The sequence below is a fragment of the Mesocricetus auratus genome, unplaced genomic scaffold (assembly GCF_017639785.1).
Source record: "Mesocricetus auratus isolate SY011 unplaced genomic scaffold, BCM_Maur_2.0 Super-Scaffold_100025, whole genome shotgun sequence".
NCBI classification, from domain to species: Eukaryota; Metazoa; Chordata; class Mammalia; order Rodentia; family Cricetidae; genus Mesocricetus; species Mesocricetus auratus.
Window position 1 is genome coordinate 24,152,243 of NW_024429206.1, and position 253,190 is coordinate 24,405,432.

The 253,190-nt window shown below is 49.3% G+C and overlaps 5 protein-coding genes, 1 long non-coding RNA gene and 1 pseudogene across 21 annotated transcripts; 4 read left to right on the forward strand and 3 right to left on the reverse strand.

The window, feature by feature from the left end:
- The first annotated feature begins 3,966 nt into the window (after nt 1-3,966).
- On the forward strand, nt 3,967-47,318 carry Castor2 (cytosolic arginine sensor for mTORC1 subunit 2). The gene is made up of 9 exons (XM_005080345.4): nt 3,967-4,438; nt 27,464-27,534; nt 38,029-38,222; nt 38,513-38,645; nt 39,166-39,289; nt 40,494-40,604; nt 40,956-41,038; nt 41,415-41,509; nt 41,604-47,318. The coding sequence occupies exons 1-9, from the start codon at nt 4,326-4,328 to the stop codon at nt 41,667-41,669; spliced, it is 990 nt and encodes a 329-aa protein (XP_005080402.1). The 5' UTR covers nt 3,967-4,325; the 3' UTR covers nt 41,670-47,318.
- Nucleotides 47,319-48,669: 1,351 nt separating this feature from the next.
- On the forward strand, nt 48,670-50,085 carry LOC121134043. The gene is made up of 3 exons (XR_005871052.1): nt 48,670-48,937; nt 49,461-49,579; nt 49,839-50,085. It is a non-coding gene; the product is annotated as an uncharacterized LOC121134043 (long non-coding RNA).
- Nucleotides 50,086-51,681: 1,596 nt separating this feature from the next.
- On the reverse strand, nt 51,682-78,688 carry Rcc1l (RCC1 like). Of its 2 annotated transcripts, none has more exons than XM_040731343.1 (11): nt 78,313-78,686; nt 73,233-73,362; nt 71,448-71,576; nt 70,698-70,764; nt 69,114-69,165; nt 67,742-67,826; nt 66,099-66,280; nt 63,542-63,629; nt 61,662-61,835; nt 59,606-59,691; nt 51,682-52,632 (listed from the first exon to the last, which is right to left on the reverse strand). In XM_040731343.1, the coding sequence occupies exons 1-11, from the start codon at nt 78,628-78,630 to the stop codon at nt 52,555-52,557; spliced, it is 1,389 nt and encodes a 462-aa protein (XP_040587277.1). In that variant the 5' UTR covers nt 78,631-78,686; the 3' UTR covers nt 51,682-52,554. The 2 variants fall into 2 exon arrangements, with proteins under 2 accessions (XP_040587277.1, XP_040587276.1); XM_040731342.1 differs by lacking the exon at nt 51,682-52,632 and adding an exon at nt 52,639-54,451 and having other exon boundaries at nt 78,313-78,688.
- A 5,734-nt stretch (nt 78,689-84,422) lies between these two features.
- On the forward strand, nt 84,423-118,408 carry LOC101842542 (general transcription factor II-I repeat domain-containing protein 2). Of its 5 annotated transcripts, none has more exons than XM_040731376.1 (16): nt 84,423-84,674; nt 88,503-88,603; nt 90,939-91,077; nt 92,672-92,773; nt 96,418-96,601; nt 96,980-97,008; nt 100,655-100,709; nt 101,564-101,607; nt 102,393-102,470; nt 105,220-105,276; nt 107,658-107,720; nt 109,227-109,298; nt 112,558-112,641; nt 113,694-113,877; nt 114,324-114,352; nt 116,347-118,408. In XM_040731376.1, the coding sequence occupies exons 2-16, from the start codon at nt 88,508-88,510 to the stop codon at nt 117,918-117,920; spliced, it is 2,790 nt and encodes a 929-aa protein (XP_040587310.1). In that variant the 5' UTR covers nt 84,423-84,674; nt 88,503-88,507; the 3' UTR covers nt 117,921-118,408. The 5 variants fall into 5 exon arrangements, with proteins under 5 accessions (XP_040587310.1, XP_040587314.1, XP_040587312.1 ...); XM_040731378.1 differs by having other exon boundaries at nt 84,436-84,528; XM_040731377.1 differs by lacking the exon at nt 84,423-84,674 and adding an exon at nt 88,083-88,160.
- LOC110342801 lies at nt 85,542-86,951 on the forward strand (annotated as a pseudogene).
- A 2,773-nt stretch (nt 118,409-121,181) lies between the features above and the next one.
- Nucleotides 121,182-130,019, reverse strand: Ncf1 (neutrophil cytosolic factor 1). The gene is made up of 11 exons (XM_040731502.1): nt 129,879-130,019; nt 127,488-127,568; nt 126,657-126,732; nt 126,313-126,478; nt 125,714-125,769; nt 124,090-124,212; nt 123,701-123,808; nt 122,720-122,837; nt 122,248-122,355; nt 121,635-121,780; nt 121,182-121,408 (listed from the first exon to the last, which is right to left on the reverse strand). The coding sequence occupies exons 1-11, from the start codon at nt 129,948-129,950 to the stop codon at nt 121,290-121,292; spliced, it is 1,173 nt and encodes a 390-aa protein (XP_040587436.1). The 5' UTR covers nt 129,951-130,019; the 3' UTR covers nt 121,182-121,289.
- A 9,025-nt stretch (nt 130,020-139,044) lies between these two features.
- On the reverse strand, nt 139,045-218,401 carry Gtf2i (general transcription factor IIi). 11 transcript variants are annotated; one of them, XM_040731411.1, is made up of 35 exons: nt 218,071-218,392; nt 201,034-201,137; nt 199,878-200,016; nt 192,540-192,674; nt 189,772-189,955; nt 189,614-189,642; nt 185,504-185,558; nt 185,096-185,139; nt 182,249-182,326; nt 179,325-179,381; nt 177,445-177,501; nt 175,507-175,569; nt 168,771-168,884; nt 167,926-167,991; nt 165,301-165,484; nt 162,874-162,932; nt 161,585-161,656; nt 157,430-157,613; nt 156,911-156,969; nt 155,695-155,766; nt 153,657-153,840; nt 151,485-151,543; nt 151,067-151,141; nt 149,386-149,487; nt 148,620-148,685; nt 148,186-148,369; nt 147,320-147,375; nt 146,933-147,013; nt 146,313-146,396; nt 145,881-146,064; nt 144,659-144,687; nt 142,468-142,509; nt 141,628-141,669; nt 140,934-141,006; nt 139,045-140,024 (listed from the first exon to the last, which is right to left on the reverse strand). In XM_040731411.1, the coding sequence occupies exons 2-34, from the start codon at nt 201,130-201,132 to the stop codon at nt 140,948-140,950; spliced, it is 2,997 nt and encodes a 998-aa protein (XP_040587345.1). In that variant the 5' UTR covers nt 201,133-201,137; nt 218,071-218,392; the 3' UTR covers nt 139,045-140,024; nt 140,934-140,947. The 11 variants fall into 11 exon arrangements, with proteins under 11 accessions (XP_040587345.1, XP_040587344.1, XP_040587346.1 ...); XM_040731410.1 differs by having other exon boundaries at nt 179,325-179,384; XM_040731412.1 differs by lacking the exon at nt 179,325-179,381.
- Between the last annotated feature and the right edge of the window lie 34,789 nt (nt 218,402-253,190).

Below are 253,190 nucleotides of genomic sequence, written 5' to 3' on the forward strand. Positions count from 1 at the left end.
AATGTAAAGGAATTAATGTTGAGTTACAATGTCAGTTGGTCATGGCAAAAAGCTATGAGAGAAATCCTGTCTCAAAAAGTTAAGGGTTGGGGGATGTAGTTCAGTGGTAGAGTGGATGCTGTAAATCTTCCAGTGTGAGGGGCTGGAGGCGTGGCTTAGTGATAGAGCCCCTGCCTAGAATCCCCCAGTGAGGGGCTGGGGTGTGGCTCAGTGGTAGAGTATCTGCCTAGAATCCCCCAGTGAGGGGCTGGGGTGTGGCTCAGTGGTAGAGCTCCTGCCTAGAATCTCCCAGTGAGATGTCTTAACTGTAGAGAGCTTGCCTAAAACCATGGCTCAGTAGTAGAATACTTGCCTAGAATCTTCCAGAGAGGGGCTGGAGTGAGAGGGCATCACTCAGTAGGTCGTCCTGCATTTAATCCCTAGCCCACCCACCCACCACACACAAACAGAAACCTTTATGTCAATATCCAATACATGACTGTGTACACTTCATACCCACATGACTAAATCATAAATCCTGGTGACAGAGTAACCCCTCCTCGCCATGCGCATTTTCCCACACCCCTCTGGATTCTCAGCTGGTTCGAATGCTAGTCGTGTCCTGAAAAATTGATTTCACCATCCACTTGCAGGTCACAGCCTGCAGATTGGAAAATACTGATTTGTCCCACTGGGAACAGGAGTCAGAAAACCGGTCAAATCCTGATTGGAGCCTTGTTTGTTCCGTTTTGTCACCTGTTGGTTGATTTGTGACGCTGTGCCTACAGGCACAAGTCCTTTCAGGTGCAGTTCTGACTGGGCTGACACTCAGCTACCTTAACCCTCATTCTACCCAGGGCTTGTGTTGACTTTTAGGGCCCCAAATGCATTTGCCGGGAGGGAAACAGGTGTTCACAATGTAGCCCAGGCTAGCCTTGAACTCTTTATGTAGCTGAGGGTGACCTTGAACTCCTGATCCGATGCCTCCCAAGGGCTAGGATTATAAATATGTTCCACCAAGCCGGCCTACTGGGTACATTTCTATCTGGGCCTTCTAGACTTAGAGTCCATTGCAAAGGCATAAACATCTGCGTGCATGTATTCCCTAGACACTGAATGACTGACTTTCCCTCATATGCTGGTTGCTGCTGCTAACAGTGAGAGCACAGAAAGAATAGCCGAAAGTCATTGCCTTTTAATTTTTTATTACGTATACTTAGAGAGAGAGAGAACATACGGGAGCCAAAGGACAACGTAGGGAGTCGGTTGTCTCTTTCTACCAAGTGGGTCATGGGGATTGAACTCAGATCATTAAGCTTGGCAGCAAGCCCCTTTACCTGCTGAGCCATCTCACCAGCCCCCAAAATCGTTGCCTTAATGGAACAGAGATTTTTAGAGGAGAGCGATATATTCTTTTTAGCTAAGTTAGTTTTTGTTTTTCAAGACAGACTTTTATTATGTAGCCAAAGTCTGCCATGAATTCACTACATAGCCCAGGCTGGCCCCCAACTAACAACAATCCTCCTGCTTCGACCTCCAAGTACTAAAATGCAAATGTGTGGTATCATGCCCGTATTTTATTTTATTTTATTTACAGTGCTGGGTATCAAACTTGGGGCCTTGTAAAGGCCCGGCAAGCAGACTCTGCCACTGAGCCATGGTCTGTTAGGTGTGGTGGAGGCACACCCTCAATCTAAGAACTTGAGAAGCAGGAGTAGGAAAACCAAGAGTTCTAGGCTAACCTGGGCTACAAGATACCCAGTCTCCAAATAAGGTCTGCAGAGCTGCCTTGGTGATTAAGAGAGAACCTGAGTTTGGATCTCAGCAGCCATGTCAAGTGACTCATGACCACCTGTAGATAATTCCAGCACCATGGATTCAATACCCATTGGGTCTTCCAGGGCACACATATTCCCAACACAAACACAACAAATATGCACAGAGACATACATAAAAACAAGTTGGGCATTGATGGTGCACGCCTTTAATCCCAGCACTCGGGAGGCAGAGGCAGGTAGATCTATGTGAATTCAAGGCCAGCCTGGTCTACAAGAGCAAGTTCCAGGACAGCCTCCAAAGCCACAGAGAAACCCTGTCTCGAAAAACAATAACAATAAAAAACCCAAACAAATAAAAACAAATCTTTTCTAAAGTAAATAAGGGCCTGGAGAGATGACTCAGTAGTTAAGAACATTGGCTGCCCTTCTAGAGAACCTGGGGATCAATTCCCAGCACCCACAGAGCAGCTCACAACCACCTGTGACTCCAGTTCCAGGGGGTCTGACACTCTTCTGAGCTCCCTGGGCACCAGAGCATGCTCGTGAGGCACATACATACATACTGCATACATACATACATACATACATACATACACACAGGCAAAAGACCTATACACACAAAATAATGCATTTTTAAAGTTTTTAGTTGAAGGTAAAGGAAAAGAAGGCTGGGATTCCTCAGTTAAGGGTGCCTAGTATGTACAAAGCCCTGGGTTCCATCCCTACCATGGCATCAACAGACGTGGCACAGCCACATGGGTCATCCCAGCACTCAGGAGATGGTGGTGAGAAGATCTGAAGGTCGTGGCCACCCTCGGCTATATGAAGAGTTGAAGGATAGTGGGAGATAAATGCGACCCTGTCTCAAAAACAAAAATAGAGCAATCAATTACTTATTTAAGCTCTGTGTGAGTGTGTGTGTGTGTGTGTGTGTGTGTGTGTGTGTGTGTGTGTGTAGATCAGAGGACAGCCTACAGGAGTCGTCAGTTCTCTTCCTGAGGTCTTCAGGCTTGGCAGCAAGTGTCTTTACCCACTGAGCCATCTCGAAGGCCCAGTCTTCAGTGAAATTAAAGCAATGGAGGAAAGGACAGGGTATAAGACGTACTCGAGGTTCTGGGTTTTATACCCCTGTCGGTGTGAGGAAGTATAATAAGGCCCTATCTAATAGAAGGGGACTAAGAATGTGTCATTGACAATCAGGGCTCTCCCCCGCCCCCCCCCAAAAAAGTTTCCTGCCGGCCTCAGCAGGTAGATCTGACCCATTACATCCCCCCCCCCCCCGCAAAGTACTCTGCCAGAGGGCAAAAGCACTAGTCAGTAACTTTAACCTAAAGGATTTCAGAACCTAGTCAGCCATGAAAGGCGTGGGGGTGGGGGTGGAGGGATATTTGCTGAGCGGGTCCCCCGACAGCGTGCAAGCCTGGGGTTACAAACACTGAGGATGACTCTCACTCAGATTCGGGTCTGCTCCTCCCCGCCCACCCCCGCACCCTGCCCTCTCCCGGAGACCCACAGTCACTTCAGCAGCGTTTGCACTCGTGATCCCGGAGACGCGGGTCCTGGTTCCCGTGCCTGCCTTATCTCTCTCCTCCCTCACATTTTCCGCAGCAACAAAGCCAAACACAGTACCGTGGGGGCTTTCACGCTTCCGTGCGTTTGGACACGGTGTTCCTTCTGCCTGGAAGGCCGCGCGGCTCTCCCTCCCCCCCACCCCCTGCCTGTGAGCTCTCACTCAGCCCTCGGCACCCTTCCACCAGGACCCAGCGCCCTTCTCTATCTAACCCAAGCCTTGTCTTTGGCTCTGGCCTCGCTGCACGACAATCACCGGTTCCTCTAAATCTCTCCCCCTGGCAGGCTCAGGCCTTCAACGCTGGAGTTGTTTTGTGGAGGAAAGGGGTTGCTCGCTTGACACCCCAAAGAAAGAGCCTAATCCTGAGTTTGAGAGATGACAGAGCATGCGTCTAAGCTTAGCTCGGCTCCAAACGTCCTATGTGTCCCCATAGGGTTCTTCTGTGTCCCTGGGGAACCCCGAAATCTTGCATTCCCGGTGCACCGTGGCGCAACAGCCCAGCCCCCCTGGCTTGACATCAGCAAGCTGGAGTAGTCCAGGGGGAAGGGCCGGGTAAAAGCGTGAGCGTGAACTACAAATCCCGATAGGCATCGCGTGGCCCCCGCGGCCGGCGCCTGCGCAGCACGGGCCCGGCGTTTGAGTGGCAAGTTGTTTGTTACAGCGAACACCAGCTGCTGCTGCGCCGGGCGCCGCGCTCCGCCGGGCGCTGTTTGCTTGTCCACCCCGTAGCTCGCTGCACCCCGCAGGTCCTCCCCAGGCCTCCTTTTTTTTTTTTTTTTGCAACGTGCCAAGCTTCCTTTTTTCTGGATCGAATACAAATCAGCCTAGCACCGAGCTCCGGCCCCCCTTCCCTGGGCCGGTTGCCCCAAGGCTTGGGGCACGCAGGGGGCGGGGGCCGCTGCTCGTCCCCGTCCCCATCCCCGTCCCCGTCCCCTCCGCCCGCCCTTGCAACTCGGGCCATCGCGGATGATCCGCTGTGGGGGACCCCTGGGCGGACGATGGAACTGCACATTCTGGAACACCGGCTGCAAGTTGCCAGCGTCGCCAAGGAGAGTATCCCGCTCTTCACCTACGGCCTCATCAAACTTGCCTTCCTGTCTTCCAAGACCAGGTGAGAGAGCGAGAAAGAGAGTGAGGGGCGAGGGGATGGGGGGGGCGCGCGCGGCACCCGCCCCGGGACAGACAAAGAGGCGCACCCCGGGGGGGACACGCAGTGCAAAACAACTTCATCCCCCCCCTCCACCACCGCCACCCCCCCGGGATCTCTGCCATCCTCCTTCATCGGACAAAGCCACCCCTGTGCTCTCTAGTTGGGGGTCCCCTCCACCCAGATCCCCCACCCCACTGCGCCTCCAACTGCTGCCACCAACACCCAACCCTCCCCCCCACCCCATCGCAGTCCCTTCCCTGAGATCTCTAGTAACCTCCCCCAAATGGCCTCTGTGATGCATCCGTGAACGAATGAATGAATGAACGAACGAATGAATGAATGGACGAGAGAAAGAATGAATAACAGGTGTGGGGATCCGGAGGTGAAAATTAACAAACTAAACACGCCCCATCCCCCCCCATCCATCCGCCACCACCACTCCCCTCCTACTGGCTGGGTCGGTCGGGCCCCCCTGTAGCCACCGGCAAGCGGGGAGGCAGGGCGCTGAGCTCGTCTACCCCAGGACAGAAAAATCATAAAATCATTAGTAGATGTTTATCTCCAGGTGCCTGCGCAGGGAGCGAGGAGGTGCAGGCGGCGGGGGAGGGGCTGCAGGGCCAGGGTAGCTGATTTTCTTTTCTCTTTGGGGGTCCAGCGAAGTGGGAGAGGGAGGGGGGATTTTGAACCATGGAAGGGGAGGAGCTGGCGTGTTTATGGATCTGCCTGGAGGCTGGGCTTGGATGTTGCAGAGGGGAGCAAAAAAAAAAAAAAATAGTAGAAGGGCTTGAGAGGTAAGAAGAAGAAGAAAATGTAAACCTTAGATTTTTCCCATTGCTAGGTGTGCGTTTGACTTCATAAACTCCTGTTGGATTAGAATCCGGTTATCTCTCTTTTTTTTTAATTGCCCTTTTCCTCCTGTGGAGTGGGAATTGGAGCAAGCTACGGTTAACTTAAACCTCATTTGATTATCATTATGATGGGTCGGGGGCGGTGGGGGGGGCAGTTAAGGAGAGCCTCGCTGCCAAAGGAATGAATACATTACAGGTCAAGATTAAGTTAAATTGACAGCAAACACACCCCCTCCCTCCCTCCTTCCCTTCCCAGGCTGCCTTCTCCCTCCTGTGGGGTTGGGCTCAGGGGAAGAGAACCTGTTAAAAGTTCTTGCTAAGGGACCTGACTTCAGCAGCTTGGTCAGCCAGCGCTATTGTTTGGAAGATGAAGTCAGCTAGGTAGCTTTGCATCTGTTTACTTTCTGCTCCTAGGGCTGTTCTGTCTGTGGGGGCCAGAGGTTTGAAATCTTTACCTCCTTAGCCTGAGGGTAGAGCCCCTTGCTCCTTGGATGGCCCCAGGTAAATCATTAAACAGGTCATTTGAAAACAAAGCTAACAGCTCAGATTCTGAACAAGCTCCCCCCCTTACACACACACACACACACACACACACACACACACTTGTGCAAAAAAAAAAAAAAAAGCCCTTCTCTGTCAGACCTTCTAGTCCTACATCCACTTGCTCTCTGCCCACCCTCCAGGCAATCCCTAGGACCCAGGGGCTGGAGGTGACAGATTCCCAACTTCTGGCCCCTACAGTCCATGACAGCCCTCTGGTTCCTCCCTTCTTTCTCAAGCTGGAGACAAGGGGGCTTTTGGGGGACGTTGGGTAGGAAGACTGAGGGAAGGCTGCCTCTGGCTGTTCCCTGTACCTTGGTGAAGGGACTGGCCTTTTTATGGGCATCCCTCATCTGCTGCTCCCAAGGTCCAACTTGAAGGCCTCGGATTAAGACCCAGAGACAAACTCACACGGCCTACCTGACCGCAGGGAAGCCTTATCCCCTTGCAAAGGTGGGTACCCCTCCTCCCTTCCAGGGTAGGCCCGAGTGACCAGTGGCAAGATGACTGAGGGGTCAAAGGTCACCTCCTTGTCTCCAGGCTCTGGCTCTAGAAAGCGCTGAGTACAGCGGGTCTGAGGACCGACAGCCTACTGCCCTTATGCACTCTGAGCCCAGGCGTGGCTTCATGTTGGAATCAGCACCTGAGGCCCAGGCCAGGTCACTGTCCTCTTCTGCTTCTCTCTTTGTCCCTCCATAAAATGGACATAGTACATCCCGCCCCATTTCTTTATCCAGGGGCTGCTGCTTGCTGGGGATGGGTCATTAAATTCCTGTAAAAAACAAAGCCTGTGCCCCAGATGGAATAGCGGTGGTGTATGGCCGCTAACTTGTTTCCGGCAGTGAGCCATGCGGGTCGTCATCCCTGATTCTTCTCTCCCACCACAGTGCTCCAGATGCCTGCTAGCACCTACCTCCCCAAAACGGGGCATCCCCAGAACATCTCACTGCCCGTCTAAAGCAAACAATCACAGTTTCCACAGGGCCAGGTCCTTGCTGTGGCGTTCAAGGCCTCTTGACGAAGCTGGATCCAGGATCCTCGTCTTTAGCCACCCCCCCCCCCATGCCCATCCCCACCGCCAGCAGCAGATCTATTAGTAACACCCACAGGTTGCCTGATTTCTCCTCCCTCTTCCCCCCTGTCAGTTCCACGTCAGTTCTCAAGATTGGTGACATCACCCTGAACCTCCCCAAGCACTCCCCTGCCTCCACCTCCCAGCAGACTTAGTCACCCCCCCCCCCCACCCACCCTGGGGTGGAGCAGGTGGAGCATGGGGAAGAGAACGACCCTGGAAATTCTCACTTGGTGCCTGGGTGCCGCTGACCCCAAGGGATGCAGGAATAGACCGGCCCCTCCCTCTGCCCAGCTAAGAGCCCAGTCCGGGGAAGGACAGGGACCTGAAGTTAAGAAACATAGGCCAGCAGGGTAGAAGAAAGGAGGTCAGGCCTGGAGAGGTGGCTCAGCAGTTAAGACTGGTTGCTGCTCTCGAAGAGGACCTGAGCTCACTTCCAGCACCCATGCCAAGGTGGCTCACAACCTCCAGTAACTCCAGCTCCAAAGGGTCCAGTGCCCTCTTCTGGCCTCTGCAGGTACCTGCACTCATGTGCACATACGCACATATAGATATAAACATCTAAGTATTGAATAAAGAAGGAGGGGAGACTGAACACCAGCTAGGGGAGCCTGGGAGCCTATTTGAATGAAGAGGCTTTAGGGTATATGCGGCATCTTAGTAGGAATCAGGCAGGAAGGGGGATCTAGTCTCTCTCTGTGTAGAAATATGGACATGTAAATGACATATGTCCTGGTGTATACACAGAAAGACAACACGGTGACAGAGCTTCTACAAAGAAGGAACTTGGAGCTCAGGGATTAACTCAAGGTCATGAGATCAGTGATAGAGCCCAAGATTTGAGTCTACATCTCTGTGGATTAAGCTCTGCTTTTGCCGGCACAGGTTACAAAGGAGACTCATAGTCAACAGTGCCACCAGCCCTTCTGTTTGCGGTATGCTGTTCAGAAAGATTCAAGAGCACAGGATCAAACCCCTGACCTTCACGTGGTCCCTTGTGCCCTCTTTTTTTATAGCACTAAGGATTGGACTCAGGGCCTCCCACATACAAGGAAAGCATACTCTACCACTGAGCCACACCCCCAGCCCCTCACTGAGGGATTCTAGGCAGGGGCTCTACCACTGAGCCACAAACCCAACCCCTCACTGGGGCATTCTAGGCAGGGGCTCTACCACTGAGCCACACCTCCAGCCTTTTTCAGTTTTAGTTTTGATACAGGGCCTTACTAAGTTGCCCAGACTGACCTTGAATCACTCAGAAGCCTATACAAACCAGAACTGAGGAATTTTGTGCCTCGGCCTCCTAAGTATCTGGGAAGACAAGCCTGGGATACAGGAGTCCTCAGACGTGTCTTTTCCGAGCGCAATCTGGAGCGGGACAGCCACGCTCCCCTTCTGCTGCATGTGCTCACGTCGCACAGCCCCCTGGCTGCTCCTCAGAGAGGCTGTCAAATCCACGGCTCTGTGTTTGGCCCTGAAAGCTGTCGCCCAGACCCTAAGCGCTTGCAGAACAACATGATCAGGGCAGGGGTGGGGGAACCACCTGGCTAGAGTCCCTGCACTTCCTGTCCAGTTATGTTCATTCATTCATTCATTCATTCTCATTCATATTGTCTCTTCTCCCTTCCCCCCCCCCATATACCCTGGAACTCATTAGGATAACTGCCCTTCACCAGCCTCTAAGTCCTGGCTTCAGCTGTGTGATATACCTGGGTTGATTTCTTTTTCTTGTTGGCAGCTCAGGTTCTTCACCTCTTTGAAATACGCGGCTACGTTGAGTGTAGCTCTTAGAGCCGGGAGATGGCTCAGTTGGTAAGGCAGCTGTATGCAAGTGTGACTGAGTTGGGGAATTCCCATTTTAAAAAAAGTCCAGATGCTGGAGGCACACACCTTTAATTCCAGCGTTTGGAAGGCAGAGGCAGGTGGAGCTCTGTGAATTCTAGGACAGCCAAGGCTACAAAGAGAGATCCTGTCTTAAAGAAACAAAACAAATACACAAAAACAAAATGGACTGGAGGCTGGAGAGATGACTCAGTGATCAAGAACACGCCTGCTGCTCTTGCAGAGGACCTGAGTTCAGTTCCCAGCACCCACGTTAAGCAGTTCACAACCACCTGTAACTCCTCTTCCGGGGATCTAATGCCCTCTTTTGACCTGCAGTCACACACACACACACACACACACACACACACACACACACGTAAAAACAGACCTTTAAAAGAGGCGGTGGTGAACTTCAGAGTTAGAAGAGACTCTGTCTCAGAAATGGGGCGGGCCGGGGGGCGGGGTTAGAGAAGAAAAAGAAGGGTATAGAGAACAAGAGGAAGATTACCCGGTTGTCGACCTTTGGTCTCCATGCGAACACAGACACGCGTGCATGTGCACACACCTGCACCCACATGTACACACAAAAGGGGAACTGTCGTCATGGCGTACGCTACGGTGTGGGAGGGAGAGCTGAGCCAGCTAACTTTTCTCAGAGCTGCTGCAGAAAGATCTGGAAGGAGGAACGGTTTGCTGTGGCTCACGGTGTGAGGGTAGTCTGTCACAGGGGAGGGCCGTGGTGGCGATCATAACCAAGGCAGCATCGCTAATACTCCTCACATGATGGCAGACCAGGAAGTGGATGCCACGCAGGAAGGAGGAGCCCGGCCATGGAAGCTTCAAGGCCTGCTCATAGTGACTCACTTCTTCCAGGGAGACTCCATACCCTAACAGTTCTTCAGCCTCCCGAAACACTACCTTGAGCTCTGTTCGAGGGCCGAGTGTTTAAGCTTGTGGAGGGCGTCTTACAACCAAACCTTAACAACAGAGAGTGATTATATAAGAGTGTTCTGGGGTAGGGAGCCAGAGAGAAGGCTCAGTCTTTAAAAGCACATTCTGCCCTTCTTGAGGACCCAAGTTCAACTCCCAGCACCCACGTCGGTGGCTCACAACCACCTGTAATTCCAGATCCAGGTGATCTGATGCCCTCTTGTGGCCTCTGCTGGTACCCACACTCATGTGTGCATACCCACACATGTACACATAGTTTAAAAATACTATAATCCTTTTAAAAGGTGTTCTTGGCCATGTGATGTTGGTGTACACCTAATTTAATCCCAGCACTTGGGAGGCAGAGGCAGGCTGAGGTCACAGCCAGCCTGGTCTACAGAGTGAGTTCTAGGCCATCCAAGGCTACATACACAAAGAAACCCTGTCTTGAAAAATTAAAAAAAAAAAAGAAGTGTTCTTTGCATATTGGTTTGTAACCTAGAAAACAGAATATGGCAGGTTGTTACTGAGCAGAATTGAGAGGCAGTGGTTCTCAACCTTCCTAACGCTGCAACCCTTTAATATAGTTCCTCGTGTGGTGGTGACGCCCCCCCCCCAACCATAAGACTGGTCCATGGCTACTTCATAACTATCATGTGCTGCTGCTATGAATTGTAATGTAAATATCTGATACGCAACCTCCAAAGGGCTCGAAGCCCATGGGTTGAGAACTGCCGCTGTGAGGGGAGGAGCATTGGCGATGAGCCCTAAGGAAGTAGGGAAGCTAAATGGAGTAGATGAGGGATAAGGAGCAGAGCATTAAATGCATGTATGGCGTAGGCCTGTCACTCAAATGTACAGGAGGCAGAAGCATGAGGATCACAAGTTCAAGGCCTGCCTGGTCTACAGAGCAATTTCAAGACCAGTCTAGGCAACTTAGCAGGAGCCTGTCTGAAAAAAATAAAAATAAAAAGGTAGGAGGTATAGCTCAACAGTAGAGCACCTGCCTAGAATCCCCCATTGAGGTGCTGGGGTGTGGCTCAGTGGTAGAGCACCTGCCTAGCATCCCCCAGTGAGGGCCTGAAGTGTGACTTAGAAGGTAGAACACTCACTCTAGAAGAGTTACACCCCAGTACCCCAAAAGTGCTATGAACTGAGCTGTTTGGTATCATCACATGTGATGATGTCGTTGAGACCTTTTTTCCCTACCTTCCTGACTGTCCACCCTTTCAATAACTGTGTCACCCTATGGAACAGCTGGGTAAGCTTCATTGTGAAAAGTGAGGAACCCAGCTACAGCAAGTGCTGAGACTTCCAATAGTGTCCTCCGACAAAATATACAGCCCTGCACACACACACACACACACACACACACACACACACACACACACACGTCTTGCATAGACCTCACCTTATTGGTTGGAGCTCTGTCACATGACCATGCATGAGACACACACCCCCATAAGCCAATCAGATTCACCCCCTTTAAGGTAGGCCTGATCACGTGAAAGTTTCTAGCCTAGAGAGGGGAAGGATTCTTTGGCTGGTCTGTACATCTGGGTGATGGAGAGTAACCACAGTGTGGGGAGGTTTTGGGACACACGACATGTGAGCTCCTGATGAAGGTTGGGTCACACTTCTCTCTCCTTCTCTTGCCTCCACCCTCTGTAGAGCTTGTGGCTAGTCTCTGCCATAGCCTCGGAACCCCGGACCTGGTTGGAGGGGCTAGAGATTGTCACCCTGGAAAAGCAGACCTCTTTTCCTTAGAGCCAGGCCCTTCTGGAGATGGAGTACTGTGACAGCTATAGTTCATTGCAGGGTCTTCTGGAACCCACCTGTCAGTTAGGTGTCTCCAGCCAAACAGCATCCCTGAGGGGTGGAAGCCTGCTGTAACTGATGAGGAAATGGGTGGGTCGTGGGGAGCTATGTTATGAACCAAGAATTCAGACCAGGAAAGCCTGCTACTCTGAGCACCCAGCCAGGTGCTCAAGTTGACCTGGACTCCTTCCCCTAGGAATCTATTGATAGTCAAGGCCACTGCTGGAGGGCAAGGGGACATGCTGTTGTCTTTGAGTCTGTCTATCTGTCTGTGTCTGGTGTGTGTGCGCACGTGCATGTGTGTGTGTGCGTGTGTGTGTGTGTGTGTGTGTGTGTGTGTGTGTGTGTGTTTGCAGGCACTATACCAGAGCCGTACTCCAGCCCTTCACAGGGAGATTCTAAGCCAGCCTGCTATTACTGAGCAACGCCCTCCACCCCATGTTATAGGTAGACATGATACCCCTCCAGTGCTTCTGAGCTCAGCCCTCATGAGTGAGTCATAGACAGGAACTTTACCATGGTGACATGTAGGTGACCCTAACTCTACCTCCCCAGATCTGAGACCACAGCCCTGCACTGACACGCTTGACTTCTTACCTTCGTGATGGGGATTTGAACACAGGTCCTCATGGTTGCATGGCAAGGACTTTACCAACTCAGCCCAACCCCCAGCCCGTTAAGGCCTTTCAAAAACGCCACTGAAGAAAACACGTTTTGCCAGGCACGGTTTACCAGGGGTTGCCAGACTGAATCAGAAGGAGCGTAAACTTGTGTCTAACCTATGCTACAAAACAAAAAAGCCCAATTCATCTGACTGCCCCGTAGCTATAGGAAACCCGATAACTGCCACCTGGATTGGGCATACATGTAAGGTCTCTGGCTCATACCGCCCTGTGCTGTGTCCCTACACTGCTGCGGTGTTAAGGTCTTGCCAACAGACCATGCTGGATACCATCAACCAAAGGGGCGTTCACGCATGAAAAGCTTAAAACTACACAAAGTGTGTCTAGGTCTTTATCACTCTCCTAGGTGAACCGGGCTGAGGCCACTGTCTAGGGTACATTTAAAGAAAGATGGACTGGTCTCCGTGGAAACTCAAGATGGCCACATCCTGGCACGTGTGATTGTGGGCATGTCATATGACCTGTCCTGTTGGTGCTGTCACTTCTTAACTATAGGCTGGGGGTATAGAGCCTGGGAACCTGTCATAGCCGAGGTCACAGTCAGAGTTTAACGCCCTAAAACAAGGTTGCTGGGGAGATGGCTTTCGTGCTTAAAGTGCTTACGCCTGCACTACACACACACAAGCACGTGCAACACACTCGTCTTTTAGAAGAATCATTGTCCCGGGCTCTCAGCCTGGCCCTTTGCTCCAGGCTCTCATTCCTTACCTATGGTAGTTTAATCATAATTCATGTCAATACCCTAACATAAACAGCCTGCCAAAGGGTGGGCTTATTTTGCTTATGGTTTGAGAGGTTTTGGTCCGTCCTAGTTGGGGAGGGGATGGCAAAAAGAGCTCATTTTGTGGCTGCAGGAGTGCACGGCGAGGCTGTTCACATCATGGTGGACCAGGAAGGAGAGTGGAGCTGTAACAGGAAAGGACTAAAGCGAAATAGAGCTCCCAAGGACACAGCCATCTGCTCCCTCCCCATCTGCTTCCTCCATCCGGGCCCCACCTTCTGCAGCTCCATCACCGCCCAATTATCTGTTCGTGTGTGCATGTGCCCATGCGTGTGTGAGCATGTGTGCGCACATGTGTGTGCGTGTGTGTACATGTGCACGTGCGTGTGCATGTGTGTGTGTGTGTGTCTTCCACAACATGAGTGTGGAAGACAAAGGGCATTTTACAGAAGTCACTTCTTTCCTTCCACCCTGGGCTTGGTGACAAATGCCTTTGCCCACAGAGCCTCATGGTCCCTCTGCGCAGATTTTCAGTCCAGCAGTAGATTAAATCATCAGTAAGATCGGGCCCCTTGGCTGGGCGGTGGTGGCGCACACCTTTAATCCCAGCACTCGGGAGGCAGAGGCAGGGGGATCTCTGTGAGTTCGAGACTAGCCTGATCTACAGAGTGAGTTCCAGGACAGCTTCCAAAGCCATAGAGAAACCCTGTCTCAAAAAAAAAAAAAAAATCAAGCTGGGCAGTGGTGGCACACACCTTTAATCCCAGCACTCGGGAGGCAGAGGCAGGCAGATCTCTGTGAGTTCAAGGCCAGGCTGGACCGACAGCCTCCAAAACAATACAGAGAAACCCTGTCTCGTAAAACAAAACAAAACAAAAAATCAGACCCTTTATGATCTGCTTGTCTCCAGTATGACCACACAGACATGCCTTGAGTGCCTTCTACCAGTCTCCTGGGTGCCTCCTGGTCCCTTTTCATGCTAAGATTGACCATTTCACCTGTTACTCTGCCTTATCTATCTCCCACACACCCTATTTTAAAACATCTGACATAGTCTATTCTGTTCTGGGACTGGGCCTTGTGTAGCCCAGGCTGGCCTCAAACTAGCTATGTAGCTGAGGACAGCCTTGAATTTATAATCCTTCTCCCCCACCTCCCAAGTGCTGAAATTACATACACTCAGCACCATACCCAGTTTTTGAAATGGTTTTGTTTGTTTGTTTTCGAGACAGGGTTTCTCTGTAGCTTTGGGGCCTGCCCTGGAACTCGCTCTGTAGACCAGGCTGGTCTGGAACTCACAGAGATCCGCCTGCCTCTGCCTCCTGAGTGCTGGGATTAAAGGCGTGCGCCACCACTGCCCAGCTCTGGAATGGTTTTAAATGTCTAATGGCTCTGACAGTCCTCATACAAAGGCTGCAATGCCTCTTCCTCGCTCACTTTCCAGTGTGTTCCCTGGGGACTCTGTGTTTGGTAACACCCGGGGCTAGGTCACAAAGAATACGCTACACCAGTGCTCACCGTCTCCGGGACCCTTTGCTTGGTAGGAAGCCAGCCACCATATTGGGAGAACACTCAGTCCTCGGAGGTTGAGACAGGAGGATCACAAGTTCAAGGCCAGCCTGGGCTGCACGGCGAGTCCATGCCTCTAAAAAGAGGAGAGGAAAAGGTCAGATAATTTAGTTTGAAGCTCGGGATCTCTGTTGAACACCATTTGCTCTGACATTTACCAGTTTTTGGAAGACTGTTGCCTCCTTTGTCACTCAGCTGAAAGGCCCTGGTTGACAATGGTTCCTGTTTCCTCCCTCCCTCTCTGACGGGGAATAGCATTTTCTTTTGCTCCTTGGTGGAGCGTCCTGTGACTTGGTGCTGTCAAAGATGGTGCTGGAGATGGAGCTCAGTCGCTAGCATGTATGAAGCCCTGAGTTCCAGCCCCAACACCACAGAACTCAGCATTGGGGACGTGGAGGCAGAAGGGTCATTGTTGGCAAACAGAGTAGGAAGCCAGCCTGGACTCCGTAATGCCTTGTCTTGAAAACAAAAGGACACAGGGGCCAAAGAGGAAAGCTACTTAAATAGAGTCAGGGGCTCACTCACCCCCAACAAATGGGGACTATTGAGAATATAAAACAAGCTGCCGAGAAGTCAGCGGCTAAAGCACTGGCTGCTTCTTTCGGAGAACCCCAGGTTCGATTCCCAGCACCCTCACGGGGCAGCTCACAACCACCTCCAGAGGACCCGCCGCCCTCTTCTGGCCTCACACACAGGCACACGCGTACACATAATTTAAATAGCCGGAACAGTAAACGTTAAATGAACAGAGCACTGGCGAAAAGGTAGAAAGATTGGAACCCTCACAAGTTGTTGGTGGGTGTGTAAAATAGCAGCGGACACTTTCTCAAAAAAAAAAAAAAAAAGTAAGGTAGAGCTGGCAAGATGGCCTAGCAATCGCCGTCAGGCCTGATTGATGATGTGGGTTCCATCCCTGGAGTCCGCGTGGTAGGCAAGTGGTTCCCACAGGGTGTCCTCGGACCTCCACACACGCACCATGCCACTCATGTCCACACAGACAGACAGACAGACAGACAGACACACACACACACACACACACAACTATAAAGAAATGGTTTTTTTAATTGTTAATAGAGAGCTAAGTGTCGTGGAACACAACTGTCGTCCCAACCCTCTAACATGGTAATTTAAGACCAGCCTGGTCTACGGAGCGAGTTGAAGCTAGCTTGGGCTGCTGAATGGGAGCTTCTCTCAAGAAAAATAAACAAGCCGGGCGGTGGTGGCACACGCCTTTAATCCCAGCACTTGGGAGGCAGAGACAGGCGGATCTCTGTGAGTTCCAGGCCGGGCTGGACCGATAGCCTCCAAAACAATACAGAGAAACCCTGTCTCGTAAAAACCAAAAACCAAAAAAAAAAAGAAAAAAAGAAAAATAAACAAAATAATCTAGGCGAGGGGCTGGAGAGATGGCTCGGGAGGTAAGAGCACGGGCTGCTCTTGCAGAGGACCTGAGTTCTGAAGCCCTCTTCCAGCCTGCACATGTACATAGCTAAACCTATACGCACTTTTTTAATCTGAGGGGGGGAAAAAAGAATTACTTTTGCACTTCTGGGTATCCATCCCGAAGAGCTGGAAGGAGGACGTGTTGGGCCTGTACATTCATGGTCCCAGCACCGTAATTCACAAACGCCGAAGCAGAGATGAAGCCCAAGGATCCGTCACCAGGTGAACGCATAAACTCGCTGCACACGGGTGTGATGAAACACTGTCCACCTTCCAGAAGGACGTGCTGACAGTTGCTGCAGCCTGGACACACTTTTAGAACGTTATGCTGAGACACGAGCCAGTGGGGGGCGGGGGCAGCCTGCGTTACTTCTGTGAAGCCCTCAGAAGGCCGCTTCGGAGAGACAAACTAGGCAGGTGTGGAGTCCCAGCCCTTGTGAAGGCGGAAGGATCAGGAGTTGAATGAAGGTCATTCTTAGCTACATAGTAAGTTGAGGCCAGCCTGGGCTACATCAGAAAAACGGCTGGAGAGACGTCTCAGCAGTTAAGACTACTTAGTATAGCAGGGCATAGTGGCACACGCCTTTTTTAATCCCAGCACTTGCAAGGCAGAAGCACTCTGTGAGTTCAAGCCAGCCTGGTCTACGTACTGAGTTCTAGGACAGCCAGGGCTAAATTGTGAGAACCTGACATGGACACCCCAAAAAAAGAGAGAAAGAAATACGAGCTAGGGTTGGTGTCTCACATATTTAATTCCAACACTCAGGAGGCAGATTTCTGTGAGGCCAGCCTGGTCTACAAAGAGAGTTCCAGGACAGGCAGGACTGTTACACATAGAAACCCAAAAATAAAAACAAACAAACAAAAATATTTAATGCTCCTGGAGAGGACCTGAATTCAGTTCCAAGTCTTACAAAGGACCGTTTACCTTATAAGCCTGATGTCCTCTTCTAGTCTCCATGGGAATATTCTCTCACAAACATACATGTATATATACATACAAAAAAATCTTTACCAAAGAAATACTAAAAGAGACATTGTGTCTGTGTGATTGCCGGTGCTGGAGGGGCTCAGAGTTGTTGCTGAAGGGTATTAGGGTTTCCATTCTGCAAGATGAAGGTGTTCTGGGGACAGGTGGCCTTCCTGGTTACATAACAGGGATGGTTCCTTCTGCCGCAGGGCTGTGCAGGAAGTTAGGATGATATATAGCTAGGGGCTTATGTCTTTTTTTTTTAATTTTTATTTATTTATTGTGTATACAGCCTTCTGCCTACAGGCCAACAGAGGGCACCAGATCTCATTCAAGGTGGTTGTGAGGCGCCATGTGGTTGCCGGGAATTGAACTCAGGACCTCTGGAAGAACAGTCAGTGCTCTTAACCGCTGAGTCATCTCTCCAGCCCCCATAGGTGCTTAAGTCTTAAAAAAAAAAAAAAAGAAAGAAAAAGAAAAAGCCCTGTCAGTCATCCCAATTACACATGAGGCTGAGATGGAAGGTAGATTCCAGGACAGCCTGGGTAACTTAGTAAGGCCCCTGTATCAAAATAAAAGAAGCTGAGGGTGTGACTTAGTATAGAGCCCTGTCTTAAATCCCCCAGTGAGGGGCTGGGGTGTGGCTCAGTGGTAGAGCACCTGCCTAGAATCCCCCAGTGAGGGGCTGGGGTGTGGCTCAGTGGTAGAGCACCTGCCTAGAATCCCCCAGTGAGGGGCTGGGGTGTGGCTCAGTGGTAGAGCACCTGCCTAGAATCCCCCAGTGAGGGGCTGGGGTGTGGCTCAGTGGTATGTGGCTGGGTGTTGAAAATTTGCTTATAATCCCCCCTTTTGGGGGTTCATCTTGGTGAAGGAGAGCTTACCTAGGAAAAAGCAAGGGAGGGGGAATTTGCATAGTCTGGAGCTAGAATGTTTTTCTCCTGCCCTTGGACATCAGGACTCCAGCATGTGCAGGCTCCAGATCCCAGCACCGGAAACAATGGTCCCTCAGGTTCTCCAGCCTTCAGCTGGGACTGACAATTTAACCATCAGCCCCCCCACACACCCCAGGGTCTGAGGTCTTCCCTCTACTTTTCAGTACCATGGTCACTAATAACATAGTGATAATACAGTAATGTGTCATGGTTCCCTGGCAGATCTCAAAAAGATGGATGGATAATTAATAGTCTGATTATCAGTCCATGGTAGAATGATAAATAGGTAGGTGGATAAATATTGATAGGTAAGGTAGATGGCTAGATGGTGGGTAGATGGATAATTAGTTAGGTGGATAAAAAAACTAATTGGTAAGGTGAATGGGTACACACATATATATAGAGAGATATAGATATATACATACACATAGATTGTGGATGGGTGGCAAATTAAGTCTACACCTATTGAGTATAGCTGTGGTTTTTAAATGTTGCCCAGGCTGGTCTCAACTCAGAATGTAGCTGAGGATGACCTTGAACTTCTGATTTCCTGCCTCCACCTTCCAAGTGCTGGGATTACAGGAGTGTCCCACCACGCTTACTTTATGGGATGCTAGAGATAGAACTCAGGGCTGTGTCATGCTAAACAAGCACTGTGCCGCCAACTGAGCCACTTGCCCAGCCAGAGAATAGTTTTTTCCCTAGTGAACACAGAACTTTGCTTATCTGGATCTGAACTGTCCCTAGAAGCTCACGTGTTAAAGGTTGACGGGTAGTGATTGGATCGTGAGGGTTCTGACATTGCCAGTGCATTGATCCATGGATAGATTCAGAATTATATTTGTTTTTACAGTACAGACTTGGGGGTTAGTAAAGACTTTTAAGGATTTCATGCACGCATGCAGTGTATCATAATCAGAAACACCTCCACTCATATCTACCTACATTTGCCCTCCCTTCTCCACTCCACCCTCCCCAACTTCGTGTGTGTGCTCTTTTATTATTTTTATTTTGTCCTACTTAAAGTAGCAAGGCAAAAATAATTACAAAAGCTAGGTATGGTGATTCATGCCAGGAGGGGGAAGGGGGAGGGAGGGGAATGAAAGAGAAAAAAAAAAAACTTCTTGCCCAAGCAAAGAGCACCCACCATCTTGGGACCGACGCTAAGTTCTGGAAGGTGGCATCTTAAATGTCCCATTTACCCTCCTAGCCCCCTCTCCGCTCACATTCTAGTGGGGTATGCATGCCAGTGCCAGAGGCTGAACTGTGGCTCGTCTCTGCGGACCACTAGGCACCCAGGGAAGGTCCAAGAGAAAGAACTGAGAACCACGGGGGGGGGGGGGGCTGGAGGGATGGCTCAGCAGTTAAGAGCAACTGCTGCTCTCACAGAGAACCCCAGTTGGGCTGGTTCCCAACACCCATGTCAGACGACGCACAACCTCCTGGACTCCAGCTCCAGGGGATCTGTCTATCTTCCGGCCTCTGTGTTCACCCGTGCTCATGTGCATGTACATATAGACAGGCACATACACACACATTAAAAAATATTCGTTTTAATTACAGAAAGAAGGTCTTAGAACCCCAGCTTCCTCCCGGGGAGCATCCCATATTCCCTCGTGAGGTGTAGCTGTCTCACAGGGTGACCCGGGAACTGTGAAGACACTGGGATTATAGACACACCCAGGCTGCTTAAATTAGTGCAGTTCTCTGAAGCTAGGCGCTCTCTCCCAGGGATATGGGGGACCCTGAGCATGGCGGTAGATTCCCACCAACCTACAGGAAGGAGAACCGTTCCCATGTTCCTGCCTGCCTCCACCCATGGTGTTCTGTTGTTGTTTTCTTTGGGGCTTAGTGAGACAGTAGCCCGGGCTTTGATTTGAACTCGCAGCAATCCTCCTGTCTCAGCATCCAAGTGATGGGATTACAAGCATAGACCATCACGCCGAGTTTTATTTGATACTGGGTATAGAACCTAGGGCCTTGTGCATGCTGGGCAAGCACTCTATCAACTGAGCTGCAGCCTCAGACCGGGGGTGAGGGGCGGGGGTTTGGGGGCAGCGTGCGCATGCGCGTGCGGAGATCAGAGGTTAACTGTAGCTGCTGTTCCTCCAGCGCCGTCCACCTTGTTTTTTTGAGATGGCGTCTCTCATCAGTTTGAAATTCACCGCATAGCCTAGGCTGGTTGACCAGCAAGCCCCAGGCTTCCCTGTCCCTGCCAGCCCCCTGCTGGGATTACAAGTCAGAACGCCCACTTCAGACCTTTTCACGAGAGCTCTGGGATCAGACTTGGTCCTTGCCCTTAGCCCCAGCCTTACACCAGGTGGGTTTAGATCTCACCAAGTGCAGTCAGGTGGAGAGCTGCTGTTTCCCAAGCTTGAAGCAGCATTAAAAAAAAAAGACGATGACATAGGATTTCTAAAAGCCAGGAGAGGATGCATTGCCTGGAAAAGGATCGAACCTCCCACCCCTAGATACATGCAGATGGAGGCTGCCCAGAATGGTCTTACAGTCACCTCTTTCCTCTGTCTCCCTCTGTCTCCTATTGCCCCCTGTCGGGATGATACCGGGAAGTCCCTCCTCTTTTCTGAGAAGGTCTTGCTGTGTAGCTCAATTTGGCCTTCAAATGGAGACCCACCTGCCTCAGCCTTCTGCAGGGTGCGGATGTGTGGTGTGTACGTGTGGGGTGCTTGCACTTATGCAGAAGACATCTCGGGACACTGGGTGTCTTCCTCTATCCGTCACCATCTCGTTGCCTTGAGATAGGGTCTCCTCCTGAACAGCGGGCTCCTGGGATCAGAATGCTGGCCTTTTACATGGGAGCGGGACATTCAAACTCATGTCCAGGAGCTTGCAGAGCAGGTGCTCTTAAACAACCCCCCCAATGCCATCTCCTTAGTGGTTTGTGACTTCAGCGGGGACTCTGTGATAAACTGTGGTGCTAATTAAATGAGCACTTACACTTCTCTTCCTTCTGGTTCATTTATCCGGTCCATACCTCCCGAGAGAAGGCTTTCTGTCACTTACTGCCTCCCACTCACCCTCCCTGTCTGCCTCCCGGCTGCAGGTGTGTTCTCAAACAGGGCTTGGCCTAGTGCAGGCTTGGGGACTTGTGGCCCAGGATGCCCTGGGGAGAGGCCCCGGTGAGGGCCTCTCTCTGCTGGGTGAAAGGAGCAGAGAGTAAACAGATCGAATTTCCAGAGGCAGCCAGGCCATCCACCCAGGCATCCACGGTGATTGAAGACAGGCATGTTCTCTGAGGTGACTCAGCTCCTGGGCCCCTGATCCAGGCAGCCCTGGGCTTGGGCTTGGGCTTTGCCTGTGTGGTTGGCTCCAGCCAGGCCCAAAAGGAACAGCAGTAGAACTTTGAAGACCAACTCACTTGTGTGACTTACGTGTCCTTCCCTTAAGGGAGAGGGAACACACAGCCACCCTTAGTGAGGCCTGCTGCGGGTTAGGTGATCTTCCAGGTTCATTGTGAAACAGGCAACGGTGGGACTCACGGGAGACAGTGGCTGTGAGACATTTGTGTAAGAGCCTGGCCTAGAGGCTGAGGCAGGAGGATCTTGAGTTGCAGGCTAGCCTGGGCTACATTAAGAAGAAGAAGTAAGTGGGGAGATAGAGGAGAAAGGGGGAAAGAAGGAAGGAAGGAAGGAGTATGAAGGGAAGAGGGAGGGAGGGAGGGAGGGAGGGAGGGAGGGATGGAGGGAGGGAGGGAGGGAGGGGAGGGAAATGCATTTCAGACGGTTGACAGCAGCAGTCAGACAGGGAAAGGCAAGTATGAAGAGACCTGGGGATGGAAGAGGAAGAGTGTACCGTCCAAGGCTAGCAAGGCCCCTGTAAGGCTGCTCTGGGGCTGTCACCCGCTAGAGTGTGACAGACAGTCCCTTCAGGGAACAGAAGACAATGGCCATCCCTGAGATGGAGACTGTGGGAAACTCAGGGGTTCTGGAAAGGCTCTGGTCAGCTGGATAGGGTACCAGTCACAGGTCAAGGGCAGGATGTCAGGATGTCACGGTCATCAGATGTGGACTGTGGGGATGTCAGGATGTCACAGTCATCAGATGTGGGCTGTGGGGATGTCAGGATGTCACAGTCATCAGATGTGGGCTGTGGAGGTCCCTGGTGAGAAAAGCCAACCGCCACCCAGCTGGCAGTGGCTTTAGGCTTGTGACCGGAGGAGGAGATGTGGGTGGAGGACAACGTTTCTTAGGATGGAGGAAACCCAGGTCTGCAGAAGTAAGAGTGCTTGCTGCTGTTGCAGCGCACAACTGCCTGTATGTAACCCTAGTTTCGGGGGATCCAGCACCCTCTTCTGATGTCTGTGGCCACCCACACTCACGTGCGCAAACCCATACACAGACACATGAATTAAAAGGAAAATAAATCTGTTTTGGTTTTTAATGGAGAGGCTGGGGAGATAGCTCAGTGGTTAAGAACGCTCTCTGAGAGGACTCGGGCTCTGGTCCCGGCACCCACACAGTGATTCACAGCCCTCTGTAACCCCAGCTCCAGGAGACCATCTCTGACTCGCTCGGGCACCGGACATGCGTGGGCTGCACATACCTATACAGACAAGACACTCAAACACATGAAATAAATAAGTCTCTCGATGGCTTGTTTTAATCGGAGGAAACTTGAGCTCCGGGAAGGGGAGAGGCCAAGCGTGAGGAACACGGCTGGGAGGGGAGCTGGAGGACAAAAGGAAGCTGTCCTGATTCTCAAGCCAAGGTATAGCCGGGCGATGGCGGCGCACGCCTTAGAACCCGGTACTCAGGAGGCCAGAGGCAGGTGGGTCTCTGTGAGTTTGAGGCCAGCCTGGTCTACAGAGTGAGTTCCACGACAGCCAGGGCTTCACAGAAAAGCCCTGTCTCAAAAAGCCAAGCTGTATACAGTTACAGGCTTTTGAGAGGAACCCTCAGTAGAAGCCCATCATAGAAATTCAGAATGCTAGGTGACCCAGATAGGGAGAAATAGGAGAGGCCTTGGAGGGGAAGGAAGTGGGGTCAGGTGTGAGGCAGGGGGTGTCTAGGCTGGAGGAAGAGTGAAAGTCACCGAAAGATGAGGTTGGACACAGGCGCCACCAAAGACAAACAGCTAAAAGAACACGGCATCGACAGGGAGTTTGAGTGGCGTTGACCTAGAGAACAGGGCACTTGAGTTACTAGGCAACCGGTCAACAGCCTCAGGCAACACCCGCGCTGGGCCCTCCAGGGAATGTCATTTGCAGTTAATAGTGCCTGGGATGTGGGGAGATGGCCACAGGACCACAGATTGCCTAATGGGCAAGGGTTGACTTCCTGTGTTCTTATCTTCCTGTGGTGACAGAAAGTTGGGCATCATAAGGGGGATGAATGGGCTGTTGTGCAGAGCAAGGGGACACAGGAAATTCATAGGGTCTCAAGGCCCATCAGGAGAGGGAAGAAGAATGTGAGAACTTCTGTCCAAACTCAGTACAAGGCAAAGAAAGGAACAGATGCAAGCTAGGGGTGTGGCTCACTCAGCATTAGAGCTCCTGCCTAGAATCCCCCAGTGAGGAGCTGGGGTGTGGCTCAGTGGTATAGGACTTGCCTAGAATTTCCCAGTGAGGGGCTTGGGGGTTTGGCTCAGTGGTAGGACCAGGCCTAGAATCCCCCAGTGAAGACTGGGGTGTGGCTCAGTGGTAGAGCACCTGCCTAGAATCCCCCAGTGAGGGGCTGGGGTGTGAACTCAGTGGCAGAGCACCTGCCTAGAATCCCCCAGTGAGGGGCTGGGGTGTGAGCTCAGTGGTAGAGCACCTGCCTAGAATCCCCCAGTGAGGGGCTGGGGTGTGAGCTCAGTGGTAGAGCACCTGCCTAGAATCCCCCAGTGAGGACTTGGGTGTGGCTCAGTGGCAGAGCACCTGCCTAGAATCCCCCAGTGAGGGGCTGGGGTGTGAGCTCAGTGGCAGAGCATCTGCCTAGAATCCCCCAGTGAGGGGCTGGGGTGTGAGCTCAGTGGTAGAGCACCTACCTAGACTCCCAGTGAAGAGCTAAGTGCATGTCTCAGCCATAGAGTGCTGGCTTCACATGCAAGGCCCCGGCTTTCATCCTTGGCACTTCAACAAGAAAAAGCAGGTGTTGTCGAGCATACCTGTTACCCCGTAACTAAGGAGGCTTATACAGAAGGGTCAGAAGCTGAAGACTGGGAAGGGCCTGGCACTTCCTGATTCCAGGCTGGCCTAGAACTCACAGCGTAACCCAGTCTGCTCTCAAACATACAGCAGCCCTCCATGGTGCCCGGATGTCGGGTGTGCTCTGCCAGATACCTTGCTGGCACTGCCTGTTAAGGAAGTTCTTTGCATACACAGTGTGAGCAGATTCCCCATCACGTGATGACTCAACCATCAGCCCAAACCCCGCCCCCACTGTCCTGCAGTGTCCCATTACAGATAGCATCATGCTGGAGTACCACCGGTGAGGACCATGTCTTAGCCGAGGAAAAGGAGATAGCCGCAGACTGGTACCCTGCTCCCCAGGTGCTTGGCTGAGGTGATTAGGATGAGCAGGGAGGGTCGGAAGAGAGGAGGGTTCACTCAGCAGTGGGAAGAGCAGCATCAGAAGACGGGAAGCTGAGAAGACAGGCGGGTGGGTAATAAAGGAGGTGTGGCCATGGAGGGGAGGCAACGGGGGGGGGGAGGGGGGCCGCGGGAGAAGACGGAGCAGGAGGATGGCTCAGTCAGGAAAGTGTAAGCATGAAGGCTTGAGTTTGGTCACCAGAGCTCCCATTTAAAAAGCTGGGTGTGGTGTCACGTGACTGTAACCTCAACACGGGGGAGATGGGGGCGCAGCGGGGGTGGGACTCACTCACTGGTCGGTTAGCCTAGCCTACTTGGTGAGCTGCGTGCAAGCCAGTGAGAAACTCTCCAGAAAGGTAATAGTAGCCTGGCATAGTGGCACACACCTTTAATCCCAGCACTTGGGAGGCAGAGGCAGGCGGATCTCTGTGAGTTCGAGACCAGCCTGGTCTACAGAGCGAGTTCCAAGATAGCCAAAGCTACACAGAGAAACCCTTTCTAAGAAAAAAAAAAAAACCAAAAACAAAAACTAGTAGGGCTGGTGAGATGACTCAGTGAGGAAAAGGACTAGCCACCAAGCCTGAAAATCTGAGTTCAATCCCACATGATACAAAGACAAAGCCAACTCCCACAGATTGTCCTGAGAGCTCTATACACACAGGATGGCACACCCACACACTCACTATGTAAATGTTTAAAAAATATGTTAAGGTGAGTAGCATCACCCACCTTAATAACAACTAAGGTTGTTCTGGACTGTGCGCGCGCGCACACACACACACACACACATACACACACACACACACACACACACACATACACACACACACACATGCACGCACACACACACACACACACACACATACACACACACATGCACGCACGCACATACACGAAAAAGGAAAGGAAGGGAGACATAGTAATTCACACATGTAATCCTAGCCCTCAAAAAGCTGAAGCAGGGGAATTGCTGTAAGTTCCAAGCTATCCTAGGTCTGTGTGCAATCATGAACACCTAGCACCCAGGTATATTACGACCTTTGCCTGAAATGCCCTGTACTGGGGTTGGGGGTAAAGAGACAGGACATCACTGCAGTTTGCTGGCTGCCAGCTAACCAAAACAATACAAGCTCCAAGTTCCAGAGAGACCCTGTCACAAAGGAGTGAGAGGGAGAATGATAAAGGAAGACTCGCAACACCCTCCCCTGGCCTCTGACACATACATAGGCATATGCGTGTGTGTGTGCGTGTGTGTGCTCGCGCGCGCGCGCGCGTGCCTGTATGTGTGTGTGTGCGTGTGTGTGTGTGTGAGAGAGAGAGAGACAGAGAGAGAGAGAGAGAGACATACAAAACAGTAAAGGGAAGGAAACAGATCTCAATACTCTAGACCAGTGGTTCTCACCCTTCCCAGTGCTGAAACCCTTTAATATATTCCCTCATGTTGTGGTGACTCCAACCATAAAATTGTTTCATTGGCTTCTTCATAACCGTAATTTCGCTACTGTTACAAGTCATATTGTAAATGTCTAGTATACAGGATATCTGATATGTCGAGACCCACAAGTTGAGAACTGCTATCCTAGAGGGTCAGGTGGGGTGAAGCTCACAGACGCAGGGCCCCTGGTGACCAGTGAGAGCGACAGGTCCCTCTGTCTCCTCTGTCCTGAAGGTCCTCTCTGAGGCAGTCCGCACATTGAATTGAGATGGACATCCAACAGCTGGCTGGCCCCCGGGGACATGTCACTTCAACAGCTTATTTATACTTCGTGTCCGCAGAGGCCCTGGGAGCCGTGTGCTGGTGTTTATGCCCTCCATGCCAATGTGTCTGGTCTATTTCTGGAGTGTCCCTTACAGCCTTGAGGGTAGCTGGAGTAAGTGTCTTGCCCATTCTGGTATACCGGCTCTCTCAGGCAGCTGGGAGGCCCCATCCCTCCCGGCATGCACCTGTTTCAGCCATCTGGAAGCCGAGAGCTTCAGGGCTCTCTCTGAGGATGTGGGGGCACCTATGAAAGAACCCCAAAAGGATAATGATTGCCGGTTGAGAGGAGCCGGGTTAGTGTTACCCTTTGAGGCAGTTGTATATTGTGTTTGTCTAGACAATAGTTACAAGTTGGCCAGGTGGTGGTTTTTAATCCCAACACTTAGGAGGCAGAGGCAGATGGATCTCTGAGGCCAGCCTGGTCTACACAGAGAAACTCTGTCTCAAAAGAACAGTTACAAGTTAGCTATGGGACAGATATGGATAGAGATGGCTTGAACTGTGGCTAAGTCTGCCCACCTGAGCGCACGCGCGCATGCGCGCGCGCGCACACACACACACACACGGTGGAAGGGAGGGTTGACCTCTGACCTCCACGCGTGCGCACCGCAGCCTGCTCTGTGTGCGCAGACACTATGGATGAATAGGGAAGGAGCCGGATGGGGCGTTGAATGTGTGACTGGTGACTAATCAGGAAATCAATGAGACAAGGAATGTTTATCACCTGGCACCAAGACAGACATCTTCTTGAAGATTGGGTTTGTTGGTTGGTTGATTTCGGGATTTATTCATGTATTCAGTGTGCCTGTGTGAGGTTTATGCGCACCACATGGAGGTCAGAGGGAATTGGGTCTGCTGAGCTGGAGTTACAGGCAGAGCCGCCATCTCTTCAGGTCCTGGAAGATCAGATGTGTGACATGTAATTTACACATAGCAAACGTTGCTCTTTTAGCCAGTTGTGGTGGTGTACATCTGTAATCCCAGCCCTTAGTGGGCAGAGAACTAGGAGTTGCAGGTCAACATAGCTAACATGAGTGATGAATGAGTTGGAGGCCAGCCTGAGCTGTCCCTAAAAAAACAAAAAATTCACCCATTTTAGTGGACAGCTCTTTGAGTTTGATAGAGAATGTAGGATTTTGCAGCCGCCACTACATACTGGAGAGTACACAGGGGACCTGATGATGTAGCTCTGTGGTAAAACACCTGCCTAGAATCCCCCAGTGAGGGGCTGGGGTGTGACTCAGTGGTAGAGCACCTGCCTAGAATCCCCCAGTGAGGGGCTCATTTGTGACTCAGCAGGGGGCCTTCCCAGACTAACCAGATATTCCTGTGTCTTTCTGCTCAGGTGCAAGTTTTTCAGTCTGACAGAGACCCCTGAGGACTACACCATCATCGTAGATGAGGAGGGCTTCCTTGGTAAGTGTCTCCCCTCACAAATCGGGCCACCTGCCCACCTCCTTATTTCTTCTTCTATTTTCTTTGATGCTTTTTTTTTTAATGGGGGAAGGAAGGTATTTGGGATGTTGTTTTGTTGGAGATTTGGAGTTTGATGGTGATGGTTTTTTTTTTTACTTTTTATATTTATCGGTTTATTTTGTGTATATGTGCACATATATGCCAGAGCATGGGTGTGGAGGTCAGAGGGCAACCTAGCCTTCCACTACATGGATCCTAAGGGTTACGCTCAGATCCTCAGGCTTGGTGCCGGCATGCTTACCTGCTGAGCCATCTAGCTGGCCCTTGTTTGTTTGTTTGTTTGTTTGTTTGTTTTGAGATAAGGTCTCCCAATATAGCCCAGGCTAACCCAAACTTACCATCCTTCTCTGCAACCTCCCACATGATGGGATTATAGGAATGTGTCATCATACCTAATTTTCTTTACACTTTTCTTTCTTCTCTTTAATGTTTTTCATATAAAAGCCTCTTTATTTAGTTAGTGTACATTTGTTTGTGCCTAATACATGTATGTGTACCATGTGCATGCAGAAACCTGTGGAGGTCAGAAGAAGGTTCCAGATCCTCTGAAACTTGACTTACAGGCCAGCGTGAGCTACCATGGGGGTGCTGGGAACCAAAACCAGGTTCTATGCAAGAGTAGTAAGTGCCCTTAACTGCCGAGCTGTCTCTCTATCCTTATTTTTTTTTCCATTTTTTAAATTTAAATATCACTTGGTTACCATGAAATTTATCCTTTTGAGGGCTAAAAAGATGGCTCATTGGTTAAGAGCACAAGCTGAAATTCCAGAGGACCTGGGTTTGATTCTCAGCACCACATGGTGGCTCCCAATCATCTGTAACTCGAGTCGCAGAGGATCTGATGTCCTCTTCTAGTGTCCGAAGGCACCAGGCACACACACGGGGCACAGACAAACGTGCAGGCAAAACACCCATACGTATAAACTAATAAAATAATAGTTTTTTCCTCTATTTATGTTTTTATTTAAATTAGAAACATGCCTGCTTCACATGTTAATCCCAGCTCCCTCTCCCACCACTCCTCCCTTGTCCCTCCACCAGCCTCCCCAACCCCCCACCCAATCCCCACACCATTCCCCAGGGAGGGTGAGGCCCTCCTTGGAGGGATCTCCAGAGTCTGTCATTTCATCCAGGGCAGGGCCTAGGCCCTTCCCCATGTGTCCAGGCTGACAGAGCATCCCTCCATGTGATATGGGCTCCCAAAGTTCACTCATACGCCATGATAAACACTGATCTACTACCCAAGGCCCCAGTGATTTCTGTGGCCTCCCTGACACTACGTTCATGGAGTCTGGATCAGTCCCCTGTTGGCCTCTCAGCCATCAGTCTGGGGTTCAAGAGCTCCCCCTTGTCTGGTCAGCTGTCTTTGTGGGTTTCACCAGCATAGTTTTGACCCCTTTGCTCATCACTCCTCCATCTCTGTCACTGGGCTCCAGGAGTTCAGTTCAGTGTTTAGCTGTATCTGTCTCTGCTTCCATCAGACACTGGATGAAGATTCTAGAATGGCATGTAAAGTAGTCATCAATCTCATTATCAGGGAGGGGCTATTAATGTAGTCTTTCCGCTATTGCTTAGTTTGCCAGTTGGTGTCATCCTTGGAGATCTCTGGAAATCTCGCTAGTGTCAGATCTCTCCTCAAGCCTATAATGACTCCATCTATTATGGTATCTCTCATCCTTCTCTCCTTGATTCTTACCTCAACTCAACCTTCCTGCTCCCTCCCATGCTTTCTTCTCCCATCCTCTTATCCCCCTCTCTTTTTCCTGGTTCCCTCTCCCCTGCCCCCAGGTTCCCAATCTGCTCAGGAGATCTTGCCTCATTCCAATTTTTCAAAAAAATTAACCACCATTTTTTGAAGTGGAAGTGTAGCAGCAAGTTGACAGTCTCCAGTACCCAAGACTGGCTTTGGACTCTACATAGCTGAAGGTGTCCTTGAACTTCTGACCCTCCTTGTCTGTGCTTCTCAAGGGCTGACATGGCAGGTGTGCGTCCCCGCAGCTGGCTTATGCCTCACTTCAGGCAAAGCCCTCAATGTCATGTGTGCTAGGCCATGACTCTGCAGTATCCCTTAGTAGCTTTTTTTGGGGGAGGGGGGTTTAATCCCTTCAAAATGAAGCGTCGTACCTATCCGCAGTTACCACCTGTCCTCCCCCAAACCTGGTGCCTACTTCCTTGTTTGTAAAGCAGACTAGTGACAGGCCAGGCGTGGTGGCACATCCCTGTAATCTCTTTGGGGGTGGGGGGCAGGCAAGCAGATCTCTGTGAGCTCAGGGCTAGCTGGGTCTACATAGTGAGTTTTAGGCTAGCCAAGGCTACACAGCCTTGTTTTGTTGTCTCAGAAACAACAACAAAAATTGATGGCATGCGTAAGGCTTCGCTTAATTATTGAGTCATTTATTTTTGCAATTCTGGAGACGGTACTCAGTGCTTCACCCGAGGTAGGCATGCGCCGTACTGCTGAGCCACACCCCCAAACCCAGCGTCCAGCTGTATGTTGGCTTTCCAGGGGCCCTCTGCAAATGGAAATGCATTTATTCTGTTCTTTTTTTTTTTTTTTTTTTTTTTTTTTTGGTTTTTCGAGACAGGGTTTCTCTGTGGCTTTGGAGGATGTCCTGGAACTCACTTTGTAGACCAGGCTGGCCTTGAACTCACAGAGATCCGCCTGCCTCTGCCTCCCAAGCGCTGGGATTAAAGGCGTGCGCCACCAACGCCCGGCTGCATTTATTCTGTTCTTACAAGCACCTTATTGATGGCAGGGCAATGGGGAGCCACTGAACTTTCTCACAGGTGTTGGGGTTCTTTCTGGGGACATTAAGTGACAGACAGTCTTCAGAAGTCTGTGGCAAGAGACGGGGTTGGGGGTGAGGCTCAGGTCTGTAACCCCGGTGTCTGAGAGACTGAGATAGGAGGATCGATACTTCAGAACTAGCCCGAGTTACATTGGAAAGCCTGTGTTCAAGCACTGTCTTAGTCAGGGTTTCTATTGCCGTGAGGAGACCCCATGACCATGGCAGCTCTTATAAAGGAAAACATTTCACTGGGCTGGCTTACAGTTTAGTCCATTGTCGTCACGGTGGGGAGCATGGTGGCGTGTAGGCAGACATGGTGCTGAGAGTTCTACATCCTGATCGGCAGGCAGCAGAAACAACTGTGAGTCACACTGAGAATAGGAAACCTCAAAGCCCACCCCTCCACTGTGACACACTTCCTCCAACCTGGTCACACTTACGCCAACAAAGCCACACCTCCTAAGTGCCACTCCCTGTGGGGGCCATTTTCTTTCAATCCACTATAAGCACAAAGGACTGGGGATGTGACTCAGTAGTAGATCACCTGCCTAGAATCCCCCAGTGAGGGGCTGGGGTGTGCCTCAGTGGAAGAGCACCTGCCTAGAATCCCCCAGTGGGGGGCTGGGGTGTGCCTCAGTGGAAGAGCACCTGCCTAGAATCTCCCATTGAGGTGCTGGGGTGTGGCTCAATGGAAGAGCCCCTGCCTAGAGTCCCCCAGTGAGGGGATGGGGTGTGGCTCAGTGGTAGAGCCCCTGCCTAGAATCCCCCAGTGAGGGGCTGGGGTGTGACTCAGTGGTAGAGCACCTGCCTAGAATCCCCCAGTGAGGGGCTGGGGTATGCCTCAGTGGTAGAGCCCCTGCCTAGAATCCCCCAGTGAGGGGCTGGGGCGTGGCTCAGGGGTAGAGCCCCTGCCTAGAATCCCCCAGTGAGGGGCTGGGGTGTGGCTCAGTGGTAGAGCACCTGCCTAGAATCCCCCAGTGAGGGGCTGGAGTGTGGCTCAGGGGTAGAGCCCCTGCCTAGAATCCCCCAGTGAGGGGCTGGGGCGTGGCTCAGGGGTAGAGCCCCTGCCTAGAATCCCCCAGTGAGGGGCTGGGGTGTGGCTCAGTGGTAGAGCCCCTGCCTAGAATCCCCCAGTGAGGGGCTGGGGTGTGGCTCAGTGGTAGAGCTGTTGCCTACCATATTCAAAGCTCCAAATTCCATCCACAACAAGAGTATAAAATCATGACTTGGGATTTGGAAATGCCTCACCTGATAGTCCCTGAGCCTCCTGCATGGAAAACCATATATTCCAGGGATATCTGTCCTTGAAGAAAAAAAAAAATCAAACTTGTGTGTCTTGATTGAGATGGTATCTGCCATGCCACTGGCCAAACAGCCTTGCATTCAGCAGGAACCTTGGGATCATTCCAGTGGCCCGCAGAGTAAAGTTAATTGCCCATTTTACAGATGAAGAACCAGACATCCATCAACAGAGTAAATTCAAGCCTAGCCTGGGCTGCATGAGACCTTGTCTTTAGACTGGAGGAATGGGGGGATTTGAGAGCACTTGCTCTTGCAAAGGATCTGAGTTCAGTTCCCAGCATCCACATCAAACAGCTCACATCCATCTATAACTTCGGCTCCTGGGGATCTGACACCCTCTTCGGGACTCCATGGGCATCCCCACACACATGAACACAGACACATACATACATACATACATGCATGTACATACATACATACATACACACACACACATACATACATACATACATACATACATACATGAAATCTTTAAAAATACATAACTAGGTCTGTGATGTCATTGTCACTCTAATACCTAGGACATTAGCCACTGAACATGTGTGCATACAACCATACCAGAATCTTCCCCAAAATGGCTTAAGGCTGTGCTCCAAGGGCATGGCATTATCTGTTTTGTTGTGAAGTACATCACCGTGTAAGTGCCGAGTCACTTGCTGTTGTCTGGGCTTCCAGACTTGCCACCAGCAGAAGGTGTGGTTGACATCAGGGTGAGTGGTGACCATCTCACAGAGCTGCATTTCCAGAGACCCAGGTTCCCAGAAATCTCACACACACACACACACACACACACACACACACACACACACACACACACACACACACACACACACGCCCTGTCTGTTATTAAGTTTGGGCTCCTTAGAATTCTAAAAACAAAAAGCTGGAGAGATGGACCAGTGGGCAACATACTTGCCAAGGAAGTATGAGGACCCAAATTTGTATCCCATGAACCCATGTAAAAGAAGAAAGAAAAGCCCAGGCAGTAATGGCGCATACCTTTAATCCCATCATTTGAGAGGCAGAGTCAGGCGGATCTTTGTGAGTTCAAGCCCAGCCTGGTCTACAGAGTGAGTTCTAAGACAGCCAGAGCTGTTGTTACAAAGAAACCCTTTCTCAGAAAACCAAAGGGAAGGAAGGACGGACAAACAGGCAGGCATGGTTTGTGCCTATAACCCCAAAACTAGAGTTACAGAGGCAGGAAGATTCCTGGTGCTCACTGGCCAGCCAGTGTGGCTCAGTGAGAGACCCTGTCTCAAAATACAAGGGCTGGCAAGATGGCCCAGTGGGTAAGGGTGCCACAACCAAGCCTGACAACCTGAATTCCATCCGCACGACCTGCACGGTAGGAAGAGAAGACCGGTGCCCACAGGTGGTTCTCTGGCCGCCACCAGAGTGCCATGGTACACGGGCCTGCATGTATACATACGCAGACACACAATAATAACTTTTTAAAAAGGGGTGAGCAAGTAAGAAAGACACCAACTAGACCACTGACCTCCATGTCAGTGTACACATGTATACATAGAAAAGAATTCCAGAACTGAGCCAAGGCAAGGTCTGGGCAGGGTCAGGGCTTGGGAATCTTAATCCTGGAGAGACAGGGAGAAAAATAAAAGCACCACCTTCTGAGCAACAAGTAGTCAAAGAAGCCCAGGACCCAGAGATTAGTCCTCCCCTGGCTTCTCTCTCTCTGTCTCTGTCTCTCTCTGTCTCTGTCTCTCTCTGTCTCTGTCTCTCTCTGTCTCTGTCTCTCTCTGTCTCTCTGTCTCTCTCTCTGTCTCTGTCTCTGTCTCTCTCTCTCTCTCTCTCTCTCTCTCCATGACTAGCTGGCTGACCACAGGTCCTTCTCAGTCAGCAGGACCAATGGGCTTGCCCCAGGCTGTGGTCACCATGGCGACTGAGCTAGGCAGATGGGATTCTGATAGACTTCACTCACTCAACATCCCCTCCTCCCAAGCCACCTTTTCTGGAGGCTGAGCCAGCCTCCTCGCCCTCTTATTCTCTGACAATACTCCCAACCTGATCTTTTTGGGGACTCATTGTTGCTTCCTGTTGGTCTTTTTTTGTTTGTTGTTTGTTTGCTTTGTGTAACATGTAGTTTTCGTCTGTGCCAGCCACTTGGGCTCTGCCACAGTTGCAGTCCCCAAATAACACACAGGAGGCTATATTAATTATAGAGCTGTTGGCCGTTTGCTTGTTTCTTACTGGCTAGCCCATAATTGTTAATCTAAGTATTTCTCCTCCCAGAGAAAAGGGTGCGGACATCTTACTTCTCTGGCAGGCTACATTGTCTCCCCAGTGTCTCTCTTTCCCAGAATCCTCCTCAACTCCTAGTCCCACCTATCTTGCTTCCCTATTGGCCAACAGTGCTTTATTGACATATGCACAGGACTTCCCCATCAGCTTTGTTTTTGTTTTTGTTTTGCTTTTGAGACAGGGTTTCTCCTTTTGTAGCCTTGGCTATCCTGGAGCTTGCTCTGTAGACCAGGCTGGCCTTGAACTCAATAGAAATCCACCTGTCTCCACCTCCCAAGTGCTGGGAGTAAAGGCATGCGCCACCTCTGCCCTGCTGGCCTAGAGTTTTTTTAAGTCCACCAAGTTTGACTCTTCTTTATTTGGTTGATAGGTTTATTTTATTTCTCTCTCTCTCTCTCTCCCCCTCCCCCTTTCTCCTCCTCTCTCCCTCCCCCTCCCTTCCTCTTTGAGGAACCATCTAATATATCTCAAACTGGTAGCATCAAGGATCACCTTGAACTCCTGATCCTCCAGCACTTATTTTGTTCAGTGCCGAGGCTAGAACCCAGAGCTTTCTGGGTGCTAGAGAGGCACTTTGCCAAGCTTTCTTCTGTCTTCAGGCCTCTTTTTGTCTATTTGTGGGTTTTTATTTGTCTGTTTTTAATTTGAGCTCATTATGTAGCCCAGGCTAGCCTACAGTTGAAGGTTTTTCTGCTTCAGCCTCCCAAGAAGCTGGGACTACAGGTGTTCAGTTCATCACTCCTCTCCACCTGGCTTTGTCTGAATCTCGGCCTGGTTGCTCCTGGTCTGGAGATACTAGGCAAATTACTGGTCCCTTTTAAGCATTTGTGTGGAGTGGACAAGCGTGCTTCCTCTACCGGTCCTTTGGGGGCATGCATAGCATCACAGTCCATTTCTTGCCATATCTCTGTCCTGTTCTGTGCCAGGAGTGGGGCCAGGAGTCATAGCTGGAGCCTGGGAGTTTATGAAGAATCCTATAGTTGAGTCTCTGGGCTCACACCCACAGAGATACTGTTTACATGGTATTACGTGATGTTTCCTGGGGAAGTAGGGAACAAACATCTTTTTACCCCAGATAGACCATCCACAGCAGACTCAAGAAATGATTCCACCCAAGCCTAGTTTATTGAACCAGTAAGTCTACTGGGGCTCCATGCAGAAACATGGAGGAGTCAAAGGCAGCTACATCACCAAAAGCCCTCACGAGCATGGGTCATGAAAGCAGCACCCAGCAACTGTTTCAGGGGCTTTCTGAGTCTTGTAAGTTTCAGGATCTTCCTGAAAGCTATGAGATTTGGGGTTTGGGTAGTTTTCATTTGTTTTGTTTTGGTGAGAGATGATCTCACTATGTAGTATTAGCTGTCCTGGAACTCACTCTACAGACTAGGCTGGTCTTGAACTCATAGAGATCTACTTGTCTCTGCTTCCTGAGGGCTGGGATTAAAGGTCATCAACACCATGCCCAAAACCTTGTGAATATTGTTGCTAGCTTCCTGGATTTTTCCAGAGCCTTCCTACAGAAGGAAATGTTTCTGTTTAAAAACATAGCTATGCTGGAGAGATGTCTTAGTGGTTAAGAGCATTGGCTGCTCTTCCAGACGTCCTGAGTTCAGTTCCCAGCAATCACATGGTGGCTCACAACCATCTATAGCGGGGTCTGATACCCTCTCCTGGCATAAAGGTGTACATACAGATACACACACACACACACACACACACACACCATAGCAACACAGCATTTGTGTGTCTGTAGCTCATGCCCTGTCTCCTATGTCTCCAAGGAGTCCTCCTGGGAGACTGACCCTGCTGGATGGGACCCAGGAATGTGTCATTCAGGCATCTGGGTTCAGGATCTTTATCCAGATTCCGGCGTGACTAATGTGGTTACGGCACACGGCACACAGAAAGGTTGAGAGAGGCAGGGGCTCATGGGCTGGAGCTCAGCTGGTGGAGTGCTTGCCTGGCATGCAGGGAGCGCTGGGTTCTGTGCCCAGCGCCACATAGCCCTGATGTAGCAGGCAGCACGAAGCCTGACATCCTGATAATCAGGAGACAGCACAGGGATCCTCAGCCTCGTAGCTCGCTGACGGCCAGCCTTGGGAACAGTGGGGGTGGTGAGTTGACGACTCAGTGGGGAAGATTGCTTGCTGTGCAGGCCTGGTGACCTGAGTTGCGTCACGTAAAGACAGAAGGAGAAAGCCAACCCTACACAGCCATCCTCTGACCCTCCACATTACACAACCCGAGCATACACACACACTCAGATACACCGTGTCCACACACGATAATAATAAATAAGGGGCTCAAAAGATGGCCCAGTAGTTAAGAGCGCACACTGCTCTCGCAGAGGTTCCCAGGACCCAGATTGCGTGGCTCATAGCCATTCCTAGCTCTAGTTCCAGGGAATCACATGCCTTCTTTTCCGGTCAAGGGCTGCTGTATTCACATGTGCACGTGCGTGCACACGGCACCCATACACACAATTAAAGGTCAAATGAACTCGCAGTTAAGAGGCACTGGCTACTCTTCCAGAGGACCTGGGCTCCATTCCCAGCACCCACACGGCAGCTCACACCCATCTGTAACTAACTCCAGCCCCCATGAGATTTCCCCTCTTTGGGGAGTCTCCCCTACGAAAGCAACAGGTACAAATGTGATTTTATAAGCAGACATGCAAGCAAAATACCCATATACATTAAAAATAAAGGTGGGTTTTTTTGTATTTTATAAAGACAAGAAAAATAGCATCTTTAGCAACAAATTAAATTTTTCATTAAATAAGTAGGAATTCGGGGCTGGAGAGCTGGTTCAGTGGTTGAGAGGACCGGGTATTGATTCTCAGCACCCACACGCTGGTTAATATCTCTAAATCTAGCTCCAACAAACCTGACACCCACCTCTGGCCTCCACGACATCAGACGCACGTGTGATAGATACACAGGCAAACCTGAAGACAACATGCACATGAAATAAAGTAGCAAAGGACATATTGCTAAAGAAAAAGTAGGAGTTCATGAAGGTATTGCCAACTCTACAGGGGAGGGAACAGGCTGGACACAGATAAAAACAACTTGGCGAGTGCTTCAGGCCCCATTGAGATACCCAGCATATCATCAGCCACCCAGAATGTCACCTGCTCGGCCTTCCCTAGAAGGGACCTTTGAGCCCTCCTGTTGATTAAATGAGGACATTGGGAGCTGGAGATATGACTCAATTGTAGATTGCGTCTCTGTCCCACCCGGTCCCACAGCCGTTTAGTCCCAAATAAACACACTGGGGCTTCTATTAATTATAAACTGTTGGCTGATGGCTTAGGCTCCTTACTGGTTAGCTCTCTCTTAATTATTAACCCATAACTACTAATCTATGTATTTCTACATGGCCTTATCTTACCGGAGAATGCCGAGCATCCTAACTTCCCAGTAGCTACATGGCGGCTCCTCTCTGCCTTCCACTTCCCAGCATTCTCCTAGTCTGGTAGCCCCACCTATACTTCCTGCCTGGCTACTGACCAATCAGTGTTTTATTAATCAACCAATAAGAGAAACATAGATACAGAAGGGCATTCCCCATCACTCAGCAGTTAGAAACACTTACTCTTGCAGAGGACTTGAGTTTGGTCTCCAGCTCCAGGGGCACCCAACGCCCTCTTCTGGCCTCCTCAGCAATTGCACTCATGTGCACATACCCATACAACATGCACATGCACATAAATAAATAAAATATTTTTAAGGGGCCTGGAAAGATGGCTCTGCTCTTCCAGAGGGCCCAGGTTCAATTCCCAGCACCCACATGGCAGCTCACAACTGTCTGTAACTCCAGTTCCTGGGAATCCAACACCTTCACATAGATATAATGCAGGTGAAACACCAATGCACATAAAATAAAAGATGAAAAACATTTAAAATGTTTAAAGACTATTTTTAAATGAGGAAACTGAGGCCCTAGAAACAGGCAAGACAGTCTCTAGGGCCTCGGCCAATCCACATACCTCTGCCTGCCTCCCCAGCCAGGCCTGGCAACACCCAGGCCCCAGGCAGTCACCAACATCATCATCGTCTGTGTCCCCTGCGCCCCCCCACAGAACTGCCCTCCTCCGAACATCTGAGTGTGGCTGATGCCACCTGGCTGGCTCTGAACGTGGTGTCTGGTGGCGGCAGCTTCTCCAGCTCCCAGCCCATCGGTGTGACAAAGATCGCCAAGTCTGTCATCGCCCCGCTGGCTGACCAGAACATCTCCGTGTTTATGTTGTCCACCTATCAGACTGACTTCATCCTGGTGAGTCACATCTGTGGCGTGTACACTCCCATAAAAGACTGGCTACGCACATGCCCAGCCCAGCCCTCCCTGTGTAACACACACACACACTCACATACACACACTCACACACGCACACACACCACACACACTCACACTCACACACGCGCGCGCACACTCACACACGCATGCACACACTGCTTCTAGCACGCTCATTGTCCTGTCCCTGCTGCTGCTCTGCCCCTCACCTCTCCCTGTGCACAGCCGCGGGAGGCGGGACGGGACTCAGGGACCCTGCTTCTCGCCCTCAGGTGCGCGAGCGTGACCTACCCTTTGTCACTCACACCTTGTCCTCGGAGTTCACCATCCTTCGGGTTGTCAATGGAGAAACGGTAGCCGCTGAGAATCTCAGCATCACCAATGGCTTTGTGAAGCCCAAGATGGGTGAGTCGGGAGTAAGGGGAATATGCCCAGCAGAAAGCCCGACTCTCAGACCACTGGAATCCAGGTGGAGCAGCCAGCCGTGGCCAGAGATGACTCCCGTCTCAGCCCGGCTCATGGTCAGGGTGTCTACAATGGAGCACTGGGAGCTCAGCCAGATGGTGACAGTTGGGGAGGACTTTTCTCAGTAGCCGAGCAGCTTATACAGAGGCCCAGGGTCCTGAAGGGAAGTGTAAGAATCAGTGCAGTTTGTGATGGCGGTCAGAAAGCCACACGGGCTTGAGCAAAGTCTGAGGCTTGGCTCAACCCCTGCACACAAAAGCACCCTCCATCCGGCCTTTTACTGTTGCTCTGTTTTGTTTTCCGAGACAGGGTCTCTCTGTGTAGCCTTGGCTGTCCTGGAGCTCGCTCTGTAGACCAGGCTGGCCTTGAACTCACAGAGACCCTCCTGCCTCTGCCTCCCGAGTGCCACCACCACCTGGCTCTACCCTGGCCTTAATACTTATGTCCTACGCTCTTCCAGTCAAGAGACCCGTCATCCACCCGTTGTCCAGCCCGAGCAACAGGTTCTGTGTCACCAGCCTGGACCCAGACACACTGCCTGCCGTCGCCACACTCCTCATGGATGTGATGTTCTACTCCAATGGGTAGGTCCCCGGGGTGAGTGACGTGGGGATGCCACTCTGTCACAGGAGCCCTGACTGACGACGGTACAGACCTTATTCTACCCAGGAGCTCAGTGTGAAGGAAGAGAATATCCATAAGTCCAGTCTGAAGGAGGAGGCACATCTCCACCCAGGAGCCTAGTCACAGATCTGCCCTAGAAACAAGTCTAAGGGAAGAGGTGAGGTTCCATCTAGGAGCCTGTCTTACTTAAGGTTTCTGTTGCCGCTGACGGAGAGGAAAGGGTTTATTTGGCTTACACTTCAGCACTGCTGTTCATCACTGAAGGAAGTCAGGACAGGAACTCAAGCAGGGCGGGGTCCTGGAGGCAGAAGGCAGAGGCCATGGAGGATGCTGCTCACTGGCTTGTTTCCCGTGGCTTGCTCAGCCTGCTCTCTTACACAACCCAGGACCACCAGCCCGGGGATGACACCGCCCACCAAGGGCTGGATGGGCGGGACCCTCCCCCGTTGATCACTAACTAAGAACGTGTCCTACAGCTGAATTTCGTGCAGGCTCCTTCCTCTCTGATGACTCTAGGTTGTGTCAGTTGACATAAAACTAGTCAGTATAGGGCCCAATCTGAGGAGCAAGGTATTGTTCTCCCCAAGAACACAGACGCAAGGGGAAGACATATGTGTGCCTATTAGCTAGTTCTTACATCCTTCCCTCCCTCTCATGGTTTTCAACCTTGGTGGCGGGGTCAACAGTCACTGTCAGCGCTTTGACCAGGTAAGTCTATACGTTAGCTGCCCCCTGATGGAGAAAGAAGCCTTCCTGGCTGTGGTTGGAGCGGGACTGACCCATGACTCTGAGTATAAATGTCTAGGAGACAGAATAATAGGTTTTTCACTAAGGCCTGTGACCCCTGAAGCCGTATAGGCTTTTGACCAGGTTTATGGTACGCACAAACGTAGCCATGCAAACATGAATCTCCTCCCGTGAAGCGGGTTCTAGATGCGAGCAGGGAGTGGTTTGATTACCCCAGGTACCATCGTGCCCCTATGGCGCCGGAGGTCACATCTTAACCCGGCAGGTCAGGAATGTAGCATTCGGGGTCTGTGACTTCCTGAGTCATGGGCTTTTAAGGATGAAAGCAAGACACCAGGCAGGACGGCCCGGTGGGCGGCAGACAGCGTGGAGGGTGCGGCAGCAGCCTCGCCCTCACAACTTCCTCTCGGTCCCCAGAGTGAAGGACCCCATGGCTGCCAGTGACGACTGTGGTCACATCCGCTTCTTCTCCTTCTCGCTCATCGAGGGCTACATCTCCCTGGTGATGGATGTGCAGACCCAGCAGAGGTGGGCAGGGCCCGGGTGGGTATCAAGGGGCCTGGGTGGACTTCCTCCCTAGTCAGTCTGCCCTGCTCCCTTCCTTAGAGATGCTCCTGTAGGTGCAGGGGTTAGCCACAAGTGGAGATGTGAACCATAGTCTCAGGGCCAGCCGTCCCCAGGGCCCCACCCCAGCACTGCCCCCCTTGCCCCCAGTGGCACTGGCATGTCCTTGGATCCTGCATTCTGTCCTGCCTGAGGGACAGCCACCGTCACTGTGGCCCTACAGTGCCCCCCTCAGAGCAGAGAAGGTTCCCCAGAGCTGGGGGAGCAACGGTTGGCACCGGCCTCAGACCTCCTCTTACTTAACTTCCTCCGAAGGTTCCCGAGTCACTTGCTATTCACGAGTGCATCTGGAGAGCTCTGGAAGATGGTGCGGATAGGAGGACAACCCCTGGGATTCGGTGAGCCCCTGGGGTCCAACACCAGTGTGCGGGGATCCACGCAGGCAGTCCTGGGGTGCTTAGCCAGCTCCACCTATGCGGTGATCTAAACAGGGAGACTGATGCTAACAGAGGCTGAAGCCCTCTTTCTGACAGATCTCTTGCCCATGGTGTGAAGGTATATGAAGGCCTCAGGAGACCAATGAGTGAACCTTACCAAAGGGCATTGGGGCTGAGGGTGTGGCTCAGTGGTAGAGCACCTGCCTAGAATCCCCCAGTGAGGGACTGGGGTGTGACTCAGTGGTAGAGCACCTGCCTAGAATCCCCCAGTGAGGGGCTGGGGTGTGGCTCAGTGGTAGAGCACCTGCTTAGGCTCTAAGCACCTGTGTTTCTCTAGACGAGTGTGGGATTGTAGCCCAGATCTCTGAGCCCTTGGCAGCTGCAGACATCCCAGCGTATTACATCAGTACTTTCAAGTTCGACCATGCATTGGTGAGTAGCCCTAGAAACAGTCACGGACTGACTGCGCAGGTAAGAACAGGTTCCCGAGCTAATGCACTTTTGTTTTTTGCTTCCTGACCTCTAGGTTCCAGAAGAGAACATCAATGGGGTTATCCACGCCCTGAAGGTCAGTCAAGGAGGGAAACATTAGAAAAAGCTCATCTCTGGGCTCCTCCCAGCCGCAACCCACCTGGGCCTTTCCCCCACGAAGGTTATTCTTGCAGTATTTCCCTATGGACTGAAAGATCGGCCCCGGGACCCTAAGGAAGGAGTCTCTGGGACAATCCCCTGATTCCTGACTTCTCCAGGCCTGGGCCCAAACCAAGGCCACCCCCACATCCACCTCCAGCCTTCCAGAACCCCCAGCCTTTTCAATAATGACTCAGTTGCTCCCCAGTGGGGATGTGTCCATCTTCCTCCCCCAAGTTCCACCCCAGAGAGTGGTCTCTGAGGCCCAGGGGGCTCGGGAACAGCCCAAGGCCTCACATATAGCCCACAGCAAACACCAAAGGAAGCTGGCACCTCCCACTAGACATTGGGATTGGGGTCCCGAAGCACCGAGGGACACCTTCAGTTGGCGGAGCAAAATTGGGTGTGCAAAGCCGGGGAAGCCCCCATGAGGAACCCCCCAGGATGAATGGTATGGTTGCTGCTCCAGTTTCAGAGGCTTAGGGGCTGGTTCCCTCAGGATGGAGGCCAGCAGACCACCCTCAGGTCATAATGGCCAGTGAGCCTCAGACAGTAGCCGTGGGCCCCCTACCACCAAGCTGGGGGGAAAAAAATCAAGACCCCAGAACCCACCTGCTGCCCACACAGGGCCTGTGTCAGTTCCCACTATGACTGCCAAGAGGGGTCCTGGGCCAACCTCCCACCAAGAGCACTCGTCCCTGGAGGAGGAAGGAATCCCATGATGCCTCCTTTCCCACCAGCCTAGAGCACCAGCTTCTATCTGTCCTCTGTTCGCTCTCCCTGGGCCCACGTGGGCAAACCGAAACTCCCAGCAATGGATATCCCCACGTGCCCAGGCCTGGAGTGCCCTGGGCCCTGTCCACCTCCCTAGCTGTCACTCAGACCAGCCTAGAGTTTCCTTCTTCATCCTCTGTACCCCACTTTTAGGGGACAAAGCGGCCTCGGCCCCCTGCCTAAAATGCACCCAGCAGTCCGTGGCCTTGGGGACAACCGGGAGGCAGCTATCTTGAGCATTTGTAGAGAAAAAAAAAGTCACCCTTGCGGTTTCTTTATTTAGTTGTTTGCATACAGGTGGCTAGGGAATGAGTAGTTCTGTTTGGAGGAGATGGGGCCTGTTAGAGTCTCATTTGGGTGCCCAGGGTTCAGTGGCACTCAGCAGCACGGCGTTTCTACAGGGACAGACACGGATGCAAAGATGTATCCTAAGAATCTTGGCCTTGTCTTCTGAGGAGGGGTATTAGGACAAAGCTCTGGCACAAGACACCAGGACCCCCACAGCACCCCCTGCGGGGCACCCCGGCATATCAGAGGTGGTGAGAACACCTGAGAGGGTTACCCTGAGCTGGGACTATGGGGTCCAGCAGACTTAGGCATTGGGGTGTTTTCTCGGGCCTGTATTAGGCCGTCTCCAGCAAAGCCGGAGAGGAGAATGTTTGTTTACCCCTGCACGGGTCTCAATACGAACTGTGTTCCTCCCTTCTCCGGGCCACAGAAGCAAACCCAGATGGAGGATCTATCTATTCTAGAACCCTGTAGAAGCTCACAACCTAGCATGCTAATCAAAATTACCTCTGGTGGGGTTTGGGTTTGTTTTTTTAAATTCCTTTTGCACAAAACAACCAAATCTTATCAATTGTTTTCTGGTCCCAGAAGGGAAATGGCCAAGTAGGCAGGGCCATAGTGAGGCCCGAGTCCCCTTCTTCTCACCCTGGAAGGCCTTGATTGTCCAGGGCGCGCCTCTCGGTCACCCCTCCGGTCTCCCCTTCCAGTTGCCCCTTCCCACTGTGTAAGTGTGCTGGCCCATGCCCCTGCCCCAGAATTGTGTGCCCCACCCCCTAGACTTGCTAGGATGAAACTGTGTATTGTACACACCTATAAATACATGTTTTATGTCAATAGAGATATATTCTGTAAATAGCATATATACTTGAGCAATATATATGTTAATATATTCCGTGTGCGCAGGACATAGGCAAGGGCCTCACCTCACGTGCGCACACACAGGGACATTTGAGCCACCGTATATTTTTAATTTGAATATGTAGGCAATACAGTGATCGGAAAAGCCCTGGGGTCCTTGAGGCCAGCCTGAGGGGGAGACAAAGCCACCAGCCTACTGCATCTAGAACAGGCTTAGGGGGCCAGCGTGGTCTACTTTATTGCTACTGCACCCCATGCTCTTACTTTATTTGGGGGGATATTGGTCCAGGAGAGGGATTGGGATTTTTGCATTTTATCAGTGGCTCCCTCCCTCAGGGTTACTCCAAAAACTGTCTGGTAAACCCATTGTGTTCTAGCCTCCCGCCCAGAGTCCCTTCTCGATAGAAAGCTGTAGGTCTGGCATCTTACCTGATTTATGGTTGTGTGTATTACTTGTTTTCTTGAGACAGGGTCTTTTTATATAGCCCTGGCTGTCCTGGAACCCCCTGTGTAGACCAGGTTGGCCTTGAATTTATAGAGATCTGCCTGCCTCTGCCTCCTGAGTGCTGGGATCAAAGGTGTGCGCCACCAACACATGGCTGATTTTTTTTCTCCCTTAATTCCTGCTAGTTTAGGAATCTCAGGTTCTCTCCCCTGCTCTCTTCCTAAAGCTGACTCCATAGAACCCAAAACACATCACCCCAGCTGTGCGCCAGGAGAGGAGCTGGGCCCTGGGTTCTGCCTGCCAGTCTCTCAAGGACCCCATTATTTAGCTACTGGGTCCTTATGAGTAAGCTGGCTCTCTGCGTTCTGTGGGTAGCGTTGACATGACATAGTCTACAGCTCTGGGGGATGTGACAGTCCCATTGAGAGCCTCTACTCTTGTGTTTTTAGTGCTGTCTCTCTACTTTTGGGCATCTCCTGGTTTTATGAATGTGGGGGTGGGGGTCACTCCGGCCCCTGCTGAGCCAGCCTCAGAGGTGACCTAAGCGGCATGCCAGTCAGCAGTCAGGGTTCTCTAGGGGACTTTGTATTTTTCTGTGCTGTTGAGGACTGTAAGCCGGGCCTTGTGCATTCAAGTTCTCCATGGTAGGAGCCTGGGGGTGTTCAGAAGGTAAAGGGCCAGGAATCACAGGTGCCCTGGGCAGGGCTGCCGAGTGATGGACTCCAGCGCTCTGTGTCTGCCTGAAAGTCTAATTGGAAAAGCTCACAGTGGGGTATGGCTCAGGGGATAGTGTGATAGTGTGTTCACCTAGCATGCTTGAAGCCCTGGGTCCGGTTCCCAGCACTTGGGAGACCAAAGCAGACAGATCACAAGTTCAGGCCAGCCTGGGCTGCGTTAGACCCTATCTCAAAAAAAAAGTCAAATATCACCTGTACCTTTTTGACTACCTGTCCACTACAGACTAAAGAAACTATCCGGTGTCCCATTGATGGCTCAGTCCCACAGCCTGGAACTATTTCTCCCCCAGACTCCCAACAGCACTGCTAACTATATACTCCCCTCTTCCACAGGGTCTCTAAAGACTGCACACACACACACCTCGCCCACCAGCCACAGACCACAGGTTCCTCTTGTGATGGGTGGGGTCTCGGGGCCTGGTTCAGTCTGCTGCCAGTCTGGCGGTGGTGTGGAAGCAACCTGCTCAGGCTGGCGAGCTGGTTCCCCTGCACCTTTGAGAAGAAACTGTGGAAGTCAAAAGACAGGCAGGCAGGTGGGAAGCAGCAAGCTCCTGTGCATGGCCAGCGCACCCCTTTGTAAGGTTCATGATCGTCAAAGAGCTGAAGCCCCGTGCTACCAGCCCCTCCCAGCCACGTTCCCAGGCTAACCCTTTAAAAATCCCCAGGCACACACCAGAGCCTCTGGCTTGGATAGGGGACAACACAGGCTCTTTGTGGCTATGGCAACTCTGACAAAGGGAGCAGAAGGAAGGGTCTGTTTTGACAGGGTTACGGTCCGGTCCATCACAGCGGCAGGAGCGTGAGGCGGCCAGCCGGTAGGTCCCGTGGCGCCCACGGTCAGACGGATGCTGGGGCTCAGCTCTTTCTCCTTTGTATTCAGTCCAGTGCGGCCCGCATTCAGGGTTAGGTTTTCCCACCTCCATTAATCCAGTCTCCCTGACAGACTTAAGCAGAGGTTTGTCTTCTAGGTGGTTCTAGATCCTGTCGAGATGACTATTAAGCATCTGTGATCAGAATTGGGAACCGTAGATGGGCTTGGCGAGGGGAGCCTGGACGGGCAAGGACTGGGGGCAGGACTCACCAACAGGGATGGGATATAGCTTTGAGTTTCCAGGTGATGGGCATCGTCCTGAAGATGGGAATATAGTCTGGAAGGGCGGCAGACCTCCATTTTGACATCCAGGAAGGAAGTGGGGCCGAGGTGGCCAACAGCCGGTCAGCCTCGCTTCGTGGTATGTGGCCGCCGTGGAAGAGCAGAGCTAACTTAACAGACCTAACCTCTTCATGCATCTCCGCTTTCTGGTTCATGTCCGTTCCCTAATCTGAAGCAGCAAAAGGACACGTTTAACTGATCCCAGGGTGACCTCCAGCACCCCCTCAGAAAGCTGCTCAGCTGGGGGAGGGGGGGCCCCGGAAGGCACCAGGCAAGGCCGTGGCGCTTGTGAGCATCGGTTTGGAGGCGTTTTGTGGCACTTCGTAGAAGGACAGGGAAGCTGGGAAAGCCCAAAGTGCAGGGTGGCCCTGTCAGGGTGGTGTTCTGTGTGGTTGTATTTACGTGCTTGCGCGCGTGTGTGTGTGTGTGTGTGTGTGTGTGTGTACATGTATTAGGCATGAGTGTGTGCACACATGTGCAGAGACTGTCTCAGAGCTACAAGCTGTTTTCATGCAGTGTTTGGCCCCCTCAGCCTAACCCACTGCCGCATACAGTTCACCAGGTTTGGGGGTGGGGCGGCTGCAGGCCCTGGCTCTGAGGTGGAACGTGGGGTTGCCCTGATGGGATAGTCTCCTTTCCCTCTTCTCTGCATTCCCAGGAAAGACTGCCCTCAGAGGGAGTCCATGCAGGCAGCCTGAGCTGGCCCAGGCCCCCCATGGGACTCTCCAGACATTTCAGTTTTGCAGACAGTATTAGTAGGGAGAGGGACTGGAGACAAGAGGAGCCCCTTGCTTACCAGAAACTCATCTTGGGAAGGGGTCCACAAAGCTAGAGTCCCCAGCTATGGGCGGGATTCAAGTCTACACGGGCAGAGCCTAGCACGGTTTCCCTTTGTACTGCCTCAGTTTACCTGTATCGCAGGAAGTTAGAGCAGGGTCAGCCCCCGGACAATAAACAGGGAGATGGACGTTCAACCGTAGTTCTAACCCTCCTCTTGTATGCCAAAATCATTTCCGTTATCCTGAGGCAGGGGAGCAGGTGTGGGTGCCTGTGTGGTGTTTAAGGGACCCTGCCCTGCCCACAGCCCCAGCTGACCCTCACCTGGCATGCTGTGCCCAGGTCACCAGCAACAGTGGTACTTCATCGGTCCTGCAGCTTGGGTGAGGGGAGGACTGGGGTCCTACTCTCCCCACCTCCGGGGCCTTCATGCTTTCGTTTTGTCAAAGAAAAAAAACCCTTCGGAGTTGTGTACTGTATGATGGAGAGAGAAAAAAAGTACCTAATGTTCCCCCTAAAAAAGACAGTATATTTTGTACTTTGTAAAGTGTTCATTAAATGAAGGGGAAAAAAAGATAAGTGTTGGCTGACAGTTGTCTGGTTTTGTGTTGATTTACCCAGGATCATGTCTCTTTTCTCCCGTCTTTTCCGTATTGTTTGGAGAACATAGGTCATGGGCTAGAGGAGGCGGAATAACCCCTCAGGTGTAACACCTGGAGTCTCAAAAACTGCCACAAGTGAGGAGGTTTGTGTCAGTTACCTGATGCTGTGTAATAAGTTGCCCCCAAAACAGTGGCTTTGAATGATACATATCTGTATCAGGCAGGAAGGTGCAGGGTTTCCAGGCTACCCCAGAAACACATGGTGAAACCTTGTCTCAAAAAAGAAGGGACTTGAATCCTGAAATTTGCAGGCAAATGGATGACACTAGAAGAAACCATCCTGAGTGAGGTAACCCAGTCACAAAGAGAGAAACATGGCATGTACTCTCTCATGTATGGAGTTTAGACATAGATCTGGGGAGTGCCAGCCTACAATCCCATGGCCAGAGAGTCTGGGGAACAGAACTTTCATTCAATGGCTGATCGAAGAAGAGGCAGACTCCCAAAGTTAAACACTGAGCTGGACTCAAGGAATCTAGTGACAGAGAGGGAGGACTGATGAGCGAAGGGGTAAAGACTGGGCTGGTTTAACCCCCAGAAACAGCTGGCCTGACAAGGGTTAGCCCTTGAATCCCAGCATGGGACTGATCAAGACTCCCTGAACGTGGGTGTCAGTGAGGAGGCCTAGGTAATCTATTGGGCCTTGGGTAGTAGATCAGTATTTATCCCGGGTATACAAATTGACTTTGGGTGCCCATCCAACAATGTGAGATGCACTTTCACCCTGAACTCTTGGGGGAGGGTCTGGGCCCTGCCCTGGATAAAATGACAGACTATGGACACCCCCATGGAGGACCTCACCCTCCCTGGGGAAGTGAGGGGGATTGGGGGGATTGGTGGGAGGGCCCGGGAGGAGGGCAGGGAAAGGGAGAGGGACCTGGATTTGACATGTGAAACAACCTTGTTTCTAATTTAAATTTTAAAATATAAATAAATAAATAAATAAAAGAAGGGACTGGAGAGGTGACTCGCTGGTGGTTAAGAGCACTGGCTGATGCTCTCTCCCAGAGAATCTGGGTTTGACTCCCAGCACCCATGTGGTGGCTCACAACCATCTGTGACTCCAGTTCCAGGGGACCTGACACCCTCTTCTGGCCTCTGCAGGCACTGGGTACCCATATGGTACACAGACATACAATGCTAAAAGGAAGAATGATGTGTCCCAGCTCAAGGTTGGGGTGGGGCCGGGGGGCGGGGCCAGGGAGTGGGGCCCGGAATGTGATCTCGAGCCTGTGTGAGGTACAACGCCATGACAACGGGAACTTGTAGACTCCGAAGCAGAGATGGGGACACAGGGAAAGGCCAGGGCAGGTTCTCACATCTTCCTTCAGTCAAGTACCACCTCCTACCTTACGCCACCTCCCAGTCATGCCAACAAATGGTAAGTCCATCGAGCCATGGACTTGTCATCACAGAAACAGACAGGAATGTTTGCAAACCTAGACATCTCTCAATCCAGTCAGCCCCCAATACCCACACAATGGCCCACAACCATCTGTACTGCAGTTCCAGATCTGATGCCCTCTTCTGGCCTCTGTGAGTACTGCACACATGTGGTACACATACATACATACAAATACACATATAAAAATCTTCAAAACTATTTTTTTTGGTTTTTTTTTTTTGAGACAGGGTTTCTCTGTATTGCTTTGGAGCCTGTCCTAGGACTCTGTAAACCAGGCAGGCTGGCCTCCTCCTGAGTGCTGGGATTAAAGGTGTGTGTCACCAACACCTGACAAAAATGCATTTTTTTTTAATTTAAGAGGTGTCTGGGAAGATGGTTTAGTGGTTAAAGAGCCCTTGCCATTGCATATGAGACAGGTTCAGTTCCTAGCAATTCATAGCTCACAATTTTCTACAGCTCTGGCTCCAGGAGGTTTTATGTCACCTTCTGGCCATTACACAAAGATGGTGCATAGACACCTGGGAAGAGGCAGGTGACTGTTCTTCGCCTAGGGTATCATTCACATGCTCACTAAAGCAAGAGGACAAGTCATATGTAAACCTTTCACCGGAACAGAATGAGCAACCAAGATAATGGCTTTAGTGGTTTTTCCAGGTGTCAGGTGCCGGGGAGGGAGGGTAAGGACCAAAGAGACAAACACTAACACCAAGCACAGATGGCAGCTGAGCAGAAGCCAAGAGGACAGATGCTGCATGGCCAGGCTGACCCAACAGGTAAAACTGGCTTTAAGAGAACTCAAGGATGGGCCGGGCGGTGGTGGCGCACACCTTTAACCCCAGCACTCGGGGCAGAGGCAGGCGGATCTCTGCGAGTTCGAGGCCAGCCTGGTATACAGAGTGAGTTCCAGGACAGCCTTTAAAACAATACAGAGAAACCGTCTTGAAAAAGAAAACTCAAGGATAAGGACAAGGACGCCCCTTTTGTACAGAGGCGACTAAGGTCACGGTGATGTTTTTGTGTTTTGCTTTTCAGTGCACTGGGACAGGGTCTCGTGTATCCCAGGCTGGCCTCAAACTCAATGTGTAGCCAAGGACGACCCTGTGCTTCTGGTCCTCCTGCCTCCACGTCTGCCGCTGCCAGTCACTGCAATGTGCCACCAAATTCTGTTCATGAAGTGCTGGGAACCGGACCCAGGACTTCGTGGATACTACAACCAAAGGCCCCACCAGAGCTACATTCTTGGCCCCTTTGTTTTTCTAAGGACTTTTTAACATTAAAAAAATTTTAATTACATGTGGTGATGGGAGCATGTTTGTACACATGCATACAGATGCTTTGGGGGGCCAAAAAAGGATGTCAGATCCCCTGGAGCTAGAGTTACAGGCTTTTGTGAACTGCCTGATGTGAGAATTGAACTCGGGACCTCTCTTCAGCTTAAGCCGGGCGCTGGTGGTGCACACCTTTAACCCCAGCACTCGGGAGGCAGAGGCAGGTGGATCTCTGCGAGTTCGAGGCCAGCCTGGTATACAGAGTGAGTTCCAGGACAGCCTCCAAAACAATACAGAGAAACCCTGTCTCGAAAAACCAAAAAATAAAAAACCCAACTCTTCAGCTTCTCACCTTCTATTTCAAGTTCACAGCAAATTTTCCTATCTCAAGCCTAACACTGGCCCTTACAGAATCAGGGGCAACATAGGCCTGGGTGAGGGGCTCTGTGACCGCCAAAACAGCCATTTGCTCCAACGCCAGTGAGCTGGCTCCCATGACATCCAGCTTGTGGACCCCTCAGCTTTAACCGGCAGCCTTCCAACGCATCCTGTTTCCTTGTTAAGTTTTCTCCATGTTAAGGTTTTAATCTGAAATGTCCACCCTGGGTTCCTGTGTTGAAGGTGTGCTCCACAATGGGTGGCACTGTTCTGGAAGACCAGAACCTTTTAAAGGAGGTGGGGCCTGGACCACAGAAGCAGGTCGCAGGGGTAGGGGGTGGGGTCCTTCAAGGTGCAAGCCCAGCCCCAGAAATTCCTGAGCCCTCTCTGCCATGCTGGATTGGAACCCTCTGAACTGAGAGTCAATTGAATCCTCCTCTAAGTTGTTGCTATCAGGTACCTGGAGCAACGCTTTGCTTTTCTCCACAGCCCATACAAGCAGCTACCATACCGTATATCCTGTACAACGTCCTCTTCCCTCCCCAAGTGTTAGCTGCACAAAGCATGACTCAGTGTGCCTCATGCCTGCACTTAAGGGGCCCCGCAAGGACCTGTGGAGTGAACAGGTAACGGGTGGGGTGTACAGGCAGTGTGGGAGATCATAATCAGTGACTCAGGCACCAGCTACCTTCCCAGCTGAAGAATCTGTCTGTTCAGATAATACTTTCCAATGGCGAGGGAGATGACTCAGTGGGTTAAGTGCTTGATGATCTCAGTCCAATCTCCAGAACCCATGTAAAAGGCAAGCACAGTGTCACATGCCTGTAATCCCGACACTGAGGAAACAGAAACAGGAGGATCCCTGGGGCTCTCCAGCCAGCCAGCACCTTCTTGGAATCCTTCAGGCTGGAAGATCCCGTGTCCAAACATGAGGAGGAGCTGGGTGTAATGGAGCACGCCTTTAGTCCCAGCCCTCTGGAGGCAGAGGCGAGCAGAACTCCGAGTCCAAGGTCTCAATATTAGGATGAGTAGCACCTGAGGAATGATGACACTTGGCACTGGCCTCTGTCCTCTACATGAATGCACACCCATGTGCACAGGCACACATGCAACTGCACACGCACACACATCCCAGGTGGGGTAGCCTTCCAAAGTGTCTTACACTGGCTTCTATTTGCTGCTTTTATGGTACAAAATGATCGAGTGAAACATTTACAAGACCTCCATTCTTAAAAAAGGCAGAAATAGACTTTATTCCAAAAGAACTTTCAAACACTATTCTGAAAGGAAAACACAAGCTTTCTTAAAAACAAGTATTTTCCCAGTTTCTGAGGCTTCCTGCTCCAAGGCTGGCCCTCCAGCCAAGATTCCGCAGCCCTCAGCCCACAAGCATTTGGCCTACAGATTTTCTTCAGGGACTTCAGGCTGTTCAAAGCCAGGCATGGAGGAGGTTCCAAGGCTGGGATGCTGTAGACCATGGGGGGAGGTTGGCTCACACTGGCCGCCCCATGAAGTCTCAAGCCAAGGCATTCTGGGCTCCCAGACCGTCCGGGGAACTTGCGGGGTGGCAGCTGATCAGAGAGGCCCCAGCTGAGGTTAGCTGGCTGTCTTGCTGAGCTGGGTCAGCAAAGAGGCCCAAGTGTGTTCTGTTGTGACAGGAGACTAAAAGTTGTCCTGAGAGCCTTGTCATGTCTCCAATCTCTTAATATCAAATGTGCCATGAATAATGAACTTCCCCTAGAAACAGTGTCTCAGGCAAGATGCATTCCCAAAGGCCACCGTGTGTTACCTGGAAAGGGCATCAGCCTGGCCATCCTAGGCCCTCATGTGCTGGTACTCCCTGGTACTCCTCAGGACCACACCGAGCCAAGAGCAACCATCCTGAACTGAGTTCGCAGCCAGGAGCCTCAGCAGGGAGAGTTCTTGTCCACAGACTCCTATTATAATGTGCCCAGAGGAAGAGAGTAAGCACCCTGCTCCAAGGGGCCCTGGCCCTCTCCCGGTATCATCCGAAGCTCCACTGGTGGCCACACCCTGCCTCTGCCAAGCTGTTGCTGTCGGTGGGAGGCTGGGGCCAGCCTGGGATGGGCCCGGAAAGAGATTCAGATGAATGACTTGGCCAGAGTTACCATGTGATCCACACCACATGCCACATCCACAGGCTCACCGGGCATTGTCACCTGGAAAACAAGCCCCAGGACACAGTGAGAGGAAGGGTAGGCAGGTTCTGGAGCCCTTCTGGGGGACACAGGGACTCGTGTAGCTCCAATTCTCTGTGTAGCTGAGGCTGACCATGGTTTTCTGATCCCCCTGCCTCCACCTCCCTGGTGCTGAGTTTACACACATGTAGCACCACACCTGCTTAATTTATGCGGTACAGGGGACAGACCCGGAGCAAGCACTCTACCCACTGAGCGGCACCCTCAGCCTGGTAGGTTCTTTACCTCTGTGAGTGTGGCTCTGTCCCCTGCAAACAGGGTGCCCACACTAATCCACAGCCAGAGGATTATCAGAAAAAGGCCCCCCTACCTCTCTGCCCATCAATGGCGTCACCTCTAGTGGCCACCCTAGAGAGGTGGCCAGGAAGGACACAGATGCTCCTGGGGCCATTGTCTGTGGCAATGGCTTCCAGATTCCCTGCCTAAAGGCTGAGTGTTCAGTGACCTTGGGAGGGTCACTAAGTACTTGCCAAGAGTGGGAAAAGGCTTCTGCCTGGCGGGTCTCATGTGGGAACAGGGCCACACTGACCCAGTGACTTCCGTCACTTTACCTGTTGACCCCACTCGCAGCCACAGGCTGGATCCCATGTGTCCCCAGCATGGCCACCTGAGGCAGGTTCCACTGCATCTCCAAAGGCATTAGGGCCTCACCACAGACCCAGCCAAGCTGCCTGTGTCGGCCAGTGTTTCTCCCAGGAAGACCCAGGCCTCAGTGCAGCAGGAGGCTGGCCTCCTTCGCCATCTCAGCACTGGAGTCCTCGCGCCTCCAGAGGACACTCACTGTTTTAGAGCCTTCCCTACCAGGGACACCCTAGACCGTCCCACGTACAAGCAAGCCTCAGAGCTACACTGGGCCTCCCAGGGGGCTGCTCCCTTCAATCCTTGTTATTTTGTTCTTTATTAGACGTGTGTGTGTGTGTGTGTGTGTGTGTGTGTGTGTGTGTGTGTGTGTGTGTGTGTGTGTGTGTGCGCGCGCGCTCTCTCTCACAAGCGCACATGCCACTTTCAGTCAGAGGACAACTTTCAGGAACTGGTCCCCTCCCCCTTCCACCTTGTGGATACTGAATGTTAAACTCAGGTAGCCAAGCTTGGTGTCAAGTGCCTCTACCCAGTGAACCCTCACAGGCTCTAAATTTATCTGGTTTTTATTTTCTTCTGGTTTTTTGTTGTTTGTGGTGTACATGTGTAAGTGAACTCTGTATGGTGTGTGTGTGTGAAGTGTGTTTATGGTATATGGAATGGAGTGTGTGATGTGTATGGAATGTAGTATATATAGTGTATATATTGGCTGGTTTATGTCTACCTGACACAAGCTCGAGTCATCAGAGACGAGGGAGCCTCAACTGAGGAAAGGCCTCCAGGATCAGGCTGTAGGCAAGCCTGCAGGGCATTTTCTAAATTAGTGACTGATGGGGGTGGTGACATCCCTGAGCTGAGATCTCCAGATAGACAGACAGACAGACACAGACACAGACATGTGCACACAAAGAAAGCAGGCTGAGCAAGCCATGACAGCAAGCCAGTAAGCAGCCCCCTCCATGGCCTCTGCACCAGCTCCTGCCTCAGGTTCCTGCCCTGACTTCCTTTGATGAGGTGATGGGGATGTCCTTGTGTATCGATGTTTCCTTTATTGGTTGATGAATAAAACACCGAGTGGCCAGGAGCCAAGGAGGAAATATAGGCGGGGCTACCAGATGAGGAGAATTCTGGGGAGAGGAGACAGAGAGAAGCCCAAGGAGACACCATGTAGCTGTTGGGAAGACAGGACGCCGGAAGTTCTCTGGTAAGATAAAATCATGTAAAAATACATAGAATAGTAGTTATAGGTTAATAATTAAGAGAGAGCTACCCAGTAAAAAGCCTGAGCCATCAGCCAACAGTTCATAACTAATAGAAGCCTCTGTGTGTTTATTTGGGGCTGACTGGCAGTGGAAACAGGCAGAACAGAAACTCCCACCTACAATGAACAGTGATATGGAAGTAGGGGCCAAATTAACCCTTTCCTCCCCAAGCTGCTTTGTTCCCCACAGCAATGGTAAGCCTCAGACAGTGTGTGTGTGTATAATGTTGTATGTGTGGTATGTATGAGTATACTGTGTGTGGGGTAATGTATGGTATGGGTAGAATGCAGTATATCTATGTCTATGTGGTATACCTGGAGGATGTAGTGTGTGTGATATGTGTGCATGTGAGGTGTGTATGTGTAGTGTGTATAGTGTGTGGAAAATGTGTATGTCAAATGTGTGTGTGGAATGCGGTGTGTGTGGGGGGTGGGGGATGCGGTGTGTGTGTGTGCGTGGAATTCAGCGTGTGGCATGGATGTGTGCCGTGCACAGTTCAGTGTGTGTGGAGTACGGTGTGTGTGTGTGTGTGTGGAGTGCAGCGTGTGGCATGGATGTGTGCTGTGCACAGTTCAGTGTGTATGGGATGCGGTGTGTGTGGAGTGCAGTTGTGTGAGTGTGGAAACCAGTGGCTGACCTCAGGTGTCTTCCTCTATTATCCAAGACAAGGTCTCTGAATGGACCTAGAGACAATGGTGTCTGTTAGACTGACTAGCCGACAGCACCCAACACCTGGCTCTTCCGCTGTTGTGGGCACTGAGTTATAGACTGTACTGTGGAGCAGAGCTTTACATGGGCGCTGGAGATCCAAACTCGAATCTTCATACTTACACAGTAAGCACTCCACCCACTGAGCCGTCTCCCCAGCCTTTTGCTTGTTTTAGAGATAGGATGTCACTGTGTAACTGTGCAAGCCAGACTGGCCTTGAACTTATAAAGACTGCCTGCCTGCCTCTGCTTCCTGACTGCTGGGCTTAAAGGCGCCATGATACACTGAGTTACTTCAGTTTTTCAGACAGGGTCTCATCCCACAGCCTGGGCTGAACCAGAACTTGCAGCATTCTCCTGCCTCCACTTCCTGAAAGCTAAGGTGCACAGCACCATGCCCACTTTCTCCTTTTTTAATCACTGTTACTATGACATACACTGTAATAAGCAACGCTATACTGTAAAAGGACACTCAGTGGAAAACAACCACCATGCCTGGGAGCGGCCTAGCAAGCATGAGGTCCAGGGCTGTATCTCCAGCACCCTATAAACCAGGCACAGAGGTTCACACCTCTCATCCTAGTGTTTGGTGCGTAGAAGCAAAAGGATCAGAAGTTCCTCACTACACGAGTCTTAGGCTAGCCTGGGCTACATGAGCCCCTGTCAAAATAAATAAATACCCAGGCATTAAGTACCTCCTAATAACCCCATCACCCTATGCCCTGCTCCCAACTGAGAACTACTTAAATCAATGCAGAAGGGCACATGCCAGCCTGTAGCCTTCAGACCCTCACCCAGATGTGGATGTGGGCTCAGCCATCCTTCCCTGCTGGCAGCTGCAGAGAAGCTAGGGCTGCCTGGGCAATTTCCTGAGTTTAGGACAGAAATGAATGCCTGCAACAGGTGGCCTGGCCTAAAAGCACCAGAGTGGCAGGTGCTGACCGTGGAGCTTCAGCTCCATTAGGGGCTGCTGGCGACAGCAAACGAAGGCAGGAACCACGCCACGCGGCCTCCCCGCCTCCCCAAACAAAACACCTTGGAAAAAGCTGCCACACAGACCACTGAGCAAACAGAAATGGGCCCCAGGTGACAGAAGCAGCCTGGAGCTGCAGACGCGGCCAGCCCCAGGCCAGCCCCAGAACAGCAGTGACCGGCTGCCCTGCGGTGACCTAGCCAGGTGGGTTCTTAGCAACCTCCCAGGCCCCTTGAGATCATGTTTACCTCCCCTGGGAAAGTGCCTGGCCGTGATCATCTATAGCCAGCCCACTGCACTTAAGCACCTAATGCTGTTCCCCAGATGCTCTGCCATTAGAGCCCAAAGTGCAGGAAGCTGTTTGGTCTCTGCCTGCTGGCCAGGACCTTAGGGAACAGCAGTGGCCCTGAAACTCCAGTGCCCCTGGCACGTGTGGTGTCTCAGGTCTCTGAAATTACTCTACAATAAGTCTGTCCCTACTCATGTGGGGGTTTTTGGTCTCCAGGTCTCGTGTAGCACAGCTAGCCTCAAACTCATGCACCTGAGGATAACCCTGAACTTCTGATCCTCCTGCCTCCACCTCTTGCTCTCAAGTCCTGGGGTTACAGGTGTGCTCTACCACTCCCGGTTTTTGTGGTGCTACGAACTGAACCCAGAAGACAGGCTAAGCAAGCCTTCTGTCTGTCTGTCTGTCTGTCTGTCTGTCTGAGAGAGAGAGAGAGAGAGAGAGAGAGAGAGAGAGAGAGAGAGAGAGAGAGAGAGAGAGAGAGAGAGAGAGAGAGAGAGAGAGAGAGAGAGAATCTCACTATATAGCCCAGGCTGATCTGATTCTCCTGCCTCAGCCTTCCAGGTGGCTATGATTGCAGGCATGTATCATCAAATGAAAAGATCTGAATCTGGCTTCACCTATGACTGGTACGTATGCCCCCTCCCCCCATGGGATCCGCCTCAAGTCTCACATCTCACATCTGCAAGAAGTGAGCCCCACAGCACCCTTGCCTATGGCTTGGATCTTAAGTGTGCCCTCAAGGCCCATGTGTTGAAAGCTTGATCCCCGGCTCGATGCTACTGGGAAATGGCAGAACTCTATAGGGGTGGAGCCTCCTGAAGGTAAATTAGGGACTGGGGATGCCTTAGATTTCCCATTGCTGTGACAAAACACCATGCCCTTAAGCACCTTGGGGAGGAAAGGGCTCATTTGGCTATGCCTCCATGTCACAGTCCATCACTGAGGGAAATCAGGGCAGGAACCTGGAGGCAGGAACCGAGGTAGAAGCTATGGAAGATGCTGCCTGCTGTCTTGCTCCCCATGGCTTGCTCAACCTGCTTTCTTTTTTTTTTTTTTTTTTTTTTTTGGTTTTACGAGACAGGGTTTCTCTGTTTTGGAGGCTGTCGGTCCAGCCTGGCCTCGAACTCACAGAGATCCGCCTGCCTCTGCCTCCCGAGTGCTGGGATTAAAGGCGTGCGCCACCAACGCCCGGCTTCAACCTGCTTTCTTATGCACGCAGGACCACCAGCCCAGATGCGGCATTACCTACAGTGGGCTGGACCCTCCCACATCAATCACTAGTTTAAAAATGCCCTACAGGCTTGCCGATACAGTTTTACAAAGGCATTTTCTCAGTTAAGATTCCTTCCTCTCAGATGACTCTGGCTGGGTCAAGTTGACAAAAATAGACAAATAAACCAACAAACAAATAAGCAAACCCTAGCCAGCACAGGGAGCATGCCTTTGAGGATAATGACGGGCCCCAACCCCTTTCTATCCCTCTGATCCCAGTCTCCATGAGGTGAGCAGCTTTAAGGTCACATGTCCCCTGCTATGTTGTACCGCCCTGCCAAAGGCTCAAAGCAATGGGGTCAGCTGACCCCAGCTAAAGCTTCTAAAACCAAGAACCAAATTAAACATCTCCTCTGTTAAGTAGATGACCCCAGGTATTTTGTTACAAGAATGAAAAACTAATGAAACCTGTCAAGCCCTCCCCTTCATCTCATCACAAGATGACAAGAGACAATGTAGTCGCCTGGCATGTGAGCCCTTGGGGTCCACCAAATGTGCAAGACAGTAGGCAATGAGATGCTGCCAACACGAGGGCTCATCCTGCAACAGGAAAGCGCACTGGGAAGCCCACGGCCAGCAGGATGACATGCCTCTAGCTCACGGAGTCAGAGCAAGAGGGTGCATGCTGAGAATGGAGATCTCGGGTTCCAGCAGCCTACACATGGGTCTTAGCCAGAAGCCAAGGTGCTGCAGCAGGTATCCAGTTGTGACGGTTAACGCTGAAGGTCAGCATAACGGGCTCTGGAATCACCTAGGAGACATGGCCATGTCTGTAAGGGTGTCCCTGGGTTGGTTTAACTGAGATGGAAGACCCACCCTGAAAGTGAGCAGCACAATCCCATGGACTGGAGTCCTGGACTGAATACAAAGGATATAATGAAGATGGGCGGTGGTGGCGCACACCCTTGATCTCAGAACTTAGGAGGCAAAGGCAAATGGATCCCTGTGAGTTTGAGGCCAGCCTGGTCTACAGAGTGAGTTCCAGGACAGCCTCCAAAACAATACAGAGAAACCCTATCTCGAAAAAAATCAAAAAACAAAAAACAAAACCAAAAACAAAAAGAGAGAGAGAAAAAGAATAGAGGGCAGGCAGGAAAGGAGGAGGGTGGGGAATGCTGGCTCTCTAGACCAAACCAGCAATAGTCCGCAGAGGAATCTGCATGTACATGTGTGCTTGTATACATATTGTCTTGAAAGATTGGATTTTGATAATGTTCCTAAATTGTGAGCTAATTTCTTTCCTTCCTTTCCTTTCCTTTCCTTTCCCTTCCTCCCTTCATTCCTTCCTTCCTTTCTAGACTGAGACTCAAGCAGCTCAGGCTGGCCTCAAACTGGCCATGTTGTAGCTAAGGATGACCTTGAACTTCTGGTTTTTCTGCTTCCACAAGTGTAGTGCTGGGATTAAAGGTGTGGGCCACCCCACTACGTTTACGTGATGCTGGGGAGGGATCGCAGGGGTTCATGTGTGCTATGCTACTACTCTACCCGGTAGCTTCTCAGAGGCTGGAGCACTGAGCAGGTACAGCCTGCGCCTGCGATAGAACGACTGCATGGAGAGAAGGCTGCAGGCTGCACACTTGGAGGCTGCTGCTGCTGCATGCAGCCCCTGCCCATCGCCTCCCCAGAGCTTATCCTAGAGAGCGGCACACAGCAGGTCCTGGACTCTGTCCTGTACTAGGTTTTGCTTCCCTTGGCACGCCCTCCCACAACCCACCCCTGCATGGTCTTACCCTCCACAACCCACCCCTGCATGGTCAGACCCTCCACAACCCACCCCTGCATGGTCAGACCCTCCCACAACCCACCCCTGCATGGTCAGACCCTCCACAACCCACCCCTGCATGGTCTTACCCTCCACGGGAAGTACTGATCTTCGAGGCGTCCAATCCCCAAGCACCCTCGGATGTTCTTGCCCCACACGAATAGTTCGCCTTTGTCTGCCAAGGAAAGAAGACAGGAACTTTGTTGGAGCTACACAAGGAGCAGGCCATCAAGAGGAAGGCCTTCCAAGAGCCAGGGATGCTGGACGGTGGTGGCGTTCGCCTTTAATCCCAGCACTCGGGAGGCAGAGGTAGGCGGATCTCTGTGAGTTCGAGGCCAGCCTGGTCTACAGAGTGAGTTCCAGGACAGCCTCCAAAACAATACAGAGAAACCCTATCTCAAGAGGTAAAAAGAGCCAGGGACAAGCAGAACCTACTGCTCAGCCTCTGAACTGAATCTCAGAGAAAAGTCCCTTAGTGAATGTTCCATCCCCAAACCAGGTCCAAGCCAGGCCTTTTGACAGCCAGTCTAGGAGACAAGGCTTTGTGTGGGACAGCCAGGGCTCCCGTGCACAGCCCTCTCTGATCACTGTGGTGGCCTGACCGCCCACAGCTCCGTCTGACCCAGCTCTGCCTTTCTGACTGCCGGTGAAGCAAGACAGCCAGGTCTGCTTGGGTTTCAGTGTGTGGATGTTCTGTGAGGAGGCAGAGAGCAACTAGGGTCTATGTCTGTGTGCTGGGCACTGGGGACAGGCCAGCAACTGAACAAACGTGCTTCCTGTCCTCATGACCTTTACCTAGTAGAAGAGCCAAAAATGAATAAATGAACAAACCAATAAAGACAATGACTACACTGTGGAGAAAGTGCTTTACTGCTGAGCCACGCCCCTCACCGACAAAGTCTAGGTGGCCATTCTACTACTGAACCATGTCACTAGACCCTCACACTCGGGCATTCTATATAGGTGCACTTCCACTGAGCCACACCCCAGCTCCTCACTGGGGGATTCTAGGCAGGTGCTCTACCACTGAGTCACACCCCAGCCCCTCACTGGGAGATTCTAGGCAGGAGCTCTACCACTGAGCCACACCCCAGCCCCTTACTGGGGGATTCTAGGCAGGAGCTCTACCACTGAGCCACACCCCAGCCCCTCACTGGGGGATTCTAGGCAGGTGCTCTACCACTGAGTCACACCCCAGCCCCTCACTGGGGATTCTAGGCAGGAGAAATCTACTGCTGAGTCACATCTCAAGTCAAAAAAGACTTAGTTTTAGAGAGCAGCTCATTACAGATTCACAAATGGGAACTTAAGATGAGTGAAAAGGAGCCATGCCGTTGGAGGTAGACATGGAAGTCAATTAAATGGCAGACTAAAAGGACCAGAAAAAGCAAATTCGACTCTAGTGGGAAGAAAAAAAGGAAAAGTTAAGCTTTTCTCTCAAGAAGACTTTTGATCGACAAGGAAGCAGCATATTCCCCGGGAATCACTACGGTGACATGCACACGGTAACTGATGTCCATGGGATTGCTGAGCAGCCACCTGAACTGAGATGTGGTGGCAGAACACGAGGGAGGGCCCGGTGCAGACACTGTGGGACACTTGGTCTTTCATGGCTCCACAGCCTGTCCAGCAGCCGCCTCTGTTCACCCCTCCCTAGCACCTTGGGGGGTCTGAGCTTTACTGCCAGCAAGGTGGGCCACTTGCCCCTGCACACTCACCCACACACGGCCTAAACCTCTCCTGGTTTGCACTAGCACCCTACCAAACCCTTCTCCCCACCCAGCCTGCAACAGGTGCCTAAGAGAGCACACTGCAGCGTAAGCCTGACCACAAACAAAGAACCCAACCCAAAGTGCCAGCATGAACAAGGTATGTCACACGACACAGACATGACATGGCCTCCCTCTGCTTATTCCATGGAGACATCAATCTATTGGACGGACAGACGGGTGGATAGAGGAAGGAAGAGAAGGATGGACAGAAATTGACAGACAGACAGACGGTAGAATGCAGGGAAGGACAGACAGAAAGATGGGTGAAAAGATGGATGGCTATAAATGGATGTAGGTTGAAGACAGCAGCTGAGAGCTGTCCCAGTTTGAGAAGGAACAGACTCTGGCCTGGCTGCCCAGCAGGGTAACTTACTGGTGAGTGCAGCAAAATGGCTAAGCCCGCATCGGATCTGGGAAACCTGGACGTGGGGGTTGAACTCCGTCAAGCCAAAGAGCGTAGGTGGAATCATTTCTGGAAGAGCCGTTTCCAAGAGGTTTGGTCCTTTCCCAAGAATTCCATAGCCCCAGACAAAGATATGTCCTTCTTCTGTGTTACAACAAAAACAGTGGTTGTGAGTCAAGCCAAACACAGCCTCCCTGGCCTCAAAAACTATAGGGGCTGGGGCGGGGCTCGGTTGGTAGAGTGCGCGCCTAGCATGCATGAAGCCCGGGGCTCCACCCCTAGACCACAGAAAACAAGTGTGGCAGAGCATGCCTGCAATCCCTGGACTCGGGGTGGAGGCAGGAGGATCCTTGGGACACGTGAGACACACTGTGCTAGCAGGTTGAAAATGATTCTCCCCCTGACTACATACTTGCCAATGGAGTCTGGCTAGGGAGGAAGCCAATCTCAGAGGGCAGTGGGGAGGAGGTCCACAAAACTCACTGGCACACAAAATCCTGTGGACACTTTCCCCACCAACAGCTCCAAATTTCACACTGATCAGACCACCACATCAGACACAAGTCATTCTGACCGATTATTAAAGAAAGAGCAGGGTGGTGGCGCACACCTTTAATCTCGGCACTCGGGAGGCAGAGGCAGGAGGATCTCTGTGAGATCAAGGCCAGCCTGGTCTACAGAGTGAGTTCCAGGACAGCCAGAGCCACACAGAGAAACCATGTCTCAAAAAAAGAAGAAAAAAATCACAAAAACAAAACTCTTAGAAATGTTTCTTAACTTGCTTTTTGGGGAGTAGAAATTTGGGGTGTTGCTAGGGGTGGTTTGCTTTTGTTTTTCAGGTTTATTTTATGTGTATGGGTCTTTTACCCAAATGTGTATCTGTGTACAACCTGGGTGCCTGATGCTTGAGGAGGTCAAAACAGGGTATCAAGTTCCCTGGACTTAGGGATAGCCAAACTGCTATGTGGGTGCTGGGAATCGAACCTGGGTCTTTTGCAAAAAACAAGTGCTCCTAACCACTGAGTCATCTCTCTAGCTCCCGGTGTTGTTTTAAGACAAAGTCTTACAACACAGTCCAGGCTGGCCTGGACTTTATAATCCTCTACCACGGCCTCCTGAGCGTTGGGAGTCAGAGACCTGCAATGGCGACGTCCAGACTTCCCTTCCCTTCCCCTTTCCACTTCCTTACTTTCTTCTCATTGCCCTTCCCCCTTCCCGCCCTCCCTCCCCTCCCTTTGATGCGGGGCTAAGGACAGCATCTGGCTCTTCATGCATAAGCACTTTACCACTGAACTACTCTGCAGCCCTGGCTATATAACAAGTGCAGTACTACTGCTTAGGGGCAGAGCACAGTGACAGGGCAGGTTTTTCATGCATGAGACCCTGGACAGGCAGGTAGAGCGCCCGCCTAGAATCCCCCAGGATGCATAGGGCCTGTGTCTAGTCCCAGCTCAAAGATCCAGATGTTTGCTATAAAATGACAAAGCTCTGTGGCTGTGGCTGTCTAATACATTTTTTTTTTTTTTTTTGGTTTTTACGAGACAGGGTTTCTCTGTATTGTTTTGGAGGCTGTCGGTCCAGCCTGGCCTCAAACTCACAGAGATCCGCCTGCCTCTGCCTCCCAAGTGCTGGGATTAAAGGCGTGCGCCACCACCGCCAGGCTGTCTAATACATTTATATCATGAGCTACTAACCTGCTGAGAATCTCACCCCTACCCTGTAATGACTCCAACTAGATGTTCCCATAGCCATATTCCCCTCTTCAGGACGCCATCCACAGGACGAACTGTCCTCTTCCCTATCTGATCTGCCCAGTGCTTCTCAAAGAGCTGCCAAGAAGTGACTCTCACCATTCAATACAGCACAGCCCGTGCCACCACAAGCCACCTGCTTCACCTTGCCTACTTCGGAGAAAGGCAGGCACCGAGGGACATTAACCTGCACCAAAGAAAAGGGTGGGCGTGGTTAGGAGAACAAAGGAGCCAGAAGCAGGAAGAATCCTTGGCTAGTGCCCCTTCACCACGGACTCCACAAAGTCTCCCCAGTACCTCTCACTCGCTGAGCTTCCTAACCAAGGGCTCAGGACACAGAAAGAAGCCAGAGGGGCCCAGTTCCCACTCTTCTGGGAGGCAGATGTCAATCAAACTCAGCACCTTGTTTGTGCCTAAAGTGTGGAGGGGATTTCCAGGAGTCTCTAAGAGGCTGACCTGACATGGGGGAGAGGGGAGGTGTCACTTTTCCTGCACTCTGGGGGGTAAGACAGGGTATCTGGGGCAAGGGAGAAGGTAGCATCCTCCAGTGGAAGAGATGTTCCATGGGAACAGGACAAGCACAGCCACTCTAAGTGGTCAGAACTGACCAGATGTGGTGCGCACGCCTTTAATCCCACATAGGAGGCAGAGGCAGGCAGGTCTCTAAGTGGTCAGAACTGACCAGATGTGGGGGCCATGCCTTTAATCCACCACAGGAGGCAGAGGCCAGCCACAGTTATGAATCAAAACCCTGTCAGAAAAGAATGAATGAAAGAAAGAAAGAAAGAAAGAAAGAAAGAAAGAAAGAAAGAAAGAAAGAAAGAAAGAAAGACGGGGGAGGAAGGAAGACGGGGGAGGAAGGAAGGAAGGAAGGAAGGAAGGAAGGAAGGAAGGAAGGAAGGAAGGAAGGAAGGAAGATAGCACACACCTTTAAGTCCTGCACTCAGAATGAAGAGGCAGGCAGATTTTTGTGAGTTCAAGGCCAGCCTTGTCTACATAACAAGTTGCAAACCCATTGGGGATACATAGTGAGACCCTGTCCCAAAATAAAAATTTGAAAAAGAACTAACTGCTTTTTAGGAATGCCTGCTGCTCTTTCGGCGCACCCAAGTTCAGTTTCCAGCCCCACTCTGGCCACCCACGACTACCCGTAACTCTAGCTCCAGGGAATCCAATACTCTCCACCAGCCTCTGAGGGCGCCCACACTCACACGCTGATCCACACGGACACAGCACATACACATAAATTCAATCTTAGAGAAAAATAATGAGTAGGGAAGCCAGGTCACTGGGATACTGTAAACCATTGTGTGAATATGGTCCTTGTCATCTTTGAATCAGAAATGGCCCTACAGGCTCATGTGTTATCTGGGGGTGTTTGTTGTTTGGGTTTTTTGTTTGTTTTGAAACTGGGTCTGTCTGTGTAGCCCTGGCTGTCCTGGAACTCACTCTGTAGACCAGGCTGGCCTTGAACTCACAGAGATCTGCCTGTCTCTCCCTGAGATTAAAGGTGTGCGCCACTACACCCCTGGCTCAGCTCAGCTTTGAAACTTACTCCCCAGCTTGAGATACTATGGAACACGGTCCAAGAATGGAGCCGTGTGAGAATTCTGAGTGCTTGCGAGAAAACTCCAAGAAAACAAGTCTTACAACCTCAGTTTCTTCAAACACAGACTCGTTCTTGGATTGTGTCTTTGTGCTCTTCCCAAATACAGCAGACAGGAGTGAGTTACTTCAGCCGTTGTTACTCATGTTTTTGCCACGGACAGTTTATCCTTGTGACTGGACGCTTTACTCAGGTGACCCCTCCCAAGCCTCCCGTATCAACCGTCCGATGCTCTGAATAAAGCCGGCTACTGTGTCAGACTTCAATCTGACCCCTCCCAAGCCTCCTCGTATCAACCGTCCGATGCTCTGAATAAAGCCGGCTACTGTGTCAGACTTCAATCTGACCCCTCCCAAGCCTCCTCGTATCAACCGTCCGATGCTCTGAATAAAGCCGGCTACTGTGTCAGACTTCAATCTGCCTCAGTTTTAGGCTCCACTCTCCCAGGTCATGCTGCCAACTAGAGCAGTAAACAGTGGTGCTGCTCTAAAGGCTGGGAACTTGGAGGAGGTCAGTAGGGGCTACAGCCTGACCCTGACTCCATGCCTCTGGGTGTGGTGGCTCCACCTGTAGTCCACTACTCTGCAGCTGAGTCAAGAGGACCGCCTTGAGTTCTCTCCCAGCCCAAGGCTACAGGGTGAGACCATGTCTCACAAAAAAAAAGCAAAAAAAATAAAAAAGTAGAGTTAATGAGATAGCTCAGCAGATAAACCCATTTGCTGCCAAGCTTGACTACCAGAGTTTGATCCCAAGAACCAGCATGGTACAAGGAGAGAACTAATTCCTACGAGCTGTCCTCTGACCACACATGCACACACTCTCTAACAAGGGAGTGTAAAAAGTTAAAATAAGCTGGGGTCGTGGTGCACATCTTTGATCCAGAGGGCAGAAGCCAGCCTGTCGTAAACCAGGGCCAGCTAGTCCCGGTGGCTTCAAACCTACTCTTCTTTTTTGGACTCTAAGGAGACATCAGAGCAGAGGCAGCGTGACACCAGGCTACACCCGAAGCACAGGTCTACAGCGAAGCCTTGGCTCCCACCAGCTACATACCTGAGTGGAGTCTGTGACGGAGGCCAGCTGCAGGTACTCAGAATTTCCCCAGCCAAAGACCCCTCCATCGGAGGACACAGCCAAGCAGCAGTCACCGTAGGTGGCAACCTGGACAACTGCCACCCCAGCAAGGTCTCCGCCCAGTTTGGTGGGTGTGCTGGTGATGTTGTAGTGACCCAGGCCTAGCACAGCAGGAAACATGTATTAGCTCACAGACACAGGAGACTCGGGCAAGAACAGGCACACGGACAGCACTTTTCCCCAAAGAGACAAACTGCAAACTCGTACCTGAACTATTTTAAACACACTGGGAATGTTTAGGTCTGAATCAAGTTGAAAGACTGAGGACAGGAGGATCATGAGTTCCAAGACAGCCTGGGCTATACTGTGAGTTCTAAACCAGCCTGGTCTATACTTGAGTTCCAGGACAGCCTTAGAAACAAACCCTCAGCCAGGCAGTAGTGGCACACACCTTTAATCCCAGCACTCGGGAGTCAGAGGCAGGTGGATCTCTGTGAGTCGAGAGCAGTCTGGTCTACAAGAGCAAGTTACAGGACAGCCTCCAAAGCCACAGAGAAACCCTGCCTTGAAAAACCCAAAAGAAAAAGAAAGAAAGAAACAGACCCTCAACAGACGTGGTGGTGCACGCCTTTATTCCTCCTCGGGAGGCAGAAGCAGGAGGCCTCTGTGAATTCAAAGCCAGCCTGATCTACATAGCCAGTTCCAAGGTAGTCAGGACTAAATAGAAAGACCCTGTGTCAAAAAAAAAAAAGAGAGAGAGAGAGAGAGAGAGAGAGAGAGAGAGAGAGAGAGAGAGAGAGAGAGAGAGAGAGAGAGAGAGAGAGAAAATCCTCAAACAAAACCCCCAAGAGTCAAGTTAGGAAATTCTGGAGGATGAACTAGCACTGTATGATAAAGCTTTCAGAGTTTGCATACATTATAAGCAGTTACTGTCTGTCTGTCATGCTAGGGACAGAGGTAGCAGTGAGCCACACTCCTGGAAGCCCTGGAAGCAGTTTCTAACACTCTCCGGGCTTGCTAGGAGACACTGAAGCCAGCACAGCGGCATGCACCTGTGGGCTCGTGTACAGGTAGGCCAGCAGACTAGGGGAAGAGGCCACTCAAGCCACGAGTTAGAGGCCACCAGACAGCAGAAGACCTTACTGGGCAGCCAGTCAGAGCACAGCACTGAACCACAGACTCCTGGGTAAACCAAGTCCTCAGGGAAGCAGAGGCCTGGCACCAGGCCAGGGCCAATGAAATGCCTTCTAGAGGAGTGATCCTAATGCAGGTCCTGAAGGTTCCCACAAATTGAACTCAATAAAACACAAGTTCATGGTCAAGTCCCTAAGCCCTGAGGGATCAAGCACTACCAGCAGGAGTCAGCAGAGGCAACAGATAAGCCTGCTCCTCCAGACTCCAGTTGCTGGGATGAATGAGGCCCAGGGCTCTGCTACTGACAACAGTGCTGAGGAACCTCTGACACCTTCTTGGTTCGTTTCTATGGAAACCAGCAGCAAAAGAACCAGGAAAGAATACAAAAGATGGCAGTCCCCAGAAGACCCAAACCTAGACCATGAACCCTACAGCCCACAATGGCTGCAGAGGCCACAGGCCTCCCCAAGGGGGCAACAAGCACCTACCTGTCTGTCCATCGGCACCCCATCCACAGGAATAGACTTCCCCTTTGTTTGTGAGGAACAGGCTGTGGTCCTGACCACAGACAACCTGGCAGACAGAGACACGGTGCTGTCAGAGCCCAGGCAGCCAGTCCTACACACAAGGGGGCCCTGGATCACGCAGGCTTGCCCCAGATCACCTTCAGTTTACTCTCTCCCTCAGGTCCCTCCTTCACCCTACAGTGTCCCATCTGGCCCTCCCCACCTCTCCTCTGTAACCCCGGCCTCTTCGTCACCTTCCCTGTTGGAATCGGTTGTCTCTCCCCTATTCACACTTTTCTGGAAGGCACCGTCCACCACCCCCACCCCAGGCTTTCCTGGGGCCCAGCACCACATGACTGCCTGTCTACAGGACAATAAGATACCAGGATTTCTTTTCCTAGCTCACGGGTCAGCTGTTCCACCAGGAGTTATGCTAAGGCAGCAGTCAAGACACCCTAGCACAAATGAACCACCAAAGTTTAGTGACTTACCCAAAGTCACTGAGCAAGTAAGTGGAGGAGCAGGGACTTGAACTCATATTCATGGGACTACAAAGCAGTTGAAGAACTCCACTCTACTGCAACTGACTACTAAACCTGCAACATCCAGCCTACAATGCCACAGAGAAACCCTGCCTTGAAAAAAAAACAAAAGAGCAAAAGAAAACCCTTCCCTTCTGTCCTGCTCCTACACTCTAGCATCAGCTCTGGCTGTGTGAGTTAAGTCCCACTAATCTCGTCATCCAGTGTGCCGGCCACTTTCACATCAACTTGACACAAGCTGGCATCATCAGAGAAGAGGGAGCCTCAATTGAGAAAACGCCTCTAATGTAAGACTGGGCTTAGCTTGGAGTGCTGGAGCATATCTTTAGTCCCAGCACTCGGGAGGCAGAGGCGGGCAGATCTCTGAGTTCAGTGCCAGCCTGGTCTACACAGCTAGTTCCAAGACAGCCAGGGCTACAGGAGAATCCCTGTCTCCAAAAAGTCAAGAAAGAAAAAGAGAGAGAAAGAGGCAAGCCTGTGGGCATCCCTGGGCTGGGGTCCTGCATTCTATAAAAAAGCAGGCTGAGCAAGCCAGGGGAAGAAAATTAGCAGCATCCTCCATGGCCTCTGCATCAGCTCCTGCTCCAGGTTCCTGCCCTGTTTGAATTCCTGTCCTGACTTCCCTCAGTGATGGACAGCGATATGGAAGCATAAGCCACATATACCCTTTCCTTCCCAACTTGCTTACGGTAATGGTGCTTCAACAGTACCCCTAAGACATTCAGAGAAGTCCAATGACAAATGTGACATCACCCTGCACACCTTGCAACCTTTCAAAAGCACCCCAAAAGTCCTCAGGCCAAGCCTCTTACCTGGACCACCTGTCCATCAAAGTCCTGCATCCTGTGCACTGTGTGACTCTCACTGCAGTCAGGAACAAATTGGGGAGAAGCAACAGAGGCAGTCATGAGTCCCATGCAGGCTGGGCCCCACCCAGCACCCACCTCCATCATCCCTACCTGCACAGTCATGTCCCCACATACACAAACATTACAACAGCTCTCAAGGTCAAATGTGGGACGGCTAACTGAGGTTGTCTTGTCTGTCAGCGTTCAATCATGGGTGTGGGTATGTGCACAAGTGTACAGGAGACCGTGGAGGCCACAGACATAACCCTGAAGTTAGAGTCACGGGTGACTGTGAACCCCCAACATGGTGCTGGGGACAGAACTCCAGTCCTCTGCAAGAGCAGCAACTGCAGCCGGGCAGTGGTGGCACAGCCTTTAATCCCAGCACTCGGGAGGCAGAGGCAGGCGGATCTCTGTGAGTTCGAGGCCAGCCTGGTCTACAGAGCGAGTTCCAGGACAGCTTCCAAAAAAACAATATAGAAACCCTGTCTTGAAAAAACCAAAAAAGAAAAAAAAGAAAAGAAAAAAGAAAAGAGCAGTAACTACTCTTCACTGCTGAGCATCTAGCTAGCCCATTTGTTTGTTTGCTTTTTTATGGCACTGAGGCTGGAACCCAGCTCTCACACATGCCAGACAAACCCTATACTGCCTAGGCATATTCTAGCCCCTAACTGGGGCCCTTTGGGCAACTGGTCTACCGCTCAACCACGCCTGGTTCTCACTGGGAGAGAAAAGTATTCAACCAAGGAGCTGCAGTCCTAGCTCATTTCTGTTTGTTTGTTTGTTTTTGAGACGGGGTCTCTCTATTATGTAACCTGGCTGGCCTTGAACTCCCTCTGTAGACCAGGCTGGCCTCTAATTCAGAGATCCTCCTGCCTCTCCTCCTGAATGCGGGAAAGGCGTGCGCTACCACCCTTTATCTTTTGAGATGAGGTCAACATAAACTGCCCTGAAAGTTCAGCTCTCTTACTTGTACTTCCTAAATGCTGGCATTACAGCCATGAACTACTACACCTGGCTTGGGAAAATACTTTCAACACTAAAATGAAGGGGAACTGTTTTTAATAAATTTGGTAAAGTGGAAAATTTTTCAAAATTAAATAGAGAATAGCCAGACATAATGGTACACTCTTTAATCCCAGCACGTGGGAGGCAGAGGCAGGTAATCTCTGGAAATTCAAGGCCAACCTGAGACAGAAACTTCCAGACCAATCAAGGATACACAGTGAAAAACTGTCTCTAGAAAATGAAAGAATTGAGGGGCCTAGCAAGATGGCTCATTAGGTAAAGGCACTTGCCACCAAACCCAACAACCTGAGTTCTATCCCCAGAAGCTACAAGGTAGGTGAGAACTGATTCCTGAAAATTATCCTCTGGCCTCCATACACGATGAGCACGTGTAAGTGTGTGCATACACACACACATACTACAAAATTAACACTTTACACACCATGACCAGTGCTCTTCCACCCGCCCCCTCACCCTACAAAGGGTGGCGCCCCTGCTGAGGGAAGGCTCCCACACTGGGGAGAGCGCGGTTTGACTCACCTGTACACCTCGTCCTCCACCACCTTCCGTCCGCACTGCCCGTGGGAATTGTTGCCCATGCTGAAGACTGAAGCACAGCCCGCCATCAGGTCAGCTCTAGGGCTCCACGGCCCCACCACAGCAGCACGGGGGCTGACACAGGTGGCCCCGGCCTGCACACCTCACTCCTCACTAGCCTCACGGCTCCCTCCCACACTCCAGCCTCTGAGCAGCCCATGAGTGGGGCAGGGCCTGGGCTTGCTTCTCTCCTAGACCTGATTCCACTCCCAGACTGACGTCACAATCAACTGCCATGACCCCAGAACTGTGCGGACACGGACACGGGAACAGGACACGACGCCATTGGTAGATGCGCCTTCTGTCCAGCTGGGCACTGGAGGCTCAGACACAAACATAAACACACAATGAGAAATAAAATCTTTAAAAAAAAAAAGTAGGGCTGCAGAGCTAGTTGAGCAGTTAGGAGAGCTTGCTGCTCCTGAGGATCTGATACGGTCTTCGGGCCTCTGCAGAGACCACACATATGTAGCATGCACTCAAATATACACACATACACATAAATAAAAATTAACAATAAATCAAGGGCTGAGGTAGAGCTCAGAGGTACAGTGGGTAGCTGCTTTTGAGCACAGCGGGGAGCACAAGGGATAACAAGCCCCCCCAAGTCTGCCGGGAACACCTTGCCACACCAAGCAGGAGACTGCCAACAGCAAGGCTGCTTTCTCAGATGCCCTCAGCGAGACCACTCACCACCTTCTCTGTCTGTCAGGATAAGGGAGTGTGCTCGACCGCAGGACACCTGCAACACCTTCGTCTCCTGAGGTCTGTCGAGGGGCAGCGCGACGGGTGAGGGCTCCAAAACGTACTCGTAGCCCCTGGCTGAGCAGAAGCGCCAGTCACAGTGCGGCCACTGACTCGGTCACACCAGCTCTTACAGAAACCTGACTGTGCAACCTCACTGCTTCACACAGGAAGGAACTCAGCAACAACTCAGCACGCACACTCTGGCCAGGGCTGGCCTGCGAAGCCGACTCCAGCCTGCCCTCCCACACTGCCTTCCCGCCAAGGCAGGTCCTGAGCACCGTGCCAGTCTCTGACTCTCCAGGACTGCGGTGGAAGCTCAGTGTGCTGTCCTAGAACAGAGTCCTGGGCTCCATCCCCAGCACCACAGAAATCCCAGAGGCAAGGAGATCCAAAGTCAAGGTCATCCTCAGCTAAGTGGTGAGTTCCAAACCAGCCTGGGCTACCTTAAAAAAGAAGAGACATCTTGAAAGTTGACCCTAATAGTCCCAGAACTCAGGGGGTGAGGCAGGAGAGCTACAGATGCAGACCTGTTTCAATAAAACCTGAATAAATAAATCAGTCTCATGGGCCAATAATCTAGCTGCAGAAGGTTTGCTTATCAGCACAAGCACACGTGCGCGCTCACACACACACATACACACGCACACGCAAACGCAGAATCAAACTAAACTAAAACTCTGAGAGGAGAAGTAGCCTAAAAGGACTAGGGAATGAACAAAAGAAAAGAGTAATGTTTCTTTCAAATAAAGTACCACAGCTAGGCACGGTGACACATCGGTAATTCCAGCTCAGGATACAAAGACCAAGCCAGAAAAATGGCACAGCTGGTAAAAGTGCTGGCCACCGAGCCTGGCAACCCAAGCTCACATGGAAGAGAATCAGTTCCCACAAGCTGTGCTCTGAGCTCCCACACACGCAGCGTGGCTCATAGGCGTGGGATTTCAGCTGTGCACCACCACACCTGTACCTGTTCCCAAATCATGACATGGAAACTCTTATTAGTTACAAAAGCTTGGCCTAGCCTAGGCTCGTTTCTGCTAGCGCTATTTCTCTTTGCCTTTTGCTTGGGAGCTCCTTGCCTTTGCCTCTTTCCTTCCTCCTGTAGACCTTACTTTCCCTGCTGCTTGTGGCTGGCAGCTGCCTGGCTTCTTACCCCAAACACATCCCTCGTTCTGTCTTCTCTTCCTCTTTTCTCTTTTCTTCTCCCATTTACTCTCTATGCCCACCAGCCTGGCCTATCCTTTCTCTGCCTAGCTATTGGCTGTTTAGCTCTTTATTAGACCAATCAGGTGCCTTAGGCAGGCAAGGTGAAACAGATGCAAGACATCTTTGTAATTAAGCAAATGTAACACATCTTTGCCCCTTAATATCCCACAACACCTGGCTTCAGTCCTTGGGGTTTTGTTTTGTTTGGGGTTTCTGTTGTTGTTTCAGGTTTTTTTGGTTTTTCGAGACAGGGTTTCTCTGTGGCTTTGGAGATTGTCCTGGAACTCACTCTGTAGACCAGGCTGGCCTCAAATTCACAGAGATCCGCCTGCCTCTGCCTCCTGAGTGCTGGGATCAAAGCGCTACCACTGCCCGGCCAGCCCCTGAATTTTTGATATGTAGCCCAGGCTGGCCTCAAACTCAAGCTCCTCCTCCCTCAGGCTCTCCCTTGCTGGGGTTAGAGGCATACACCAACACAGCCCTCTTTATTTGCTGCTGTGGTTTATGGTAAGGATACCTGCTTACTTTTATCCTTCCGGCTCCTGTGGAATCCAAGCTGAGAATCTTTGTTGAGTCCCATACCCCAGACTTTCGTAACATCCTTGGTTTTCGAGGACAGCAGTGTGAATCCATAGCCACAGGCAGCAGAGGAAATCTGAAAGAGTTCCCACAATGCACCATGAACTGATTAGTGATGCCAGTGCTTTCAGCAAGTGACAATCATTTACATACACTCATGTACTTCCACAGTGAATGGGCCTCATCCCTCATCTACCATCTATGCTAGACCATCTTTTTTCTTCTGTGCACACGCCAAGCACCGGGCATTTTCATCTCATCCCACCAGCATGGCAGTTGACGGACAGTCTTAGTGTGAATCTTAGCCCCACCCCTTCCCAGCTGTGTGTCTTGATGACCTGAGTTCAGTCCCCAGAACCGTATGGTGGAGGGAGAGAACCGACTCCTGCAGGCTGTCTTCTGACCCCTACATGTGTGCTGAGACACACAAGCACGTGCATACACATGTACACACACAAAAATGAAGAAATGTTCAGACTCTTTAAAGGAAATGAGGGGCTGGAGCAATGGCTCAGAGGTAAGAGTGCTTGCTCTGCAAGCACAAGGCCCCGAGTTCGGATCCCCAGCACCCATGAAAGTCTGGCATGGCTGCACATGGTGTCTGTAACCTCAGTTATGGGGCGGAGACAGGAGAACCCCAGCCAAGCCAGCAAGATCAAGACAGGAGAACCCCGTCAAGCCAGCAAGATCAAGGGCTTCGGTTTCAGGAGAGATCCTGTCTCGAGGGAATAACGCGGAGAGCCGCAGTGGAGACGGAGCAGGACAAAGGCACTCCTCTCACAGGGCGGCTGCCAGGAAGAAACGAGTTCAAACACCAAAGCCTGCACAATAAACAGCACCCAACGTAGACAACGTGTGCAGAATGTAAGATTCTAGAGGGCTGCCCATGCTACACTGCCACCTCCTCAACCCACGCAGAGGTGTTGCGGTAGCTACCGTGAACTTGACACATTAACAGCCTTGTTCAGTCTGTCACCTAGACCATCATCGGTCCTCACTTTCACTGACTGGAGGAACTCAACTTGGGAGGGAAACCTACCACACTTCTGGTAGGAGCGTTAATTCTAGTTGGGATCAGAAGTAACCCAAACCCGGGGTTCATTCTATAATCAATCGTCTCCACAGCACCCAGAGCAGTTACCCTCCCAGCTAGCAGGGGGTGCCCTCAATTTTACACTTGATGTCCCCATGTCTGCTCTAGATCACATTATAAACTCCTCGGCCCAGCGTCATCCCACTACCCCTCAGCTATTGAATGTATCAGAGACCCAGCGACTCCCTCAGAGAACCCCTCTGAACCTCGAGGAACCCAAAACAAAAATGCCAGAGTGCCACTCTTCATAATCCTCCTGCCCCAGCCTCGTAACTGCTGACACTGCGATGTGTGGCCAGGAACAGTCTTTTTTCATTAGTATTTTTATTTATGTGTCTGTGTCTATGTGAGCATACCCACACACCATGCGGTACCCTCAGAGACGAGAAGGTGTGCTGGTTTTCCTGGAGCTGAAGTTACAGTTGACTCGGAGTCACTTCCCTGGGCTGCTGGGAAATGAACTCTTGCTCTTCAGCAGTACACCATACCAACTGCTGACCCAGCTCCACAGCTTCTTAACTAAATGTTATTAAAATCTGTTGCCAGGTGGTGGTGACACACACCCTTTGACCCCGGCTTCCGGGAAGCAGAGGCAGGTGGATCTCTAGGAATTCAAGGCCAGCCTGGTCTGCAGGGTTAGTTCCAGGACAGTCAAGGCTACAGAGAGAAACCCTGTCTTGAAAAAAAAAACTTAGAAAAAAAATTGTTGAGGCTTTAACCATGTCATTCAGAAGTGACATGTCAGCAGGGCAATGGTGGCGCATGCCTTCAATCCCAGCACAGGTAGAGGCAGGCAGATCTGAGTCTGAGGCCAGCCTGGTGATTTCCAGGACAGCCAGGACTGAACAAAGTGACACGGCCCTCTTTACACCTTCTGACAGTTTCCCGTCTAAGATACAAGACATCTATACCACCATGCTTCTGCTCAAAACACGTCAATTTCTAACCTCCTAGAGACACCACATTTCCTTTTTTGTTTGTTTGTTTGTGTTTCTGAGACAGGGTTTCCCTGTGTAACAACCTGACTGTCCTGAAGGCCACCATCCTTCCGACATGGCTTGAGACCCACAGAGATGACTTACTTGGGCTGATGCTAACTGGACTGCAGGAGAGGAAACGAAGAAGACTGTGTGGCTGCTTACAACTGTCTAACTCCAGTTCCATGGGGTCCCATGCCCTCTTCTGGTCTCTGTGGGCTCCAGACACGCAAGTGACACACACACACACCCCAAAACCGAAAAACTATAGATCTAAAAATGATGCCCAGAACCAGACAGTGGTGGGGCACACCTTTAATCCCAGCACTCAGGAGGAACTCTCTGAGAGTTCGAGGCAGGACAGCCAGGGCTGTTACACAGAGAAATCCTGTCTCTAAAAAAAATATCCAGCACACTAAGATTATTCTCATGCTTAGTGATACCTGTTTATTTAACACTCAACAAATATTTGAAGGGTGCATGGTATCATTTAATCTGCTCACATGTGAAAGGCTCTGAACAGTATCTAACAATGTCAGCTAACGTGAGAGCCTGACGGGATGACACACCAGGAGGGGACTCCAGCCACAGTCTATGAAGAGGTTCACAGATGTCTTCCCGACAAGCAAAGATTATACTAAATAAGGCTGCACACACCTGCAATCCCTGAGACTGAAGTCAACTTGGGTTACTCTCTCTCTCTCTCTCTCTCAAAAATAAAAAATGTTAGCTTTTACTAATTCAGTTTAGCACTGTACTAAAAGTCCCTCCCCCCATTAAATCAAGCTAGGAAAAGAAGCATCCGATTAGAAACAAGGATATAAAACTACCTCTATCCACTAAAAAATACACAAAAAAAATCTGTAAGCACAGGGGCAGGAGCCAGGTCTGATGAAGTACGCCTTTAATCCCAGCACTCAGAAGGCAGAGTTGGGTTATCTCTGTGAGTTCCAGGCCAGCCTAGTCTACCTGTCTTGAAAAACAAAACAAAACAAAACAAAAAAGAGCAGGTAGAAGAGGTGGGTGGCTCAGTGGTTAGGAGCACTTCTAGTCCTTTCAGAGGACCCAGGTTCCAATGCCAGCACCTACCACGGAGGCTCACAGCTGTAGCAGGCTTTCTTTTGGGCAACCAAACCAGCTCCCAAATCACAACACAGAGACTTATTACTAGTTATGAATGCTCGGCCTTATCTTACGCTTGTCCCACTAGCTCTTAAAACTTACTATAACCTGTTTCTTTTCATTTACGTTTTTGCTTCTGGGTTTTTTGCCTTTCTTTCGTTGTGTACGTCCTACTCTGAGTCTGGCTGGCCCTAGGCATCTCCCTTGTGGTCTTTGTTTCTCTCCCTTCTCTCCTTCTATGTATTCTCTCTGCCTGCCAGCCCCACCTATCCCTCTCCTGCCCAGCTATCAACCAGCCATTCAACGTTTTATTAGACCAATCGGGTGCTTTAGGCCGGTAAAGCAACACATCTTTCAATGGTTAAACAAATGCAGCACATCTCTACCTAGTTACACAATGCAGTGTAAACAAATGTGACAAACTTTACATAGTTAAAGAGTCCACAACGCACAGCCATCCGTAATCCCAGCTGTACAGGCTCTAATGCCCTCTTGTGGCCGTGGCCTCCATGGACACCAGGAACACAAGTGATACAGACAGGCCTACAGGCAACACCACACACATTTTTTAAAAAATTAAAATCTATAGAACCATTTAACAAGCTCAGCAAAACCACAAGGTAGAAGACTGATATACAAAAAAGGAAGGAAGGAAGGAAGGAAGGAAGGAAGGAAGGAAGGAAGGAAGGAAGGAAGGAAGGAAGGAAGGGGCTGGAGAGATGGCTCAGCAGGTAAGAGCACTGACTATTCTTCCAGAGGACCAGGGTTCAATTAATTCCCAGCACCCACATGACAGATTACAACTGTCTATAACTCTAGTTCCAGGAGATCTGATACCTTGACCCAAAGGACATAAAATAAGGGTCAAATAATAATAATAATAATAATTATATATATATATAATGGCCGGGCATTGGTGGTGCACGCCTTTAATCCCAGCACTCCGGAGGCAGAGGCAGGTGGATCTCTGTTAGTTCCAGGGCAGCCTCCAAAACAATACAGAGAAACCCTGTCTCGAAAAACAAACAAAACAACAACAACAACTCAAGGTTGGAGGTGTAGCTCAGTCGATATGGCGCTTCCGTGGCGTGGCTGCATTTCCGTGGCATGCATAAAGCCCTGGGCTCCATCCCCAGCACCACCTCAACCAGAGACTGTAGCACGCGGCTGTAATCTCAGCATTTTGAAGGTAGCAACTGGGCCTCACTATGTAGCCCAAGCCAGCCTGCAACTTGTGGCAATCCTGGGATTACAGGTGCTGGCCACCACAGCAGACCTCCTGCGCCCTTTTCAAATGTAGCCTCCCATCTCCTCGCTCCAACCCCTCAGAATGGCATTCCCTTTCCTGGGTGCTCATCTCTTAAACTCCAGCCAACGCATCTCTGACCATCCCTGACTTAATGCATGGAGTCTCTCTAGCCTGAGTACAAATACCGTCATTTATTTCTACGCTACCGGCTGCGGGGCCTGGGGCCTCGCCTAACCTCTCTGGAACTCCCTTCCACCCCCTGTAACTGGAAGGTGAGACTCCTCGGGGGCTGGGCAAGTGTCCCGAGGTGGGCAGAACGCCTGGGGGGATTGTCAACCTGTGCGATCAGGCAAGACAAACACACAAAACTTCCTCTAGCCACAAGCAAACCGCACACAGAGAATGCCAAGACACAAAAATCTGTAGACGCAAGCTCATCGGCCAAAGGCGGAGGGTCAGCAATCTTCTTGGCAGCCACCCCTACCTAACTAACGCCTTCCTCCCCAACTCCCGGGAACTCGGAGGTCGTGCTCCCGGAAATCCGGCCTCGGAGGGAGGCCACGGAGGGGGGGCCGCTGCCCTCACCTTATGGTCCAGCTCCAGGCGGTAGGGTACCGGCTGGATTCTGCGTCGGGGCCGCAGGCCAGCGCGGGGTTCGGGCCCCGAGGCCGGCACCACGAAGCTGGGCACTCCGAGGGCCCCCGAGAAGCTGAAGCCCCATACGAAGACGCGATCGGCGCGGGCCCCGCGCTCGCCCACGTACTGGAACACGGGAGCGTCCGCCTCGGCCTCGGCCGCCTCTCGCCGGCTCCGCGAGCGCCCGGCCGGTCTCCAATGCTCGCGGACCGGTGCGGGCCACCTCAGCCGCCACCCCAGCAGCGTCCGGGTCGCCGCCGCCAGCATCGTCCGCTTCAGGCTTTGGCCGCGATGGGCGCCGCCATCTTGCGTCACCCTTGACCCCCCCGTCCCCGCCCCCGGCCTGGCGGAAGTAGATGCGGCCATGCTTACTACTGGCTGGAGGCGAAGCGCGTAGGGGAAATGCAGCCATATTTACTATTGGCAGAGGATACCGACTTTGAGGAGGTCTAACCATGGCTACTCCTAGATGAAAGCAAAGCCTGTGGGAAATCTTACCACCGTTATCCATGAGCAGGGGACTTAAATGAGTGTCCCAGTGTTATTTGAAGACGCCTGTGAAGTGTTGCCCCTCTGCATCTTCCCGCACCTTTTCAAATTCCTTGTGTGTTGTTTTGGCGTGGAGTTATCTAGGTGGTGCTTGGAATTGAACCCAGGGCCTCACACATACTTAGGGGACAGGCTAACACCAAACCACTCTCCCAGCCCCGGAATTGCTTTTATAAATGTTGAAAGGAAGTAGAAGCATTCTAGATGCTTATTTTACAGGAGCAAAAATGGGAATGATACCTGGGTACAGTGCCTCATAGCTGTCACCCCAATGCTAACACTGGGGCAGAAATGTTGCTGCAAACTGGAAGCCAGCCTGGAAGAGGGGGAAGCTATTAATATGTTTTTTGTTTGCTTGTTTGGGACAGGGTCTCACTCTGCAGCCCAGGCTAGCCTCTAACTGCAATTCTCCTACCTCAGCCTCCCAAGTGTTGAGATTAGGGACCCGTGCTGCCACCATGCCGGATTCAACCGTGGTTGAACTGTGCCTGACGTCTGTGTGCCTTTCTTAGCTCCTTTGGGTCTCAGCTTCAGAATGAAAGGCTGAATAAAAAATTCAAAACAAGATGGTTTTCATAAGGGGTTACATCACAGGCCTTTAATCCCAGCACTCGGGAGGCAGAGGCAGGTGGATCTCTGTGAGTTTGAGACCAGCCTGGTCTACAGAGTGAGTTCCAGGACAGTCAGGCTGACATAGTGAGACCCTACCTCAAAAGGGAAAGTAGCCAAAAGTAAGGGGTCTTCTGGGGGCTGGAGGGATGGCTCAGAGGTTAAGAGCACTGTCTGCTCTTCCAGAGGTCCTGAGTTCAATTCCCAGCAACCACATGGTGGCTCACAATCATTTATAACAAGATCTGGTGCCTCTTCTGGCCTGCAGGAAGAACATAATAAATAAAATAAAAAAGGGGGGTCTTCTTTGGTGTAAACTTAGAACACGTGGTGGTGCACACCTTAGATCCCAGCATTCAGGAGGCACAAGCAGGTGGACATAGATTTGCCTGGTATAAACAGTGGGTTCCAGACCTGCCAGGGCTACAGTGAGACTTTATTTCAAAGGGAGGGCCGGAGGTAAGCTAGAGAGATGTCCCAGCTGTTAACAGTGCTTGCTGCTAACCGAGCGTTGGTGGCGCACGCCTTTAATCCCAGCACTCGGGAGGCAGAGGCAGGCAGATCTATGTGAGTTCGAGGCCGGGCTGGACCGACAGCCTCCAAAACAATACATAGAAACCCTGTCTCGTAAAACCAAAAAAAGAAAATGCTTGCTGCTGTGGGAGACCCAAATTTGGTTCCCAGGACCCACATCGGGTGGCTCACAACTACCAGTAACTCCAGCTGCAGGGGATCTGACGCCCTCTTCTGGGCTCCATGGGCCATACGTGCCATTCACTCATACAGACATGCACACATACACATAAATAAAAATAATTACACTTTTTTTAAATAAAAACTCTGCATATAGAGCATTGGTGGTGCACGCCTTTAATCCCAGCACTTAGGAGGCAGATCTCTGTGAGTTCGAGACCAGCCCGGACTACCAAGCAAGTTCCAGGACAGCCTCCAAAGCCACAGAGAAACCCTGTCTCGAAAAAAACCAAAAAAAAAAAAAATCTTGGCCAGGCATTGGTGGTGCACGCCTTTAATCCCTGCACTCAGGAGGCACAGGCAGGCTGATCTCTGTGTGTTTGAGACCAACCTGGTCTACAGATCGAGTTCCAGGACAGCCTCCAAACCAATAGAGAGAAACCCTGTCTCGAAAAAAAAAATCTTTAAAAGGGGCTGGAGAGATGGCTCAGAGGTTAAGAGCACTGACTGCTCTTTCAGAGGTCCTAAGTTCAATTCCCAGAAACCACATGGTGGCTCACAACCATCTGCAATTCAATCTGGTGCCCTCTTCTGGCATGTAGGCAGAACACTGCACATGTAATAAATAAATAAATCTTAAAAAAGAAAAAAAAAGAGCACTGGCTGCTCTTCCAAAGGATCTGGGTTCAACCCCTAGCACCCACATGGCAGCTCACAACTGCAACTTCTGTTCCAGGGAACTCAACACCCTCACGCAGACATATATGCAAGCAAAACATCTGTACATAAAATACAAAGAGATAATTTTAAAACAATCTTTAAAAATTAGCTCGGTGGTGGTGACACACCTTTGATCCCAGCACTTGGAGGGAGAGACAGGCGGATCTCTCTGAGTTTGAGGCCAGCCTGGTCTACAGAGAGAGTTCAGAACAGTCAGGGCTAAACAGAGAAACCCAGTTTGGCGGGATGGGGGTGGGGGATGGAGGGGGCCGCTGAAGAAAGCAAGAGCACAGTTGCAATGCGTGTCACGGCCACTAGGCGGCAGTGCTTGCCCATCAATTTCGTTCCCGTTTGTGGAGCCGATCACAGTAGGCGAGTTCAGTCAGATTTACAGTTGCAGGAAGTGTAGCTCAGTGGTGGAGTGCTCCCCTAGCATGTGCAAGGCTCTGAGTTCTCTCCATAGCCCAATAAAACTAAGCGTTTGTGGTTTTTTTTTTTTTTGAGTCAAGAGTCTCATGTTGCCCAGACTGGCCTTGAATTTGCTACGTTGCTCAAATTCCTGGTTCTTCTGCCTTCACCTCCAGGGTGCCAGGAGTACAGGCAAGCACTACCAAGCCCAGCCTCAATTTAAAAACTAATAAAATACATATCACTAATGCATTTGTGTAGGGGGGAGGGGCGCGCACGCCACGGCGTAGGTGTGGAAGTTAGAGAATGCCATTTTGGGGAGATGCTTCCCTCCCTCCACCAGGTAGGTTCCAAGGGTGGACTCAAGAATTTCACACTCAAGACCAGTCCCTTTACACTCCGAGGCACCCCATCACCCAACAATTAAAAACTGTTAACACACTTTCTGATTTTGAAACAAGACCTGACTGTATAGCCCTGGCTTGCACAGAACTAACTCACTGTGTGGACCAGGTTGGCCTGGAACTCAGAGTGATTGCATCTCCGCCTCCCAAGTGCGGAGATTAAAAGGTATGTGCCACCACATGAGGCCAAATGGACAGTTCATCACCCCAAAATAGTCTGTTGTCCACCACAAGCACAACCCCAGTAAGTGAAATGCTACGGCGAAACTGAGCACGGAGGTGCACACCTGTCATCCCAGCACTTGGGACATGGAGGCAGGAGGATCAGAACTTCATGGTCCTCCTTGACTACATAGTGAGTCTGCGGCCAGCCTGGGCTACCTGAGACCCTGTCTCAGAAAACAGAGGTGGAAGAAAACAGATGAGCGGATTCCATGCCCAGGTTTCAGCTGCTGTGTTGTATGTTCTAATTGTTATTCAAAGCTCACTGTTTTGATCTCTGTTCTTTCCTCGCAAAACTGACTTCGCTCTTCGTAACATTTACTTCCATATAAACTTAAAAGTCATCTTGTCAAGTAGCATTAATAAAAAAGTTCCACTGGGTTTATTATTGGGATTCTATTAAATCGATGAACTAATTGTGAGACACTAATATAAACAGCATTGGCAACCTTGAGTCCTCCTGCTCATACATGCAGTATTTACAATGCATTGATTTTCTTATTTTGTCCTTTCTTGCGGATACTTTTTTTTTTTTTTTCCGAGACAGGGTTTCTCTGTATTGCTTTGGAGGCTGTCCTGGAACTCACTTGCTCTGCAGACCAGGCTGACCTCGAACTCACAGAGATCCTCCTGCCTCTGTCTCCCAGTGCTGGGATTAAAGGTGTGCGCCACCAACGCCCAGCAATGTTTGGTTTATTTTTATCAGTATTGACTGATGTTTTCCCTGCACGCATGTCTGTGTGAAGATTCAGGATCCCCTGAAACTTAATTCGAAGGCAGTTGAGAGCTGTCATGTGGGTGCTGGGAATTGAACCTGGGTCCTCTAGAGGGGCAGACAGTGCTCTTAACTGAGTGATCTCTCCAGCACCAAGATTTTTATTTTCTAAGTGTGTGCCTGCAGAGCCAGAGGCTTCTGATCCTTTGGAACTGGAGTTAGAGCCACTTGTGACCTGCCACCTGATATGGGTGTCGGGAACCCAACCCTGGCCTTGTGAAGGTACACTGCCAGCTCTCAACAGCTGAACCATCTCTTCAAGAGCCCCTTTTCAAATCAATTTTAAAGCAAAGAAACCGAAACCCTCCTAAAATGGGGCCAGAGGGATGACTCAGTGGTTAAGAACACTTACTGATTTTTCAGGGAACCCAAGATTGGTTTCCAGCATCGACAAAGTCTAACACAACTTCACAACCACTGTATAAACTCTGGGTCCAGGGGAGTCTGTACGCATTGCAGGGGCTCAGATGAGATGGACAGGGATTCTGGCTCTGGGGAGCCAAAGAATACTGTGTTACAGCTGGGATGTAAAGATACTCTGACAATCGGGAGCCAAGGAATTCCACAGGTCAGACAGTAAGTGTAGCAGTTTACAGCCCTGCTCCGGGGAAAGGCTTCCCTAGCAGTGTAACAGCTCCACTCGGGCAGGTGATGGAAGTTGTTACATTTCATGATGGAAGTTGTTACATTTCATGATGGAAGTTGTTACATTTCGACTCCCCCAGAGTGTAACTACTCTACCTCCATAGGGGAAGGTTTCCCAGGCAAAAGGGTTACAGCACTGCTTTGCTCACTCGGTTCTACTCTGCTGTGGTTCAGGCAGAGATTTACCGGGAGGGAAGAATCCAGGAGCAGAAATTTACTCGGAGGGAGGAATCCAGGAGCGTGGCAGCAGACAGCTGACCTGCCACAAGCTTGAACGGGCACAGGGTTTACATAGGGTTTCTCAGGGGCCAAGTTTTTCCAGGGACATTTCCAGGATGGGAACTGATCAGATTTTAATCCCTGAGCGCAGATAGGCTAGATATGGTGCTCAGAGATTGGTCGTGTTTCTGCTCAAGGTCAGGGACAGAATTGGTTCTGCTTTCAGGGACAAAGTGTGTTTCTTTCTCTGGTCATTTTTAGCCTTTTGGCTCTATTTTTAGGGTCAGGGTGCATTTCTTTCACTGGCTCTGATCCCAGGGACAAAGTGTGTTTCTTTGGCATTGGTTTCAGGGTTGGCTGGCCCTTTTTCCCTACAGAGCCCCGTGACTTCCCATGGTGCACACACACACACACACACGCGCGCGCGCGCGCGCACGCACACACATGTGCACATACACACACACACACACGCACATTGGCAAAAACACTTAAATGCAGGTAGCGCCTTAAGAATAGCTCCAGAGGCATGCATCCACACACACATGAACATAAAACAGACACAGAATTTTTTGGTTTTTCGAGACAGGGTTTCTCTGTATTGTTTTGGAGGCTGGTCTCGAACTCACAGAGATCCGCCTGCCTCTGCCTCCCGAGTGCTGAGATTAAAGGCGAGCGCCACCAACTCCCTGCCCAAAGCCAAAGTTTAAAAACATATGTATATCGAGACAGGCCATGCACATTGGGGGGCGGCGCGGGGAGACAGACGTGCACGCCACGCACTCCAGCCGGCGGCCTTGCGGAAGCCGCACTGCAGCGCACCGGAAGTGGCCATCCCCAGTAGGAGTGCTCCGGACACTCGCGGGAAGCCGACCTTCCCAGGGAAAAAAGAAACGAAAAAAAAAAACCTCATATTTTAAAAAGGTGTGTGTGTGAAGAGGCGCGGGAGAGCAGGACCCCTCGGCGCAGCCCCCCTCGCCCCGCGCGCTCCCGTCGCCGGTCCGGGGCCGCTGCGCACGCGCAGCCCAGGCTTCAGACCCCCGGCGCGGCCCGCACGGCGGGGCCGTCAGGTGCGTATGCCGCCGCCGCTTCCCCTCACAACTTCCGCTTCCGGAAGCCCCCCCACCCCCGGGGGAGAAAGAGACAGCTCTCGGGGGCGCGTGGCGGAACGCTCAGTCGCCGGGACACCGGCTCCGAACCCCGTTTACGGAACCGCGAGCAGGCCCTAGGAGTGGGGGCGGGGCGGGGGGGGACGCGCCGCGGGGCGAGCGGACCGGCGCACGCAAGGCGGGCACCAAAATCTCTGCTTTGATTGGCTGGGGCGGGAGCGCGGAGGCGGGGCCGGCGCCTAGTGCCCCAGCGCGCGCGCGGAGATCACGGGGTTCCCCCTGACGTGCCTGCGCTGCGTGTGGAAGCACTTGATTGGTTAAGGGAGGAGGCGGGGCCGTCGCGGTTGCCTAGTAACGGCGCTCTGGTTCCGCCCTCCTTGTCACGCCTCGCCTGTGGACGCCAGGGTTTGGGGGCGGGGGCGGGGTCTTGGTGGCCCGGGGCGTACGTGTGTCAGCAAAGCGGAGGAGAGGAGCCAGGCCAGAACGGAGCCCAGTTGACAGTACAAGATGACCTGTGACCATAGCACCTAATAAAAAGAAAGTGAAGTTTATTTTAATAATGTATATAACCTGTTGTCCCCAAAACATCATTCTAGCGTGTACTCAGCGTAAAGAACCAGAAATGAGCTAGCCGTGGCGGAGCATGCCTTCAGGTGCACCGAGTTCAAGGACAGCCTGGTCTATAAGCAATTTCCAGGCCTCCTGGAGCCGCAGTGAGACCTTGCCTCTAAATAAATTATAACCCTTTAAAATAAAAATAACGCAAGTCAGAAAAAGAACACTCCCCCTCCCAAAAAATAAATAAAAGCATAGAATAAAATGAAAACCATGATTAAGGGTAGTGTGGTATCTCGTACGTGTCTGTCAGCCCAGCATTTGGAGATGCTGCAGCAGGAGGATTTCAGGGAGTTACAGGATAAAAGTACATAGACAGGTACTCCTTTTAAAAATAAATAGATAAAGAGAAGAGGCTGAAGAGATGGTTCTGCAGTTAAGAACTTGTACTGCTGTTGCAAAGGAGCAGGCTTCAAGTCCCAGGACCCACTTGGCAATCCACAAACACCACCACCTGTAACTCCAGTCCCAGGGCACCCATAACCTTTTCCGACCTCCTCCATCTCCAGGCATGCACGTGGTACGCATACATGCATACATACATACATGCAGGCAAAACACTCGTACACACACACACACACACACATACACACACACAGGTATATTTGTAATGAAGGAGCTCTTCTAAGTACGCTCCTCCACCCTCCACAGGTGTCCTGTCTGCTCCTCTGGGCGTCTCTGCTCTTCAGCAGGTGCTGCCACTAAAGGCCATTTCTTCTGAAATTATTGTTAAAGCAAGAGCTTTTGAAAGATACTTTCCTGAGAGACTTATTTTTTGGTGGGGGGGGGAATTTCGAGACAGAGTTTCTCTGTGTAGCTTTGGAGCCTGTCCTGGAACTCATTTTGTAGATGAGGTTGGTCTCAAACTTGGAGATCTGCCTGCCTCTGCCTCCCGAGTGCTGGGAGTAAAGGTGGGGCCACCACCGCCCTGGTTGAGAAACTTTTTAACAAAAGTGAAATTTAGAGACTAGTTGAGAAACTTTTTAACAAAAGTGAAATTTAGAGACTATTGAGGACTCCCAGACATGCGGGCTCTTGATTAAACATTGTAGCTCAAAAGGACATCTTGTGAGTCCATTGGAGTTGACTTCTTTATGAGAGAGAAACATAACAGAGGCAGTGTTGCCATCCAAATGTTTCAGTACAGACGCCTGTAACTATTTGTCCAAAGAATGGGAACTTCCCACTTTTGCCCCAAGATGCACGGTGCTTTGGTTGTTTGCCCGCCTTTTTATCTGTGCATTATCAGAATCACCTGCCACAAGGGCAAGATGGCGACACTCTGATTGTGGTCAACAAGCTGTGACCAAGAGTTCCCAATTTTGAAATGTTGGTCTCAGTCCAACATAGCAGCTCTTTGTCCTTTGAAGAGTAAGGGTATCTGTCTGTGGGGCAACAAGAAGCATAAATCAATACTCAGGAATCTGAGCCCGCGCACTCCAGGGGCTGACTACACAAACCTCTTTAGTATGCTCTGGGAATCATGTGCTCTGCTTTGATCCGTGGAGCTGCTTCAAACGTGGTCATTTTTCACTGTTACTCTTATGTTGTTAATGTTTTCTGCAAACCTATTAAGTAAGACCCGTTCATTTATAAAATCTAAATGGAGGTGCTGGAGAGATGGATCAGCGGTTAAGAGTACTTGCTGCTCTTTTTTTTTTTTTTTTTTTTTTTTTTTGGTTTTTCAAGACAGGGTTTTTCTGTGGCTTTGGAGGCTGTCCTGGAACTAGCTCTTGTAGACCAGACTGCTCTCGAACTCACAGAGATCCGCCTGCCTCTGCCTCCCGAGTGCTGGGATTAAAGGCGTGCGCCACCAACACCCGGCCGTACTTGCTGCTCTTGCAGAGGACCAGAGTATAGTTCTGAGAACTCATAGCAGGGGACTCACAACCCTCTGTAACTCCAGATCCAAGGGATCTTAAAGCTCTCTGCCCTGCACAGGCGCTCTCTCGCTCTCTCTCTCTCTCTCTCTCTCTCTCTCTCTCTCTCTCTCTCTCTCTCTCTCTCTCTCTCTCTCACACACACACACACACACACACAAATATGCACATATGTCTTTAAAGGTGGGAGAATAAATAAAGCAAGTTTTTTTGTGTTGTGGATGACACCACTTTTTTTAGTTCTGTGCATTGGATATGGGTATTTACTCTTGGATTCTTGTGGGTGTTTACTAAAGAATAGAATTGCTGGGTCAGGCTTTGTGGGTGTTTTATTTTATTTGTTTTTGCTTATACTTGGGACTAAGCCCAAAACCATTGAAATATGGCCTCAGACTTATGCTTTGCTTCTTAGGTTTATTTGTTTAATTATTTAGTTACATTTATTTGAGACAGGGTTTCTCTGTGGAACAGCCCTTTCTGGAGCTCTCTTTGCAGATCAGGATGACCTCAAACTCAACAGAACTCTCCCTGCCCCTGGCTCCTGAGTGCTGGGATTAAAGGCGTGTGCCGCCACCTCCTGCCAGGAACTTGGTTTCATGATCTACCATCTCATTGTTACATGATCAGAGACCTTAAAATAAGCTGCCAGCTCCTGGCTGTACATTAAGTGTCCCAGGCCAGCTGCAATTCACAAGGATTTAAAAGAAATATATTGCACTCTTTTATTCAAGAACTTCCTGGTCTGCCACACATTCCTGTCTCTGGGGAGCTGTCTTATTTGTACTCTAATAATAAAGCTTGCCTGAAGATCAGTGGGCAGAGCCAGCCACTAGCTAACCATAGAGGTCTGGAGGTCTGTACAGACAGACAGGAAGTGAGATGGCTGGATGGAGAGAGGGAGCAATAAGATGAGAGGACACACCTCAGTCTCTTTGGCTGAGGGGTTGGCAAGGTAAGAGTTGGCTGTGGCTGCTCTTTCGGCATTTGTCCCAGTATCTGGCTCTGGGTTTTTATTACGAAGACCAGTTAGAGAGCTGCATGCCTCCACGCACCTTGCTGCTTTGCTGTGGGACCTGCAGGTTAGGTAGAGTCTGGGTATCCTACAAGGACTACCTCATGCCTTCAGTGTCCTGAGGATGCCTGGCATCCCAAAGCCTCTGACATCTCCATCCTGTACCAGCCTGGGGATCAAGCCTTTAAATCACAATGGACCCTCTGTTCATGAACTCCCAGAGCTGTATCATGTGATCACAAGGACACCGACGTCACTCACATCCTTGTTTCTTTTATACAGGGACAATGGCCCAAGTAGCAATGTCTACCCTGCCCACTGGAGATGAGTCCTCAGACAGCAGGATGGTGGTGACATTCCTCATGTCTGCTCTGGAGTCCATGGTGAGACACTCTGGTTCTGCCACCATCTCACATTGGACACACTTCAGTGTCACTTCTCATGTACCCCCTCTTGTCTGTATGGGGGTATCCTTCAGTCTGGGCATAGTGGTACACACCTGTAGACCCCAGCATTTTGGGAGGCAGAGAAAGGAGGATCAGGAGTTCAAGGACATGAAGGGTGTGAGTAAGGGTTGTTTTGATCTTTTTGTACATATTTAGTGTCTATAACGTGTGTTCGTGTGCATGCCATAGAATGTACCCTTCTATGTGGTCAGAGGACCACGTTTGGAGAGCTGGCATTCTCCTTCCATTGTGGAGGTCAAACTCTGGTTGGAAGGCTATCTATCTGATGGGCCATCTTGCTAACCTAACAGAGTGAGTTCAAGGCCAGTCTGGGATACATGAGACCATCCTCTCTATCCCCTTAAAAAAGAAAACTAGAAGGATCAATTCCTGCATTTGACAAGTAATTACCCATGATAGGCCTCCTACATCCAGGCTGTTGATGTCAGTTTTCTGGCCTGGCAAGTCCCTTGGCCCTTGAGCCCCAAATAAGCACACAGATGCTATATTAGTTGTAAATATGGTCGCCAGCGTCTTGGGCTTCTTATTGGTTAGCTCTGCCTTAATTTTTAGCCCATTTCTATTAATCTATGTATTGCCACGTGGTCTTACCTTACTGGAGAATGCCATGTGCATTCTCTTCCTGGGCTCTACATGATGACTCCTAAGCGTCTCTGCGGAGAAGAGAGCGATTTCCTGTTTGTCCCTGTTTATATCCTGATTCTGCCCAGCTGCATCACTTCCTGTCTGTCTGTACAGACCTCCAGACCTCTATGATTAGTTAGTGGAAAGTTTGTGCCCGGCTATGTGACTTCCTGTCTGGCCAATCAGCCAATGGGTATTTTATTCATTGACCAATAAGAGAAGCACATGCACAGAAGAGCCCATCACCAGCCTCTTCCAGACACCGGAGTACAAGACGTGAGGGTAAGTCAGATCCCCTCACAGGCCTCATATCTTGTGTGTATGTGTTTTTGTAGGTAAATAAAATAATTGTAAAGTAGGGCCAGCAGGAGAGCTCAGCAGACAAAGGAATTTGACACCAACCTTGAATATATGAGTTCAATTCTTGAGACCCACAGAGTAGATGGAGAGAACTGAGACCCCTGCAAGGTGTTTTCTTTCCTTTTTTTCTTTTTCAAGACAGAGTTGCTCTGTGTAACAACCTTGACTGTCCTGGAACTTGCTTTATAAACCAGGCTGGCCTCGAACTCACAGAGATCCACCTGCCTCTGCCTCCCGAGTGCTGGGATCGAAGGCGCACACCACCAACGCCCGGCTGCAGGTTGTTTTCTGACCTTCCCATGAGTACTGTGATGTGGGCGTGCTGGGGCTCACACACACACACACACACACACACACACACGCGCGCGCGCGCGCACACACACACACTACTACTACTACTACTCCTCATAATAAAATGAAAAGTAGAATATGGAAAGATTTTTAGAGGAGAATGAGTGAATGAATGAGTAGTTTGGGGGTCTGGGAAAAAGTCTCTTGGAGCTTGCTCCTTTTGCTTTGTTTGTTGAGACAGATAGACTCTTGTAGGGTTTTGGGGGGTGTTTTTGTTTGTTTGTTTGTTTGTTTTTTAACTCTTGGCTCTTTTAGGGGGGCCTTCCACCCAGCTCTGAAATAAATCACTTGGAGGCTTATTCTTACTTATGGATGCCTGGGCCTTAGATTGGCTTGTTTCTAGCCAGCTTTTCTTAAACTCTTCCGCCAAGCTCTTGCCTCTGGGCTTTTACCTTTCTCTATTATACCTTTCTTTCCTTCTTACTCCATGGCTGGCTGGGAAGCTGGTGGCTGGCCTCTGGTGTCCTCTCTCCTTCTTTTCTTATCCTTGGTCCCCTCTTCTCTTTCCCCTTCTATCTATTTTCTCTGCCTGCCAGCCCCCCATCTTTTCTCCTGCCCAATCAGGTTTTAGACAGGCTCAGTAACACAGCTTCACAGAGTTGAACAAATGCAACATAAAAGAATGCAACATGTCTTTGCATCGTTAAACAAATGGTCCACAGCACACATCAATGTAATGCACCTTCAGCTAGTATTCCACAACAGACTCTCATCCAGCCTAGGCTGACCTTGAACTTGCTGTGTAATGGAGGCTCTGATCCTCCACCTCCTCAGTGCTGGGATCATGGTGTGTACCCAGTCGTTCTTACAGTTGGTTTTTCCTTCTGTCCCTTCAGTAGGGTTCCTCAGCCAACCTAAACAACTCTAGACCTGCATGTGTAGAAGCTACCACTGTCATTTTCTGTTTCCGTTTCAGTGTAAAGAGCTGGCCAAGTCCAAGGCTGAGGTGGCCTGCATCGCTGTGTATGAGACGGATGTGTACGTAGTGGGGACAGATCGGGGCTGTGCCTTTGTCAACGCCAGACAGGATTTCCAGAAAGACTTTGCACAACACTGTAGGTGGCCATCATTGCATTGTGTCATCCTGACGCTGTTTGTTTGTTTGTTTGGTTTTTATGTTGGGGATTGAATCTAGGGCCCCACATGTGCTATGCAAGCACATTGAACTGTATACTGTATGCCCAATTTTAACCTCACATTTCATTTTATAGAAAGTTTTCTTGAGACAGGGTCTCATTATGTAGCCCTAGCTAATCTAAGACTTAGTGTGTAGACCAGGCTGGCCTTGAACTCACAGAGATCCTCCTGCCTTTGACTCCTGAGTACTGGAATTGACAACATATACCACCATGCCTAGCCTGATAATATCATTTTTGCTTGTCATTCTGTTAACATGGTATATTGCATTTATTGATTTTGTGAGGTTTTTTGTTGTTGTTGTTTGGTTTGGTTTTGGTGTTTGGTTTTTCAAGACAGGATTTCTCTGTGTAGCCCTAGCTGTCCTGGATCTCACTCTGTAGACCAGGCTGGCCTCAAACTCACAGAGATCCGCCTGCCTCTGCCTCCCGAGTGCTGGGATTAAAGGTGTGTGCCACCACTGCCCAGCTAGGATTTTCTTTTCTGGAGTTTTACTTTTACTTAGACAGAGTCTGTTGCCCAGGCTGGCACAAACTCACCAGGTAGCTGAGTATAACTTACAACTCATGGTCTTTTTGCCTGCGCTTCCTGAGTGCTGGGATTACAAGCATGTGCCACCATGCCCAGATCTAGTTTTTTTTTTTTTAGATGGTATAGGATTTAGTTGCTGATTTGAAGATTTTTCTTGTTTTTTTGTTGTTGTTTTGAGAATCTAGTCAATGCTGCCCGTGTATCTGTCCTCCTTCCTCAGACTCCCAAGTGTTGGTGTCATCAGTGTCAGTGCTCACCTGGGCATATAGGGGAGCAATAGCTTTATTTCCTTTAAGTGATGATCCTATTCAGCATGCAAGCCTGCCGCTCTGTCGGAGCTGGAGAGGCGGTCGGTGCACTGTTGAGGGCTGGAGAGAGGTTGGTGCACTGTTCAGAGCTGGAGAGAGGTCGGTGCACTGTTCAGGGCCTGCAGCACCTCCAGAGGACCCAAGATTGGCTCCAGCATTCCCATCAGATAGCCAAGAACCTCTGGTAGCTCCAGTGCCAAGGGAGCAGATGTTCTCTTGTGGCCTCCAAGGGCATCCACACACGTGTCACACATGCACATAAAAATAAATCTTAAAAAACTACGCTGGGTGGTGGTGGCGCACGCCTTTAATCCCAGCACTTGGGAGGCAGAGGCAGGTGGATCTCTGTGAGTTTGAGCCAGACTTGTCTACAGAGCGAATTCCAGGACAGCCAAAGCTACACAGAGAAATACGTCTCAGGGGGAAAAAACTATTCTTGGGGCCAGGGGGCGTACAGCTCAATTAGTAGAGCAATTGTCTTGAATGTGTGAAGCCCTGGCCTCCATCCTCAGAAAAACCAAAACAAACAAGAAACCTTCTTTATTTCTTTATATAAGGGTCATTTTATGATTTTTCCTTTTTTCCCCTCCTTTTCCTCTCAATACTAGAAATACAGATGGGAGGGGACAGAAAGAATTGCCTGGTGTGACCCATGTTCATCCTGTGTTTGCAGGCCAGGGGGAAGGGCTGACTGAAGAGAAACCGCTGTGTCCTGAAAATGGAGAAGCCCAGATGCTCAGGAAAGCAGTGGAGGACCATTTCTGCCTCTGTTACCGTGAGTCCCCGTGGAGCATGGGCTGGGCACCCCATCCACACATATATATGTGTGTATGTATGTATGTATGTATGTGCACCCCCATCCACATATATGCATATGTATATATCACAGAGCACACTTGTGGTTGCGTGTGTGTGGGCGCGTGAGCATCTGTGAGCGTGAGGAGCACACATGTCAAGCAGTACACATGGAGGCCACAGCTGGTGCTCTCCTTCCACTGTGGGTTCAGGAGACCAGGTGCACTCAGGTCGCCATGCTTGCGCAGTAAGCGCTTGATCCGCTGAGCCCTCCCCAGCCCTCGAGTGCTCCACATAGCCGTGCAGGACTTGTGTAATGGTATCAGCTCCATGACTTAGGATCCTTTGAACACATTTGTTCATTAATGCACATATTTGTTTTGCAGCCCTGTGTAGGGGACATGACCTAGGGTCTTTCACCGAGCCCCACCCTTGGCCCCTGACTGGGGATGGACTCTAGTTCCAGCCTCAGCCTCACAGTGGAAAAGACCCCCACAGAGCACCTCTAAACCATCCATAGCTGTGCAGCAGAAAGGGGAGTGTAAGGAGTACAGATATGACAATGCTGTGGTACACACATACATGTAGGAAAATGTCACAAGAAGGCTACATACGATGGAGCACACGTGTGATTCCAGCACTCAGGACCCAAGGCAGGAGGGTCACTGCAAGTGGGATACCAGCCTGGAGTTCAGGCACCATGGCTACTTTTCTCAAAGGTAAAAGAACTAGCCACGCTCATGCTTTTAATCCCAGCAATCTGGAGGCAGAGGCAGGTGGATCTCTGTGAGTTTGAGGCCAGCATCAGACAGAGTGAGTTCTAGGACAGTTTGGGCTGTTACACAGAGAAATCCTGTCTTGAAAAACGAGTAAATAAGCGAAGGCAGGCGGATCTCTGTGAGTTCGAGGCTGGGGAGAGGCAGGTGAATGAAAGAATAAATAAATAAGAAAAGGAGAGGAGAGGAAAGCCAGGAAAAGAAAACAGTATGAGGGATTGGGAGGGAGCACAAAACAGTAATCCTGGCACTCAGCAGACAGAGGTAGAAGGATCAGGAGTTCAAGGCCAGCCTGGGCAGTAAGAGCCTTTTTAAAAACAGCACACAAAGTCACCACAATGATAGCAACAATATACTGCCCTTAGTTCCTAAGGCTGTCTTCCCAACCCCACACAGCATCATGCATTTCTGTAACCCCACACAGCATCATGCATTTCTGTAACCCCACACAGCTTCATGCATTTCTGTAACCCCACACAGCATCATGCATTTCTGTAACCCCACACAGCATCATGCATTTCTGTACCCCCACACAGCTTCATCATTTCTGTAGCCTCTAGGTGTCTGAGAGTCAGAGTCTTTAGCACAGGGACCCTAGGGTCCTGGGTGACACTTCCCTGTGAGGAATGGGCTTCTAGTGCCTTGGCCCTCTGCCCCTGCTGGGGACCTAGCTCCAGGCGGTGCGTAAGCACGTTCCAGTCAAGCTACCTTACCGCACATTGTCTCTGTCTGACTTGTTTCCACACGGTGAGTTAGTTAAGCTTGGGGTGCTCGCTACCGAGACCGGCCTGGGGCAGGAACACTAACTGCTCAGCCTCCAAGAGAATGGAAGACCCGGCCAATTCTCCTTGTTTTCCCTGTGTATCTGTCTAGTGTCCAGTAAGTTAGAAAACGGCATCAGGTCCTTTGGAATCGTGGATGGTGGTGAACCGCCATGTGGGTGCTGGAGTACGGTGTGTACCACCATTCCTCAATGCAGTTCTGGGATTACCCGAGCCTTTGTGTATGCTAAGTGTATGTGCTGTGTGTGCTGATCTTCAGCCATAGCTTTACAACTGTGTTTGGGATTTGGAGAAGAAAAAGCTACTTTGTGCTTCTTTTTTTTTTTTTTTTTTTTGGTTTTTTGAGACAGGGTTTCTCTGTAGCTTTGGAGGCTGTCCTGGAACTCACTCTGTAGACCAAACTGGGCTCAAACTCACAGAGATCCGCCTGCCTCTGCCTCCCAAGTGCTGGGATTAAAGGCGTGCACTACCTTTTTTTAAAGTTTATATGGCCAGGCGTTGGTGGAGCACACCTTTAATCCCAGCACTTGGGAGGCAGAGGCAGGCAGATCTCTGTGAGTTCAAGGCCAGCCTGGTCTACAAGAGCTAGTTCCAGGACAGCCTCCAAAGCCACAGAGAAATCCTGTCTCGAAAAACCAAAAAAAAAAAAAAAAGTTTATATGTATGTGTGTTTTACCTGTATGTGTGTGTACATAAGTGTGTGTAATGCATGTGTGCCTGCATGTATGTGTATGTACATCATGCGTGCCTAGTGCCTACAGAGGTCAGGAGAGGATGTTGGATCTTCTGGAATTGGAATTACACACAATTGTTGGCCGCCATGTGGGTGCTGGAAATTGAACCCAGGTTCCCTGGAAGAGCAGCCAGAGCTTTTTTTTTTTAAAGATTTATTTATTTTATGTGTATGAGTGCTCTATCTGCATATACAACTTTATGTCAGCAGATCTCATTATAGATGGTTATGAGCCACCATGTAGTTGCTGGGAATTGAACTCAGAACCTCTGGAAGAGCAACCAGTGCTCTTAACCTCTGAGCCATCTCTCCAGCTAAACACGCCACACCCCTGCCACTTTTTAAATGAGAAAGGGTTTCTTTTGGCGTGTTGTTTTAAAGGTGTATTGCTTAGGGTTCTCTAGAACAGAATCAATAGAATGAATGAGAGTGTGTGTGTGTATCCATAGTTTGGGTTTCTATTTTTTTAAAGGTTTTTTATTATGTATACAGTGTTCTGCTTGCATGTGTCCCTGCACACCTGAAGAGGGCACCAGATTTCAATACAGGTGATTGTGAGCCACCATGTGGTTGCTGGAACTTGAACTCAGGACTTCTGGAAGAGCAGTCAGTGTTCTTAACCTCTGAGCCATTTCTCCAGCCCCCAGTTTGGGTTTCTATTGCTGTGATAAAACACCATGACCAAAAAGCAAGTTGGAGCCAGGCATTAGTAGTGCATACCTTTAATCCCAGCATTTAGCAGGCAGAGGCAGGTAGATTTCTATAAATTCTAGGCCAGCCTGGTCTACAGAGCTAGTTCCATGACAGCCAGGGCCACACAGAGAAATCCTGTCTTGAAAAACAAAACAAAACAAAGAAAGCAAGTTGGGGAGAAAATGGTTTATTTGGCTTACATTTCCATATATGTGTATATGTGTGTGTGTGTGTGTGTGTGCTGGTGCTGAATTTGTATGTGTATATGTGTGTGAATATATATTATATATAAATGATTGTGTATACATTATATATGTGTGATATATATATATACATATATATATTATATATACATGAATTACAGGCTCTGGTCTAGCTAATCCAACAATGGCTGTCTCCTTACAAGAAGGTCAAGGATGTGGTAGTTGTTTAGTCCATGGGGCTGAGTGTCTTGGCTCGTCTTCAGGCTATGTAGGAATCCCAAGAAACAGGTTCTAGTGTCAGTGAAGGGATGCCACAGCTGCAGCATAGATGAATGCATATTCCATCCACGCATCTGTCTCTGTGTCTGCTGCACTAGGTGAAGCTGGCTGGCAGAAACTTCTGCACTCTTCATTTGCCGTCTCTCCTTCTCCTCTAGGTAAAGCACTGGGGACGACAGCCATGGTCCCTGTTCCCTATGAGCAGATGCTTCAGGACCAGGCAGCTGTGGTGGTGCAGGGCCTTCCGGAAGGCCTGACCTTTCAGCACCCCGACACTTACAGTCCTGCAGCCCTGAGGTGCATTCTGGAGAACAAAGCAGGGATTTCATTCACCATAAACAGGTAATCTGCTCTGTGTCCTCTAACAGTTTACTTAAAGTATCAGGAGACTAAGGTAGGAGAATCACTGAGGCAAGCCTGGGAAACTGTGAGTTCAGGGACAACCTGGGATATACTGAAACACTGTCTCGAGTAAACAAACGAACAAATAAGATCATCGTGGTCTGAAGCCATGACTGAGTATAAAGCACTCACCTGGTATACACTAAATAAATAAGATCATCATGGTCTAAAGCCATACTGAGTATAAAGCACTCCCCTGCTATACACCAGGTCCTGGGTTCTATGCTAAGAACTGCCACAAAATAAAAGTGGATTGTTCATTGTGTATGACTGCTCTGTTCGTGTTCATGGTGGGTAATGGTGTTGGTTTCTTTGCAGACCTTTCCCAGGTGCAGAGAGCCAGCTGGGTAAGTAGCAGCTTCTAATCCTTGGTAGCTGTCCAGAACCACCAAGATCATTGTGCTGTTATGATAACGATGCCTGTTTTAAGATTCTCCTCCCTTTACTATGTCAAGAGTCAAGGAGGCAACCTGGGCGGGGGGGGGTGGTGGCAGCTTGATAGAAGATCTCTTACCTATAGGATTGCCCAGTGTGGGACTGAGGGTGTGTGGTTCTGTAGTAAATTAAATCACCTGCCTAGAATTACCCAATGTGTTTGGGAGCATGGCTAACCAGTAGAGTGTCTGCCTAGATCTATAAGTAAGGTTCTAGAGACATGGCTCAGTGGGAAAGAACTTGTCCTTGTCCAGTATTCTCTACTAAGGGACTCAGGGCATGGGTTCAGTGGTAGAGCCCCTGCCTAGAATCCTCCAGTGAGGGGCTGGGATGTGGCTCAGTGGTAGAGCCCCTGCGTAGACTCCCCAGTGAGGGGCTGGGATGTGGCTCAGTGGTAGAGCACCTGCCTAGAATCCCCCAGTGAGGGGCTGGGGGTATGGCTCAGTGGTAGAGCACCTGCCTAGAATTCCCCAGTGAGGGGCTGGGGTGTGGCTCAGTGGTAGAGCTCCTGCCTAGAATTCCCCAGTCAGGGCTACCTAAAATCCTTCAGTGATGAGCTTGGGACATGCCTTGGTGGGAGAGTACCTGTGTAACATGCATAAGACCCTGGGTTCTCTCATCAACACTATAAAGGAGAGAGAGGAGCTGGAGAGATGATTCAGTGGTTAAGAACACTGGCTGCTCTTCGTGAGGTCTTGAGTTCAATTCCCAGCAACTACATGGTAGCTTGCAACCATCTATAATGAGATGTGGTGCCCTCTTCTGGCCTGCAGCATACATGCAGGCAGAACACTGTATACATAGTGAATAAAAATGAATAGATAAATCTTTAAAAAAAAAAAAAAAGGAGAGGGAGAGAGACCCATGACACTCAAGGGCTAGGCCAGCATTCGGAGAGGCAGCAGCCTGAGACTCAGCACAGCCCAGGCTGGGGAGATTCTGTAGTGATACCCACCTGGTCTTGCAGAGGAGTTTGGGGACATAGAGAGTCAACTGCTGGTCTGTGAGTCCCAGCTCTGCATGTCTGCATGGGCCAGGGGTTGTTGGGTTTGAGGGGTCAAGGATGCATTCCTTTGTCTCTGAAACTTAGGTATAGGAGGAGTTGCTTCAGTTTAGCAAAGAGCCAGGCAGTCAGTGGCGCTCTTAGAATGCCAGCATCATCCCTGGGGTTGGAATGGGGCTAGAACAGCTTGATTGAAAACCCCCACAGCGATCGCGGTGAGCTCCAGGCCAGCCTGATCTACAAAGCAAGTTCCAGGACAGCCAGGACTGCTGCACAGAGAAACCCTGTCTCAAAAAACAAACAAACAAAAGACCCTGCCTCAAAGAGACAAACGTTTAAGAAGTGAAGTTAATGAGCTTCTCTTGAGACATAAAGCTATGTGGTGGGATGCCCAAAGACTTGTGGGAGCCCAGACGTCCCCTGTCCCCTTGAGTCACAGCAGTGAATATACCCCCTCCCCCATGCCAGCTATCTCTGCCAAAGCATTTAAAACTCCACCCATCTATGGCTGGGCATAATATGGAATGTCTGTCACTTCAGTCCTCAGGCGTCAGAGGCAGGGCTATCTCTGTGAGTTCAAAGCCAGGCCAATCCACCTAGTGAATCCTCAACCAACCAGATCTACATAGTAAGACTGTCTAAAAAAAAAAAGAAAGAAATCTATCCACGTTATTTTCTTAAATTATTTCTACCTCTAATTTTCTTAAATTATCATTTTTGAAATGTAGCTGGAGCTCTGTGCCCCTCGTGGTTTACAAAGTCGAAGGGGATGTCATGATTGACAGCACAGGCAGAGGAAGGAGCTACAGGGGTGGGAACTGTGGTCCCCCCATTGTTATGTACCTAAGTCAACCTGGTCCCCTTGCAGGCCACCGTGTGTGGGGTCTCTGTGAGGTCCTGATGGCCCTGTTAGAGAAGGGAGTTAGTGTCCAGTGTGGTGGCACTGTCATCTTGAGAGGCTGAGGCAGGAGAGTTGACTGTTCAAGACCAGCCTGGGCTGCATAGCAAAACCTTGTCTCAAAAAAAAATCCAAAGGAAGGACTGAAAAAATGCTGCAGTGGTCAGTAACCCTTGCAGAAGACAGGGCTCAGTTCCCAGTGCCCACAGAGCAGCTCACGGCTGCTGTAGCTCCATGGGGTCCATGCCCACTTCTGGCTCCCAAGGGCATCCGGAGTGCAGGAGCTATACATACATGCAGGCAGTGGCACATCTACATGAAAAGTACAAATAAGTTGTTTTAAAAAATTAGTCCCGGCACTCATGGATCTCTGTGAGTTCGAGACCCGCCTGGTCTACAAGAGCGAGTTCCAGGACAGACTTCAAAGCTATACAGGGAAACCCTGTTGGAAAAAAAAAGGAAAAAATCCAGAGAAAAACCTGTAGTTTGATGGTTGAATGACAAGTGACCATGTGAATATCATCCCAGAATAACTCCAATTTTCTTACCAAGTGGCAGTCACACACAGCAGCTGACACTTAGTGCTTCCATGGGGACTGTTCTGTCGTTTGTCCCTCAGCCTGTGTGGGATGTCAGTACTGGAACTCCACGTGAGAACTCCAAAACCCCCAGATACCAAACCCCATCTGTACAATGGCAGGGGCCTTTCCAGTGAGGCCTGCACTCTCTCTGTGTGACTTAATCTAGTCTAGCCCACTTAGCCCACCCGATAACAGGGAGGAGTAGCAAGGGTTAGATTGGCCAGCATGATGGCCGAGGACTGTCATCCCAGTGCTGGGGAGGCTGTGGCAGGAGAAGAACAGGTCTGAGGCCTACATGGGCCACACAGTGAGTGCCAGGCCAGCCCGAGTCACACGATGAGACCTCCCTGTAGGCAGACAAAACAGAGCTGAGTGACAGAGCTCAGTGGTATTGCCCTTGCTGGCATGTAAGGCTCTGCTCTGGATCCCATCCTCAGGACCAAAAGAAAACGTAAGGAAAGTAAGAAGTCCTCATCCAGACGAGGAAAGAAGTTTTAAAGGCAAGGAGAGAAGAAAGCCCAGCACTTTGGCGGTGGAGGTAGGAGGGTCAGGAGGTCAGGGCCATCCTTAGCTACACAGTATTTCGGGCTAGCCTGAGCTACTTAACAAACCAACAACAAAACCCAAAAGGTAGTAGTGTATTGTTTAGGGGATAATGGTAACACAAAGAGCCTTGCACGTCCAGGACGTTGTTGTTACTATTATCCAGCCTCCTCAGCCTGGGCGGGAGATCCAGGGGTTGGATGTGGAGGGCCAACTACTCAGAATCCTCACAGTTTCCATGAAGAAGCAGACGGGCCAGTGTAGTGACTCACTCAGGTACCCAGCTGGTGAGTGGCCAGGCTGGGGTCCACACCTACACTCCTGGCCCTGTCTGCCCACTTCCAGGGACCCCCAGCGGCTGCTGTAACAAGCAAGGCTGTTTTGGGCAGCCTCCTTCCCTGCTAGCCTTCTGTGATGGCCTGGAGTTGAGAATTCTCCGTTCTTCCTTTGCTTTCACACGATGTGTCCTTGAACGTGAGTCCTGTCCCACCGTGCTGAGAGAGGTTAACGTGTAACTTTTTCTTCTTGTGCAGGTGGCCTTGGGATGGTGACAGATGCTGAGAGGCCCACACTTCCTCCAAATGACAGGTAAAAACTAAAAAAGTAATGACTAAAACAGTAATCAGTAAAGGCCTAGAATGGAGACTGGAGAAATGACTCAGAGGCTGAGAGCCCTGGCTGCTCTTCTAGAGGACCTGGGTTCAGTTCTCAGCACCCACACGGCAGCTCACAACTGTCTGTAACTGCATTCTAGGGGATCTGGCTCCCTCACATGGACATACCTGTAGGCAAAACACCAATGCACATAAAATAGTAATAAATAAATAAAGGCATAGAATGAACCTGGCAGTGGTGGCTCACACCTTTAATCCCAGCACTCGGAGGCAGAGGCAGATGGATCTGTAAGTTCAAGGCCATCCTGGTCTATAGATTGAGTTCTAGGACAGCCAAGACTACACTGAGAAACCCTGACTCAAAAAACCAAAGTAAATAAATAATAAGTGCATAGAATGAATAATAAACCAGGAATCTCGGCAAAGCCTGGTATCCCAGGATAGTGATGGGAAGCATGAGGATCAGGAGTTCAAGGTCATCCTTGGCTACATAGTGAGTTTGAGGACAGCCTGCACAAGACCTTGTCTCAAAAACAAGAAAAAAAAAAAAGGAACTGGTTTTTTATTTTATGTGTTCAAGTGTTTTGCCTGTGTGTAGGTATGTATACCATGGGTGTGCCTTCTGTGTGTGTGTGCATGTGTGTGTATCACAAGAAACAGGGTTTCACCATGTATCCCTGGCTGTCCTGGAACTCACTCTGTAGACCAGGCTGGCCTTGAACTCACAGAGATCCGCCTGCCTCTGCCTCCCGAGCACTGGGTTCAAAAGTGTGGGCTACCACAGCCAGCTCCACTGATTTTCCTGACTTGGTTCCATTCTCCTCGCAGCTGTGGCCCCATCAGTGTGAAAACTGAACCCATGGAAGATTCTGGTAGGTACACCGATGCTCTGACAATCTAATGTTTAGCAGGTTGCCATCTGACTGGCTGCTTTTTATTTCCCTTAATAAAAATGACTTGTCTTTTGAAAGAATAACTAAGTAGTTAACCATAACTTGGACCACATGTGTGGAGTTCTAGGGAAGTACTGCTTACTGAAATGTTTGGCGCCCAGCCATGGAGATAGCTCAGCGGGTAGAGACACTTGACCTGAGTTCAAGCCCCAGGGTACCCCCTGTAAGAAGAGAGGGAGTGCCCACAAGCTGTCCTCTGCCCTCCACACACTGCTCAACTGCAACACTTGGCTCTTTTCTCCCTCCTGGCTTTCTTTCTTTCTTTTTCTAGAACTATTGCTGGAGTTTGGTCTTGCATGTTCCCACAGGGACAGTGTTGAACACTTGTTCCGCAGGCATGCGCCATGAGATGGTGGGACCTTTGAGAGGTGGGGTCCCCTGGCAGTCTTCTGTCATCCAGCATGCCCCCGCAGACTGGCCCCCAGTTTACTGTTCGCCAAAGCGTATTTGATTTTCAAGACTAAGTGCTTAAGACCAGGCCCTTGCTGGCCTGGAGCTTGTCACTCAGTTGAGGCTGGAATGCTGGGATTAAAGGCATGTACCGTGACACCCTGCTTCCAAAGAGGACCTTGAAGTTCTGACTCTCTGACTTCTGCCTCTGGGGTGCTGGGATGACAGGCTTGTGGCCCCATTGCCACCAAACTGGATGTTTCATTGGTGGTTGTGGTGGCCTGAGCCCTCACTGTGACCCCTTACTCTCGCAGGGACTTCACCAAAGGCCGCAGCTGTGTTAGTCAAGACAGAGTCAGAAGATCCTAATTATTATCCCTGTACCATGCAAGGTAAGGTAGAAACCACTCATCTGACAGATGATACAGGGGAGCCAAGGGGACAGGAGGTGGCTTAGTGGCTTAGACCACCAAGCATGAAGGTCTGAGCTCAGATCCCCAGCACCCATGAAAACTCATGGTGTGGCCGCAGGGACCTGTGACATCGTACTCGGGGACAGAGACGGAGACCCCTGGAGCTTGCCGACCTAGTCCGCCTCCAGAGGAGAGGTAAAGAGTGTTAGAACAGGACACGGGGAGCCGCCTCCAGCCACTGCGCCTGCTCGCTGATATCTGTACTCACACGTGTGTCATACGCCACACACATGTGAATATGCTACACATGCCACACACACCACACGTGTGAACATGCCACACACGCCACACACTCCACACACGTGTGAATATACCACACACGCCACACACTCCACACATGTGTGAATATACCACACATGCCACACACACCACACGTGTGAATATACCACACACACCACACACACCACACACGTGTGAATATGTCACACACACCACACACGAGTGAATATACCACACACATCACACATGCCACACACGTGTGAATATACCACACATGCTACACACATACCACACACGTTACACACACATGCCACACACATGTGAACATACCACACACACTACACAAATCAAGGAACACAATGTGTGCGTGTTGACCTTTTGAATTATAGGATGGATTGACTTTATTAAATCCAGTGGGGCATTTATGGGACACACCTGTCATCCCAGCTCTCAGAAGGCAAAGGCAGGAGAATCAGACGTTCAAGGTCATCCTCGACTCAAAAGCAAGTTCAAGCTACATGAACCCCTCTCTCAAAAATTAAGTGAAGTGGGCTCAAGAGATGGCTCATTGGTTAAGAGCCCTCACTGGCTGCTCTTCCAGGTAACCTGGGTTCAATTCCCAGTACCCACATGACGGCTCACAACTGTCTGTACTCCAGTTTTAGGGGCTCTGACACCCTCGAATGCAGGCAAAACACCAATGCACATGAAATAAAAATACATTTTTAAAAAATTAAGAAAAATGGCAGTGGTGGCACACACCTCTAATCCTGGTACTCCAGAGTTCAAGACCAGCCTGGTCTACAGAGTTCCAAATTTACAGAGAGACAGTGTCTCAAAAAAACAAACAAAAAAAGAGTTTAGCTAGGTGGTGGTGGCAGTGGCAGTGAATGCCTTTAATTGCAGCACACAGGAGGCAGAGGCAGGTGGGTCCCTGTGAGTTCGAGGCCAGCCTGGTCTACAGAGCAAGTGACAGCCAGGGCTACACAGAGAATCCCTGTCTCAAAAGCCATTTAAAAAAATAATAATTAAGAAAGCTTCTCAAAGCACCTTCCCATGTTCAAGCGTGGACTGATCAGGTGCAATTTATTGAGTCAAGTCAGCAGTATGTAAAAGATCCAATCCAGCAGGTTAAGATACGCCAAGCCTCGTAGAAAAGAATCCTGTGGGCTGGAGAGATGACTCAGCAGTTAAGATGCTCTTCTACAGGTCCTGGGTTCAATCCCCGGAACCCACATGGTGGTTCACAGTCATCGGTAACTGTTGTCCTGTGGGATCTGGTGCCCTCTTCTGGAGTGCAGATGTACATGCAGACGAAACCCCATAGACGGAAAAGAGATAAATAAGTAATCCCCGAAGATTGCTGCAGCCGCAGGGATAGGATTTGCTTTGACGGGATCCACTGGCTTCCTTGTGAAACCGATCCCTGTGCCTGAAGCGAGCACTGCTGTGGGCGGCTGAATGCGCCCTCCTCACGGGAACACCCGAGGCGTGAGACGCTCCTGTGTGCGCGTGCGCCCTATTCCCGCCTAAGACGGTCCGACCCTGTTTCCAAGTGAAGGTAGTTTCAAAGTAACAGCAAGAGGGAAGATAGAGGACCAAGTGCCGCCAAACCTGCTAGCGCCATGCTCTAAGGCGAGAACCAGCTCCTACAAGTTGACCTCTGACCTCCACATGCTTGGATATACGCAACAGATAAATTAACGTAAAAACTTTTCTTTTTCTGGCTTGCCAAGACAGGGATTCTCTGTGTAGCCCCGGCTGCCTTGGAACTCGCTCTGTAGACCAAGCTGTCCTCGAACTCACAGAGATCCTCCTGCCTCTGCCTCCCGAGTGCTGGGACTAAAGGCGTGCGCTACCAACGCCTGGCTGTAAAACAGTTTTTTTTTTAAATAGAAAAGAAAGGACTTTGTAGTGATGTGTTTTGGGGTCACTCTGCTTCTGTAACTTCTCTTTTTTATTGTATTTTTTGTTTTGTTTGTTTCTTTGAGACAAGGTCTAATGTAGCCCAGGCTGGACCCTTGAAGTCCTGATCCTCCTGCCTCCACCTCCTGAGTGCTGGGATTGCAGGTGGGCACCACTCCCAGTGCTATGTGGTGCTGAGGGTGACCCAGGGGCTGCCTGCACACTAGGCAAGCGCTCTGCCTCCTGAGCACCCCCAGGTTCTGACGCATTTTCCTTGCACTCAGTGCCCTCCTGGATTTGTTCTAAATGTTGTTGTACATTTCTAGTCATTTATTGTTAGGGAAAGAAGTAAAGTGCCGTGGGGCTGGTGAGGAGATCAGAGGGCGATTTTCAGGGCCGGTTTCCCGCTTCCGTAACACGGGTCCTAGGACTCAAACTCGGTCAAGCTTGGCTGCAAGCACCTTTACCTGCTGAGCGTCCCCGTGGCCCCAGCGACTTCCGGGTGAGTTTCTCACTGAGCTGTGGGATGCTTTTCTCCTTTCAGGAAGCCAGCATTCTTCCACCAGCAGTGAAGACACAGAAATGGAATCACCGTCTGAAGGTTAGAAAACGGCGCGTCTCCTCCCTTAAACATGTGGGAAATAAAGGAAGTGGCTTCCTGGCGTGCCTGTCCCAGGAAGCAGCCTTAAGGGCTGCGGGCTTCCGTTTCCCGATCTGTAAGTGGGACCTCACACCAGCCTATGGCCTGACCACTGCTCCTGGTCTCTGTTGGTTGCCAGGTGGGAGTGCACCAACCTCAAACTTGCACCAGTCCTGTCCCTACGAGTATGGGGGAGGACAGTGACCTTTCTTTCCTTTTTTTTTTATTCCCTGAGACAGGGTTTCTCTGTGTAGCTCTGGCTGTTCTGGAACTCCATCTGTAGACCAGGCTAGCCTCAAGCTCAAAGATCTGCCTGCCTCTGCCTCTGCCTCCTTCTTGCTGGGATTAAAAGCATATGCCACCACACCCGGCCCTCTTTTTGGTTTTGGTTTGGTTTTTTGAAACAGGGTCTTACTCTGTAGCCCTGGCTAGCCAGGAACTCACTCTGTACCAGGCTGGCCTCAAACTCACAGATGTGCCTGCCTCTGCCTCCCGAGTGCTGGAGTTAAAGGACTGAACCATCATACCCAGTCCTCTTTTTTCAGAAGACAGACTTTGTACATATAGCTGAGGCTGGCCTCAAACTTGAAATTCTTCTGCCTCAACTTCCTAAAGTTTGGATTGGATACATGGACCACCACATCCTACATCTTCTTTTTCTAAATCTTAGTAATTCTGGGTGTTTGTTTGGTTTAGTTTTTTTGAGTCAGGGTTTCTTTGTATTGTTTTGGACCCTGTCCTGGAACTCACTCTGTAGACCAGGCTGGCCTCTAACTCACAGAGATCCACCTGCCTCTGCCTCCTGAGTGCTGGGATTAAAAGCATACACCACTACTGCCTGGCTCATTTTATTTTTAGTTGTGTGTGCATGTCTGTGCACCTGAGTTCAGGTATACTCGGAATCTAGAAGAGGGTGTCAGATCCCCTGCAGTGGGAGTTCCTGGTAGTTGTGAGACACCCAAAGTGGATGCTAGGAACTGAAGTTGGATTTCTGTAAGCTGCTCTTAACTACTGAGTCATCTAGGTAGTGGGTGGGAGTTGGTGATTGGCTTTAAGTGAAGTGAATCTACATGAGTTCAAGGTCAGCCTGGTCTACAAAGTGAGTTCCAGGACAGCCAGGGCTACACAGAGAAACCCTGTCCCAAAAAAGTAAAACTCAAAAACAACCAAAAATTAAAAAAAAAAACAACAACCAAGCCATCTCTCCAGCAGCCCCTCCATACCCCAAAGTAATCCCTTACAAAATTAAGAAGCACTGTGACCACATGAAATCCTATTGCTCAAAGCAGAGGACTCAGTGTCCATGGATGAGCGGCTCTGCATTGTTTGATAATACTGTGTCCATGGATGTGAAGAGTTTTATGTTGTTTGGTAATAGTCTCTGTCTCCCCTCATTCTTTATAGAATTCCATATGAGATCATGATGTTTACTTTTGTGGAAACCAGGTCTGATGTGGACCTCATGTAACTACGGATATATCCAGAAGAGGGCGCCAGATCTCATTGAGATGGTTGTGAGCCACCATGTGGTTGCTAGGAATTGAAGTCAGGACCTGGAGGAGCAGCCTGTGCTCTTAACTCTGAGCTGTCTCTCCAGTCCCCAATCCTTAGGCACTGCTAGGGATGGAACGCAGGGCGTGGTACATTCTAGGCAAGTTCTGTGCTAACTGAGCCATGTCCCCGTCCTGAAATTACCCTTCAATGCCTGGTGACTATCTCTGACAAAATTAAAATTCACTGTATGTTTAGTATGTACAAAACAGACATAAAATTTTAAGGCTAGGGGCTGGAGAGACAGCTCAGCAGTTACAAGCACTTGCTACTCTCCCAGAGGACCTGAGTTCAGTTCCCAGCACTCAGTAGCTGTTTACAGCTGTAACTCCAGTTCTAGGAGATCTGACATCTTCTGACCTCTACATGAATTGCACACACATATGCACATATAAGCATGCGAACAAACATTCATATACATGAAATAAAATAAATCTTTTTAAAGATTCTAAAATGACTGGGTGGTGGTGGCGCACACCTTTAATCCCAGCACTCGGGAGGCAGAAGCAGGCGGATCTCTGTGATTCCGAGACCAGCCTGGTCTACAAGAGCACAAGAGCTAGTTCCAGGGCAGCCTCCAAAGCCACAGAGAAACTCTGTTTTGAAACCCCCCCCCAAAAAAAGAAAGAAATTCTAAAATGAGGCCACCCTGAGCTATAAAGTGAGTCCTTGCTTCAAAACAAAGCAGAACCCCAGGATAGATTCGGGTGAAGGGTGGGATGGTGACAGTAAACTCTTGGAACCTGAGATTACGTAATAATGAATGTCATTTTAGACCTTTTCTTTTCAAGAGTCCACTCCACTGGTCTCTTCAGAGACCAATGAGGACCCCGAGGCTGACGTGAAAACGGAAGGTGAGTCACCAGAAGCGCGTGTGATTGTCTGGCTTTCACTTCTGAAGTGATCATTGTAGGATGCCGACTGAAGCCAGAGTGTGTGTGTGTGTGTGTGTGTGTGTGTGTGTGTGTGTGTTCACATTCATGAGTGTGTTGGGTGCTGTGTTGTTAAACAAGTGAGAGGCCCATATGTTTCAATGCTTGGTCTCCTGTCGGTGGAACCGTTTAGGAAGGATTAAGGGGTGTGGCCTTGGTGGTGGAGATGTGTCAGTTCTCTCTGCCTTGTGCCTGTGGGTCAAGATATGAACTGTTAGCTGCTGCTCTATTACCATGCCTCCCTGCCATGATGGTCGTGGACTCTAACCCTCTGAAACCACAGACCCAATAAACTCCTTCTTCTTTAAGTTGCCTTGGCAACAGTGTCTTATCACAGCAATAGACAATTAACTGAGACAGATGCCCATGCCACCATGCACTTGGAGGTCAGAGGGCAGCTCTGTGGAGTCACTTCATTCCTTCCACCTTTATGTGGGTTCTGGGGACCACGCTCAGGTCACCAACTGTGCAGAAAAAGTACCTTTACCCCCTGAGCCATCTCTGTCCCCCAAATATGAATGATTAATCATTCTCTCTTTAACTATAGTTAGAACTAATGGTAACTATAGTTTGGTTTGGTTTGTGGGGTCCTGTGTGGTGTCCTCATCCTCCATTTGTGAAAAACGAGCAAGAGCCCTTGGAGCCCTTGGTCCTGATAGTTTACCTTACAACAAGAATAAAAGACTTAATGATGGCAGCTGTCATCATGTGCTGCACTAAACAGAGGTGGGCTATTCTGACACTCAGAAGCCCTGTGCAGGGATTTGATGCTGGAGAACCTTGTACATATGGCTTTTCCAGTGCTGTTTCCAAACCAGCTCTGATTGCTGGGCTGAACCACAGGAAAGGAGCAGGGTTCTCTCAGACAAGGGAAGCCTTAAGCAGTGGGCCTTGGAGAGCAGGCTTCATGGGCTACCTCTAAAAGCAAAGAAAATATGTTCTCCGAGCCAAAAGAACAGCGCACGCAATGAAAGCAAATGCCCCTCCAAGGCAGCTGTGAGAAGACAGGAAGTTATTACCCACAAATGTTGGGTTGCCAAGGAAGGCGATTCAAGAGCCAAGTTAAATGATGCCGAGTGTCTCTTTCTGTATATTTCAACACATGTAATGCTTCTCTGCTCCTTAAAGTTGCTCCTTTTGATTTGTAAAATAAGTAAACGAATACAGGTGGAGTGGAGGGAGCATGGGTCGGAGTAGGTGAAGTCCCTCTCCGCCTGGTAACCCTGTTAAGCTGCAAAGTTCAGTGCCAATCGTCTCATCCACCTGGCTTGCTAGTTACTGTCCCAATGCTGCAACAAAATGCCCGATAAACACTGCTGCTCACTCTTCTCCCCAGGGTGCAGAACATCCCGTCTGCACTCCCATCAAATAACAAGGGTGTTTTTTAGAGACCTGATTCTCTGTTCATCCTAACTCTCCTCTCTTAAGGAAACACAAATCTGCCCAACAGTGTAAACTCCGCCGCAGGCGTTGAAGATCTTAGAATCATACAAGTTCCAGGTAGGACACTCATTTGCTGTCATCATTTGTATCATGTTTTTCTTTCTTTTTTTGGTTCTTGAGACTTGATTTCTCTGTGTAACAGCCCTGACTGTCCTGGACCTCGCTTTGTAGACCAGGCTGGCCTCAAACTCACAGAGATCCACCTGCCTCTGCCCCTTGAGTGCTGGGATTAAATATTTTTCTTTTTGTAAAGATTGCTTTCCTTTAATTATGCGTTACGTGTGTGTTTATGTGTCAGCCGTGTGAGCGTGGTACCTGTGGAGGCCAGTAGAGGGCATTGGATCCCTTCAAGTGGGAATTGCAGGCAGCTGTGAGCTGCCTTGTATGGGTGCTGGGAGTGAACCCAGCAAATGCTCTTAACCACTCTCCAGCCTCCTGTTACAGTCTTCATTTTGTCTTAGTGTTAGTCCCACGGCGGTGCGTTCCTCCTGGCTCACTGGAGTGAGAATTTGTGAGAGTCTAATACCATGCAGGTGTCACTCACCAAATCTGTATAGCTTCTCCTAGCCAAACCCAGGTTCTACCTGGAAAATCTGTTCTTATAGTAAGCTTCATGCTCCCAGGGAGTCAGAATTGGCTTAAGGGAAGTCATATATTTGCTTCTGGTCACTTAAAACATCTTTTCTCCTTGTGTATATAAGCTCTGTCTGGAAACTCGTAAACAGTCTCATTATATGGTTATTGAAAAGTAGGAAACTGATCCTGTGTGTGTGTGTGTGTGTGTGTGTGTGTGTGTGTGTGTGTGTGTATGGGGGAATCTAGTTACATTTAATTTGTGTGTGTTTGATAGAGTATTTTGGTGCAGGTGTGGAGGTCAGAGGGCAACTTGTAGAATCTGGTTTTCTTCTTCCACCATGCAGGCCCTGGGGATTGAACTCAAGTTATCAGGTTAAGTGGCAAGTGTCCTCCCTGAGCCATCTTTCTGGTTCTAAAGTGTGTGTGTGTGTATGTGTGTGTGTGTGTGTGTGTGTGTGTGCGTTATATTTCTTTATTTTGTGTGTAGTGTACAGGCCTAAGTATGTGTGTGTGCAGCACATGTATGTAAGAGCCCAGGGAGGTTAGATAGAGATGTCAGGTCCCCTGGAACTGGAGTCACAGGAGGTTATGAGCCACCATGTGGATGCTGGAAACTAACCCTGGGTTCTCTGCAAGAGCAGTCAGCACATTTAACAACCCCTGAGCCATCTCTCCAGCTCTATTCCTAGGACTGTTTTAATACATAGTTTTGTTATACTTCTTTAGTTTTGAGCCACACAATTGTTTAGTTACTCAAAAGTAAAATTAGGGCTGATGAGATTGCCCAGCAGGGAAAAGCACTTCCCACCAAGCCTGACCTATGTGGTAGCAGAGGCCCTCTGTTCTCCACATGACCCCCCAAAAAATAGTCAAAATCACAAGTCTTGAGTATTTTTGTTTATTTATTGGGCTGGTTTGTTTGTTTTTGTTTTTGTTTTTTGTTTTTTGTTTTTTTTTTGTTTTTCCAGACAGGGTTTCTCTGTAGCTTTGGAGGCTGTCCTGGAACTCATTTTGTAGACCAGGCTGGCCTCGAACTCACAGAGATCCGCCTGCCTCTGCCTCCCGAGTGCTGGGATTAAAGGCGTGCGCCACCAATGCCCGGCCTTGTTTTGTATTTTGAGACAGGGTTTCATTGCATTGTGTGGCCCTGGCTATTCTGAAACTCACTGTGTAGACTAGGCTGGCCCCCAAACTCACAGAGAATCCATCTGCCTCCCAAGTGCTAGGATTAAAGGCAGGTGCCACCATGCCCAACTTATTTATTGACTTAAAGAAAAACAAAAACACTTTATTTGCTTGTTTGTTTAAATCTTTAAATGTTATAAAAATAAGAGCCAGGCTTCGAGGGGCATGGCTTTAATCCCAGCACTCAGAAGGCAGAGGCAGGCGGATCTCTAATTCAAGGCCAGCCTGGTCTACAGAGCGAGTTCCAGGACAGTGCAGGTCACAGAGAGAAAGCCTATCCGGAAGAAACACAATTTTGAAGTATTGGAGATAGTCCCTTCTTGTACCAGCATCATTTCTTCTTCTTTTCGTGTCATGTTGCGTGGTGAGGTTTGTGCTACAGCACTGAGGGCAGTGGTCCCGTGCAGCGCTGAAGATGCTCCTGAGAGTGGCACGGGCGGGGCCTGGGCACGACTCGTGGCTAAGAGGGATTGCTGCTCTCGAGGAGGACCTGGGTTCCCATCCCACATCTGCTCCAGGGGACCCCGTAGCCCCATCTAAGGGCTCTTGCGTGCATGTGACACACACGTAAATACAAATCATTTTTAACGGTAATACTGGACATGTTTTTATAGGGCTGCCATTTAGAAAATTATCATCTGTAATGGCTTCCATCTTGTGATTTCTCAAATCCTTAGCTGTTTTGCTAAGGTGAACAAATGATAAGATGGGTGTCTTAGGGTTTCTCTTGCTCTAAAGAGACACCATGACCACAGCAACTTTTTTTAAAGATTTATTTATTTATTTATTATACAGTGTTCTGTCTGCATGTATTGTGCAAGACAGAAGAGGACACCAGATCTCATTACAGATGGTTGTGAGCCATAATGTAGGTGCTAAGAATTGAACCCAGGATGTCTGGAAGAACAGCCAGTGCTCTTAACTGCTGAGCCATCTCTCCAGCCCCATGTCTTCCTTTATAAGAGTTGCTGTGGTGCTGGAGAGATGGCTCAGTGGTTAAGGGCACTGGTTGCTCTTCCAGAGGACCTGGGTTCAATTCTCAGCACCCAGATGGCTGCTCACAGCTGCCTGTAACTCCAGTTCTGGTGTGCCTTATGCCCTCACACAGACTTGCATGTAAGCAAAGCACCAATGCACATAAAATAAAAATAAACAAATCATTAAAAAATACAAAGGAAGACACTTAATTGGGGCTGGCTTGCACTTTCAGAGGTTTAGTCCATTATCACCATGGCAGCATGCAGGCCACTGCGGTGCTGGAGAAGTTGCTAAGAGTTCTGTGTACCACACTAGGCCTAGCTTAAGAACGTGAGACCTCAGAGCCCGCCCCCACAATGACACACTTCCTCTGACAAGGCCACACCTACAACAAGGCCACACCTCCTAATGTTGCCACTCCCTGTGGGCCAAGCATTCAGATAACTCTCTGGGGCCCATACCTATTCAAACCACCACAGCAGGTAAAATACCAACAGGCATTTCTGCTAATATCTGTCTTGGAGAAAAAAAACAATGTCTGAATGAGCCTGCTTTGCTTCTCCAAATTTTTTTTTAGATAATGAGAAGGAGAGGCTGTCAGGCATTGAGAAAATTAAACAGCTTCGAGAACAAGTGAACTACCTCTTCAGCAGGAAATTCGGTAAGCTTCTGTCTTGTCATACATCCAGAATGTATTTGTTAAATTATGTGTGTGTGTTGGGGGATTGGTGTGTACATGTGAGTGCAGTGTCTTTGGAGGCCAGAGGAGGGCGTCAGACCCCTTGGAGCTGCAGTTACAGGCAGTTTCAAGTGCCTGACATGGGTGCTGGGAATCAGACTCAGGCCTTTGGAGGAGCATCAAGTGCTCTTAGCTGCTGAGTCATCTTTCCAGCTCTACGTCCTCCAAATTTATGAACTTTACCCCCTCCACCCCTTTCTGAAGTCCTGAACATTGAAAGCGCTCTAGGCCTGTTCTAGTCTCTAGCCAAAATACTTTCTCTTTTTACTTGTTTATTTTTGAGACAGGATATGGCTCTACAGCCTAGACTGGTCTTGAATCCAATCAAGACATGCTTGCAACAGCCTTGAAAAGTACCAGAAGTACAGACCTGTGCCATTTACAGGTATTCTAGAAGTCTCCATAGAGTAAGCAGTCTTGAACTGTTGGTCCTCCTGCTTTAGCCTCCTGAGTAGCTGGGACTCTAGACCTGTGTCAGTAGGCCCGGCTCAGCCATTGTTGGGTTTGGAGACAGCATGTGACTTATGTCACCCCCACTGACTTCTGACACTTAGAGTGATCTTACTCCTTAACTACCCAAGTAGCAGGGATTATATGTGTGTGCTGCCAGGTCCAGCTCAAAGCTTGACATTAAAGACAAAGCTCGGACAGCCTGGCATGTAATCCAAGTACTTAGGAGGCTGAGGCAGAAGGATTGCCATGAAGTCCAGCCCGGGCTACCACAGACCCTGACTCCAAAAACAAAAAACGAAAAGCAGGTGTGGGGGCTGGAGAGATGGCTCAGTGGTTAAGAACACTAGCTGGTTTTCCAGAGATCCTGAGTTCAATTCCCAGCTACCACATGGTGGCTCACAACCATCTATAATGAGATCTGGTGCCCTCTTCTGGCCTATAAATATTTTTAAAAAAAACAGCAGAGTTTTGGAAAAGTAAGCCACAGAATCATCCGGTTTTCACCCCACCTCTCATCACAGGGGAGGCCATAGGAGTGGACTTCCCTGTGAAGGTCCCCTACAGGAAGATAACCTTCAACCCAGGCTGTGTGGTGATCGACGGCATGCCCCCAGGGGTGGTGTTCAAAGCCCCCGGGTACCTGGAGATCAGCTCCATGAAGAGGATCCTGGACGCTGCAGATTTCATCAAGTTCACTGTGATTAGGTGAGAAAATCCCTCACGAGAAGGACGCTGGAGATGGGCAGCTGCCCAGTGGGCAGCTCAGGCACTCCGCCAGGAAGCAAGCTGGGTGGGGAGGAGCCAAGATGTCCTGAGGCATCTCCCTCTCTTCTGCTTTGGCAGCCGCTTCTTGAGTCCAGTCCCTTTTGTTACTTTCTTATTACAATTATTGGTGAGGGGCTTGTCATGACACGCGTGTGAGGACAATTTGTGGAAGTCATGTCTTTCTTTCCCCCAGCTGGGCCCCTAGGTTGAACTCAGTCAGGTCTCAGTTTGACAGCGAGCATCTTGCTGAGCATTGTGGGTAACGCCCCTCAGCCTCACCCCCGCCTTTGCCTAGCAGCATTGTGTTGATACCACCAAAAGTGTGGAGACACAGCTAGCTGGGCAGACGAAAACAAGCTCCCCCTCTCTCCTGTGTCTCCCCACAGACCACTTCCCGGACTTGAACTTAGTAACGGTGAGTACTCTACCAAGTAAGGACATTGCGGGACGCGGGGCTTGTTGGTGGGCACTTGGGACAGAGTTCCATGTCCGCAGCCTGGAGCACATGGCCTTTCAAGGGTGCTTGTGCTGTTTCGTCGCGAGGCTGGAGACGACACCCACGGTCTCAAACGTAGCAGGCAAGCACTCTGCCTTTGATCTACATCGACAGCCGTGGCTCCCATTGCATTTTGGTTTCTTTTTGTGTGGTTGGAGTCTGCTGTTGTCTGAGACACTGAGTGTATAGCTCTGGCTGGACTGGAAACTCCCCAAAGATCCACCTGCGTCTACTTCCTGAGTGCTGGGATTAAAGGTGTGCACCACCACACCCGACTGTTTGGTGTTTTGACACAGTCTCACTCCTGTGGTCCCAAACTGGCCTAGAACTCACTATGTAGTCAAGGCTGGCTTCAAACTCACAGCAGTCCTGCCTCCACCTCCCAAGTGCTAGATTACAGACTCGTGACACCATACCTGGTGTCAGCCATCAAAGCCAGGACTGCGTGCACAGTAAGCAAGCACTGTCACACGCCCAGCCCACAGCACATTTCCTTCCTTCTTCCTTCCTTCTTCCTTCCTTCCTTCCTTCCTTCCTTCCTTCCTTCCTTCCTTCCTTTTTTGTTTTTTTGTTTTGTTTTGTTTTGTTTTGTTTTGTTTTTCATGACAGAGTGTCTCTGTTTATCCCTGGCTGTCCTGAAACTCACCCTGCAGACCGTAGACCAGGCTGGCCTCGAACTCACTGAGATCCACCTGCCTCTGCCTCCCAAGTGCGGGGATTAAAGGCATGTTCAGCCACCACTTGTCTATCCTCCTACATTTTCTTAAGATAAGTTGTCATATTTGTGTTATCAGGAACTGTTCCACTTACCTTTATAGTGACTCCAAACATAAACACACGGAGCTAGGTGTGCTGGCCTACATCTACAATGCCAGCACTAGGAGGCTGATCTGGGGAATTAATTGTATGAGTTCTAGGCTAGCCTGGTCTACAGAGTGAAACCATGTCTCAAAAAGCCAAAATAAACAAACTCAAACCCCACCAACACATGCACACTTAACCACACAACTGACAGGAGTTAGTGGGGGTCTGAGTCTCCCCTGGGTCCTTTTTGTTTTGTTTTTGTTTTTTCGAGGCAGGGTTTCTCTGTGTAGCTTTGGAGCCTGTCCTGGAAGTCGCTCTGTAGACCAAACTGGCCACCACTGCCCAGTCATACCCTGGATCTCTTGAGATCTACAGCAGGTTAAGTCATATATGGAGTCCGCTTGGTCCTTACTTGATTTTATTTATTTATTTTTTATTTCATGTGCATTGGTGTTTTTGCCTACATGTGTGTCTCTATGAGGGTGTTGGGTCCCCTAGAACTGGAGTTACAGTCAGTTGTGAGCTGTCATGTGGGTGCTGGGGACTGAACCTGGGTCTCTGGAAGAACACCCAGTGATCTTAACTACTGCGTCATCTCCCCGGCCCCAGTCCCTGTTTTAATATTTCAAATCTCTCTTGGAAGTTAGGCATGGTGGCACGCACCTGTGATGCCAGCACTCAGGAAACTGAGGCAAGAGTCTCACCAGAAGTTCGAGACGAGCCTGAGGTACAGAGTAAGGCTGTCTCAAAAAAGCCACAGAGAGAGCCAGGTATTGTGGCCCAGGCCTTTATCCCCAGCACTCTGGAGGCAGAGACAAGCAAGTCTCTGTGAGTTTGAGTCAGGCCTGGTCTACAGAATGATCCCAGGACAGCCAGGGCTATGTAGAGAGACTCAGAGAGAGAGGCTGGGCATGGTGGCACATTCCAGCAATCTCAATTTAGAAAGTGTAAGCGATAGGATCAAAATTCAAGCTCTACTGCGTAGTCCTTGGCTGCCTAGTGAGTTTGAGGCCAGCTGAGGAGGTATCAGGAGACCTTCTCTCAAAAATAACAGAAAATGGGGTAAGGAGTAGAGAGTTGTAAAATCGTAATTCCATGTCTCCATAAAGTGGGAAAGCGGAAGATAGACCAGGAGGGCCGAGTGTTTCAAGAAAAGTGGGAGCGAGCATATTTCTTCTTGGAGGTGCAGAACATTCCCACATGTTTGATCTGCAAGCAGAGTGTGTCAGTGTCCAAGGAATACAATCTGCGCCGCCACTACCAGACCAACCACAGCCGGCACTATGACCAGTACTCGGGGCAGGCGCGGGACGAGAAACTTCAAGAGCTGAAAAGGGGGCTACAGAAGTATCTGGTGGGGGCCCCAGACATCGCGTGCCCCGAGCAAGCGTTGCCCAGTGCAAGTCCCCCCGCGAACACCGTGGCACAGCCCGTGGAAGACCTGGCTGGGAACTTACTGAAGACTTTACGACAGAAGATCCGGTCATTTGTGGCATACTCCATCGCCATTGATGAGATTACAGATATCAACGACACCACCCAGCTGGCCATCTTCATCCGAGGAGTCGATGATAACTTTGACGTGGCCGAGGAACTTTTAGACACCGTGCCCATGACAGGCTCCAGATCCGGGAATGAGATGCTCCTGTGCGTGGAAAAGAGCCTCAAGAAGTTCGGTGTGGACTGGTCCAAGCTGGTGAGCGTGGCCTCTACTGGCACCCCGGCTATGGTGGATGCCAACAGTGGGCTGGTGACGCAGCTCAGAGCCAGGGCGGCCTCATGCTGCAAGGGAGCGGACCTCAAGTCCGTGTGCTGCATCATTCACCCTGAGTGGCTGTGCGCCCAGAAGTTAAGGATGGGCCACGTCATGGACGTGGTGGTGGACTCGGTGAACTGGATCTGCTCCCGTGGCATGAACCACGGTGACTTCACGGCACTGCTCTACGAGCTGGACAGTCAGTACGGCAGCCTGCTGTACCACACGTCCCTCAAGTGGCTGGGCAGGGGGCTGGTCCTCAGGAGGTTCTTCGAATCCCTGGAGGAAATAGACTTGTTCATGTCTTCCCGGGGCAAACCTGTGCCCCAGCTCAGCTCCCAGGACTGGATCCTGGACTTGGCCTTCCTGGTGGACATGACAACGCATCTCAACACGCTGGACGCCTCCCTCCAAGGCCATTCTCAGATGGTGACACAGATGTACGACTTCATCCGGGCCTTCCTAGCAAAACTGTGTCTCTGGGAGACCCACCTGGCCAGGAACAACCTGGCCCACTTCCCCACACTGAAATCGGTTTCCCAGAGTGATAGCGACGGGCTCAATTATATTCCCAAGATCGTGGAATTGAAGACGGAGTTCCAGAAGCGGTTGTCGGATTTCAAGGCCTGGGAGAACGAGCTCGCCCTGTTCAGCTCCCCGTTCTCCACCAAGATTGACAGCGTGCCCGATGAGCTCCAGATGGAGGTGATCGACCTGCAGTGCAACACAGCGCTCAGGACGAAATACGACAAGGTGGGCATCCCGGACTTCTACAGGCACCTCTGGAGCAGCTACCCCAGGTACAGGAGCCACTGTGCCAAGATGCTGTCCCTGTTCAGCAGCACCCACATCTGCGAGCAGCTCTTCTCCATCATGAAGCTGAGCAAGAAGGAGGCGCGGCAGGGCTTAGCACAGGCAGCAACGTGAGGGGGAGAAGGCTGGAGCCCGAAATCCCAGGCCTGGGACGCTGAGGCGGGAGGATCCCAGATAGAGCACGGTCAGCCTGGGCTGCGTATCAGTGTCAAGACCCGGAGAAGGTGCCGGAAGAGAAAATGAAGGACTGGAGATCTGGCCGCCCCCTGGACCCCCTTTGTGTGGAGACCTAGAGTGTTCCAGGCCTAATATGTTGTGAGATGAGAACAGACTCTTAACACGTCTCGATTAACACGATAAAAGCCCCTCTTCGCCGGGTGGTGGTGGCGCACGCCTTTAATCCCAGCACTCGGGAGGCAGAGGCAGGTGGATCTCTGTGAGTTCGAGGCTGGGCAGGACTGATAGCCTCCAAAACAATACAGAGAAACCCTGTCTCGAAAAACCAAAAAAAAAAAGCCCCTCTTCTTTGACTTGGAATCCTAATTTGCATATCACAGCTGTTCAGATGATATTTGGTGTTAGTAAAACCTGTAACGAAAGTATTTCCAGTGTTTGGTGCCGCTTGTTCCTGACTGACCTGTGTCGTTCATTCACATAATGCAGTTTTCAATAAACCCACTGTGAAAGGCGTGTGTGTGTGTGTGTGTGTGTGTGTGTGTGTGTGTTTGTGTGTTGAGGGGTATACACACATACACACATACAAGTATCTCCCCGTTTTACCTGCTTGTGGCCTGTGGCCTAGTAAGCTTCCAAGTTAAAGGGCAATTGTCTAGAGACGTTGTCCCATATTCTAGAATCCCTGAGCTGGTCTCTGTGCCAGAGCTTCACCTGTCAGGAGTAAGGTAGAAGATGAGAGTAATTGACACAGGATTCGACAGGCTGCTAAGCTGAGGGTTGAAGGCCACCATCTCCTTCTCTTTCCTCCTCCTCCTTCCTCTTCCCTCCTCCTCCTCCTTCCTCTCCCTCCTCCTCCTCCTTCCTCTCCCTCCTCCTCCTCCTCCTTCCTCTTCCTTCCTCCTCCTCCTTCCTCTTCCCCCTCCTCCTCCTCCTCCTTCCTTTCCCTCCTCCTCCTCCTTCCTCTTCCCCCTCCTCCTCCTCCTTCTTCTTTCCTCCTCTTCCTCCTCCTTTGAGACAGAATCTCATTGTGCAGACCAGGCTGACCTAGAAATCCAGATCCTCCTTCCTCAGCCTACAAAGATCTGGGGTTACAGCAACACTCCATGACATCGGCTCCAGAATCCTTCTTCACCCTAGAATGTGACTTGGGACCCTGTGGGGGCTGACATGCACTTCCATGGAGGGAGAGGATGGACAGTGCGGGCGTCGTCTTCAGTAACCATGGAAATGGCATGTCTGCAGAGTTGTGTAGCCAGAGAAATGGAGAGAGAGGGAACTGGCCTGGGAGAGGTTCTGGTTTTGCTGCTGTTTCGTCAGACCAAGCATTGATGTCTGCTAGTCAAAGGATGGGGAGAAGTGTCCAGACAAATCCAACTCAGGACACGCCCACCTAATTTCAGTGAATTCAGCTCACACACCAGAAATGTTCAGCTAGCCAGGCGTGGTGCCACACACCTTTAATCCCAGCACTTGGGAGGAAAAGATTTCTGGGTTTCAGGCCAGTTTAGTCTACTGAGTGCCAGGACAGCCAAGGCTACATAGAAAAACCCTGTCTTGACAAAAAGAAACTGGTCCAAAAATCCGTGTGCCCATAGGCCCAAGCTGGTGAGGTCCCAAATGGGCTCCGCCCGCTTCCTGATGCATTTACCCTAAGGGAGCTGCCAACATTCCCTGGGCTGTGGACTCCTTGTCTCTGGGTGGTCAGTGGACGGTGACTCCTAACTAGCTGGCAGCCATGGGTGTGTCATCCTTGGTCTCTCCAGGGTTTCCCTGCACACGCAGGCCTCTGGGCAGCCTTCCAGGCCAGCGTGGCAGGAGACACTAAGGCTGATACGACATCAGAAAAACAGATGAGGGTGTGCTATATGCACAGCTGGAATCCCAGCACTCAAAGATGAGACAGGGTGACCTGGATCTCAAGGTCATCTTCTGCCACCCAGGGAAACTGCGGCCAGCCTGACCTACTTGAGATCTGAATCTGCACACTTGTAATCCCAGCACTCAGGAGCCTGAGGCAGGCGGTTTGAGGACAGATTGGGATACACAGTGAGACCTGTTTTTCAAGAAGAAGAGTGAGGAAAGAATTTCATATTGCATTTATTTTAGTTTGTAGTTTTTTTTTGTTTTTTTGTTTGTTTGTTTGTTTGGTTTTACGAGACAGGGTATCTTTGTATTGTTTTGGAGGCTATCGGTCCAGCCTGGCCTCGAACTCAGAGATCCGCCTGCCTCTGCCTCCCGAGTGCTGGGATTAAAGGCGTGTGCCACCACTGCCCAGCTTAGTTTGTGGTTTTTAAATGGTGTGTGTGTGTGTCTGTGTCTGTGTGTGCAGTACATTCATGCAGTAGCCCTTGGAAGTCAGAAGAGGGCGCCAGATAACCTGGAACTGGAGTTGGAGCCGGTTATGAGCTTCGATGAGGGTTTGGGGAACTGGAACTACAGTCTTCTGCAAGAGCACTAAACATTCTTAATTACTGAGCCAGCTCTTCAGCCCATTTTTAAATTTTTTTTTTTGTCCCACTATGTAGCCCCCACTATGTAGCCCCCTGGCTGGGTTGGAGCTCACAGAGATCCACCTGCCACTGCCTCACTGGGATTAAAGGTGTGCTCCACCATGCCCAGCTTTCTTTTTTTTAAATATTTACTTATTATATATACAGTGTTCTACCCAGGCCAGAAGAGGGCATCAGGTTGCATTACAGATGGTCGTGAGCCTCCATGTGGTTGCTGGGAATTGAACTCAGGACCTCTGGAAGAACAGCCAGTGCTCTTAACCTCTGAGCTGTCTCTCCAGACCCACAGCTGGATCTTATAGAGGTATTTTCCATAGTCCCTAAGGCACTGCTTTTCAACTTTCCTAATGCTGCGGCCCTGTAATAAAATTCCTCATGTGGTGACTCCCAATCATAAAAATATTTTCATTGCTGCTTCATAACTGTAATTTTGCTACTGTTATGAATCGTAATGTACATATCTGTGTCCTCCCTTGGTCTTAGGAGACCCCGTGTAAGGGGCTCGGCCCACAGGTTGAGAACTGCAATCTCGGTGTCTTACTAAGGAAATCGACCTTATGCAGACTTGTGCTTGGGAAAGACTAAAGCAACTTACAACCAGACCTTTCTCTGCTCCTGCAAGCTCCCCCAGCAGCGCTCACTGCCCGCGCTCATCCTAGCAATACCCCTGGAGCGAAGCCCAGCCCTGTCCACTCCAAACAACATTTATTAAGGCAATCGAGGAACCCCTGACCCCAGGCTATGTACAAGTATATACAGGGATAGGGATGGGACGTCTTCTGGGGGAGGTGCGCCCTCACACGGCGGACGCCAGCTTCCGCTTGGTGCTCTCTGTGCAGCGATGCCGGATGAGGTCTGCACTGGGTCGCGGGGGGACCGCAGGCTGCGCCTTGGCAAGCTGACTTGGCAGATTGTCTGCGAAGGAATGTCGGGACCATCAGAGGCTCCGCCCCCGCCCCGGGGCCCTAAACAGCGGCGCGTATTTTCTAGCCCTGATCCTGCCCCCCACTCTGCGTGCGCCACCCCTCACCCCACCCCCGTTAGCCCCACCCCCGTTAGGTCCTGTCCAGTCCTTGCACCCGGGGCCCTTAGGAGTTAGCTCCGCCCTCCAGCCCCGGCCCCGCCCCCTGCCGGCACTTACTCTTCGTGCCCTCTGCGCTCTGCGGCTCGGGGCGAGCTGGACGGCGGCGCTGCTGCAGGAATCGGACGCTGTTGCGGCGATAGGCGTCCTGGCTGAGGCGCTTTCGAGAACGCTGGTGGATACTCTGCGCGTTTCGGATGGTCGACCTGACCCAGCAGGATGGAGGTGTCAGCATCCCAGAGTCCCTGTCCCCGGGATTCAGGGTGGGCACCCCTAGGACCCCAAGCCTGGCCTGAGAACGTTGGGTGCGGAGAGACAGTGGCACCCTGAAATCTTAAGTCTGGCCTCAGCAAGTGGGTGCAGAGCGACTGTGGCATCCCCTCGGGTCCTAAGCCAGCATTTAGCAAGTGGAGTGCAGGCAGGAGAACCTGTAAGAGCTGTGGGGGTCGTGGATCTTACCCTGTCTCAGATCCCAGGCCTGTTTCCCTCTGGCCATCAACATGTCCTTACTTTGGCACTGTCCTTGCCAAAGGACTCTAAGCATCAGTAGGGTCCTCACTACCTCTGTCCCCGCCTTCCCCTCCATCCCTGTGTCTGACACATCCTGCAACATCGAAGGAAATCTGTGGTCCTCCCTCAGGTCTCCCCCAGTGGGGGGGGGGGTGGCTCTCACCTCCGCGGCGGTGCCCCGCGGCCTCTGATCAACCTCTGGGCCTGGGTCACCTCCTCCCCGGCCTTCTGCAGGTACATGGATGGGAAGTAGCCGGTGGCATCCCCTTTCCTGCAAGACGGACCACACTGGGGCTCAGGCAGGAGTGAACACGAGCTGGAGGACTTCAGAGTGCCTCAACCGTGGGGACCACCGCAGGCTAAGGGATTTCAAGCATCCACACCCACGGGGCCAGCCTGTTTCCTCATCTGTAGCAACGCACGCCCCCACCCCCAGCCCTCCCTCCCAAGTCTGGGCAGGGGGAGGAAGTTAGATGCGTATCCTGCCGGTGTGTGTTGTGACACTTTCAAGAGTCTCCGTGTCATTTTCCTTGTTGCTTGCTTTTGTCACTCCGGAATCACACAGCCAAGTCAGCTCAGAGCCCAAGTGAGGTCCCCCGAGAGCACTCAGGTAGATGGGGGGAGGGGGCTCCTACCTGACCACCCACCAGCCGTCCAGGAGCTTATGAATGACCTCGATGGCTTCACCCTCCGACAGGGACACCTCGTCCTCTTCCACGGCAGTGTAGGCTTTGATGGTTACATATGGTTCACCTGGTCCATGAAGGGAACACCCAGCAAGGTGAGAGTCTACACAGCTCTCAATGCTCTACTCCCTCCTCCCTGGGTACTAGGCTATCCAGCCACCACCACAAGCACACAAGTCCCTCATCTGCCCCTTCAGATCTAGTCCTTCCTGGTCTCCCTGTCTATGTTTTCAAAGATTTTATTTTAAACAGTATAAGGAGGGGATCAAGGGTTTGCAATACTCAGTGAAAGAGCTCAACTGCTGAACCATGCTGCAGCCCCTCACTGGGGGATTCTAGGCAGGAGCTCTACCACTGAGCCACACCCCCAGCTCCTCACTGAGGGATTCTAGGCAGGAGCTCTACCACTGAGCCACACCCCAGCCCCTCACTGGGGGATTCTAGGCAGGTGCTCTACCAGTGAGCCACACCCCAGCCCCTCACAGGGGAGATACTATCACTGAGCTACACCCAACAGTGCAGCCTTAGACTTGAGCTCCTCCTGTCAGAGCCTCCTGCCTGAGACGGTGAGGTGACAGGCGCACACCCGGGTGCAATTTCTCAATCTTAAAACATAACCAAACAATTCTGCTTTCAGATTCAGTGCAGACCATTCAAGCCCTGGAGCTGCCAGCTTCTGTCCCTTGGGTGTCGATGACGACGCTGCCCTCAGGAAACCGTCCTTCCCCGCTCAGGCAGCTCAGCCTTCCGCTCCATTGCTCACACAGTCCCACTGTCTTCTCCTCCCTGTCTCTCTCTGCCTCCTATGTTTTTCTGACCCTGCCCAGGCCTCCACACTAAAATAACAGCAGAGCACCGGCTCCTTTGTGTCCCTGCGCCCGTCCTCTCCATCATCCCACACTCCATATTGCCTCCGAAGGCGGGAAGCACCTGCATAGTTGGGATCCGGGTCCTCTGCCTCATCGGGACTGTCAAGGGGCTCCAAGTAGGATGCAGGGACCCAGCCTCTCTTCGTCTTCATCTGGCAAAACCACCAGCCTATGTCAAGAGCACAGGGAGATAGGTGAGGGGTGGTACCTGGCAGCCTTCTTCAGCCACCAGGGTGACAAGGACACAGAAGGGAATACCGAATGCTTAGATTCAGCAACGTCCCCAGACTCCCCACCCAAATCCCACCCTGGGAGCATGAGCTCAGAGCCCTTTGCGATGAGCAGGTGGGATGGCACCTCTAAATGCAACCCAGGCATGCGATAGGCTGCGAGGGCCTCTGCATGGAACTGGAGACTCTGTTACCCCAGGACAAGCGGGGAAGGGCTGACCACTCTCGCTTTTCTCCACGACGTCCACCACGTCCCCAGTAGCCACAGTCATCTCCGTGCGCGAACTCTTCTCATAGTCAGCGATGGCACGATAGGTTTGAAGGATGATGGGACCCGTGATGTCTGCACAGAGCGGGGGCGGGGTGAGTGGGCACAGCAGGGAGGACAGTCCCATTCTGGAATATTCTTCTAATTAGACAAAGATGTGTTCCATCTGTTTATGCTAAGGAATGTTACTTTAACTGTATAAAGATGTGTTACAGGGACTGGAGAGATGGCTCAACGGTTAAGAGCACTGGCTGCTCTTCCAGAGGTCCTGAGTTCAATTCCCAGCAACCACATGGTGGCTCACAACCACCTGCAATTCAATCTGGTGCCCTCTTCTGGTGTGCAGGAGTACCTGCAGGCAAAAAGACTATATACATAATAAATAAATCTAAAAAAAAAGTGTGTACCACCATGCATAAAAAAAAGAGATGTCACATTTGTTTTGCTGTGGAATATTACTTTAACCTTGTAAAGGTGTGTTACATTGTTTATTCTGTGGAATATTACTTTAGCCTTGTAAAGGTGTGTTACATTGTTAATGCTGTGGAATATTTCTTTAACCATGTAAAGAAAGGTGCATTAATTTGTCAATGCTGTATTTGTTTAACAATGTAAGGCTGTGTGTTTAATGATGTAAAGATGTGCTGCATCTGTTTCACCTTGCCTGCCAACGGCACCTGATTGGTCTAATAAAGAGCCAATAGCTAGGCAGAGAAAGGATGGGTGGGGCTGGCGGGTCGAGAGAATAAATAGGAGAACTCTAGGCTCGAGAATCGAAAGAAGAACGAGAAGGAGGAGAGAAAGAGGAATGCACCCAGGCCAGACAGCCAGACAGAGACAGCAAGAAAGAAAAGGTAAAAGGCTCTCAGACAAAAGATAAAGAAAAACAGAGTAAGTTACAGGAACTGGCCAGAAACATGGCTAGGCTAGGCTGAGCATTCAAAACTAATAAGTCCTTGTGTTACTATTTGGGAGCTGGCTGATAGCTCAAGAGGAAAGCCTGGTACACAGTCCCCTGTGGTGGACACCGAGGAAGACGTGGATAGCCACCCAGCTGCAGGTTCACGGGAGTGGACTCTGCAAAGGGAATCTGCCAGGCTCCCAATGGCAGTCCTGCATGTACTCAGCCTCGCACCTTTCACACAAGGAGGGCGCTAGGAACTGTGTTCTCCACGGATGAGGTTAGCATGCTCCCAGGTCGCCTTCTGTGGCTTTCGAATGCATTGTTTGAGATGGGGGTCTCACTGTGTAGCTCTGGCTGGTAGATTAAATTGGCCTGGAACTCATATGGATCCGCCAGTCTTTGCCTCCCAAGTGCTGGCACTAAAGATGTGTGCCACTACCTGGTTTTTGAATCATGGTCTTGTGTATTCACCCTGTAGCCAAGGATGGCTTTGAACTCCTGATTCTCCCGTGTTGGGCTGCAGTAGTGAGGACACACCCCAACCTGCAAGGTGACCTCCAAAGCTCCTCCTGCCCAGTGTCGTTCTGTCCCATCCACCCCACACTCGAGGTCCTTGATCTCGTCCACAGCCGCTGGGTGCTTCCCACCCCCGGGCACATGCAGCCCCCTCACCAGCTATGTTATTCTTGGCATCTTTGGGTATTAGATATGTCTCTGGCTTCTTCACCCTGGAGGAAAAACAGGCAATACGGAGCAAACCCTCAGCTTCCCACTGCAGAAGGGAAGGCTTTAGGTTAGACCTGCAGAAGGACTTCCCAAAAAAACAACAAAAGGAACCAGGGGAAAGATGGTCCACTCCGAGAGACTGTATCCACTGCCCAGCCCTGGGAGGTGGGTGTGGGGCACAGTCTGTCTCAGGAATGAGGGTTGTCTAAGCAGCCAGACTTAGAAACGGGAGCAGAGGAAGCATAGACTACTGCAGACCCTAGGGAGATAGCAAAGGTCTTCTCCACCAGCTGGAGATGCTTGGCCTGGGAGGGTCTCCCCCCACCTCTCCAGGGGGAGTGGGGGGCTTCTACGGCCTCCAGCATGACCCAAGGTGACATGAGCCTGTACAGATGCGACGTTGGCCATGTCCCAGGTTTGAGAGCGTTGCGTGCCTGTGGGTTAGTCCCTCCCCCTCCCTCCCCCTCCCTCTCTGAACTTGGGTCTCCCCACCCTCTGGGTATTGTCCTCCTGTGCCCCCCCCCGCCCCCGAGGCAGCTACTCACTGGCTGTCCGTGGGCAGCTTCAGGTCATCAGGCCGGACCTTGAAGAAGTCCAGCAGGTGTGGGCAGCGGGAGATCTTCACGGGCAACCCCATGAGGGTGTTGAAGTACTCTGTGAGCGTGCCCTGGCGGCTCTCAGCGGCACGCTGCCCATCGAACCATCTGGGTGCTGGGTGGGGACACCAGAGACCCATGAGTACACACACAAGGCCAAGTCCACATGTCTGTGGGAAGGGGTTTTGGAGAGCAGGGCAGGGGGCACTGGGGCAGGGGGCACTGGGGCAGGGGGCACTGGGGCAGGGGGCACTGGGGCAGGGGGCCCTGCGGAGGGGCTTAGTCCTGCTCACCAGGGAGGTGTGGGATGACTCTGTTCTCCGTGTGAATCTCGCCTGCCTCGATGGGGAACATCTCCTTTAGCATTTTCTAGATAGAGGAAGAAAAGCCTGGGCTGGAGCTCCGTGGCGGAGTGCTTACCTAGCACTCGTGAAGTCTTGGGTTCCACCCTGAGCATTGCATAAACTGGGTGTGGGGGTGCAGTCCTGTCACCCCAGCACTCAGGAAGTGAGGCAGGAGGATCAAAAGTTCAAAGTCATCCTCAGTTGTGTAGTGAGTTTGAGGTCAGCCTAAGATACGTGAGAGAGAAAACGGGGGAGGGGGTGGGGAGGGCAGGAGCACACAGGGTACTCCAAAGGATCTAAGTTGGAGCTGTCGGAAACACTGACTGGGAGGGGAAGCCATTGCCCCCCCCCACATGCTGCCTTCTGCCTAACACATTTTTCCCCCATCTCTCTTACCTTGTTTACATCATTCACCGTGCCACCTGTGGACACTCCACGCTAATTTTGGCCCAGTGCCTTGCATATGAAATATTGTCTGTGCGACTGTCTGTCTCTGCCTCATTTATTTATTTATTTATTTTTCCAAAAACAAATAGCCCTGGCTGGCCTAGAACTCACTCTGTAGACCAGGCTGGCTTCAAACTCACAGAGATCCGCCTGCCTCCGTCTCCCAAGTGCTGCTGGGATTAAAGGCGTGCGCCACCACCTCCCAGCGTCTCACTTTGTAGCCCTCCCTGGCTGCCCTGGAAGTCACTGGGTAGACCAGGCTGGTCTCTTTAGATCCATGCTGAGCTTGGAGGCTACAAAAGCAGAGCAGCCGCTGAGGCCCCCAACACTCACGTGGAACTCGTAGATCTCCGTGAATTTCCGGTAGACGACCTTCTCCGACAGGTCCTGCCACTTCACCAGGAACATGTACACCTGGGGGGCATCAGAGCACGGAGGGGCACTCAGCGCCCACAGGTCCATGCTATACCCCTAGGCTGTCTCCTAGCTTGGGACAGAAGCCTAAGGGGTTGTGGTGAGACAGTCCTTGGGGGTAGCCTGGGCGTAGAACTTTGGGGACTACAGGGTAGCTAACTAGTTTTCAGGAGACCAACGTGGTAGTCAACCTCTGGTGTGTTTGAAAATTTTCACATTTATTCAGCGTGTGTGTGTGTGTCTATGTACATGTATGTACACATGCATGCCATAGGTGCACGTGGAGGCCAGAGGTCAACCGTGGGAGTCCATTATCATCTTCCCCTCTGGGGTTCTGAGGAGTGAGCTCAGATCATCAGACATGGCGAGTCCCATTACCCGCTGAGCCATTTCATCTGTCTTTCTTTCTTTCTTTTCTTTTTTTTTTTTTTTTTTTTTTTTTTTTTTTTGGTTTTTCGAGATAGGGTTTCTCTGTGGCTTTGGAGGCTGTCCTGGAACTCACTTTGTAGACCAGGCTGGCCTCGAACTCACAGAGATCCGCCTGCCTCTGCCTCCCGAGTGCTGGGATTAAAGGCGTGCGCCACCAACGCCCGGCTTCTTTCTTTCTTTCTTTTATGTATGTGGTGCCTGACCTGCATGTATGTCCAAGGACCACATGCACACAGCATCTATGGAGGCCAGAAGAGGATGTCGGGTCCCCTGGGATGGGAGTTACACCTGGCTGTGGGTCATCATGTGGGCGCAGGCAACTGAACCCTGATCCCCTGGGAGAGCTGCCAATGTTAGCCCACTTCCTCTTACTTTTCTTTTTTTTTATTATTTATTTATTACATATACACCAGATTGAATTGTAGATGGTTGTCAGCCACCATGTGGTTGCTGGGAATTGAACTCAGGACCTCTGGAAGAGCAGTCAGTGCTCTTAACCTCTGAGCCATCTCTCCAGCCCCCCCTCTTACTTTTCTTATTGCCCTTTTTTCTTTCCAGTTCAGGGATTGAATTAAGACCGCATATACGCTATTCAAGTGCTCTAGTCACAGTGCCCAGCTGGGCTTCCTGTGTGGCTTCTCTCAAAGGACTGGAGTGGGAAAACTTGTCCCCACTGTGCTAACAGAGGCAGGGACCTTTAAGAACAGAGTGGGCACTGGGGGGAGAGATGGCTCAACGGGCGATGGAAAGTGGAAGACAGCTCTGGCTGTGCCCCCAGGGTACCCAGCACCCATCCTGGGGCTCACACCCATCTGTTACTCCAGTTCCAGTTGGTCTGGCGCCCTCTTCTGGCCTCCAAGGACGCTGCACACACCTGATTTCACAAACATGCAGGTGAAATACAGAAAACTAAAAATAATTTATTTCCTTATTTATGGGGCTTAATGGGAAATTTTCTGGTTGTTGGGATGTCATAAGGACTGTGAGACAGGCTGGGATACATAATATGCTGTCTCAAGCAATAATAATACTAGCCATGAAAAGGAAACAAATTGATTTCTGCGACAGGGAAGGGGATCTGAAGGAAGCCGGCCTCATGGGGTAACTTGACAGCAGTCACTGGAGAGACAGAGAGGCCTGCAATCCCAGCTGGGAGACTCCAAAAATACCCCGGAGATTGTCTCTGGGGGTGGGAGAGGAGTGGAGGGTATGAAGGAAACACCTAGGGTGACCGCAATGCTCTCTTTCGTTGCGGTTTTGGTTTACAAAGTCTGGAATGACTCAGAATGTTTATTTTTAGAGAAGGAGGGCGGAGGGAGAGGATTTAGCACGTGGTGTCGCTGTAAGTGTCCCACAGCAAGCCCCGCACGAGTACCAGGTGGCACTGGCCTCTTGCCCAGCGATGGAGTATAGATCCAAGGGCAGAGACTTCTCTAACTCACTTCCCCCAGGGCAAAGGGACCACTTTCCTTCCTCATGGTGATGTCACCTTCTGGGGCGCTAACCTCTAATGTGACCAACATCACAGGGGAGACAAACAGCTCCGTCTCAGGCCTCTCCCCGTGCTGACTAGGCAGGGGGGTTTTCTGGGAGGGGCGAGCCTTGGTCCTAAGCACTGGACACAGGGTGGTGGCGCGTGAGCGTGGATGGGGCTCGGCTCGAGGGAAGCAGTAGAGAAGGGTGCACGGGGGTGTCTGCCCAGGATGGCAGAAAGTTCTACAACAACCAAGAGAAGCCTGGGACCCAAAAGCCAGAGCGCCCCATGCCCTAGAGGTTCCCTCCCCCTCATATCCTTCCCCGGTCCCCTCCCCCTCGTATCCTTCCCTGGTCACCTTTGGGTAGCACCAGGGTGACAGCCCTGTCTCCACTCGGGTTACTCACATAGTGTTGGCTGGGAACGAAGCGCTTCTCGAAGCCCAGGAGGGCGATGTGGCGAATGAAAGTGTCCCCCATGACTGGACAGTGAGTGGCTGGGCCACTTCTCCCTACCGCCTGGGCCGGCCTGGCCTTAAATACACTAAGAAGAGGAAGTGGGTTCTGTTGCTTGTAGGGTGGGGGCGGGGAGTGCCCGGGACACTCTGCTCAGTCTTTCACTTTCTGGGGATTGTGTGAGCCCCACAGAGTGGTCGGGGCAGCCGAGGGCACTAAAGTACAGAAAACCTGTTGTGAGTCACGCAGGCCTCTCTGCTGGTCTGAGCCACACACACGCGCGCACGCACACACACACCGCTGCTCCCGCCACAGGGCCTTTGCGCCTGCCCTGCCCCCTTCCCTGTCTTCATCATCTTCTGTCTCTATTCAGACCTTTCCCCCGTGTGAGGACTTTGAGCAACCTCACAAACAGCAAACTGGCCAGGCAGGTGACACATGGTGATCACAGCACTGGGGAAGTGGAGGCCGGAGAATCAGGAGTTATAGGCCAGTTTCAGCTGGGTTACATGAGATTGCCTTTAGAAGTAAAACAGCTGGGGACATGGCTCGCCGGGGAAGTCCTCAGCACACAAGCCTGAGGACCTGAGTTCTTTTTTTGTTGTTTGTTGCTGTTGTTTTTTGTTGTTGATGTTTTGTTTTTGTCTTTTTAAGTAGGGTTTCTCCGTGTTAGTCCTGGAACTTGCTCTAAAGACCAGGCTGGGTGGTATACTATCATTACCCAAAGGGGACCTGAGTTCTATCCCAGGACCTATATTAAAGAAAAGCTGGCCGGGCGTTGGTGGCGCACGCCTTTAATCCCAGCACTCGGGAGGCAGAGGCAGGTGGATCTATGTGAGTTCAAGGCCAGCCTGGTCTACAGAGCAAGTTCCAGAACAGCCTCCAAAGCAATACAGAGAAACCCTGTCTCGACAAACAAACAAAAAAACAAAAACAAAAACAAAAAAGCTGGGTGTGGTAGCATATGCTTTCCAAGTTTTCTTTTTATTAAAGTGTGTGTTATGTGAAGGCAGTGTGTGTGTGTGTGTGTGTGTGTGTGTGTGTGTGTGTGTGTGTGTGTGTGTGTAGGTCAGAGGCATTGGATCCCTGGAGACTGAGTTACAGGTGTTGTGAGCCACCAGGCGTGGGTGCTGGGAACTGAACCCAGGTCTCTGCAAGAGAAGTAAGTGTGCTTAGCCACAGAACCCTCCTCATAGCCTGGTGTGTGCTCTGAATGCCAGCACTGGGAAGACAGAGTCAGGAGGAACTCTGGGACCCACTGGCCGGTCAGTCTAGTCTCTCCAGGTGAGACTTAAGTCTGTAACAGACCCTGTCTCAAAAAAGTGACTCCTGGGAAACAATGTCTGCACACACATGTAGACACCCACATGCGTAAGACACCCCCACACGACCACAATTATCCCTCAGGGTGTGACTCCTCCTCAGCAGCTGTTTGGAAGGGGACTTGAGATGAAGAGGGGATAGGGGCGGGCATGGTGGGGAGTGTCTTTAATCCCAGCACCAGAGGAGCTAGACTCCAAGGGAACCAACACCATGGAGGAGAAACACTGTCAGCAGAGCCTCGCCCGGAGCTGACTAGACAGAAGTTTCCTGGGGGAGTGAGCCTGGTTCCTGGACACTGGCCTGAAGGTGGTGGCGCTCAGTAGGGAGGGACTCTGTATGCAGACAAATAGGGAAGCAGCTGGGCAGAGTACACAGGGATGTCTCCCCAGTGTGGCAGGGGCGCAGTGTTCCGGGCCAGCTGGAGATACATAGGGAGACCCTGCTTTCAAAGTGGCCGGGTGGTATGTCTGGCCTCTCCTATTCCATACTGGGTGGTTCAGAGACTGCCGGGTGACCTGGGTCACGGGTGGCCTTCTTTAGAAGTTAGCCTTCTGTCTGCAGCCCAGCTGGCCAATGCTGGACCTCCTTGCATGACTCTGGCTGGGACTGGGAGAAAGTGGGTGGGGCCAGGTTGTAATGCAATCTGGGGATTCCAGGATTGCAGGCACACTGGCTCTGAGCCAAGGCACCAGCCTGTCTTCGGGGATTCTAAGGCAAGTGCTCTACCACTCTGCGTTACCTTGCCAACCCCTCTTGCCATTTGGAGACTAAGCCACCCAGGCTAGCCTCGAACTCTCAGTTTTGCTGTCCATCTCAGATGAGTGGGGACTTGTGCACGGTCCGCACCGCAGCCAGCGTGGATGGTGAGTTTTAGTGTGGTAAGGAGTCGAGGATAAGTGGTGGATTTTTTTTTTTTGGTGGTTTTACGAGACAGGGTTTCTCTGTATTGTTTTCGAGGCTGTCAGTCCAGCCCGGCCTCGAACTCACAGAGATCCGCCTGCCTCTGCCTCCCGAGTGCTGGGATTAAAGGCGTGCGCCACCACCACCCGGCCAAGTGGTGGATCTTAAGTGGCTCACACACGGCTCTCCTCGCATGCTATTCCCTCAGGCCACTGAACTCTGGGATACATTGATCTCTGTCCCAGATTGCGTACGTGGTCTGGAAAGTCCAGCAAAAACACCAGACTGGCTGTGTACCTGGGGCTGTCGCGCAGCAGGCTTCGGAAAGTTCCAAGGGGGACTTGTGGTGGGTAACCATTGCGTCCCCAGCACTTCCTCGCCGTCTCTGTGGGTGCCTAACTGCAGACGGTGGTGGCCTGTCCAGTGGCCGAGGCCACACAGAGCCACCCTTCCCACTGCCCTCCCGAGACCTCACCCTGTTCTCTCATGACCCCTTGCATGAGAAATAGAGGCAGTGTGATTTTATTTTTTACATGTTTGACCTTGTAATGACCTCAGCCATGGGATGATGGTGCTGTCCACACTCAGGGTAGGGCTTCCAACCTCAGTTAAACTTTTCTGGAAACAGCCAGTGGTGGGCTTCACGGTGACTGTAAATCCAGTCAAGTTGTCAGTGAGGATTAGACATCAGAGGTTCTGTGTCCGGCCCTCCTGCATTTCCTCTGGAGATGGCTTCATGCAGCCCCAGCTGACCTCACACCCTGCCTAGCTAAGGGTCCCCTTGGACTCGGGGTCCTCCTGCCTCCACCTCCTGAGGGCTGGAGTTAGATGTGTGCACATCATGTCCGGTTTACATGGGGCTGGGATTGGAACCCAGGGCTTCATGTGTGATAGACAAACACTCTACTAACAAAGTTACAGCCTCGCGGGGCGGTGGTGGCGCACACCTTTAATCCTAGCACCGGGGGAGGCAGAGGCAGGCAGAGCTCTGTGAGTTCGAGGCCAGCCTGGTCTACAGAGCTAGTTCCAGGACAGTCTCCAAAACAATACAGAGAAACCTTGTCTCGAAAAACCAAAAAAAAAAAAAAAAAAAAAAGAAAAAGAAAGAAAGAAATAAAGTTACAGCCTTAGATTGGAGACAAGGTATCTATCTGTAGCTCGGGCCTCCCCCTGCTTCAGCCTCCCAAGGGTTGATATGACAAGTGTGCGCCACCACTGCTTGGATGTGTTTTATGCTTAAGGTCACATCTCATTACCAGTCTTTTGAGTGGTAGGGACTGTTACTTTCCCGGTTTCATAGACGAGGGAACTGAGACAGAGAGATACCTACATGGTGTATGTATTACAGCTGGGATTAACTCAGGCCTACCATATTCATTAATTTTTATTTACTTGTTTGTTTATTGGGTTTTTTTTTTTAGACAGGCTTTCTCTGTGTAACAGTCCTGGCTGTTGTGGAACTTGCTCTGTAGACCAGGCTGACCTTGAACTCTGCCTGTCTCTGCCTCCTTAGTGCTGGGAGTCAAAGGCATGCCATGTCCACTAAGGATTTACTTTTACTTATGTGTATCTTTGTGCAAATACATGCCACCAGAATGCTAGTGTCCATGGAAGCCAGGAAAGGGTGTCAGGTTCCCTGGACCCAGAGCTACAGGTGGGTGCTGAGAACTGAACTCAGACCCTCCGGGAAACAGCAAGCTCTCTCAAGCGCTGAGCTGTGTCTCTCCAGCCCCTCAGGCCCATATCCTTCCATCATCGGCCTTGGAGTGATGTGAATGAATGATTGAACAAATGAATGAATGGGGGCATGATTCCAGCATAAACCTGACAAGAGCTTTTCTCATTGGGCCAGGCAGAGAGAGGCCCTAGGGCTTAGGCCTGTCTCCCCACAGGCTCCCCTCCCTCAGCCACTTGGTTTCCCCCTAGGCCAGAGGCCAGGCTGGCCATTTCCTGAAGCAGGAAATCCCCAAGTCTAGGCAGAGACTTGCTGCTGTCGGGGATGACACAGGGAGGTGACCTTAGGGACCTTCCAACTGAAGGAATGTGGGGCTTCCCCCACTGAAACAAACCTGCCTTCCACGGCTAGTTCTTGGCATGTTTAACCTAAACCTGTCCTGCTGCTTTTTTGTTCCCGTGTAGCTCTGGATGTCCTGGAACTCGCTCTGTAGACCAGGCTGGCCTGCAGCTCTCAGAGGTCTGCCTGCCTCAGCCTCCTGAGTGCTGGGATTAAAGGTGTGTGTGGCTATCACCCAGCCTCCTGCTGCTTCTTGCTGAGTGACCAGTGACCGTAAGTTTTCCCGGGACCCTGGGGGAGGTGGACAGTTTCACGGCTGGGCCTCTGGCTCACGGAAATGCTGACCAGTGACCGTAAGTTTTCCCGGGACCCTGGGGGAGGTGGACAGTTTCACGGCTGGGCCTCTGGCTCACGGAAATGCTGTCTTGTAGCTCTTTGCCTACTTGGAGACTCTTAGCAACATGGGGGAAGAGATGGGTTCTGCTGGTGGGGGGGCCTCAGCTCCAACACTGGGGACTCCCTTCTCCCTGGCCCTGCCAGGGACCTCTGGCCACCAACCAGGTACAGCTGCCTCACGTACTCATAAGAAAAGACCCTCATAGAAAGTAGGTGACTCCGGATCACCCTGCTACCTGCCAACTTCCAGAAACAGACCTGCAGCTTATCTAGGGCGTAGGCTTAATAGAAGGTGGAGTGTGAAAGATAAAGTTAGAGTCTGCAGTTAGGTTACCAGAGGACACAGGATGCCCTACCCATCCCACTGACCTTCCTCTCCGCCAGGTTCATCGCAGCTACAGCACATCCCCCATTCCTTCCCCTCCTCCCTTCCCCTATATAAATCCCTTTGGGATGAATAAAGTTGTCGCCTTGATCAGACTCCTGTCTTGGCGTCTGTCTTTGTATCCCCTGCCCCCCATCTTTTCTCTAGGTGTCCACCAGACCCACGATGAGTGTCCTGCGGGTCAGGACACGCCCCCTCCAGGGTTCTGTTCTCTGGGTTCCAATAGACCCAGGCTATGGGCACTGTGCCCCGCAGCTCCACTCACAGGCTACCTGGAGCTTGGATTCGGCTCCTGCTAAGTCCCTTGGCAGTTTTACTCAAGCTCCCTAGCCAGTTCCCTCTTCTATGAAACAGCTTGGCCATTTTGCCCACTTTGCAGTGAGCTGCAACTGCCAGTCTTTAGCAAGCACGGGCGGTGTTAGAGTTGGCCGGAATTCGGGTGTGGTGGAGTTAGCGCTCAGGCCCAGGAGTCAGGGCGGTCATTATTCTGAGATAGGGTTTCTGTGTAGCCATGGCTGCCCTCAAACTCAGAGATCCGAGTGCTAGGCTTAAAGACGTGGGTTGCCACCCCCCCCATTGTGATACAGACTTATTAATTGGTTCTACCTACACTGTGTACCCTGGGTAAAGTCAGTCAGATTCCCTGGGTCTTATCTTCCTAGACATTACATATAAAATGGTGCTGATAGATGGTTCTGTGACTGGATTTCGTGTATCCCAGGCTGGCCCGAGGATGCTTCTCCTGCATGCACCACCTGAGCGCTGGGATAGCTTGGTTCATGGGAGAACCTGGGGCTTTGTGCATGCTAGGCAGGTACTCCAACTGAGTCATGTCCCGCCCTCCACTGTTTGTAAAAGTGAGTGCTGGGCCACCCTGCTGCTGCCTCCCTGTCACCCCATGAGCTTCTGACAAGATCTGTTCTCCCATGGTCACCAGAAGGGGCCGGTCATGTGCTCCAGGATGGTAACATTTTGAAAGACAAGGTCTTGTCATGCCTGGTTTCTGTGGGATGGACCCCACAGCTTTGTGCATGCTTACCAAGTCTTCTGAGCCCCATCTCCAGCCAGCGGGCCTTTTCTATGTGTATTTGGGTGGGTGGAAGCATACATATTCAATATGGGGGTCAGAGGAAAACTGGGGGGGGTCTCTCCTTTCACCACATGGGTCCTGGGCACTGAACCCATAGTCAGCCCTGAGTTGGGGGCAGGGGTATTTCGATACAGGGTTTTTCTGTATAACAGCCCTAGCTGTCCTAGAACTCACTTTGTAGATACTCAGATCTGCCGGCATCTGTTTCTCGGAGTGCTGGGATTAAAGGCCTGCGCCACCACTGCCCTGAGTTTTAAACTAGCCAAGAAGAGCATGTGTGTTGGCCCACCTGGTATCCTGGTCCCAGGCCGGAAGTGAGCCTTGCCTGTCAGGTGAAAGGGGCTGGAGAGATGGCTCCATGGTTAAGGGCACTGCCTGCTTTTCTAAGGGACCAGGGTTCAAGTCCCAGAACACTCTAGTCCCACAGGATTAAATGCCTTCCTTGGCTTTGGTGGGCACCAGCTTCACACAGTGCAGACGTCCACATACGTACACAACACCCATACACATTAAATGAACGACAAACGAACTGGGAAGCTGTGGCTAGGTCTGTTCTCGTGTTGGTTGAAGCTCTGTACCCCACACAGAAGCCTCTCCCCAAGTCCCTGTCTCCAGGAGCAAGCTCACCCAAGGCAAAAGCCCCAGGGCAGTCTGAATTCCCTCTTCCTAGCCAGGAGAGTGCTGCTGGCCACCTGCAGAGGCGAGACTGCTGTCCCCAGGGGAAGGAGAGGGACGATCCCTGCAGGACGGAGTGGACGACACAATGCGACCCACAAGGTGGATCAGGAATGGGGCATGCCATCTCACACTGCAGACAAGGGCCCACTAGACTTTCTCCTCATGGGAAAGTCACCAAGGAACAAGATTCCAACACACTGCAGCCCTGGCTATGGGCCCCTGCCTCTCAGAGGTCTGGACTCACAGGCCTCTCCACCTAGTTCAAAGAATCTTACCACTGTTTATATTTTATCTGCTTTGGTGTTTTGCCATGGGTGCTGGGAATTGAATCCACGTCTTCTGGAAGAGCAATCAGCACTCTTTTTTTTTTTTTCTGGGGTGGGGGAGTTGAGACAGGGTTTCTCTGTGGCTTTGGGGGCTGTCCTGGAACTCACTCTGTAGACCAGGCTGGTCTTGAGCTCACAGAGATCCGCCTGCCTCTGCCTCCCGAGTGCTGGGATTAAAGGTGTGCGCCACCACTGCCTGGCGCAATCTGCACTCTTAACGTGTGAGCCATCTCTCCAGCCCCTTATCACTGGCTTTTTGAGAGGGTCTCCTGCAGCCAACTAGCCTTGAACTCCTGATTCTTCTGCCATGGTCTCCCCACAGGCTTGAGCCCTTGACTTTCAACTTGAAACTTTGAACACCTGCTGAGTTTTTTGTTTCAGAGGCACAGATGGGCCTTGGTCTCCTGTGTCCATCAAGCCCTTTAAATGACATTATTTGAAGCAGTCAGGGACCATCAGCTGGCCTGCAGTAATCTTGCAGGGAGCTGCCTGGACATGGTGCACAGGTTAAAAATACAAGGCTTATTTTCGTTCCCTCTGTGGCAGGAAACACTTTACAAATCGGGCATTGTGTCAGCCAAGCTTCCCGCACTCGGCCTTCCTCAAACCCAGACCACAGGACACAAGCTTAGGTGGGGCGGGTGGGGGCCACCCACTAGGTGAGAGCTCCGGGCTAGAGCAAGGCAGCCGGGCAACCAGAGATCAGCCCCCTGTATCAGCCTCCGCGTTCTAACAGGACAGTGCATCCCACTAGGATTTATTTAAACGAGACCAAGTCTAACCCAGGCTGGCCTTGCAGCTACTTTGTAGCAGAGAAAGGCCTGACGCTCCTGCCTGCACCTCCCCTCCTGGTGTATGCAGTACTGGGATAGAACTTAGGCTTCCCCGCATCTACGCGAGCACTCTACTAATCCAGCTCAGCGTCAGTCATGATTGGTGACCAGGACCCTCTCTCTCGCTCCTCAGCTCCACAGTGCTCATCTACCAGCCTCCCGGGCTGAGGCGCTGTCATGCCACCTACTTGTAAACAAGCAGTGTGTGGTCCAGGGACAGGTCTCCTGTGTGCTACGACATGGTAATGTCTCCAAAGGCCGGTATGGTGAGTACGACATCAGCCTTGGTGCACTGGAAGATGGCAGATGCTGAGGAGGGGTCTGCTGGGAAGAAGGCGGGTGCTAAAGGGGTGTGGCCCTGAAAGCAGCCCCCCATCCCCACCTCCCGCTTTAGATGATTTGGAATGACACTCGCCCATCTCACAGGACCCACTGACCCATGTTCAACTGCTGCTCACACAGAACCCTTCTCTACCTGGGTCTCCAAAGTTCTTGTTTGAAAATTTGCTACCACCACCAAGAGCTCCACTTTTGGCACCTGGCCTGTGTTCTAAGCTTCAGGGCTCAGCGCAGGGAGCCTCCTACTTGTCAAGGTGAAGCATCCGGGGAGCAGCACCTTCTACACTGTGACGAGTGCTGTCCACTAGAGCCGCTGCTACCGCCTACGTCAGAGCACGGTGTGAAGGGTCTGAGAAGGAGCAGGGCTCTCCCTCCTGGCGGGAGCCCCCAGATGCCTCCTCACCACGATCGCCGACACGCTGCCGCGGGTGGTCACCCCCGAGTGAGGCAGGTGCAGCGAACACTGAGGCTGGGGGCTGGGGGCAGGGAGCCGGCACACTTGCCGTCCCCTAACCCTTGCGTAGCTGCAGCCCGAGTGGGGGCACCATCTTCTGGGCGACAGATGGCTTCTAGGTGCAGGGACTAAGTCATGTCTGACCCCCGGACTCCCCGCTGTACAGCTTTGCCTCAGAGCTCTGTCTGTGACACAGGTAAAGCGTAGACAGTAGCGGTGTAGGGCCTGGCCCAGCTCTGGGACCAACCAGTGACTTCTTCAAAAACACCAGGACAACAGCACCCACTCCAGAGGGACTGAGGCGAACACCCCAGCCAGCTCTCTGTCTCCTACTTCCCCAGACACTCAGGAAGACAGCTCAGAAGGAATGAATTTGCATGTGAAAGGCATGGATGGATTTTATTTATTACCCTATATCTACAATTTGAGGTAAAATATAAGGAACACATAAAAATGCCTATCTCTGCTACCGTGTGATATAATTTCCCATTGTGAACATCGTGGTGCCGCTACTGACAACTGTGCCATCCCATCTCCGCTTTCTGAGAGAGAGAGAGAGCTGTTATTTTACACAACTGCATCATCTGTGAGACTCCACTTTCAGGCCCAGGGTGTGACATGGAGGTGCACAAGAGCTCGCCTGCCCACGCCCACACGGCACCTCGGTCAGACAGGCGGCTAGAGACTAGCCAACCAGGCAGACCCACAGCCCAGCCTGACTCCACCTAGAGCTGCCTCCAGCTGCTAAAGCATGCATATCTGACCTCTGACCTTCAGGGTACACCCAGGGTGAGGAGAGGCTCTGAGAATGTCCTCTCAGCGCGGAGACACGCTGCCCATCACTGGCCGTCGGGTGAGCCTGCCAGGAACCATGATGGAGCTTAGGCAAAGGCTTAGTCAGACAGACAGACAGCAGCCCTCCCTCAGGCAGTAAGGGGAGCCGAGTGTAAGATCATGGATATGATTCTCAATAGAAAAACTAAAGCACTGCCTAGCACAGGGGTTTTCTTCGCTGCGGAAGCCAAGATGCCCAGCAGGAATGTCTCCACTCACTGGAATACGCACCGCAGCCCAAGGCTCTGCCCAATGCATAAAAAAAAATCTAAGAGTTGTCCCTGCCATTCCCTGTCTCTTTCCAGCACTGCTGTGAAATCCTTCTAGTGCATTCCCAAACCAGCCAGGCACGCGCATCTCGTCACGCTGCGTAGTTCAATTCACAGAACTGCTGAGAAAGTAGACATTTCTATCTAGAAGTAGAAAAGAAGGTTTGTATAGAAGGTATTTCTGTTATACAAGTATATTACAGAGCTGGCAGGGCGGGTCCGAAAGCTCTTCTCCACCACTCACAATGGAAGTTGAACTGCAGAAAAACAAAAAAAAAACAAGCAGGCAATGGGTTAACCGGATGACAGGAGCAAGACAAACCTTGTGACGTGACACTGCTATCTGATAAAAGTACCAGGTTCAAATGCAATTATGAAAGATGGGTCTGTGGTCTGGTAGGGCGAGGCCCACAGCTGGGCTGTGGGAGCCCACAGCGGCTCGGGTTCCATCTGAGTCTATTCTAATTTGTAAGACATCAGAGCTCAAGCTTGCTTGTCTCAGTCTCAGCCAAAGGGCCCACAGACATAGGGAAGGAAGCTGCTCGCTGCTAGCAGGACTCACGTGACAGCGACCCTGCTGCTCCTCGGTTCAAGGACAGTGCAGGGAGCTGGTTACCTGACTGAGCTGCTCTGTGTTCTGCTTGGTTAAGTAAGCAGGGTCTAAAACTCGAGGCTGTCTGCTGGGTTGAAAGGTATGGACTGGGCAGTCCTCCCGAATGTGTCCTGTGTTTCTCTGTCTCTTTATCTGCCTTTTCTCAATCCTCACACCCCTATTCACGTAACCCAGCTGACTCGCTGGAGCAGGCTCCGACACTGGGCAAACCCCCATGTGACGTATGGCAGAATGCAGTCTCCTTACTTGTGGGTCGCAGATAACCCTCCTATTAGTGGTGGACCAAGCAAGTCAGCAACAACATTCAAAACATGCCTCTTCTAAGGGGATGCTTCTACGGTACCTCCCACCCCCTGCCCCCAAACAGGGCCACACTATGTCACGGCTGGCCTGGGGTGCGTGAGACACACTGTGCCTCCAAGCCCAGTCCTCCTACGTCTCGGATTGAGAAATGGCTTGGCCGGCAGCTCCAGCTGCCCTGCACTCAGCTGAAGCAGTGATGCCTGCTTCTGCAGGCGAGCACGGACCACGGACAGTCAGGAGAGGCTCTTACCCTGGAGACGCAGTCTACCACGTGGGGTCTGGCTCCTGCTTGATCTGTGAGCTTCCATCCGAGTCTTTGATTTCTAAGGGAGAGAAGAGAAGGGTGATGGTGAGCTGCACTGCGGGTGCAAACCTGCCTGTCTGTGAAGGAAGCCATGCAAACCTACTACCACCTGCCTGGAACCCTCCATCGGTCTCTGCTGTAAAGCCCGGGCCTTGCACATGGTTGCCGCATTTCATCGGAGCCACAGCTTGTGATTTGCAAGGAACAGATTCCATATTGCTGTGTGTGCACGTATGGCCAGGCCAGAGGGATCTAGAATTCAGTCAGAGCCATAAAAGGGAGAACGGAGGGAGCCTGTCTGCCTTCTGGGAGTCTCCACGAAACGGGGGCAGTCTTATCAGGAGTCTCTATGGGACATGGGAAGTCTTATCACTTTGGGGCTGGACAGACTGTTCAGCAGTAAAGAGCACTAGGGGACCTGAGTCTGATTCTCAGCAGCCTCATATAGGTTCACAACCATCTAATTCCAAGGGTGGTGGTAAGAGGCCCCCTTCTGGGTTCCTTGGGTACTGCACACACATGGTCTCCAGATACATAAGCAGGCAAAACACCCATACACATTAAAAAACAAACTAATCATGCTGACCTGAGGCACCAAAGTCATTCCAGACCTCTACAATGGGAGCTGCGCAGTCCTTACCTTCTGTTGCTGGAACTTCCAACTGGCTCGCCTCAGCGGATTCTAAAGAGAAACATATCAAGTCTCGTTTGGACAATTTTCCTTCTTTCTTTCTTTCTTTCTTTCTTTCTTTCTTTCTTTCTTTCTTTCTTTCTTTCTTTCTTTCATATACAGTGTTCTGCATACATGCTGGAAGAGGGCACCAGATTGAATTGTAGATGGCTGTGAGCCACCATGTGGTTGCTGGGAATTGAACTCAGGACCTCTCGAAGAGCAGTCAGTGCTCTTAACCTCTGAGCCATCTCTCCAGCCCCTCGTTTGGACAATTTTCAAAGGTTGCTTTAAATTATTTAAAGAGTCTAGAAGGAGAGGAAGAGAAAGCCCTAATGATGGAAACAGCCTGTCAACTGTGTTGTAATTATCTGGCTATTCTGTCTGCATGTGTGACAGTACCAGGCACATGTCTGGTGCCTTCAGAGGCCCTAGAGCTGGGGTTTACAGGCAGCTGCAATCCGTTATGTGGGTGCTGGGACTTGAACCAGTGGCCTTTGAAGAACAGCCAGCGTTCCCACCACTGAGCCGTCTCTGCAGCCCAAGCCTCCACGTGCATTCGAACCCACACTCGCATAAACACACACTTCAACAGCGAGAACCAGCTGTGCACTGCGAGTGGGTACAGTGAGAACCAGCTGTGCACTGCGAGTGGACACAGTGAGAACCAGCTGTGCACTGCGAGTGGACACAGTGAGAACCAGCTGTGCACTGCGAGTGGACACAGTGAGAACCAGCTGTGCACTGCGAGTGGACACAGTGAGAACCAGGGCTTGAGGCAATCATGAGATGGGGGTCTGCTTCTCTTACCTTGTATCACAGGGCCTTCGGACTCATTCTGATCGACCAGCTCTGCAACCAAACAGGACAGTTTAGATGACGTAATTACTGACACAGCCGACACCTGACCACTCCTATGCTGATGTTTCAACTCTGCATCTCAGCACGAGACTGGAGGGGAGCCGGCAGTACAACTCTGCAGTTAAGGCAGCGCCTGCAAACGGCAATCCCTGGGCCCCGTAATATGAGAGAACTGACCGCCACAAGCTGTTTTCTGAACACTGCACGTCAAATGACAAGATCTGAGTACCCCAGCCGGGTGGTGGTGGCGCACACCTTTAATCCCAGCACTCGGGAGGCAGAGGCAGGCGGATCTCTGTGAGTTCGAGACCAGCCTGGACTACCAAGCGAGTTCCAGGACAGCCTCCAAAGCCACAGAGAAACCCTGTCTCGAAAAACCAAAAAAAAAAAAAAAAAAAAAAAAGAAGATCTGAGTACCCCAGGACCTCGCACACAAATAAAAGGGGAAAGAAAAAAAGGAACACCAATTGTTACAGAATATTATTTTAAGGTATGTTACATCTGTTTAATGACGCAAAGATGTACTGTATTCTTTAATGTTGCATTTGTTTAACTCTGTGAAGCTGTGTTACTTTGCCTGTCTAAAACACCTGATGGTCTATTAAAGAGCTGAGTGGCCAATAGCAAGGCAGGAGAAAGGATATGCGGGGCTGGCAGGCAGAGAGAATAAATAGGAAGAGAAATCTGGGAGAAAAGGAGGAGCAAAATAGAACAAAGAGGGGACATCGGGGGCCAGGAACCCAGCTATACAGCAAGCCATGGAGAAGGAAGGAAGGTCTACAGAAACAGACAAAGGTAAAAGCCCAGAAGCAATAGGTAGATGGGATAAGTAAGATAAGGAAAGCTGGCTAGAAACAAGCCAGATTCATGCAGAACATTCATAAGAAAGAATAGACTCCGTGTGTGAATTACTGGGGAGGTGGGTAGCAGGACCCCCAAAAAGCCAAAAGAGTGAAGAGCAGAAAAAAAAAAACAAAAAACAAATGACAACTAGTGATCCTAATAGACGTAATCATAAACTCAAACCAGAGTCCTTTAGAAGGACAAGAATAAAGCTGAGTGTCACACATAGGAACCTACAAACTGTGTTATAAAAACAGTGTTCTTTGGGAATTAAAATCACAGAGAGGGCATCAGAGCTGGTGGTGGTGGGTTACACCTTTACTGTGGGACTCAGGAGGCAGGCGTGGAGGAATCTTTGAGTTCAAGGCTAACCTGGTCTGTGTATTAACTTCCAGGTCAGCCAGGGTGACACGAGTCCTGTCTTAAAAAAAGACAGATCAACTAAAATTTGCAAGGGAGATTCAACAACAAAAAATTACCATGGACTTCTAAAATTGTGTGTGTATGAAGTCTGTGTGAATATGCATGAAATGACACGCGTGTGAAGGCCAGAGGACAGCTTGTGGAGTTGGTTCTCTCTCTCTACCTCTGTGGGTCCCGGGGGTGGAAGTGGTCGCCAGGCCACGCAGCAAGCTTTGTCAGCAGAGTCACCAGCGGCCCTGCTCCCCTTTCTCTTTGTCAGCAGAGTCACCAGCGGCCCTGCTCCCCTTTCTCTTTGTCAGCAGAGTCACCAGCGGCCCTGCTCCCCTTTCTCTTTGTCAGCAGAGTCACCAGCGGCCCTGCTCCCCTTTCTCTTTGGAGACAGAGTCACCAGCGGCCCTGCTCCCCTTTCTCTTTGGAGACAGGGTCTCAGTGGCTCAGGCTGGTCTTGAACTCCATACAGCCAGAGTCAGTGTTGAACTCTAGCCTGATCCTCCTGCTTCCGCCTCCCAAGCACTGGAACTGCAGGTTTTCCTCCACCATGCCCAGCACATTTGGGGCCCACAGCCTCCTGAACTTGAGCACTCTGACTACATAATGGAGCTTTATTAACCCAGGCGGGAGCTAGCGAAGTCCTGCTTATAACGAGCCGCTGAAAAGTGGTCTCCACCCACCTCCCCCGAGTTACCATTTTCTGACTAAGTGAGGATGAGGGAAGTCAAGCAACACGACCAATTTCACAAGTAGGCGGCGCACTACAGGATGGATGATATAATGTGTTATTTTGCAGGTTGCGCTACACCCACACCCACACCCACGTGCACTCTCAGATCCCGAGAAACAAAACAAGCAAAACAAAACTTCATGAAATACTCACGGTTATTAATCACAAGTCCTGGAAATGGTCTAAAGAGAAAAAGAATTGTATAATGTGATGTTTTCATTTTATAAGAACATTTGCTTACTTTGTTAATTTATGCCACTTATGTCCTACTTTATAACCCTATGGAAGAGACATTTAAGACGCATATGAAATGACTATTACATCTTGTAACAATGACTCCGGTTGTGCTATTAGTATGTATCACATACAATACACATCAGTTAGTTATAACTAGTCACATGTAATGTGTACAGTGCATACGGCAGTTAACTAGTCACAGAACACACAAAACATAGCTATACATATACAGCACATATAGCTAATATATGAAGGTCACTACTAGAAAGTGCTACACCAGGCCAGACACACACCTTTCATCCCAGCCTGTAGGAGGCAGAGGCAAGCAGATCTGAGTGTTGGAGGTCATCCTGGTCTACACAATGGGTTCTAAGCCAGTCAGAGTCACACGGTAAGACATCGTTCAACCCAACGCCCTCACCCCCAAAAAAGGTTCCATTAAAGTGGAAAGAAAAAAAACTGCTCCTCATTGGGACTCGGGGTAGGGTAGCTGACTGGCTGGGAGGGTCAAAGGAGCAGTCAGGACAGAATGACAGATCTGTCATCAGACTGTCAGGAAGGCCACAACTACACGCTCTATGACACCAACTTCTTCTGTGAGGACTAAGAGATACTTTAGGACGAGGTGGCACACACGACTTTAATCCCAGCACTTGGAAGGCAGACGCACTTCAATACTCAGACCCCTGAGTTTGAGGCCAGCCTGGTCTATACAAAAGTTCCAAGTCAGGGACACATACTGAGAGTCTCTCAAAAAACCAAACCACTGGAGAAAAAAGCTAAAGACACGTGCTGCACATCTACAATCCCTGCAAGAAGACAGAGGTCAAGTTCAGCCTGGGCTGCGTTGCAAGGTCCTATCTCAAGACGCCCACACCTGTAACCCTAGGACGTGGAGGCAGAGAACCTCTGCGGATCTGAGGCCAAGCCACCCAGGGTCCAGTGGACACACACCAAGAGAGCCAGCATCAGCTGAGCTGGGTGGCACGACACTGCCTGGTGACTCCAGCACTGACAAAACTGTAGCGGCGTGGGGTATCTCAGGCAGGAAATCTAACTGCACACCCGTCACCTCCACACAACAGCACTCTGGGGAATGACAGCCTGGTGGCATTCTGACTAAGCAGGGAGGTCTCACCTAATGACAGTGAACTTGATAAACTCAGCAGAATCTAAGATCCTTCTCATGGAGCTGATCTCCAGGTAACTGGGGGCCTTGAAGGACACCCCTGGGGGCATGCCGTCCACCACCACACAGCCGGGGTTGATGGTGATCTTCCTGTAGGGGACCTTCACAGGGAAGCCCATCCCAATAGCTTCACCTGCAGCGAGACAAACAGCACAGGGACCAGTGTGACTGTCATCTTCAAAACAGTCACAAAGCCCAGCAGCTATGCTACTTTATCAAGTTTTGACCCTGGTCGTCAAGTGTGCCGTCTAACAAGCATCTACTGTTTTCTTAGCACACACAGAGCTCCCGAACAGAACTCTCACCACTTCACAACTACCTGATGGGAATCCACTCAAAGGCTTGTATGGAGCAGCGCCTCCGCCATTGCTACAAGCTTACCAAACTTCCGACTGAAGAGGTCATTGACCTGCTCACGCAGCTGCCTCGCCTTTTCAACTTTGGACAGCCGTTCATTGTCATCATCTAGAAGACAAGAGGAAAGCTCAGAGTGACAGCACTTGCATCTGACTCACGTCCTTTTCTAGAAAGGGCATGGTAACGCACACCTTTAACCCCAGCACTCAGGAAACAGAGGCAGTTCCAAGCCACCAGAATTACATAGTGAGACTCTAGGGTGGTGGCGGCGCACACCTTTGGTCCCAGCACTCGGGAGGCAGAGGCAAGTGATCTCCGAGGCCAGCCTAGTCTACACAGCAAGTTCTAGGACAGCCAGGGCTAATACAGAAACTCTGTCCTTTAAGAAAAAAAAAGGGGGGGGAACTTCCACATTATGACATCACCAAGACAAAAATACATAACTGTGAAATTTAAAAAAGGAAACATAAAAATGTTCTAAAACCGACTTAAAATGCTAAACATCCTTGCTGTTTCAGACAGTCTGTTTGTTAAAGGAGTCTTATTTTGTGTGTCAGCACCGCCTGGCTAAAGAGATATTTAACACGATTTCTTTTATATGCATGGGTGTCTAAAAGACTGCACGAGGCAGGCAGAGACCATACCTGGAATTGTCACCTGAATGATGTTAAGGTCTTCCACACCTGATGCAGTAGTATTAATGCTGGGTGATGAGTTTATCTTTCCTGAAAGCAAAAAAACTAAAGATTAGGGTTTAGACAAAACATACATAGTCAATTTTTTTTCTAATAACCCAAAGCCGCATGCTTTGTCAGCCCCGAGCTGGCCCCCGCCTGGCCCCGTGGGGCAGGTACTTGTATGCTGACTGTATTCCAGTAAGACACGAAAGATGGCAGACTTTCTGCGGAGCAACACTGCAGTGTTTGCTGCGGCAGACTTTCTGCGGAGCAACACTGCAGTGTTTGCTGCTCTAGAACTGATGACTGCACGGGAGCCAAGCTGTCACAGTACTGTTCACAAAGGACACTCACTCGGAGGGCTTTTGGAAGAGGTGCTCTCTTTGATGGCCGTCTCGAACATCTCAGGTCTACAAGCAAGAGGAAAGGCACAGGCTGGTTAACCCAGAGCAAAGCACACAGTCAAGACGCGGTGACTGGAGCCTGCAGCTCGGCAGACAGGGGCCACACAAGCGGACCACTACAGCAGCCTCACCCAGAGGACCACTACAGCAGCCTCACCCAGAGGACCACTACAGCAGCCTCACCCAGAGGACCACTACAGCAGCCTCACCCAGAGGACCACTACAGCAGCCTCACCCAGAGGACCACTACAGCAGCCTCACCCAGAGGACCACTACAGCAGCCTCTACTGCTGTTGGACCCTCTCTGGCCACCCCAACGTCACTGCCATCTTCTTTCCAAGGGCAGAGCACATAGTACGAATCGGTATGAGACCCAAGAGCAGATGCCCGCAGCTGGAGTACATGCATGAAGAGTGTGCGTGCAAGTAACGTCCTGCCTCCAAACAAACAAAAGGCCGTGCTGCACGCGCACATACATGTGGGCTGGCACACAAGCCTGTGCGTGCAGAGGCCAGGAGGGCTTCGGGTGTCCCCTGCTACTCTCTCTCTCTCTCTCGCAGGGGATCTCTCCCGGAACCCACAGCGCACGTTCCCACTCCAGGCAGCAGCCCCAACGATCCTCCTGCCTCTGCCCATCCCCAGCACTGTGGTCACAGGCTCCCAGCCTGCTATGAGGGAGCTGGGCATCTGAACTCAGGTACCGAAAGCTGTGCAGCGAGCACTCTTAACCACCGGCTGTCTCTCCATCCCTGTAAGAGCACAGCCCTCTGAAGAGCTACTGCAACCCAGAGCGCTGCTCCGTGAAGCCAGCCTCACTTTTTAATGATGAACTTGATCTTGGCCTTGTTCCGGAGGATCTTCTCCAGCCTTGGAATGCCAAACGTGGACGGCCGTCGGAAGGGCACCCCCTCGGGTAAGCCTTCTACATAGAAGTCTTCCGGGAAGGACTCGAACAAGGCAAATGGCACTTTCACAGCCTGCTTAAGGCCAAGAGCTTCCCCTGCAACACACGACACTCTCAATCGGGAGCACGACTGTCATTTGCAACAGTCTGCCGCAGCTACGAATCCTTACTTATATGACAAATCATATTCATTCTAATTTTGCAAAACATTCTTGAGTTCTTGATAGTCAGTAAAATGGGTAGAAATGGAAAGCTGAAATCCACACATTTCCAAAAACATAAATATCAAATTAGACCAATTCTGTTGGAGAACTACCTCATATTCAATGCTTCCGAACAAACCTACCGCATTTTTCATTGAAAAGGTTTTCCACTTTCTGCTTCAGGTCTGTGATCTTGGCGTTCCAGGCCTCTGTGAGTAGAAAGCAGCAGCCCCCGTCAGCAAGGGTCCCCGAGGGAGGGCAGGGATTTTTCTCATTAGTTTCACTCTCTCTACCTGCTGCGTGCGGGGACTAAAAAAGGAGTACACCAGCAACCTGGCTTCACCTCATCTCTTCTCTGCAGCTCTACAGAGCACAGGGGGGCACACAGCACGTCGTCCCCTCATGAACACGTGTCGTTATGTGACGAGGACATTTTAGAGTACATCTGTGTGCTGCGCACGCTCCCTTCCCCTCTACCCTCCTTCCTCTCTCCTGGCCCACTAGGGCGTCTGTGTCCACAGACAGTTTTACCCCTTCGACATCGTGTATACATACACGATTCATATAAGAAACGCACAGGTTTCTAACGCAGCTGCCTTGCCTGTCCCTCCAATCTCATAACTGAATTGTTAGAGTGGGTTAGCAACACGCCGACCTATGCTGAAATGAAGAACAAACGGGCCTCTCCCGGCCTGTTACAGTGGCTGCCACATGCCAGCTCTGGCTCGGGGTACATCTGCACAGAGCGCAGAGGAAGACTGGCACCGCAGCAGACAGCCCGGCTCTTGCTGCATGTTAGGATCTGGTACCCACTGACTCACCCTAGGAAAGCCACTGTCCTGCTGACACGGCACCCTAATTCTTTTTATGTGAAATGCTGAAATCAAGAAAAATAAAAGACATATTTACCAAAGGAAAACTCTCTCCCTCGAGGCTTGAAGGGAACATTTGAACCGTTGGTCTGGGTAGGAGTTCGAACAGTGGAGGTTTGAGGACTGTTGTTGTTGGGGCCTAGAGAAGATTCAAAAGCGAGTCACAGTGGGTGCTCACTGCTCGTTAGCTTGTACCAGAAAATGTAACACGCACTCACACATACCCTACCCGCCCTGAACCTGAACTCAGCAACTCAGCTTTCCCTACAGGGTCCTGGCAACGGATGTCAAAAGGCACCTGAGAGCCAGCACAAACAAAACAAAACATACAGCCAGGCTACAGCACTCTTTCCACGCCTCCTGTGTCCCTGCCCCAACGAGAACAAAGGCAGCGTCATCGCCTCTGTGAACCAGAACCTTAGGAGGAAAGCTCGGGCTGACACGGCGTCCATTCATCCCTCAGGTCACCTGGGCTCAGCCCGGGTTTGATTTGGCTTCCCGGTGAAGTCTTTTGACTAAAAGGGACATCACCCGCACTTTACAAGAGATTACAAGGAAGGGAGAGCCCTGAGGACAAGTCACCCTCCTCAGGTCTTCTCTAGAAACAGCAAGGAAGACTGTTTTCCCCATGGGCCACTGCTCCCCAGGGGTGTTTACTCTGGTACCCAGGGTGCACTATTTACTAACCACTTAGCATGATCAGTTTTCACCCTTTCTTTGAGAAATGGGCTCTGTGCACGTGTGCAAGACAGCCACGTGGGGAGGACTGACAGATTACAGAGTGGGGGACAAAGGACAGGCGCCCCTGGGCAGTTCCTTCCTTCTGCATCCATGGAAACAATGTACCCAGCAGTTTCGGGTTTCAGGACTGCCTGTTACTGTGTCACGCATTTTAGACAATGAACTTCCAAAGTTGACAGCCCTAGACCAGAGGCTAGAAGAGAAGATATGTAAAGACACAGACCTGCTCTGAACAAACACACTGATATTCAAACCACCTACAAATGCATTTCATCAAAAGTAGGAAAAACCAAGAGGAAAAAGTTAAGAAACATATCTCTGGGTTAGGTCTGCCTGAGTTTATAATTATGGAAAAACAATTCAAGGGGTTCCCCTCAAGCAGCCCCACAGGACAGAAGGTTACAAACAGTCATAAATCATGCCAGGGAGGTAGCTGAGTCAAAGTGTGTGACTCCCATGCCTGAGGACCCCAGTTTGATCCCTAGCTACATGGCTCAAAGGCAGCCAGAGTAGACTACCCGGCTAGGTCAAGGTCCAAAAATGGGACCTATCTCAAAGCCCGTGAACAGTGTTCCTGAGGGTGACACCTGAGATGGCCTATAAGAATGACCTATACACACATGCACGTACACACACACACACACACACACACACACACACACACACACACACACAGAGTCTCATGCATTAAAAAACAAAATATTCACTGACTGGTGGTGGCTCAAGTCTTTAATCCTAGCACTCGGGGGGGGGCAGAGACAGGTGGATCTCAGAGAGTTTGAGGCCAGCCTGGTCTACAGAGCGAGTTCCAGGACAGCCAGGGCTGTTACACAGAGAAATCCTGTCTTGAAAAAATGATTAAAAAGAAACAATTCATAAATTTAGCATCAAGCGCTTTTCAGACAAACTTCACAGGCAGAGAAGTTCTGAGTTCACACAACTGTAAGGCGTCCAGAGAAAAATGTGGAACAGCTCACCTTCTACCGTGACCTCAATCTCAGGAACCTTGGAGTTGCTCCCAGGGCTTCGTGGTCGTTTTGGGGACTGCAATGCTGTAAGGCAAAGTGTAAGATTACCTTTGCAGGCTGCATGAGAAAGCACAGAGGGTGCTGTGTAAAAGCAGAGCATTAAATACAGTCACACAGTTTGGCTCTTTTCAAAGAAACCTGATGCATTAAACGGTAGTGCAACCCTCCACATGATGCCGACAGGCTGTGGAGACACGGATGGAGGGGGATGCCAAGAACAGAAGAAAGAAGAAGAAATCCGCTGAGTAAAATAGCTTAAAAGCAAAGGAATACACTGAAGGCCCATGGTGACAGTGGAATACGACCCAGGTGACACCGGAACAGCAAAGAACGTGGAGTGCACACGCCCCGTGGCGCGGCCTCTTACCTTTAGTGTTGATTTTGCTAGCCATCCCAGGAGGCAAGTAGGACACAACTAGCTCAGGCCTAGAAAGAACATACAGTGTGTCACTCTACACACAGCGCAGACAGCCAGAACGGTTTCTTTTTTTTTTTTTTTTTTTTTTGGTTTTTGAGACAGGGTTTCTCTGCATTGTTTTGGAGGCTGTCCTGGAACTCACTCTGTAGACCAGGCTGGCCTCGAACTCACAGAGATTCGCCTGCCTCTGCCTCCCGAGTGCTGGGATTAAAGGCGTGCGCCACCAACGCCCGGCTGCCAGAATGGTTTCTTAAAAAAAAAAAGTATATATTGGTGTTTTTTCTGCATGTCGGTCTGTACACATGCATGTCTAGTGTCCATGGAAATCAGAAGAGGGTATTGGATCCCCTGGACTGGAGAGATAGACAGTTGTGAGCTACCATGTGGGTACTGAAAGCTCAGGAGGAAGAGAAGCCAGTACTGCTAACACTGGCTGTGTGAGTAAGAGTGACCCCAAAGGCTCGTGCATTTGAATGCTGGTCACCAAGCACTGGCCTAATTGAGAAGCATTAAGAGATACGGCTTTGTTGGAGTAGGTATGGCCCTGCTGATGAAAGCGTCTCTGGAGGGTGGCAGTGAGTTTCAAAGCTCACACCAGGCGTGCGCACTCTCTGTCTTGTCTCTCCTCCCCCATCCTGCTGTAGGATCAGGATGTGGCTCTCAGCTACTTCTCCATGCCTGCCACGCTTGGGGCCGCCATGCTGTCCTGGCCGATGATAATAATGGAATAACTCTCTGAAGCTGTAAGCCAGCCCCAATTAAATGCTTCCTGTTATAGCGACTGCTTGATCATGGTATCATTCATAGCAACAGAACAGTAACTAAGACAGAAGCTGGTACCAGGGAGTGGTGTTGATGTGACCGTCTGTTGGCGGATTGTGAATGCTGGACTAAAGAGGGGTTGAGCACTTTGAGCAAGGCTTAATGGGCCATACTAGCAGGAGCATGGGAGACAGTACTGAGAGCAGGTTGAACTGAGGGGGTCCAGCTCAAGTGGTCTCAGAGGGGCAGAGTAGCAATAATTGGCCTAGAGATTGTTCTTGGGATATTATGGCAAAGAATGTGGCTGCTTCTTGTCCTGTCCTAAAAAATCTGCCTGAGGTTAAATTGAAGAGTTTCGGGTGAATGGTAATGGCAGGGATTTCCAGACATCCTAATATTATTGTCCGAGTCATGTGGTTCTTAGTATTCACTCTTAGGTAGATCTAGAATGAAAGGCTGGACAAAGAGAAACACAAAATGTACAGTTTGACGAGAAAAGGGGTACCAGGAGCTAAGTCCAGTGCTCAAGATGAAAAGTTTAAAGAAAAGTCTGATGCTCAGTGGAATAAAGGGAGGGGTGACTTCAGGGCAAGACTCCACCCAGCTAAGCTTCCAACTTGTGAAAAGGAATTAAAGAAAAGCTTCAGCAGCAAAGGAAACCATAAACAGAAGTGGATGAAAATGTAACTGGAGGAGTTCCTCCCATCCATCAAGGAGAGGAACTTGGCAGCTTCAGCCACGAGATTCTGGCTTTAGAGTCAGCAATAAAAGAAGGGTTTTGGAATCACCCTCCATGGCTAAGGAAAGCTGCCGAGGCCAGGTGTGTGGAGAGGTCAGAGCGATGGGTTGCCTGCCAAGGAACACTGCTAACGGAGTGAAGCCAGGCCCAGGGAAGAAGTATGCTGCAATTAACGAGCTGAAAGGACTTGGAAATCTGGAAAGCACTTTGACGTCAGACATGGAGATGCAGAGTTGAGTATGGTTTTTGGTCTTGTTTTGGTCCATAATTCCTCACTATGATCCCTTTTAGAATGGCAATGTATGCTCTGTGCCATCTTATGTTGGAAGTATGTGATCTGCCCTTTGATTTTAGAGGAGGTTACAGTTAAGAGACTTTGAACTTAAGAGTTTTAAATAGTGTTGGGGCTGTAAAAGACTATGGGACTTTTGTAGTTGGATTAATTTGGTGTTCTGAACCAGCATGTGACAGGAATAAGGGAGGCAGCCACTCTCTGCAGGGCAGTGGGAGGAGTCACTCTGCTCTCTTCAACGTAGAAGGCCAGGAATGAAGGACTTGCAGGGAGAGGTACAGCAAGGCGGGGGTCACAGCAAATGGCTGGGGGTGGGGGTGCAGCTTACTTTTTAACAACAAACTTGATCTTATTGCTCCCACGGACAATCCTTTCAAGTCGTGGGATCCCAAACCAGGTGGGGCTTCGGAAGGGGATCCCTTCAGGCAGTCCTTCCACATACAGAAACTCCGGATTCGATTCGAATACGGGGTAGGGCACCTTCACTGCCTCTGTGAGGCCCAGAGCTTGGGCTGAAAGACAGAGAGAAGCCAACTCATGAGCATACAAGTTCAGACAGCGACTCTTCTGTCTGTGTCTGTAACCGACCAGGCCCTGCTAACTTCCGGGCAGGCATTCCAGCCACACAGACACTATTAAGTCCTAGCTTAGGACGATGACATGGAAGTAAATAATAAGGAAAAGCCAGCACTGGAAGATAAGTTAAGAGCACCTGTTGCTCTTGTAGGACCTGGGATTTGGTTACCAGCACACACATGGTAGCTCACAACCATCCGGGACTCCAGTTCCAAGCATCTGATACCTTCTTCTGACCCCTACAGGCATCATGCACATGTGTATACATGTAAATCAAACACCCATTCATGTAAGATAATATTTTTAAAAATCTGGAATTTGCCGGGCGTTGGTGGCGCCCACCTTTAATCCCAGCACTCGGGAGGCAGAGGCAGGCAGATCTCTGTGAGTTCGAGGCCAGCATGGTCTACAAAAGCTAGTTCCAGGACAGCCTCCAAAGCCACAGAGAAACCCTGTCTCGAAAAACAAAAAATCTGGAATTTAAAAAAATGAGTTAAACTACACCTTTTTTGTTTGTTATTTTTGTTTTTTCCAGACAGGGTTTCGCTGTGTAGCCCTGGTTGTCCTGAAGCTCACTCTATAAACCAGGCTGGCCTCAAACTCACAGAGATCTGCCTACCTGTGTCTCCTGAGTGCTGGGATTAAAGGCGTGCACCACCACTGCCTAGCCGGTCATTGTTTCTAACATCAGTATTTTTGTTTTGTTTTCTTAGGACAGGTTCTTGGTATATAAGCCCAGGCTGGCCTCAAACTAATATTTATCCTCCTGCCTCAGCTTCTCAAAAGCCAGGACTACAGCAGGAGCTACCATACCCAGAAAACAAATAGCACTTTAAAAACTACTTTCTTCTTAAAAAAACAGGTTTTACTTTACATGTGTGTCTGTGCATCACATGTGTGCCTGGCCCTGAGCAGGCCAGGGGTCAGCTCCCCTAGAACTGGGATTACAGCAGGTTGTGAGCTGTCCTATGAGAGCTCTTATCCAGGTCTTCTTCCCAGTTTACAAATAGTACCTTTCTGGGGGGGGGGGGGGCAGGGCTTATCTGTGTGGCTCTGGCTGTCCTAGAACTCTCTCTCTGTAGACCAGGCTGGCCTTGAACTCACAGAGATCCGCCTGACTCTGCCTCCTGAGTGCTGGGATTAGAGCCATGTGCCATCACAGCCTGGCCAACAAAGAGACACTTAAACATTTTCAATGCAAAAACAGCCAGGTTATGAATCCAACGGTCTCTGTGTTGAAGGCAGAAGTGACTAAGGCCACTGGGGCTGATGACATATCTGTGCTATCCTGTAGGCCCGATGCTTCCAGGAAATCTGGCCTGCAGGCCAGGCCCAAGCTTAGGCCTCCAGAAACAGAGCAAAAGACCCACAGAGAGTAGATGTTACCTCGACACGCAGCAGGCAATGCTGGCATTTCCTGGCATCCTTTCTTCTCCCCAACTGACTGGAGAACCCACTGGAAACTCCCACTGAGCCCAGGGAACCTCCTTAACACAGCAGCCCAGGACATTGTCAATTAGCTTAAGCAAACAATGCAGCCCACGTGTTCTCCAGGTGAGAAGCACAGTGACCCTTAGGGGACCCCCCAGCCCCTCCCTCTCACTGTGACACAGGAAAAAACAGAAGTGGAGACCCAGGAAAAGATGGGTTTAAGGAGTGAGCTGACTAGCAAAAGTAAGTTAGGGAAGGTCTGCTTTCTGGCACCTTCTTCATTACATTTTGGACTCCTAAAATCCATTTGGAACACGGCCACCATCTGTAAGCAAGACATAAGCCCACATCTCACTCACCGAATTTCAGATTAAAGATCTCTTCCACTTGCTTGCGCAGCTTGGTGATTCTGACATTCCAATCTTCTTTGACTGGGAAGAAGCAAAGTCAAACGTAACTGATCACGCTGTGTATGGCACTGACCCCAATCACACAGACTAAGGACAAGAGACGCCTTCTTGCCCGTGACTACCGCTGTGCACTCCTCCGCCCGGTGGGACATGGCTGCCGCGCAGGGTGCCAGGAGATCGCACACTGAACTCTGGCTAATAGCTAGTGTGGCTAGTTCCCATTACAAAATCCTCAACTCTTGAGGGCCTCACAGCAGCACTCAGAACGAGGAAGCAGGACTGCTAAATGTCTGAAGCCAGTGTAGCCTATAAAGAGTCCCTGTCTCAAACAAAAAGCTAAGCACACTGAGCACGCCTAATGGGGTAGCCTGTCACACAGGACGAAGAGGACCGGCAAGGCTGTGAAGTTCCGGGTGGAGTATACACATCTCGATTGGGTGAGAAAGTCCTGCAATCGCCTAAACATAAAACATCAGCTATAGAATTTGTTTTTTGAGACAGGGTTTCTCTGTATAGGCCTGGTTGTCCTGCAACTACTCTGTAGACCAGGCTAGCCTTGAACTCATTCTGTCTCTGCCTCCTGAGTGACGGGATTAAAGGCAAGTGCCACCACCATCCAGCACAAAAAACTTCTTTTCAAAAGAGATTACTTTGGTCAAGCTGCCAGGGTACAGTGTTGCCATGGTCTGCAGACAAGCAGACACCTGTATCACTCCCTTTAAGGTACAGGAAACACCAGAGAAGACAAGTATGGAAATGTAAGAGCTGGAGCTGGAGGGAGGGGTAAAGTGTTCGAGAACCGCTCAGGCATGTTTGGCTTCTGCTACCTCAGCATCAGGTTCAATGCCAGCCTGAGCTACAAATCAAGTTCTAGGCTAGTCTGTGCAACTTAGAGGAAAACGAAAAAAGAGCGTTAGGGACATCATTCAGTGGTATAACCCTTGCCAAATACATGAGGCATTGGAGTCAGTTCCCACTAATAAGAAAAAAATGTAAAAAAAATTTAATTATTTAAATAAAAGGAAGGAGCCAGGTGGATCTCTGTGAGTTCAAGGCCAGCCTGGTCTACATAAACAAACCCTGTCTCGAAAACCCGAAAATGGGGAGGAAGGGAAGAGGGAAAGAAGGGTAGATGGACGGAGGAACGGGTTCTGGGCAACCATACCTGGTGTGTTTGTCCGTGGCTGGGTGACTTCAGCTGTACTGTGAGTCAGCAGTTCTGGCCTGGGAAAGTATTGGTGACATTAGTGGTCAGAGCATTCAGGACCCGTGTCCAGACTCCCACACAGCTGTACACAGTCAATTACTTTTTAGTACCAAGATCACAGACAGCTGTTTCTGGGCCCCATTCAGCACAACTCAGTACTGTAGGAGAGAGACACTCGCTCAATCAGCTCATGTAAATGAAATATTTACAATATATATAGGAAGGACCACTCAGGGAAAAGACCTATCTTCAAATGTCATGGAAGAAAAAAATTTTTTGTTTTGTTTGCCGAGACAGGGTTTCTCTGTGTAGCTTTGGAGCCTGTCCTGGCACTCCCTCTATAGACCAGGTTGGTCTTGAACTCACAGAGATCCACCTGCCTCTGCCTCCCGAGTGCTGGGATTAAAGGTGTGCACCACCACTGCCTGGCAAAATCCTTTTTTTTTAAAATCTGTTCTATATAGATAATCATCTTACCTTTTGATCACAAATTTAATTCGATTGCCCACTTGGATGATTTTTTCCAGTCTTGGGATTCCATACCACGAGGGGCTTCGGAAAGGAATGTTTTCTGGAAGTCCTTCCACATAGAGGTCGTTGGGATGGGCCTCAAACTTTTGGTATGGAACAGCCTTGGCTTCAGTGCTCCCCAAGGCCTCAGCTGTAGAAAATGAGAGCAAGTCAGGAGATTCAGTCTGAAGTCATAACACAACGAAACCCAAGTGTAAAGTTCCAAAACTGCAACTAAAACACAAAGAAGAGTCAGCCATGGGCGTGAGCCTGTGACCCCAGAACTCGGAGGCTGAGGCTGGGGGAGATGGAGCTCCAGGGTAGCCTGAGGGGGTGGGGGCGTGGCTGTATGGGAAGGGAGGGGGTTAAATGGATTTTCTAATCTCTATCTGAAACTACATCCAAGCAGCTTTAAACAAAAATATTCACAACTGACAGCAAGCTAGCAGACAGATGGCAATAGACCCCGTAGGTGACCTCTGCAGAATCTGGCACAGGGCCTCTGAGTAGCCCGAGCTGCTCTGCCCCTGGATAGACCTCCCCTTTTACATCTAAGTGTGCACGTACGCATTGGCAGCTCCTCGGAGGTGCCGACCTGTGTCTGAGACAGACTTGGTCTCTTACCAATGACCCTGAAGACTTCCATGTAGCCTGGGCTGGCCGGCCAGCAAGCTCCGGGGACCCTCCTGTTTGCACCTCCCCGCTGCTGAGATTACAAGGCACACACCACCATGTCTACTTTTCTTTACCATGGGTTCTAGAGTTCAAACACCAGGCCTCACACTTTTGAGGGAAGCACTTTAACAACTGAAATATGGTCCCAATTCATTCTGTCTTAATCCTTCCTTCATATTAGGGCTCTAGTGTTAGAAAAAACAGATATGAAGTCATCACCGCCACGGCACTAAGGAGTGTGGCCAACAGGATCAGAAAGCGGCTACAGCTCAGAGTCGCGCCTGTTGTTTCTGCTACATAAGACAGGATCCTAACTCTAACAGGCTTTTTATGAAATGAAATCGTGTGTGAGCTGGCAGCAGTTAAGACACACAAGGTGGAGGCCGGACGTAGTGGCAAAGGCCTTTACTCTCAGCACTCAGAGAGGCAGAGAGATTGCTACGAGGCCACGCTGGGTTACACAGTGAGAGCCTGTCTCAACACAGGAAAAGGGAACGAGAAGGGCAAAGGCCAAGGACACTGCCTACCGGTCAGTGAGCGTTCCAACTGTCCGGTTCACCCTCCAGCCTCCACCCCTGCTTGCCTACCGGTCAGTGAGCGTTCCAACTGTCCGGTTCACCCTCCAGCCTCCAACCCTGCTCAGCCTGCACACACGGACCAGGAAGTCCTGCCCACTGCCTGACAGGCACCAGCGCTCTCAAGGTGGGGCTGGGCTGGGTCGCCTCCCTCCCGAGCTGTGGGCACTGTATGCAGGACTGCACAGGAATGCGCAGGCGCCGGTAACAGGCGGTGGACACTGGTGAACATGGGGCAGGCGCCCGGATGACCTCAGTGAGACCGAGTTCCCTCTTCCCGAAGGAACCTCACAAATGCACCACGGCTGCCACACTCCCAGATACACCAAAAGTGCTCTCACCGAGCCCAGGAAAGCTCTGTTTTGGGTGGTGGTCACTAGCAATAAAATTCTGGGTTTTATGTGCACTAAGCAAGCATTTTACCAACTAAACTACATCATCAACCCTCTCTCTTTAAAGCTTCTAAGATTAAGCCGGGCGGTGGTGGCGTACACCTTTAATCCCAGCACTCGGGAGGCAGAGGCAGTCAGATCTCTGTGAGTTCGAGGCCAGGCTGGACTGACAGCCTCCAAAACAATACAGAGAAACCCTGTCTCGTAAAAAACAAAAACAAACAAACAAAAAAAAAGCTTCTAAGATTATTTTATAGTACTGGAGCTCAAAGTCAGGGCCTCAGGCATGCCATGCAAGCCCAGCCATCTCCCATCGTCCACTTCTCCTCTCCCTTCCTCTTCCTTCTTGGGTAAGGTCGACAGTAGCCAACAGCAGCAAGACACTCAGAGCCCCATGTCTCTCCTACACACAAACCACAAGGACACAATGTGACATGCCCAGCAATAAACAACGGCCACCACTTGCTCTATATTGCTGAGTGTCCAGGGAGTACTGACTGGACATGAGGGGAGGAGTCATTACTGCTCTGCACCCAGATGGAAGGCGGATGTCTCTGAGGCCGACTCACTGTACGCAGCCAGGGAAACCGATGAGGACGAAAGCCTCAAACTCTGATTGTCGCTAGACAGCATTTAGTCATCACCCAGCCACTACCCCAGTGTAGTGAGTGAAAAAATAAACTTCCTTTCCAAAAAGGAACTTGATTTGTTGCTACTGCAGGGACAGTGAGTACCAAAGGGGATGGGGAGATGGTTCAGTGGGTAGAGCACCAGCTGCCTTTGCAGAAAACCTGGATGAGGTGCCCAGCACCCACACGGCAGCTCACAACCACCTGCAACTCCAGTCCCAGGGGACTGAAACCCTCGCCTGGCCTCCATGGACACTTTTCAATGGTGGAAGGACACACGTGGAGGCAGATTTATACATGAGATTTCTTTCCTTTTTGGTTTTTTTTTTTTGGTTTTTCGAGACAAGGTTTTTCTGTATTGTCTTGGAGCCTGTCCTAGAACTTGCTTGGTAGACCAGGTTGGCCTCGAATTCACAGAGATTCGCCTGCCTCTGCCTCCCGAGTGCTGGGATTAAAGGCATGCGCCACCACTGCCCAGCTTTCTTTCTTTTTTAAGGCACTGCAATGTTAACAAGCCAAATACATGTGTCCAAATGTGTAATACTAAAACCAAAACACTGGGCCATACTTTCAGATTAAGGCCAACCTGGAATACAGAGCAAATTCCAGAACAGCAGAGGCTACATGTCTCAAAACAACGATAAAAAACAAAAGAAACCTGAAACAGGAGAGCTGAGGATGTGGGAGAGTGCTTGCCCAGTGTGCAAAGCTCTGGGTTCCATTCCCAGCACCCGAACCCAACATGGTCAACTACACCTCTAATCTCAGCACTCAGAGGCAAGCGCAAGTGAATTTCTGGGAGTTTGCGGCCAGCCTGGTCTACACACCATCTGCACAGGGAGACTGTCTCGAAACAACAAGATAACACAGAACACAATCATAGTGACTCTTTAGGAAGCCAGTGGACAGATGCACATCCTGGCCCTAATGCCCCTCTCATTTCATAGCAACACAACGACAAGGGATCCAAAGGAGAAACGAACCCAAACCATCAAATAGCTACACTGCATAAGTGCAACTGCATTAAGCAACTATTCAGGGCTGGGGTGTGGCTCACAAGAAAGGAATTGCTTGCTATCTTTCAGTATGAGATAAAGCCCTTGCTTAGGGTATGCAAGGCCAAATCCATCCCAGCCCAAAAGGAAAAATGAAAGAGAAAAAGAAAATACCGTGGGTTAGTCTTCTATATAGTTTTCTGGGGAAAGGGAGTGGGTGGGGTTGGTTTTTCAAGACAGGGTTTCTCTGTGTAGCCCTGGCTGTTCTCAAACTCAGAGATCTACCTGCCTCTGTGTCTAAAGTGCTGGGATTAAAGGCACAGGTCATTGCTACCCAGCTGTCTTCTATATAACTGTAAAACTTTTTTTTTTTTTTTGGTTCTTCAAGACAGGGTTTCTCTGTGTTGTTTAGGACCCTGTCCTGGAACTCGCTCGGTAGACCAGGCTGGTCTCAAACTCACAGAGATCCGCCTTCCTCTGCCTGCCGAGTGCTGGGATTAAAGGCATGTACCACCAACGCCCGGCAACTTGAAAACTTCTCATACTTAATTTTTACCAAAGGCAATAGGAAATACACAAGTTTAAGTCAAAATCATCTCAACTCACTCCTAAAACGAAACCATTTGAGGCTGGAGAAATGGCTCAGCAGTTCAGAGCTTGCTGCCCTTACATAGCACCTGTGTTCAAATTAGATGGCTCACAAATGCCTGGAACTCGAGTTCTAGGAGACCTGACAGACTCTTTAGGCTTCTGTGGGCACCCACTCAACCCCACACAAAGTCCCAACACAAACTCACATGTGTAATTTCTTAAAAACTGCTCTGTAATGTTCAATTTGGGGGGAAAACATGCTTACCAAATTTCTTGCAGAAAAGCTGGTCTACCATCTTCCTGAGCTTGGTGATCCGTGCATACCACTCTTCCTTTACTGTGAGGGAACAAGCATAGGACTTTCCAGGTTAATGGCTTCTGCTTATGAGAATACCCTAAGTCAATTCTTCTCCCTTTCTTTGACAGAAGTTATCTCTAAAACTTGGGGAAATACTTTATTCATCTTCATGGGGGCACTCCCACTCCATCCAGAGGAACACAGGACAAACTATGACCTCTTTCCTTTAAAACATGTGACTGCATGACTATATACACGGCTCCATGTTGTGAAAAGATAATCTTTCTATGTCCTGAAATAGACAGAACTGATGACCCATTATCCAACTGACAAATGTAGACTTTATAATACACTTTTTAGCTAATTTATTCCTGAGACAGTATCTCATTAGCCCTGGCTGGCTTGGAATTCGCCAAGTAGGCCAGACTGTTCGATCTCCCAAGTACTGGGATTTTTACTGACCCACCATACCAGATAGGAAACACATCTGTGCAGGTCTACCCAGAAAAGCAGTATTTATCTGTTTGTGTATGTATAGCTAGCTTTTGTTGACTTGACATAGAGTTAGATAAACCCAGGTAGAGGGAATCTCCCTGCAACCCGCCTTTCTCTGTGTAGCCCTGGCTGTCCTGGAACTTGCTCACTTGCTCTGTAGACCAAGCTGGCCTCGAACTCACAGCTGTACTGTAATTAAAGGCATATGCCACCATGCCCAAGTGAAAGACGGAATATTTCCATCAGACTGGCCTATGGGGCTACGTGGGGCATTTTCTTGACTGCTGATAAATGCTGGGGGAGATGCCATATCCCGGGACAAGCGGGTCTCGGGTGTGTGAGGGAAGCTGAGTAGCCCAGCAGAAGCAATCTGGTAAGCGGCCTTCTTCCAGGGGCTCTGCTTCAGTCCCTTCCTCTGGCTACCTGCTTTGAGCTCCTGCTTTGGCAGCCCGAGTGATGGTCTGTAACCTATCAAATAATCCCTGTCTTCCCCAAGTCAGTATTGGTCAGTGTTTTTCACAGCAACAGAGATGTTTTTAGAGCTCTGGCTTTAGGGCACAATCTACCCATCTTCTGTGCTTATCAACAGAACAAGTAGTACTCTGCTGTGGGTTATGGAATGCATGCTCTGTGAAGACTCCTAGTTGCTAGCCAATGGCCTACTTCTTTATAAGAATAGCAACCACAGAGGAGGCCACACTGCCCCGAGTGCTCACTATTCCGACACGCACTGCTGCGACTAACAGGAAGCTGAGACCCACCTCCTGATGCTGGCTTATCAAGCTGTAAGTCTTCTCGTGTGGAGTTCAGAAGCTCGTGTCTAAAAGGAAAGAGTTCGATGGTGAGAACTTGCAGGCTGTATCTAGCAAGCATGCGAAGAGCACACACACAGCACTCACTCGTCAAGGCTGACTGCACTCCAGCACAGGGCCACCTAACTCCACAGGGTTCTAGAGTCTAAGTGCAAACTGTCCCAGAAGATGCTCCAGGAGCCTCTGTGCTCACAGTAAGACGGACCTTGCTGCAGATATTTTGCATTTTTCACAGTAATTTAGTCCTTGAACTTTATATTAGATTCAAAAATATGTTCTCCCACATACCTATACACTTTTTTTTTATAACAACTCTGCATATAGAGCGTTGGTGGCGCACGCCTTTAATCCCAGCACTCGGGAGGCAGAGGCAGGCGGATCTCTGTGAGTTCGAGACCAACCTGGTCTACTGAGTGAGTTCCAGGACAGGCTCCAAAACAATACAGAGAAACCTTGTCTCGAAAACAAACAAACAAGCAAGCAAACAAACAAATAAACAAACAAAAACAACACTCTGCATATATTCAACATTTGTATGTGCAGGGCAAGAGACATACTGTATTCTTTTGAACAACCAAACACCCATAACACAATCCCAACTTCACACAGCCACATAGAGCTCTTTACTGGAGTGGAGAGCAGGAGGACTATTGGAGCAACCTGAGGCGTTAGGGAGCTAGGTCAGGGTCAGTGGACACAACGCGGAATGGTGGTGGCTGTGATGCCGAGAGCCTGCTAATTCTATGAACACAACAAAGCAGGTAAGCCTTTTCTGGATACTCAGGGCACCACCCCGCTGTGAACTCTGACCCCTCACCCACCGTCCAGTACTGTAGAAAGTGACCCTGACCCTGTGAACTCTGACCCCTCACCCACCGTCCAGTACTGTAGAAAGTGACCCTGACCCTGTGAACTCTGACCCCTCACCCACCGCCCAGTACTGTAGAAAGTGACCCTGACCCTGTGAACTCTGACCCCTCACCCACACCGTCCAGTACTGTAGAAAGTGACCCTGACCCTGTGAACTCTGACCCCTCACCCACACCGTCCAGTACTGTAGAAAGTGACCCTGACCCTGTGAACTCTGGCCCCTCACCCACCGTCCAGTACTGTAGAAAGTGACCCTGACCCTGTGAACTCTGACCCCTCACCCACCGCCCAGTACTGTAGAAATCAAAGACTCTGTTACTTTTTTCGATCTTGTGAAACAATTATCACAAACTTTTACTATTTCATTTTTCTCATGTTTTTTGAAAGAAGGTCTAGCTGTGTAGCCCTGGCTGGCCTGAACTCACCACGTAGACTAGAATGGCTGCAAACTCCTAAGGATCCTCTTGCCGCTGCCTCTTGAATGGTGAAACTAAGGCCCCATGCTACAAAGACACAACCTCCTTTCCATGTCCTGGCACCCTCTTTCGGAACCCACTCACTGGACTGACCGTCTGCAGCCCGCTCATTTTAAGTGCACGTTTGCTGCTGTATTTTAGTTTCCTACACTACACTCCACGCACTTATTCTTTTGAGACAGGTCTCTCTGCGGTTCATCATGAAATGCACCCAGTAGAAAGAGAATCGATTCCTGGCCTTCTCTGACCTTCACGTGTGCGTGCATGCACAAGTGTGCATACACAGAGGAAGAAACGCAAAAAACAAGAGGGCGCATTAGCACCACCTGCTCTGATGACTGCACTTGCTTAGCAGACGGTGAAGGACGTCATCCTTGTTACATTCTTCCAATCAGTGTGAAGGATGTCCCTCATTTTCCCTTTCATCCTTCCTTCTAGTTTTGCTTATTGTAGTTTTTCAACAGTATGTTCATATGTACACTTGCAGCACACGATGCTCTTTCCCACTGAGGAAGTAGTGAGGCCTACCAGGTGGGCAGGAGGCGCTCACGATTCAAAGCCAACCAGAGTCTGACCTGAACACACGTGTACACACACATTACAAGGTGGAAGCCAGGCTGCCAGGCAGATGGCTCAGTAAAGCCCTTTCCCGGCAACAAGAGGACCGGAGCGCAGATCCTCAGCACTCAACAGATGTCAGGTAGGGATGGTGGCCCACTTGTAATTCCAGCCTCAGACGGCAGAGACATGGCTAGACAGGCAAGCCGAATCAGGAACCCCGGGACTGACTGAGAGAGACGGTCTCAAATGAATGAGGTGGAAGAGCGGTCTACCACGACACTAACACTAGCAAACACACATGCAAATGCATGCTGCAAACATGCACATACAAACACAGGGAAAACCAAGAGTGGAACATACAGAGATACACAATCATTCCAGCTTCTAAAGACAGCCTGTGATTAACGAGTATTTGCCAGCATTAAAAAAAAAAAGCACCAACCGAAACAGACAAGTGCAGGTGTCTTACTTCTTAATCACAAAGCGGATCCTCTCCTTGGCCAGCAATATCCTCTCAAGGCGAGGAATGCCGTATGTCGATGGCCTTCTAAAAGGAATCCCTTCGGGAAGCCCTTCTACATAAAGATCTTCAACATGGGACTGGAAAAGAGGGTATGGGATCGTCACCGGACCTTTGGCTTTTATAGCTTGAGCTTTAGGATGAAAAGAGAAAGGGACCATCATTACAAGACAAGGATCGGAGGGAACGCCACAACAATGTCAACCAAACACACAATGCTGCTTTGTCTTCCTAAGTTTGTTTAAGCCAAAACCACAGTGGTTAGTGTGTGTGTTATAAATGGAACTGCCAAGGCTTTAGAACATTAGCATTCTATTTACTGCTAAACTTCTAAAAGGATTTCTCTTAGGTAACAGAAAGGAAGACATTCTTGATCTGCATAATTTATGATAACAGCCATTTATTTACCCAAAGATAAAATGATTGCAACAGTTATAGAAGTGTCCACAGCCTGGAGGACACGGTCACCAAATGCATCACGTCAGCTAGTGTCTTGTGAACAAGTGCACCCAATGAACACTAGCATTTGCATTAAAGTTTCAAGTATATCATGCATGGACAGAAAGCATGAACTCACTGATCCCCTAGCGCAAATACCAAGTCTACAGAGCACACTGAGAATTCCTCCTTCTACACAGCCAATTGCCACCCAAGTTGCTTTCAATTCATAAAACATAAAAATTGTTATGGTAAGCTGGGCGGTGGTGGCGCACGCCTTTAATCCCAGCACTCGGGAGGCAGAGGCAGGCAGATCTCTGTGAGTTCAAGGCTGGGCTGGACCAACAGCCTCCAAAACAATACAGAGAAACCCTGTCTCGTAAAAAAAAAAAAAAAAAAAAAAAATTTATGGTAATTCCATAGCAGTTGGAACACATATACAAAAGAAGCTTGGTGGGCATGGTGGTGCTTCCACCACTCAGGAGGCACGGGGATCTTCTCCGTGAGTTCTACACCAGCCTGCTCTACATGGTAAGACGTGTTCTCAAGTAAAAAAATTAAAAATAAAAATAAACCAATCCAATAAATTACAGTCTTAACAGAGGCCTTGGTTTAAACAGTTAAGGATCTCAGGATCAGGCAACTGTTGTCACACTAAACTACTCCAGCTCAGAATGGTGCTCATTAAAATATGAAAACACATATAGCAAGCATGAACCATCTGTCAGCCAGCATCCTGCAAGGGCTGTGCTGTCTTACCAGATCTTCAAGACACACCTGCAGTTCTCACGCCTACTCAGAAGAAGAAGCCAGGACCATGAAGACATGACACCCTGGCCTAGGCATGGCCTGCCTGCCTGCTGTACCTCACTGTTGCTGCACAAACTGTGTCTATGTTTCCTGCTTTGAAACGGGCAAATTAAGAGCACAAACTAAGGCCTAAATACAAGGTGGGAGGAGCAATAAGGGAATCATAAAGGAAAATATGCAGCATCTAGCAAATCAATTATATCGCAACTCTGGACTTTCATTTACGTTCTCAGCCATAGTTAAGAAATATACGTTGAGAGGCTGGAGAGATGGCTCAGAGGTTAAGAGCACTGACTGCTCTTCCAGAGGTCCTGAGTTCAATTCCCAGCAACCACATGGTGGCTCACAACCACCTACAATTCAATCTGGTGCCCTCTCCTGGCAGAACACTGTATGTGTAATAAATAAATAAATCTTAAAAAAAAAAAAAGAAATATACGTTGAGGGCTGAAGAGATGGCTTAGGGGTTAAAAGCATTTGCTGCACTTGCAGAGGTTCAGTTCCCAGGATGCACATGGCAGCTCACAACCGTCTCCACAGCAGGCACATAGGGGGTACAGAAAATACACACACTCCAGACACCAACACCACTAATATTATAAGTTCTTTCTTTTAAAGAAAGATTCCTGGGAATTGGTGGTGCACACCACCACTTTTTTTTTTTATTTTCTTTCCCTGAGACAGGGTTTCTCTGTGTAGTTTTGGAGGCTGTCCTGGCACTCGCTCTGTAGACCAGGCTGGCCTCGAACTCACAGAGATCCGCCTGCCTCTGCCTCCCGAGTGCTGGGATTAAAGGCGTGCGCCACCAACGCCCGGCCCGGTGGTACACACCTTTAATCCCAGCACTCAGGAGGCAGAGGCAGGTGGATCTCTGAGCTCAACGCCAGTCTGGTCTATAGAGTAAGTTCTAGAACAACCAGAGCTACACAGAGACACCGTCTTTAAAAAAAAAAAGTTTCCAAGAGCCAAGATAAACAAAATGTAAATCTGTGAATATATATCTGAGGCAGGTAGGTTGGCAAATGCCTCTAATTCCACCACTCTGGAGGTAGAGGTAGGTGGATCCCTATGAATTGGATGCCAAGCTGGTCTTCAGAGTTAATTCTTGCAATCAGGGCTACACAGTGAGAGTCTGCCTCAAAAATAAATAAATAAATATAAAAAAATAAAGAGCATTGAGAGAGAGAGAGAGAGAGAGAGAGAGAGAGAGAGAGAGAGAGAGAGAGAGAGAGAGAGAGAGAGAGAGAGAGTGACAGGTGTGTGAGGAAGGCCTAATTCCCGGCAGCCCTGCTGGCTGGCCATGAACTGAAAAGATTGCAGACATACCGTACTTTCTTTCAAACAGCTCTTCAACTTGCTTCCGCAGGTCAGTGATGCGTGCGTTCCATTTCTCTGAAAATGAGAGGAAGCCATTTTCAGTACGAGGGCAGCATGGCACTGGGTGCTCGCCACAGCAGACAAGCTGCCTATCAGCTCTTCTCAGTCTGGCTTTTCCCTGACTTCCCCACGGTCTCTCCTTTTTCTGGATTCTTAGGAGCAGTTAAAGGCTGAAGGACATCTGAAACTTATTTTTAGAACATTCTACAGACTGCCTTAGGAGCTTTTAAACTGAAAAGATAGGTGATTGAAAAGACCACAATTAAGCCTTGCAAAACAGGAGCAAGGAGAGGCCTCCATGGGTCCTGGGGGGAAGGGGGGCACTTCCTGAAGCAAGTCAGCTGCGGAGAAGCTTTATAGGGAGGCAGCTGCAATTGTCATACGAGGCTGAAGACATTCAACAAACTCACACGCACACAGAACCCGGGTAGCACCAGTAGCTGCGCCAAGAACAAAATGGGAGACTCAGATGCCTTTGTCAGGGCTGGGTGGGGTTCAGGGCTGGTAGAGCACCTTTTCAAAACCTAAGTGGTCTTCAGAATATGGACCACAAAACGAACCCACCTCTACTATCTGACCCCTAGTGGAGACCCACTGGCAACTGGAGGCACAGTCAGGAGGGGTGGGTACCAGGGCAACTCTGACCACCAAGAGAGGTAGCTTTGCAGGACAACGGGGCGCCAATGGCCACCACATGCCACCTACACCGGCTGCTGACACACAGTGCAGATCCACTCCCCTACAGCACTACGGCCACTGCCCACCTCTCGACTCTCTCTCAGCGGGCTACTCACCGAAGTTGAACTCCCTCACTTTGCGCTTGCCAGCATTGGCGGGCTCCGGCACCGGTGGAGGCGGGGGCGGCTCACTGCTCTTTGGCCTCTTGGTAGGTGGGGAGTAATCATCATCTTGAGAAAGAAAGCCTTCATTACTGCGGGAAGCAGCTATTGGAGTGACAGTGCCGTGGAGAGGACAACTCTGGGCACTCACGGGAACAGTCCACATGACCTCCAGCTCTCCCACCCCGCAGGCCAGCTGCTCGTCCCCTGACCACTTCTCCCTCCAAAAGTTTCCATGACCACAGCTGTGCTCGATTTAAAGCATTCTGAGAAGAAAAGGTTTTCATGGAGGAAGCTATTCCCACTACTAACAATACATGCGTGTTGTCAGAAAAGGAAAATGAGCCCTGAATGGAAGCTTATGAACGATTCCAATGACCCTAAACAAGGGTGGTTGGGTTGTGGGGGGACAGGGGACTAAATCAAATACTACACATGGTTTCTGCCAAGTAGGGATTTTTAACCTATCATTTGTTTCTGTCAGATCATCCATAGCATTGGGCTTTCACTGCAGCACACCCAGCCTTTGTCGTTGCTGTCACTTGAGACACAGTGGCTTTGGACTGAGGAGGACCCTAAAGCACCACCAAGCTAGCTCTGTAAATAATCTCAACAGCACAGAATCTCCAGAAAGAAAGGGACAGAGATGTTGACTCGCTCGACACAGCACCGTGTGTAAACACCCACCAGATGGGAGCATGGGGCACACAGGTCAGCACACCAAGACACAGGACCGTGTGTAAACGCCCACCAGATGGGAGCACGGGGCACACAGGTCAGCACACACAGGTCAGCACACCAAGACACAGGACCGTGTGTAAACACCCACCAGATGGGTCCACGGGCACACAGGTCAGCACACTCGGGAACTCCATGCTTATTTCAATGGCACAAAGGGGACCTTCAAATAAAATCCCATCTCTCAATGCACCTGACACTTAAGCCAAGGACACCTGGCCCACGAAAAATGGCCACTATTATCTTCTGGTCCCATACCTAAGCTGCAAATGTAAATTACAGAATCTTTAAAGACATATCTTAGGCTGCACACCTTTAATCCCAGCACTCGGGAGGCAGAGACTGATGAATCTCTGTGAGCTCCAAGCCAGCCAGGGCTACACAGTGAGAACCTATCTTAGAAAGGTAAAAAGAAAAGTATAAACAGGGAGATCAGAAATTCAAGGTCATCCTCAGCTAAATGACAAATTCAAGACCAGCCTGGAATACAAGTGACCCTGTCTCAAAAAAAAAAAATCAGTAAATATAGACTAGAAATTACTACTCAAGGACAACAGCTATCACAAATGACCATTCAAATACAACAAAAAGTATTAAGATAACCAAGGTGTAATTGTTATTCTCAAACAGACATAGAAAGGAAAAAGTCAGCCTTTAATCCCAGCATTTAGGAGGCAGAGGTAAATAGAGCTCTGTCAGTTTGAGGCCAGCCTGGTTTACAGTGAGTTCCAGGACAGCCAAGGCTATGCAGTGAGAACCCCCTCCCCCAAACAAAACAAAACAAAACGAACACCTCAAGCAGGTTGAAGCCAGGTGTGACGGCACAGGGCAGGAATGTCAGCATTTGAGAGACAGAGGATGTCAAGGTTGAGGCTACCATGGGCTTCCAAAATCAGGGAGGAAAACGAGGTACCATGGCACGTACTTGTAATCTCAGCACAGAAGAGATCAGAAGCTCAAGGTAGGCTACATCGTGAGTTCAAGGCCAGTCTGAGATGCATTACACACTGTCTCGTTTTTTTTTTTTTGTTTTGTTTTGTTTTACGAGACAGGGTTTCTCTGTATTGTTTGAGGCTGTCGGTCCAGCCCGGCCTCGAACTCACAGAGATCCGCCTGCCTCTGCCTCCCGAGTGCTGGGATTAAAGGCGTGCGCCACCACCGCCCGGCTTGTCTCATTTTTAAAAAGAAAAAAGAAACAGAGAGGCCAGCCAGTGGCTGAGATCCGACCCTGTGAAACAGCTGGGCACTGGGGGGGTCAGACTGAAGACAGGCTCCAGGTTTAACTCGCAACCTCCTAGTAGGTCTCGCAAAAGATGGTCGGCTTCAAACTGAGGCCGAGGAAAAACAGTGAGGCAGATTTTCTTGTCTCAAGAGATCACTTCTTAGACTGGATATAGGAGCTCACACCTTGAATTCTGCACTCGGAGGCAGAGGCAGGCAGTCTGAGGGCAAGGCCAGTCTGGTTAACATAGTGAGTTCCAGGACACCCAGGGCTATGTACAGAGAGCCTACCTAAAAAAAAACAAACAACAGACAAACAGAACCACCTCACTTAAGTCTTAAGTCAGTCGAATCCATTTCAGAATTCAATATATACTGATACATGTTTTATGAAGTAATCTAATAAAAAGGCCTAGGAGAGTACTAATACAATTAACAAAAAATGCAAAGTATTTAAAACATAATCACATTTCCTCTCCTGTGAGAAGTGACGTGCGGCTGGAAAAGTGGCTCAGCAGTAAGCCAATTGCTTTCCAAGCCTCGTCGGGGGCTGCTAGGAGGTGTGGCTCACCTTCCTTTGGCTCTAACCCATGCATTGCAATTTCACATTAGCTCCTCTCTGACTATGAATGAACCCAACAGCAGCCCCAGTGGCTTCCGCCCGCTCTGCCCAGAGCCTCCTTCCAACACACCTGCCTCACACCGTGAGGGTGGGAACTGTCCCTGCTCCAGGCAAATCATCACCAGGGACATGTAAGGCTCTTCCAGTCCTGGAATGACCGCATGAGCACATAACCTATTGCAGGCTTCAATTACAGGCAGCAGCCAATACCCTCGGTATTAATTTTGCAGACAAAGGCCATCTCTGGAACAGGACATCTGTCTACTGTCAACCCTAAGCATCCCAACGACAGCACAGCCCTAAAGGACGCTGTCCAAACTCTCAGAGCTCTCATCTGTTTGTGATCAAGTGGCTGTTGAGGTTAACAGTGAAGACGCCAATCATGCGATGAGATGCGCACATTGTGTAGGAAGCAGCCCTGGACTAAAGCAGAATAACACAGCTGTCAGGCGTGTGGGGCGCACTCAGTTCTGCGGTAACGCTTGTGGCGATGCGCAGTGAGTGGCCATTCAGACCACGAGCATGCAGAAATATTCGTATGGCCTTAAAAAACAGTAACAGCGGGGCTGGAGAGGTGGCTCAGTGGTTAAGAGCACTGACTGCTCTTCCGGGGGCCCTGAGTTCAATTCCCAGCAACCACATGGTGGCTCACAACCACCTACAATTCAATCTGTCTGGTGCCCTCTTCTGGCAGAACACTGTATATGTAATAAATAAATAAATCTTTAAAAAAAAAACAGTAACAGGAAAAAAATTCATCCATGAAAACACAACATGAATCAGAAAACAAACTGGCTGTAAAGAAACTTCAAGAAAACAGTGAACAGGTGAGAAGCTGGGCTGCAGCCCTCAGTGTGTGGAAAGGACTTGGGTTTAGGAACAGAACCCTGAAGGACAACTCTGTGGTAAGGAAACAGCTTTTCAAAGAAGTCTCTTCATTAGCTAAACAGAGCTCGTACAAGAGCAAGCTACAGCATGCCAAGCTCTCCCTCCCCCATGCACTCCCACACAGGACCCGGCTGGCCTGGCAGCCATTTCATGGCACCCTCCTCCCTCAGAGTCCTGAGTATTGAGACCACTGAGTGTGCACTACACACGTCCTACATCTTCTCTGCATATGCAAAGGAAACAGCAGCCAACCTAAGCCTCAGCTGTAAGCAAGGTGGTTTTGAGACTAGGGCCTGTAGAGTCAATCACACAGCTCCAAAGCTTCACAAACACAGCTCACTTATGTGTCGGCAGTGAGCTGCTATCGCCTGCCTCCAGCTGCAGGGGGATCAACACAACAAGAGCCCGGAAACTCAGAGATAGGGCAAACATCAAGGTCAAACACTACGAAGTGTGACCAAGACTTTTTTTTTTCCCCAGACAAGGTCTCCCTGTGTAACCCTGGCTGTCCTGGAACTTGCTCTGCAGAGCAGGCTGGCCTTGAACTCAGAGATCCACCTGCCTCTGATGGGAGTAAGGATCTACGCCACCACAGCCAAGAGAGTATTTTGTTTCTCTTTATTCTTCTCTTAAACTCTATAAACTCCTAGGAAAATGTAAAAAGATAACAGTAGGGGAAAACAGTCCTCCCCAGGCAACAGGGGTGTTCATTTTTCTTAAAACTTTCTTCAAAATAGAAGCAAATCCCTAGACACGCTTTTCCTTATTTTCTTTAAGATTGAGTGTTTTTATTTTATGTGCTTTCATGAATGTATGTGCAGCATGTGCATGCCTGGCGCCCTTGGAGTCCAGAAGAGGACACTGGATCCTTGGAACTGAAGCAGTCGAGGCATGTCGACAACATACGGGTCCTGGGCAGGAGCAACAACGCTCTAAGCGCTCAGGCATCTCTGGAGCCTGTACTTTTCCTTTGACAATGGTTTCATTCATGATAGGCAGGGATCTTTCTCGACACTAAACAGAATACACAGCAAGGACCTTGTCCCATCCCCTTTAGTGTGCTTGCTTGTGTGACTCTGGTGCTGTAGGACAGAATTTACCGTGTGAATAATCAATACAGTCGCTATGACAACTTTGGTGATACACACCTTTATTCCCAGCACAAGGGAGGCAGAGGCCAGTGGATCTATGTGAGTTCGAGGTCTGGTTTACTGGTCTACGTATCAAGTTTTAGGACATCCAGGGGTACCATGTCTCAAAACAAATAAATAAACAAAACAAAACCCCAAACCCAGCTTGGTTCTTTGTCTTATCCGAAGTTTTATTTCTATAATTCAAAGATGCACCTACTTTTCCCATTTCTATATAAAGGACAAAGTTGATTATTATCTCACTTACATGCTTATAATTTTCTAGAAGTTAGAGTTTTTTAATTAAAACAGTATAATTTGGGGCTAGAGATATGGCTCAGAAGTTAAGAGTACTAACTGTTCTTCCAGAGGCTCTGGGGTTCAATTCCCAGCACCCACGTGGCAGCTCTGTCTGACACCCTCAGACAGAGACCTAAATGCAGGCAAAACACCAACATACAAAAATAAAATAAATCACTTTAAAAATTTTACAATTTTATTATGTATTCATTTGCTGTGGGGGGGGGCACAGGCACCCCATGGCTAGCACACAGAGAGCAGGAGGTCCTCTTCTGTCACTGGGTGGGTCCTGGGGACTGAGCTGAGGCCATCGGGCTTGGTGACAAGTGCCTTTACCAGCAGAGCCACCTCACCTGTCCTTAATGGGTTTTAAACTAACGTTGACAAATTTTCAATTCTTTAGTCGACTACGAAGAATTCAAAGTAGTTTTCAGGTTAATGAAATTATGTTAATAAGGAAGACAAATCTATGCATTAATTTACTGAAATTGAAACATGAAGTATGAAAAGATTTCTTCTACCACGTGGAAGCTGTCAAACCAGTGCACATCTTCAAAACAATGGAGACACAGAAGGACAGGTCACAGAGAGAGACAAGAGAGGGAGACAGAGCACACCCAAGCTCCCAATCCAAGAAAGGTTATGCTGTGGTTAGGAAAGAGAACTGCCAACTGTGTGGTACTGGGGAGGTGGGGGCATGAGCTGTGTGACAAAAACTTGTATCATAATGCATCTACTCATTTGCAGAAGCAGCTACCCACACACACTCATGTGTGTATAAGTACTCTCTCAGCAATGTGCCGCCACTGTCCCCAGATGAAGGGGTAGATGGGTAGAACTTTAGCCCCTAGATTGCCGTGCTGTTCAAGAAAGCACTACACCGAGGAACACTTACAGAGGAGTATGGGAAGACAAATCAACTAAAGGGAAGAAAAGCCCGGAGGGCAGGACACGCCTTAATGCCAGCACTGGCCAAGAGTTCAAGACCAGCCTGGTCTACCAAGCCATTCCAGGACAGCCAAGGCCTCTAGTGAGACTACTCTAGAAAAAAAAAAGTATTAGAGGCACAGGCCTTTAACCTCAGGAAGCAGACACAGGCAGATCTCTGTGAGTACAAGGTTGCCTGATCTACATAGTAAGTTTGAGGCCAGTCAGGGATACACAGTGAAACCCCATTTCAAAACAAACAAAAAATAAATTAATTAATTAAATTAATATTGAGGCAACTTAGCTACTGGAGATTATGTTAAATTATACTTGTACCCATTGCTTCCAAACTTCTCAAAAGATAAGTAAGTTGTATTGGGGGAGGGACTTGCTTTAAAAGTTACTGACTCGCCCAGTGTGATAGCATATGCCTATAGTCTCAGCTACTTGGGAAACTGAGGCAGGAACATGGCATGAGCCTAAACCTTTGAGGCCAGCCTGGGCAGCCTTCTCCTCCCTTCTGCTGACTAAGATACTAGGACCTCCAGCTTTTCTTAAATTTCTTCTGTCATAACCCTGGAATCCTGGAATCCGTCTCTGTGAGTGGGCCTAGGTTTGGATGCCCCCACCCTCCCCATTACTAATGACATAAAGCATAGTTTGGTCTACCTCCAGGCCAAGTCTAGTTTGCACAGCTTAAATCTGTCACCAGTACCCCCAGAGGCCCTGGGGGCGCCCTGCTGGGGCGTGGGCTGCTCTGTCCCCAGCTTCTTTCAGAATGGATGAGATGCATACTCAGTGTGACTGTGACACATATGCTCACGACCAGAAGTGAACTCTTGGAGTCAAGGCTTGAACAACTAACCTTCAATAGTCACCTCAACTTCAGGGTCCTCACTTGTTTCTGAAGGGACATGTTGAGTAGAATCTTGAAAAAAATAAAATTCTAAAATGACATTCATTATTCAGCATGTTCCATGTGCTCCAACACTTACTGTCTGGTGCTCCCAAAGAAGCCTACAATGAAATGCAACTGGCATTTGAATTCATTTCATGTTCATTAAAAATACTTGACCCTTGATTATAACTAGGGTAAAAGAAAACAGAATGTAGAGAAGCGCTGGGTAACATTAAGATCATACCAAGTTACCTGCATCAGTGGACTCAAGAGCTCATGCTCTCGGAGGAATGTGACTACAGCAAACTCACAATTGTTTCTTTGCTATAACAGGAGGATGCCAGATAAAAGCATGCTTCAAGGTGTGGACACTGTGGCCTCTCTCCTTCCAGAAATCCTATCAGTGGCTTATACTGTTAAATAAAACCACAACCAACTTTTTGCAAAGGAGACCTTCATATAAAGAGAAAGACGGTGACCAGTGCATGCATGCCTGCAGCTGACTCATTGGCAAGACTTTGACTGGGATTTGGTTACTACACAAAACGTACATAAACAGGGAGTGTTAGTGCTGGAAGCGCAGGGAATTTTCATTAGCTGTCTTTCATTTTGCAAAGGCTGAGAGATTAACTGACTTGCCAAAGATGATATCTGCTGTTAGTACAGGAATAAAGAGCAGAGCCCCAGTGCACCCAGCTGTTAATACATCAGTAAGACTTTCACGAGAAACAAGTCTCCCGGGGCCTAGTATGTGTTGACAAACGTGTGAAACCCTGAAGCAGTCTGAGTGCTGGATGAACCATGCAGGTCCTGAGCAAAGCCCTGTTGTTAGCAGGACCACCCACCCCGGCCTAACCCTGCTACAGAGGCCCCTCACATTACCTCCCCAAGCCCAACAGGGCTCTCAGCACACAATCACCTATGAAGAACATCAAGTTAGCACAAGGATTTCTTCTTTTTTATTATTTTGAGACAGGGTCTCACTATATAGCCCAGGCTGGCCTGGAACTCACCATGTAGCCCAGGCTGGCCTCAAACTCACGGCTGATCCTCCTGCCTCAGCCTCCCAAGTGCTGGGATAACAGGTGTGCGCTACCACACCCGGCTAGAACATCAAATTTCCTGAGAACCAAATTCCCACTAGAAGCCTACTTCTGCCACTGACTGTGCATAGATCATCCGTGGTCTTTGCTAGGATTACCCTTCACTAGAAAGTAAAGGTCAAAGCATGATTCCTTAAATACAATGAAACAACACATACAAGAAATAGCAACTTTCAGGGTAAGTGCCCCTGTGCTCTATAAACCGCTTTGATTCTGGAACAAGAGATCAAGTCCTTGGAGGGCTACAAGCCGTCTATGAACTACTCCACCCCCTCAGCAGGGGACACTGTGCCATGTGGCCCCCAACAGTTCTCACTGTGTCACTGAGTGCCAAGGAAAACTCAGTGGCTAGCTGAGTGGCAGCCACTCCTGGGGGAGCTGTGGGTAGACAGTGAGAAGACAGGCAACTTCTCAGTCACAAAGTTATCTGTTGCCCTAGGAACAAACTGGGGAAGGTAAGTAGTACATTTAAATAGTACACAACCAGGAATCATCTGAATTCTAAAATACTGAAAAATAATCAATTAAGTAAGTTAATAAAGGATCGGAGTTGTTTTCTCCCCAGTGTACTTTCAACACAGCATACAAAAGCAAAAAAGAACAAAACAACCCACTCTTTGGCATCACCAAGAGCCTCACTAGCCCTGACAGGCAGGCCCAGCGCCCCTTAGCACAGTAGGAGCCACCATATGCCTCCTCTCTAAAAAACAACAGTGCTGGCCGTGAAGGCACTGAACGCCACCATCTCATCTCCGGAGAGCGTGCACAGAGATGGCAGATTCCAGGTCCCTTCTCTCCTAACCTTCGGCTGGCACCTCCACGTCTGCTCCTTCGTGGCCTTCTGAGGAGTGATGGCTTCCTAAAAAGAAAACGAACAGCATATACTAAACCAGTAAAAACTAACAGCGAAAGAAGAAAGACTAGGTGACCATACAATTTAACATAATAAACACATACAAAAAGATTTATTAACTCAGTAATAAATTCAAACAATGTTTTCTATCTCAGAAAAATATTTAAACTCTGCTATTTGGAAGCTGAGACCTTGAAAATACAAACATCCAGAACAAAACTATGCAGGGCTGGGATTTGGTATTAGTCACTGTCACCACATGCTACATTGCCAAGGGATGCTGGGATCTGAGAAGCAGTTACAGTCCAGGTACCATGCTTGTCTGGCAACAACTCACAAACAAAAATACCAAATCAGAGAAATTCTTTATCTAGGGACTTAACAAGGTGTCAAAACAAAACAAAGTCAAGGCTTATTGTGTGCGGAATGTTCCCACTTTTCCTTTCTACTATGATAGGCCACGAACCCATAATTTAATCAAAGTTGTACTTAAAATGTTAGAGACTGTCATTAATTCAAAAGCATTTAGTTCAGGAAATGACCTGCCTGCTTCTGGACATGGGCCACACATCCAGCCACCTGCTGGGCCAGGCAGACAGGAAGAGCAGGCCATCCTACTACAGCAAGAGGACCAGGCACAGCACGAGAGCCACAGCCAGGACACCCAACGGCCCCTTAGGATCCAGTGCACAGCTGTCCCCAAGTGCATCCTCAATCTCTAAGTGTCTAAGCTGGGGACAGGAAAAGAGGAGAAACACCATCGTGCATAAAGGGAAATAGACGCTTGCCAGCACAGGAGCCATTGAGGTGGGCGGTAGGCCTCCTGACAACTGTGCTCCGCACGCCTAAGGCTTAGGCCAGCGTTATTGGTACACTTGACCTGGATGTCTCAGAGCTCTCAGTGCCCAGCCGAGGTCAAAGTCTCTGCTGCAGCGCCATGTGCCATCATGCTCTGACTGTCGGGAAGCTTCCCGCTTGCTCGAGGTGGGAACTCGGCAGAACTCAGAGCTAAGGGCAGCACTATATTGGCCAGCCAACCGTGAGCCACAGACCCCTGGGCTTTCTCTACACACGCTCTTATCCCCCTTTTACCTTAACTTTTGCATTTATGGAGCTGCAAATTCTCTGAGTGTGTAAAGTCAAAACAAACAGATGTGAAGCCAAGACATGAGAGAAGGGAGGAGAGGCCAGCCGTCCACCTGGAGTGGCTGAGGCACTGAGGGCATGTTAAGGAGGTGGCTCATGCATACTATGACCCTGCGTGTCCTCTCTGCTCTACTAAAATCTACGAAAGTGAAAGACACAATCATATTTACATTATAAAGCAATGCTGAAGAGAGCAAATCTCATGAGATCAAAGCCAGAAGGGATAAAGGGAATGCCATCACTAGCAGACTATGACCAAGTCTGGGACACAGCACAAAAGCTACCCAAAGAAGTCATTTACTGAGCACAGGGTTACAAGCCACGGTCTGCAATCCTTCCCAAGGTAAGCTCCACCACGCCTTAGCGCTATTCATACTGCTAACCCAACAGTAACAGCCTGACTGCTGACTATGCTGATAAAGGTATAAAGTGTACTTTACCTTCAATAGGAAAGTGTGTCATGTACCCATTTCGAGATTCATTACTAGATTCACAAAAGGGAAAATTGGTTTTGAAAAATTTTGCTTGTGAAGTTCATTTATGTTTAAAAAAAAAAAGGCCAATACATTTTTTCCTTTTCCATTTGGAAAAGTAATATAGTTATAATTATTAAAACAGTCTGTCCAATATAAAGAAACAGTAAATAGAACAGGACGTGGGAGAGCAGAAGTGAAAGGCGATACCTTGCAAAGCCTTCGAAAGGGGGAGCTTTTCATCAACACCATCAGTGTCAGAAGGGCCTGCTTTGGAATACAAAGATAAGCTTCAAAAGGGATTTCAAAGCATATGCTGGTCATATTAGTGCACACTGGGTGAGGTGTATGAACGATGGCCTTTTTAGAAATAAAAACAGGTAAAGAAAAGTGATGTTAGTCGATGGTCTTGGTTGATGGGAAAGTGTGTCCGGGTAAGGGTATGTGCACACAGTTAAAGGACACTGAGGATGGCTGGCGGCATGGGATGGGATGGCATGTCTGTGACATGGGCGGCATGTCTGTGACGGAGGCCCTGAGGTTCACACGGAGGCGCTGCCTACAGCAAAGGCTGACTGCACACGCCTGCCTACTGTTTGCTCTCCCATTACAGGGGTACTGAAGAAACTGTTAACCTCCCCCAGGCTTTCTGAAGAAAGTAAGCAACCGTCAACCACAACGGAGGCATACACAACAAACCACCAAGCGGGAATCGAGGCACTTTCTGGTCCAGAATCCTTTTCATTAAGTTAACAAGTTTTTCCATTAGTAAAAGTACTTTGAAAACAGGGCAGTACTTGGGAGAGAGGAAGGGGATTTGGATACCCCAAGAGTCAAGAGACAAAGCAGAGTCACGGGGCCAAGTGCAATACACTCATGAATGAGGATGTCATAATATAAGTTAATTCACTAGGGAAAACGTAGATTCCAGCCACCATAAAACACAGATCTAGGCAACACATTTTGGGCCGTCTATTTGATGCTGGGGATGAAGGCTGGGGCTTCTAGCATGCTAGGTGAATGCCGCCCACTGCGCTAAAGCCCCACACAAGCTTCTGAGAATTCATCAATTTAAAGAAGCAAAGCACTACTTTCACTGGCTACTTCTTAAATAGAAATGAAATAAACAACAAGTAACCACAGTCTGTATCACCAACACTCATGAGTATGAAGAATCTTGGGTTTGAGAACCTGGGCTCATAGCAAAACCACATATCCACAATAAAAGAAAACATGAACACAAAATACTATCTAAATACAACACAGAAAACACCCTAGACCAGTGAGTGGTTCTCGACCCTCTTAATGCTTTGACCCTTTAATACAGTTCCTCATGCTATGGTGACCCCCAACCACAAAATTATCTTCACTGCTATTTCAAAAATGTCATTTGCTACTGTTATGAATCATAACGTAAATATACGTGTTTTCTGATGGTCTTCATTCATCCCCAAAGGGGTCACAACCCACAGGTTGACAACCACTGCGCTTGAACAATCTGAATAGCACACAGGCAATGTCACAAAGACACTAGCACACAGTGCAAGCAAGGCACGTGTAAAGGAGAGACACCGTGGGGCTCTGGGGTGGTTCTAATGTGGCTCCGGGACAGGACACCTGCTCACCCAACAGCCCAAGGCCCTGGCTTCAATCTCCAGCACGGACGAGGAGTGTGGGAGAGAGGAAGACAGAGAGAAGGGCAGAAAGAAAACAGAAATACCCACAAGGCACTGCTCTACTGGCCTGGGAAATGGCCAGCTGAACTTGTACCTTAACTTCTTCAACTGCACTGCAGAAACAATCAATGAGAATAACAAACAGCCAAACCAAACAGTCAGGAGGGGGAGGAGGGCAGGGGACAGGACAAGAGTATTATCACAAGTTAGAGATCATCGTCAGAGACAGAAGGGCTTAAACAGTCAGGAGGGCTGGACAGGATAAGAGTGTCATCACAAGTTAGAGATCATCCTCAGAGACAGAAGGACTCAAGGACAGCCTGAGATACTCGAGACCCTGACTCAAGCCAAGCAAACCATCATTCTGTACAATAAGTACATATTAATAAAAAATAACGAAGGTCAGCAGTGGTGATACATGCTTTTAATCCCAGCACTCAGGAGGCAGAGGCAGGTGGATCTTTGCAAATTTGAGGCCAGCCTGGTCTACTTAATGAGTACCAGGACATCCAGAGCTACATAAGAGACGATTTGAAAAAAATACCAAATAAACAAAATGTCACCTTCCAAGTGTGGGTGTTAAGAGTATGTGTACACATGGGGGGGAGGGGCATGGGGGACTTATACTCACGGCAGGCAATAAAAATGACAATGAAGAAATTTTAAAAGTAGGGATATTCTATTTGAAACATCAGTCTACCTTTATGTACATACACATGAGCAAACTAACAACCAAGTCTAACTACTCTGAACATTTTACCTCGAAAACCATAAAAACAATCTTCATGATTGTCTCAGCTTTAAATCCTATATCACAGTCATAACTGTACAAAACTAACTACAGACAACATAAATGAGGGGCCCACAAGATGGGTTAGGGGGTAAAGGCACCAGCCACCAAGTCTAAGGATCTGAGTTCAATCCCCAGGAGCCGCACAGTGTAAGGAAAGAACCAACTCCTAGCTGACCTTTCACCTCCATATATGCAGGCACCCTACCCCCACTTTTTGTTTAAATGACTGTCACTGAAACTCAACAATACACATACACAGGTATTTGCACACTTAAACGCCATGAAATATTCTGGGCATTTGTAGACTACTCCACACCCAATAAGGTTATCACTTTAAAAAACAAATCAAGTCTACCAGGCAAGTGCAAACCACAACTTTGTGAAAGTCACACGGCACGCCCTGAAGCAGTCACTGACATCTTTGTGTGTGTGCAGCAAGGTCTCCCTCGAGAGTGCCGAGAATGCAAGCATGGGCCCCCAGGCCACAGCTAACTGCTAAGATGAACCAGACTGACTGTACAAGTGAAGACACGCATGTGGACAGAGCTCGCCTGACTGTAATGGAGACTAGGAACACGCACCGTGGCAAAGAAGGGGATCTGCTCAGCGAGCTGAAGGCCGCCAGCGAGTGTCGGGAAGAAAAGACTGCGTTAATCAGTTGTTACCTTGAATGTTACACTGATAGTAATCAGGGTCTTCTGACTCCTCCTTTACCGTCACAGCGGCCATTTCCAGAGAAATGCCTACAAAACAAGTGAAGGCGCCAGTAGGTCACAGTTCCAGGGCACTGTATACCCAATCCTCACACATTTAGAGACTCTGAAGGGCAGATGCTTATTAGGGAGAGGTTGGAGGAAAGCATCTGCAGCCCAAACCAGGTCAAGGTTTCAGCAACTGACAGACACACAGACAGACCCAACTGACCAACCTGAACAAACTTCACAGTAAAAATCAATTAGCTCTATGGGAAAACATAAGAGGAAGAAAAGCACGGATACCACATCTTGCCCAGTCAGAAAGACAAAGGAAACTTTTAGAACACAGGGTACCAGTGGCATAGGGCTGACCGGCTGCTCTTAAGATGGGGAAGGAGAGTTAATTCCGCTACCTCTGACAGAGACTCAAGTCCCTCAGTAGAGCAGGAAGGGTCTTCAACATCCAAATAAGCTGAGTGGTTTAAGCTCTGACCTCTCAGCGTGCTAACAACAGCCTCACCATCCCACAGACCAACCCTAAGAGCTAACATTATAAACACTAAGAAGAAACCTAACTGCAAAGCTTTGTTGACTTTAGGCTGGACAAATATTTCTAGGTAAAAAGAAAATAAAAATAAATCTTGTGTCTGGTTCAGAGAGACATACCTTTAATTACAACACACACACACACAGACACACACACACAGACACACACAAATATACAATTTTAATCATTTTGTCTTATGTGCATTGGCGTTTTGCCTGCATGTGTATCTGTGTAAGGAGAGGCTGTTGAATGCCTTGAAACTAGAGTTACAGTTCAGCTGCTCTGTGAGTACTGGGAATTGAACCTGGGTCCTCTGGAAGAGCAGCCAGTGTTCTTAACCGCTGAGTCATCTCTCCAGACATCACACAATTTTTTAACCAAAAATTTTAAAAAACATTTTTTGTTTGCTTGAGACAGGGTATCTCTGTACATCCCTGGTTGTCCTAAAATTTGCTCTGTAGACCAGGCTGTCTGCCTCCTGAGTACAGCACCTTTACAGCTTTAAAAATTATTTTATTAAAAAAATATATGCCACAGAAAAACCCACCACCTTGAGTGCTAACTTTGAAAATTAAATTTAAAAAATTTAAAACCCATGAGATTTCAACTCTATACAAAGAACTACAGGCAACTAAGGAATACTGAGATTAGAAAGAAATAGTCTTCTCTGCAAAAACATACACATATGTAACATTGTACAGACTGACCCTAACCCTAACCCTAACCCTGAGAAGGTTATATTTAGGAGTGTGTGTGCGTAAGTGTGAGTGTGAGTGTGTGTGTGTAAGGGTCTACATAAAGAGTTCCAGGATAACCAGGGCTACATAGAGGATCCTGTCTCAAAAAAGGAAAAGACAAAGAAAAAAAGAAAGAAAATCCAAGAGTAAAACATGTTTAAAAATCTAAAATCAAAAAGAAACCCCTACAATCTTTTTTTTTTTTTTTTTTGGTTTTACGAGACAGGGTTTCTCTGTATTGTTTTGGAGGTTGTCGGTCCAGCCTGGCCTCGAACTCATAGAGATCCGCCTGCTTCTGCCTCCCGAGTGCTGGATTAAAGGCGTGCGCCACCACCGCCCGGCAAGAAACCCCTACAATCTTGAAAACCACATTTATTTTTTGAGTTTCAAAGATACCATAAAAGAAAATAAAAAGACCAAGCCCAGGATATAAGAAACATTTGCAAGACCAGATTTCTGACTTGTATCCAAAAGATGCACAGAACTTCTGACAACTGGGGGGAAAAAATCAATAACCACAGGTTAAAAATAGAGAAAACAAGAGCTAGGGAAGGGACTCACTGAGTCAATCTCACAGCATAAAGACTGGAGATTGTATCCCCAGAGCCCATGTGAAGTTGGACATGATGGTAAGTGTCTCAAATACCAGCTCTGTCTCTTGAGATGGAAGGCAGAGAAGCCCTAGAAACTAACAGACAGCAACATGTCTCACACCAACACTGGAGGCTGCTGTCCGATCTCAACAGGCACACCATAGCACACGCCTGCCTGGATCCGCTCTCTCCCTCCCTCACCCGCTGTTGTCTCTCGCAATCTCTCTCTCTCTCTCTCTCTCTCTCTCTCTCTCTCTCTCTCTCTCTCTCTCTCTCTCTCTCTCTCTCACACACACACACACACACACACACGATAAAACAATAACAGCATTTAAATAAAAATGTAATCAAAGACACAGGAATGGCTAATGAGTGCATGAAAAAAATATTCAGCTTCCCCTGCCATGAGGAAACTACAAATCAAAACCACAGTGAGGGAGCTGGAGAGACAGCTCAGTGGTTTGGGAATACTTTCTACCCAATCTAAGCACCAGAGCTTAGAGTACTCCGAGCTAGCATAACAGGTGGACCAAACCGGCCAATGCCTGTAACCTCAGCTCTGAGGGAGGCAATGACAAGGGGGCTGATCTTCTAAGACAGCAGGCCCGGGTTCTCAAAGGACCAGCTAGAGCAGGAGACACCAGATGCCCTCTTCTGGCCTTGAAGCATGCACAGGCATACAACCTCCCCCCCAACCCATGCATACAAATATACCACAATTACACACAGGCACATGCACAAAACTTATTAATTGTAAATAAATCTGTAGGGGCCCCTCCTACAATGAAACTGGGTAGAGTGATACATGCCGAGGCAGAGGGCTCATGAGAGGCCTGTCTGGTCAGCATAACAAGACATAACTACCGACTCAAAACAGAACCTCCTCAACTAAGGGAAATACTGTATTTTTATAATAAACTCTAAGAGTTCCAGTACATACCAGAGTCTTCAGTGGGTTCAGTTTTCACTTTGATGGGGCCACAACTGAAAGGAGGAAGAAACTTGGATCATGGGATGCAACTTTGAGAGCGACTCGAACTATAGCCAACAGCCTCCCCGATGTCCAGCCTTACATAAGAAGTACCACTGTGCACAACTCCTGAGTCAAACATAAATTCCTGGTGCCACACACCTGTAATGCCAGCACTTGGGAGCCTCAGACAGGATTAGTCCAGTGTGACACAATCCTGGGCGACTAGAAAGTAAGGATTTGTCTCAAAAACACAATCTGTGTTTTTACCACTAGGTACTCAAGTGTACGCTGCACTCTGGATGTGTGGCACGAGGCTGTCTGCTATTTTGGCAAAGCTGGGGCACGTGGCACTACAGAGCTGGTGAGGGCTGTTACCTTCCACTGGGAGACAGGATGGTTCGCTCAGTCTCCGATGCCATCACCCGACCACCTACAAACAAAAGCCAGTTGCAGGTAGGGTTAATATTTTAATATTCCCAAACGGTCCCCACCTTTCTTGTTTGTTTGTTTGTTCTTTTTGAGCCAGGGTTTCTCTGTGTAAACTCCCAACTGCTGGATTTATAGGTGTGCACCGCCACGAAGCCCACTCCAGCTCCTTTTGTTATTGCTGTTTTTGCACTTTGTAGCTAGAATTATGTAACTCAGGCTGGCCTTCAACTTGTGACAATCTCTCACCTCACACAGTGCCAGGATTACAGGCATAGGCTACCATATATGATCTGGCTTGTGGGGAATTTGAGGTGGGGTTGGGAGGACCTAGAGGAGAAACTTCGAGAGACGTACAAACATAGCCTCTAAACTCCTTCATCCTCTTTTCATTACACACACACACACACACACACACACACACACACTTATTGTCAGTGGGCTGATATTTCTTGGCTGGCGCACAGTAAGAATGTTGATGCGGGTGTGACCCTACTGGAGGTCTGAGGGTCTACCTCAGCAGGGGTTTGGGGTACAATGGAAGTGTTCACAGCTAACGATCAGTTGCCAGCCTGTGCCATACTATAAATGTCAAATCATACTGCAATTAAAGGAACTGTCAGCTGTGGGTGGCACAGACCCTTGATCCCAGCATTCGGGAGGCAGAGGCAGGCGGATCTCTGTGAGTTCGAGGCCAGCCTGGTCTACAGAGCAAGATCCAGGGGGAAAGGGTTGGGGGGAAGCAGAAGCATGCAGATTTCTGTGAATCCCTCGCTACACAAAGAGGCCTGTTTCCAGTATTTTTAAAGTGTGTTTAGTGGGGGCACGGGAGGATATGCATACAACAGTAGAATAAGAATCAACTATTAATACAAAGCATAGGTAATTTCAAAACAAGAAACCAAACAAAACACACATTATCTTTCTATTCATGTAAAAATATAGAAATGCTGGGGCTGGAGATATGGCTTAATGGTTAAGAGCAGTTGCTGCTCTTGTAGGACCTGGGTTTGGTTCCCAACACCTATATGATGGCTCACAACGATCCAAAACCCCGGGTCCAAAGGAACTGATGCCCTGTTCTAAGGCAGAAGGACCATGAGCAAAGGTCACCAGATGCCATAGTAGTCTGTCAGAAAGAAAACAAGAAACCAGACCAACCCCCATATCAGAGAATAAGTTAGACACTTTGTTTATAAAAACTAAATAAACAAATGTATTTTAGTCAGGCATGGTAGCACATGGCTTTAATCCCAGTACTCAGGAGGCAGAGGCAGACAGATCTCTAAGAATTCAAATCCAGGGGCTGGAGAGATGGCTCAGCAGTTAAGAGAACTGGCTGTTCTTCCAGAGGACCTGAGTTCAATTCCCACCACCCACATGGCAGCTCACAACTGTCCGTAACTCCAGTTCCAGGGAATGTGATACCTTCTCACCAACATACAAAATAAAGTTAAATTAAAAAAAAAAAAAAAGAATTCAAATCCAGCTTGGTCTACAGACTTAGTTTCTGTTCCCCAGGAGATTATAACATGAGGATCTTAACTTTATAGAACAAAAGTGTCTCTAAATAAGCTTCCAGATAAATAAACATAAACAAACAAATAAATAAGGCCCTCTGGCCTACACATGCGGTGGTATACATGTACCCAGACCAAACCCAAAATAAATAAATACAATTATTTTTTTTAAAGTGTAACGCAATAGAGGACTTGTTTGTTAACCTGTGACTTCCACATGTGTGTACACACACCTAGATGCACCCATACACAGAGACAAACACACATATACACAACACACACAAAATAAAAATATAGGGATTGGATATGTTAGTCACTGACACACCATGTGCTTAACATGCTCAGACGTTGTGATTGATTGCAAGGATGAAAATTTAATTAGCTCAATAATTTAGTTGACTATTTCCACTATTTTAAGTAAAAGACTGATCACAAAAATGGTCACGCATAACAAAAGCCCACAGAGTATAAGGGACACTCCTTAGCTAGCACAGCCATTCCACAATGAACACAAACACAAGCTCCAAGTCACTCACAGTGCATGTGTGTACACACACGTGTCCAAGTGCATCTCACAATGGGAGCCGGCGGACACCTTGCTGAGGCAGGATCTCTCTCCTATTTTTTTCTGCTGCCCTATGTACTCAGGACTACGGGGCTTGTTATGGACTTCCACATTTTTCTGCCTCGGCCTTCATTTCACAGCGAACGAAGGCAAAGGCATTAAAAATGCACTCTAACATATGCAGCTTATTTGCCTGGGTCCCAGGGATGTAACTCAGGTCATCAGGCCTGGTAGCATGTACCTTTTACTTGCAGTCTGGCAAGCTGTTTGTGCCACTTTTGTGCCCATAATCTAACCCTGAATGATTTTGGGGGGGGGGGGTTATGGGAAAGACAGGGTTTCTCTGTATTGTTTTGGAGGCTGTCCTGGAAATCCCTCTGTAGACCAGGCTGGCCTTGAACTCACAGAGATCCGCCTGTCTCTGCCTCCCAGGTGCTGGGATTAAAGGTGTGTGCTACCACCACCCCGCCCTGAACTTTTCTTTATGAAGTCAGTGCTGGCCTCAAACTTTCCATCCTCCTGCTTCAGCTACCTGAGTGCTGGGATTTCACACCTATGCCACAACCCTGCTTCTTTTCCAGTCTTAAAAAGGACCACACACACTAATGCCTTCCCCCTTAATGGTCAAAGAGGAATGCTCGCCTAACACAGAGAGCAGCATGGAGTCCTAACATGGACATCAGGGTGACATATACTTTAGACACTAGTATTCGGTGCTAACCCTAACCAGACCAGAGTGAAGAAGCAAAGGCACACTGTGGCAGGAAGGATAGGGACACTTTCTCCACTCACACATCTGCATGAAGGAAACACTGAAAGACAGTCAGGGTCAGCTGACTTCCAGCAAACTTACCAAGACAACACAGAGCGTGAGTGCACTCTTTACTGATTGCTCCTAGAATGCTAGAGACCCAGATACAAAACAAATTTGTGTCTTTACATTTTTGCAATATGCAAACCCAAAATAGACTGTAGGTCTGGGAGGTGCCGCTCAGTAGAGCATTTATTTGACTAGCGCTAATGCTAGGTTCCTAGCACCACTGGAAATGGTCTGCAGACCTGGATCCAGGAGCTAAAAAGCTGTATTACTTGCAAGGCAAATGTCCACGCCAAGGTCTGGTGATGTTTTCCCTCTTTTTTGCAATACAACAGACCAGCATGCATGGTGAGCAAGCACTGTGGACTCAATCACCTCCCAGTCAAGAAAACAGACATCCAGAGAACATGCACAGAAGAAGAAAAGCCATTTCGTCTAAATGTTAAGACTGGGCCCTGTGAGGCAGCTCACGAATGACAGACAGCACTTGCTGCTAAGCCTGACAACCCAAATTTGGTCCCTAGAAATTCATATAATGGACAAAACTAACTCCTGCAAGATGACCTCTGATCTCTACCTTGTGCGATGCACATATGCCCTCCCTGCCATGAAATAAATTTAAATTTCTGTATGCACTAAGGAGATGGTTCAGTAGCTTAAGGATCTGTAGCACAAGCATGGAAAAGTTTGGATCTGTAACACAAGCAAAGTTTGGATTCCCTGTATCCTCAAAAGAAGCTGAAGCTGAAGCAGGCAGAGCCCAGAGTTTTCACCAGCAAGTTGGGGAGCACCAGAGTCCGTGAGAGACCCTGTCCCAAACATAAGGTTGAGGATGATGATGGAATAACCCAGTATCAACTAGCTCTGGCATCTGCACAAATACATAAGTACACAGAAGCATATGTGGTGCCAACACATAAAAAGTAAAAAACTACCAGCCAGGCGGTGCTAGTGCATGCCTTTAATCCCAGCACTCAGGTGACAGAGGCAGGCGGATCTTTGTGAGTTCAAAGCCAGCCTGGTCTACAAAGCTACAAAGAGAAACCCTGTCTCAAAAAAAATCAAAAGAAAAAAGTCTTACATCACAAACTTAAAGAAAACCAAAAAAGAGAATCAAGAATCCACAGGCTAATGTGTAAACAACAGAATGTACTCACCGAGGTGTTTCTTCGGCTCAAGGAAAGGTCTGCATGAAAATAAACATGAAGCCATGTATGAAAACAAGACTCGAATAAGCATCAACACAAACAGCATCTGAATCAAACAACTACAGATTCATACTAACTGTGTGAAGACACAGGAGACGGCACCTCACCTCTTAATGATGAATGAAATCCCCGCCTTGTTCTCCAAGATCCACTTCAAGGTTGCAAGATCGTAATGTTCAGGGTGCTTGAAGGCAACGCCCTCAGGAAGCCCCTGTACCACCACAGCCGACTGGTCACGTAGCATCTTCTCATACGGCACAGGGACCACTGTGGATTTGCCTAAAGCTTTCCCTGTGGGAGGAAGACATGGAATTATCATGACCCCATCGTCACCATTGAAAAATGAATCACTACAGCTGGGAAGATAACTCAGTATGTAAAGCGATGACCATTTAACCATGAAGACCCAAATTTGGATCTCCAGCACCCACAAAAAAAGTGGAGCAGGGTAGGCTAATTGTAATTCCAGTGGTGAATAAAAGGAATCTGGGGTTCACCGGCTACCCAGTCCACGCAATCAGTGAGCTCCAGATTCTGTAAGACCTGTCTCAAAAAGGAAATGCCTTTAATCAAGAGGAGGGGCAGGCGGATCTCTGTGAGTTTGAGGTTAGCCTGCTCAACAAAGGGAGTTCCAGGACAGCCAGCCAGAGCTAAACACAGAGAACACCTGTCTCAAGACACCAAAAAAAAATAAATAAATAAATAAAAAAGATGAAGTCAGCAGGAGCACTGCTCTTTCAGAGGACCCGAGCTCCCAAATAAATACAGACTTATTCTTACTTATGAATACTCAGCCTTACCTTGACTTGTTTTTAGCAATCTTTTCTAATTTAAATTATCTCATTTCACTTTAACTGCATTTTGCCTCTGGGCTTCTTATCTTTCTTTATTCTATATGTCTTTCTTTTTGTCTTATTCCATGACTGGCTGTGTGGCTGTGTGGCTGTGTGGCTGTGTGGTTGGGTGGCTGTGTGGCTGGGTGGCTGGCCCCTGGCATACTCCTCTCCTTCCTTTCCTTTTCTTAATCCTTACTCCTCTCTCTTCAGTCTAGATTTCTCCTATTTATTCTCTCGGCCTGGTAGCCCCACCTATGCCTCTTCTGCCTAGCTTTACAGAACTAAACAAATACAACATGAAAGAACACATCATTGCATCATTAAACAATATTCCACAGCATAAATGAATGTAACACATTTTTTTTTGAGACAGGGTTTCTCTGTGTAGCTTTGTAGACCAGGCTGGTCTCAAACTCAGAGATCCGCCTGCCTCTGCCTCCAGAGTGCTGGGATTAAAGGCGAGCGCCACCAACACCCGGCTAACTGTAACACATCTTAATCTAATATTTACAACATACTGCCCATCACCATCTGCTAGACCAGTTACAAGGGACCCAACAGGCCCTTCTGGCCTCCACAGACACACATGAGGTGAAACAAGTCAGACCACTAGAAAAAGTTCAACATAAAGGTGGGTTGACAAGACAGCTCAGCAGGTGAGAGTGGTTTGCTGCCAGGCCCAAGGACCCGAGCTCAAAAATCCTAGAACTCCCTGGTAGAAATAGAAAACCAAATAAATAAAAACAACAACACAACAAAATAAAACGAGCTTTCCAAAAACCAGTAAGCAGCATTCTGACTTTTCCCACAGTATCTGACTTTACAGTAACTTAAAAGAGTGTTTCAGGTAGCACTCTGAAGCACTAATATCCAAAGGGCCAGGACACAAAGTCCACACAGCCTGCCTCACGATAGCCAGTGTGGTGTCCACAAGCCCAACGAAGTGCAAGGTTGAGGCAGGAGGATGAAAGAAAGTTCAAAGACTGCCTGGGCTGAAGAGAGATCAAAGCCAGCGTCAGAATCACTGAGACACTGTCTTATAATAAAAATAAAAAACTGGGGTAAAGATGGAGTGCACCTCAGTTGTCAAATGATTTCTTAGTGAGGTTCTGGGTTCAACCCTAGACCAAAATAAGCTATGATGATGACAGTACAATCTGTTGTACCAAATGACGGGACCAATGCAGAGTGGTGGTGCAGAGAGAGTGAGGGCCAGCATTCATGTCAAAACCAAGGAAGCCTCAGGCCAGTGGAATGGCTCAAAGGGTGAAGGACCGGGCCACACAAGCCTTGTTGCCGGAGTTTGAACACGGAACTCACATAATGTGGGAGGCCTGACTCCTCAAAGTTGTCCTCTGATCTCCTCATGCACACCAGGACATGCATGCACACCCCTCCCACAAATGAGCAATAAGAACAATAAAATTTGTAGCTGATTTCTTTTCTTTCTGTCTTCTGAGATAGGCTCTCACCATGTAGACCATCTAGACTGGCCTGAAATTCACATGCCACCATGCCAGCCCAATAACGATAAAAATAAATAAGTTACACAGTTTTCTGAATTCTTAAATTCACAAATTAATCTACTCAATATGTAAAAATGTGTTATATGAGTGTCAAATCAATTACAAAATCCACCACTTAAAAATGTGTTTTACTGGGCTGCAGAGATGGCTCAGCAGTTAAGAGCACCGACTGTTCTTCCAGAGGCCCTGAGTTCAATTCCCGGCAACCACATGGTGGCTCACAACCACCTTGAGTGAGATCTGGTGCCCTCTGCTGGCATGCAGGCAGAAGACTGTATACACAATAAATAAATAACTAAAATATTTTTTTTAATGTGTTTTACTGGCTAGGAAAGCTGCCCAGTGGAAGAGACAGTAACTGTGTACGAACCTGAGTTCAATCCCCCAATCCACATAAAGGAGAAGGTGAACCACCTCCACCAATGCACATGTGTGTACACGCAAGCACAATTTTTTAGAAGAAAATAACATTGTGTAATGCACTTTTCTCAACTTCAGGTGTTGTGCTTTTACCATAGCAAAAACAGAAGTAATCCTCCACCGTTTTTCTGAGTGTTTCAATTTCTACAGCATCCACGCTCATCCGATTCGCTGGGGTTGCAGATTTCATCTTATGCATCTCTGCGGCCTTTTCTTCTTCTTCAACGCCTGTAAAATAATCAGGGGTGCAAAGGCTCATATCCACTTATCCCAGCCTGCTTTCATGTTGCTGCAATGAACACCGCTGGGAAGAAAGAACTTATGGGCTTACAGCTCACAGCTCGTCACCAAGGGTCATCATAGCAGTGGCCATGGAGGGTCAATGCTCACTAGCTTCTCTGCCTGCCTGTTTTGGGGGGGCTGAGGAGGTGGCTGTCCAGACAGGGCTCTCTCTCTGCAACTTTGGACTCCGTCCTGGAACTTGCTTTGTAGACCACACTGGGCTCGGAGCTCACAGAGATCCACCTGCCTCTCTGCCTGCTTTCATATACAACCCAGAGCCCCTTGCTCAGGGGAGGCATCACCGACAGTGGGCTGAAGCCTTCCACATTAATCATCAATGAAGGAAATGCTCCTACAGACATGACCACAGGGCACAATCTTCCCCGGGAACTGGTCAGTGTCAAGCCGACACAAACTAGCCAGCACAGTCACCTCATTACTTGGCCTTTAGTAAGAGTGTTTCCAGTATGCCTTTTTCTCCCAGCCTGCCTCCCTCCTGCCTCCCTTTCCTTTTGAAGATAAGGTACCACTAACCACCTAGCTTTGCCTCAGTGTAGCCTACGGAGCCACCAAGGGTCTTGAAGTCTCAGTGGTCCCTCTGTCTCAGTCTTCTAAGTGCTGACTTTACAGGCATGACCCACCATGCCCCAGGCAGTATATTCTAACGTAATTTGTTATAAAAATTCAAGTGACAAGAAAATTTAAAAACAAAAATTTAGAGAGATAAATGATGGTAACAAAAATAAAGTAAAAACTTAGCTGGGTGGGGTGGCTTGTACCTGTAATCCCAGCACTTGGGAAGGTTGAGGCAAGAAAACTGAGGATACAGGCTGAATTCCCAGCACCCACATGATAGCTGAAAACCCTCTGAAACCGCAATGCTCTCTTCTGGCCTTTGTGGGTGGTGCATGCATGTGGTATGTAAACAAGAACACACATGCACATAAAACGAAAATAAATAAATCTTTAGCCAGGAATGTTATTCGAGACTGTATCCCAAGAAAAGAGGGCTGGGAATATAGCTAATTTGGCCCTTGCCAATCATGCATGAAGCTCCGGGCTCAATCTCCAGTGCTCCTGCAATCCCAGCACACTGGGGAGGCGGGGAAAGGGAGGACCTGGGATCCTATAAAATGCCCAGCCTAGACTCGTAGCCTTCGGTTTCTCCAGCTGCGAATGTAAAGGGCTGTCACTTTTCTGTTCTCAGGAGAAGAGTAAGGGGGTTAGTTAGTCTGGTGACTTCAAGTCAGGCCACTGTTCTAAGCACCTGGAGTGATCCTCCTAGGGGATGTGCACTATCTCGTTTTAGTTTCCAACACTGCCCTTTCAACTCTGAAACCAACCACTGGGCCTGCCCTTGGCCTGGTCACAACAGCCAAGAGATACCCAGACAGAAGAGGGCAGTAACCCTCCCTCACACCAGAGACAGCTTCAGACCTCTCCCCGTGAGAATTCAGCCTCTGTAACTACTTCCTATGTTACAGGCTCTACTTGTTGCAACCATGAACCCTTGGCTTCATGGCTATGCAGTGAGGTATGGATCTTAAGAGTCATTTCTGCTGAAAATGGGCAGAGTACCAGTGGCCCAAATGCAGGTTCAGTGCGTGCCTGAAAGCTTGATGGCCAAGTCTAAAAGGACGCATGAGCTGTGTGTAACTTGTTCCAGTTGGATGACACTAGACCCAAGCCATGTCACGGCTCTGAAACTACCAGATGTCACCTCAAAAGGCCTTCAGCCTGCCCATCTGGATATCAGATAAGAATGTGTTGGGACCCAGAGAAAAACCTGTGATGGAGGACCAAACCCTGCCTGTTAGCAGTGGCTGAAAATGGGCTGCTAGTTCCAGCATGTGAAGTTTCAGATGGAAATTGGAAGGTCCCTTGGAATCTCTACCAGGGAATTTATGTGGTGTTTTTTGAATTAAGAATCTGTGGTTCGATAGGCATGGTGACACATACCTTTAATCCCAGCACTCAGGAGGCAGAGGCAGATGGATCTATGAGATTTGAGGCCAGCCTGGTCTACAGAGTGAGTTCCAGGACAGCCAGGACTACACACAGGGAAGCCCTGTCTCAGGGAAACAACAAAAGAATCTGTGGTTCTGGTCAGCTGGAGTTGAAGAAATCAGCTGGGATTCACCACCGAGTGAAACCTTTGCTTTACTGGGACAATCGATGCTGGCTAGCAGGAACTGAGAAATTAACACTGGTTAAGAAGAAGCCAGCATCACTGGGGTGAAACCTTTTGGGAAGTGTTTCCTCAGGGTTAGATGGGGTTAAAGCTGAACTCGGTATGTGTGAGTTTCCAACAAGACGCTGTCTTTGATGACGTAACAGCTGCAGGAAACACCAATACTGAGGTGTGATCACCAAGGATGGCACCGGTAAGGATGGGAGGGAAGCTGGCTGAAGCTAAGCTACATGTGCTGTGGATGGCAGAGCCGGAGAAACAGAGCTGCCCAAGACCTTTGGAGCCCAGAAGACAATGAGTGAATCCCAGACATTGGACACCACTGACTTTGGTTTTGCTGTGATCTGACTGCAATTGGGCCCTGGTTCTTCTCTCTTGGGGATTTCTGCAGAGAACTTGGGGAATTTCTGAAGTAGAGTGATGGAGCCCAAATTCTGAGCTTCTCAAGTATACCCTGAGTCATGTGTACAATGGGCCAACTGGCTGGAGTCCACCTGCCTCCCTTTCTACATCTGGCTGTCTCCAGTTCTACAAAACTGGGTGAACCACTGATCAATAGCAATGTCTTATCAGAGCATGTGCTTAGCGAACTTGGGAAATGGGCATTCTAATGCCTGTCAGAGCTTGTGTGCCATAATCAAGTGTTTTGAGCACTGGTGGTATCATGAGTATCTTGGAAAACAGAGTTAAAGGAGACCTGGATCTGAGTCCTCATGGCCAAGAGACAAGACCACAATATGATCCCTAAGAAAGACTAAAGGAGGAAAACTAGGAGATGGCAGAGACCTGTGTGGGTAGGTATGGTAATCCTACTGAGTCTGGCCTCTCCCTGGGACAGGCTGGTCATGTCCATCCAAATGGACAAGAGGATACAGGTAGGGAATGAGCAACCCCTACTCAAGACTTAGATTCTTTCTTCTCTATCTCTCTGCAAATAGGGCAAACTAGTTCCAAGATTCTTCAAAGGTTGCCCCTCAGCCGCATTCTCACACACTGGGCAGAACTGGACCCTCAGAGGTAAGGACCCAATACTCCATGGATGGCTCCCTTGCAGTTCGGACACGCCATATCCATTACCACAGCCTAAAGATAAGACAGGGTGTGACAGGCTTCCAAGCAGTTGGTCACCCCAAGTCTGGTCAGGTCTCAGATTAGACATTGGTAAAGGCATGTATTTATATTAGTTTGAACCTCCTTTTGATCATGGTTGTTTGCTACCTGTGGTCGTTTGAATGAGAATGGCCCCATAAGGTCATATGATTGAATGTTTACTCCCCAACTGGTGGAACTGTCTGGGAAGAATTAGGAAGTGTGGCCATATCGGAGGAGGTGTGTCACTAGGGGTGGGCTTTCCAGTTGCAAAAGCCCACGCTAGGTTCATGTCAGGCCCAGGACCAGTCTCAGTCTGTCTCAGTCAGTCTGTCTGTCTCTCTGCCTGCAGCTTGCAGATCAGATGTGAGCTCTCAGCTACTACTCCAGTGCATGCTGCAACACTCCCTGCCATGTAGACCATGAACTAACCCTCTGAAACACTAAGCAATCCCCCAGTTAAATGCTTCTTAGTATAAGTTGTCTTGGTAATGGTATTTCATCACAGCAAAAACAAACAAAACAAATAATCCAAAAACAAAAAAACGCAGTAACTGAGACAGTGCCACTTACTCATGACCTTATAAAATTAGACTGAAAGCTTATCAACCCCATTCCCAATGCAAGACCCAACAGCTATCAAGAATCATCGGGGGGGGGGGGGGGGCCTGGAGAGGTGGCTCAGAGGTTAAGAGCAGTGGCTGCTCTTCCAAAGGTCCTGAGTTCAATTCCCAGCCACCACATCTGTAATGATGAGATCTGGCCCTCTTCTGGCCTGCAGGCATACATGTAAGCAGAACATAGTATATATAATAAACGAATCTTAGGAAAAAAAAGAATCATCTGGGAAAATCTACGCTGGCTGTAAAAAGGTCAGACAGGTGCTTTGGGTCCAGCCAGCTGTCACCGGACTCACAGTGTAAACCACTAGCTAGGTTCAGGTTTACAGAGGAACAAACCTGTCACTCCCACCCATTCAGAACCTAAAGCAGGGTTTTGGTGGATCACTCTATGTACTTTATAAAGATTGCCCGTGTTTTCTGTTAAGTTTGCCTGGGAACATAGCCTAACAGCAAGCACGCACACAGGTACTACTGATTTATCATTTCTGCAGTCTGGTTCAATGTGCCTTTATTAAGGTGGTGCCCCAGAGCACTGCCTTCCAAGCCAAACAACTGTCAGCTGTAGCGACCTGTAAAAAAACCATCACAGCCAGGACTGCCCAGTGCTCATTGTTAATGCTATTTGTCCAACGAGATGGCAGATGCTTTTCCAGAAAAGAAAGCTGGGAAACCTAGCAAATTACAAGAGTCTTAACAAGTTATAGAAGATATACAAAAGGTCAAAGTTCAAAACACTGATGTGAAACCTCTGCTTAAATCAGCAGAGTATCGGTCTACTCTTCAGTAACAATTACAAGGACTGGCTTATAGAACCAAAGGTTATTTGTTTCATTTTTGTTCAAGCTTTATCTAAATACTTCACTGAAGTTAAACAACCAGACTGGTGGAATTCCTTCTGGGTGTTCAACAGCCATATTTAGAGGCTATATTAACATGGTCAGAGGGATCAAAAGGGAGACTATTTTTTCCCTTGCCTTCCAAAGCTAAATAGGTCTGTGGACTAGGGCATCTCTCAAAATGTTCTATAACTGTGGGTAGTCACAGCCAGGCAGTGGTGCACACCTTTAATCCCAGCACTCGGTAGGCAGAGGCAGGCGGGTCTCTTTTGAAGCCAGCCTGATTTACAGAATGAGTTCCAGAACAGCTAGAGGTTTACAGAGAAACCCTGGGTGAAAAAGCAAACAAAAAATTGTGGAGAGTCATCTGTTGTCTTATTCAGAGAGGTCATGGAGACCCTACCTGGTGAGCTCTACCTGGTGTCCAGTCTACAAAGAGGAGGGTCAAAACAGAAGAAAATTTCCCTCCATGAATTCCAGTTGAGCCACGGTCAAGCGAGGCCTTTGACTTTCCTCACATAGATGGAAGAACTGTTAAAAGGAGACAGAGGCTCTCTCAAGCCCAATTTGATCCTGTGGACCAGGATCCTCAAATGACCTTGACAGTAAAAAGTATAAATGTGATAACACTGGCTACCTGTGTGGTCTCTATCACACCAGCAGGAAAAGCACAGCCAAGGAGTAGGATGACTGGCACGGTTTGTTTTGTCTTGTCTCGTTTTTCAAGACAGGGCATCTCTATAGCCCTCCACCCTTGGGCGTGTTTCTTTAATAGTTCAAGGAATCACATTCCCTGGACATTAGGCTTAAATTCATATGAGATACTATTTAAGCAACTATTTCTCTCTAATGATTTTCTTCTTGATAAGAAAAATGCTACCTTGATAATAGGACATCATGACTTTAGCTTAGTTCAACACTGCAGAGTCTACCTGCAGCCCAAAGAGACAGACCCACTATTGTTTTCAAATGATGGCTAAAGTTCTTCTCTACAAGCCACATGGAAGGGGCTTCACAATAGTCACCCCAACAGCTATCAAAGTGCCTGAAAATAGATCCTGGACTCAACTCGAGACCAGCCTGCCTGATTGCTAGGAGGACACAGGACTTGGTGGGAAAAGTGCCCTCATCAGACTACATGCACTAATCTCTAGCATTCTTCTCACTCCCTCCACTGCTACCGTTGGTCCTGAAGACGGAGACTGAGACCCACTGCCCACCACAATGCTGCCACACCTGAACCTGCCCCAAGAGCCACCATGTAAGATCTTTCTCTTGGACCTAAACCCCACAGACTCTACCATGAAGCAGCTGGAGGTCATAACCGTGTCCTGCAAGAGCAGGAAGGGGTAACGAAGGTAGGCAAGCCCTGAGATGCCAGATTCTTCTACCTAGAAGATGATTCGAAGAGAAACAACGGGGAAGGCTTAGAGGTTGTTGTCTAAACAGAAACAGGAGGGGTAAAGGGAGACCAAGGAGCCCTATTAAAAACCTAAGCCAGAGTCGGGCAGTGGTGGCGTACATCTTTAATTCCAGCACTCAGGAGGCAGAAACAGGCAGATCTCTGTGAGTTCAAGGCCAGTCTGGTCTATAAGAGCAAGTTCCAGGACAGCCTCCAAAGCCACAAAGAAACCCTGTCTTGAAAAACCAAAAAAAAAAAAAAAAAAGAAAAAGAAAAGCCAAAATCAAATAATAATAATAATATAATAAAATTTAAAAACCCTAAACTGGAGAGATGGCTCAGAGGTTAAGAACACTAGGCTGGCTGGGCGTTGGTGGTGCATGCCTTTAATCCCAGCACTAGGGAGGCAGAGGCAGGTGGTTCTCTGTGAGTTTGAGACCAGCCTGGTCTACAAAGTGAGTTTCAGGACAGCCACAGACAAACCCTGTCTGGAAAAAAAGAATATTAGGCTGGTCTTCCAGAGGTCCTGAGTTCAATTCCCAGCAACCACATGATGGCTCACAACCGTAATGATATCTGGTGCCCTCTTCTGGCCTGCAGGAATACATGCGGACAGAATACTGTATACATAATAAACAAATAAATCTAAAAAAAAAAACCTAAGCCAGTGTCTGTCCCTTTACAGGCCTGGCGCCTTAGGCTTTCCCTAACCCGATCTCTGCAGCTTGGTCTTTTGTCTTGCAGAGATGATCAGCTTTGTCCACTCCTGCAGCAAATGCACTCGGCAGCCCCGCGGACAGCCACCAGCACCTTCCTCACTTCCTTCTATGCGGCCACCTCCGTGCCTTGTCTTGACCCACACCTAGAAACACGTCAGAAGGGTCTTCTTTTTCTGGCATAACTTACTCTTAAAGGTTTGAGAGGGCTTATCTACAAATAATTGTATTTAAAATTTACAAACTCCACTTCAAATGAATAAAGTCCACAAGATAAAAACACTCCACTTACAATATTTTACAAAATCTTTTTGGAAATCTTTTCTGGTATTGACAAAAGCACGTCCTCTTTCAGTTCCAACAACAAACACGTCCGTCTCATACACAGCGATGCAGGCCACCTCAGCCTTGGACTTGGCCAGCTCTTTACACTGAAACGGAAACAGGCCAAGTTATATTACATGTAGCTGTTTAAAAGCACCATTTCTTTCTAGATTAATCTAAAAATCTAACACTTAAAACCACCTCAATATTGTTAGAGATGATCCTGGTATACAAAACAGTGAGAGCTGTCATACAGAGAAACCCTGCCTCAAAATCAAAACGAAACAAAAAGATGAATAAAAGCAGCGAACACTTGAAGGTCTAAGGTTCGATTCCTCAAAAACAAGCTCAGCTGTGCAGACTTGCACTTTCAAGGGCTGAGGGAGGGCAGGGTTCAAAGGTCAGCTGCCGCTACACCCTGAGAACTGAGCCTCTAGACACGGTGAGGCAGTGATGCCAGGTGAATAGTAGCTGGGGAATTAGCACCACCATCCTGAGAGGAGCTCTGAAACCGATTCATGGCAGCCACTATGAAATGCCACTCCTAAGTTTTTCTGCTCCTTTGGAGTTTTTCTTGCTATACTGAAACAGGGGTCATTACATTGCCCAATTTGTGCTAGAACACAAGATCCTCCTGCCTCAGTTTCCAAAAATGCTGCGGTTTCACTCAGATTCAGATTGACTCTCCTAAGGCCACTGCAGTGAGAGTAAGTATTTTTCAGAACTTCAGGGCCAGGAATGTGTAGGGCACAATGCTGGAAGCCATGCCTAGCTTGAGTCCCAGTACAATAAAGTTCTAAAACATAGTAATGAATTATGACTTGGAAGTCCAAAACCTGGAGTGGGAGTTGGTAGAGTGCTTGCCCACTAGAATCCTAGCATTTTGGAGAAACTGAAACAAAATGATGAAAAAGTGTAAGGTCAGCTGCCCTCAAAAAAACTAAAGAGGCCTACGTGTACAGCTCAGCATAGAATGCTGGCCTAGCACACAAGGCTCTAAGTTTAATCTCCAGCATTGCAACAGTAATTTATTTATTTGTTTGTTTGTTTCACAGAAACACAAGCATTTTTTTTTCTAGAAGCCCAATCCTATCCAGCTATGAACAAGACTCCCAGTGTCTCACCATGGACTCCAGGGCAGACATGAGGAATGTCACCACCATTCTGCTCTCTGAGGACTCCTCATCTTCCGCAGGCAGTGTGGACATTGCTACTTGGGCCATGATTCCTGCACAAGAAAAACACAAGAAATATTTGAATGTGGGAAACCCACCATGACCAATTATCCATACATCCCCAGAGACACATCACAGCCCACATCACTTATAGCTTCATATTTGTCCCAACTCTTTTCCTTTAAATTAAGATACAAGCAGGGGGCTGGAGAGATGGCTCAGCAGTTAAGAGCACCGACTGTTCTTCCAGAGGTCCTGAGTTCAATTCCCAGCAGCTACATCGTGGCTCACAACCACCTTGAATGAGATCTGGTGCCCTCTCCTGGCATGCAGAAGATTGTATACATAATAAATAAATAAAATATGAAAAAAATTAAGATACATGCTTAACTTTCCATAGCGTGTCATTTCCATAAAATTAGCTTAACATCACACCCCAACTAAACCAGACCCGCTGACACGCTATGCTCTTCAAGGAGAGTGGCCTCTTCATGATCCAATTCACAGGACAGCAACCAACTTCTCCTATGTGCACCGACTGGAGGAGCAGGTGGCGGTACTGAGGCTGGGTGAAGCTGCTTCTCTCTAGGAGGGGAACAGGCTGCAGGGCACAGGGGAGCACCCAGAACTCCCCTGTAACACGGTACATCACTCACTTCAGAGTTTTGGTACTGTGGTATCAGCAAGAAGGCTCAGTCAATTTTCAAACAACAAAGAAACATAAAATAGTAAGCACAGGGAAAGACGTAGGAAGGATAAGAACTCTTGAAATTGCTGGGCAGTAGTGGTGACACCTTTAACGTTAGCACTCAGGGGGCAGAGGCAAGCAGATCTCTGGGAGTTGAAGGCCAGCCTGGTCTACATAGCAGGTCGTAGGACAGCCAAGGCACACAGAGAAACCATCTCGGCAACACTCCAAAGCTACCAGTATGTGAGTACATGAAATGTGAGCTATGCACATATATTACTCAGTCTACACTGGCTGGGGATGTGCTCGGTTGCTGAAATGCTTGCCTGGCATGCATGAGGGCCTGGGTTCCATCCCCAGGACTTGTGCACAGCTGTGGTCCCACCACTAAGAGACAAAGGCGATCAGGAGGTCGAAATCATCCCTGGACACATAGTAGATTCAAGGCCTGCCTCAAAAACAAACAAAGGAAGGAGATTCTGACTTGTGATTTGAATGAGAATGCCCCCATATGCTCATATATTTGAATGCATGGTCCCTAATTGCTGGAACTGTCTGAAAAGGATTTGGAGGTGCAGCCTTGTTGGAGGAGGTGCAGCCTTGTTGGAGGTGTCACTGAGGGTAGGCTTTGAGATTTCAAAAGCCCGAGCTACTCCCTATCATCTCAGCTCCCGCTATCCCTCCCTTATGCTTATGGATCAGATGCGAACACTCGGCTACCACTCCAGCACCGTGCGATCCCGCTGGCCTGCCATGTTCCCTGCCGGGAAAGCCATGGACTCTAACCCTCTGAAACTGTGAACCCCAATTAAATGCTTCCTTTTATAAGTTGCCTCAGTGCTTATCACAGCAGTGGGAAAGTAACTCAGACACGATTCATACTGTAACAAAGATGAACCCTGAGAGTACTGAAAGTGAAATAAATCACATACAAAACGACAAATGCAAAAAAAAAAAAGGGCAAACGCTACAATTCTAGTCCCACAGAGGATCTAGAAGAGTCAAATCATGAGAAAAGGTAGAATGGTAGGAAGTGGGAGCAGAGGAGACACTGACTGAAAGGAATGAAACTCGGGTGCCATTATGAAACTTGGGTCCCACACAATGTGAATAGTTAATGCCAGGGAACGACACTTGGAGAACAGCCAAGGCTGAAATTTTTATGATACTATTATGCCAAAGTTAATTTAGAAGCAAAAACAAAGACACCACAGATGCTCCATTAGCATGTGGTAGGGGAGACACAAGACAATTTGAGGTAAAATTTAAACCAAATACTCTACAATTGATTTTCTACAAATAGTATGCAAATCATACGCCTGTTAACATTATCCCTTTGGACTTAAATAGATTCCATTTTAAGCAACAATTTTTATCGTAAGGTGAACTTAAGGATGACTGAAATATTAAATTATTCTGAAATCCTCCCTCTGTACGTGACTGCACTGCGTACTGCTGAGAATGTCCTCGGCACTGGAGCACTCAAGCCCTGCTCTGAGGAGTGCAGGAGACTCCTCCCTCACTCCAGGAAGACTGACTGTGCCTGCCTTGCCCTCAGGAACCGGCTGTTACCCCAGAGTCGGGTACCACCAAGTACTCACTTATACCCACTGAGGAGAAAGGCCTTGTACTGAAAACCTCAGCGTCGCCAGCCCCACTCACATTCACAAACACAAACAACTCTAAGGCCCCATGGTGACTGGAGACTCCATCAGGTGATGGAGTCACAAGCCAGCCAACAGCACACGGGGAAGCCTGTGCTGCATTCTTTTCTCTTGGATAACCCTGGAATATAGAGAGAGGTGATAAGCAAATAATCGTTTTCCAGCATCAGATAGCCACTTAAAATATCCTGCCATTATTTCTTGACAGCTCGTATTATTTCTTAAACTCACTTTTTAAACTTCCCAGAAAGGAAAAAAGAAAGAAACAAATAAAGGATGTTCTCATTTTACACATGCAGGACTGTGTCAAAGCCATGTGGCCCCAACTGGAATCAGAACAAAAAACTAGAATGATGCTGTCTACTGCTGGCTTCAAGGCTCAACCCGAAAGTCACCGGGGTGTGCTTTAAGAAACCACTCGGGAGGCAAAGGCAGGCAGATCCCTGAGTGAGACCCAGGCCTGCCAGGACCTCATTCCGTGTCAACACAAAAAGGGAGACATGATGAAAATGTACTATATTCGAGGGCAAGCAAGTATGAAATTCTCAAATAAAGGTTGTATTTATTGTGTCTAATGGGAGACAAATGCCACCCCCACCCACAGCACACAGGGGCCACCATCTGCTGCTGCTACTCTCATTCCTGGAACTCCTCAGGAGGGAAAGTCCTGCTGAGCTGACGGTGGGGGCCGGAGTCCAGCTGAGCTGGAGGACGGGACACTTCTCACTGGTCTCATCTTTGCTGCCAAGAGGCAATTTCCTGAGCAGTCTTCCTGACGGGGCCATTTACAGAGCCCCTCACCTGAAGACTGTGTCCCTCCCCACCTTTTCCAGAAACTGCAGAGCCAGGGCCTGTAACCAAGTGTGTCTTCTATAAACAAAGGGGCTGGCTGACTTTCACTGACCCTTTCAGTCTGAGCCCCTGGGTTCCATCCCAGTAACACTAAGAAGGGAAAAATTAACTCAAGTGAGACTACACAGGGACAGCACTTCAGATCTCCACTGCCTGCTGGAGGGGTCACATGAGGGTCTGGCTCCCCAGGGGAAGACCACCAAGGCACAGAGTGTGCAGTAGAGAAACCCAGGGAGGTGACCTCCAGTGTGGGAGTCAGCAGCCACATACAGTTATATTCAAACTAAGATAATTTAAAGTTCAGTTCCTGCCGAGCGGAGATGGTGCACGCCTTTAATCCCAGCACTCGGGAGGCAGAGGCAGGAGGATCTCTGTGAGTTCGAGGCTGGGCTGGTCCGACAGCCTCCAAAACAATACAGAGAAACCCTGTCTCGTAAAAACCAAAAAAAAAAAAAAAAAAAAAAAAAAAAAGTTCAGTTTCTTGGGACCACCAGCCACATCTCAAATGCAGAAAAGCCACCTGCACCTAGATACAGAGTGTTTTCATTGTCACAAAGTCTTACTGGACTGAGAGACCAAGCTAAGCGGAATGGAGTTACTGGCATCTCCATTCTCATAGCCCCTAGAGGCACATTGGGGTAGCTGCAGTAACAGGTCGAGCTAGGCAAGGGTCGGAAAGCAAGGACACTCAACCAGTAAGCAAGTCTCTTATCTCGGTAACGTGGTTCTCCACGGGTGTAGTGGAACAGAACACCTACAGAAAAAGAAGGAAATGGACAGGTTGTCTGTGAAGAGACTACAAAGCGAGCTTCAAGTCGTGTGTCAGTGAAAAGTGACTAATGCCAAGAGCCTAAAGGGCAAGGGATGGAGCTCGGAGCTACTGCAGGGTGGTGACCTTGTCTCAGGGGTCAATGTCTCCACATTCTCAAAGAACAGTAAGAACCTACCTACAGGGCAGCAGTCTAACAAATAATGCCAAGGAGTTCTCAACATCTTAGTAACAGTACCTTGACCTTTCTATTTCAACACATTTTAAAGATTCTATTTCTTTTCTCTTTTTTTCCCCCAAGACAGGGTTTATCTGTGTAATAGCTTGGAACTCTCTTTGTAGACCAGGCTGGCACCATCACCACCAGGCGCATTCTGAGAGAGAGAGAGAGAGAGAGAGAGAGAGAGAGAGAGAGAGAGAGAGAGAGAGAGAGAGAGAGAGACAGAGAGAGAGAGAGAGAGAGACAGAGAGAGAGAGAGAGACAGAGAGAGAGAGAGAGACAGAGAGAGAGACAGAGAGAGAGACAGAGAGAGAGACAGAGAGAGAGACAGAGAGAGAGAGAGAGAGACACAGAGAGAGAGACAGAGAGAGACAGAGAGAGAGAGAGACAGAGAGAGAGAGACAGAGAGAGAGAGACAGAGAGACAGAGAGAGAGAGACAGAGAGACAGAGAGAGAGAGACAGAGAGAGAGAGAGAGAGAGAGAGTGTGTGTGCATACTGTTTCTGTTTCTTTGTGCCTGAGGGGTCTGGAAGCAGGCACCTGAGCCCCTGAAGATGGAGTTACTGGCAGCTGTGAACCACCCAATAAGGTTCTCTGCAAGGGCAAGTAACCCTCTTAACCACTGAGCAACATCCCCTGCCCCTACTGCAACATTTAAAATTCTCGGCACAGAAACAAACAGAACCGGCATCTTCACAGTTGATGCATTAATGTTTAAACGCACTAACTCCACCAGACTCGATAACACTCAGATCCTGTGGCCATCCTAACAAGATGTGCACCACCTGTGTCCCTGGTACCTGTGGTAACCAGAAGACAGTATCCGATCTCCTGAACTACAGCTATCGTTGTTTGTGAGCACCCACGTGGGTGCTGAAAATCAAACCTGGGTGGTCTAGAACAGCAATCAGCACTCTTAACTACTGAGTCATCTCTCCAGCCCAGAATTCTGAGGTTAGGGTTTCTCTGTATTGTTTCGGAGGCTATCGGTCCAGCCTGGCCTCGAACGCACAAAGATCCGCCTGCCTCTGCCTCCCGAGTGCTGGGATTAAAGGCGTGGGCCACCACCGCCCGGCAGAATTCTGAGTTTTTAATGCAGCATTACTTTTGTTTCAAACAATCTGGCATCTATGTAAAACAATCACATACTTACTTATGCTACTCTTTGCTTTTCTTGTGTCTCAGATGTCCCCTGCCTAACTAACATCAATCCTTCAGAAGTCCCTTCCAGGGACAAACTCTGGTTCTGTCTGCTAAAACGTCTCCCTTCTTGTGGGGCATTTTCCCTGAAATGGAGACTCGCTCTAATGGTTATTTCCGTTCTGCACACTGAAGCCCTTTCATCTCTTCTGGAGTCGTCATGTTTCGTCTTCCACTGCTGCCATGAAGTCACCCACAGCGTCCTTCAAAGATAGCCCCATGCATATAACCTCCGCATCTCTCTGATGTTTTGTCTTTGCTCCAAGTGTCCCGTTGTGTCTGGTGCAGACTTCCTTTCACGCACTGTTTGTTACTCGTAGGACTTAACTACGGGCTAGAGTCTGGCTGGGGAAATTGCCGTTCTCCTCCTCCCACAAAGACTCGGCCTCTGCCGGCCATCGTAGCTCACCTTGAACAGCGCACTCAGGAGGCAGAGGCCAGTCAAGCCACAAACTGAGACTACCTCAAAACAAAAAGGCTCGACTTCACTGTACATTACTCATTACTTTATCCCGAGGTCTCTTACCATCTTGCCCATTGCTCACTCTCTGCTGACCTACGTTTCTTCCAACTTACCTTTCATTTCACTATCTGTCACATTTGTGGTCTCTTACCCCTAACCTAGAAGAATATGAATGAGTCTCTGGTAACTAAAAGATGTCCAGCCTGGGCGGAGTTGTTTCTGTTATTTCTAGTGGTTCTTGCTCATATTTCCTATACTTACATATTTATTTAAACTTTATCTTTTAAGGCTGTAGTGAAAGATCTAACCAGTCACACCTGTGGTGCTGACCGTGCCCAAGGGTATGATCACAGGGTGTCCTTGAGCGTGTGGGATGTGGTCTGGGGTCCTGGACAGGCTCGCTCTCTCTTAGTTCCGTTTGGGTCACAGAGAGCAGCTGGGCATGGATCCTGGGAGCTGGAACTTGTGGGTTATTGGTTTCTCGTGTAAGTGACTTCTCCCGGAATAAAATTAACCCATATTTATCCTAGTCTCCTGTATCTTAATCTATACATCTACAATGTGCTGATTAATTTCTTTTTTTTTTCCAGTCAGGGTTTCTCCATGTAGCTTTGTTGACTAGGCTTGCCTCAAACTCACAGAGATCCTCCTGCCTCTGCCTCTGCCTCCCCAGTGCTGGGGTTAAAGGCATGCGCTACCACCACCCAGCTGATCTTAAAATTTTTTAAGTTGTTTATAATTTGAAGTCAGAGTGAAGCTGTTTCCTCCTGGGATCACCACAGCTGAAGTCCCCGGGCCACCCACAAAGATCCGCCACCACCCTTCCCACTTGCCTCTCACCTGAAGGCCCGTCCAGTCTGACCAGCAGATTTGATTCATGTGATTTCTGAACTTCTTACCCCAAAGTGCTTTCCAAACAAGGCAGCTCCCATTTCTATCACTGGAACTCTAATTTCCCTGCAATGTTTGTCTCGCACCAGAGAACGGCGTAAGTGCACTCTACCACCCAGCGTCGCCCCCTTCCACTCCTCTCCAAAGGCCTCTCCATGGTAACAACGGTAACAAACTCATGTGTATGAGTTTTTTGTCTGCATGTAAGTATGTACGACATGTGTATACCTGGTGCCCACGGAGGTCAGATCCCCTAGAACTGGAGTTCAGATGATTGAACACAGTGTGGGTGATGGAAATTGAACCTCATTTCTCTGCAAGAGCAGACTCACTCTTAACCACTGAGTCATCTCTCCAGCCCTCTTAGGGTTTTTGTTTTGTTTTTTAAGATTTTGTAATTTCAGTGCATTCTCAGTTGTTTTCAGTAAGAATGAAAGTACCATTATGCCTTACACATGCTTTCATGTATGTATTATTCCCCCCTCTCTTTTTCAAGACAGGGTTTCTTTGTGTCCCCTGGATGCCCTGGTACTTACTCTGTAGACCAGGCTAGCCTCAAACTCAAGAGATCCACTTGTCTCTGCCTCCCTGCTGGGATAATGGTATGTGCCACTGTGACCAGCTAGATCTATTACTTTGTGTGTGTGAGTGCTTTGCCTGTATGTATGTTTGTATATCGTGTACCCAAAGAGGTCAGAAAGGGTATCAAATCCCCTAGGACTGAAGTGACAGTTGTTAGGCAAATGTGGGTGCTGGGAGTCAAACCCAGGTCTTCTAGAAAAACAAGTGTTCTTAACCACTAAGCCAACTCTCTAGCCCTGCTGTAACTATATTTGTTGTCTAGGTAACAGCATGAATTGTTAGGCAGATCTTAGGTTGCGAGGTTACAAATTCCCAACTCAAGTCAACTCAAGCATAAACAGTTTTATTACTTTAGTTAATATCTCAAGGTTGCATGGGTTCCATGGACAGCAGCTAGGTCCAAGAACACAAGATACATTGTCTGTCTTTTCCATTCCCATCCAAAGCACAAGCCTCAGGCAACAAGCTTGCCAATGCTTCTGCTGTGACCTCAAGGCAAAAACAATTTGTTACTCAGGAGCCTCCACCAGGCCAATGTCAGTGGCTAGCCACAACAGGATCACCCAAGATAGGTTTTAACCAGCGCAAGTCTACTGCAAATTACACAGTTCTCACCAAGCGAAGTCAGCGGCAGCATCATGGGAAAGGGATGGCAAAGTAGGCTAGGCAGACAGAAGACATCTTCATCCTCCTCATCGTCCTCCTCATTACCATCAGGGACAGTGCAAAACCCTGCAGCTCCTGCTCACACACACACTGCATAGTGAGACTGACGTCAGTTACCGAAATGCACTGTGATGACAGCTAAGTGGGACAGTCTCTATGTACTCACCCTTAGGCCCAGCCATGGAAATGACTACTGGCCGGGATGGGTGGCATCCTTGCTCTTTGGCCAACTTCTGCCACTGTACACAAAACAAAGGCAATGTCTGAGCTGCCGCCTCTGCAGGGCTTTTGGGTTCTGTAGTCCCAACGTGCAGCAGAATCTGTGCAGGCAGGCCTCACTGCTACGACAGCTGTGTACCTGGCCCAGGGTGTGTCCTCCATCCACAGGCTCAATGCCTAGGCACCTGTCTGACACTGCGGCCAAGACATTAACGTTCTAGAGAGCCACAAACATGGTGTTGATTTCACTCCTCCTCACCACTTGAACTGTCAAATGCAGGATCTGCTCTTACTGTAGTCAGGACTTTCGCCTAATTGCTTAGTGGTGGCCCCTGGCAGCTCCTCACGCAAGCCCAGTCAGTGCAGTGCTCTTGAGCTTTTGGGCCAGTTAAAACACAGAGAAGTTATGTGAACCCAAGCGGGGACTAGGATTAGAGGCCAGGGCAGCTAAGTAAGCACTGGACACAAGGAGGATTCCCATCCAACCTATTGGAGCCTACATCCTGCTGCTCCAGGCCAAGCATCCTGGAAACCAACCACTGTTTGTCCCTGGCTTTTCCTACCCAGCAAACCCAAATTACACAAGGCCAAAACGAGAGGGACACCTGCCACACCTCTTCTACCCATGATTCTCCTCCCTTGTGTTTTACATTACGGATTGTTTTATTCCCTCTTTAGGCCCTGCTATGATCTCTTTGTGCTGTTGCTGTCTCACAGCCCCAGATGGCTACTGTCTAATAGATGAGGTGCCTTCTCTAATGTCTGAAAACAGACACCAACCATCCTCTCAGAGCTTCTTCTGTTTCCTGTTGGAGATCAGTATCAGGGATCAGGTTCGTCCGTGTCCTCAGAGTGCTGATCTGCTGCACCTCAAAACAGTGGTTAATCCCACGACATTTTTTCTGACTGTATTTTTGCTTTTATTGATTGTTGGTGTTAATATCAGTAGCACCAAAAAGGAAAAGGAAATTTTTATAGTGAGCCAAAGGAAGAGAGCTTTTGAAGATTTTCACACATTATCACCATTCTAACAGAAACAGCCAGTGGTAGTGGCGCTCATCTTTAACCCCAGCACTTGGAAGGCAGAGGCAAGTGGATCTCTGAGTTTGAGGCCAGCCTGGACTACAAGAGTGATTTCCAGGACAGCCTCCAAAGCCATAGAGAAACCCTGTCTTGAAAAACAAAACAAATCAAAGTTTGTATTTTTAGATGCGTTTAAGGTAATTTATTGATGTTTTTGGTTTATCTTGGAATCTTGATGTTTATAAAAGGCTGACATCTGCTTGATACAATTGGAAAGCACACTTTTCCTTGTTTGTAACCTAAGAACAGCAGAAGGGAATGGTGGGGCTCAGTGACACAGCACTTAGGTCAGTGCCAAAGCCCTGGGCTCCGTCCCCAGCACCCTAGAAAGGAAAAGCAGAGGAGGTTAACCATATCACCCGCTGCCTGCTTCTGTTTTGCTCTGCAGTGCTAGGAATCACCCCTGGAAGCCCCGGCATGAAAGGTGCTCAGCCATCAGGCTACAGCCCAGAACTCTTGCAAGAGGAATCCACACCCACCCAACAGACCAGACACCTTCTGTTTTCCAGGACCTTTCAGACCCTATACACTAGTCAATAGAAAGCTTCAAGGGAGGCCCTGGGTATGATCCCCCCAATCCTATAAACTGAGAGTGGTAGTACATGCCTGTAATACCAGCTCTGGAGAAGTAGAGGATCAGAAACTCCTCAACTATGTATGGAGCTCCATCCACTGGGCTGCATGAGATCCTGTCACAAAAAGAAAAGAAAAGAAAGAAAGGAAGGAAGAAAGACAGAAGCCAGAATTGAAAAGGCACTGTGGCAATTTGGGGGTGCTAAAGCAGGAGGTGTCAGTGACTACAGTGAAAACCTGTCTTATAAACCGCTCAGGAACTGCTGGGAAACGCAAGGTGCCCCAGCCAGCACCTGAGGCGATGCAGCCCTGGGCTGGGCTGTTAAATCCAGAACCCACCACCTCCTCTTTTTTTTAACAGTGAGTGTGACAGGGGAACTAAGACAAAGTCTCATTTGATAGCCAGGAGTGGCCTGGAAGTCACCATGTAGAACAAGCTGGCCTCAAACTCAGAGATCTGCCTGCCTCAGTTTCTGAAGTTCTGGGATTAGACTAAAGGTGTGCACCACTACACCCAGCAGGTCCCAAAAATTGCTTAAAATAAATTCATGATTTGTTGCTAGCAAAGGTTTGATTTGCATACCTATTTAAATCTATACATGAGTCTCATAAAGATTCTCAGGTAAAGGGATGTGAAGAGCAGAAAATTGAACTATCTCTGCTTCAAAGACCACGGTGAGAGCCATTAAGCACAAGCCCCTAATGAAGCTCTAACAGGATCCAAGGGGGAAATTCTACTTATCTAGAAGAATCAAGGAAACAGTCAAGAGGATGCCCACTACCAGATGTGATGGCATACAGCTGTGATCTCAGCACTTGGGAGGAGAGGCCAGAGGACCAGGGGTTCAAGACCATTCTCAGCTATAGCAAGTTTGATTGGAGTCTGGGCTACATGAGACCTTGTCTCAAAAACCAAGAGAAAGAGAAGAAAACCAACACCCACCCCACCTCACCCCTGTGTGCATCCCACACACGAGCACAGATGTGGAGCCAGTGGTCAATTCCTGTATTGTTCTTTTTTCTTTTTTTCTTTCTTTCTTTTTTTTTTTTTTTTTTTTTGGTTTTTCGAGACAAGGTTTCTCTGTATTGTTTTGGAGACTGTCCTGGAACTCTCTCTGTAGACCAGGCTGGCCTTGAACTCACAGAGATTCTCCTGCCTCTGCCTCCCGAGTGTCCAGCCTGTATTATTCTTTAGTTTTGAGACGAGATATCTCTGCTGGCCTGGAGTTTGCAGATGAGGCTGCAGGGATCCACCTGCTGCACGTCCCAGCACTGGGATTATAAGCACACACCGCCTGCAAATCTTTTTAACACGGTTCCAGGATCCAGCTCAGGCCCTCATGTTCATGCAACAAGAACTTTACCACCGTGTATCTCCAGAACCCCACAGTCCAGCATTCTGAGCGACAGGAGCCTGCAAGGCCGACATGCAAACAGTGAGGCCTCTGACCTTACTCTACACAGGAAAATCACCTGCATTTGAGGAACTGCATCCAGGTGAACTTTCTGAGCCTAAAAACAGCAATAGTCTATGTATGCACCCATACATTACCAGGCTGTTAGGAGAATGTGGCTAAGCACTTTGTACTTAAAAATCGATTTACTAAAAACGCCCACTAAATTAAACAGTTCTAAAGGAGGCTACATATACCTAAAGCACACTTTGTCTGTTCATTTACATACCTATAAACAAACTCCAAACCTAAACCCAGTAAATTCAAAGCGGCTCAGTTCCCAGGCAGCGGCTGTAATTCCCACTGCACTAAATACAATGCCCTATTTCCGATGAAGCAGACAGAGTAACTGGGACAGCATCAGAATGGATCGGTGCTTCCACACACACAGCTCACCTTATCCAAATGCCCATTCATAAAAATTTACAAACCAGGGTCTTGTTTTGCCCAAGATCTAGAGACGCAGCTCAGTGGCAGTGCCCAGCACACAACCCTAGATTCAATCCCCAGTACCACAAAAAAAAATAATTAATAATAAAATAAATGTAGGTGCTGGAGAGATGGCTCAGCAGTTAAGTACACTTTCTGCTCTTCGGAGGACCAGAGTTTGGGTCCCAGCACCATGTAGTTTGGCACTTTTCACTGTGTACTATTTTAAAGTGATGTAAGCTTCCTTCTGAATTGACCTTTGGTCAAGATATGCCTCTTCAATGCCTAAACAACACAGCTTTTTCCAAAGTCTTATTATGTGAGTTAGTAGTTATTTTAGCTTTTCCATGACTAGTGGCATATTTGTGCATGGTGGTATATTTATTTTCATCTCTTCTCCTTTTTTATGCTTAACATGTCATCTTACATAGTTTCCAAGACATAGCTGAATTTCTTATTTTTTAAAATTTATCTTTACACTGGGCGGTGGTGGTACACATCTTTAATCCCAGCACTCAGGAGGCAGAGGCAGGAGGATCTCTGTGAGTTCGAGGCCAGCCTGGTCTACAGAGTGAGTTCTAGGACAGCTAAGGCTACACAGAGAAACCCTGTCTGGGAAGGAGGGTTATTTACTTTTATTCATGAGGAAATGCATGTCTATGTATGACAGACACATGACTCAGCTGCCTGAAGAGACCAAAGGAGGGTACCAAGACACCCCAGGGCCAGGGTTACAGGCTGTGACTGCCATGCATGGGTGCTGGGAACAGAAGCAGCTCCTCTGGAAGAACAGGGAGCAAGAGAGCCATCTCTCAAGCCGCGAACTGGCATTTTGTAAACACTGGCTGTAGGTGTTTAGATGTATACTTAACCAACACGAAAACTTGTGGCAGTGAATGCACTCTGCTGAATCATATGCATCTCCAGAACTGTGGCGGCTGAAGTTAAGCCATACCTTAGTGTCATGCACCTTTCTGGGGCAGTCTTTCACTGAACCTGGAATTCACAGGCTCAGCTAGCGTGGGTATGCAGCCAGCCCTGGGTGGTGGCGGCAGGGATGCTGTCATCCTCACCTCCCCAGCAGGCTCAGAGTGGTGATGCTGCAGCAGCTGACTTTCCTATGTGGGTGTTGAAGAGCAGGCCCCAGGCCGTATGCTTGCCTGGCAAGCACCAACAACTGAGCCAACTCCTTTTTTCTGTGAATATGGTTTCTTAAGTGTGTGGTTGGATCTAACCTAATTTTATATATTTGTTTGAATAGTCTTATAAATAGTCAAGGGAGAAAAGGTGGAAACAACAAAAAGTAGTTAGGGTTGACACTCAGTGGGGGAGCCTTTGCTCTGGCTCAGCATGTGTGAGGACCCAGATCATCACTTGGAAAACGCATCCTGTGGCATCCTTCAGGAAGGAGCCAACACTTCTACATGGTACTTCCGTGGTAGAAGAGATTTGCCCAGATCCATGCAAATTCTTCCCAAAGGAAACATTCAAACAAATAGCTGGGCATGGTGACACACGCCTTTAATGCCATCACTCAGGAGGCAGAGGCAGGTGGATCTGACTTTTGAGGCCAGTCTACAGAGCGACTTCCAGGACCACCAGGACTACAGAGAACCCCTATGGGAGGGGCGTGGGATATGCATGAAGTTAATGAGTTTTGGTTTGGTTTGGTTTGGTTTTCTAGACAGGGTTTCTCTGTGTAGCTTTGAAGCCTGTCCTGGAACAGGCTCTGTAGACCAGGTTGGTCTCGAACTCAGAGATCCGCCTGCCTCTGTCTCCCAAGTGTTGAGATTAAAGGCGTGTGCCACCAATGCCGGGCGAAGTTAATGAGTTTTATACGCTTGGTTTCCCTGTCCTTTTTCTTCTGTAATCATAGGGCTTATGTTGCCATCCTCCTTAGTCAAAACCATAAATGATATTGTAATTTTAAAACCTAAGACCAGGGCCAGGATGTAGCTCAGTCTGTCCAAAACCTAGGCAACACAAAAGTCAACATCGAACAAAACCAGGCATACATTTCACTAGGGGGGAACATGGCTGTGTATAAAGAGCTCCAGTAGCTTATTACATCTGCCTGTGATGGGGGCTGGGGTGTGGCTCGCAGAAGAGCTCTCAGAATGGGCTGAGGTCCTCATTCAATCCTTGTTGACTCTCAAGGATACCAAGTTTTGAGTAAACCAATGCTTTTAGTTAGTTCTGTTTTTTGTTTGTTTTGTTTTCGTTTTTCTGAGACAAGGTTTTCTGTAGCTTTGGAGTCTGTCCTGGAACTCACTCTATACCAGGCTGCTGCCTCTGCCTCCCAAATGCTGGCATTAAAGGCATGCGCCACCAATGCCCAGCTGGATCCTGTTCTTAAACAAGTTATTGTGGCATATGACTACAATCTAAGCACTCAGGGTGCTGAGGCAGGACTGCTACACACAATTAGAGGCATGGCCAAGGTCTCAACCCAGACCCGCAGAACCACAACCTCTCAACGACATCATCAGTCCTCTACAGAAGCAGACATGGGACAGAGAATCAGTGGCTCCCAGATGAAAAGTCACATGGCCCCTGATAACAGAGAAAGTACCTGACTTCTTTATAATTGGACTTCCTACAAATGGAATTTCATGAAGTGTTTAAGGAGTATACACCGGCCACTGAAAACATACAGCTGCTCTGGCACTAGATACTGGGCACCTGGCAGAGGAGACAGGGACCTAACCAGAGTTTGCCACCTAAGTTTGCCACTCCTCAAATTGGGTTGCCTTACCCAGCCTTAATACATGGGAAGGTACTAGTCTTACTGCAAGTTTAATATGCCATGTTTTGTTGATATCCATGGGAGACTTGCCCTTCCCTGAACAGAAATGGGGGAGTGGAGGGAGGTGGAAGGTGGGGGAGAGGGTGGCGGGTTGAGGGGAGGAAAAGGAAACTGCAGCTGGGATGTAAAATAAATATATAAATTTTTTAAAAAAGTAAAGAGACAAAGACAAAACCTAACCCCTAAGGTCCATCATCCCAGCTATTCAAGCAGTTGAGACAGGGGAATTGCCAAGTTTAAAGATGACCCTGGCTACAGATGTAATCAAAGTCAACCTGGACAACTTAGTGACTCTATTTCAAAAAGTAAAACAGGGGTGAAGTGTGACTTAATGGTAGAACGCCAGCACATCCTCAAGGCGCTGGGAGCTTTGCTCAGGAGAATGCTTGCATTAAGGTGCATGCTACTAAGTTTCACCCTCCAAAATGGTAAATATGGGTGTTAGCATGCCCCTTACCCAAGGACGACCCAAGGGACAAGAGAAAGTGATCCACATTTTAACAGGGCAAAAAAAAACAAAAAAACAAAAACAAAACTCATGACCCAACAACATAAAAGGCCTTACAGAAATGACCGCAGACGAGTGAGAAAGTTTTCCGTGCCCCCAGGGTGTGAGGCAAAATCCAGGGACTCAGGCAACAAAGGAGCCCGAGGCAAAAGACTTCCAAAAAAATAAACCTGCTGTAGGAATTATCAGCCATTCCGCATCCGAAACCTGGGGCTTGTGGGTACCGCACCTGCACTCCCCCCCTTTATTTGCAAACTAGCTTCCCCTTTGCCCTGGAAACGCCCAAAGACATCAGGCAGGCTGAGCCAGTCGCTAGCACACAAGCAGCCTAGATGCAATGGCCTCCCGCTTCACCTCCGGTTCCCAAACACGGCAGGCAATCCACCAGCACCTCCTCAGATCTGCACCCTCGGCAGCCAAGGAGCACAAAGCCGTGAGGCACCGGGATGTACTAACGGGCAAAACCTGTGAGTGAGCTAGATCTGTGACCAGCACTCATAAGGTGAAGACAGAGGAATCGGAAACTCAACTACAAAGTGAGTCCCATGACAGCCTGAGCTACAAAATGCCTTACTTAAAAATTAAAAAATAATAAACAAAACTTGGGCAGGACGTGGTTGCACTGGCCTTTAATCCCAGCACCCGCGAGGCCGAGGCAGGCGGAGCTCTATGAGTTCCAGACCAACCAAGGATGCATACTGAAGTTTCCCGCACCCCCCAATAAAAGGTAAAACTTGGAAAAGAAATGGAGGTGCAGGGGTAAACTTTTTTTTCCATCCCTTCTCTTTAACCCCGACGTCTGGGTACTTGCCCAAGCCAGACTGATTATTTCCATAGCCTCAAGGCTAAAGTCTTCCTTCCGGTCATTGTGTTTATTTCCATCTCCTTTCCCCCTACTCCCCCTTCCCCCGCCAAAAAAAAAAGTAGTGGCCCGGCGGGATCCCTAAGCCAACAGCTCCGGACAAAGCCCACACCGCTGGCCTCTCTCTCTCCACCTGGGAGCAGGGCGGAGCGCCAGCCGGCCAGGGCGGGCGCTGGCGCTGGCTACGGAGCCCAGTAGCTCCCCGCCCCCCTGCCAGGGCCCCCGCCCCCTACCAGGGCCCCCGCCGCAGTTTCCAGGGCACCGACGCCCCGCCCCCGTCGTGCCCGCCGGCCAATAGCGCGCGATCTGCTGCCCTAGGAGCCGCGAGCCCCAGATACACACACTCGCACGCACACGCACACAGAAGCGCGCACACACACACCGAGCGCGACCCCACGGGGCTCAGGAGGGGCCCTTGGCACCGCGCGCGACAGGGGGCGCGCCCCCCGCCCGGAAAGCCCTCTCGGCCAATCAGAGCGAAGGAGAAGGCTGCGCGGACCCCCCCCCTCCTCCGCGGGGTTCGCTCACCCGACCTCCCGTTCACGCGCGCGGGGCGGCTCGCGCGAGACCACCCCTCCCGAGACGCGCCCCCTCCCTCCTCCCCGGACCGCCGCCTCACACACAGACGGGCGCGCGCGCGAAGAGGGGGGGCGCGCACTCTGCGCACGCGCAGGGCTCCCTGCCCCCCCACGCGCCACGGGGGCGCGCGTGCAACTGTCGCCTGCCCCCCGCCTCGGCCGCCCCCTCCCCCCCTCCCGCAGCCGCGTCGCGCCCGCCGCCGAGGTTCCCCCCCAAGTAGAGCGGACTTTGGGGTGCGGAGGGGGGTCACGGCGCGTCCGCCCTCCTCACCCCGAAGTCGTCCCATCGCCACTCACAAGGCGCCAGGCGAATCCACCCCCCAACTCTCACGCCCCGGTCGGGGCGCGCGGACCCGGCGGCGGGGGGGCGGCGTGTGCAATAAAGACGCCCCCACCCCGGTTCGCCATGGCACCCCGAGCGAGGCTGGAGGGGACGCGAGGGAAGGGGCATCCGAAGGCGGCGGCGGCGGGGGACTCACCCGAAGTGCAGCCGGGGAGGCTCGGGGAGGGGGGACGCGGGCGGCAGGCGGGTGTTAGGCCGGAGGGGCCTCGGCCGAGGCGAGCTGGCGACCCGGGTGGAGGTGAGAGGGCGAGGGGGGCCCCGTGCGTCTCGGCCGCGCTCCTGTCACCGCCGCATGGCCGCCCCCGGCGGGGCCTCGCTCGGATCGCCTCGCGCTGCGGGGGGGAAGCCGAGGGACGGAGCCCGGGGGTGACCGCGGCAGGCGGGCGGCGAGCGCGTGCAGGGGAGCGGGGGGGGGGCCGCCGGTGCCCCCTTTTCTCTGCTCTCCGAGCTTCTCTCTCACCCTCCTCCTCCTCCTCCTTTTTTTCCCCCTTTTTTTTTTTGCTTTTTTTTTTTTTGTTCCTCGAAGGTGCCGCTGCGCGTGCGCACGAGCAGCACCGCCCACCGGGAGTTGTAGTTCCGCACTGGCGCTCACCTACGCGACGGGTGGGTACCCCGAACTATAACTCCCAGACGGCCTTGCGCGATGAACCCAGATTCTCTTTCCCCACCGCCCCCCTTTAGGCCGAGCCGAAGCGCCGCGGCGCCCGGCCCTCTCCGGCTAGGACTGTCGATGGAGGAGCGCGGATGGTGGGAGCGAGAACATGGCTGCACCTGGGGCCTGCGCGGCCGCCCGGATGGGGGAGGGGAGTGGGGTGGAAAGAAACGGAGACCCAGATCGTCAGTGTGTCCTCACCACCTTGCTTCTGCTGCAGGCCATAGCTTCCACTTAAATAACTCTTTGCAACCTACATCCCCTTGCAAATTGCAAAGTTGGGGACATTGCAAAGACCAGGGGATCCCCGGGGCTGGACTGTCGCCTGGTTTGCAGAGGGAAGTCCCCCCCAGCTCCGGTACACAAAGAACTCAATGTTTTCAAAGCTGGCCTTAGAAGCAACCAGAACGAACTTGCCCTAACTTGGGTCAGACAACGGATGGGAGGGGGTGGGTAACTCGTGATTTCTATTTCTCCCGTCTCGAGTCTTTGCACACCTCTACAGTTAGAAAGAAAACTGGGAAAATGCCGAGTGTTCCCACAACTACAAAGAGATTTAACTTAAAGCCCCTCCTCCGTCCATTGTATTTATTTTTACTCAACTATTGGGTAAAGATAAGCAACTTTACAGAGTAAAAACTGTTCGTCTTAAGTTAAACTCAAAAGTTTAAAAAGCCCGTGTCTGAAGAATTTGTTAATGCAGAGCACTAAATCGAGTGGATTTGTGGTGTTTGTTCGTTTGTTTTGTTTGTTTTTTCCTTTTTCTGCCCACCCCCTACGCCAGCCGAATATTCGGGCGCCCTCCCCCACCCGCTGCTTCTCGGTAGGTGGCGGCCACAAGGCTTTTTCCAGCCTCCCAGCCTCTTTGTCGCTTGCTGGAAAACTTTCCGTGCAAGCCAGTCTTTTGATGTAGTTCCAAAACCCTGCCTTTGAATTCGGGTTCAAGGATTGGCGTTCCCTGGTCGACTTTCTTGCATGAAACCGCACCCACAAAGCCTCATCTAGAATCTCCATGTTGGATTTCTTTGCACTCCACAAAGTCTTTAAGGATCCCTGGGAAGCAATCTGATTACAGAAGCCGCCTACGTTTTTTTACGATTTTCCCCTAACAATATTTACACCCTTTGTTTCCTTGCCTAATCCTATTGTGACTGACTCAACTCTGTCGAGTCTGTCCAGAGCTATTCATTAAGTTATCAAAAGAACAACTTTCTCTCTGCACTTGGATTTCACTGGTCTTTGGAATATGTAACCAAATTCCAAACTCCCGGAACAGGAGTCCTGCTCCTCTGCAGCGGGGCTATGTTCTGAGATCCATGCCTGAAATTAAATCAGTTCAAACTTACATACTATTTTTTCCTATACATGCTTAGGACAATAGTTCTATAGGATGTTGTGAAACATCCGAAATTCCAGCACTCAGGCAGTAGAGGCAGGAGGATGGATACATAAGTTAGAGGTCAGACTTGTTCAAGTGCAGAATTCAGGCCTGCCAGGGCTGCATGGTAAAAGGAAACGTCACAAAGTTGCTTTTTTTTTTTTTTTTTTTTTTTTGGTTTTGGTTTTTCGAGACCGGGTTTCTCTGTATAGCTTTGGAGCCTATTCGGCTACTCATTCTGTAGACCAGACTGGCCTCGAACTCATAGAGATCCACCTGCCTCTGCCTGCTGAGTGCTGGGACTAAAGGCGTTCACCACCGCCGCTCTCAGCCAAAGTAGCTTTTTTTAATTAGACACATAAGATTAAAAATAAGTAATACTAGCCAGGTAGTTGGTGTTGGTGCATGCCTTTAATTCCAACACTCCAGAGGCAGAGGCAGGCAGATCTCCTGAGTTCGAGGCCAGGAATGCCAGGACAGGCTCCAAGCTACAAAGAAACCCTGTCTCAAAAGCCAATAAATAAATAAGTACATTGTAGTAAAGTTGAAGATTTAGGACCAGGACGTAGCTTAGTTGGTACAGAGATTGCCTAGCATGCACAAAGTCCTACCCTCACACTACATGAACCAGATATGGTGGGACACATCTGTAATCCCAGACCTTGGTAGATAGAGGCAGGAAGATAAGAAATTCAACATCATGCTCTGCCACACAGACAGAAACCAGCCAGGGATATAGGAGACCTTGCATTTAATAATAATAGAACTAATAATGGTAAACCTTTTGTAACAATATTCTATCATAGCACCTATATGAACACTCAAAACACTAAAGTTGTCCATACCCTTCTGCCCACTTTCCTGACAGGGAAAGACTGGCTTTGGATAGCATCCACTGCTGGAAATGTACTCAAACTCCTTCTTGAGCAAGCGGTACCTCTCCAGTCCAAACTCGTTCCTATGTAACCATCTCTTACTGCAGTAAAGGGTCTCTTACACAGGATCAGTCCTTTCAGGAGAAGACTTGCTGGATGTCATTGTTTTGTTTTAGCTTTGAAATAGGTCTCACTCTGTAGCCCAAGCTGGCCTCCAACTTTGGACCCTTATTCATCAGCCTCTGAGGACTGGGATTATGCATTACAATGCCAGGTCTGAAATCTCCGTAGATAACGTAGTACATCTTGACAAATCACAATTGCCGACAATCCAAACAAGTTTTCTGTTCATGTTTTCAACCCCCAAAACTGAAATCCTTTTCATCTTCATCATACAAATACCTTTTTCTTCCCATCCCCACAACCCCACCCCTGTTTTTCGAGACAAGGTTTCTCTGTGTAGCTTTGGCTGTCCCAGAACTCACTCTGTAGACCAGGCTGGTCCCGCCTGCCTCTGCTTCCTGAGTGCCAACATCGAAGGCTTACATAAACATCTTGACGATAATCTTTGCATACTGAAGATAAACATTTTCCTTCACAGTTTAATAAAGGACTCCTTGTTGTAAATCTTAGGTGTTTTTTTTTTTTGTCTTTTTTCTTTCTTTCTTTCTTTCTTTCTTTCTTTCTTTAGAGATAGAAATTGAACCCAGGACCTCCAGCATACTAGGCAAAGCAATCCACCATCGAACTATCTCCTCAGACCTTTATTTACATATTCTTTCGAGGCTGGGTCTCACTAAATCGCCCAGACTGTTCTCCAACTCAGCATTGTAGTCCAGGAAGTCTTTAACCATTCCATCCTCCTTGCCTACGTCTCCTGAAAGTTTAGGGTTACAGATATGTACACATCCTGACTTTTCAATTAAATTGAAATGTTTCACTTAAAAGAATTTCATCCGGGGCCAGGCGTTGGTGGCGCACGCCTTTAATCCCAGCACTCGGGAGGCAGAGGCAGGCGGGTCTCTGTGAGTTCGAGGCCAGCCTGGTCTACAAAGTGGGTTCCAGGACAACCTCCAAAGCCACAGAGAAACCCTGTCTCGAAAAACCAAAAAAAAAAAAAAAAAAGAATTTCATCCGGGCTATGGTGGCTCATGCCTTTAATCCCCACACTCACAAGGTAGAGGCAGGTGGATCTCTGTGAGTTGAAGGCCAGCCTGATCTATAGCTGGAGTTCTAGCGGGAAAAGAAAAGAAAAAATTTTCTCCAACTGGGTTTTGGCAGCACACTCCTTTAATCTCCCAGCACTCAGGAGGCAGACAGAGGCAGGTAGATCTCTATAACAGGAGTCCCTTAGCAAGCTGGCTGACTTGCCATATTGGCAACCTCTGGGTTCAATTGGGAGAGTCTGTCTCAATAAATAAGGTGGTGAACAAGCTAAGACTCTTGATATTACCTCTGGCCAGCATATGCACATGTACACACATGCACACACAGGTATGCCTACCTCGTACACATACATGTGTAAAAAAAGTAAAAAGAAAAGCCAGAATCAGTATTTTTTTTTTCTCAAGACAGGGTTTCTCTGTGTAGCCCTGGCTGTCCTGAAACTAGCTCTATAGACCAGGCTGACGTCAAACACAGAGATCCACCTGCCTCTGCTTCCCTAGTGCTGGGATTAAAGGCAATTGCCACCACAGCCTGGCCAGAATGAATACTCTTGCTGCCCTTTATCTTATCCAAAAGAACAAGAAGGTACAGCATCTGTAAACTTGAACTTGAGGCCATTTTCTAGGAAAATGAGCATTCCTTGAATACAACCATTGAAAACACAAGACTTCAAGCCTAGATCTGATAAGGGAGACAATTACTGTATGACCAGAGGGCAGGTGTCACTCCCAGGCTGGATGCCCTGGACATAGGAATGACTCATATCCAGAGTGGTTACAAGCCCTGGAAATGTCCTCAAGCTATTTTGAACGGAACAGAAGCTTTTGGTTTCAAGATAGGGACACTCAAAGGCTGGAAGAGAGGGCTCAGAGGTTAAGAACACTGGTTGTTCTTAACACCCACACAGCGGCTCACAACTGTCTATTAACTCCAGTTCTGGGGGGATGCAGCAGCCTCACAGGCATACATGTAGGCAAAACACCAATGCACATAAAAAATAAATAAATTGTAGGGACACACAAAATCTAGGTTAGCCTATGAAGCCAAGGATGACCTTGGATTCCTGATCCTTTCCCTCCCAGGATTTCAGGAGACCATCAGATACACACTCAATTTATAAGCAAGGTTTAAAAACATGGAAGGAGCTGGTAAGATGGTTCTGTGGGTAGAGCCACTTGCATCCAGCATGGCTTTGAATCATATAACCCACATGGTAGGAGAGAGCCGACTCCTAAAGATTGTCCTCTGAGTGTACCATACACTCTGCCTCTGTCTGTCTGTCTGACTTTCTCTCTCACACACAATGTGCAAAACAATGTGAAAGTAAGAAGCCTTCAAGATGACTTAATGAGTTATAAAAAAAAAAAAACCACTTTTTTTTTTAAAGCAAGAGGGCTCAAAAGCTTGCTCCACAGTTAAGATCACAGACAGCCCTTCTAGAATATCTGAGTTCCTCCCAGCACCCTCACCAGGCTGCTTACAACTGTCTGTAACTCCAGCTCCAGGGGATCCAGCGCCCTTTTCTGGCCTTCTTGGGCACCTGCACTCATACCTGCCTGAAACAACCTTTTTGTACACAGTGACTACACATTACTCTCATTAGTTAATAAAGGGCTGACAGGCCAATAGTTGGGCAAGAAAGGGTTAGGTGGGACTTGCAGACAAAATCAGAATGTGGAGCTGCCAGGAGATTCGGAGAGAAGCAAGATGAATATGTCATGCTGAAAAAAGGATACCACCGCATGACAGAACACAGATGGGAAATACAGGTTAATTTAAGTTGTAAAAACTAGTGGTGGCGCACACCTTTAGCCCCAGCACCCAGGAGGCAGAGGCAGAGGCAAGCAGATCTCTGTGAGTTTGAGGGCAGCCTGTCTACAAACCTACACAGAAAAATCCTGACTAGAAAAATAAAAAAATAAATTAAAAAAAAGAACTAGTTAGTAACCAGCCTAAAGTTATCAGCCAAACATTTATGATTAATATTAAGTCTCTGTGTGATTATTTGGGAGCTGGCAGGAGTCCTGATGAAGAGCTCTGCCTACACACACCCATATGCAGACACACGAGCACACACATAATTAGAGACACAATAAGAATTTTAAAGCTTAGATCTCTTTCTTTTATGTGTATGAGTGGTTTTGCTTGCATGTATGCATTTATATCACATGTGTGCCCTGGTGTCCTTGGAAGTCAAAAGAGGGTTTCAGATTTCCTGGCAATGGCCAACCTCAGGTGTTCTTCTTAGGTGACTTCCACCTGAAGGTAGGGTTTAAATGAGTCCACCAGACCCGAGATAAATGATAAATAGGTATTTATTAGAGGATCACTTACGCAAATAAGAGTAAATAACTGCTGCGGTCTTCCTGCTCCAGAAGATGCAGTCTCTGGCCTTCTGATGCTCTCTACAACCCAAGAGAGCTCAAGCCAGCCCCTCCTCTACCTTATAATGGGTCACTTCTGCAACTGAAGCCATGCCCAAAGGATGTGGCCACCACTACAAGTTCACTGGCAAGGCAAGATGCCACTACATCCACCTTGGTTTTTTTGCTTGTTTGTTTTGTTTTGTTGAGACTGGGTCTTACTATGCAGTTCTGTCTGTCCCAGAACTCTCTATTTACTCTAGGCTAGCCTTGAACTCACAGAGATCTGCCTGCCTCTGCCTCCCAAATGTGCTACCAGCGTGTCTCTATTCCCAGCACTCAGAGCCAGAGGCAGATGGATCTCTGAGTTTAAGGCCAACCTGGCCAATAGATGGAGTTCCAGGACAGTAACCAAGGGCTACACAAAGAAACAAACAAAAAAGACATGTACATCACACCCAGCTCATCTTGTTTTTTTGTTGTTGTTGTTGTTGTTTTTGTTTTTTTGAAACAGGGGCTCTCATTAATCTGGAACTCACTAACAAGGCTTGGCTGGCTAACTGGTCATTGTACCCCAGGGATCTCCCCAGCACTGAGATTACAAGTAAATGTTAACACACTCAGTTTTTTGGGGTTTTGGTTTTGTTGTTGTTGTTGTTGTTTTGTTTTTTTGTTTTTACATAGGCTTTGTGAATCAAACGCAGGTCCTTATACTTGAAGAGAAAGTGCACTACCTACTGAGCCATCTCTCCAGTCGAGGCAAAAGGGGCTTAAGCTCCCTAAGTAGCCTAGTGCTCTGCAATGAGTAAAATTAGACCATTCACACAAAGACACACGAGAACCGGAAATGCAATTTAGATCATGGCTACATTACTAATTGTTACAAATAAGGTTAGCTCGAATTCATTCATTCGTTTGTTTGGGCTTTTTTTCTTACTACTGAAAGAATTTTGAGGACTACACATACTGAAAAAACCATGTCTCGGGGCTGGAGAGACGGCTCGGAAGTTAAGAAGACATGGGTTGATTCGCAACATCCATTTGGCAACTAACAACCAACCCTCTGTAACTCCAGCTCTAGGAAATGTAGCTTCTGTCCCCCTTCCCCCCCAGCATCCAGGAGGTACACACACATGCACCGAAGCACCCATAACACCTAACATAACCTTTTTTTTTTAAAAGTTTCTTTTTAGCTTTTCTTTTTATGAGACAGGGTTTCTCTATGTAGCTCTGGGCAATATGAACTGACTCTCTAAGGGAGATGTAGCCCTCTAGAGATACTGGGGACTGCTGTACAGTACGGTAGAAATGGAATGTTGTTGGTCTGCAGCCAGAGTTATCTTGGGCTGTATCTAGGCCCTTTATCTTGGTCCAGTTACCTGAACTTTCCTATTTGACCTAAATTCTAGTGAAGTCTAGGGTACAGTTCAAAGCTAAACATACTTTTGGAGTCCACCAACCTTAAGGCTAAGTAAGATCACTAGATGATACCATTGAGTCTAGTAGGTGATTTCCTGATCACTGTCGCCCAGACACCTGAAGCTATTACGACTTCTATTTGGTAATCGCACCGTTTTAAGAGTTTTAGCATGGTTTGGTGGCACGTGTTTGTAATCTGACCCCTGTAGAGGTGGAAACTAGAGAACAAGAAGACATCCTATTGTAAAAATTAAAAAAAAAAAAAACCCTGCCAGGAGGTGATGGCAGTTTTAGACCCAGCACTCGGGAGGCAGAGGCAAGCAGGTCTCTGTGACTTCGAGGACAACCAGGACCGTTACATGGAGAAACCCTGTCTCAAAAAACAAACAGCAAGTTATTTATTTGTTATGTTGGCTGTATGTGTGTGTGTAGGTGCTCATGGAGTCCAGAAGAGGGCATCGGACATCCCTGCAGCTGGAGTCACAAGCGTGAGCGACTTGGGTCCTGGGAACAGGGCTGGCCACTCTAATAGAGATGGTGGTTGGAAAGAAAATGGCTCCAAGGGGGGTAGGGCTACTAGGAGGTGTGGACTCGTTGGACTAGGTACAGTCTTGTTGGGGGGGTGGGCCTTGAAGCCTATTTTCTCAAGTTTCACACAGTGTGACAGTCAGTTGACTTCCTGTTGCCTGCACGACGTAGCACTGTCAGCTCCAGCACCACGTCTGTCTGAAAACTACCATTCTCCCAGTCAAGACGGTGGTGGGCCGCAAGTGAGCCACCCTCAATTAAACGTTTCCTTTATAAGAGTTGCCGTGGTCACGGTGTCTCTTCCCAGCAAAGCCCTAAGAGGACAGAGCAGCAAGAGCTTTTAACTACTGAGCCATCTTTCCAGCCCCCACATCTTAGAGTAAACAATTTTTTTTGGTTTTGGTTTTTCAAGATAGGGTTTCTCTATATTGCTTGGGAGGTTGTCCTGGAACTCGCTCTGTAGACCAGGCTGGCCTGGAACTCAGAGAGATCCACCTGACTCTGCCTCCCCAGTGCTGGGATTAAAGGCGTGCGCCACCACCACCGCCTGGCTAGAGTAACATTTTTTCACATTTATTGTGTGTGTGTGTGTGTGTGTGTGTGTGTGTGTGTGTGTACATATGGGGGTCAGAGGACAACTTGCTAGGTTGTTTCTCTCCTCCTATAATGCGGTTCTTGGGGCTAAAACTCAAATCTTGTCAGTCTTGGCAGCAAGTTCTTTTACCTGTTGAGTCATTTCTGAAGTTCCTATTCAGTTTTTTAATTTCCTGTATTATTGTGGGGGGGACGGGGGTTTCAGTCATGCTGTGGTGCAAGTGTGGAGGTCAGAGGTCAACTTTCTGGCTTCAACTCTCTCCTTTCACCTTTGAGGCAGGGTCTCTCTTGTTTTGGCAGCAATTCCTACTCTAGGCTTGCTGAGAACGTCGTGGGTCGTTCTTGTCTCTGCCTCCCGTCTCACCAGCCTGTGGTGGTTGGTTGTTTTTTGTTTTGTTTTGACTTTTTTGTGCACTGGCATTTTGTTTGTATACTTGTCTGTCTGGCTGTGTAGGTGCTAGGAATTGAACCCAGATCCTCTGGAAGAGCAGCTACTGCTCTTAACCACTGAGCCATGTCTCCAACCCATAATTACATTTGCTTATTTGTATGTCTGTCTGGGGGCACATGCGTGCCATGACTTGTGTGTCAGAGCCAAAGGAGAACTTTTGGGAGTCTAGGGATCAAACTCACGACTTTGGTCTTGACGATAAGCGTCTGTACTTACTGGGCGGTGCTGGGAGCTCCCAGTCCTTGTTTTCTTGTTGTTGAGACAGGTCTCATGTAGCCCATGCTGAACTCCATCGACTCACCATGTCGTTAAAGACTTTTTTTTTACTTTGAACTTCTGGTCCTCCTGCCTCTAATTTTTTCCCTCCTTCCTCTATTTTTTTTTTTTTTTCGAGACAGGGTTTCTCTGTGGCTTTGGAGGCTGTCCTGGAACTCACTTTGTAGACCAGGCTGGCCTCGAACTCACAGCGATCCGCCTGCCTCTGCCTCCCAAGTGCTGGGATTAAAGGCGTGCGCCACCAACGCCCGGCCCCCTTCCTCTAATTTTAAAGTACCAGGATTATCAATGTGGACCACCACCCCTGGTTTATACAGGAGATAGCCAGGGGTTCATGAACGCTCGGGCCAGCATGGAACCAGCAAAGCTGCACCATCTGCCTCTGATGGGTGAATATTTATGAATATTCTATCAATTGGGAGCATTGGCTTACTATGTAGACCATGTTAGCCTTGGACTTGGTACACCTGCCTTGTCTCTCAGAGTACTGGGGGTTCAGGCTTAACGACCTCTTTGGAGATAGGGGCTTGTCGTGTAGGCCATGCTGACCTTGAACTGAATTTCCTACTGCCAAGATCTCCCTGGTGTTGGAATTATATGTGTGCGCTATGATATCAAACACACATCTGATTTTTTAAAAATTTATATTTATTGCCAGTTGGTGGTAGCACACGCCTTTAATCCCAGCACTTGGAGGCAGAGGCAGGTGTATCTCTGTGAGTTTGAGGACAGCCTGGTCTACAGAGCAAGTTCCAGGACAGCCAGGACTGTTATATAGAGAAACCTTGTCTCAGAAACCCCCCCAAACCACCTGTCTTGGTGACATACACCTCTAATCCCAGCACTTGGGATTTTTTGGTTTTTACGAGACAGGGTTTCTCTGTATTGTTTTGGAGGCTGTTGGTCCAGCCCAGCCTCGAACTCACAGAGATCCGCCTGCCTCTGCCTCCCGAGTGCTGGGATTAAAGGCATATGCCATCACTGTTGTTAAAATGTTTAGGTTTATCCAGTAACGAGACACAAACCGTGACTCAATGATCCCACGTGGAGTTTTATTAGTAGACAGGGAGGGAAAGGGGGGTGAGAGGTAACCAACCTGTGTAGAGCTGAGAGAGAGATAAGAGAGAGAGACAGAGAGACAGAGAGAGAGAGAGAGATGAGAGTAACAGAGGAGATGAGATGGAGAGTAAGATGAGAGTAAGAGAGTAAAAGAGCAAGAGAGCATAAGCGGGCAGGGGTCAGTCCTTTAAAGGGGTCCTTTGCACCTGCATGGTTCTCATGGAACTCCGGGCTGGCCAGAGTGCTGCCTGAGTGCATCCTGCCAGGTAACAGGGCAGGCCAGCGTAATGCCTGAACCTTTCACTCACTGCCCAGCCCAAACAAGTAAAATTTTAAGGTGAATGTGGGTATGGTGCTACACAGCTTTTTTTTTTTTTTTTTGGTTTTTCGAGACAGGGTTTCTCTGTGGCTTTGGATGCTGTCCTGGAACTCACTTTGTAGACCAGGCTGGCCTCGAACTCACAGAGACCCGCCTGCCTCTGCCTCCCGAGTGCTGGGATTAAAGGCGTGCGCCACCAACGCCCGGCGGTGCTGCACAGCTTTAATCCCAACACTTGGAAGGAAAAGACAGGCATATCTCTGGGAGTTTGAGACCAGACTGGTCTACATAGCTAGTTCCAGGTTGTCCAGGGCTACATAATGAGACCCTGTCTCAAAAACAAAACAAACAAAAAATAGTGAAAATGCAATTGCGATTGAGAAAGATGCCTGTCGCCAGCCTTTAGCCCCCACACGCACTCACATGATCGGATGCACATGTACACATACTTACACCGCACACATGTGTGCACACACGGAGTAGGGTCTGTGTAGTTTTAGGAAGTGGCACGGTGCACAGCTCACAGAGGACACAGCAAGTAGTAGCTGGTGCTGGCTATAGCTAGGACTCCATGAATTTCCCTGCCTCTGGGACCAGGTGCAGGTCGGGCTGGGGAATGACTCTGGCCTGGATCACAATGGTCACTCAGTGCCAGCCAAGAAGTGTGTGGCAGACACGCTGGTCAGGACGCCTGTCATTCCAGCCTCTGTTTCCAGGCAGCATTACATCACCCACTCAGAGAGGCCCAACCAAGCTGCCTTTTTTTTTTCCTAGATAATGTCTCTCTCTGTCTTAGTGTGTGTCCTAATGCTATGATCAAGACTATGACGGAAAGCAATCTGGGGAGGAAAGTGCATTCGGCTTACACATTCTGATCACAGTTTATCATGGAGAGAAAGAAGTCAGGACAGGAACTCAAAGCGAGAACTTGAGGGAGGAACTGAAGCTGAGTCCATCGAGGAGTACTGCTTACTGGTTTGCTTCCCAAGGCCTGCTCAGCTCAGCCTGCTTCCTTCCTTTCTTTCTTTCCTTTCTTTCTTTCCTTTCTTTCTTTCTTTCTTTCTTTCTTTCTTTCTTTTTCTTTCTTTCTTTCTTTCTTTTGGAGGTGGTAGTTAGGGTTTCAAGACAGGATTTCTCAGCCTGCTTCCTTCCTTTCTTTCCTTTCTTTCTTTCTTTCTTTCTTTCTTTCTTTCTTTCTGAGGTGGTAGTTAGGGTTTCAAGACAGGATTTCTCTGTATAACAGCCCTGACTTGTCCTGAAACTTGCTATGTAGACCAGGCTGGCCTCAAACTCACAGAGATCTGCCTGCCTCTGCCTCCCGAGTGCCCCACCAACGCCCGGCTCAGCCTGCTTTCTTATACCACCTATAAGCACCTGCTTAGAGAGGCATTTCCCACAGGAGCTGGGTCCCTCCCACATCAGGCATTAATCAAGAAAATGCCCCGTAGACTTGCCTGCAGGCAACCTGCCAAAGGCAATTCCTTCATGGGATTCTTCTCAGTAATGTCTATGCTTGTGTCATGTTGGCAAAAACTAACCAGCCAGTCTCACAATGTAGCCCTGGCTGGTATAGACCGTGCTATGTAGACCAGGCTAGCCTCAAACTTGTAGAGATCTGCCTGTCTCTGTCCCCCAAGTGCTGGGATTAAAGGTATGACCCACTATATTTACACAGTTGTCTTTGACAGGGAGGGAGGAAGGAAGGAAGGAAGGAAGGAAGGAAGGAAGGAAGGAAGGAAGGAAGGAAGGAAGGAAGAAAGGAAGAAAGGAAGGAAGAAAGAAAATATCAAGGGCTGGGGTTGGAGAGCTGGCTCAACAGTTGAAAGCATTTGCTGCTCTACCAAAGGACCTGGGTTCAATTCCCAGCACTGACATGGTAGTTCACAACTGTCTGTAACTCCAGTCCCAGGACTGTCACACAGAGATACACACAGAAAAAACACCAATGCACATTAAATAAATAAATCTCTTTTTTGTTGTTGTTTTGTTTGTCTGTTTTATTTTGCTTTTCTTTTTTGAGATAGGGTTTCTCCGTGTAGCCCTGACTGTCCTGGAACTTGCTCTGTAGACCAGGCTGACCTAAAACTCTCAGAGATCTGCCTTGTCTGCCTCCTGAATGCTAGGATTAAAGGTGTGTGCCATCACCACCTGGCTAAATAAATTTAAAAAAAAAATCAAGGGTCATCCTCAGGCATAAGTTCTAGGCTAGCCTGAGCTATAGGAAACCCTGTCTCAAAAATAAAAACAAGAAGCCGGGCGTTGGTGGCGCACGCCTTTAATCCCAGCACTTGGGAGGCAGAGGCAGGCGGATCTCTGTGAGTTCGAGGCCAGGCTGGACCGACAGCCTCCAAAACAGAGAAACCCTGTCTCGTAAAACCAGAAAAAATAAATAAATAAATAAAGTAAAAACAAGAGCTGTCAAGTTGGTTTGTTGAGTAAGGGTGCTTGGCATCAAGATGTACTGCTTACATTCAGTCCTGCGACTCACAGGAGAGAACCAGTTCCTGTATGCTGTCCTCTGACCTCCTCAGAAGCACTGTGGTTCCTGTGTGTATATACATATACACAGAATAAATAAAGGAAGAAATATAGAGGAAAACAGAGGAGGAAGAAGAAGAGGAAAAACTGAAAATCAGAGAAAAGAGAAAAGAAAATCAGAGTAGAGACAAAGGTACTGACATGAGCTTTAGGTTTAAACAGAGAAAGAATGGGGGTTAGTGTGAGAGCTATGTGTGGTTAAGCAGTCATGGGCCATGGGAAGTCTGTGTGACGGTCGGCCCAGCTCTCTTTCGGCAAGATTCTGAAGATGTCTCTATTGCTTGAGGGGGCAAGCCTGTTCCCACGAGGCGGCTGCTTCTTCGTGGGGGTGATTTCATCACAGAGTCAATCTCCATGAGGTTGTGCTGTTCCTGGGACCCAAGGCAACTGGGGGTTCAGGGTAATAGGAACATCGGGTGTCTTTGGGGTTTCTGGCCACAGATGTTGTAAGAGTTGGGAGTCAGCAGTTTGGCTTGGAGGGGCACCAGCCCAGGAAGGGAAGACTGGTGCAATTGAGGCCAGCCTGAGCTTCCAAGTAAAACCTTGTCTCAGAAAGAATAAAATGGACAGTAAGCTACCTCACTCACTCGAGTCTGAGTTTAATTTTAAAGGCGGGTGAGACGGCCAGGTGCCCACTGTGGCGTTTTTTTTTTTAATTACTATATTTATTTATTTACTTAATGTGTGTGGGCATACACATACCACAGCTTGTGTGTGGAGGTCAGAGGGCATCTCGGAAGGGTTCTCTCCTTCCACTATGTGAATCCCAGGGATTGAACTCAGATCTTCAGGCTTGGCAACAAGCAACTTAACCTTGTCAGCCACTGCGTCATACTGATCCTAGATACCCCTGTTTCTTGTTTTGTTCTTTTTAGACAGACATTCCTTGAGTGGTTAACTTTTGGGTAAAAAAACATTTTCAGATGTCTAGAACAAAAGCACAGTGGGGGGCTGGGCATGTAGCTTAGTTGGCAGGGTAATCCCCTCCCATGGAAGGATAACCAAGTTCAAATCCAGCACTGCGAAAACCGGATGCGGTGGTGAATGGAGGTAGGAGGCTCAGAAATTCAAGGTCGTCGTCTCTGGCTACATAGCAAGTTTGAGTTCTCTACATGAGATCCTATCTTCAAAAAACAAGAGAAGAGGATCTAGCCTGGAACTTCACGCCTTTAAACCCAGCACTCAGGAGGCAGAGGCAGGTGGATCTCTGTGAGTAGGAGGCCAGCCTGGTCTACAGGGTGAGTCCCGGGCCAGCCAAGGCTACACAAAAAAATTCTGTCTTAGCTGAACAGCGGTGGCACGCACGCCTTTAAATCCAGCACTCAGGAGACAGAGGCAGGAGGATCTCTGTATCTCTGTGTGTTCCAGGACAGCCAGGACTGTTTCACAGAGAAACCCTATCTACAGACAAAAAAGAAAGGAAGAGAGAGGGAGGGAGGGAGAGAGGGAGAGAGGGAGAGGAGAGAGAGAGAGAGAGAGAGAGAGAGAGAGAGAGAGAGAGAGAGAGAGAGAGAGAGAGAGAGAGGAGATCCTGTCTTTGAAAACCACACACACACACACACACACACACACACACACACACACACACACACACACACACACACACACACACACACAGAGACCAAACAAAAAACACAACAAAAAGAACGAAAGTTTGGAGGAGGAAGAGAAAACCATAGTGGTCCAACATGGAGAGTGTATAGACCTTTCAGCTGGCTTCTGTTGCTGTTGTCAAGGGCACCTGCTCCCTGGTTTCTCCCAGCTCTAACCTTTGTTGACCCTTTGCCAACTTGGCATGGGAGGCGAGGAGAGCATTAGAGAGGCGGGCTGAGACAATCCCCTCTTAGGTAAACCGGCAGAACCAGAATCTTCTTCCTGAGTTTCCCAGGCCCCGGCACTGAGCCCCGGGGGGCCTACTCCCACACCTGCACCGGGGTTTTGAGCTCCAGAACGCTGGGCTTCCTTTGTTTTGTTTTGTTGTGGAACTCTGGGGATGAACCTCAAGCCGGTGTGTGCTCGGCAAGCACTCTGCTAAGCCCCACCCCAGCTCCCCACTGTGTTCTTTTATGTCTGGTTTCGTGTCCGGTTTCAGCTTGACATTGTATTGTGAGAATCCTCTCTGTGGGTAAGCACCGGTTCAAACAGAGAGGCTTTTATTTTATTTGTTTTGAATTTTGAAAGTTACATCGTGTGTGTGTGTGTGTGTGTGTGTGTGTGTGTGTACATCTGTGTGTGTGTACATCTGTGTGTGTGTGTACATCTGTGTGTGTGTGTGTGTGTGTGTGTGTAGAAGAAGATTTTCAGAAGATAGCTCTCTCTTTCCACCATTTAAGTCCTAGGGATATAATTTCAATTAGGCTTGGCAGCAAGGCCCCCACATGTCCTTTTCGGGTTTTTTTTTTTTTTGTTTTTTGTTTTTTGGTTTTTTTTTTTTTGGTTTTTCGAGACAGAGTTTCATGTTTTGGAGGCTGTCCTGGAACTCACTCGGTAGACCAGGCTGGTCTCGAACTCACAGTGATCCGCCTGTCTCTGCCTCCCGAGTGCTGGGATTAAAGGCGTGTGCCACCACCGCCCAGCTTCAGGTTTATTTTTATTTTTTTCAGAATGTTTAAGAGTGCTTGCCTGCATGTGTGCCTGGACACCACATGCATTCCTGATGTCCTCAGGGTCCAGAAGAAGGCATCAGATTCTGTGGAACTAGAGTTACGGATGGCTGTGAGCAGTCATGTAGGTGCTAGAAACAAAACCTAGGTCCTCTGTAAGAGCAGTAAATGGCCTGGCAGTCACAGGGCCTCCAGCACTCAGAAAGCAGAGGCAGGCTGACCTCTGTGAGTTCGAGACCAGCCTCGTCTACAGAGTGTTCCAGGACAGGCTCCAAAGCTGCACAGAGAAGCTTTGTCTTGAAAAAAACCAAACCAAAAAAAAAAAAAAGGCCTGGAGAGATGATTCAGTGGTTCAAAGCATTGACTGCTTTCCCAGAGGAACTGGATTCAATTCCCAGCATCCACATGGCAGCTCACAACTGTCCGTAACTCCAATTACAGGGGACCTTACTGTAGGGAAAAGGGACCAGTCAAAGAAACACACCCTGAGCAGAGCCAAAGAAACACACTTTGGCCCTGCAACCAGAACCAAAGAAATGTACCCTGACCCTAAAACCAGTGCCAAAGGAACACACTTTGTCCCTGGAATCAGAGTCAGTGAAAGAAATGTACCCTGGCCCTAAAATTGGAGCCAAAAGGCTAAAAAGGACCAGAGAAAGAAACACACTTTGGCCCTGAAACCAGAGCCAAATCTGACCCTAATCCTGTGTAAAAAGTAACCAATCCCGGAGCAGAGCTCTAGCCAATCTGAGCTCAGCACTGAAATCGGACCAATCCCTACCCTGGAAAAACTTCCCCAACCCCAGGAACCCCTATATAAACCCTGTGTATGTTCAGCTTGGCTGGTCCAGCTGTCTTCCAATAAACACCTTTGGATGAGCTTCGGGTGAAGATCTTCTTTTGCGGCTGCGACAGAGCAAAGGCGACCCTGGGCAGAGCAGAGCAGAGCGAGCAGAGGCGACCCTGGGCAGAGCAGAGCAGAGCAGAGCGAGCAGCGCTGTAACACTTGCCCGGGAAACCTTCCTTGGCAGAGCGGAGTTGTTACACTCTGCTCCCGCCCGGCTCCCTGCTCTCCGCTCGGCTCTCCAGGAGCAGAGCTGAACTGTAGCAACTTCGCCCGAGAAGAAACCTCCTGCGGAGCAAAACTGCTACACTAGGCGAACATCCCCAGCTGGAAGACCCTGTCCTGCCGGAGCGGAGCTGACACACCGGAGAAGCCTTTCTCTGAGGCAAGGCTGTAAGCTGCCAAGCTTACTGCAACCCGTGGTGGTCCTTGGCTCCCGAGCTCCAGGATACCTTTCTACCTGAGCTGTGTAACACTCAGTATCCTTGGCTCCCGAGCTCCAGGATACCTTTCCACCTGAGCTGTGTAACACTGAGTATTCTGTGACTCCCGAGTGCCAGAATACCTGACCCACTCACTCCTGTTCCATCCTGTCCTGACCCATCCCGACGAAACGCTTACACTTACACCCATGGCAAAGCACCAATGTACATAATATTTAAAAAAATAAGTAAACTTAAAAAAAAATGAAGCTGGGTGGTGGTGGTGCACACCTTTAGTATCAGCACTGGGAAGGCAGAGGCAGGTGGATCTCTGAGTTCAAGGCCAGCCAGGTCTACAGAGGGAGTTCCAGGACAGCCAGGGCTACACAGAGTAAACCCTGTCTAGAAAACAAAACGACAACAGTGATAATAATGAACTAAAAGGACAACGATGCTGAATGCTGTGGGAACACCAGACCTTGAGCAGAGACCCACTTCCCCTTCTGCCTGGGAGTAGGCAGCTGTAAGACAATGTTTAGTAAAAACATGTTTACTAAAAACGATACAATAAGTTCCTGGCCACTTCCCCTTCTGCCTGGGAGTAGGCAGCTGTAAGACAATGTTTAGTAAAAACATGTTTACTAAAAATGATACAATAAGTTCCTGGGAAAGGCCTTCCCACGGAAACCGCCCTGACCTCGACCTTGTCCAGAGACTAACCGCACCTTCAAAAACCCACACGCATCCACCTCTGGTGTCAGAGCAGAACCAGCCAGGGGAGAGGAGAGAGCAGAAGTTTCTCTGGTGGGAGCTTTTCTTAGGAAGTTTTTCTTGAACCTTTTTGGAGCCTGTTTAAAGTTCTCTTTATATCGTTGAACGAGTCTCTGTGTTGTCAATCCCCGACACCCTCCGCACGTTCTCGGACACAGGCCACGCTGCAGACGTGACAATTGGAGGTCCCACTGAGATCGTGAAAGCGAGGAAGTGAGAAGCCCATTTGGGTCCCCGAACGGTGCATCAGGCATGTCGACCCCAATACTACTCCGGATACTAGGAATGCTCACCATGATAAAGATCCAACCATTGCTGAACACTCAGGTAAGTGAAATATGGGCGTTGGTGAGGATTCCCCCCCATGTTGATGCCAGTTAGTCATTCCAGCTCCCTGTTCATCAATTTTTATAACACCAATAATACATTGGAAGCGGCTGCTGCCAATGAGATTAAAAAGTCAGAAACTAGACATTCTGAGTTTCCCCCTCCTAAGCCTGATACCAGGGTCAGGAAGTAGGGGAATCCAAGAGATTCCCAGCGGCATACGCTTTTAATCCCAACACACCTTTATGCAAGTCCCAGGACAGCCTCCAAACAATACAGAGAAACCCTGACTCAAAAAAAAAAAAAAAATTGGTACTGGTATTAATTAAAGAAAAAGACAAAGACAAAGGTATATGGAATGGAAAATTTTGTTTACATTTAAGTTCTATTTTGTGAGTCATCTCTAAAAACTTTTGGCCAAAATCCTGGCCTCTCTACCTTGCATCTACAGAGTTACAAGGAGTAGGTACGGCTGTACCCCATGACTGTAGCTCAAATGGAGGAATGATAAAAACATATAGGACTTTTTAACCTTTTTAGTCCAAGGATTGGCTGGAGTTGTTCTTTTACATAGATTTCAATTAAGGAAGCTTCATTGCAACAGACTAATCATGACCTAGGGAAAAAGGATGACTGAAAGATGCATGTATGTTCTGAATGTATGGTGTGGCCACACCGGTATGTATGAAATGTGATTGTGAATGCGTGAGTGTGAACTGCTTATATGATTAAAAGGATACTTAAATTCCTTCAAAAATAGTTAAGAAGCTACCTAGATTGCTTTAAATATAGCCAAAAGGAACATCCAGCCAGTCTGTTAATGTTTCAACAAAAAAAAAAATTTAAGATGCAAATGAGGCCTTGTCAGCTAGTGAGAGCTCTACAGGTTAGATTGGGAAAGACTGCTCACAGACTTCAAATAATTTTCAAAAGTTATTTGGACACAGTATAGTTTACAATCTTTGAGTGATTTTCAGAAGTTTTTGGGAAATATTTAATGGATATGTCCTTTTTAATGGGCATCTACAAATAATCTAAGTAGTAATCCCAATTTACCTAGATAGTCAACCAAAGAGGGTAGACAAATCCTTCTACTGTTATGGTCCAGCTTCAACAGTTCAAAAAAAACTTTTTTTTAAAAAAATAAAAAAGGGGGAATTATGTCCCCAGTCCCCACATGACTCATCAAATAATACACTCCTCATTTAAAAATTTTATAATGTGAATGCCAGTGAGCTTCAGACAGATTCTGGCATGATGGAACTTGAGCAACAATTGCTCAGGTCAAATGGAGACATCCATGCACTAGACAGTGGAGAAGACCCTGATTTGGGGTCGAGGGCATGTTTGTGTTTTCTTGTAGGAAAAGAATAAAGCTTCGACAGCTATCAGACCAATTAGTGAGATGCATGGAGCAGAGAAAAACTGGACCTGAGACCATGGGAGCCTACCTAAGCCAGTTTGAGTGAGATCTCCTAAATCAGTGTTCCTGACCCTTGATGTCATCGAATCTAGAGCCTAAGAAAGAAAGAAAACAGTCGGTTCGAGATTTCCAGTTTCTCAACAGATCTGCTGCATTAACCTTCCGGACCCGTGAGTTTTCATCCCGAAGCCAACAGAGAACTGGAAAGACTAACTGTCTGCCCTTGACACACCTTGAAACAACAGAATTCATTTTGCCAGTTTTCCCTTTAGGGGAAAAAAGGACCCATTTAAAGTATTTGGACATTGGTATGGACTATGATGAGTGGCAAAAGCCTCTTTTCAGTATTTGAACAGGACATGGTCACTTGAAATATCAGACTTGATGGTTCCTGTTTCTGGAATCACGACTAGGCCAGTGTATTTTTCTGGAGAAATGCAACTTGTCCTAATGTGACAACTATTGTTCATATTTTTCATAATGCTACATGTGTAACATCAATGATTGTGCCCAATGTATCTGTGCAAGTGCACTTTCTAAATGCTTTCCTGAGCAGATCTTAAAACGTTTGGAAACTTTATCAAATTGTAAATGTAAATCACATGCGGGTTACCCTTGTAACAGACGAAGGCTGGTAGAATGTTATGGCCCAGATCTGGTGATGGGTATGGTAATGGAGAGGCGCTATGTCAATGGGGGTCCTGGAAATGGTGGCAGTGGCGGTAGGCATTCTGGCTTTATGCCGAGCTCAAACGTGCCTTGTTCCAGAGACAAGAGATCCGTAACCAAGTATTGCTTAGCTTAGCCCATGGCAATCCCGATAGCCATGAAGGTTGGTTACAGATGATTTAAGGTTGGGGTATCTCCGATGACGGGCAACCTGTGGGGAAGACCCCTCCCACCTAAAACAGGGGTTCAAGGTCCCCCAAAGACGGGAAAGGGAGGGTGACCCTACTTGACCTAAGCCAGGAGTGCCTCATTTGAAAATAAAAAGGGGTGAATTGTGGGAACACCAGACCTTGAGCAGAGACCCACTTCCCCTTCTGCCTGGGAGTAGGCAGCTGTAAGACAATGTTTAGTAAAAACATGTTTACTAAAAACGATACAATAAGTTCCTGGCCACTTCCCCTTCTGCCTGGGAGTAGGCAGCTGTAAGACAATGTTTAGTAAAAACATGTTTACTAAAAATGATACAATAAGTTCCTGGGAAAGGCCTTCCCACGGAAACCGCCCTGACCTCGACCTTGTCCAGAGACTAACCGCACCTTCAAAAACCCACACGCATCCACCTCTGGTGTCAGAGCAGAACCAGCCAGGGGAGAGGAGAGAGCAGAAGTTTCTCTGGTGGGAGCTTTTCTTAGGAAGTTTTTCTTGAACCTTTTTGGAGCCTGTTTAAAGTTCTCTTTATATCGTTGAACGAGTCTCTGTGTTGTCAATCCCCGACACCCTCCGCACGTTCTCGGACACAGGCCACGCTGCAGACGTGACAGAATGCAACCCTATTTCAGGAAGAGACATCAAAGGGACATACTTGAGGATCACTTCAGTGACCTCAGTCAGAGAGTCATGAAGCTCAGGAGAATCATAATTACATTAAATTAAAGATCTAGCAAATTATAGGTCACCAGTAAACCACCTTCAGCGCTGAGTCACTCTGCAAAGAGGGAGGCTACAGTGCTTCTATGGGGCCAGTGCGAGGCCCATCCAGTAAAAGTGCTCCCAGTCAAGGCCGAGGACCTGAGTTCAAATCCCACAACCCACAAGGCAGAAAGAGAGAAGGACCCCTACAGGCTGTCCTCTGATCTCACACAGGTGAGTGTGTACCTCCCCCAGTAAATAAATGTAATTAGAAAAATGTAAGTTTACTGTGGAATCTTTTCTTTCTTTTGGGTTTTTCATGACAAGATTTCTAAGACAGGTCTCTTAGCAGTAGACCATACTAGCCTTGAACTCACAGAGATCCCCCTGCCTCTGCCTCCCGAGTGCTGGGATTAAAGCTACTATGGAATCTTTTGGTTTTTCGAGACAGGGTTTCTCTGTATTGCTTTGGTGCCGGTCCTGGAACTTGCTCTGTAGACCAGGCTGATCTCGAACTCACAGAGATCCGCCTGCCTCCCGAGTGCTGGGATTAAAGGCATGTGACACCACTGCCTGGCACTACTATGGAATCTTTTTTTTTTTTGTTTTGTTTTTTTTTTTTGTTTTTCGAGACAGGGTTTCTCTGTGGCTTTGGAGGCTGTCCTGGAACTCGCTTGGTAGTCCAGGCTGGTCTCGAACTCACAGAGATACACCTGCCTCTGCCTCCCGAGTGCTGGGATTAAAGGCGTGCACCACCAACGCCCGGCTACTACTATGGAATCTTAATGAAACCCAAAAGTCAGGAGGTTGAGGCATGCAGCTTGCAGGTGTTTAAGGCCAGTCTGGGCTGCACAGGGAGTTCTAGACTAGCCCGGGCTACAGTGTAATAAGGGCACAAACAGCAATCCAAAACAGGTGAGATGCTTCATCCAGTGAAGCCTGAAAATATGAGTTTGAGCCTTAGATCCACCAAAGGAAGACATTTGCTCTTCTGACCGTCACTACACACACACACACACACACACACACACACGCACACACACACGCACACACACACGCACACACGCACACACACACACGCACACACACACATTACACAACTAGGCTTGGTTGTGTAAGCCTGTCATCCCAGCACTCAGCAGATGGATGCAGGAGGCTCAGAAGTTCAAGGTCATTCTAGACTCTAGGAGAACTTGTCACAAAACAAAACCACCTAGAGAGTTCAGGTGACAACCTTAGCTAGCACGGAGGAGGGAGGTACAGACGGATGGACTTGGGACACACCCTCAGGTGCTCAGTCTTCCCAGCCGTGGACTCCCAGGCCGAAGCCCTAGTCTTGTGTGAGGACCGCCCGTTCCGTATTCTGTTCTCTGTCACAGTCTGGTAAGACTGGCCATTTGTTGATTGGTTTCCTCCCAGTATAAACTGAGATGAGAATCCATCGGAAGGAAATAGACTCAAGAGCAGGAGAGATGGCTCTGTGGGTAAAGTTTTGCTGCCAAGCCTGGTGACCATGGTGGAGCCCCTGGAATCCACATGGTGGAAAGAGAGAACCAGCTCTGACCTCACATGTATGTGACTTGACAGGCAAGTGCACACGCAAAATTACACACATGCTAGACAATCCGTTTGGGCTGACACATACATTAATTTAGAAAGAAAAAGAGGCCAGGGCGTGGTAGAGCACGCCTTTAATCCCAGCACTGGGTAGGCAGAGGCGGGTGGATGCCTCCAAGCTGGAAGTCAGCTGGTCTACAGAGTGAGTTCCAGGACAGCCAAGGCTACACAGAAAAACCCTGTCCTGAAGAAAACAAAGAAAGAAAGAAAGAAGGGAGGGAGGGAAACAGGACAAACGCTGTCAGTCCAAACATGAAACACTCCCACTTTACAGAAATCATTCCCAGCTTGCTTCAAACACTCCCACTGTACAGAAATCATTCCTAGCTTGCTTCATTACTCAACAGGACAGCAAATACTGTTTTCCAGTGCTTGTGTTGGGAACTGAATTTTTAACTTAGAAATAACCTGAGAAAGCCGGGCGGTGGTGGCTCACGCCTTTAATCCCAGCACTTGGGAGGCAGAGGCAGGCAGATTTCTGAGTTCTGAGGTCAGCCTGGTCTACAGAGTGAGTTTCAGGACAGCCGGAGCTACACAGAGAAACCCTGTCTTGAAAAAACAAAAATAAAAAAAAGAAAGAAATGAAAACATCAGATTTAAAAAAAATTAAAATAAAAAAAAAGAAAACACCAGATTTAGTGAGAGACCCAGACTCAAAAAAAAATAAAAAATAAAAAATTGAAGGGCCTACAAGATAGCTCAGTGGGTTAAGGTGCTTGCACAAAGTCTGATGACCTGAGCTGATCTGTAGGACCCACATTTCAGAAGGAGAAAACCCAACCCATCAGGTAGTCCTCTGACGTACAAATACATGGTACTCATGTGTACTCACAGAAATGCACAAATAAGCTATTTCCTTTTCTTTCTTTCCCTCCCCTTTTTCCCCCTTTCAAGACAGGGTTTCCTTTGTGTGTGGCCCTGGCTGTCCTGGAACTCACTCTGTAGATCAGGTTGGCTTCCAACTCACAGACATTTGGTCTGTGTGCATGTGTGCATGTGTATGAGTGTATGGTGTGTGTGTGTATACATATATACATATACACATACATATTTATATGTTAGACGCAGGATTTCATGTAGTAGCACAGCTGGTTTTAAACTTCAGACTCTCCACCTCTGCTGGGATTACAGACATACACCATCATGCCTGGTCTAATTTCAATATTTTTAAATTAGAGACTTTATTTCAAGGCAGGCAAAGTTGAAGTACATAAAAACCTGTCTTAGTTGCCAGTAAAAGTAAGGTCTCAATAACATCATTTTTCAGGTCTATGTGAAGAATTGCTGCCATCTCATGGAGATTCTGTATAAACCCCTACTTCTGGCTCATGAGCTCTCCTAGTGACAGATTCCTCTGATTCAAAGCACCACAGTAGACACCTCCCTTGTTACATGTCTTCCCTGGGTGTAGACGCAGAGTGCCAAACCTGGGTCTTCAGTAAGAACGGTGAGTGCTCTTAACTGCTGAGCCCTCTCTCTGGATCCACAAACCAGTTTTGGTTTTTGGTGTCTCAAGATAGGGTTTTCCCGGGTGGTGGTGGCTCACACCTTTAATCCCAGCACTTGGGAGGCAGAGGCAGGTGGATCTCTGTGAGTTAGAGACCAGCCTGGTCTACAAGAGCTAGTTCCAGGACAGCCTCCAAAGCCACAGAGAAACCCTGTCTCGGAAAAAGAAAAAAAAAAAGAGATAGGGTTTCACTGCATAGTCCTGGCTGTCCTGGAACCACACCCAGCCACAACTAATTTTTTTTTTTTTGGTTTTTTTTCGAGACAGGGTTTCTCTGTGGCTTTGGAGGCTGTCCTGGAACTTGCTCTGTAGACCAGGCTGGCCTCGAACTCACAGAGATCCGCCTGCCTCTGCCTCCCGAGTGCTGGGATCAAAGGCGTGCGCCACCAACGCCCGGCTCACAACTAATTTTTTAATTAAAAATAAACAAAACCCACAAGGACCTTGATACTTTGATAGATGACCTGGCCAGGCAGTGTCACACACCTGTGTCCTGGGAACTGAGGCCAGAGCAGCATGTGTTCAAGACCATCTTGGCTTATACAGTGAGTTCCAGGACAGTCAAAGCTACATAGTGAGACCCTGTCTCAGAAGGGTGGGGATGGAGAGAAGAGGAAAAGAGAGAGAGAGAGAGAGACAGAGAGAGAGAGAGAGAGAGACAGAGAGACAGAGACAGACAGAGAGAGAGAGACAGAGAGAGAGAAGGGCTGGGAGGCGGCTCAGTTCAGTAAAGTGCTGTCTGGAAATCCTAAGGACCGGATTCTGAACCCCAACACCCATGTCAAAAGCTAGGCGTGGTGACATGTGGCTGCAGTCTCAGTCATGGGAGGTAAAGGCGGTAGTGTCCCTGGGACTCCTTGGCCAGGGAGCCTCGCTTACTTGGCCAGCCCCAGGTCACTGAGACACTCTGATGAAAAACTAAAACAAGCCCAGCAGTGGTGGCACACTCCTTTCATCCCAGCACTGGGGAGGCAGAGGCAGGCGGATCTCTGTGAGTTCGAGGCCAGCCTGGTCTACAGAGCAAGTTCCAGGACAGCCTCCAAAGCCACAGAGAAACCCTGTCTCGAAAAAAAAGAAAAGGGAAAAGAAAAAGTCAAGGGCAGGAGAGACAAGTCAGTGGTTAAAAACACTTGTTGCTGTTGCAGAGGACCAGAGTTCCCAGAACCCACACCTGACAGCTCAGAGCTGCCTCTAACTCCAGAGGCGGGGGATCCACAGATCTCTTCCAACCTCTCTGGGCGCCAGCGCACATTCAGGAACATGGGCACACACATATGAGTGCACAGATACATTGAAAAAGAAAACCTATCAAGATAGATAGGCTGGGGGCTGGAGGGATGGCACAGCAGTTAAGAGCACTGACTGTTCTTTCAGAGGTCCTGAGTTCAATTCCCGGCAACCACATGGTGGCTCACAACCACCTTGGATGAATCTGGTGCCCTCTGCTGGCATGCAGGCAGAAGACTGTATACACAATAAATAAATAAAATATTTTTTAAAAAAAGATAGATAGGCTGAGGAAGGACAGCAAAGGATGACCTCTGACCTCTGCACCCACAAAAGCACATACTTGAACCCCCCTTGCCGAGAGCGCGCACACGCGCATACACACACACACACACACAGAGGCATGTAAACCACACCAACGGTATAGCTCATCTGTAATGAGATCTGGTGCCTTCTTTCTGGCCTGGAGGCATACATGGAGGCAGAACACTGTATACATAATAAATAAATCTTAAAAAAAAAAAAGAAAGAAAGACTGCCTCATCCCTGAGCTGGTAAGCAGTGGGCTTGAGGGAGACACAGACCTGTCAACAGATCTCTACCACCCAGAGAGGAAGAAGTTTGCCTCTTCTTTCTTTTTTAAAGATGATTCATGAGCACGTACACAAGTATGCAGGAGTTGAAGAAGGGCAGAAGAAAACGTTTGTTAGGTCCCCTGGAGATGGCATCTCTGAACTGAGAATCGAATTCAAGTCCTCTACAAGAGCAGAAAGTGCTCTTAATCTCTGGGCCGTCTCTCCAGGCTCCTGCCTCCACTTTTGTATTGGGAATCATTTACTACAGAGCCTTGCCTCTGCCTCCTGTCCTGTGCCTGCCTCAGGCTGCCAATAGGTGGCGCTGCTGTTAGCACTTCTCTACCCCGTGGTCATCAGAGACAAATGAGCACTCTAAAACTGCTGTGTGGTTGTTGTTGTTGTTGGTGGTGGTGGTTTTCTTTCTTCTTCTCCTCTTTGGAAGCCTGCCACCTAGCTCCCAAACAAATACACAGAGACTTATTCTTATTCTCCCCCCCCCCCAAAAAAAAACAGGGTTTCTCTTTGTAGCCTTGGCTGTCCTGGCACTCACTCTGTAGACCAGGCTGACCTTGAATTCACGGAGATCCACCTGCCTCTGCTTCCTGAGTGCTGGAACTAAAGGGATGTGCCACCAGTGCCTGGCACAGAGACTTACTCTTATTTGTGAATGCCTGACTTTAGCTTGACTTGTTTCTAGCCAGTTTTTCTAATTTAAATTATCCCATTTCTCTTTAACTACATTTTGCCTTTATTTTATATTCCTTTCCTTTTCTTCTTACTCTGTGGCTGGCGGGGTGGCTGGGCGGCTGGGTGGCTGTCCCCTGGTGTCCTCCTCTCCTTCTTTTCCTGTTCTTGACCCTGGCCCTTCTGTTGCCTAGATCTCTCCTCCTATGTATTCTCTCTGCCTGGCAGCCCCGCCTATCCCTCTTCTGCTTCGCTATTGGCCACTCAGCCCTTTATTAGGCCAATCAGAGTGCTTTAGAAGGCAAAGTAGCCGCCGGGCATTGGTGGTGCACGCCTTTAATCCCAGCACTCAGGAGGCAAAGGCAGGTGGATCTCTGTGAGTTCAAGGCCAGCCTGGTCTACAGAGTGAGTTCCAGGACAGCCTCCATAGCCACAAAGAAACCCTGTCTCGACCCCTCCCCCACAAAAAAGGCAAAGTAACACAGCTTTTCAGAGCTAAACAAATGCACCTTAAAAGAACGCAACACTGGGCTGACATGGGAAGCAAGCTTGTTTCTAACTTAAATATATAATACAAAGTGTTAAAAAAAGAATGCAACATATCTTTGCATCATTAAACAGCTATTCCACAGAATAAACAAATGTAACACATCTTAAACTAATAATACCCCACAACACTACTCTGTGTGTGTGTGTGTGTGTGTATGCGCGCGTATGTGTGGCATGCATTTACATGTGTGTTTATGGAAGTCTGAAGTTGGTGAGTGGAGTCTTCTTCCATCCCTCCTTACTTCGTTTACCTAGGCAAAGTCTCTTGCTGAAGCCGGAGCTTCTGAAGGCGGAGCTTGCCAATTCTGGCTAATCTAGCTAGCTAGCTTACCCCAGAGATGATGGGTGGGTCTCTGCCTCCCAGGTGCTTGGGATACAGGAGGACTGCCCTGCCGCCCTCTTTTACAGATGCTGGAGATCCAAACTTGGGTCCTCTGGCTTCCATTACAAGCACTTTATCCACAAAGCCATCTTCCCAGTTACTGTTTTCTTTTCTTATTTTGGGGGGAGGGTTGTTTGTTTGTTTGTTTGTTTTTCAGACAGGGTTTCTCTGTGTAACCTTGCTGTCTAGGAACTCAGTACGTAGACCAGGCTGGCCTTGAACTCAGAGAGGTCTCCCTGTCTGTCCCCCTGCCTCCCACGTGCTGGTGGCATACTCTGCCACCACTGCCCAGCCTTTCCCCGGCCTTTTCTGATTTTGAAACAGGCTCTCTTGTATCCCAAACTGCTCCAGACTTGCTTTGTAGACAAGACGGGCCCAGAACTTCTGATCTTCCTGTCCCCCATCCCCCAGGCAGTCACCACACACCTGGCTTTTGAGGCGCTGGCTGTGGAAGCAGGCGCTTTGCGAATCCAGGCAAACACTTTACCAGCTGTGCCACACCCCCAGCCTCAACCGTCACCCTTTTTATTTTGTTTGCTTTTTGGTTTTTCCAGACAGGGTTTCTCTGTATAGCTTTATAGACCAGTCTGGCCTCGAACTCACAGAGATCTGCCTCCCAAGGGCTGACCACTGCCCGGCCCAATGATCACCCTTTTACACTGCTGCTGAGGGTACTGAGTCATGCCATGGATGCTTCAAAGGGGAGGTCGTGCCGGGCGTTGGTGGCGCACGCCTTTAATCCCAGCACTCGGGAGGCAGAGGCAGGCGGATCTCTGTGAGTTCGAGGCCAGGCTGGACCGATAGCCTCCAAAACAATACAGAGAAACCCTGTCTCGTAAAAACCAAAAAAAAAAAAAAACAAAACAAAAAAAACCAAAACAAAACAAAAGGGGGGGTGAGGTCGTGGCTCCCAGGGGCGTGGAAAGAGCAGCTGCTGCTCCTTCAGGAGGATCCAGGTTTGGTACCCAGCACCCAGATGGCGGTTCACTAGTGTCTGTAACTCCAGTTTCCAGGGGATCTGACGCCCTCTTCTGGCCCCTGCAGGTACCAGAGACACATGACATGCTCAGACATGCATGCAGGTAAAAACACTCATACACATATGATAAAAATATTAATTAATCTAACTAGTTAAATAACAAATAAAATAAATACATATTTAAAAGGGGGCAGTGGACAGATGGATCAGCTGTCAAGAGTACTTGTTACTTTTCCAGAGGACCTGGGTTCAATTCCCAGCACCCACACAGCAACTCACAACTGCCTGTAACTTCAGTTCCAGGGGCTCAGATGCCCTCCTCTGGTTTTCACACGCACTAGTCATGTACACGGTACACAGATATACATCCAGGCAAAAACACCCACACATAAAATAAAAATTAAGAATAAAAGAGGAGGTTCCTGACCTCCTTTAATTTCTCCCATTACTTGACCCAGTTAGAAGGTAAGTGTGAGGGTTAATCTCATCACCTTGATGGGACACGTGTCTGTCTGACTTGGGGCTGAAGTGGGGAGACCTACTCAACTTGGATGGCACCATCTCATGGGCTGGAGTCCTGGGACCGCATTAAAATGAGAAATTGAGCTGAGCACCAGCATTGATCTCTGAGTGACGGTGGATGCCTTAGGTTCTTCCCACCAAACCTTCCCCTCCATGATGGGGTGTACCTTCAAACTGTGAGCCACAGAGACTCAGTAGACACTATTAAGGAAGTTCTGACTCCATATGTAGGAGGTGGCACATGTTGTTTTGTTTTTTGTTTTTTGTTTTTTTTTTTTTGTTTTTTGGGTTTTTCGAGACAGGGTTTCTCTGTAGCTTTTGGAGGCTGTCCTGGAACTCACTCTGTAGACCAGGCTGGCCTGGAACTCACAGAGATCCACCTGCCTCTGCCTCCCAAGTGCTGGGATTAAAGGCATGCGCCACCAACGCCCGGCTCAGTGGTACATGTCTTTAATCCCAGCAACTCTGGAGGCCTGAGACAGAGGGGTCATGAAAATGAGGGTAGCCTGGGTGTTGTTGGAAACTCCTTGTGGAGACAAGTCTATCCCTCCTTATGTAGCATGGGCAAGTCAAAGTACCATCCTAACCCAAGTCCGATGTGTGGAGCCAATGAGTTTACTGGGATCACCAGCACAGCATGATGAGGGTTACTGACAGGAGTGGGGAGCAGGAAAAGCAGCCTCAATACTGAAGTCTCACCCCAGCATAGATGGAGAGGACGACAACCCGGCACAGCTGCTTAAACGGAGTCCCGGCTTCTGTTAGCTTTCCACAGCCTCCCGGAACTTCCCAAGACCATAAGGGCCACAAGAAATCAGGGCAGAATTACATACGGCTGTTTGGGAGGCACAGGAGGAAGTGTCTGAGATGAAACGAGGGGTCCATGATCCTCATCACCCCCTCCTTGTGTGAATGAGCATCGGCTGTCCTTGTAATCGATCAGTTCCATCGTGGAGGTGACTTGTAAGTAGTTGAAGCTACCCTGGTAAAGATGTTATGTCCAGAGGACAGCCTTCTACAACTCTGGGCTAAGGAATGAGTGTGTGTGTGTGTGTGTGTGTGTGTGTGTGTGTGTGTGTGTGTGAGAGAGAGAGAGAGAGAGAGAGACAGACAGACAGACAGACAGACAGACAGACAGACAGACAGACAGACAGAGACAGAGACAGAAATATACAGAGAGGGGTAGACAGAAACACAGAGAGACCTTTTACAGTAATAACAGTTGGGAAGCTCCTGCCCCCAAGAACACAAGGCTACCCTCATCTGCCTAGTACCCAGATGCACCTGGGCAGCTGGAGTGGCCGCCCGGAGAAGCAGGTGTGGTGTGGGGAGCAGGTGTGGGCATCCCCACTCAGCATCTTCCCCCCTGCCGTACCCTGGCCTTGTTTTCTGGCTGATGATTGCTTTATTACTGTTTTGAGTCAGATGTAATTCTAGCGTTTTCTATAATCTTGATCTTTTCATTGATACGAGATCTTTACACAAAGAATTTGTATATAGAATGATTAGAACCCACCAGCACACATCCCCAGGCAATTAGAACGTTTGAAATGTAGTACAGCAATTCACATCCCTCATTTATTACTTTGGAAAGTGTTTTGTGATTTTTCTTTTTTGGGGGAGTTGCGGGGGGGTGTGTTTACAAAACTCAACAACAATTCTCATTTCCAGTTGCAAAACACGAAGCCATTTTGAACGGAGACAGATGGCGGTTAAATGAAGTTTAATTAAAGAATGAGCGCGTTGAATCAAATCACTTTACAAAGTGCGGCGCACGCTCAGAGTCTTGAATGCTTGCATAAACAGCATCTGGAAGCCTCTGCAGACGAATCTAGGAAGGTGTTCCCAGGGCTATCCCGGAGCACAGGAAGCAACGGGCAGGTCTGTGGAGCCTGACCACAGCTCCTGAAGTTCGGGACCCAGGAGGTGGGGCTGAGCCATGAGACCAGATCTTAGAGGAAGTCAGGCGTGGTGACACACCTGTAACCCCAGCACTTGCGAGGTGGAAGCGAGAGGATCAAAAGTTCTGTCTGCACCATAATGAGTCTGAGGCCAGCCTGGGCAACCCAGGGCCCTGTCTCATACAACAAGACTGCTTTGGAGGGGTACCCTTAGTTAATTTTTTGTGGTGCCGTTTTTTTCTTTTAAATTTTGGAATTTTGCTTTGAGACAGGGTCTCATGTAGCCCAAACTGTTTTCCCACTCTTGATACTTCTGTCTTCTGCAGTATTGGGGTTATAGACGTGTCCCACCCACCGTGTGGCCCGTTCTGTGCAGCGCTAGGATGGAATTCAGGGGCCGCTGCCTGCTAGGCAAGCACTCTGCCACCTGAGCTACCTTCTACCGGCTCGGTTTGTTTTGAGACAGGGTCTCCATAGCCCAGGCCACTGTATTGCAGGGATATGCTGAGGGAGTGTGCCGCTTTGTATTGCTCTCAGCCTTCGGATCTGGTTTCCCAGTGCCAGCCCCATCCAGGGGCCCCAACCGCGGGCGGGCTCAGATCTGGTTGCCTTGGGCCACAGACAGGCGCCAGTGGCTGCTCCCGGAGTAAGGGCGCCAGGTACCCAAGGCCATATCTAGACCAAAGTCGGTTTCCAGCGGTGGATAAAGGGTGGCTTGTGAGGCTGAGCTTGTGAGGGGGAGGGGAGCGCTGGAAGAGCGTGCCAAGAAGTTAGCGCTTAGTATAAGAGGGAGAAAAATCCTGGGGACTGTTCTGCGTTTTGAAATGTGGGGGATGAAAGCCAGGCTTCATGTGTTATGTAGGTGCCCCACAGCTGAGCAGCCGCTCACGGGATGGCGGCGGCAGCGGGGTGGGCGGGTGAAATCTCATCTAAGGGATTTATTTGAGACAGGGTATCACAACAATGCAGTCTTGGCAGGCCTTAGGCTCACTATGTAGCTCAGTCTGGCCTCAAACTCCCAGAGATTTTTGCCTGTCCTGCTTCTGGAGTTCTTTATTTTTTTCTTTCATTAAAAAAAAGAAAAAGACACACAGACAGATATTGGCCAGACAGTGGTGTCACACACCTTTAATCCTGGGAGTATGAGGCCAGCCTGGTCTACAGCTCTAGTTCCAGGACAGCCAAGGCTACACAGAGAAACTTTGAAAAGACAAAGTCAAAAAAGATTTATTTTTATTCCTCTAAACTATGTGTATGTGTGTAGACATGTAGAGGCCATTCACTTCTTTTATTTTATTTTATTTTTATTTTTTTGGTTTTTCGAGACAGGGTTTCTCTGTATTGTTTTGGAGGCTGTCCTGGAACTTGCTCTGTAGACCAGGCTGGCCTTGAACTCACAGAGATCCACCTGCCTCTGCCTCCCGAGTGCTGGGATTAAAGGCGTGCGCCACCAACGCCCGGCCTTTTTTTTTTTTTAAACTTTTTTTTTAAAGATTTATTTATTTATTACATATACAGTGTTCTGCCTACATGCCAGAAGAGGACACCAGATTGAATTGTAGATGGTTGTGAGCCACCATGTGGTTGCTGGGAATTGAACTCAGGACCCCTGGAAGAGCAGTCAGTGCTCTTAACCTCTGAGCCATCTCTCCAGCCCGAGGCCATTCACTTCTGGGGCTAGTTAATGCCATTGTGGGCCACCCAACATGGGTGCTGAGAATTTAGCTTGGCACTTCTGTAAAAGCAGGACACACTCCTAATGGCTGGGCTGTTTAGCTAGCCCTAAGTTTTTAAAATTAATTAATTAATTAACTAACTAATTATTTTTAAAGTTTTTTGTTTTGTTTTGCAGTACAGGGTTTCTCTGTGTATCCCTGGCTGCTGTGGAACTCCCTATGTAGACCAGGCTGGCCTCAAGAGATTCACCAGGTAGAGATTGCGGTTTTGTTTTTTTAGAAAGGGTTTTATGTAGTCCTAATTTGTTATGTAAAGAATGCCCCAAATGCTGGGCGACAGGTGTGTGCTGGCATATTTGTTTGATTTTGTAGTTTGAGACCGGATCTCAACTTGAACTTATCAGGCTGTTGGTCTGGTCTCTACCTCTCTTTTGGTCTGGGGTTATAGGTATACCACAGGGCCAGCCATTTCCATTTGAAGAGGTAGTTTCTGTAAAAAGGATGCTGTCCTTTGATGGAGTCTTGGGCCTTGAAGAGGAAGAGGGCTGATGGGAGATGCCCTCTGTATGCTGTGAATGTTTGTCTTATTGATTGATGAACAAAGCTATTTCCGCCAAGGGACAGGCAGGATGTAGCCAGGCAGGACATATAGGAGGGGCTACCAGACTAGCAGAAGGCTGGGAAGAGGAACACAGTGTGTCTTCAGGAGATACAATGTATCCGCCAGGAAGGTAGGATGCCTGGGTATTCTCCCGTAAGCCAAGGCCATATGGAGATACATAGATTACTAGAAATGTGTTAATAATTGAGAGAGAGAGAGAGCTAGCTAATAAGAAGTCTGAGCCATCAGACAAACAGTTATAATTAATATAAGCTTCTGTGTATTTATTTGGGACTAAAGGGCTGCTGGACGGGGAGGAACAGAAACAGTGTAGCCGTGAAAGCCTGTGATCCCAGCGGTGGGAGACAGACCTCAAGTAAAGGTCATCTTCAGTGATGTAACAAGTTGAGGCCAGTCTGGGCCACATGAGACTAAACAGAGAAGAGTGAGTGTCTGGTGTTATGCCCCCCTGCTCCTCATCCTGTCTTTGAGATGTGGACAAGGAGGCCAGTCAGTAGCTGGTGTGTGTGTGGTGGGGTTTGGATGCCAGCAGAGAGATGGACAGTCAACAGGGGTGTGCTTACTTTGTGGTTTGCAGTGTCTCTCCAGGAGGAAGCTGATCCACATGTCTGGGACAAGGCCTCTCTCCCAGCTGGGATGCACAGGCCTGGCAGAAACATCTGGACTGGTGTGTTGAATGTCCAGGCACAGGGCTGACTCTGACTGGAGCATTAGAGCCAGGTCCTGGGGTCGTCCTGTCCTCTTCTTTCCAGTGATCACCAGGTAATGTTCAGGCAAGACAGACAGGGAACACAAGGGGACACAGGAAGAGACAGGGTGTGTGCACGTGTGTATGATTGAAAGCTCTTGCAGAGGCAGAGTCAAGAATTCCAGTAAAATCAGCATATACTATAGTGGACATAAAGAGAATATGGTATTTTTCTTCCTAGAATCTTTTTTTTTTAAACATACGGTCTCAAAAAAAAAAAAAGCAAGAAAAAAATGCCAGGTAGTGGTGGTGTTTCTTTAATATTAGGGTTGGGAAGATGGCTCAGCTGTTGATAGCCCTGGTGGTGCCAGGCAGTTGGGATGGTGGTGGTGCACACCTTTAACCGTAGCACTCGGGAGGCAGAGACAGGTGGATCTCTGAGTTCAAGGGCAGCCTGGTCTACAGAGTGAGTTCCAGGACACCCAGGGCTACACAGAGAAACCCTGCCTCAAAAAAACAAACACCACCGCCCCCCAAAAAAAAACCCATATGGTTTCATGCAGTGCAAGCTTGCCTTGAACCTTTTTGTAATGTATATGGTGTGTGTGTGTGTGTGTGTTCCCACATGACAGCGCATGTGCAGAGGTCAGAGGGGAATGTGTAGGAGCCAGTTTTCTCCTTCCCTCCCGTGGTCCCTAGGATTGAACTCAGGTTGTTGAGCTTGACGTCAAGAGCCTTTC

Bases quoted from the DNA above. Each gene is read 5' to 3' on its own strand.
- Rcc1l (XM_040731342.1), bottom strand. From the start codon at position 78,630: ATGCTGGCGGCGGCGACCCGGACGCTGCTGGGGTGGCGGCTGAGGTGG. The intron at 73,363-78,312 runs GTGAGGGCAGCG...GAACTCTTTCAG, and splicing joins GCCTGGAGCTGGACCATAAG to ATTTCCTCTGCTGCCTGTGG. The intron at 66,281-67,741 runs GTAGGTGCTTGT...CTGCTGTGCTAG, and splicing joins GGGTGCCGATGGACAGACAG to GCCTGGGTCACTACAACATC.
- LOC101842542 (XM_040731376.1), top strand. From the start codon at position 88,508: ATGGCCCAAGTAGCAATGTCTACCCTGCCCACTGGAGATGAGTCCTCA. The intron at 91,078-92,671 runs GTAGGTGGCCAT...CTGTGTTTGCAG, and splicing joins GAAAGACTTTGCACAACACT to GCCAGGGGGAAGGGCTGACT. The intron at 102,471-105,219 runs GTAAGGTAGAAA...TTCTCCTTTCAG, and splicing joins TTATCCCTGTACCATGCAAG to GAAGCCAGCATTCTTCCACC.
- Gtf2i (XM_040731410.1), bottom strand. From the start codon at position 201,132: ATGGCCCAAGTAGCAATGTCCACACTGCCTGCGGAAGATGAGGAGTCC. The intron at 156,970-157,429 runs GTAAGATGATTA...ATACTTTCCCAG, and splicing joins ATTAAATTTGTGATCAAAAG to GCCAGAACTGCTGACTCACA. The intron at 148,686-149,385 runs GTAAATATGTCT...TTCTACTCACAG, and splicing joins AGGGAGAGAGTTTTCCTTTG to AGGCCTGGAACGCCAAGATC.
- Castor2 (XM_005080345.4), top strand. From the start codon at position 4,326: ATGGAACTGCACATTCTGGAACACCGGCTGCAAGTTGCCAGCGTCGCC. The intron at 27,535-38,028 runs GTAAGTGTCTCC...GCCCCCCCACAG, and splicing joins AGATGAGGAGGGCTTCCTTG to AACTGCCCTCCTCCGAACAT. The intron at 38,646-39,165 runs GTGAGTCGGGAG...ACGCTCTTCCAG, and splicing joins CTTTGTGAAGCCCAAGATGG to TCAAGAGACCCGTCATCCAC.
- Ncf1 (XM_040731502.1), bottom strand. From the start codon at position 129,950: ATGGGGGACACTTTCATTCGCCACATCGCCCTCCTGGGCTTCGAGAAG. The intron at 126,479-126,656 runs GTGAGCAGGACT...GTCCCCACCCAG, and splicing joins AGTCATCCCACACCTCCCTG to CACCCAGATGGTTCGATGGG. The intron at 121,409-121,634 runs GTAAGTGCCGGC...ATTCCTTCGCAG, and splicing joins GAGCGCAGAGGGCACGAAGA to ACAATCTGCCAAGTCAGCTT.